General features: G+C 41.5%; 17 protein-coding genes, 1 long non-coding RNA gene, 1 other non-coding gene and 1 pseudogene across 34 annotated transcripts; 11 read left to right on the top strand and 9 right to left on the bottom strand.

Annotated features, from left to right (window-relative positions):
- The first annotated feature begins 10,374 nt into the window (after positions 1–10,374).
- LOC124852263 (G-protein coupled receptor family C group 6 member A-like) lies at positions 10,375–18,041 on the top strand. The gene is made up of 6 exons (XM_047340835.1): positions 10,375–10,643; positions 11,415–11,709; positions 12,273–13,076; positions 13,291–13,503; positions 13,731–13,854; positions 16,927–18,041. The coding sequence occupies exons 1-6, from the start codon at positions 10,441–10,443 to the stop codon at positions 18,039–18,041; spliced, it is 2,754 nt and encodes a 917-aa protein (XP_047196791.1). The 5' UTR covers positions 10,375–10,440.
- An 11,039-nt stretch (positions 18,042–29,080) lies between these two features.
- Positions 29,081–40,554, top strand: LOC124852262 (annotated as a pseudogene).
- A 3,850-nt stretch (positions 40,555–44,404) lies between these two features.
- On the top strand, positions 44,405–66,284 carry LOC124852291 (G-protein coupled receptor family C group 6 member A-like). The gene is made up of 6 exons (XM_047341038.1): positions 44,405–44,716; positions 45,498–45,792; positions 47,709–48,512; positions 48,744–48,956; positions 49,184–49,307; positions 64,733–66,284. The coding sequence occupies exons 1-6, from the start codon at positions 44,514–44,516 to the stop codon at positions 65,785–65,787; spliced, it is 2,694 nt and encodes an 897-aa protein (XP_047196994.1). The 5' UTR covers positions 44,405–44,513; the 3' UTR covers positions 65,788–66,284.
- A 3,565-nt stretch (positions 66,285–69,849) lies between these two features.
- LOC124852261 (G-protein coupled receptor family C group 6 member A-like) lies at positions 69,850–90,361 on the top strand. Its single transcript, XM_047340834.1, has 7 exons — positions 69,850–70,155; positions 72,421–72,430; positions 83,646–83,940; positions 84,494–84,616; positions 84,918–85,130; positions 85,356–85,479; positions 88,508–90,361. Exons 1-7 carry the CDS (start codon positions 69,963–69,965, stop codon positions 89,608–89,610), a joined length of 2,061 nt encoding a protein of 686 aa, XP_047196790.1. The 5' UTR covers positions 69,850–69,962; the 3' UTR covers positions 89,611–90,361.
- Positions 73,127–74,670, top strand: LOC124852241. The gene is made up of 3 exons (XR_007032862.1): positions 73,127–73,322; positions 73,451–74,251; positions 74,458–74,670. It is a non-coding gene; the product is annotated as an uncharacterized LOC124852241 (long non-coding RNA).
- A 5,436-nt stretch (positions 90,362–95,797) lies between the features above and the next one.
- Positions 95,798–105,837, top strand: LOC118113837 (G-protein coupled receptor family C group 6 member A). The gene is given in 21 exon segments (XM_047340833.1): positions 95,798–95,818; positions 98,215–98,278; positions 98,281–98,354; positions 98,357–98,393; positions 98,396–98,564; positions 98,566–98,620; positions 98,623–98,778; positions 98,780–98,894; positions 98,897–99,018; positions 99,753–99,788; positions 99,790–99,840; positions 104,968–105,031; positions 105,034–105,076; positions 105,078–105,153; positions 105,156–105,248; positions 105,250–105,281; positions 105,283–105,477; positions 105,479–105,538; positions 105,540–105,687; positions 105,689–105,736; positions 105,739–105,837. Coding segments are annotated over 21 exon segments (1,758 nt in total).
- A 7,420-nt stretch (positions 105,838–113,257) lies between these two features.
- kpna5 (karyopherin alpha 5 (importin alpha 6)) lies at positions 113,258–122,759 on the bottom strand. 4 transcript variants are annotated; one of them, XM_035163871.1, is made up of 14 exons: positions 122,629–122,759; positions 120,872–121,005; positions 119,907–120,008; positions 119,681–119,780; positions 119,132–119,259; positions 118,564–118,695; positions 118,369–118,457; positions 118,181–118,280; positions 117,888–118,051; positions 117,004–117,082; positions 116,740–116,865; positions 116,524–116,651; positions 116,111–116,289; positions 113,258–115,310 (listed from the first exon to the last, which is right to left on the bottom strand). In XM_035163871.1, the coding sequence occupies exons 2-14, from the start codon at positions 120,998–121,000 to the stop codon at positions 115,123–115,125; spliced, it is 1,644 nt and encodes a 547-aa protein (XP_035019762.1). In that variant the 5' UTR covers positions 121,001–121,005; positions 122,629–122,759; the 3' UTR covers positions 113,258–115,122. The 4 variants fall into 4 exon arrangements, with proteins under 4 accessions (XP_035019762.1, XP_035019764.1, XP_035019765.1 ...); XM_035163873.1 differs by having other exon boundaries at positions 119,132–119,256; XM_035163874.1 differs by having other exon boundaries at positions 119,132–119,226.
- Positions 122,760–123,205: 446 nt separating this feature from the next.
- Positions 123,206–138,265, top strand: LOC118113838 (zinc finger containing ubiquitin peptidase 1). 5 transcript variants are annotated; one of them, XM_035163864.1, is made up of 11 exons: positions 123,206–123,297; positions 124,835–125,390; positions 125,462–125,563; positions 127,276–127,386; positions 127,499–127,611; positions 129,382–129,550; positions 132,743–132,931; positions 134,178–134,343; positions 135,408–135,568; positions 137,560–137,780; positions 138,057–138,265. In XM_035163864.1, exons 2-11 carry the CDS (start codon positions 124,844–124,846, stop codon positions 138,102–138,104), a joined length of 1,827 nt encoding a protein of 608 aa, XP_035019755.1. In that variant the 5' UTR covers positions 123,206–123,297; positions 124,835–124,843; the 3' UTR covers positions 138,105–138,265. The 5 variants fall into 5 exon arrangements, with proteins under 5 accessions (XP_035019755.1, XP_035019758.1, XP_035019759.1 ...); XM_035163866.2 differs by having other exon boundaries at positions 123,221–123,301; XM_035163865.1 differs by having other exon boundaries at positions 123,243–123,337.
- Positions 138,266–140,384: 2,119 nt separating this feature from the next.
- Positions 140,385–145,284, top strand: LOC118114121 (amine sulfotransferase). Its single transcript, XM_035164368.2, has 7 exons — positions 140,385–140,655; positions 140,784–140,945; positions 141,369–141,583; positions 142,199–142,325; positions 142,412–142,506; positions 142,623–142,803; positions 143,757–145,284. The coding sequence occupies exons 2-7, from the start codon at positions 140,789–140,791 to the stop codon at positions 143,879–143,881; spliced, it is 900 nt and encodes a 299-aa protein (XP_035020259.1). The 5' UTR covers positions 140,385–140,655; positions 140,784–140,788; the 3' UTR covers positions 143,882–145,284.
- Positions 145,285–146,546: 1,262 nt separating this feature from the next.
- rwdd1 (RWD domain containing 1) lies at positions 146,547–151,703 on the bottom strand. The gene is made up of 7 exons (XM_035164489.2): positions 151,508–151,703; positions 150,581–150,646; positions 149,896–150,026; positions 148,364–148,507; positions 147,726–147,861; positions 147,513–147,575; positions 146,547–147,064 (listed from the first exon to the last, which is right to left on the bottom strand). The coding sequence occupies exons 1-7, from the start codon at positions 151,578–151,580 to the stop codon at positions 146,952–146,954; spliced, it is 726 nt and encodes a 241-aa protein (XP_035020380.1). The 5' UTR covers positions 151,581–151,703; the 3' UTR covers positions 146,547–146,951.
- A 1,843-nt stretch (positions 151,704–153,546) lies between these two features.
- LOC118114392 (calcium homeostasis modulator protein 5) lies at positions 153,547–156,929 on the bottom strand. The gene is made up of 2 exons (XM_035164849.1): positions 156,267–156,929; positions 153,547–155,057 (listed from the first exon to the last, which is right to left on the bottom strand). Exons 1-2 carry the CDS (start codon positions 156,807–156,809, stop codon positions 154,668–154,670), a joined length of 933 nt encoding a protein of 310 aa, XP_035020740.1. The 5' UTR covers positions 156,810–156,929; the 3' UTR covers positions 153,547–154,667.
- A 457-nt stretch (positions 156,930–157,386) lies between these two features.
- On the bottom strand, positions 157,387–162,260 carry LOC118114301 (calcium homeostasis modulator protein 6). The gene is made up of 2 exons (XM_035164675.2): positions 160,315–162,260; positions 157,387–159,289 (listed from the first exon to the last, which is right to left on the bottom strand). The coding sequence occupies exons 1-2, from the start codon at positions 160,849–160,851 to the stop codon at positions 158,855–158,857; spliced, it is 972 nt and encodes a 323-aa protein (XP_035020566.2). The 5' UTR covers positions 160,852–162,260; the 3' UTR covers positions 157,387–158,854.
- Positions 162,261–164,480: 2,220 nt separating this feature from the next.
- On the bottom strand, positions 164,481–169,404 carry LOC124852237 (calcium homeostasis modulator protein 6-like). Its single transcript, XM_047340712.1, has 3 exons — positions 167,526–169,404; positions 166,070–166,770; positions 164,481–165,036 (listed from the first exon to the last, which is right to left on the bottom strand). The coding sequence occupies exons 2-3, from the start codon at positions 166,604–166,606 to the stop codon at positions 164,623–164,625; spliced, it is 951 nt and encodes a 316-aa protein (XP_047196668.1). The 5' UTR covers positions 166,607–166,770; positions 167,526–169,404; the 3' UTR covers positions 164,481–164,622.
- Positions 169,405–170,308: 904 nt separating this feature from the next.
- LOC118114302 (calcium homeostasis modulator protein 6-like) lies at positions 170,309–172,446 on the bottom strand. The gene is made up of 2 exons (XM_035164676.2): positions 171,863–172,446; positions 170,309–170,829 (listed from the first exon to the last, which is right to left on the bottom strand). The coding sequence occupies exons 1-2, from the start codon at positions 172,397–172,399 to the stop codon at positions 170,416–170,418; spliced, it is 951 nt and encodes a 316-aa protein (XP_035020567.1). The 5' UTR covers positions 172,400–172,446; the 3' UTR covers positions 170,309–170,415.
- Positions 172,447–174,163: 1,717 nt separating this feature from the next.
- Positions 174,164–184,353, top strand: cnot10 (CCR4-NOT transcription complex, subunit 10). 6 transcript variants are annotated; one of them, XM_035163507.1, is made up of 19 exons: positions 174,164–174,387; positions 175,938–176,029; positions 176,526–176,687; positions 176,811–176,961; positions 177,469–177,641; positions 177,771–177,854; positions 177,933–178,016; positions 178,117–178,234; positions 178,371–178,520; positions 178,901–179,103; positions 179,457–179,578; positions 180,247–180,426; positions 180,798–180,878; positions 180,999–181,112; positions 181,294–181,424; positions 181,505–181,537; positions 181,785–181,909; positions 183,089–183,164; positions 183,976–184,353. In XM_035163507.1, exons 1-19 carry the CDS (start codon positions 174,372–174,374, stop codon positions 184,116–184,118), a joined length of 2,238 nt encoding a protein of 745 aa, XP_035019398.1. In that variant the 5' UTR covers positions 174,164–174,371; the 3' UTR covers positions 184,119–184,353. The 6 variants fall into 6 exon arrangements, with proteins under 6 accessions (XP_035019398.1, XP_035019402.1, XP_035019401.1 ...); XM_035163510.1 differs by having other exon boundaries at positions 174,165–174,387; positions 177,472–177,608; positions 181,782–181,909; XM_035163506.1 differs by having other exon boundaries at positions 174,165–174,387; positions 177,472–177,641; positions 181,782–181,909.
- Positions 184,317–192,934, bottom strand: tcaim (T cell activation inhibitor, mitochondrial). Of its 2 annotated transcripts, none has more exons than XM_035163513.2 (10): positions 192,297–192,934; positions 190,631–190,763; positions 189,744–189,894; positions 189,407–189,662; positions 189,045–189,167; positions 188,136–188,233; positions 187,071–187,162; positions 186,757–186,989; positions 186,541–186,672; positions 184,317–186,437 (listed from the first exon to the last, which is right to left on the bottom strand). In XM_035163513.2, exons 1-10 carry the CDS (start codon positions 192,329–192,331, stop codon positions 186,212–186,214), a joined length of 1,479 nt encoding a protein of 492 aa, XP_035019404.1. In that variant the 5' UTR covers positions 192,332–192,934; the 3' UTR covers positions 184,317–186,211. The 2 variants fall into 2 exon arrangements, with proteins under 2 accessions (XP_035019404.1, XP_035019403.1); XM_035163512.2 differs by lacking the exon at positions 192,297–192,934 and adding an exon at positions 192,132–192,290.
- Positions 192,935–194,042: 1,108 nt separating this feature from the next.
- Positions 194,043–205,207, bottom strand: gpd1l (glycerol-3-phosphate dehydrogenase 1 like). The gene is made up of 8 exons (XM_035164056.2): positions 205,071–205,207; positions 203,363–203,540; positions 202,810–202,950; positions 200,736–200,874; positions 200,068–200,180; positions 199,607–199,843; positions 199,310–199,416; positions 194,043–198,726 (listed from the first exon to the last, which is right to left on the bottom strand). Exons 1-8 carry the CDS (start codon positions 205,112–205,114, stop codon positions 198,630–198,632), a joined length of 1,056 nt encoding a protein of 351 aa, XP_035019947.1. The 5' UTR covers positions 205,115–205,207; the 3' UTR covers positions 194,043–198,629.
- A 1,356-nt stretch (positions 205,208–206,563) lies between these two features.
- Positions 206,564–238,479, top strand: LOC118113926 (oxysterol-binding protein-related protein 10-like). Of its 2 annotated transcripts, XM_035164055.2 has the most exons (12): positions 206,564–206,976; positions 211,834–212,012; positions 212,603–212,682; positions 214,854–214,946; positions 216,666–217,023; positions 218,431–218,552; positions 228,428–228,595; positions 229,202–229,715; positions 232,485–232,671; positions 234,469–234,651; positions 235,667–235,820; positions 236,717–238,479. In XM_035164055.2, the coding sequence occupies exons 1-12, from the start codon at positions 206,759–206,761 to the stop codon at positions 236,759–236,761; spliced, it is 2,301 nt and encodes a 766-aa protein (XP_035019946.2). In that variant the 5' UTR covers positions 206,564–206,758; the 3' UTR covers positions 236,762–238,479. The 2 variants fall into 2 exon arrangements, with proteins under 2 accessions (XP_035019946.2, XP_047196885.1); XM_047340929.1 differs by lacking the exon at positions 214,854–214,946.
- On the bottom strand, positions 215,556–215,627 carry trnad-guc. The gene has a single exon. It is a non-coding gene; the product is annotated as a tRNA-Asp (tRNA).
- A 410-nt stretch (positions 238,480–238,889) lies between the features above and the next one.
- On the top strand, positions 238,890–245,335 carry ggctb (gamma-glutamylcyclotransferase b). Of its 2 annotated transcripts, none has more exons than XM_035164040.2 (5): positions 238,890–239,019; positions 242,525–242,649; positions 242,726–242,871; positions 242,983–243,115; positions 245,036–245,335. In XM_035164040.2, the coding sequence occupies exons 2-5, from the start codon at positions 242,539–242,541 to the stop codon at positions 245,186–245,188; spliced, it is 543 nt and encodes a 180-aa protein (XP_035019931.1). In that variant the 5' UTR covers positions 238,890–239,019; positions 242,525–242,538; the 3' UTR covers positions 245,189–245,335. The 2 variants fall into 2 exon arrangements, with proteins under 2 accessions (XP_035019931.1, XP_035019932.1); XM_035164041.2 differs by having other exon boundaries at positions 244,906–245,167.
- The last annotated feature ends 1,387 nt before the right edge of the window (positions 245,336–246,722 follow it).

Here is a 246,722-nt window from a genome sequence, read left to right as displayed (position 1 = left end):
CAATGGGGTTGAGATCTGGTGACTGCGCTGGCCACTCCATTACAGACAGCATACCAGCTGCCTGCTTCTTCCCTAAATAGTTCTTGCATAATGTGGAGGTGTGCTTTGGGTCATTGTCCTGTTGTAGGAGGAAATTGGCTCCAATCAAGCGCTGTCCACAGGGTATGGCATGGCGTTGCAAAATGGAGTGATAGCCTTCCTTATTTAAAATCCCTTTTACCTTGTACAAATCTCCCACTTTACCAGCACCAAAGCAGCCCCAGACCATCACATTACCTCCACCATGCTTGACAGATGGCGTCAGGCACTCTTCCAGCATCTTTTCACCTGTTCTGCGTCTCACAAATGTTCTTCTGTGTGATCCAAACACCTCAAACTTTGATTCGTCTGTCCATAACACTTTTTCCAATCTTCCTCTGTCCAATGTCTGTGTTCTTTTGCCCATATCAATCTTTTCTTTTTGTGTGACTCAGATATGGCTTTTTCTTTGCCACTCTGCCTAGAAGGCCAGCATCCCGGAGTCGCCTCTTCACTGTAGACGTTGACACTGGCGTTTTGCGGGTACCATTTAAAGAAGCTGCCAGTTGAGGACCTGTGAGGCGTCTATTTCTCAAACTAGAGACTCTAATATACTTGTCTTCTTGCTGAGTTGTGCACCGGGGCCTCCCACTTCTCTTTCTACTCTGGTTAGAGCCCGTTTGTGCTGTTCTCTGAAGGGAGTAGTACACACCGTTGTAGGACATTTTCAGTTTCTTCGCAATTTCTCGCATGGAATAGCCTTCATTTCTAAGAACAAGAATAGACTGGCGAGTTTCACATGAAAGTTCTCTTTTTCTGGCCATTTTGAGAGTATAATCGAACCCACAAATGTGATGCTGCAGATACTCAACTAGCTCAAAGGAAGGCCAGTTTTATAGCTTCTCTCACCAGCAAAACAGTTTTCAGCTGGGTTTTCAAGGGTTTTCTAATCATCCATTAGTCTTCTAAGGCGATTAGCAAACACAATGTACCATTAGGACACTGGGGTGATAGTTGCTGGAAATGGGCCTCTATACACCTATGTAGATATTTCATTAAAAACCAGACGTTTCCACCTAGAATAGTCATTTACCACATTAACAATGTATAGAGTGTATTTCTGATTAATTTAATGTTATCTTCATTGAAAAAAACAGTGCTTTTCTTTGAAAAATAAGGAAATTTCTAAGTGACCCCAAACTTTTGAACGGTAGTGTATATTATTATAACATGTAAACATCATTTTCATAAAGAACCCTAGCCTAAATAAAGAAATTATAATATGTATTTAAATCATTCTATTAAAGGTGTATCACATTTTTATAAAATAAAATAAAATTCAATCAACAGCAAGTAACAATAACAGATTATTCTTCAGTAATTTGTCATTCCATTTGGGCGACTCAGGGAACAGACAGTCCTTGCAGGTGAGAGACTCATCATCATCGATCACCCCATTGTCTTCTTCACATGTTTGGTGAGACCAGTGGCTGCAAAACACAGGACAGACTCTTTTTGGATCATCTCTGTTTTAGAGAGCTGACTGATTATGTGCTAGTTTGCTAACCAGACAATCAGTTTAAACAGACAGGGACAAACTGTATTTACCATTAACTCCAGTCTGACAACTGCAGAAGTTACGTAGCGTAACTTCTGTAGTTTATCTTTTTTTTTACTCCAGGAAGACCCTAAATGCACATTACACCTTTTAAAAAATTAAGTGACTGTCCCAGATTACCCAAAGCATGCTGTCCCACATTATCAATCATGTTTGATAAAGTGGGACAACTATTAAATGTTTGAAAAAAACAATCACAAACAATATTTCATAACAATCAGGAACATTGTCTTATTTATGACTGATTTATATACTTAACATTAACCATGGTCTGAAGTTTTATTCAGTACGAATTAAGTAAATGAAGTAAATAAATAGAGTTCATACTTAATTCTTTAAGTGTCAATATTTTTTTCCAGTTGAAGGCTCATCATGTTAATTTGGGGCTCTAAACAGATCATTTGTAAATCACCATCTCTGTATCTAATTTATGACTGCTTCTGCTACAAGGTAATGCTAAACTGGTGACTTGGTCAATGCAGTGGTGGAATAAAATAGACTGTTTAACAACGAAGGACGGAGAATGTGAATAACAAATACCGGCACAGAGGATATAACTTGTTTTTCTGCTGTTGTCAGGGTTTTGTATTTGTCAATGTTTAGTTTCCACCGTTTCCAAAGTGTTTTCAGTTTATTAGTACCTCGTGTTTCATGTATATTCTTGTACTTATGTTTGTATGTGTTTCTGTGTCTCTGGTTTTCCCACTCCATGTTCTGTTTCCTGTTTTATTTTGTAGTCTCTGTTCATAGTGTGTTTTTTCTCTTCACTTCCTGTTTTATTTTGTTGTCTGGGTTCTTGTGTCTTGTGTCTAGATTTACTTCCTGTCTGTGATTGTCTGCACCAGTCCTCATGTGTTACACCTGTGCCCAATTGCCCCTGCCTTCCCTGTGTGTGTATTTAAGCCTCTGTGCTTCCCGTTGTCCTTGTCGGATCGTTGTCGTATGTCAGTTGTGTTCTCTGGTCTGTCGTCTGTTAGTTGTGATCTCCTGTCCTGGTATCCTGTCCTGATCTCCGGTGTTTTTCGTATCCTGTGTCTCCTGGGCCTCTGCACCTCTGCATCTCCTGTGTAAGCCTCCTGTGTGTTCTCACGTGTGCTTTTGTTGTTTTGTCTGTTAAAGACTCGTTTTTTTGCATTAAACTACACTTTTTGTTAATACTCTGCGTCTGGGTCCTACTGCCTCACACACCCTGACAGAACGATCCGACCAAAAAGGACCGGGAAGCAGCTAACCTTAGCATGGCGGCTAACGCTCCCAGCGCTACGTTTAACATCCAGCCGCCGGAGCCCTTTGACTTTTCCAAGCCGAACGACTGGACAAAATGGATTCGGAGATTTGAGAGATTCCGTCAGGCAAGCAACCGGTCTGCAAGCTCCGAAGACAACCAGGTTAACACCTTGATATACTGCATGGGAGACGAAGCAGATGACGTCTTGAGAGGCTTAAAACTAAGTGCTGCAGACCAGCATGAATACACAAATGTGAGAGACGGATTTGAGTCTTTCTTCATTGTTAGAAAGAACATTGTATATGAGCGCGCACGTTTTAACATGCGCAAACAGGAGGCAAATGAAACAGTTGACGTTTTTGTAACTGCCCTACATGCATTAGCAGAGCACTGCAACTATGGGACATTGCATGACGAGCTAATCAGAGATAGGATAGTAGTGGGACTGGCTGATGCAAGGCTCTCCAAACGCATGCAAATGGAGAAGGATTTAAACCTGGAAAAAGGAGATAAAAAAGCAACAGTACACACTGAGGAGTGATGCCAGTAGTGTAGTGCAGATGGATGCCGCAACTGTGGACAGAGTGTTTGAAGGCAGAAAGCAAAGAGAAAAGCCCAAGTTCAACAAATACAAAAGTGATGGAGCAAAGCCACACTTTTGTATTTGTTGAACTTGGGCCAAAGTAGAAATCCACATAGCTCCCAGTGCTAGAAATGTGGTGGCCCACCCCATCCTAGACATGAGTGCCCTGCCAACGATGCAAAGTGTCATTCATGTGGAAAAAAAGGTCACTTTCAGCGTGTCTGTCGTGCAAGCGAAAACGTGGACAGAATTGAGACGGAGGAGGAGGATGAAAGTTTCTTCCTGGGTTCTGTGACGGCCGACAAAGCTGCATGGACCGCTAACATAGGAATAATGAACACCACAATCAGGTTCAAACAGCATATTTTCCGGTGCACAGCAACCTGTTCTCCAGAAAGCAGAGAGACCCTTGCTGGGTCCGGGACGGATCCCGCTGGATGTGTCAGGGTTCGCCAGACTGCAGCTGAGGAGTGGAGTCAAGCAGACCATGCAGAAGGTTTATGTGGTCAAAAATCTGAGCACGCCCCTGCTTGGATTTCCAGCCATCACAGCCCTTGGCCTGCTCAAACGTGTTGACAGCATAGATTTGGACTCTCTCAAGTCGACTTACCCTAGACTGTGCAGCGGGTTAGGTGAGGTGAAACGGGCATATCACATAAAACTTAAACCAAACGCTGTGCCTTTCTCACTGAAAACCCCTAGGAGAATTCCCCTGCCGCTGGTGGGGAAAGTCAAGGAAGAGCTCCAGCGAATGGAAGAGCTGGGCGTCATCAGCCGTGTGGAGGAGCCAACAGACTGGTGTGCCGGTATGGTGGTCGTACCAAAGAAAAACAGTGCACGCCTGAGACTGTGTGTGGACTATACTGGCTTGAATGAGTATGTGCGCCGTGAAAAGTACATTCTGCCGTCTGTGGATCAGTCCCTCGGAATGCTTGCCGGAGCTAAAGTGTTCAGTAAATTGGATGCTAACATGGGGTTCTGGCAGATCCCCTTAGCCAAAGAGTCAGTCAAGTACACCACATTCATAACACCCTTCGGGAGGTTCCACTTTAACCGTCTTCCCTTCGGCATCAACTCAGCACCAGAACACTTTCAGTGCATGATGGCGGAAGTCATAGAGGGGTTGGAGGGTGTGGTCTGCCACATCGATGACTTACTAGTGTGGGGGCGGGACCAAGACGAGCATGACACTTAACTCCATGCGGTGCTGCAAAGAGTGGAGAAAGCAGGCATCACCCTGAATGTGGAAAAGTGTGAACTCTCCAAGAGCGAGATGGCCTTTTTGGGCCACATCATCACAGCCATGGGCATACGGCCCGATCCGAAGAAGACTGAGGCTGTCATGGAGATGAAGGAGCCCACAAATGTGAGTGAGATGAGGAGTTTTCTCGGCATGGTCAACCAGCTGGGAAAATTCATTCCTCAGCTGGCAAAAAAAGACAAAGCACTCCGTGATCTCCTCTCGAAAAATAACTGCTGGGTGTGGGACACGGACCAGGTAATGGCGTTTAAGGAGCTGAAGGAGGCACTTGCTTCTCCTCCAGTGCTGGCCATGTATGATCCAAACAGAGACACTAAAGTATCAGCCGATGCGTCATCATATGGCTTGGGAGGCGTTATTCTCCAGAAGGCGGACGGTGAATGGCGTCCTGTGGCTTATGCATCGCGGTCACTCTCTCCAACTGAACAACGCTATGCACAAGTTGAAAAGGAGGCTCTGGGCCTCACATGGGCCTGTGAATGGTTCCGGGATTTCCTCCTGGGAAAGCATTTCATCCTGGAGACCGACCATAAACCTCTTCTCAGCCTACTTGGAGCCCAGCACTCGATCTTCTGCCGCCAAGAATTCAGCGCTTCAGAATGAGGCTCATGCGCTACTCATACACAATTGTACATGTGCCAGGGAAGTCACTCTGGACAGCGGACACACTGTCACGCTCGCCTGTGAAAGTGAGCATGTCCCCAGATGAAAACGAACTGATGGAGAGCACGAACATATACGTGGACTGTATCATTGAAAATCTGCCTGCCAGTCCCTCATACATAGAAAATCTGAAAGAGCAGCTCAAAGCTGACAGTGTCTGCTCACGGGTCATGACGCTGTGCAGAGAAGGATGGCCAGCGCATGTAAAACAGGAATCAGTGCTGAAAAACTACTGGCTAGAGCGAGCCACACTCACAGTGGAAGACAGCTTGCTACTAAAAGACTCACGGCTGGTAATACCTGCAACACTGCGGAACGATGTGCTAGCCAAGCTTCATGAAGGACACCAAGGTGTCGTGAAATGTAAAGCACGCGCACTCCAGTCTGTATGGTGGCCGGGACTCGGTCAGCAGATAAACGACATGGTACTCAAATGCAGAACATGCATACAAGAGAGACACAATCGCAATGAGCCGCTCATGCCCTCAGAGCGCCCTGACCGACCATGGCAAAGGTTGGGGGCGCACCTCTTTGAACTGGGAGGTAAGACGTACTTACTTGTCGTCGACTACTTCTCGAGATATATTGAGATTGCACTCTTATCTCACACCAGGTCCACCGACATCATCACTCATCTAAAATCGATCTTCGCTCACCATGGCATCCCAGAGGTAATGATGTCAGATAACGGACCTCAGTTTTCTGGACAGGCCTTCGCCTTGTTTGCAGCTGCATACGGATTCAGACATGTCACCAGCAGCCCGAGGTTCCCACAAAGTAACGGTGAAGCAGAACGGGCGGTCCAGATGGTGAAAAATCTTCTTAAAAAAGCAAATGACCCCTACCTGGCTCTACTCGCTTATAGAGCCACTCCTCTTCAGAATGGATACGAATCTCTGTTCTCTGTTCCTGACTGGCCTCCGCGCTGCCCGCCTGAGACTCTGTACTCTGTCCCTGATCGGCCTCCGGGCCGTCCGCCCGAGTCCCCGTGCTTCGTCCCTGATCGGCCTCCGGGCCGTCCGCCTGAGTCCCAGTGCTTCGTCCCTTACCGGCCTCCAGGCCGTCCACCTGAGCCCTTGTACTCTGTCCCTGATCGGCCACCGCGCCGCCCGCCCGAGACTCTGTACTCTGTTACTGATCGGCCACGGTGCTGTCCTCCCGAGCCCCTGTACTCTGTCCCCGAGCGGCCACGGTGCCGTCTGCCCGAATCTTTGTACTCTGTCCCTGAGCGGCCACGGTGCCGCCCGCCCGAATCTCTGTTCTCTGTCCCTGACCGGCCTCCGCGCCGCCCGCCCGAGCCCCGGTGCTCTGTCCAGGATTCCCTCCTCCGGATCCCCCCTCCTCCTTCCCGTCTAAGTTCGCGTTTTGGGCCGTCTAGAATTCGGCCCTTGAGGGGGGGGTTCTGTCAGGGTTTTGTATTTGTCAATGTTTAGTTTCCACCGTTTCCAAAGAGTTTTCAGTTTATTAGTACCTCGTGTCTCATGTATATTCTTGTGCTTATGTTTGTATGTGTTTCTGTGTCTCTGGTTTTCCCACTCCATGTTCTGTTTCCTGTTTTATTTTGTAGTCTCTGTTCATAGTGTGTTTTTTCTCTTCACTTCCTGTTTTATTTTGTTGTCTGGGTTCTTGTGTCCCGTGTCTAGATTTACTTCCTGTCTATGATTGTCTGCACCAGTCCTCATGTGTTACACCTGTGCCCAATTGCCCCTGCCTTCCCTGTGTGTGTATTTAAGCCTCTGTGCTTCCCTTTGTCCTTGTCAGATCGTATGTCAGTTGTGTTCTCTGGTCTGTTAGTTGTGATCTCCTGTCCTGATCTCCTGTCCTGATCTCCTGTCCTGATCTCCGGTCCTTTTCGTATCCTGTGTCTCCTGGGCCTCTGCACCTCTGCATCTCCTGTGTAAGCCTCCTGTGTGTTCTCCCGTTTGCTTTTGTTGTTTTGTCTGTTAAAGACTCTTTTTTTTGCATTAAACTACACTTTTTGTTAATACGTCTGGGTCCTACTGCCTCACACACCCTGACAGCTGTTGAATTTTTGTGCTGCTTCTGGTCGGACTGGCCAAAGCTCAACAGTCCCCTTAAATTCAATTAGGCCGCACCAATTTGCAGATAGTCATAAGCTCCCATCAGACATGCACTAAACTACGGATATCTTCCGGACATTCTCTTGATGGGCTGTATGTGTGAACCACAAGTGAGTGGGGGTGTTGATGACATTTCCAACACACGACGCAAAAATTAAAACAAAGAGGAAAGACATATCTGTGGACAAAGTGAAAAAGTGGTGCCATGCACACAAGATGACAACAAAGTTGCCAAGTGAGTTTTTGGTGATTAGGGCCGACCCAGGTGTAAATGCTGTAAAGTTTACAGCATTTACACCTGGCATAGACTGTATATAAAAAGTAAAATAGAACCACACCTCAGAAGTGTCATTTGTTATAATCTTTACTAACATGACGGGTCAGGTGGGAGAGCAGTTGGGAATCAGTGAGCTGGCGCCAGGGGCAGGGGATAAATATGATGCACACCCACACTCAAGTGTGTGTTTTTAACCAGAGGAAATCTGAGATTGTTATTCATGCCTTCATTTCCTCTCGTTTGGATCAGTGCAACCTCTTCACCTGCCTGAGCCAACAGAGTCTACATAGATTACAGCTAATCCAAAACACAGCAGCCAGACTCCTCATCAAATCTGCTAGAAGGGAGCATGCTACTCTGTGTTTAGCTTCTCTTCATTGGCTTGCAATATTTTACAATTGAAGTGAAGATTTTATTGCTAACTTTTAAGGCCTGCTCTGGACTCGTACCTAACTACATTTTGGATCTTTTGACATCATACGTGCCCGGTCGTAACCTGAGGTCCTCAGTGAAGACCCTGCTCACATCCCATAGACCCTCTTCTGTCAGGGATCCCACTCTGTGGAACAATCTCCCTGAGAAGATGTGTCTGATAAACTCCTTATTCTCTTTTAAAGCTCTACTAAAGACAAAGACAAGACATTTACAAAACAGAACAGCTGGAATAAATGGAACAGTGAGAACAGGCCAGTAACAGAATGGAATGAGTGTGTATGTGTGTTTGTGCGCGCGTGTGTGTTTTATATAGAGTGAATTCTGGTAATCTGAGACATTGGGTAATGTGGGACAACTAAAGTATGTCTATTTCCTTTTCTAACGAAAGCTTGTCAACGGGACTTTTACGATAAGTTAGCATGGATATCATGCGACTGAAATCACATGACTTTATTGGTTGATGTCACAGAAAGGGGCGGGGCAAGTGTCAATCAGAAGCTCCCCCTTGGAATTGATTGACAACGTCAATGACTTAGGATTCAGAAAAGATTAATGTTAAGGATATAAATACGTCTTTAATTTGACAATGTTCCCAATTGTTATCAAATTTGTGATGTATTCAAGCAACAAAATATGCATGAGTCTTTTAAAATGTGTTTTAGTTATTTTTTTCCCCCAAACAATTGTAGTTGTCCCACTTTATCAAACATGATTGATAATGTGGGACAGCGTGCTTTGGGTAATCTGGGACAGTCACTTATTTTCTAAAAGGTGTAATGTGCATTTAGGGTCTTCCTGGAGTAAAAAAAAAGATAAACTACAGAGGTGTAGCGCAATGTCAGCAGTTGTCAGACAGGAGTTAATGGTAAATACAGTTTGTCCCTGTCTGTTTAAACTGATCGTCTGGTTAGCAAACTAGCACATAATCAGTCAGCTCTCTAAAACAGAGATGATCCAAAAAGAGTCTGTCCTGTGTTCTGCAGCCACTGGTTTCACCAAACATGTGGAGAAGACAATGGGGTGATCGATGATGATGAGTCTCTCACCTGCAAGGACTGTCTGTTCCCTGATTCGCCCAAATGGAATGACAAATTACTGAATGAATAATCTGTTATTACTTTTGCTTGCTGTTGATTGAATTTACTAGATTTAAAAAAAATGTGATACACCTTTTATAGAAAGGTTTAAATTAAAGTGACCTGTCCCAGATTCAGGGTGAATTTTCTTTTTTGGCATAAAGAACTGTTTTTCTGAGATAATTATCTCAGATAAGTTTTCATTTAACGAGATAAATAAAAATAAAACCCTGATAGAACATGTATTTTGTTTTATTCATTTTATTATTTTAATACTTTTATGAAGTACATTATCCCGGTGAAAAATAAACATCAAATGTGTTGTTTTTAAATTGTTTTGTTATAAAAAAATTGTGCAGCACACAAACATCATATAGCTTAGGGACTGAACAAAAAATATTTGTTTTGATTGACTTGATTTATTAGGCAAATTAAGATTGTTGAATATTTTTGGAACCGAATCTTAGTTTTATAAATTGTTAACAGATCAAATAGACAACTTCCACTTGCTGTGAAGGTGCAGCCGCATACAGAGGACACACATTGATAACCTTAGGGCAGGACTTTCTTTTACAGAGTAAAAAAAAAAAAAGCTCTGTTTTTCTGAGATAATTATCTCAGAAAACATTTATTTTTATTTGATCAACTTTTTACTATTTTCTAATTTTATAATTCTTCAACAGTCAGTGCTCTATTGTCGGTGATCTTCAAACTGCTTTTGCAATTGTTTTTATTGTTTACTTAAAATGTTTCATTGTTAACTTGTGAAGCACCTTATAACTGTGTTTTGAAAGGTGCTATATAAAATATAAATTCTTCCAAGTACTAATTTTAATGATGGATTCATTTGCCTAGTTGAAGCTCCTCTATCTCTGGGGTTTAATCTTTTTCTGTGGTATATGATCGTAAACTGATGCATTTCGTTTTTTACACAACACAACATTTGAAAATGTGCTGTGGAATGCGAAATTCGTAGGCACAACAGCAGATATGACAAAAACTGCAGAACAATGACCCCCTCACTGTCAGTCATGAAGTGGGCAGGGCTGCAGGGGAGAATGTGAGAAGAGAAACGTGTGAATGAGGAAGCAAGAGAGAGTTTTCTTTTAGCCTTGGGAAGATGCTTAAAAAGGAGAGTATCACTCTGCCAGAGGTGAAAAACCAGCGAGAGCTCAGACAGCAAACACAGAGGATAGTGATATGGCCTGGGTTGTTCTTGTAATCAACTTTCATATCACAGTTTTCCTTATTATTATGGATACAGGACATGCCACTGAAAATTATACCAGGAGGATGGAAGCTACAGCTGCAGGAGATATCATCATCGCAGGAATCTTTCCCATTCATGAGGATGTGTGCAAAAAAAACAACTCTTTCATACCACAACCACATCCATGTATCAGGTGAGATCATCCAGATTAATGAAATCAATTATCAAAACATTTGTTTCTCAAAAATGTTATGAGAGACTTGAAGTAGTAACAGCATATTTCAAAACGTGCCATAACAAATAAATGTAACAATCATGCACTCAAAGTGATACTCCAAATGTATTCAAAGTGTAAAAGTACTAAAGTTGTCAATGTGTATATTTAAATATTGATAATAATATTGATAGCAGTTAAATGTGAAGTATTATCAGAAACAGAAACACAGTTACAATATACTGTACCAAACTTTGGGGTTAGGGTTAAATTCATATTTTTGGTAATTAACAATTTGCATAGTACTTGCGAGCTGTTGCTCTCATATAAATGTGATGGAATAAAAAGTAATATTTCCCTCTAAAATGTCAAGAAAAAATAGAAAGACGAAAATGCATTATGAGATGGTAACACTCAACTGAAGTACGGCAACAAATACATATTAGGAAACGTACAAAGATTTTCTCACTGACACTTCAAGATGTGATTTTGTTCACAGAGACGAGTCAACCTTACCTCCTTATTGTGTGGGTTAGACTCATTTGATGAAGAACACACCCGCCAGAGACTGGGCGTTGGATAATTCAACCTTTGTCTCATATGTAGAGATTTTCAATTATTTTTAGTTTTAGAATTATTTTTATTTGTCACACAGTTATTTGTTCTCTGTCTTCTTGTCCATCACAGTCTCCATTCTATCACATACATCCTGTATTTATTATTGGAATAATAAATGTATTGTTCTCACAGGTTTGATGAAAGAAGCCTGATTTTGGCTCTGGCTATGATCAATGCTATCGAGGTCATGAATAAGTCCCCTCTGCTCAAGGCTGTGAACGTCACTCTGGGTTACCTAATCGTGGACTCTTGCAGTGATCCCAGCACAGCTCTGAGAGTCACAGGAGACTTCATGCAGCGGGACAACTGCTACACAGAGAGCAACACCTCTGCCTGTGGACAGCCAGTCATGGCTGTTATAGGTGCCTCTTACTCTGAAATATCCATTGCCATCGCCAGGCAACTGACACTCCACATGATTCCTCAAGTAAGCTGCTGACCCTCTGTGGCAACACTGACACACATATCGGTGACTGTTACAGAAAGCAGCAGAACAGGTTTGCAGTGGCAGCTGATAAACATCAGCAGCCGTACCTTTTATGATCAAAGTGAGGAGCCACAGATAAAGCTGCATCCTCTGTTGATGGAGATCTTGAAAATCCTCTGAAAACCAGAACATATAACTTCAGTTCGGCCTCCACAAAGACCTCCTCTTTCGTGGGCCCCTGTGTCCTCCGTAGGATGCAGCCCCTGAATTGAGACACATATGCATCTTAACCTTTTTGCTGTGAAAGTTAAAGGTGAAGCAGTTTTGTGCGTTACCAAACAAAACTATGACCAAACAAAAAAGTTTGAAACTTACACATACGAACAGTCGCAAAGAGTTTATTAGAGGTTGTAAGTTGCAACTCAAGATCTGAGTAGATACATATTAAATTACATTACAGATCATTTATCTGACACTTTTATCCAAAGTGACTTCCAATAAGTGCATTCATTCAACCATGAGGTCACATCTTTAAAAATGATATTATCTGTTTTTTTCTCCAGATCAGCTATTCATCAACTGCTGTCATTCTGAGTGATAAGAGCCGCTTCCCTTCGTTTTTGAGGACTGTTCCTAATGATAAACATCAGACAGCTGCCATGGTCAGTCTGCTCCACACCTACGGCTGGAACTGGGTGGGAATAGTTACCACAGATGGAGATTATGGCCGATCAGCTCTGGAACACTTTGTGTCCCAGGCCTCTGAAAAGGGGATCTGTGTGGCTTTCAAATCGATTCTACCTCAGTCTGTGACCAGTCATGATGTCTACTCTGATATCGGGGATGCTGCCACAACCATCCTCAACAATCCCAAGGTGCAGGTCATTGTATCATTTGCCAAGTCAACTCACATGAGGTATCTTTTCCAGGAGCTGAAGCATAAGACACTGAGAGCAGGACAGAACTTGGAGTCAATGAGAAGAGTTTGGGTGGCCAGTGACAGCTGGTCCTCTAGCAACTCTGTGAAAGTAAACGCGACTCTGAGGGACATAGGATACGTTGTGGGCTTCACCTTCAAGAGTGGAGACCCATCATCAATTGAGGACTACCTGAGCAGGCTGGAGGCAGCTGGACATGAATTTACAAGGAATAACCCCTTCATGAAGGAGTTCTATTGGCAGCTAAATGCCAGTAAAGGTTTTGAAGACACTAAGCTTATTTCAGAAGCTGTGAAAAATCTCAGGAAACACACTCATGCCTCCATTATCATTAGTGTTGAGATGGCTGTCAGCGCCATTACTCAGACTGTGGCTTCTGTCTGCAGGAGCAGAGACTGCAAAACACCAGGCACAATGCAACCCTGGGAGGTAATTACACACACGTGTGTGTGTGTGTGTGTGTGTGTGTGTGTGTGTGTGTGTGTGTGTGTGTGTGTGTGTGTGTGTGTGTGTGTGTGTGTGTGTGTGTGTGTGTGTGTGTGTGTGTGTGTGTGTGAGCTATTTATCATTGTCACATCAAGATAGTGAGGTTTAGACTTTTCCAAGGTAGTGGGCTGATAATGAAATGTCTTCTATCCTGCAGCTGCTGAAACCTCTGTTATTGCAAGAGTTTAAATTTAGAGGAAAAACCTATAAGTTTGACGGCAGCGGTGACATCAACCTGGGCTACGACCTGAAAATGTGGTGCTCAGATGGAGGAAATAATCATATCACTGAGGTTGTGGCTGAATACAACCTAAACACCAACAACTTCACTTACACCAATGTGAGCACCCAGCACCTCCAGGACCTGAAGGTAGGCCCTAATCCTGCTGCCCTTAGGAACGTGACACACATGCATTACTGCAAAATGTGTTAACTGAAAACATGCAGACCATTGAAGCTGAAAACACCATTTCAGTTTGTATCTCCAAAAAGTAGAATTCAGGAAAAATAAAATACATTTGATATGAGAAATATAATACAAAATAAGACAAGAATAATGAAATGAAGTGTTGAATGTAATCTCTCTGATTTCTGCAGGACATCATCTCCAAGTGCTCCAATAGCTGCGTCCCTGGAGAGTTCAAAAAAACCGCCAAAGGTCAACACACCTGTTGTTATGAGTGCATCAACTGTACTGCGAACTACTACTCGAATAAAACAGGTTCGTCACCCCTGCACACATCGGATTCACTGGACACATTTACTACATGTGCACAGTAAATAAAAGCTGTCATTAGGGGTGTGTGTGCTTACAAGTACAGAAACCCAGGTGTGATCACATCCAAGGAGCAAAGAGGGAGGATATTCATTAACTTTATTTATATATCACTTTTTAAAAGAAAGATTTTAAAAAGTGCTACAATAGCAAAGCAAGAAAAGTAAATGAAAACTTGAACACATAAAAGCAGTAATATGACAATAAAAATAAATGAACAAGTAAAATAAAAGGTGTAACGAAAACAATAAAAACACAGTAAAAACCCAGCATCACATGAAAGCAAGTATTAAAGTAAAGCAAGTCTATAAAAATGGGTTTTAAGATGTGTAGTTTATCAGTAATTTATCAGTTTATTAGTAATCTACTGTTCCCTTAGAATGTAACTGCATCTACCTTTTTCTGCCTTTGTCTTCAGAGTAAAAGCACATTCCCTGCTTAATTTACAACAGATTAATATCCTTTACATTAATCTTGTCAGAATCCGATGTCATTAAGCTTCTCATGCAATTCCAAGGGGGAGCCTCTGATTAAAACTGGCCCTGCCCCTTTCTGTGACCCCCCATCAAGTCATGTGATTTCAGTAACATGATGTCCATGGTAACCTATAGTAAAAGTCCTGTTGACTAGATTTGGTTAGAACAGGAAATGAACAGACTGAAGCTTAGGTGTCCCACATTACCCAATGTCCAAGATTACTTGAATTCACCCTATATGCAGACACACATTGCAGTATAAACAGAACACTAGTGTGTCCGGTTTCTGTATCCGTACTGGAGTGTATCCAGTAAGTCCCTGTGTAAATGAACTTGTGTCAGCATCATACTGCATGACAACAAACGATGGAACAAGATGTTAGGTTAGTCCCGTAGCCATTAGAGAGTGTGACCTGCAGAGCAGAGACTTTCAGGAATCAGGAACCATGATAGCTGAACTCAATTTAGACCCAGTTTCCTCTGGTTGCAAGGCAAGTAGAGCTCCTGAATAGACAAATCTCTCCACATAATCAGTTTTTCAATTATGTAACCACAATGGAAAGGTTCTGTTCTTTACTTATATAATGAACAGTGAAGGTTTTAAGTTCAAGCACTGGCTATCATAGAATATATTTAAGATAATAACATCAATGTTAATTAATGACTACTATCCTAACAAGAACCACTATATCAAAGATAAAACCACAAACACCTATCACGATTTATAACACACATGCAATACCTGTGTGTGTGTGTGTGTGTGTGTGTGTGTGTGTGTGTGTGTGTCTGTGTCTGTGTGTGTGTGTGTGTGTGTGTGTCTGTGTCTGTGTGTGAGAGAGAGGAGGGGGAGTCAAGATGGCGTACGAAGTCATGGGGGATGACGTCGTATTACTGAATTCAAGATGGCGGTCTAACCGCGTGGTGTCGTGTTACTGAATTCAAGATGGCGGTCTAACCACGTGATTTGACGTAGGATCGAATTCAAGATGGCGGTATAAACTCGTGGTTTGACCAACAGGAAATGGAGAACAAAGGGATGCTTTGGTCTATCTCGTGGTTCAAAGCGCCGAATGGTGTCGAGATGCAATCGCACTATCTAGGTCCCAGAATGTATATAACACGTGAATTGTGTGGATGCAGGTCGGAACGTGTGTGCAGGCGGGTTTAGGAGAAAAGAGAGAGAGAGAGAAAAGGAAACATGCAAAGAATGATCAGAGGAGATCTCAAACACCGCCAGAGACAACTTTGCGGGGACCTTACCACTCGGTACCCAAGCAGACGAACTAAGATCCGTCCAGCTGTGTACCGGTCTTTTAATGGGTTAAAATTGGTCTAACGTAAACAGTGCCGCGATGTGGCCGGAAACGCAGATTCGTCACGACACGCTGGCACAAAACAAATGCACTCGGCGGACTCACAAAAATAAAAGCGTAAACTTAAGTTAAAAATAAAAATACAAACGTTTGGATTGGTTGCTCCCTTTAAGTGTCTGGATCATCTGGAGGAACCGGGAGAGGTTCTGGTCCTATCTTCAGCGCACGGGGAAAAGCAATGAATTGAAGGGATTCTCTGTATTTATGACCTGAGAAGAGTCCGGCCTCCCTCCAGGGGGGGCCGTGGGGTCTGTTGGCTCTCAGCCAATGGAAGGCCCGAGAATGCTTCATGGGGGTCCCATGAAGCATTCTGGGTGTTTTGCCTCATGGCCGAGACAAAAACTCTAGGCAGGCTTCTCAAAGCCCAGGTAGGCCTCATCATCGGCCTTTGTCTGAGCTCGATCCCCAACAACACATTGCAGTATAAACAGAACACTAGTGTGTCCGGTTTCTGTATCCGTACTGGAGTGTATCCAGTACGTCCATGTGTAAATGATCTTGTGTCTGCATCATACTGCATGACAACAAACGATGGAACAAGATGTTAGGTTAGTCCCGTAGCCATTAGAGAGTGTGACCTGCAGAGCAGAGACTTTCAGGAAGCAGGAACCACGATAGCTGAACTCAATTTAGACCCAGTTTCCTCTGGTTGCAAGGCAAGTAGAGCTCCTGAATAGACAAATCTCTCCACATAATCAGTTTTTCAATTAAGTAACCACAATGGAAAGGTTCTGTTCTTTACTTTTCAACATGTATACTAGTTCACAATAATAGACTGAAAGAACAATACAAAATAAATTAAGTAAAATCTTGTCCCTTACAGAAATACTAAGAACCACAAAGTGTGAGCTGGTGTGACACTTGTTACTGTAGAAACTGATGTTCCTTCCAAGGCAGTCACACTTCATGTGACAACAATTAACTGCCAACAACTTGATAAAGATCTGAATGCCTGGAAACTCCCTGCTTGGCAGTAGAAGTGATGGAAACTGATAAACATCTTTTAAAATAAACTAAGCACTTCTCACTTACCTGGTTATGCTCATGCTTATGTTTACCCAGAGCCAAGTTAGCTTAATCACCAAGATGGGTGTGGGATTCTGTGGAGTCAGATAGGATCTTTTATTGTTTTAATCTGTACCTGTGCTTGTAATCCTCCATCCCTGCAGATATGGATCAGTGTCTGAGCTGTAACATAAGCAGAGAGTGGTCAGCAGAGGGCAGCTCCAGCTGCACCCCCAAAGTCGTGCTCTTCTTCTCCTGGCAGGACAGATTTGCTGTGGCGCTCCTGACCTTTTCTGCCCTGGGCATCCTCCTGGCTGTGATGGTGTCAGCTCTGTTTTTACATCAGCGCGACACTCCTGTAGTGAAGGCTGCCGGAGGGCCACTGAGCCAGGTCATCCTATTCTCTCTGGTCATCAGTTACATCAGCGCCGTGCTGTTTGTCGGTCGGCCCAACAGTTTCCAGTGTAAGGCTCGACAGGTGCTCTTCGGTATCAGCTTCACTCTGTGCGTCTCCTGCATCCTGGTCAAGACCCTGCAGATCCTGCTGGCCTTCCAGTTCAACCCTGCACTGCAGGAGGTTCTGCGGAGGCTCTTCAAGCCTTACATCATGGCCAGCCTCTGTGTGGCCTTGCAGGTGATTACTTGTATCTGCTGGCTAGTCCTCAAGAGCCCATTTCATCAAATCGTCATGCAACCAACCACTTTGCTGGAGCAATGTCACGAGGGCTCATATTTGGCCTTCGGGGTGATGTTGGGCTACATAGCTTTCCTAGCGTTTGTGTGTTTGATCTGTGCCTTCAAAGGCCGCAAACTTCCCCAGTTCTACAATGAGGCAAAGTTCATCACCTTCAGTATGCTGCTCTACCTTATCTCCTGGATGCTCTTTGTTCCTGTCTACGTTACCACCTCAGGAGTTTACCTTTCGGCTGTGGAGATGGTGGTCATTCTCATGTCCAACTATGGCATCCTCAGCTGCCATTTCTTACCAAAGTGCTACGTTATCATTTTCAGGAAGGAACAAAACACCACGAGTGCTTTCAGAAACAATGTGTATCAATATTCCAGCAAAACCTCTGAATCTATCTCCGTATCTGGGAGTTCAGTGTCAGAGAAACAGTCTATCGGTCGGGACTTCATCTGTGCTCTGCCACCCTCTCTACCTGCAGCTGGTTACCTCGAATATGGAGTCGTGACAAAGGGCAGGCTGCACAAGTTTACACAGAGGTCCAGCAACACAACACTTCCTCAGAAGAAGCAGCATATAACTGTCATTATTTAAAATGGGTTGTGAGGAGGGACGCAGCTATTTGACTTTTTAGTTGTAGTTGTCCCACTTTATCAAACATGATTGATAATGTGGGACAGCATGCTTTGGGTAATCTAGGACAGTCACTTAATTTTCTAGAAGGTGTAATGTGCATTTAGGGTCTTCCTGGAGTAAAAAAAAAGATACACTACAGAGGTGTAGTGTAATGTCAGCAGTTGTCAGACAGGAGTTAATGGTAAATACAGTTTCTCCCTGTCTGTTTAAACTGATCGTCTGGTTAGCAAACTAGCACATAATCAGTCAGCTCTCTAAAACAGAGATGATCCAAAAAGAGTCTGTCCTGTGTTCTGCAGCCACTGGTTTCACCAAACATGTGGAGAAGACAATGGGGTGATCGATGATGAGTCTTTTACCTGCAAGGACTGTCTGTTCCCTGAGTCGCCCAAATGGAATGACAAATTACTGAATGAATAATCTGTTATTGTTACTTTTGCTTGCTGTTGATTGAAGTCACTAGATTTTTAAAAAACCTTTTATAGAAAGGTTTAAATTAGAGTGACCTGTCCCAGATTCAGGGTGAATTTTCTTTTTTGGCATAAAGAACTGTTTTTCTGAGATAATTATCTCGGATATTCCGAGATAAGTTTTCATTTAACAAAATAAATAAAAATAAAAACCTGATAGAACATGTATTTTGTTTTATTCATTTTATTATTTTCAATTTTAATACTTTTATCAAGTACATTATCCCGGTGAAAAATAAACATCTGTAATGGCTGTTTTTTATTCTTGTGTAATGATTAATGGATGAAACAGACATGTATGTTGAAAGAGGAATGAACAGATGTGGTTCTCGTGGGTTTAACTAACTTTATGAGTGTTGTTTAAAGGTAGTAGATGTTTATGGCCTTCCTCCTTTTGTTTGACACTTGACAAATGATCACTGCAGGGGTCACTCAAAGGGGGTTTGATCAGAGGGGTGCAGGGATTCCTTACATGTATACAGGAAGGGGGTCTTTTGTGTTGTAAACGAAGATAAGGGACCTCTAAGACAGATGGTACATGAAAGGGGTCACTCCAGGGGGCTGAGACAGAGATGGAGACACGATGTCTATACACCTTGATCATAGATCAAAGAAGTTTATTGATAACCTTTTGCTTCTCTAGGGGAGGGGCTTGTAGTGTATAAAGATGTTCATTCTCCTCTAAGTCTTTGCTCATTGTATGATGTCCTTCCGGTGATTTGTACTCTGAGTCCACCTGCAGGTGTAAATTAAACTTACCAGAGAGACAACTGTATGATTTGTGCTTGACTTTACAGAAATTCCCATGACACATCAAAAGTGTTGTTTTTAAATTGTTTTTTTATAAAAAAATTGTGCAACACACAAACATCATATAGCTTAGGGACTGTACAAAAAATATTTGTTTTGATCGACTTGATTTATTTGGCAAATTAAGATTGTTGAATATTTTTGGAACCGAATCTTAGTTTTATAAATTGTTAACAGATCAAATAGACAACTTCCACTTGCTGTGAAGGTGCAGCCACATACAGAGGACACACATTGATAACCTTAGGGCAGGACTTTCTTTTACAAAGTAAAAAATAAATAAAAAGCTCTGTTTTTCTGAGATAATTATCTCAGAAAACATTTATTAGGGCCCGAGCACCTCACCGATCTTCACAAAAATCGTAGCCCAGGTCTATCATGACCAGACAAACAAAAAAGGTCAGTGGTGCAATTGGAAAAAAGCAACAGGAAGCCTGCCATTTTGACTTTAGTGGCCATATTGGCCATTTTCCACATTTTTACTTTGATGTACTTGTCCCAGGGCTTTCATCAGATCAACTTCATATGGAGATGCGTGTCATCACAGCAAGATGGAGATGAAAAATACCTCAAAGATCGATTTTTCATCACACGGTGTGACCGTGGCGTGGCGTCAAAGTTTGATTACACGCCATCAAAACTTGAGGTTCTGTATCTCGGACATATTTGGTCCAATCGAGTCCAAACTAGACATGTAAGACAAGAGTCCCGGCCTGATGACATCTACACAGAAATCATGACTTAAAATCACAGCGCCACCTGCTGGCTACAGGAAGTGACATGTTTTATACTTTGATGAACTGCTCTTGGCTGCTTTACAATATGCAGCTCAAATGAGCTGAGACAAGTCATAGGATCATGGTCAGAATTGTGACATTTCCTCAAACCGTGTAAACATTGAGGTGCGGCGAAGGATCATCCTTCGCCAAAGGAGACGATGTTGTCATAACTCCACTGTGCATTGTCAGGAACAGGAAATGTCTTGTTTTTTGCATGTCTTACACTTGGATGTATTCCTCCTCATCCACTGACCGCAACCATGTCAAACTGTATCAAACGGGTCTCAAGACATTGATAATGTAGGCATAAGATTACTGGGACTTTTCGTCAAACACCATATTAATGGTGTGGCGTTAAAGTTCATCAACTCACCGTGACACACGAAATTGCTGTAACTTCAGTGTTCATTGTTCTATCTCACTCAAACTACATTTGTGCAGCAACAGCACCCCCCTGCAGACATTTATATGGTTTTAAGGAATGGGCGTGTCAAAATAATTGACTAGCGCCCCCTAAAGGATAGCCCTGGCACTACGATTGGCCGACATCTACAAAAATCGATAGGGACATGTGTCTTTTCATGACAAACAAAAAAGTCTCTTGGATAAATATGCTAGACCAAACAGGAAGCCCGCCATTTTGGCTTTGGTGGCCATTGTGGCTTTGGTGGCCATTTTGGCCATTTTCTACAATTTTACTCTGATGAACTTGTCCTAGGGTTTTCATCAGATCAACTTCAACTTCTGGGAATGTCATCTCAACAAGATGGAGATATAATCTGCCTCGGTATATTCGATTTCATCACATGGTGTGACCGTGGCGTGGCATCAAAGTTTGATTACAAGTCATCAAAACATGAGGTTCTGTATCTCTGACATATTTGTCCCAATCAAGTTCCAAACTAGACATGTAAGACAAGAGTCCCGGCCTGGTGACATCTACACAGAAATCTTGACTTAAAATCACAGCGCCACCTGCTGGCTACAGGAAGTGACATGTTTTTACTTTGATGAACTGCTCCTGGCTGCTTTACAATATACAGCTCAAAAGAGCTCAGTCAAGTCATTGGATCATGGTCAGAATTGTGACATTTCCTCAAACCGTGTAAACATTGAGGTGCGGCGAAGGATCATCCTTCGCCAAAGGAGACGATGTTGTCATAAGTCCAGTGTGCATAATCCTATCACCGCCAAACTGATGTCTCATGATCAGAGACCAAGCCTGAACAGCTCTATGTGTCAATATTTCCTCAGTGTCATAGCGCCACCTACTGATTCGCCATGAAACAGGAAGTACTTTGTAAATCCACTCTGCATTATCCAACCGGCTCCGAACTACTGACCTATGATCACAATCCTGACCTGAACACATCCATATATTAATATTAGTTCAGGGTCATAGTGCCACCTACTGATCAGTGTGATAATTAAGTTGTTGTAACATTGTCCAATTGACACAAAATTGAAAAACGCTACATCAGAGCCCCTACTTGAACAGATCTATTAGTCTGTATGTAATAATAGTGCTGGCGCCACCTACTGGCAACAGGAAGTACGCTTTGTTTTACAACTATCATTCGATTTACATAAAATGTTCACAGTGTGATGTGCAAATGATAGCGTGGACCGTAATGAGCAATTAGCAGGCAAGGATCGACATCGCTCGACGGACGCAGGAAGTGAAGCATTTGTCCTTGCCGCAGTGCGCAAAACACATGCAACGCAGAGACGTGCGCTTGGTCATTGATCGCTGTAATGGCAGATTTTGCATTTGTGTAATGTTTAATAGAAGAACAGATATGTATTTAGAAGAAGTAGATAACAAATGTGTTTCTGTGACTTACAAAAGTTGCAGAGGGGACTATAAGTGTTTATGGCCCCCACATGTGTGTCTTAGCAAATGCTTCACTGCAGGGGGTTACTTAGTGTGTCTGATAGAGATGGGTGAGGGGAACTCTGCATTGTATACAGGACTGGGGTCTTTTGATGTTGTAAATCTAGATAGGGGATCTCGGAGACAGATTGTCTCACACCAGAAAGGCACACCAGGGGTCTGAGACGGAGATCTGAGACAGGAACTCTGCCCAACCTGGTCAGACATCAAGAGACTGAAGAATACCTTTTGGCTCCTCGCAGGGAGGGGCTTCTGATTGTATAAGTGAAGTGATTCTCCTGTGCTCTGTGCTCATTCTATACACGTCACACTAGGTGGCTGTGTGGGGTGAGCCCACCTGCAGGTGTTTTGGTTGAACTTTCCGAGAGACAATGTTATGTGTGTATTATTATACAATAGAGTATCATTATTAAACAGAAACTGCCACCACAATTTTGGCGTTGTTGGCAGGGTCACTCGTGTGAGCAGACACTCTGGATCTCAATGCTGAGGAAAGTCTGGGACTCATACCTCAACAAATGAGGGCCGAAAGCTTGAGAGCCAGGAGTGCACTCACTGAGGTGATCCAACGGACCTGGTTTGGCAAACAAGCATTGTCTCTCGGGTAAGTAAAATTAAAATGTTATGATCTTTAGGAAAAGGTCCAATGTTATGATCTATTAGGAAAAGATCCACAGATGTTATGACCTTTAGGAAAAGGTCCAATGTTATGATCTTTAGGAAAAGATCCAGGAAAAAGAGATTCACTCATTCATTGTATTGAGGGACAGACGTGTCTGCATGGCTAGGTTTTGGAAATCGGTGTAGGATCCATGAAGCTTCGTTTCGATCTTTAGGAAAAGGTCAAAAATATTATAAATAAGATTGGGCTCTGATGTCGGGCTCATGACTAGTAGTTATTATTAATATATAGTAATATTATTATTATTTTGCAATAGAGGTGTAGCTGGGACGGAAGGACCAAGGCCAGGTCCGGATCGTCTCAGTACAGCAATCTGTTGAAAATCTGATAATTCCAGTACATTTTATACCTGCATGCGAGGTGCTAAAGAGAAGTGTGAATATGAGATTTCTCTAAGGCATTATATCAGGCAGAGTATTTAAAATGTATTAAGGAATCAAAAACTTAGGAACAATAATTGAGAAATTTGCCAAGTGATCAGGAATTACAAGAGGTAATTACAATTGACAACATTATATTGGAGATGGTTTTATTGTTCCTTACAAAAGCATTTTTTGGAGGTTGGTTGAAGGTTAAAAGCATTTTGGTGTTGGTTGAAGGTTTAAGGTTACTAACACTAAAACACTAATAAACTAAAACTTAACAAATTTTGTTGATGGATATGTGTGACTGTGAAAGAAGAAACATGTAGAATTTGATGAAACTAAACTGAGTATTTAAGCTGAGGATTTCAGCTGAGAAAGCAGAGGAGAAAAGAAAAAGAGAGGAGTGTGAGCATCCTCGAACTGAAGAAAAAGGTGAGTATATGTTTAAATATATTTGGGGTATAATTGGGTTTTTAAAGGCTAATAGTAAAAGGAAAAAAATAAACAACCTCATAACAAATCTTAAAAATAATTTTTTTAAGATATAGAAACGATTTGGTTAAAAAATTTAATTAAGAGACTTTTAAGTTCTTTTCCCATATAAGCAGAAATAATACTACTGGAGGGGAAAAGACATTTAATACCAATAAAATATTTTAAAAGAGGGTTAAAGGTTAATCGCAAACGATTTTCCATAGTGATAAATGAAATTAGGAGTGTTGAATTCATTCCTGAATGTGGTAAATCTTTTGATAAAATGTATTACGATTTTTAGTTTTGGTGTAAACATTAATGATATTCCTGAGTTGAAACAGGTACCGTCATGTTTGTGGACCGGGCACAAATATGTTTTGGGTCTGATCAAGGGAGAAGACTCAAATAGAAAAGAATATCTGAATCCTCGTATGGAATATGTAAAGATTGTCTGTTAACACACTACTTTTTTTCCTGTAAGGAAAAACAAAGGAAGCAGAGCTTCAAACAATGTTTTAGAGTTTCGACATCTGTTGAGAGAGCTGTGATATTTGATGTGTGATATGTGACGCTGTGATATATGACTTTACTGGTGCCAATATGCTGATAGGATGATTTTGCTTGAGCAAAATACCTCCCACCTTTTAACAACCAGGTGGCTCAGATATGGGACAGTATTGCCTTAGATGATAGACATCACTATTTAGAGATGCAATGTTTTTAACTATGCGACTCTCTTCCCTACATCGGTAGGGATAGCCACATGATTGCGTAGCAGTTTTCTTAACTAAAGAGAAAAAAGTTTTTTTTTCTCCTAGTTTAGATTTAGATTTAAAAGATAAACAGCTAATTATGCAGAAGTGATAGTTGTTTGGTGATAAGTTCAGCATCAAAGGATGCAGCAACTGAGATAACCAAGTGGGTTTACGACTGTGTGATACAATAGAGGCTAAACCACTCCCATCACACTATTGTGCATTGACTGAAGAATGCAAATATGCTAGGGATAAGAGTGTCAAGATCAACACTAATAGCAGGTTTGCATGGGGGTGGCATGTGATTTTGGCCGAGTTGACTGAATAGGAGATTCATGAACCTATTTCACTTCACACTTTCATCTGTGTGCTGATAGATGCTGTGTTATTATGCAAACTGTATGCAGTCTGCAAATGAGGAGTGCGTATTAAAGATTTTTAAATAATAACACTTAATGTAGGTTATAGGAGCTATAAACAAGGGTCAATCGCAATTAAATAATTTTTTTAAGAATACAGATTTAATTTACTAAGTTTAAGAAGTAAACTGTTTGGTGGATAACAGTTTGTTTGGTGGCTGACAGACTTTTGATGTGGGTCACATGGATGATATTGTTTAACCTATGTATGTTTCTTCATTAGTTTGAATTGACACATGACTGTAGTCAGTGTGTCAAAAGGGAGGAATATAGATATAGATGTATTGGGTGTACAAAAACAACACTCTAAACAATACTCAATAAAACTTTTTTTATCTGAGTTGTAATTGAATTACAATTAAAATAGGTAAAGAAATCCAGATTCCACAAAGTGAACAATCCACCACCAAACAAACAGTTTGATCATTTATAGAGGAATTTGATAAAGATTAAAGTGAATTAAGTAAGTTAGGGAAATAAATAAATACTGTCTTGTTCTTGTTGACATGTATGCTATGCAAGTAGAAGCTTTCCCCACATCTAGACAGGATTCTTCAGCAGTGGCGCAGACACTGCTCGGAGAACTCATTCCACGTTGGGAAATTCCAAAAAAGATGTCCACTGATAATGGTACACCATTTGTAAGCACAGCTTTAAGGATGCTGGTGAGTATGGGTATCGAGACGAGGCAACATCGTGCCTATCATCCCGCCAGTGGCGGGGCAGTGGAAAGAAACAAACAGTGGAAGGAGACAACAACACATTGAAAAAACGAACTGGTAGATATTGTGTAAACCTGTCCCCTGTACTCTTTAAAATCCACAGGCAGGTGATGGACTCCTTACCGAAATCCATAGAAAGGGAAACTGCATGATCTGAGACCAGGAGACTGGATTGTGTTGAAGGACGTGAGAAGGAAACCAGGAGAGCACGTCGATGGAACGAGTGCAAACCAAGTGCCTCTCACCACACAGACGGAAGTGAAGGTCAACCTGGAGACATGCAAGCCATTGAAGGAGGATTTCCGGAGCCACGAGTGGATTCTACAGGACGGAGCGTGCGTTGTGTCAGTGTGCGAGCCTTCAATTGTTTCGTGTTTGCAAGCAAGGAGAGGTGTGGAAATGATTAGGGCCACACGTCTCTAATCTCAAGAAGAGGCAACACAAGAGGCAGAGGGGTTGGCGAGGGCACTGCTGATACAATAGCGCCAAAGGGGAAAACAACGACACCTGATGGGACGACTGGGATGCAGTTCGAGGGAAAAGATGGTTTCCCTGTTCATGAACACCGTCATCGTCGTCCTGCCACCAATAATATGCCATGTGAAACCTTGGCAGGAAGAAAAACACGAAATATAACCTGAGCATCAAAGTCAGGACAAAAGGAGAACTCATGTTCGACTTCCCTGATGAACTGGCAAAGCCTGGAGAATGCATGGTTTGAGACCATGAAGACACCAGAAGACCCAAGCTCATTTACAGATTCAACTCATTGTGTGTAATCAAGAGATGAGAGTTCCACAGTGTGAGTGTCTCCAGATGAAAGGTTTTGGAGGACTTGCCCCAGGGGGGAGCACTGTGAAGAACACACACAAACAGATGAGTTTGCTCTGGAGATGGAAGATTAACATCTTTAGAGGGGGGCTGGGTTTTAAACTCTTTCTCCCACTATCTAGAGTCAGGAATGACTCTGCATCACAGAAAGGCTTTGAGAAAAGATGCTAGCCAAGAAGGTGTTTGTCACATAATCAGGACGAATTGTGGCACATACACAGTGAACATTTTTGACAATATGATGCATATCGTTTCAAATTTGAAATGACCTATTGTCCAGAGAAAGAACAAGGACACTCAGATTCCTGAAGGGCGGAATTGATGGTCACGCCTACTTTTGAATGATTGCAAAATATGTTATTGAAGTTTGTTGAAACCTATTTGGATTTTCATGTGTGTACTAGTGTTGTTGAACTGTTGTATTGTCTTTTGAGTTTAAGACTATGGTTATTTCCTTAATCAAGTCTATGATTGGACGATATGTTCAACTTCCTGAAACTCATCTATCCTGGATGCTTCCCTTCCAGGATGATGAGATGGTATAAAGATGTATAAAGGATATTGAGCCTTTTAGGCTCAAAGGGGAAAGTAATATGAGATTTTGCATTTGTGTAATGTTTAATAGAAGAACAGATATGTATTTAGAAGAAGTAGATAACAAATGTGTTTCTGTGACTTACAAAAGTTGCAGAGGGGACTATAAGTGTTTATGGCCCCCACATGTGTGTCTTAGCAAATGCTTCACTGCAGGGGGTTACTTAGTGTGTCTGATAGAGATGGGTGAGGGGAACTCTGCATTGTATACAGGACTGGGGTCTTTTGATGTTGTAAATCTAGATAGGGGATCTCGAAGACAGATTGTCTCACACCAGAAAGGCACACCAGGGGTCTGAGACGGAGATCTGAGACAGGAACTCTGCCCAACCTGGTCAGACATCAAGAGACTGAAGAATACCTTTTGGCTCCTCGCAGGGAGGGGCTTCTGATTGTATAAGTGAAGTGATTCTCCTGTGCTCTGTGCTCATTCTATACACGTCACACTAGGTGGCTGTGTGGGGTGAGCCCACCTGCAGGTGTTTTGGTTGAACTTTCCGAGAGACAATGTTATGTGTGTATTATTATACAATAGAGTATCATTATTAAACAGAAACTGCCACCACATCGCTCTCTCCACTAACCGCAACAGGCTTCAAAATGCTTGTGCTCGGGCCCGTTAGTGCTACAACGTAGCCCTAGTTTTTATTTGATCTACTTTTTACTCTTTTTAATTCTTCAACAGTCAATTAACCCTATTGTCGGTGATCTTCAAACTGCTTTACAATTGTTTTTATTGTTTTGCCCAAAATGTTTCATTGTTAACTTGTGAAGCACCTTATAACTGTGTTTTGAAAGGTGCTATATGTCTCAAAAATTCTTCCAAGTACTAATTTTAATGATGGATTAATTTGTCTAGTTGAAGCTCCTCTAACGTGGGGGTTTAATCTTTTCCTATGGTATATGATTGCTGTAATGATGCATTTCGTTTTTACACAACACAACATTTGAAAATGTGCTGTGAGCTGCGAAATGCGTAGGCACAAGAGCAGATATGATGAAAGCTGCAGGGCAATGACTCCCCTCACTGTCAGTCATGAAGTGGGCAGGGCTGCAGGGGAGAATGTGAGAAGAAAAGTGTGAATGGGAAGCAAGAGAGTTTCTTTTAACCAGGAAGATGCCCCAAAAGGAGAGTATCATTCTGCCAGAGGTGAAAAACCAGCGAGCTCAGACCTTTAAACACAGAGGATAGTGATATGGCCTGGGTTGTTCTTGTAATCTACTTTCATATCACAGTTTTCCTTTTTATTATGGATACAGGACATGCCACTGAAAATTATACCAGGAGGATGGAAGCTACAGCTGCAGGAGATATTGTCATCGCAGGAATCTTTCCCATTCATGAGGATGTACACACAAAAAACAACTCTTTCAAACCACAACCACATCCATGTATCAGGTGAGATCATCCAGATTAATGAAATCAATTATCCAAACATTTGTTTCTCAAAAATGTTATGAGAGACTTGAAGTAGTAACAGCATATTCAAACGTGCCATAACAAATAAATGTAACAATCATGCACTCAAAGTGATACTCAAAATGTATTCAAAGTGTAAAGTACTAAAGTTGTCCAATGTGTATATTTAAATATTGATAATAATATTGATAGTAGTTAAATGTGAAGTATTATCAGAAACAGAAACACAGTTACAATATACTATACCAAACTTTGGAGTTAGGGTTAAATTAATATTTTTAGTAATTAACAATTTGCATAGTACTTGGGTTGTTGCTCTCTATAAATGTGATGGAATAAAAAGTAATATTTCCTCTAAAATGTCAAGAAAAAATGTCAAAGAAGAAAATGCATTATGAGATGGTAACCTCATGAAATTGACAACAAATACATATTAGGGAAGCGTGCAAAAGATTTTCTCATTGATACTTCAAGATGTGATTTTGTTCACAGAATGATCAACATACCTCCTTATTGTGTGGGTTAGAACTCTGTTTGATTAAGAACACACCCGCCAGAGACTGGGCGTTGGATAATTCAGCCTTTGTCTCATATGTAGAGATTTCAAGTAAAGCGAAATAGATTTTTAGTTTTAGAATTATTTTATTTGTCACACAGTTATTTGTTCTCTGTCTTCTTGTCCCTCACAATTCATTCTATCACATACATCCTGTATTTATTATTGGAATAATAAATGTATTGTTCTCACAGGTTTGATGAAGAAGCCTGATTTTGTTCTGGCTATGATCAATGCGATCGAGGTCATGAATAAGTCCCCTCTGCTCAAGGCTGTGACGTCACTCTGGGTTACCTAATCTCTCGTGGACTCTTGCGCTGATCCCAGCACAGCTCTGAGAGTCACAGGAGACTTCATGCAGCGGGACAACTGCTACACAGAGAGCAAAACTCTGCCTGTGGACAGCCAGTCATGGGCTGTTATAGGTGGCTCTAACTCTGAAATATCCATTACCATCGCCAGGCAACTGACCTCCCGATGATTCCTCCGTCAGCTGCTGAACCTCTGTAGCCTTTTTATTTACACACATAGCGTTGACTGTTATAGAAAGCAGCAGAACAGGTTTTGCAGTGGCAGCTGATAATCAGCAGCCGTACCTTTTATGATCATGAACATTTGCACAGTCCAGGACACTTATTCAAAGTGAGGATCCACAGATAAAGCTGCATCCTCTGTTGATGGGAACTTGAAAATCCTCTGTGACGAGCCATATAGCCAGTTACTGACCTCCACAAGAACCTCCTCTCTCGTGGGCCCCTGTGTCCTCCGTAGGATGCAGCCCCTGAATTGGAACACATATGCATCTTAACCTTTTTGCTGGGAAAGTTACAGGTGAAACAGTTTGCTGTGTATTACCGACAAAACTATGACAAAACCAAAAAAGTTGGGAAACTTACACATCGTCACCCTCTTTCAAAATAATGGCCCAAGTTATTTTTCCAGGTTTTTTCAGAAAACACAAAACGTTTACCAAATGTGAATATATGATATTTATGCTTCACTCAAAAGGTTATGACAATAGATGACTAATGACATGTAACAATGTCTGTCAATTATGTACAATAAGAGGAGAATAAATGACTTAGGAAAATTTTTTAACATGCCTTTGTGACTTAAGCAATTTTAAACCTTCAACTCTCTCAACAATAAAGCATAACTAACAAACTAACTAAACATAATGCTGAGGAGGCATGTGCATCTCTCCCTTCTCCCTCAATCTTGTACCATGGGTTTCTTGACTGATGCCTATTAATGTAGGCGGTGTCAAAGAAGTGATGACACTCAACGGGCATGGCGTGCTTCATTGACACAGGAGTCCTGGAACTTTCTCTGTCAGTTGGCAGAGCACATGAAGCCATTCTTATCCATGCTATCGCTCGACTGGCACCTGTACCCTCTGTGGCAGTGCTTCCCACGCAGAGTCCTCTAGAGAAGGACAGCTTGAAATGGATATTTCTTTCACTGCTAAACTGAAGAGCCCATAGGCGTGCAGTCGGATCTCCAGCTTTTTGCCTGGTCTGATGCTAATAGAAGTAAGATCCATTCATTTTCAGGAACTCATCATGCTTGAGCACCTTCACATGGCAAGGTGATGGCCAGTTCTGCAGTCTGAGTATGATGACATAGTCTCCAGGAGGTGAAGATATCAAGCAGCGCAGCCTGCGTTCAATAGTACTACATGCTATCATATTTGTGTGTGCCCTGCAACAGGTATTTCTGTGTTATTACTGCCATATTTCCTTGACTCAGAGATACGTGCGCCACACATGCATTGCGGTTCCTGATGCGCAACCGTCGCTCCACTATGATCTCCTTGAGTTCTGGATGGTCTTTGATCACACCTTCAAAATGGCGATATTGAAGGTGTGCAAATACCTCGGGTGCAACCTTACTGATATTCCCATGCTTGAATAAACATAAACATCACACTGATCTTTTGGAATGAATGGATACTTTTCCAGATGTAGTTGCAGAGATAGTTGTGCCTAGTTGAAGGAACTTCTTGTCTTTGTAAGGTCTCTGTGCTTCTGCAGTAGTGTGAATCAACAGTGGGCAGGTCCCTCAACGCCCAGTCCTTAAGGAAATCCTTGACATCAGTTTCAAGCTTTGCATGATTGCCACTCTTAGGTCAGATGTAGACGGCGGCGCTGCCGCATTCGTCATGGTCGATGGTAACTTTATTCCAGCCTGTGTGTAATGGTTCTTTCAGGAGACCAAGTGTAGAGGAAAAAAGTGCCTTGCACACTTTGAGACTTGTTCCATCTTGAGCTTCTGTTGGTAGGACAATGATGAATTGCATCAGGATCCTCAGCAGCTTTGTCTTTTGCTTTATTTTGGCTTTATTGGCCAAAGTGGTGACGTAACCGACGTTCTTCCCAGGTATTCATTGCCCAAATCTTCTGAAAGATCCAGTGCCGCTGCTCTTCTGTAATGACTTTCGCGGTCTCGAGTTGAGACTTCGCTGACATAACTCGAGTTGCAGGAGGACCCTACACTTATTTCTTGCCACCTTTGCTCTTATGTGAACCTTCTTCAGACAGTTCCTCCTTGGATTCATTTTGCTTCCATGTTCCCGGACTAAGGCGTTTATTTCTTTTCCTTTTGACCGTATTGTTTAAATCCCTCCTCCTCGTCCTCATCCTCATCCTGCTGTTCTGGAGTTATTTGCCACCATGGTTAGGCTGTCTACATTTTCAGGGGCAGAGGACTCATTTACAGAATGGGGCAAAGTCTGGATCACTTAGCAAATCATCATCATCAGATATGTCCTCTTCATGGTGTGGATGTGTCTGCTTGGCATCTTCAACTAAATCCACGGGAGTGTTTAGGTGTGTCTGCTCCATCTGAAACAAGTCTGGCCTGGTACATGCTGCTTCATCTTTCAACGACAGTCTCATTGTCATTTCAGTGGGTGAGGCCTGATCGGTGTCAGAATTGTCAAGTGCATCTCCTACCAAAAGAAAAACATTTCAGCCTTTGAGGTGTACAGTCACAAATGTGTGATCATTCTGAAAAACCTCCATTGCCTTGTGGTCAACACCCTTAAAGCTACATCAAGGGTCCCAAAGTGGTGTGCATGCACCCCTAGAGTGCACAAGCTGCCTCTAGACACTGCACAACGAATTACTATTATACCGGTCAAATGATGTTATGATTACTAATATTATATTCAAGTGAATTTTCATTAAATAAAAACACAAAAAGTAAAGAGGATCCTGAAAGCCTATCACTTATAACAACCACAGATTCTGGAGCCTTTCCACTCTTGCTAATAAATGCTAGCTTCATGGACACAAGCTATTTTGCTGACTAAAATGTCTGACTAAAAAGACTGATTAAAAGACTAAATAACTATGCAATATTTATAGCCTAGACTATATTATAGTAAACCTCATCACTTACCAATAGGGGACGAGCCCTGAATCATGGAAATAACTTCAGCGGCTAGGTAGATTTCATTCTTCTTGATGCAGCCGCCATCTTGAAAAGCTTATGCAAAAATTGCCTTAGTCATTGTCTTTAGTTGAACAAAATAAAAGCGGCCTAAGTCACACTCTTGACATAGGCCATTATACAACAGGGTAGGAGTGCATGATCTGTTCAACTGAGGATGTAGGCAATTTTACCAGAGGTGGCCAACATCATGAGGAGATGGTTAGGCATAAAAATCATTTTTGTCAAAAAAATGACAGGCCATATTTTTAGGAAGGTGACGACATACGAACAAGTGTTTATTAGAGGTTATGAGTTGCAACTCAAGATCTGAGTAGATACATATTAAATTACATTACAGATCATTTATCTGACACTTTTATCAAGTGACTTCCAATAGATGCATGCATTCAACCATGAGAGTCACATCTTTAAATGATATCATCTGTTTTTCTCCAGATCAGCTATTCATCAACTGCTGTCATTCTGAGTGATAAAACCGCTTCCTTCGTTTTTGAGGACTATTTCTAATGATAAACATCAGACAGCTGCCATGGTCAGTCTGCTCCCTCTGGCTGGAACTGGTGGAATAGTTACCACAGATGGAGATTATGGCCGATCAGCTCTGGAACTTTGTGTCCCAGGCCTCTGAAAAGAGGATCTGTGTGGCTTTCAAATCGATTCTACCTCAGTCTGTGACCAGTCATGATGTCGACTCTGATATCGGGGACGCTGCCACAACCATCTGCAAGCAATCCCAGGTGCAGATCATTTATCATTTGCCAGTCAGCTCGCAGAATTATCTTTTCCAGGAGCTGAAGCATAAGACACTGAGAGCAGGACAGAACTTGGAGTCAATGAGAAGAGTTTGGGTGGCCAGTGACAGCTGGTCCTCCAGAAGCTCTGTGAAAATGTAGCGACTCTAGGGGACATAAGGTCGTTAGCTGACTGCCTTCAAGTGGAAATCGTCATCAGTGGGGCTACCTGAGCAGGCTGGAGGCAGCTGGACATGAATTTACAAAAAAGGAATAACCCCTTCATGAAGGAGTTCTATTTGCAGCTAAATGCCAGTAAGGTTTTGAAGACACTAAACATTTTAATTTTGTGAAAAATCTCAAAAACACTCATATTATTCTGTAAGTGTTGAGATGGCTGTCAGCGCCATTACTCAGACCTGTGGCTTCTGTCTGCAGGAGCAGAGACTGCAAAACACCCAGAGCCTGGCTAGCCCTGGGAGGTAATTACGTGTGTGTGTGTGTGTGTGTGTGTGTGTGTGTGTGTGTGTGTGTGTGTGTGTGTGTGTGTGTGTGTGTGTGTGTGTGTGTGTGTGTGTGTGTGTGTGTGTTTGTGTGTGTGTGGAAAACAAGACTGTGGAGGTGCAGAGGTCTCTGGCTCAAGCTGCTCCTCAACAACTTGGCAAGAGGCCCATAGGTTGAGCTGAAGTGCAACAAGTGAGCAACCAGACCCCACAGCCAAAGGGATAGGAGATGGACTCTCTCTGCAGGGCTATTTATCATTGTCACATCAGATAGTGAGTTTAGACTTTTCAAAACCTTTGGGCTGATAATGAAATGTCTTCTATCCTGTAGCTGCTGAAACCTCTGTTATCGCAAGAGTTTAAACTTAGAGGAAAAACCTATAAGTTTGACGACAGCTGATGACATCAACCTGGGCTACGACCTAGAAAATGTAGTACTCAGATGGAGGAAATAATCATATCACTGAGGTTGTGGCTGAATACAACCTAAATACCAACAACTTCACTTACACCAATGTGAGCACCATCACTTCCAGGACCTGAAAGTGGGCCCTAATCCACCTGCCTTTAGGGACATTACACACTCACAGACACGCATGCAATACTTCAAAATGTGTTAACTGAAAACATGCAGATCATTGAAGCTGAAAACACCATTTCAGTTTGTATATACAAAAAGCAGAATTCAGGAAAAATCTAATACATTTGATATAAGAAATATAATACAAAAATAAGACAAGAATAATGAAATGAAGTGTTGAATGTAATCTCTCTGATTTCTGCAGGACATCATCTCCAAGTGCTCCAATAGCTGCGTCCCTGGAGTTCAAAAAAACAGCCGAAGGTCAACACACCTGTTGTTATGGTGCATCAGCATACTGCGAACTACTACTCGAATAAAACAGGTTCGTCACCCCTGCACACATCAGTTCACTGGACACATTTACTACGTGCACAGTAAATAAAAGCTGTCATTAAGTGTGTGTGCTTACAAGTACAGAAACCCAGGTGTTATCACATCCAAGGAGCAAAAGAGGAGGATATCAATAATAATAAACTTTATTTATATATCACTTTTTAAAGAAAGATTTTAAAAGTGCTTTAATAGCAAAGCAAAGAAAAGTAAATGAAAATTTGAACACATAAAGCAGTAATATGACAATAAAAATAAATGAACAAGTAAAATAAAAGGTGTAAGAAAATGATAAAACACAGTAAAAACCCAACATCACATGAAAGCAAGTCTATAAAATTAGGTTTTAAGATGTGTGTAGTTTATCAGTAATTCATCAGTTTATCAGTAATCTACTGTTGACTTAGAATGCCAACTGCATCTACCTTTTTCTGCCTTTGTCTTCAGAGTAAAAGCACAGATTTCGTTTTGTTGAAGCAATGCTTAATTACCAAGCTTTTATTTCGAATTGTTTAATTTACAACAAGATTTGTATCATAACATTAATGTTGTACAATAATCATTAAGCGATACCAAACTAAATGCTGTGCCTTTCGGCATTCAATAAATTTGGTTATCAAAATAAAATATTGAATATTAATATTAAAAATATTAATATTAAATAACTTGATTTGATTAAAGATTACCTGAGGCACCACCCTTCAAAGAGGAAGGGAAAGATAGTAATTTATTGATTAAGTCTCGCAAGTACTAACTACAAATTTGGAACTCTGATTAACAATTAAATTAATAACTATAACCAAAATTACCATATAGATAGTTAGCTAAGTTGGAAGGATATAGAGTTCTTGACAGTGTAGAGGTTGGCAAAATTCACTTATGCAACATTAATGAAAAACATTTGTGAAGAAAAACATTTATTATGAAGATAATAAAGTATAAAAACTTTCAAATTACTAACGGTGTACTTACTAAACAAGATGTGTATGTGGTATGCGTGTGTGTGTGTCTGTGTGAGTGAGCGTCATATTTGCTTCCAAAATGGTGGTTGGCCACTCCAAGAAGACGCCCCTCCTTTGGAATGTTTACACGACATGGCAGAGGTCAGAGAGATGGGTGCTGAGATATGCGTGTTTCTGTGTTGGTGCCAAATTAGAGGATTACTAGATGCATGCAAGGAAGAGACTGAAGAGCATAACTAACATCTTTTCAAATAACTTGTAACCAAAATATCACAGCAGCACAAATCAAACTTATAAACATCACAAGGAATCAAATAAACAGTCTTTGCTTAGCCTAGTATAATTATTAGGCCCAGTTGTGATACCCGTCCATGGAAAGGGAAAAAAGGTTGCTGTGCTGTTCGAAGTTCTGTGAGAAATCGTCTTGCTGGGTTGCGTCTCCTGTCTTTGTGGTTCTGCTGTGCGGTGCAAGCAGATTTTGCTGTTCGTTGTTTAGGCTGACCTCGTGTCGCTGCCTGTGAAGGTTGGTAGAGCTTGGATTAGGAGGAGGTTTCCTTGTTGAGGTGAGTGGAAAGCTGCACCTTGAGCTCCCTCTCGGAGAGAGGAATCGGAAAGAGGAATCGAGGAAGAGCGGTGTGCTCCTCTCGGAGGGTGCATGGAAGGAAGAAGGGGAGAACTGGCTATATTGGCTTGGTGACCTCATAGGGTCATATTAGAATGACCAATAGTAGTTGAAACTTGTACCCCGGTCGGTTTCACACCTCTGTGTGACGTTGAGACACCCTGGGAGACTGAGTTCTGGAGGTTTCTGGTTTTCTCAGAACAAAGGACACAGAACGACTTTGACTACATGTAGAGCCGAACTGTAGTTCACAAATACCAGGTTCTCAGAATAGCACCTGACGTGTGTTCCTGAGGGCGAACAGACATGTTTAGTCCAAAGCTGGAAAGATCAATTGTCAGTTTCATTTCGATGGTAACATCTGGGCATGTTTATACTATCTAGTTTGGCTAAGCAAGATTAAAATTAGACAAATAATTCAGATTACGTGACAGTACAATATGAATAACCTGTGCCTCTTCACTAGGTTAGGGAGAAAAAGGAAAAATTTGACAAATTGTCGCTAGGATGCAGAGAGAGTGGCACATACAATGATAAGGTCATATTTGGAATCTCAAGAGTTTGTGTTCACTCATTGGACTCTCTCAATGTAGTAATCAGTCTGATCTGTAGATTTAATAATTTTAACCTTCAGAGCAGGTTTTCTGCAGAAAGGGTGTCATAATTTTCAAAGTCTCAAAATCAAAATGACGGTATCATTGTTTCTGTAATAATATGCTAATGTCCTAACATGTGTATGGACTACATTATTATGGAATGGAAAGTAGTCGATCCAAACATATTTATGAGACTGGCAGTGAGTATATAAGTTGAATCAGAATTTAGGTTTGGAGTTGCTGCTGTTGCTAACAAAACAGTTTTTCCTATTAACTGCAAGAAACTTAATACCCACTGTCAGTACCCAGGGGTTAACGGTGTTAGTTATAGCCGTGAGGAAGCGAGCTCTGGATCGCCTGTCGTTGCTCAGAGCTGTAACGCTCTGGGAGCCAGAGTCCAAGAGGACTTCAGAGGCGCTGTCATATGTGCTTGGTCATAACCATGTTTGAACTGTACTCAGAGATGCTGTAGTATCTTCTGAGCAGTAGTAATTTGTCTGGGCCAGAATGTCAGAGTGTATTCCTGGCTTCTACTGTGGGATGCCTGTCTCTGAGAAGTTGGTGGACATCGTGGGTATGCTCTGTGTCCCTTTTTTGTACCTGTTGTCACACCCCCTTTGTTTTGTTGTGGATAATTTTGAGGCTGCGGATGAATTTGACACCCGTGCTGTTTGTTTGTGAGCTCAGTTGCACCTACTGTATAGAGTAACAATGATTTAAACCCGCCTGTGACATCTTCCTGATCTCTGCCACATTCAGGTTTCCTTGCTGTGTCATCAGTACAATATGTGTGCGTATACATGGATGTAGGTTACGTAAGAATAAGGACTTGAAGGTGGGATGTTCTTCTAGGCCTGGTCACGTTTCTTTTCCCTGAAAATAAACATGCATCAAGCCGTCTGAAATAATCCTGGGATTGCCGCGTGAATGTTTAATTTGGGATGCTGTAACAATGGATGTTATCTCGTCAGCAGTATAAGAGAATTCCTCGACTAGTGCTTGACGGAGCTCTGTGTAGTTACTTGTGACACTGGAAGAAGTGACTGGAATAAACTTGTGAATAGCTGTAGAGCTGGTTTTTAACCTGGATTTAACCTTCTCTTTCTGTTGCATTTGGCACTCACTTAGGCTGAGATCTAGTTCCCTAAAGTAATTATCAATATTATTATCACAGTTGTCTGGATCAAATTGTTCATTATCTTTAGCTAGAAATCAAGCAAATCAGAGGGACACTGTGAGGTCAGGCACGTGCATCACCTGCTACAGGTCTCTCTGGTTAGAAGTGCTAAAACATTCTTGAATGTTGAAGTCCCCCTTTGGAGAGTTGTGCATGGAAAAATGTGTCATGCATCAGTGGATCACGAAGTATATGAGGCACAATGTGTTCTGGAGGATAAACTACATGCGTCATCAATGTCAGTGTCAGAGTCAGAGAGATGGGAAGTTAGGGAAAGCTCACCTCTTGCCTCAGTGGAGGATCCAGGGTGACTTTGTTTCCCAAAGACTGGTCGGATGGGATTCTGTCCCATCTTGGAAGTGAGGAGTTAACCGTACACTATTGGAGAGTGTGAATCGAATAACCAGAGTCACATTGTGAAAAACTGATGTGAGGGCCGGGCCTTCTAATCTAAGTTTTAACAATTCCTCCTTGTGTGAATAGAGATCCTGACTCTGCTGAGTGCTGGTCTTCTAAATAGTGCAGGGCTTTCTTACTAGCAGTTTGAGACCTCCTGGAGGAGAAGAGCATTTTGCGCTCTCAGGGCATTTATCTCTTGTTCCCTGGCTGCTTTGCTCTGACAGGCGAGTTGGTTGCCTATGGAAATTTAGAATCATACATCTCAACAATGAACCCTTTGATGCTGTTTATTTATCATTTTGATAACCAAATTTATTGAATGCTGAAAGGCACACCATTTTAGGTATCACGTTTAGTGCATTGTGCTGTATTAATCTTGTCAGAATCCGTGTCATTAGGCTTGTCATGCAATTCCAAGAGACCTCTGATTAAACTGGTCTAACGCTTTCTGTGACCCCCATGAAGTCATGTGATTTCAGTAACATGATGTCCATGGTAACCAGTAAATGCAAAGTCCTGTTGACTAGATTTGGTTAGAACAGGAAATGAACAGACTTCAGAAGCTTAAGTCCCACATTGCAATGTCCAAGTCCACACAGAATTCACCCTATATGCAGATACACATTGCAGTATAAACAGAACACTAGTGTCCGGTTTCTGTGTCCATGTAAATGATCTTGTGTCTGCATCATACTGCATGACAACAACGATGGAACAAGATGTCAGGTTAAGTCCGTAGCCATTAGAGGGCTTCTTGACCTGCCCAGGCAGAGACTTTCAGGGAAGCAGGAACCATGATAGCTGAACTCAATTTAGACCCAGTTTCCTCTGGTTGCAAGGCAAGTAGAGCTCCTGAATAGACAAATCTCTCCACATAATCAGTTTTTCAATTAAGTAACCACAATGGAAAGGTTCTGTTTTTTACTTTTCAACATGTATACTAGTTACAATAATAATAGACTGAAAGAACAACACAAAATAAATTAAGTAAAATCTTGTCCCTTACAGAAATACTAAGAACCACAAGTGTGAGCTGGTGTGACACACTTGTTACTGTGAAACTGATGTTCCTTCCAAGGCAGTCACACTTCATGTTGATAACAACTTGATAAAGATCTAGATGCCTGGAAACTCCCTCTTAACATTAAGTGATGAAACTGATAAACATCTTTTAAAATAAACTGACACTTCTCACTTACCTGGTTATGCTCATGCTTATACTTTTAGAGCCAAGTTAGCTTAATCACCAAGATGGGTGTGGGATTCTGTGGAGTCAGATAGGATCTTTATTGTTTAATCAGTACCTGTGCTTGCAATCCTCCATCCCTGCAGACATGGATCAGTGTCTGAGCTATGTATAAGCAAGAGTGGTCAGCAGAGGGCAGCTCAGCTGCACCCCCAAGTCGTGCTCTTCTCCTGAGCAGTTGAATTTGCTGTAGTGCTCTGATCTTTTCTGCCCTGGGTATCATCCTGGCTGTGATGGTGTCAGCTCTGTTTTTACATCAGCGACACTCCTGTAAATGAAGGCTTTGCCGGAGGGCTTGCTAGGCCAGGTCATCCTATTCTCTCTATTCATCAGTTACATCAGCGCCGTGCTGTTTTGATCGGCCCAACAGTTTCCAGTGTAAGGACTGCGACAGGTGCTCTTGGTGTCAGCTTCACTCTGTGCGTCTCCTGCATCCTGATCAAGACCCTGCAGATCCTGCTACAGCCTTCAGTTCAACCCTGCACTGCAGGAGTTCTCTTGGAAGCTCTTCAAATATACGTCATGGCCAGCCTCTGTGTGGCCTTGCAGGTGATTATTTGTATCTGCTGGCTAGTCCTCAAGAGCCCATTTCATCAAATCGTCATGCAACCAACCACTTTGCTGGAGGAGTGTCGAGGGCTCATATTTAGCCTTGAATTGATATTAGACTCACATAACTTCCTAGCATTTGTGTGTTTCATCTGTGCCTTCAAAGGCAAACTTCCCCAGTTCTACAATGAGGCAAGTTCATCACCTTCAGTATGCTGCTCTACCTTATCTCCTGGATGCTCTTTGTTCCTGTCTCATTACCACCTCAGGAGGTTTACCTTTCGGCTGTGGAGATGGTGGTCATTCTCATGTCCAACTATGGCATCCTCAGCTGCCATTTCTTACCAAAGTGCTACGTTATCATTTTCAGGAAGGAACAAAAACACCACAGCAGTGCTTTCCAGAAACAATGTGTATCAATATTCCAGCAAAACCTCTGATTCTATCTCCGTATCTGGGAGTTCAGTGTCAGAGGAAACAGTCTATCGGTGGGACATCATCTGTGCTCTGCCACCCTCTCTGCTAAGCTGGTTACCTCGAATGTGAGTCGTGACAAAGGCAGGCTGCAAGTTTACACAGAGGTCAGCAACACAACACTTCCTCCAGAAGAAGCAGCATATAACTGTCATTATTTAAAATGGGTTGTGAGGAGGACGCAGCTATTTGACTTTTTGGTTAGTTGTCCCACTTTATCAAACATGATTGATAATGTGGGACAGCATACTTTAGGTAATCTAGGACAGTCACTTGGTACTAGAAGGTGTAATGTGTGTGCATTTGGGTCTTCCTGGAATAAAAAAAGATCAAACTACAGAGGTGTAGTGTAATGTCAGCAGTTGTCAGACAGAGTTAATGGTAATGCAGTTGTCCCTGTCTCGTTTGACACAGTTGTCTGGATTAGCAAACTGGCACATAATCAGTCAGCTCTCTAAACTGAGATGATCAAAAAGAGTTTGTCCTGTGTTCTGCAGCCGCTGGTTTCACCAAACATGTGGAGAAGACAATGGGGTGATCGATGATGAGTCTTTTACCTGCAAGGACTATCTGTTCCTGAGTCGCCCAAATGGAATGATGGAGATTACTGAATGAATAATCTGTTATTGTTACTTTTGCTTGCTGTTGATTGAAGTCACTAGATTTTAAAACCTTTATAGAAAGGTTTAAATTAAGTAAACCTGTCCCAGATTCAGGTGAATTTTTTTCTTTTGGCATAAGAACTGTTTTCTGAGATAATTATCTAGGATATTCGAGATAAGTTTTCATTTAACAAAATAAATAAAATAAAACCCTGATAGAACATGTATTTTTGTTTATTCATTTTATTATTTTCAATTTTAATAATTTTATCCAAGTACATTATCGGTGAAAAATAAACATCAAAAGTGTTGTTTTAAATTGTTTTTTTATAAAAATTGTGCAACACAAACATCCATAACAGGGACTGTACAAAAAATATTTGCTTTGATACGACTTGATTTATTTGGCAAATTAAGATTGTTGAATATTTTGGAACCCGAATCTTATTTTTATAAATTGTTAACAGATCAAATAGACAACTTCCACACTTGCTGTGAAGGTGCAGCCACATACAGAGGACACATTGATAACCTTAGGGCAGGACTTTCTTTTTAAAGTAAAAATAAATACAGCTCTGTTTTCTGAGATAATTACCCTAGAAAGCATTTATTTAGGCCCGAGCACCTCACCGATCTTCACAAAAATCGTAGCCCAGGTCTATCATGACCAGACAAACAAAAAAGTTCAGTGGTGCAATTGGAAAAAAGCAACAGGAAGCCCGCCATTTTGACTTTAGTGGCCATATTGGCCATTTTCCACATTTTTACTTTGATGTACTTGTCCCAGGGCTTTCATCAGATCAACTTCATATGGAGATGCGTGTCATCACAGCAAGATGGAGATGAAAACTACCTCAAAGATCGATTTTTATCACACGGTGTGACCGTGGCGTGGCGTCAAAGTTTGATTACACGCCATCAAAACTTGAGGTTCTGTATCTCGGACATATTTGGTCCAATCGAGTCCAAACTAGACATGTAAGACACGAGTCCCGGCCTGATGACATCTACACAGAAATCATGACTTAAAATCACAGCGCCACCTGCTGGCTACAGGAAGTGACATGTTTTATACTTTGATGAACTGCTCTTCGCTGCTTTACAATATGCAGCTCAAATGAGCTGAGACAAGTCATAGGATCATGGTCAGAATTGTGACATTTCCTCAAACCGTGTAAACATTGAGGTGCGGCGAAGGATCATCCTTCGCCAAAGGAGACGATGTTGTCATAACTCCACTGTGCATTGTCAGGAACAGGAAATGTCTTGTTTTTTGCATGTCTTACACTTGGATGTATTCCTCCTCATCCACTGACCGCAACCATGTCAAACTGTATCAAACGGGTCTCAAGACATTGATAATGTAGGCATAAGATTACTGGGACTTTTCGTCAAACACCATATTAATGGTGTGGCGTTAAAGTTCATCAACTCGCCGTGACACACGAAATTACTGTAACTTCAGTGTTCATTGTTCTATCTCACTCAAACTACATTTGTGCAGCAACAGCACATTTATATGGTTTTAAGGAATGGGCGTGTCAAAATAATTGACTAGCGCACCCTAAAGGATAGCCCTGGCACTACGATTGGCCGACATCTACAAAAATCGATAGGGACATGTGTCTTTTCATGACAAACAAAAAAGTCTCTTGGATAAATATGCTAGACCAAACAGGAAGCCCGCCATTTTGGCTTTGGTGGCCATTGTGGCTTTGGTGGCCATTTTGGCCATTTTCTACAATTTTACTCTGATGAACTTGTCCTAGGGCTTTCATCAGATCAACTTCAACTTCTGGGAATGTCATCTCAACAAGATGGAGATATAATCTGCCTCGGTATATTCGATTTCATCACATGGTGTGACCGTGGCGTGGCATCAAAGTTTGATTACACGCCATCAAAACATGAGGTTCTGTATCTCTGACATATTTGTCCCAATCAAGTTCCAAACTAGACATGTAAGACAAGAGTCCCGGCCTGGTGACATCTACACAGAAATCTTGACTTAAAATCACAGCGCCACCTGCTGGCTACAGGAAGTGACATGTTTTTACTTTGATGAACTGCTCCTGGCTGCTTTACAATATACAGCTCAAAAGAGCTCAGTCAAGTCATTGGATCATGGTCAGAATTGTGACATTTCCTCAAACCGTGTAAACATTGAGGTGCGGCGAAGGATCATCCTTCGCCAAAGGAGACGATGTTGTCATAACTCCAGTGTGCATAATCCTATCACCGCCAAACTGATGTCTCATGATCAGAGACCAAGCCTGAACAGCTCTATGTGTCAATATTTCCTCAGTGTCATAGCGCCACCTACTGATTCGCCATGAAACAGGAAGTACTTTGTAAATCCACTCTGCATTATCCAACCGGCTCCGAACTACTGACCTATGATCACAATCCTGACCTGAACACATCCATATATTAATATTAGTTCAGGGTCATAGTGCCACCTACTGATCAGTGTGATAATTAAGTTGTTGTAACATTGTCCAATTGACACAAAATTGAAAAACGCTACATCAGAGCCCCTACTTGAACAGATCTATTAGTCTGTATGTAATAATAGTGCTAGCGCCACCTACTGGCAACAGGAAGTACGCTTTGTTTTACAACTATCATTCGATTTACATAAAATGTTCACAGTGTGATGTGCAAATGATAGCGTGGACCGTAATGAGCAATTAGCAGGCAAGGATCGACATCGCTCGACGGACGCAGGAAGTGAAGCATTTGTCCTTGCCGCAGTGCGCAAAACACATGCAACGCAGAGATGTGCGCTTGGTCATTGATCGCTCTCTCCACTAACCGCAACAGGCTTCAAAATGCTTGTGCTCGGGCCCGTTAGTGCTACAACGTAGCCCTAGTTTTTATTTGATCTACTTTTTACTCTTTTTAATTCTTCAACAGTCAGTGCTCTATTGTCGGTGATCTTCAAACTGCTTTTGCAATTGTTTTTATTGTTTACTTAAAATGTTTCATTGTTAACTTGTGAAGCACCTTATAACTGTGTTTTGAAAGGTGCTATATACAATATAAATTCTTCCAAGTACTAATTTTAATGATGGATTAATTTGTCTAGTTGAAGCTCCTCTAACGTGGGGGTTTAATCTTTTTCTATGGTATATGATTGTAAACTGATGCATTTCGTTTTTTACACAACACAACATTTGAAAATGTGCTGTGAGCTGCGAAATGCGTAGGCACAAGAGCAGATATGATGAAAGCTGCAGAACAATGACTCCCTCACTGTCAGTCATGAAGTGGGCAGGGCTACAGGGGAGAATGTGAGAAGAGAAAAGTGTGAATGAGGAAGCAAGAGAGAGTTTTATTTTAGCCTTGGCAAGATGCTTAAAAAGGTATCACTCTGCCAGAGGTGAAAAACCAGCGAGAGCTCAGACAGCAAACACAGAGGATAGTGATATGGCCTGGGTTGTTCTTGTAATCAACTTTCATATCACAGTTTTCCTTTTTATTATGGATACAGGACATGCCACTGAAAATTATACCAGGAGGATGGAAGCTACAGCTGCAGGAGATATCATCATCGCAGGAATCTTTCCCATTCATGAGGATGTACATGACAAAAACTACTCTTTCATACCACAACCACAGCCATGTATCAGGTGAGATCATCCAGATTAATGAAATCAATTATCCAAACATTTGTTTCTCAAAAATGTTATGAGAGACTTGAAGTAGTAACAGCATATTTCAAAACGTGCCATAACAAATAAATGTAACAATCATGCACTCAAAGTGATACTCCAAATGTATTCAAAGTGTAAAAGTAATAAAGTTGTCAATGTGTATATTTAAATATTGATAATAATATTGATAGCAGTCAAATGTGAAGTATTATCAGAAACAGAAACACAGTTACAATATACTGTACCAAACTTTGGGGTTAGGGTTAAATTAATATTTTTGGTAATTAACAATTGGCATAGTACTTGCGAGCTGTTGCTCTCATATAAATGGTGTGGAATAAAAAGTAATATTTCCCTCTAAAATGTCAAGAAAAAATAGAAAGAAGAAAATGCATTATGAGATGGTAACACTCAACTGAAGTACGGCAACAAATACATATTAGGAAATGTACAAAGATTTTCTCACTGACACTTCAAGATGTAATTTTGTTCACTGAGACGAGTCAACCTTACCTCCTTATTGTGTGGGTTAGACTCATTTGATGAAGAACACACCCGCCAGAGACTGGGCGTTGGATAATTCAACCTTTGTCTCATATGTAGAGATTTCAAGTAAAAGAAATAGATTTTTAGTTTTAGAATTATTTTTATTTGTCACACAGTTATTTGTTCTCTGTCTTCTTGTCCCTCACAGTCTCCATTCTATCACATACATCCTGTATTTATTATTGGAATAATAAATGTATTGTTCTCACAGATTTGATGAAAGAAGCCTGATTTTTGCTCTGGCTATGATCAATGCGATTGAGGTCATGAATAAGTCCCCTCTGCTCAAGGCTGTGAACGTCACTCTGGGTTACCTAATCGTGGACTCTTGCGATGATCCCAGCACAGCTCTGAGAGTCACAGGAGACTTCATGCAGCGGGACAACTGCTACACAGAGAGCAACACCTCTGCCTGTGGACAGCCAGTCATGGCTGTTATAGGTGGCTCTTACTCTGAAGTATCCATTGCCATCGCCAGGCAACTGACACTCCAGATGATTCCTCAAGTAAGCTGCTGACCCTCTGTGGCAACACTGACACACATAGCGTTGACTGTTATAGAAAGCAGCAGAACAGGTTTGCAGTGGCAGCTGATAAACATCAGCAGCCGTACCTTTTATGATCATGAACATTTGCACAGTCCAGGACATATTCAAAGTGAGGATCCACAGATAAAGCTGCATCCTCTGTTGATGGAGAACTTGAAAATCCTCTGTAAACCAGACCATATAACTTCAGTTCGGCCTCTACAAAGACCTCCTCTTTCGTGGGCCCCTGTGTCCGCCATAGGATGCAGCCCCTGAATTGAGACACATATGCATCTTAACCTTTTTGCTGGGAAAGTTAAAGGTGAAGCAGTTTTGTGCGTTACCAAACAAAACTGTGGCACTGAAAGATCCACTGCCGCTGCTCTTCTGTAATGACTTTGCGGTCTCGAGTTGAGACTCGCTGACATAATTTCGAGTTGCAGGGAGGACCCACAGCCTTTACACTTATTTCTTTGCCACCTTTGCTCTTGTATGACATTCCTTATAGACGTTTCTCCTTCGATTCATTTTGCTTCCATGTTCCCGGACTAAGGCCTTTATTTCTTTTCCTTTTGACCGTATTGTTTAAATCCTCATCCTCATCCTCATCCTCATCCACATCCTCATCCTCATCCTCATCCTGCTGTTCTGGAGTTGTTGCTACCATGGTTAGGCTGTCTACATTTTCAGGGGCAGAGGACTCATTACAGAATGGGGTATAGTCTGGATCGCTTATGAAATCATCATCATCAGATATGTCCTCTTTATGGTGTGGATGTGTCTGCTTGGCATCTTGAACTAAATCCGCGGGAGTGTTTAAGGTATTGTCTGCTCCATCTGAAACAGAGTCTTGGCCTGGTACATGCTGCTTCATCTTTTCAACGACGGTCTCATTGTCATTTTCAGTGGATGAGGCCTGATCGGTGTCAGAATTGTCAAGTGCATCTCCTACAAAAAGGAAAACATTTCAACCCTTTGAGGTGTACAGTCACAAATGTGTGATCATTCTGAAAAACATCCATTGCCTTGTGGTCACTTGTATTAAGCTACATCAGGGATTCCCAAAGTGGAGTGCATGCACCCTAGGGTGCACAAGCTGCCTCTAGACACTGCACAACAGGCATACTATTATACCGGTCAAATGATGTTATGATTACTAATATTATGTTCAAGTGAGATTTTCATTAAATAAAAACACAAAAGTAAAGAGGATCCTGAAAGCCTATCACTTGTAACAGCCACAGATTCTGGAGCCTTTCCACTCTTGCTAGCTAAATGCTAGCTTCATGGACTTAGCTATTTTGCTGACTAAAATGCTGACTAAAAAGACTGATTAAAAGACTAAATAACTATGCAATATTTATAGCCTAGACTATATTATAGTAAACCTCATCACTTACCAATAGGGGACGAGCCCTGAATCATGGAAATAACTTCAGCGGCTAGGTAGATTTTCATTCTTCTTGATGCAGCCGCCATCTTGAAAAGCTTGTAAAATTGCCTTAGTCACATTGTCTTTGACTTAGACAAATAAAACGGCCTAAGTCACACTCTTGACATAGGCCATTATACAACAGGGTAGAATTGCATGATCTGTTCAACTGAGGATGTAGGCGATTTTACCAGAGGTGGCCAGCATCATGAGGAGATGATTTAGGCATAAAAATCATTTTTGTCAAAAAATGACTTAGGCCATTATTTTAGGAAGGTGACGACATACGAACAAGTGTTTATTAGAGGTCGTAAGTTGCAACTCAAGATCTGAGTAGATACATATTAAATTACATTACAGATCATTTATCTGACACTTTTATCCAAAGTGACTTCCAATTAGTGCATTCATTCAACCATGAGGTCACATCTTTAAAAATGATATCATCTGTTTTTTTCTCCAGATCAGCTATTCATCAACTGCTGTCATTCTGAGTGATAAGAGCCGCTTCCCTTCGTTTTTGAGGACTGTTCCTAATGATAAACATCAGACAGCTGCCATGGTCAGTCTGCTCCACACCTACGGTTGGAACTGGGTGGGAATAGTTACCACAGATGGAGATTATGGCCGATCAGCTCTGGAACACTTTGTGTCCCAGGCCTCTGAAAAGGGGATCTGTGTGGCTTTCATATCGATTCTACCTCAGGCTGTGACCAGTCATGATGTCGACTCTGATATCGGGGACGCTGCCACAACCATCCTCAACAATCCCAAGGTGCAGGTCATTGTATCATTTGCCAAGTCAACTCACATGAGGTATCTTTTCCAGGATCTGAAGCATAAGACACTGAGAGCAGGACAGAACATGGAGTCAATGAGAAGAGTTTGGGTGGCCAGTGACACCTGGTCCTCTAGCAACTCTGTGCAAGTAAACGCGACTCTGAGGGACATAGGATATGTTGTGGGCTTCACCTTCAAGAGTGGAGATACGTCATCAATTAAGGACTACCTGAGCAGGCTGGAGGCAGCTGGACATGCATTTACAAGGAATAACCCCTTCATGAAGGAGTTCTATTGGCAGCTAAATGCCAGTAAAGATTTTGAAGACACTAAGCTTATTTCAGAAGCTGTGAAAAATCTCAGGAAACACACTCATGCCCCCACTATCATTAGTGTTGAGATGGCTGTCAGCGCCATTACTCAGACTGTGGCTTCTGTCTGCAGGAGCAGAGACTGCAAAACACCAGGCACAATGCAACCCTGGGAGGTAATTACACGTGTGTGTGTGTGTGTGTGTGTAAAAACAAGGTTGTGGAGGTACCCAGAGGTCTCTGACACTGAGTTGAGCTGAAGTGCAACAAGTGAGCAGCAGACCCCACAGCCAAAGGGATAGGAGATGGACTCTGCACAGGGCTATTTATCATTGTCACATCAAGATAGTGCGGTTTAGACTTTTCCAAGGTACTGGGCTGATAATGAAATGTTTTCTATCCTGTAGCTGCTGAAACCTCTGTTTTCGCAAGAGTTTAAATTTCGAGGAAAAACCTATAAGTTTGACGGCAGCGGTGACATCAACCTGGGCTACGACCTGAAAATGTGGTGCTCAGATGGAGGAAATAATCATTTCACTGAGGTTGTGGCTGAATACAACCTAAACACCAACAACTTCACTTACACCAATGTGAGCACCCATCACCTCCAGGACCTGAAGGTAGGCCCTAATCCTGCTGCCCTTAGGAACGTGACACACATGCATTACTGCAAAATGTGTTAACTGAAACCATGCAGACCATTGAAGCTGAAAACACCATTTCAGTTTGTATATACAAAAAGCAGAATTCAGGAAAAATCTAATACATTTGATATAAGAAATATAATACAAAATAAGACAAGAATAATGAAATGAAGTGTTGAATGTAATCTCTCTGATTTCTGCAGGACATCATCTCCAAGTGCTCCAATAGCTGCGTCCCTGGAGAGTTCAAAAAAACAGCCGAAGGTCAACACACCTGTTGTTATGAGTGCATCAACTGTACTGCGAACTACTACTCGAATAAAACAGGTTCGTCACCCCTGCACACATCGGATTCACTGGACACATTTACTACACGTGCACAGTAAATAAAAGCTGTCATTAGGGGTGTGTGTGCTTACAAGTACAGAAACCCAGGTGTTATCACATCCAAGGAGCAAAGAGGGAGGATATCAATAATAATAAACTTTATTTATATATCACTTTTTAAAAGAAAGATTTTAAAAAGTGCTTTAATAGCAAAGCAAGAAAAGTAAATGAAAATTTGAACACATGAAAGCAGTAATATGACAATAAAAATAAATGAACAAGTAAAATAAAAGGTGTAAGAAAATGATAAAAACAGTAAAAACCCAACATCACATGAAAGCAAGTCTATAAAATTAGGTTTTAAGATGTGTAGTTTATCAGTAATTCATCAGGTTATCAGTAATCTACTGTTGACTTAGAATGTAACTGCATCTACCTTTTTCTGCCTTTGTCTTCAGAGTAAAAGCACAGATTTCGTTTTGTTGAAGCAATGCTTAATTACCAAGCTTTTATTTCGAATTGTTTAATTTACAACAGATTTGTATCCTTAACATTAATGTTGTGCAATAATGCATTAAACGTGATACCATTAAATGCTGTGCCTTTCGGCATTCAATAAATTTGGATATCAAAATAAAATATTGATTATTAAAAATATGAATATTAAATAACTTTAATTGATTAAAGTTACCTCGGGGCACCACCCTTCAAAGGAAGGGAAAAGATAGCCAATTTATTGTTTAAGTCTCATAAAAGTACTAACTACAAATTTGGAACTCTGATTAACAATTAAATTAATAACTATAACCAAAATTACCATATAGATAGTTAGCTAAGTTGAAGGATATAGAGTTCTTGACAGTGTAGAGGTTGGCAAAATTCAGTTATGCAACATTAATGAAAAAACATTTGTGAAAGAAAAACATTTATTATGAAGATAATAAAGTATAAAAACACAAATTACTAACAGTGTACTTACTAAACAAAGATGTGTATGTGAGTATGCGTAAAGGTTGCTGTGCTGTTCGAAGTTCTGTGAAGTCGTCTTGCTGGGTTGCGTCTCCTGTCTTTGTGGTTCTGCTGTGCGGTGCAACGGTTTTGCTGTTCGTTGTTTAGGCCGGACCTCGTGTCGCTGCCTGAAGGTTGGTAGAGCTTGGATTAGGAGGAGGTTTCCTTGTTGAGGTGAGTGGAAAGCTGCACCTTCGAGCTCCTCTCGGAGAGAGGAATCGGAGAGAGGAATCGAGGAAGAGCGGTGTGCTCCTCTCGGAGGGGTGCATGGAAAGAGGAAGAAGGGGGGAGAACTGGCCTTATATTGGCTTGGTGACCTCATGGGCCCAGAGTGACCAATAGTAGTTGAAACTTGTGCCCCCGGTCGGTTTTCACACCTCTGTGTGACGTTGAGGCACCCTGGGAGACTGAGTTCTGGAGGTTTCTGGTTTTCTCCAGAACAAAGGACATGCGGCCTTAGGCTTTTGACTACACATGTAGGCCGAACTGTAGTTCACAAATACCAGGTTCTCAGGATCGCACCTGACGTGTGTTCCTGATGGCGAACTTGAACATGTTTAGTCCAAAGCTGGAAAAGTCAATTGTCAGTTCATTTGGATGGTAACATCTTGGCATTGTTTATACTATCTAGTTTGGCTAAGCAAGATTAAAATTAGACAAATAATTCAGATTACAATGACAGTACAATATGAATAACCTGTGCTCTTCACTAGGTTAGGGAGAAAAAGGAAAAATTTGACAAATTGTACGCTAGGATGCAGAGAGAGTGGCACATACAATAAGGTCATATTTGGAATGTCCAAGAGTTTTTTGTTCACTCATTGGATCCTACTCAATGTAGTAATCAGTCTGATCTGGCAGATTTAACAATTTTAACCTTCAGGCAGGTTTTTCTGCGAAAGGGTGTCATAATTTTTCAAAGTCTCAAAATCAAAATGACGGTATCATTGTTTCTGTAATAATATGCTAATGTCCTAACATGTGTTGTATGAACTACATTATTATGGAATGGAAAGTAGTCGATCCAAACATATTTACAAAGTTGGCAGTGGTGTCATGGGAATTTCTGTAAAGTCAAGCACAAATCATACAGTTGTCTCTTTGGTAAGTTTAATTTACACCTGCAGGTGGACTCAGAGTACAAATCACCGGAAGGACATCATACAATGAGCAAAGACTTAGAGGAGAATGAACATCTTTATACACTACAAGCCCCTCCCCTCGAGAAGCAAAAGGTTATCAATAAACTTCTTTGATCTATGATCAAAGTGTATAGACATCGTGTCTCCATCTCTGTCTCAGCCCCCTGGAGTGACCTCTTTCATGTACCATCTGTCTCAGAGGTCCCTTATCTTTGTTTACAACACAAAAGACCCCCTTCCTGTATACACGTAAGGAATCCCTGCACCCCTCTGATCAAACCCCCTTGAGTGACCCCTGCAGTGATCATTTGCTAAGTGTCAAACAAAAGGAGGAAGGCCATAAACATCTACTACCTTTAAACAACACTCATAAAGTTAGTTAAACCCACGAGAATCACATCTGTTCATTCCTCTTTCAACATACATGTCTGTTTCATCCATTAATCATTACACAAGAATAAAAACAGCCATCACAATCCCCCCTTTGAGACTAAAAGGCTCAACAACCTCTAAACATCTTTATAACATGTCATCATCCTGGAAGGGAAGAGTCCAGGATGAATTAGATTCAGGAAGTTGAACATATTGTCCAATCATAGACTTGATTAAGGAAGTAACCATAGTCTTAACACAAGGGACAATAAAACAGGCCAACAACACTAATACACAAAATGAAATCAGAATAGGTGTCAAAAATTTCAACAACATATTTTCCCAACCCGTTAGAGTTACCCATGACCCCCAATTCCATCCTTCAGGAATTTGAGAGTCTTTGTTCTTCTCCTCGAACAATAGGTCATTTAGATGGGAAACTATATGCGTCATATTATCAAAAATATCTGGTATGTATGTGCAACAATCTGTTCCGATTATGTGGCAAACACCTCCTTGACTTGCGAGCAGCAAGTCTAAAGCCATCCTATTCTGCAGAGCCACATTTCTGAGGCCCTGAATACTGGGAGAAAGAGATAAAAAACCCTCACCCACTAAAGCTGTTAAATTTTCCAGTTCCAGAGCAATCTCATCTATCCTGTGTGCGTTGTTCACAGTTCCCCACCAGGGGAAGAGCCCTCCGAATCCTTTCTCCTCTGGAGACACTCTTACTGTGGAACGCTTATGTCTGGATGGCACATAATAGTGAGTATAATCTGTATGGAAGTGGGTGAGGTTAGGGAACAAGGTAACAGAGGGCACTAGTTTGGCAAAATAGCAAGTCCCACACCACCCCGGTCGGAGTGACTGGTAAACATATTTCCCACACACATACACATGTTCCCTTAAAGACCCATACCCATCACTAGAAGGCATTCTAACAACCGGGTTGTCATAACCTGGTCTATGTAAACTGATGGTATTAGTTAAATTTAACGGAGCAACATATGGCACATTATACCTGCATGTATCTGTTGCCCCTTGATCCCATATCATTCCACAGGTAGCTATAACTTTTTGCTTGCATGGTGAAGTTCCTAGATAGTGATCCTCAGCCATAACACATTGTCTAGAAAAACAAACAGTACCTAACTGTCCGGTGGGGTTTATCGTCATCACAGGTTGATGAATTTCCTGATCTGCCACCAAAGACATATTCCAGAACCGGACTGTGGAGCCCCCATAATTAACTACACTGATATTCAGTAGTTTAAGGTTATTACTCATGTCTCGCACATTCCTATTTTTTATTGAAACACCCTGAGTGAAAGCTATCATTACTCCTAATGTCTCTGAGGTGTTTAGTGGGATGGTCTTTAGTGGGAGAGTAGTACCCACACCATGAGGGGTTTGCACAGACATAACAGCTCTCATTTGTGATCTTCCTAGCAGTTACCTTCATGGCTGCATACCATGCATTATTTTCAGGCTTTAACTGTTCATCAGAGAGGTGAAACAAAAGTTCTCTTTTTGTTATTTCTGTTATACTTGAGTTGTTTTGGTCTTGTTTTTCCTGCCAAGGCTTCACTTGCCACAGCAGCAGTGGCAGGACGAAGATGACAGTCAGCAAGAACAGGGAGCACTTCCCTTTCTTCCAACCGCACACCAGCCGTCCCATCAGATGCCGCTGTTCGTCCGTCGGCGCCATTGAATATCAGCAGTGTCTTCCTTGCCAAACCCTTTATCAGTGTGTCGACTCTCTTTGAGTTTAGAGACGTGTGGCTTCAAAGGTTTCCACACCCCTGCTTACTTGCAGGCACGAAACAATCGAAGGCTGAAGGCACACCCGCTGACATCAACGCACGTTCTGTCCTGAAGAATCCACTCCTGGCTCGGGTATCCTCCTGCAATGGCTTGCATGTATACAGGTTGCCCTCTCTGCGACCTTCACTGCCGTCTGTGTGGTGAGAAGAACTTGATAGGGCCCGTTCCACCGACGTGCTCTCCAGTTTTTCCTCCTCAGGTCCTTCACCACAATCCAGTCTCCTGGTTTCAGATCATGCAGTTCCCCGTCTAAGGATTTTGGTAGGGCGTCTTTCACCTGTCTGTGGATTTCAAAGAGTACAGAGGACAGATTTATACAATATCTCAACATTTCATTTTCACATTGACCGGTCTGGGGATGCTGCCTCTTAACAGGACCAATTCCTGTCTCCATTGGCCGTGCAAAGAGAATCTCATAAGGGCTCAAACCATTCTTACTTCTTACCCTAGCCCTCATATACATCAAAACAATCGGCAAAGCTTTTGTCCAGGTCAGCCCTGTTTCCTCACAGCATTTTACCAGTTTGTTTTTAATGTACCATTTTCTCTTTCCACTGCCCCTCCACTAGCAGGATGGTAGGCACAATGTTGCCTCATGTCGATACCCAGATACTCACCAACACTCTTTTAAACAGCGCTTACAGCGGTGTACTACCGTTATCACTGGATATCTTTTGGAATTCCCCATCGCGGAATAAGTTCCCCAAGCAGTGCCTTTGCCACTGCTGAAGAGTCCTGTTTCGATGTGGGAAAGCTTCCACCCATTTGGAAAACATGTCAACAACAACAAGACAGTACTTCTTTCCCTCACTTTGTGTTAGCTCAATAAAATCCATCTGTAAATGATCAAATGGTTCGGTTGGTGCTGGATGTGCACTTTGTGTTATCTGGATACCTCTACCTATATTATTTGTAGCACAAATTACACATTTCTGACAGTATGTTTGCGAGTAGTTTGAGAATCCTTTTGTAAACCAATACCTCTGTATCTCTGCTTGCATACCCCCCTTTGATACATGGTCTTTACCGTGTATCAACTTAGCATAATAAGGAAACAGATATCTTGGTAAACAAGGTTTTCCATTTAGCCCACACCAAATTTTGTCAGAAACATAACAGCCTGCTTTCTTCCAATCAGATTTTTCCTCAGGTGTTGCCCTCGTCTGCAGCTCCTGTAAATCAGCAGTAGGTGTTATGGTCACATCCAAAACAAACGCATCATTGACAGGTAGACTACGTTTTGCTGCAGCCTTCGCAGCAGCATCTGCCCTTGCATTTCCCTTTGAAACTGAATCAAGTTCTTTAGTATGCGCTTCACATTTACAGATTGCAATCAGTCTGGGTAGCAACACAGCATCAAGAAGAGCAGCAACTAATGTATGATGTGTAATGGGTTTACCTGTAGAGGTTAAAAACTTCCTATTCGCCCAAAGTCTGCCAAAATCATGTGCCACCCCCCATGCGTATCTACTATCAGTGTAGATGGTTACACTCTTATCTCTAGCATATTTGCATGCTTCAGTTAACGCAACTAATTCTGCAGCCTGTGCAGAATACCGTGATGGGAGTGGTTCAGCCATAATTGTATCATACAAAGTTGTTACTGCAAAACCCACTTGGTTTCTACTAGTTGCTGGATCTCTTGATGCTGAGCCGTCAACAAACAGCTCCATTTCTGCATTTATTAGCGGTACATCCTGTAAATCTGGTCTGGGAGAACAAATTTCAGTTATTACTGCAACACAATCATGTGGCTCTCCATCACCTGGTGTAGGGAGGAGAGTAGCAGGGTTAAGAACAGTGCATCTCTTGACAGTGATGTTTGGCATGTCTAGTAACACTGTATTATATCTGAGCCACCTAGCTGCTGAAAGGTGGGAAGTCTTCTGTTCAAGCAAAATCATTGAAACAGCGTGTGGCACTAATAAAGTTAAATCAGCATAACCCACAACATCACGTGATGCCATCACCGCCTTCTCAGCTGCTGCCACAGCTCTGAGACAGGTTGGGAGTCCTGCTGCCACAGAGTCAAGTCGTGAGGAGAAATAGGCTACTGGTCTCAGTCGTCCCCCATGGTCCTGCATCAGCACAGATGTCATGTACCCACCTCTTTCATCCACAGTCTGTGTAAAGTGCCGGGTACAGTCTGGTAGGCCTAATGTCGGAGGAGATTGCATAGCCAATTTCAAATCAACAAACGCTTTCTCAGCTTCAGTTGTCCAATTGACTCTGTTATTTGCAGTGAGGCCTTTCCCATACACAATTGCTGCTAATGGTGCCTCTATTTCCGCATAATGTGGAATCCACTGCCGACAATATGAAGTCATCCCTAAAAAACTCATGACTTGTTTCTTTGTTTCTGGCTTTGGGATAGTTTGAATAGCTTCAATCCGTTTGGGTGAGAGGGTTTACCTTCTGAAGTGATTATATGGCCCAGAAGGTAACTTTTTCTAAAACAAACTGCATTTTAGACAAACTAACCTTATGACCATTTGCCGCTAGATGTTTAAGTAACGCCACTGTGTCCTGTACACATGTTTCCTTTGGGGAACAGATCATTAAATCATCCACATACTGTAAAAGGGCACTACCTCCTGGTAGTTCCAGTGATTCCAGATTATCCCTTAATGCTGCATTAAAAATTGTGGGTGACTCACAAAACCCCTGACAAAGGCGTGTAAATGTGTACATTTTTCCCTCAAAAGAGAATGCAAACCAGTACTGACTGTCGGGGTGAATGGGAATACTGAAAAATGCATTTGACAAATCTACCACAGAAAAACATTTACTCTCTGCCGGAACCTGTGAAAGAATAGTATGAGGGTTTGGAACATTTGGTGCACGAGCCTGGATTGCAGCATTCACTGCTTGCAAGTCCTGCACAAATCTCCATTGCTGTGGTTGTCCAGCTTCCTTCATTTTCTTTACAGGAAAAATAGGTGTACGAACAGGAGAGTTTTCACATGGAACTATCACTCCAGCCTTTAAAAGAGATTCAAAAACTGGTTTAATACCTTCCACTGCTTCCTTTTTCAATGGATATTGATTTTGACATGGTCTATATGATGATTTAGGTATTATTACTATTGGGTCTGCTCCTTTAATCAAACCCACATCATATTTGTGCTCAGCCCATACACATGACGGTACCTGTTTCAATTCAGGAATGTCATTTACATTTAGCACAAAACTAAATCCTTCATCAATCATATCAAGAGGTTCTCCTACTTGCGGTGTATGTTTAACCTTGACAAAATCTATATCAGGAATAAGTTCAACACTCCTGATTGCATTTATCACTGCAGGAAATCTCCTGCGATTTACCTCCAAACCTTTGTGAAAATCAATATTAGGATCAGATGTTTTCTCCCATCCTGTAGCCGCATTACACCTTTTAGTCCAAAGTTCCAAATCCTTCCACTCTTTTTGCCTGGGTTTTACTAGTGGAACATGGGGATCAGAATTTGACATTTTAAACAAATCTTGTGTGAGTGAGTCAGTCAGAGCTACTGATACAACACAGTGATTTTTGTTCCAGTATAGCCAATTCAACCTCAGTTTGTCTTTACCCTGGCCTTCTCTATACCAATCTTTCTCAAACAAATGATCTGCTCCAACAGAGATGTGTGCTGTACAATGTAAGCTTTGTGCTGTCATAACATCTGTAAATACATCTGTAGTAAGTGCCTCTGCCTCTTGCAGGAGGATGCTATTTACAGAAGTGAGAGCAGAGTCTGGAATCTTCCATTCATATACATATATCAAATCCTCTTTACCATACTTCACAAACGCTGATGTTTGTGGAACCCTAGTTACAACTATACCTTGTGATGTTGAGATTAACATAATGCCCAATGAACACATCAAATCTCTACCCATTAGATTTACCGGACACCGTGGTGACAACAAAAATGAATGCTTAAAATTCCCTTCAACCTCATCATGACAAGACAATGGTACAGTGTATCTCTCTGTCACTGTAGTACCTGTTGCACCAATCGTTCTGAGATATCTAGCACTCATTTTAGGAGTAATATCAAACTCTTCACATTTAATGACTGATTCTGTGGCCCCTGAATCTACCAAAAATGTGATGTCCTTACCACTCACTGTAATCGTATGTTCTGGCATTTGTTTGTATGCATCATGTGAATATTTAGCATAAAGCTCAATGAGCCTCCCTGTATCAATCTCCTGTTTAAACTCACCATGATTAATAGCCTTTCTAATCATCTGCTCTGTGTCCAACATTAATTTACATGGTGTGCGTGTGTCAGTGTTCTTACGATCATGATGTGAAAGTTGAAACTCTCCCTCCATCTCAGCGTCCGTACCAGATACATCCTTCACCGTTCCCAGCTCCACCGCTAGTCAATCGCACTGTGTGCGCTGATTCTCAGGGCACCTATTTGCCCAATGCCCCATTTTGCCACATATGAAACAAGCGTCATTTCTTCCCCGTCCTCTCCCCCTCCATCGACCTCTTCCGCGCCCGCGGGCTTGGGTTTGATACGCCGCCAGCTGTGCCATCTGCAGTTTCTCTGTAAACTCAGAACTTTTTTTCTTTTTCTTACTGTTAACGAGTTTTTCGGCATGGGTGGCATGTAACTCCACTGTCTCGAGATTCGCAGACTCCCATGCGATGCAGCTTGTCTGCACCATCTCACTAATCTCCGGTCTGATGCCATGGATGAAGCGATCCCTCAAGTGAGCTTCCCACGGAGTGATAGGATTCCGTCCCCCCACAGCATTAGGCCTTATGAGGCCACTGTTTGCAGTGTGAACCTCTGAGAGCCTGTGGAGATAGTTGGTTACAGTCTCATCTTCACCTTGTTTACATACCGAAATTTTACTCATGTCCATTCTTGCGGGAAAAGTGTTTCTTATTTCACAACAGGTCAATTATGAAATGTCTATAGTCATCGTTATCAGCATGGTTCCATTCTGAATTCACCAATCTCCGCTTCCGTATGGGAAAACTCGCCACTTTGGAATACTGAATCCCCATCTGAGTTATCAACAGTCTCTGAAGTTCAGTACTAGTTGGTTTAAACTGTTGACAAAAAGCTTCCAATTGCACTGCATACTGTGTTCCCCCACTTACCACTTGTGGGAGGAATGAAATGGTGGATTCTTTCATTTCGGTGAATGTCCATGGTCTGTAAATCAGCTGAGTGTTTCCATCTCCCGCGGCCACCTCCACCATCGGTGCTTGCATGGTTGTATTTAAACCGTAATCTGTACCTTTTCGGGTGCGCCGCGGAGTGTGTGCTGCTACATATGGAATGTTATACGCTGGAGGCTCATCGTTCCCCCCCGCTGCAACGAGGTCGAGGCCTGGATAGAGGTGAGGGACGGCTGGAACTGGCGCCTGCGCTGTGTGCAGCGGTTGTAACTGGTTGTTCGGCTGGTCATCATGCTGTACCGCTGCCGGCTGTGGTTTTCCTCTCGGCGGAGCTGAGTCCAGATCAGGATCTAGTCGGAGAAACTGAGACTTGGAGATAATATCAGTCCCTACCTTCTGTTTTCTGTCTCTGATATTTGCTTCCGTTACCCAACATTCATACGCTCCCCAATTTGGGACAAACACTCTTACCTTCTTGTTTCCTTTTTGCTTATCTTCTTTACTCCGTTCCTCTTTCACAAGCAGTTTAACTTTGAGTTGTTGCAACTGATTCAAACCTAAACTCCCTGTGCTTGGAAACCCACAATCTTCCACCCATACACTGAATTGCTCAATAGTACATTTGCCGTAATTCGTTACCATATACTGAACATTAGGAGAAGAAGGCTGAGGTGAATCTACCGAATCTTTCCTCCTCCCTTCTTTACTTAAGTTCAAACCCATTTTTATTCAATAGGTTATCTCAAACGGCTTGACTTTTTTTTTTTTTTTTTACTTTGCGGACCCAAGTCCTATTGATATGGGAGAAGAATTTATAATGTCGCTAAATCCTATTTAACTTAACTTTTATTTTATCTATTTATTATTATTATTATTTTTTTATTTGAGTTTTGTTTTAAGATTATTTTCTTTTATTATTAGCTTTAACAAACCCAATTCTATCTCTTACGTAGTTACTTTTTCCTAATAGGAGGTTTTTAGAAAACTCCTCTCTTTCGCCTCTTTTTTTTTATTTTTTATTTTTTTTTTAAAGTTGTTATTTCTCTTGCTTAATATATTTTTAAATACCCCGCCTGCATCATAATACTTTCAGAGAATTGTCATTCAAACCCTCTAGACACACTTCTCTTTAGTCCTACGCATGCAGGTCTTTAAATACTTGAAAATACCATTACCTATTATAACAGTTTATCATCATGAGCCCGACGTCTGAGCCCAATCTTAAAAGTGTGTTTAAATTAATAAACACTCCAATATTTATACTTATATATTTACAATGTATACTTTTTGACCTTTTCCTAAAGATCGAAACATGAAGCTTCCTTGATTCTACACCGATTTCCAAAACCTTGCCATGCAGACACGTCTGTCCCTCAATACAATGAATGAGTGAATCTTTTACCCTTGGACCTTTTCCTAAAGATCGAAACAAAATTTCGCTTACCAGAAAGACACTGCTGCTTGCCGTACTTGGTTCGCCAGATCACTTCAGTGAGAGTACTCCCGGTTCTCCAGCATCAAGCCCCCCACTTCTCCAAACTGTTTAGGGAGGTTGAGGTCAGAGTATTAGACTCTTTGAGCATTTGTCACCTTCAGCAATGAGATCCAGAGCGTCCTCTCACACGAGTGACCCTGCCGACAACGCCAAATTGTCATGGGAATTTCTGTAAAGTCAAGCACAAATCATACAGTTGTCTCTTTGGTAAGTTTAATTTACACCTGCAGGTGGACTCAGAGTACAAATCACCGGAAGGACATCATACAATGAGCAAAGACTTAGAGGAGAATGAACATCTTTATACACTACAAGCCCCTCCCCTCGAGAAGCAAAAGGTTATCAATAAACTTCTTTGATCTATGATCAAAGTGTATAGACATCGTGTCTCCATCTCTGTCTCAGCCCCCTGGAGTGACCTCTTTCATGTACCATCTGTCTCAGAGGTCCCTTATCTTTGTTTACAACACAAAAGACCCCCTTCCTGTATACACGTAAGGAATCCCTGCACCCCTCTGATCAAACCCCCTTGAGTGACCCCTGCAGTGATCATTTGCTAAGTGTCAAACAAAAGGAGGAAGGCCATAAACATCTACTACCTTTAAACAACACTCATAAAGTTAGTTAAACCCACGAGAATCACATCTGTTCATTCCTCTTTCAACATACATGTCTGTTTCATCCATTAATCATTACACAAGAATAAAAACAGCCATCACAGTGGTAAATAAGTTGAATCAGAATTTAGGTTTTGGAGTTTGCTGCTGTTGCTAACAAAACAGTTTTCCTATTAACTGTAAGAAACTTAATACCCACTGTCAGTACCGGGGTTAACGGTGTTGGTTATGGCCGTGAGGAGCGAGCTCTGGATCGCCTGTGTCGTTGCTCAGGGCTGTAACGCTCTGGGGAGCCAGAGTCCAAGAGGACTTCAGAGGCGCTGTCACTGTGTGCTTGGTCATAACCATGTTTTGAACTGTACTCAGAGATGCTGTCGTCATCTTCTGAGCAGTAGTAATTTGTCTGGGCCAGAATGTCAGAGTATGGCTTCCTACAGCTTCTACTGTGTGTAGCGAGGTGGGAAAGCGGGGATAGTGAGAGGTTGCCACAACGCCACCTGGGGAATTTCACCTCCAGGAAATAACTCAAGTATTGTAAGTGCAACAGCACAGGTTCGTTTAAATCATGGGGCAAGAGACGTGTTTAACTAATAAAAAAAAGAACTTTAATATAACTCAAATAAATGCATAAATCAACAAGCAAAATGAAAACAAACAGAACACCAATTAACATGCAATAAAACGCTTGACAGGAGCAACACAGGGACAGGGCTGGGACTTACCACGGCGACGACAACCAAAGAAAAAGGGGAAGGATTAATAAACTCGCCACCCGTGACACAGCAAACCAACAAAACGGGTTGTGAAGAAAACCCCGCCACCAGGAATTGGGTCGCCGCCACAGGCCCACAGCACCTGACCAACAATAAAAGAATTAAAACATGTCTGCATTGAAACAACAAAAACAAAACAGAACAACAAAACAACGAAATACCAACCAATATAAACGGGATTTAAAGGTTGCTAAAAAACTAGGCGTCCCTTTGTGGTGATCACTCCACGCGCCGTGAAGGTGTAGCGTGGAGAGCCACAGTGCACGAGACAATACTTTAAGAACCCACTTCCTTGGTCCTGAGCCCGGGCAGTCTTCAACTGTGGAGCCGTGCTCTTATTAGCTGCAACAGTTCATTAAAAGTGTGATTTGGGATAGTGCAATTTCCGGTAAAGCCAAAACAGCAGGTCCGTCTGAGACGTGGTGGCCAATGACGGCCGACGAAGGAGCAGGGCCTCTAGGAGGGCGAAATAAACAAATTTAATAATTAATATGACAACATAACTGAATTGGGTGAATAATGGGGCCATACGCACCACCCTGCAAGCCAAGGCACCGTCACAGAAAACCGGAGGGTGGGAGTCTCCCCCAGCCGTAGATGAGTCCAGCTGTTGCATGACATAAACAGTCAGCTTGGGTCAGAGAAGCAAGAGACGGCAGACAACGTTACTTACAAAGCAGACCCGCAACTGCACCCCGAAGGTCCCCCGGCGGAGCGATCCCACGCCAGCAGTCAGTCACGCTGCGTACGAGGGGGGAAAAATTAGGAGGCGCTGGCTGCTGCACAACCACGCCGCGGCTACAGAGGTAGCTCTTCCGCGCTATCCACGACCCACCGGAGAGGAGCGGAAACGGAAGGAGTGCGAGCCAAACACGGCCGCCTCCTTAAATACGGGACGCCTGACGTCGCCTAATGACTGGTGCGCCATTAGAACAGGTAGAGCGCCCCGCAGCGGCAGGGAGGGAGCGCGCATCTGGCTACATCTGGGAATGCCTATCTCTGAGAAGTTGGTGGACATGGCGGGTACGCTCTGTGTCCCTACGCTACCTGTTGTCACCCCCCCTTTGTTTTGTTGTGAGGATGAAGTTTTGAGGCTGCGGATGAATTTGACACCGTGCTGTTTGTTTTGACAGGCTCGGTTGCACCTACTGTAGCCTTGGAAGTGACAATAGTTTCCCAAGCCACCTGTGACATCTTCCTGATCTGCTGCATTGAAGGTTTTTCTTGCTGTGTCATCAGTACAACATGTGTGCGTATACATGGAAGTATACATAAAGTAATTATCAATATTGTTATCACAGTTGTCTGGATCAAATTGTTAATTATCTTTAGCTAGAAACTCAAGCAAATCAAAGCGAGGACACTGTGAGGTCCAGGCACGTGCATCACCTGCTACAGGTCTCTCTGGTTGAGGGGGAGGTGCTAAAACATTCTTGAATGTTGAAGTCCCCCCTTTGGAGAGTTGTGCATGGAAAAATGTGTCATGCATCAGTGGATGCGAAGTATATGAGGCACAATGTGTTCTGGAGGATAAACTACATGCGTCATCAATGTCAGTGTCAGAGTCAGAGAGATGGGAAGTTAGGAAGCTCTTACCTCTTCCTGTCAGTGGAGGATCAGGAGGTGACTTAATTCCCAAAGACTTCGGGTCGGATGGGATTCTGTCCCATCTTGGAAGTGAAGAGGGAGTTAACCGTACACTATTGGAGGAGTGTGAATCGGAATAACAAGAATCACATTGGCTGAAAAACTGATGTGAGGCCGGGCCTTCTAATCTAAGTTTTAACAATTCCTCCTTGTGTGAATAGAGATCTGACTCTGCTGAGTGCTGGTCTTCTAAATAGTGCAGGGCTTTCTTACTAGCAGTTTGAACCTCCTGGAGGAGAAGAGCATTTTGCGATCTCAGGGCATTTATCTCTTGTTCCACGGCTGCTTTGCTCTGACAGGCGAGGTTGATTTGCCTGTGGAAATTTAGAATCATACATCTCAACAATGAACCCTTTGATGCTGTTTGTTATCATTTTGATAACCAAATTTATTGAATGCCGAAAGGCACACCATTTTAGGTATCACGTTTAATGCATTATTGCACAACATTAATCTTGTCAGAATCCGATGTCATTGAGCTTGTCATGCAATTCCTAGGGGGAGCCTCTGATTAAAACTGGTCCTGCCCCTTTCTGTGACCCCCCATGAAGTCATGTGATTTCAGTAACATGATGTCCATGGTAACCTATAGTAAAAGTCCTGTTGACTAGATTTGGTTAGAACAGGAAATGAACAGACTGAAGCTTAGGTGTCCCACATTACCCAATGTCCAAGATTACCTGAATTCACCCTATATGCAGATACACATTGCAGTATAAACAGAACACTAGTGTGTCCGGTTTCTGTGTCCATGTGTAAATGATCTTGTGTCTGCATCATACTGCATGACAACAACGATGGAACAAGATGTCAAGTAAGTCCCGTAGCCATTAGAGAGTGTGACCTGCAGAGCAGAGACTTTCAGGAAGCAGGAACCATGATAGCTGAACTCAATTTAGACCCAGTTTCCTCTGGTTGCAAGGCAAGTAGAGCTCCTGAATAGACAAATCTCTCCACATAATCAGTTGTACAAACAAGTAACCACAATGGAAAGGTTCTGTTCTTTACTTTTCAACATGTATACTAGTTCACAATAATAGACTGAAAGAACAACACAAAATAAATTAAGTAAAATCTTGTCCCTTACAGAAATACTAAGAACCACAAAGTGTGAGCTGGTGTGACACTTGTTACTGTAGAAACTGATGTTCCTTCCAAGGCAGTCACACTTCATGTTGATAACAACTTGATAAAGATCTGAATGCCTGGAAACTCCCTGCTTGGCAGTAGAAGTGATGGAAACTGATAAACATCTTTTAAAATAAACTAAGCACTTCTCACTTACCTGGTTATGCTCATGCTTATGTTTACCCAGAGCCAAGTTAGCTTAATCACCAGGATGGGTGTGGGATTCTGTGGAGTCAGATAGGATCTTTTATTGTTTTAATCTGTACCTGTGCTTGTAATCCTCCATCCCTGCAGATATGGATCAGTGTCTGAGCTGTGACATAAGCAGAGAGTGGTCAGCAGAGGGCAGCTCCAGCTGCACCCCCAAAGTCGTGCTCTTCTTCTCCTGGCAGGACAGATTTGCTGTGGTGCTCCTGACCTTTTCTGCCCTGGGTATCATCCTGGCTGTGATGGTGTCAGCTCTGTTTTTACATCAGCGCGACACTCCTGTAGTGAAGGCTGCCGGAGGGCCACTGAGCCAGGTCATCCTATTCTCTCTGGTCATCGGTTACATCAGCGCCGTGCTGTTTGTCGGTCGGCCCAACAGTTTCCAGTGTAAGGCTCGACAGGTGCTCTTCGGTATCAGCTTCACTCTGTGCGTCTCCTGCATCCTGGTCAAGACCCTGCAGATCCTGCTGGCCTTCCAGTTCAACCCTGCACTGCAGGAGGTTCTGCGGAGGCTCTTCAAGCCTTACGTCATGGCCAGCCTCTGTGTGGCCTTGCAGGTGATTATTTGTATCTGCTGGCTAGTCCTCAAGAGCCCATTTCATCAAATCGTCATGCAACCAACCACTTTGCTGGAGGAGTGTCACGAGGGCTCATATTTGGCCTTCGGGGTGATGTTGGGCTACATAGCTTTCCTAGCGTTTGTGTGTTTGATCTGTGCCTTCAAAGGCCGCAAACTTCCACAGTTCTACAATGAGGCAAAGTTCATCACCTTCAGTATGCTGCTCTACCTTATCTCCTGGATGCTCTTTGTTCCTGTCTACGTTACCACCTCAGGAGTTTACCTTTCGGCTGTGGAGATGGTGGTCATTCTCATGTCCAACTACGGCATCCTCAGCTGCCATTTCTTACCAAAGTGCTACGTTATCATTTTCAAGAAGGAACAAAACACCACGAGTGCTTTCAGAAACAATGTGTATCAATATTCCAGCAAAACCTCTGAGTCTATCTCCGTATCTTGGAGTTCAGTGTCAGAGAAACAGTCTATCGGTCGGGACTTCATCTGTGCTCTGCCACCCTCTCTACCTGCAGCTGGTTACCTAGGTCCAGCAACACAACACTTCCTCAGAAGAAGCAGCATATAACTGTCATTATTTAAAATGGGTTGTGAGGACGGACGCAGCTATTTGACCTTTTATTTTTTCTGTTAATTAATCCCCTGTATACGTAGTTGTGTGAAAGACACTGGAGCATTCTTCATGTGTAATGCAACATCAGGCGTGGCTTGAACATTGCTTTCCTAACTTTGCAAAACAAAATGTAGGGTGAAATCGGGTAAATATTCCAATATCTGTTTTTCACAAATTATACCTTTCTGTAATGCTTAAGATGTTTTCTAACCACATCAGAAGAACGAATGGAGAGATCATACTCAAAAAAGAAAATTCTGCCGGAATTTGATCATCTGGGAGGGGTTTCTTTGTAATGGGACACTTGTAATAGGCTTTTATCACCTTGCTTTATGCTTGTCAAGCTCAATATTACCTATTTTTAAAAAGCATTATAAAAAAAAGGAAAATAAAATAAATAAGAAAATGTGTATTATTATAACATGTAAACATCATTTTCATAAAGAACCCTAGCCTAAATAAAGAAATTATAATATGTATTTAAAACATTCTATTAAAGGTGTATCACATTTTTATAAAATAAAATAAAATTCAATCAACAGCAAGTAACAATAACAGATTATTCTTCAGTAATTTGTCATTCCATTTGGGCGACTCAGGGAACAGACAGTCCTTGCAGGTGAGAGACTCATCATCATCGATCACCCCATTGTCTTCTTCACATGTTTGGTGAGACCAGTGGCTGCAGAACACAGGACAGACTCTTTTTGGATCATCTCTGTTTTAGAGAGTTGACTGATTATGTGCTAGTTTGCTAACCAGACAATCAGTTTAAACAGACAGGGACAAATTGTATTTACCATTAACTCCAGTCTGACAACTGCAGAAGTTATGTAGCGTAACTTTTTCCAGGAAGACCCTAAATGCACATTACACCTTTTAAATGGTCTGAAGTTTTATTCAGTACGAATTAAGTAAATTAAGTAAATAAATACAGTTCATACATAATTCTTTAAGTGTCAATATTTGTTTCCAGTTGAAGGCTCATCATGTTAATTTGGGGCTCTAAACAGATCATTTGTAAATCACCATCTCTGTATCTAATTTATGACTGCTTCTGCTACAAGGTAATGCTAAACTGGTGACTTGGTCAATGCAGTGGTGGAATAAAATAGACTGTGTTTAACAACGAAGGACGGAGAATGTGAATAACAAAGACCGGCACAGAGGATACAACTTGTTTTTCTGCTGTTGAATTTTTGTGCTGCTTCTGGTCGGACTGGCCAAAGCTCAACAGTCCCCTTAAATTCAATTAGGCCGCACCTATTTGCAGATAGTCATAAGCTCCCATCAGACATGCACTAAACTACGGAGATCTTCCGGACATTCTCTTGATGGGCTGTAATGTGTAAACCACAAGTGAGTGGGGGTGTTGATGACGTTTCCAACACACGACGCAAAAATTAAAACAACAAACAAAGAGAAAAGACATATCTGTGGACAAAGTGAAAAAGCGGTGCCATGCACACAAGATGACGACAAAGTTGCCAAGTGAGTTTTTGGTGATTAGGGCCGACCCAGGTGTAAATGCTGTAAAGTTTACAGCATTTACACCTGGCATAGACTGTATATAAAAAGTAAAATAGAACCACAACTCAGAAGTGTCATCTATTATAATCTTTACTAACATGACGGGTCAGGTGGGAGAGCAGTTGATGGGATGATTGGGAATCAGTGAGCTGGCGCCAGGGGCAGGGGATAAATATGATGCACACCCACACTCAAGTGTGTGTTTTTAACCAGAGGAAATCTGAGATTGTTATCCATGCCTTCATTTCCTCTCGTTTGGATCAGTGCAACCTCTTCACCTGCCTGAGTCAACAGAGTCTACATAGATTACAGCTAATCCAAAACACAGCAGCCAGACTCCTCATCAAATCTGCTAGAAGAGAGCATGCTACTCTGAGTTTAGCTTCTCTTCATTAGCTTGCAATATTTTACAATTGAAGTGAAGATTTTATTGCTAACTTTTAAAGCCCGCTCTGGACTCGTACCTAACTACATTTTGGATGTTTTGACATCATACGTGCCCGGTCGTAACCTGAGGTCCTCAGTGAAGACCCTGCTCACATCCCAAAGACCAGGCTGAGGACCAGAGGAGACCGGGCCTCTTCTGTCAGGGATCCCACTCTGTGGAACAATCTCCCTGAGAAGATGTGTCTGATAAACTCCTTATTCTCTTTTAAAGCTCTACTAAAGACAAAGACATTTGTAGTGGTCAAAAGTTTAGTGCGACAGTTGAATGCCAATCGGGTTCACCACATATATCCAGAATAAACGGGACGGGAGGCTGATGATTCCAGAAATAGACAATTTATTCAAGTTGGACAAAGGATTTAAAAAGACTGATCAAACAGCACAGGATCATGTGCAATGTAGGGAGTACTGGCCTATACTTGATATAAATAACAGATTAACAAGAGAGAAGTTAAAGGCTCCAGACCCAATTTAACAAAGCTAAAATATCATGCATAAAACAAACACAGCACACTTTAAGAATCCCAATACTGGTGTAATTGCACCAGTGGATTATCACTGCAAGCGATATTATACAATGAAATAACAGAAGAGGGCCTCTAGTTTACGGAGCCAATAACTCACCAATATTCAAGCCATTAAACCAGGATTGCACAGTACCCGTCAACCATATTGCACATTACCCATAGAACAAAGAACAAAATAAAATGAACAAAGAAACCAGAAATCAAACCAATTAATCAGAAAGAAACTAAATCTAAACAAGGCCAAATAATCTAAATGAAATCTAAATGTGGGAAAAAACAGTGACCGTAAATATTCTGCCTGAAGGCAGCCCTATGAAACAAACATGTCATATTAGGTCACACAATTATTAAACAAGTTTATCAAAATGTTTAAAAACATTTACAAATATAAAACACATCATTATGCCATACCTTCAATTCATTAAAATAAAGCAGAGACCCACGCCGAGAGAGAGAGAGAGAGAGAGAGAGAGAGAGAGAGAGAGAGAGCGACTACGGGGTCCCTAAATAAACTTCGCCAACTCCCCTCATCCTATAGGCATCGCCGTCCTGTCAGGTTAATTAGAGCTGTGATTTTATATCTACAATGACATGTAAGCATAACTGGTAAAGTAACACTGCTAAAACTATCCTGTTTTAGCTAAAGCTTTTTATTAAGGATTGACCCCATTACACATTTACAAAACAGAATAGCTGGAATAACTGGAACAGTGAGAACAGGCCAGTTAACAGAATGGAATGACAAAGAGAGAGTGTGTGTGTGTGTGTGTGTGTGTGTGTGTGTGTGTGTGTGTGTGTGTGTGTGTGTGTGTGTGTGTGTGTGTGTGCGTGTGTGTTTGCGCGTGTGTTTTATATAGAGAGTGAATTCTGGTAATCTGAGACATTGGGTAATGTGGGACAACTAAACTCCAGTATGTCTATTTCCTTTTCAAACGAAAGCTAGTCAACAGTACTTTTACGATAAGTTAGCATGGATATCATGCGACTGAAATCATATGACTTTATTGGTTGATGTCACAGAAAGGGCGGGGCAAGTGTCAATCAGAAGCTTCCCTGTCAGACAGGAGTTAATGGTAAATACAGTTGGTCTGAGATAATTATCTCAGAAAACATTTATTTTTATTTGATCTAGTTTTTATTCTTTTCTCATTTTTTTAAATTCTTCAACAGTCAGTGCTCTATTGTTGGTGATCTTCAAACTGCTTTTACAATTGTTTTTATTGTTTACTTAAAAATTGTCATTGTTAACTTGTGAAGCACCTTGTAACTGTGTTTTGAAAGGTGCTATATAAAATATAAATTCTTCCAAGTACTCATATTAACTCATATTAAGTATTAACTGTTCATCACCCTCAACAGTAATTTTAATGATGGATTAATTTGTGGGTGGCAAAATGCGGAGCCACAAGAGCAGATATGATGAAAGCTGCAGAACAATGACTCCCACACTGTCAGTCATGAAGTGGGCAGGGCTGCAGGGGAGAATGTGAGAAGAGAAACGTGTGAATGAGGAAGCAAGAGAGAGTTTTCTTTTAGCCTTGGGAAGATGCTTAAAAAGGAGAGTATCACTCTGCCAGAGGTGAAAAACCAGCGAGAGCTCAGACAGCAAACACAGAGGATAGTGATATGGCCTGGGTTGTTCTTGTAATCTACTTTCATATCACAGTTTTCCTTTTTATTATGGATACAGGACATGCCACTGAAAATTATACCAGGAGGATGGAAGCTACAGCTGCAGGAGATATCATCATCGCAGGAATCTTTCCCATTCATGAGGATGTACACAAAAAAAACAACTCTTTCATACCACAACAACCCAGTCTCATCAGAAAACGTACACCACCTACGTTGGTCCACTTGGAAAAACGTAGTATTCTCACAATTTGGCCTCTCAGATTGTGAGATACCTACGTTTTTGTCTGCCCATTGTTTTGCATCGGCCTGTGCCCACGTCACGTGACTTGTATTTTCAGTTAAAAATGTCATTTTATAATATAGTTTGGGCATTAAAATACATTCTGACACCATTTCTAGCGAGAAATATGCTCTTTGCTTCCACAATCTTCAGCCAGTTCATGCTTACGATCTATATTTTATTAGTTATCACGAATATTTTTCAGATCTCGCCAGAAAAATCGTAGTAATGTAACGTTTTTATCGTTGCTATGGTGGTTGCTGTGAACGCTGCCATGCCGTAAACCACGTCGTAGCGTGCTGTTTGAATCATTGTCCGTGCGTTGCGTCGTTCAGTGAGCGTGAACGTTATTCACGTTATTTGATATTAATATTTGATGATAGATTACACCTCTAATTCGAAGGATCCAAGAAGTCCCCGCAACTACATTCATACCGAGGCGGGCCCGAGTGCGCATGTGTGAGCGGACCTGTCGTGTGACTGTCGTAAATAAAGTTTTTTTTAACTTTCCGGTCCATTTAACACAAAGCTACGTCATAAACATGGAGCGCTTGGAAGACGACGATGTTATAATCCTTCTGTCAGGTAAGTAGTTTATTTTGTTTTGTTTTTAGATATTGTAACGATCTGGGTTTACAGTCCGAGTGCTGACACAGCGAATGTGGTGTCTGTCGATACAGAGAATGGATGCTATTCATTTGCTAATATTCTATTGTTTTGCCACAGGCTACGGCCCATTGTAGCCTATGTTACCTGGGATGTGAATACATGGTTGGTGAGACCAGTTCAAGACGCTTAGCTCATCATTGAGGGACGCTACAATATAAATATAAACATAAACAGATAATGTAATGGTATAAGGAAACTAACAGAAACCACGAATCAGCCCATAAAATAGTTCTACACGATACAGTGTAGGGTGCAGGGTGAAAGGCCCATTGTGGGGCCTTCACTATACATTCATTCTAAGTTTTGAGAGCTTCCCTATTTTTGGAGTGTGATAGTTTGATTTCGTCTTTCAAATTAAGGATGGTTTATGATTGAACTTTGATTTATGAATGCTTTAGATTAACAAGGGATGTATTTGTCTACCATTACTCCACAATATCAGATCAATTTGGTTTAATTTATAGTATGCAATATGACAATAATGTTTTCAAAACAAGATGTTCGGGCGTTGCGATACATTTTAAGTAACAATTGGTATGTTCTGTTTTTTAATCAAGGAGGGTCCAAGTGAAGCTACAGGAGTTTCAGCAACGTCAAAAACTGGGGCCGAACAGTTTGTTTTGCTTGATGAGGAACAGGAAGGGCAGCCTCTCCCAAAGAGAAGGAGACCTGGAGAGAAACAGAAGCCGGGTTTAAGCCACTGCCACCATCCACATACATCGAGGAAGATGAGGGAGAGAAATTCTCCTACCATTAAAGAGGTACTTTTAAGTTACATACCACAAACACCATTTTATATAATATACTAAATATAATTTTTGTATTAAATCCCCAAAGTACGCTGGGTGAAATATAAGTTAATATCACACTGAAAGAATACCTCCGCTGACTAACGTTGATGTTACTGGAATTTAGTACATCAAATTATTTTCCCTTGCTTCCTAGAATGGTTGATTTTTGACCAAGCATGCTTCCTGCTGTGATTGTTCAACTGGGAAAACAACTTTTTCCACAGGAAGGCAAGTAAATTTGATTGGAAGGAATCTAAATGTTTTTTGGGGAAAAAAATGTATGCAGTAATGTCATTTAAGATTGCTTGTGCATTGAAATAATTGCTTTTTGTCTTTGAATTTCAGGGCGATACACTCAAAGACTTTTTCAGTGGACATTGCTGATCTAGTTGAAAGTGGGTACTGGCCAGCAACAGTCAATTTTAAAACCTTGTATGCAGTGGATTGGTACACTAAATATGAGGATCTCAAGATTGCGGCTCTGGGAATGTCACGGCAAGCTTTTGTTAGCATGCCTGAACATCGCACAAAAGTCTTAGGTCGGTGAGTATAAAATGGAAGTAATTACCCACTGCTTGCAATATGTTTCCCATATATTTACTATAATATAGTGTTGGATTTTTGTCTTTTTCTAGCAGATTAAGATATGTGGGGATACCATGCAGAATGCATTACTGGAATAGACCTATGCCAAATTTGAAGTTGAGAGGCTGTCTCAGGTGCAGCATTCAGTGCCCTGCGTGCACACCCTCCATGTTGGCTTTTGCAGTGGATGGGATCCGTAAACTATACGGCTTTAAGAGCCAACCAGGGTAAAAAATTTAGAGTGCCATAAACAGTACATTTGTAAATATGTATATATTTGTATATGTTTGAGACTTGATTGATTTTTTGTTGTTCTGGCCAAGGATTCTGAGGTGTCTTCCTTGGTTGACTACATCCATGAGACGACAAAACACGTAAAGTTATATTACATTGTCCCTTATTTTCTGACGCATCGCGTTTTCTTGTACCCTACCAATTTTATTTATGAATAATGATGTTTGGAAAGTAGAAAACAAAACCCCACCACCTTCTGAATTTATCCTTCTCCTACGCACCTGTCGCCTGTCTCACGAAATAGATGTGCAAAGTTTTCCTCTGTTATGTATAATGATGACCCCGTCAAACATCATGTTAGCAATATTTACACCTTTTTAATTTATACTGTTTATTTCTGTCTACATGTGTGAATTTGCCTTCATTAGTTTTAGAAAAGAGCGATGTATCGGTCAGTGGGCGGCAGCACGAGACTCACTAGTCTGTAAGTAGACGAAGGCGTTGAGGTTGCTGTCGGCCATTGTTTTTGCTTAAGGGACTGAATATGTTCCGTGCAGAAATATTTGCACTTCCCTTATATCTACAAAACTGCTTGCTTCACAGACTGCAGTTTTGTTTTGCTCCGATGTGGTGTGCAAATACTAGCCGTATCTGCAAAGGGTTGTGCAGCATTAACATTTTGTAACTCTGATTTTGTTTTGACAGACTGTGCAAAGGACCTTGAGAACATCACCACTCTACAGGAAGACACAGTCCAGTAATGGGTGTCAGATGTTCAGCAGTGGACGACAGGTACTGTGGAAAAAATGTATGTCATTGTTGCACAATGTCCTTTGACTCTGTTTACACAAGGTCTACACAAAAAGGTTTGATTGTAAACTGATATTGGCACTAATTCATTTTATTCTCCTCTTCACAAGGACCAACCAATCAAAATGACTTGCAGAACGCCATTGAGGACTCTATTTGAGCATTAAGCAGCAAAGATTTAAGCTGTATCGTCAGGCTGGTGAGACAACAAGATGCCAACTTTAATGCCAATTTCTTTGTGTAACATACTGTGACAAAATGTATTGATTACTATTTGTAGATTGTAAAAATAGCTAACCCATTTATAAAAAAAACAAAACTAGAATTACCGCACTGCGGTTGTATGACTCCGCTAACCAGTGCAGTTTCTGTGTACATATCTCTACATACTTTTTCTCATATAAATGTCACTGTAACCTCGACAACTGAAACCGTAAGATGAGGTCATTGTGGCCTTGACCTTTTGACTTTAAGGCAAATAGTCAGATGGACAACCCGAAAACATACAGTTATGCCTCCGGCAACTGGCTATTGCAGAGGCATTAAAATGTTAGTGTTTGGTTTCACATTCTAGATGGCAATAAGTAGAGACATCAACTCAGGAAAAAGATTTCTGTAGAAAAGAAAGCCTTGTATGTGTGTGTATATATACATACACACAAACGCACTATTAAAACGTTTTGTTTTTTATCATATATTCTCAGGCAGTACTGAGGCATTTACGGAGACGGGACATGAGGGTCTACTCTGCGTGCTCAAGAGAAGATTGCACAAAGTTAAAGCTCAGCAGGCTGCAGTGGGTCCGACATATTCTGGAACGGCAACAATGTCTTTGGATGACTCCTCCTCGGAAGAGGAAAACATGGAGAGTTACTTCTTCGCTGCTCAAGAACTGCGAGTGCTGTGATTAGGTAAACGTGTGAATAACTCTGTTGCTGCACTGCTACTGTTGCTACTCCCTGGCAGCCTTAGGAAGGCCTTAGCTTTGTGTTGGGTAGCTGTTAGCTTTAGCATATTTAGTGTTTAGTGGCCTGTCTGACGTTTATCTTTAAAAAAAAAAACAATCAGAGGGAACCATCTTCAGAATTTAACACTATGGTTTGTTTGTGTCCTTCAGTTCTTCTCAAGTGAAGCTGTACCACTGTGCTCCAGCTCCACACTCCCTCCAGCAGCCTCCGCTCCTGATGCTAACCTCCTGTCTCCATCACACCAAGCAGCAAACCTGGAGTGACAGAACTTTCTCCATAGCTGCCCCCTCCCTCTGAAACCCCCTCTCCCAAACACTATTTTTGTATTTTTTTGCATGAGAATTGTTGATCATATAATTTCCAGCAACTGCCTTAATGTAATTTTTGTGCATAATAAATGACATTGATCATAACATATTGGGATTTCCTTGCACTTCTACACCATGTTATTGGCAGATAAGATGCTGATTGAGTTAAAGCAGTGAATGCTCTGCTTTAAGCAAAATAAACACAAAAGGATCAAATGGATTTGAAGTAGAATGGGCACATTACATTCTGTAGAGAGTACCTCAGCTACTGAGGTCAGAAAATTACTTTCTTTATCTGAGGTTTCAGTCATTTATAGTCACAGCAAAGCACACAGGTCTGGTTGTCTAAGTGGCGCCCATATCATATTGTTTAAGATGTGTAACATCAAGCTTGTGTATCAGTGCTAAATACATCCAGTCATAAGTCAGAGTCCACCCTCTTGTTTACACTAAAATTAGGTGACCCAGATGTTTCACAATGCAATCTGATAAGGTCATATGAGAAACATTCTTAACATCAAAGAAATGAACACAGCAGTACAGCAATAGATGTTTCACTTTAAATCAGTAGCTGGTAAGCGGTAATGAGGCAGGGGTTTCTATCAGAAATCATTTCTGGGACATTACTTTAAAAGATCTCCAGTATAAGCAAATATGTTCTAAAATTGGTTTACATCCAAGTGTGAGGCTGTCCCACCACTTGGAGTGAAGATATAGTCCAGGTATGAACAGTCAAAACCTCAAATCACACCCAGTACGGTATGGTTCAGGTGACAGTAGGTGGAAGTTGAAGGTCATTTCCATGAGCTCAAGAGAAACAATGTGACGTCTTAGTAGTTCATATTTGGGTCCTCTTAAAACATGCACCCACTAGGTACTCTATACTGTAATCCTAAAAACCAGGGACCATGCTACATTGGGGTCTAGGGGAAGGGAGTAGCAATGTTAAAAATCAAAGGGAAGACTGTGATATGAAAAGTGTTTCACAAGGAAAATTAGGTCTACACTTGCCCAAATTGAATGCAGATATATGTATCAAGTCAGATGGATACCATAGATTTATACAGAGTCAATGTCATTGGTAGTGAAAGTAGAAAATGAATACACTAAGATACATACAGTATGAACACATAAAAAATGTTCAGAAGTATTCAAAATATATCATGCAGAAGAGTACTGGTGTAAGTATATGGACATAATATATGGACACAAGTATAAATATTGTTGTGAGAGAATACATAAGTAGTCCAGAGAGCATGTACACAGTGTGTGTGGGGGAGGGGTGGCTGCAAGTTAGGGATGGTGGTGGTGGTGGGGGGGGCCTGTGGGATGACGAAGTCATCACCCGCCCTACTCTCCCTCTGATTGGCTAGTAATCCTGATTGGCGCCAGAGCTATGTATTGGTGTTTAGGAATGAGGACCGTCAGAGTTAGGGTCAGGGTAGCCAATCAGAACCAGAGTAGGGGCGGGCATTGTCATCATCGCGGGACCTGACACGCTCCACAACAGCTGATGCTCCTGGACAGGTATGGGACGAGCAATTATGAATTTTAATATTTCAGTATTGAAAAGTATTAGGTATTTGTTAATAATTACCATGGAGCAGAGTTTATATTGGTTCCTAACGTTTCAGTTTGGTGTGAAACGTTAGGAATGTATAGTATAGTGTAGTGTGTATGTGTATACTAACTTGAATGTGAAATCTCAACATATAGCTCAGTCTACTGCAAAAGTCATAAACACCACATTTAAAGCATAGATCAAATTAAGTTGTATGGATGTATTTTATTTATATGTATTGAAAATAATTAATATGCTAGTATGCACCACAAAACATTACTCTGATATTAATGTGTTTTTGTTCCATTGAGGTTGGAGTAACCAGCATCCCTCCACTCACCAACCCTCCATCATCCCTGCCAACCAGCCACCCATCAGCCAACTGGCCGCTTGTCCTCTCAACCAACCCTCCATCAGTCCTGGCATGCAGCCTCCCAGTGCCATGTTGAATCAGGGTATGTTGTGGTGACATTTTTAGAAAACGAACACAATAACGTTGTATTTTTACTAAGGTGTTACACAAGTAAATAATACATACATGTAGGTCAGAGTAACTAACCTTTGAAATCTTCCTAAAGATGACTGATGTTTGTGAACTTTGTTTCTACAATTGTCATGACACTACATCACATTATGTAAATGGGAATTTGTTTTGCTAGAGTTGTGATATTGTGGTAATAAATTGGAGTATTATATTCATATATATATATCTGAGTGTGTGAATGGATATGATCCCTAAAACTGAGCTCATCATTCATGTTTACTCTTTAGATTTTTTATCTTTTCACATATTTTTAGTGGATTTGGACTCACAAACATATGTCGTAGGGCGACTAAAGTGAGAAAAGTGAGCAGCGGAGTCTGTGTTTGTGCGCCGTTACCTTTCCCTCAGATTCTGGGACTATATTAAAGAAGCTGTGCAATTCTTTTATATAATCATCCATTTATAGACATCAATTTGGCCCGGGACAAGCGTGATTACTAACAATTTTTTAAGGAGGCAGTACGAAATTTGACAGAGCCGGCGCACAATGAACTGAATATCTTTAATTTATTATCTAGGGCAGCAGGGCTCCATCTAATTGGCCAAATATATTGACATGCAGAGCGTGAATACATGGCACATTGAACACCATTTATCGCAGTCCAAGCAGTCTTTTGTGATATGTACATCGCCCATGTTGATATTGCGATGACCGTAATTTTTAGATATCTTGTACAGCCCTAGTGTCTATGATTTAAAACCCATAAGCATGATCTGTTTTTTTCCCTGTTCTAAAGCCAAATAAGGTTTGCTGCCATCTAGTGGTTATTTCTTTCCAACCAGCTGAATAGTTAATGGGTTTGAAGTCATCAGCGGATAATGAGATGAAATGTTGCTGGTCATCAACGTAATCATGTTATTTTTGCTGATGATAAAGCCAAGGGGAATCATGTCAAGTTAAAAGTGCACAGGAAGGAACCCTGTGGAACCCCAAACACTATTGTTTTTTGTTGGAGTGGAAGTCGACTGTTAATCGATTAGTTGTTGCAGCCCTAGATTGACACACCCAGTTTTTTAGCATTTCCAGTAGGTTCCCATGATCTCCATGATGCATGTGCTAAATGCATAGCTCTGGTAGGAGTATTAGGATGTTCACTGACAATTGATTATCAAATTGTGCAACAATGCTAATATTAAAATATATGAGGTCAGATTGAAAGTAAGTGTACTCTTGTTTTGCTCTTTCAGAAGCAACCGTTCAATCACTGGAGGAGAGAAGTATTACCCGGTGAAGAAGGTACTGAAAACAAAAGGTTGAAGGTTTTATTTGTTGTAATTTGAGGTCAAAAATTTAGTTGTAATATACAAAAAATGTTGTACTACAGAGATACTAACTGGATTTACAATCACCACAACTTCAAACTGTAAAGTCATCTGACCATAGGTTTGCTTTTAATGGTAAACATGTTTTAATGTGTTTCAGGGGAACGTAATGGAACTGGTGGAGCGGGAGCCCTGTTCCATGTGGTATGTACAATGTCTCTTAATTGGATTTGATTGTCCCTAAAATTACTTAATGTTTACTGCAATATTACAATTAAGAAATTTGTATTATATATCGTTAGTTTTTCTTATATAACATTATGCATTTCTTTACTTTTATGTAAATTGTTGCTGCTAATGTGGTGCTATTTATTTATTTGAAAAATATTTTAAAAAAGACAAGTATAAACTATTGTCTTGACAATTGACTCTTACAATAATCAGGTCATTTACACTAATCAGCTTACTGTGTGCATGTTAAATGCATATGGCATTTATAGCTCGCTGTGTCTCGTTGCCCTTCTTCCTTGTCAAGTTTTGAATTCCATTCAATGCTAATGTAAAAAAAATTCTTGGTTAATTACAGTGGGAAGACGTGGCACTTGCAGTGTGTGCCAAAGGAGAACACCGGGAGTTGACATACATACACACAACATGAATATACACAAAACGCATACACACACACAAATGTGACATAAAAGGTTCAATGTTAAGTGTTTGTTTTTCAAGAAGTTTTTGTTAATATTTGTTAATATATATAAATATATACACATATATAGATAGATATATAGATGTATTACAACAGAGCATGTCAATATGTATACAGTATATATAATATATACTGTATATACAGTATATATTAATAATGTAATATTACTATTATTTGTATTTGTTTAATTGAAAAGACTATCTTGCTGTTTCTTTAGCTTACTGTTAATTTACATTTTAGGAATGTAGTCACATTTGTTTTGTATGTATGGTACCTACATTAATTAAAAACCCTTCAAACCCCAACGCCTTGTGTGAACTGCTGAAACCATTTGCTGCTGGAATTGTTTGCTGAATTTTATATATAAATTATATAATTGATTTAGCCCTTGCCTTATACAGTATGTCTATCATCTCTATACAGTAATACAAAATAAAAAAATTAAAATTCAAGTAGACAGCAGATTTGTTATTATTCATCGCTATTACAGAGCACATGAAGATTAACAGTATGTACAAACAACTCTTTACATAGCAGAAATACAAATACAAAGTTATAAGAAAAAAGTAAAGATAAAAAATGTATTAATGATATACGAAAAATAATCTTAATGTTCATCATCAGTCCATATCAAATTTATCAAATACACAATAGGCATATATACTGTAAAAATGTGCACTCGCTATACTAAGCCGTCCACGCATGCGCACTCGGGCCCGCCTCGGTATGAATGTAGTTGCGGGGACTTCTTAGATCCTTCGAATTAGAGGTGTAATCTATCATCAAATATTAATATCAAATAACGTGAATAACGTTCACGCTCACTGAACGACGCAACGCACGGACGATGATTCAAACAGCACGCTACGACGTGGTTTACGGCATGGCAGCGTTCACAGCAACCACCATAGCAACGATAAAAACGTTACATTACTACGATTTTTCTGGCGAGATCTGAAAAATATTCGTGATAACTAATAAAATATAGATCGTAAGCATGAACTGGCTGAAGATTGTGGAAGCAAAGAGCATATTTCTCGCTAGAAATGGTGTCAGAATGTATTTTAATGCCCAAACTATATTATAAAATGACATTTTTATCTGAAAATACAAGGAATGTCCGCCATGTTTTCGTTTTCGCAGACGGGAACTTGAGAGTCACGTGACGTGGGCACAGGCCAATGCAAAACAATGGGCAGACAAAAACGTAGGTATCTCACAATCTGAGAGGCCAAATTGTGAGAATACTACGTTTTTCCAAGTGGACCAACGTAGGTGGTGTACGTTTTCTGATGAGACTGGGTTGACCACAACCACAGCCATGTATCAGGTGAGATCATCCAGTATATTTAAATAGTGATAATAATATTGATAGCACTTAAATGTAAAGTATTATCAGAAACAGCAACACAGTTACAATATACTGTACCAAACTTTGGGGTTAGGGTTAAATCTATATTTTTGTTAATTAACAATTGGCATAGTACTTGCGAGCTGTTGCTCTCATATAAATGTGATGGAATAAAAAGTAATATTTCCCTCTAAAATGTCAAGAAAAAATAGAAAGAAGAAAATGCATTATGAGATGGTAACACTCAACTGAAGTACGGCAACAAATACATATTAGGAAACGTACAAAGATTTTCTCACTGACACTTCCAGATGTGATTTTGTTCACAGAGACGAGTCAACCTTACCTCCTTATTGTGTGGGTTAGACTCATTTGATGAAGAACACACCCGCCAGAGACTGGGCGTTGGATAATTCAAACTTTGTCTCATATGTAGTGTAGTGTCACGGGTTGTCCCTAGGGTGGGGCAGTGCAAAAGAGAGCGTAAAACAGGCACCATCAGACAGTATAAATGAAAAATAAAGGTTTATTGGTCCGTCCCACTGGCAGTTCCTTTAAAGGGGACATAGCATGCCCATTTTACCACAAGTTGATATGGTTCCTTGGGGTCTTAATGAAATGTCTGTAACATACTTTGGTCAAAATACCACAAGGATCATTTAAAACAGCACCCTTTTTACCCTGTCTAAAACAGCCCTCCACAGAGTGACCTGTTTTGAGTGCCTGTTCCTTTAAATGCTAATGAGCCAGCTCCCCCCTCCCCCCTCATGATTTTAAATGATATAAATTACATATTTTATATGATAAAAATGATCAAATATGCATCCCATACTTTGTATTCCCCTTCTGTTGTCCTGGAGTTTTAATTTTCCCAATCACATAATGAAATGTCCCCCTCTGCCCATCCACTACAAGCACACAAGCAGACAGACAGAGAGAGAAAGAGAGGGGTGGGGGGGCTATGAAGACCATAATTTACCCCCGAACCCCGACATTCAACGGGTACCACAACAAGCGGAGAAAGCAGATTCGCGGGCTGACCTTATATATAATAAGTCTATGGGGCTGACCAGTGCGGAGAAATGCTCGTCCCGTGTGAACAGCCAGGCGGCTGCGCGCTTGAGAACAGCGCTGCGCTGCCTCGCAGCGGCACTTCCGCGTCCGGTGTTAACCCGGCGTAACTACTGTAACCCGGCGTACAGTAGTGCTGAACACTGCGGAAGTGTTACAGTAGTGCGGAACACTGCGGAAGTCTTCCACACTGCTGGCTGTGTGGCGCTGACACAAATTCCAGCTCACACACGGGAGAGCGAGCGGTCGCGCCTGAGCAACTGCTGCAGCCTCCCAGTCCCAACGATCCAGACAAATGCCACATGTGAGTGAATCGCGGGCTGACCAGCGGAGAAATGCTCGTCCCGTGTGAACAGCCAGGCGGCTGCGTGCTTGGGAACGGCGCTGCGCTGCGCTGCCTCGCAGCCTCGCTGCCTCCGGTGTAAACCCGGCGTGACGGGGGGGGCAAGACCATGTAGGGAGACTTCCAGTACCTTGTTACGACACAAAGCCCAGGAAGCTCAATCGAGTCGCTCAAGCATGACGTTTCTGACTTAGAGGAACTATAACAAAACGCGCAAGTGTTTTTTTCCCAGAGTTTTTGGGTTGGTAGACATGCCAGATACCCACATTAACCTGTAGAAGCACTAACAAAGTGGAATTTGCATGCTATGTCCCCTTTAACTCAAAAATAAAAAATACAAAAAAGTCCATGAATAAACATAAAGCGTCCCGGAGGAGAAAGTGGTTTCTTCACCAAACAAAAGTAATCCAACCCTGTGTTGGGCCATGGTTCTTTGTGAAACCGCACTTCGGCCTACACGTTCAGTCAAAGCCTGAAGCCGCATGTTCCTCCAAGACTCAGTCTCCCAGGGGCCATCAAAAACCAGAGCAAGAAACTCAGTCTCCCAGGGAGCATCAGAGGTGTGAAAACCCCCCCAGGGACACAGGTTTCAACTCCCATTGCTCACTCTGGACCCCATGACCTGTGAGGTCACCGGGCCAATATAAAGCCAGGTTTATCCAATCCTTTTGCCCCTTTTTCGAAACTCCCTCAATGGAGAGAAGGCTGTCGAGCCTCGTCCTGCCTCTTCCTACAATCCTTCTACAGGAGGGAAGGCTGTGGAGCCTCTTCTCCAGCTCACATCTTCTCTTCCCATCCAACTCTTCGAGAGGAGCACAAAGGTGCAGCTTCCAGCTCATCTCACCAAGGAAACCTCCTTGCCCTCCAAGCTCTACCAACGTCCTAGCAGCGACTCGATGTCCTGCTTGCAAACTTCAGCCAGCAACTGAGCTACACAGCTCAACCGAAACCAGCAAGACGACACAAAACTGCGAACTGCACAGCAACTTCCTTTTTCCCCTTTCCACGGACTGGTAACACAACTGGGCTTAATAATTATACTAGGCTAAGCAAGACTGTTTATTCGATTCTGTGTGATGTGTATAAGTTTGATTTGTGGTGTTGTGATATTTTGGGTACAAGTTATTGAGAAAGTAATGTTAGTCTGTTATGCTCTTCACAGTCTTTTGTTGCATCCAATCTAGTAACTTCCTCTAATTTGGCACACACACAGACACACGCATAACTCTTCACCTCATTATCTCTACAGGTCGTAAACATTCCAATAGGTGGGGACGGGTGTTATCTCTTCTTTGGCCAAGCGACCATCTTGAGGCTTCGCAGCTCACAGACACTACACATGTATAATCACATACCTATCTTTGTTTAGCAATTAGACCGTTAGTAATTTGTGTTTTTATACTTTATTATATTCATAATAAATGTTTTTCTTTCACAAATGTTTTTTCATTAATGTTGCATAAGTGAATTTTGCCAACCTCTACACTGTCAAGAACTCCATATCCTTCAACTTAGCTAACTATCTATATGGTAATTTTGGTTATAGTTATTAATTTAATTGTTAATCAGAGTTTCAAATTTGTAGTTAGTACCTTTATGAGACTTTATTCAATAAATTGGCTATCTTTTCCCTTCCTTTGAAGGGTGGTGCCCCGAGGTAACTTTAATCAATTCAAGTTATTATTTAATATTAATAATAAAATATTAATATTTAGTATTTTATTTTGATAACCAAATTTATTGAATGCCGAAAGGAACACCATTTTATGGTATCACGTTTAATGCATTATGGCACAACACCTGCAAGGTCCTCGGTAGCTGTTCCTCCATGTAGGCGTCCTCTCTCCTACTCCGGGCCCAACTCTCCTCTTGTGGTGCTCTCCCCTCTGCCCTTTATTCAGTTTCCCAGCCCTGCCTCAATTAGGGGCCTTAAGCACCTGCAGCTGGGTGCACGATGAGGCAGTCTGGGAGCTGTAGTCTCTAGCCCGGCGGCCATTTTGGGTTGTGGGCACTGATCCTGGGTGAGGATGAAGCGCCCCTCCACGATTTTCAAGTATTTTTAGTTTTAGAATTATTTTTATTTGTCACACAGTTATTTGTTCTCTGTCTTCTTGTCCATCACAGTCTCCATTCTATCACATACATCCTGTATTTATTATTGGAATAATAAATGTATTGTTTTCACAGGTTTGACGAAAGACGCCTGATTTTGGCTCTGGCTATGATCAATGCTATCGAGGTCATGAATAAGTCCCCTCTGCTCAAGGTTGTGAACGTCACTCTGGGTTACCTAATCGTGGACTCTTGCAGTGATCCCAGCACAGCTCTGAGGCTCACAGGAGACTTCATGCAGCGGGACAACTGCTACACAGAGAGCAACACCTCTGCCTGTGGACAGCCAGTCATGGCTGTTATAGGTGCCTCTTACTCTGAAGTATCCATTGCCATCGCCAGGCAACTGACACTCCAGATGATTCCTCAAGTAAGCTGCTGACCCTCTGTGGCAACACTGACACACATAGCGGTAACTGTTATAGAAAGCAGCAGAACAGGTTTGCAGTGGCAGCTGATAAACATCAGCAGCCGTACCTTTTATGATCAAAGTGAGGAGCCACAGATAAAGCTGCATCCTCTGTTGATGGAGATCTTGAAAATCCTCTGTAAACCAGAACATATAACTTCAGTTCGGCCTCCACAAAGACCTCCTCTTTCGTGGGCCCCTGTGTCCACCGTAGGATGCAGCCCCTGTATTGAGACACATATGCATCTTTACCTTTTTGCTGGGAAAGTTAAAGGTGAAGCAGTTTTGTGCGTTACCAAACAAAACTATGACCAAGCTAAAAAGTTTGAAACTTACACATACGAACAGTCGCAAAGAGTTTATTAGAGGTTGTAAGTTGCAACTCAAGATCTGAGTAGATACATATTAAATTACATTACAGATCATTTATCTGACACTTTTACCAGTGCATCCCTACTCAGTGGGAGAAACCCCAGATTTCATGCACAAGGTTACATGCATTAGCAAATCTCAGGAACACACTCATGCCTCCACTATCCTTAGTGTTGAGATGGTTGTCAGCGCCATTACTCAGACTGTGGCTTCTGTCTGCAGGAGCAGAGACTGCAAAACACCAGGCACAATGCAACCCTGGGAGGTAATTACACACGTGTGTGTGTGTGTGTGTGTGTGTGTGTGTGTGTGTGTGTGTGTGTGTGTGTGTGTGTGGAAAAACAAGGCTGTGGAGGTACCCAGAGGTCTCTGGCTCCGCTGCTCTTCATCAACTTGGCAAGAGGCCTGAGTTGAGCTGAAGTGCAACAAGTGAGCAGCAGACCCCACAGTCAAAGGGATAGGAGATGGACTCTGCACAGGGCTATTTATCATTGTCACTTCAAGATAGTGAGGTTTAGACTTTTCCAAGGTACTGGGCTGATAATGAAATGTCTTCTATCCTGCAGCTGCTGAAACCTCTGTTATTGCAAGAGTTTAAATTTCGAGTAAAAACATATAAGTTTGACGGCAGCGGTGACATCAACCTGGGCTACGACCTGAAAATGTGGTGCTCAGATGGAGGAAATAATCATATCACTGAGGTTGTGGCTGAATACAACCTAAACACCAACAACTTCACTTACACCAATGTGAGCACCCAGCACCTCCAGGACCTGAAGGTAGGCCCAAATCCTGCTGCCCTTAGGAACGTTACACACATGCATTACTGCAAAATGTGTTAACTGAAAACATGCAGACCATTGAAGCTGAAAACACCATTTCAGTTTGTATCTCCAAAAAGTAGAATTCAGGAAATCAAATACATTTGATATGAGAAATATAATATAAAATAAGACAAGAATAATGAAATGAAGTGTTGAATGTAATCTCTCTGATTTCTGCAGGACATCATCTCCAAGTGCTCCAATAGCTGCGTCCCTGGAGAGTTCAAAAAAACCGCCAAAGGTCAACACACCTGTTGTTATGAGTGCATCAACTGTACTGCGAACTACTACTCGAATAAAACAGGTTTGTCACCCCTGCACACATTGGATTCACTGCACACATTTACTACATGTGCACAGTAAATAAAAGCTGTCATTAGGGGTGTGTGTGCTTACAAGTACAGAAACCCAGGTGTGATCACATCCAAGGAGCAAAGAGGGAGGATATTCATTAACTTATTTATATATCACTTTTTAAAAGAAAGATTTAAAAAAGTGCTACAATAGCAAAGCAAGAAAAGTAAATGAAAACTTGAACACATAAAAGCAGTAATATGACAATAAAAATAAATGAACAAGTAAAATAAAAGGTGTAACGAAAACAATAAAAACACAGTAAAAACCCAACATCACATGAAAGCAAGTCTATAAAAATGGGTTTTAAGATGTGTAGTTTATCAGTAATTTATCAGTTTATTAGTAATCTACTGTTCCCTTAGAATGTAACTGCATCTACCTTTTTCTGCCTTTGTCTTCAGAGTAAAAGCACATTCCCTGCTTAATTTACAACAGATTAATATCCTTTACATTAATCTTGTCAGAATCCGATGTCATTGAGCTTCTCATGCAATTCCAAGGGGGAGCCTCTGATTAAAACTGGTCCTGCCCCTTTCTGTGACCCCCCATCAAGTCATGTGATTTCAGTAACATGATGTCCATGGTAACCTATAGTAAAAGTCCTGTTGACTAGATTTGGTTAGAACAGGAAATGAACAGACTGAAGCTTAGGTGTCCCACATTACCCAATGTCCCAGATTACCGGAATTCACACTATATGCAGACACACTGTTGTGCAATAATAGGTAGACTTGATGTTGGCTAATTATTAATAATCATAAAATATGATTATTAAAATAATACAATTATTTATTAAAAATAATAAAATTATTAATTAAAAACGATAAAGTTATCAATTAAGAATAATGAAATTATTAATGAAAAACAATAAAATGATCAATTAAGAATAATAAAATCTGTAATTATAATTTACAAAAGACGGGGCACCACCCTGGTATCAGGGACCAACAATCAATCTTTAAAGATCAGTCTCATAATCTGAAAAAGTTCAATTAGAAATCTCAATATTCACTGTTGATGATTATATAATGAACAGTGAAGGTTTTAAGTTCAAGCACTGGCTATCATAGAATATATTTAAGATAATAACATCAATGTTAATTAATGACTACTATCCTAACAAGAACCACTATATCAAAGATAAAACCACAAACACCTATCACGATTTATAACACACATGCAATACCTGTGTGTGTGTGTGGTGTGTCTGTGTGTGTGTGTGTGTGTGTGTGTGTGTGTGTGTGTGTGTGTGTGTGTGTGTGTGTGTGTGTGTGTGTGTGTGTGTGTGTGTGTGTCTGTGTCTGTGTCTGTGTGTGAGAGAGAGGAGGGGGAGTCAAGATGGTGTACAAAGTCATGGGGGATGACATCGTATTACTGAATTCAAGATGGCGGTCTAACCGCGTGGTGTCGTGTTACTGAATTCAAGATGGCGGTCTAACCACGTGATTTGACGTAGGATCGAATTCAAGATGGCGGTATAAACTCGTGGTTTGACCAACAGGAAATGGAGAACAAAGGGATGCTTTGGTCTATCTCGTGGTTCAAAGCGCCGAATGGTGTCGAGATGCAATCGCACTATCCAAGTCCCAGAATGTATATAACACGTGAATTGTGTGGATGCAGGTCGGAACGTGTGTGCAGGCGGGTTTAGGAGAAAAGAGAGAGAGAGAGAAAAGGAAACATGCAAAGAATGATCAGAGGAGATCTCAAACACCGCCAGAGACAACTTCTGGGGACCCTACTGTACCTAAGCAGACAAACTAAGATCCGTCCAGCTGTGTACCGGCCTTTTAATGGGTTAAAATCTCCGCAAAATTGGTCTAACGTAAACAGTGCCGCGATGTGGCCGGAAACGCAGATTCGTCACGACACGCTGGCACAAAACAAATGCACTCGGCGGACTCACAAAAATAAAAGCGTAAACTTAAGTTAAAAATAAAAATACAAACGTTTGGATTGGTTGCTCCCTTTAAGTGTCTGGATCATCTGGAGGAACCGGGAGAGGTTCTGGTCCTATCTTCAGGGGGGGCCGTGGGGTCTGTTGGCTCTCAGCCAATGGAAGGCCCGAGTTTAACCTCGGGCGGCGGTTAAAAAACATGGGGGTCCCATGAAGCATTCTGGGTGTTTTGCCTCATGGCCGAGACAAAAACTATAGGCAGGCTTCTCAAAGCCCAGGTAGGCCTCATCATCGGCCTTTGTCTGAGCTCGATCCCCAACAACACATTGCAGTATAAACAGAACACTAGTGTGTCCGGTTTCTGTATCCGTACTGGAGTGTATCCAGTACGTCCATGTGTAAATGATCTTGTGTCTGCATCATACTGCATGACAACAAACGATGGAACAAGATGTTAGGTTAGTCCCGTAGCCATTAGAGAGTGTGACCTGCAGAGCAGAGACTTTCAGGAAGCAGGAACCATGATAGCTGAACTCAATTTAGACCCAGTTTCCTCTGGTTGCAAGGCAAGTAGAGCTCCTGAATAGACAAATCTCTCCACATAATCAGTTTTTCAATTAAGTAACCACAATGGAAAGGTTCTGTTCTTTACTTTTCAACATGTATACTAGTTCACAATAATAGACTGAAAGAACAACACAAAATAAATTAAGTAAAACCTTGTCCCTTACAGAAATACTAAGAACCACAAAGTGTGAGCTGGTGTGACACTTGTTACTGTAGAAACTGATGTTCCTTCCAAGGCAGTCACGCTTAATTGACGACAATTAACTGCCAACAACTTGATAAAGATCTGAATGCCTGGAAACTCCCTGCTTGGCAGTAGAAGTGATGGAAACTGATAAACATCTTTTAAAATAAACTAAGCACTTCTCACTTACCTGGTTATGCTCATGCTTATGTTTACCCAGAGCCAAGTTAGCTTAATCACCAAGATGGGTGTGGGATTCTGTGGAGTCAGATAGGATCTTTTATTGTTTTAATCCGTACCTGTGCTTGTAATCCTCCATCCCTGCAGATATGGATCAGTGTCTGAGCTGTAACATAAGCAGAGAGTGGTCAGCAGAGGGCAGCTCCAGCTGCACCCCCAAAGTCGTGCTCTTCTTCTCCTGGCAGGACAGATTTGCTGTGGTGCTCCTGATCTTTTCTGCCCTGGGTATCATCCTGGCTGTGATGGTGTCAGCTCTGTTTTTACATCAGCGCGACACTCCTGTAGTGAAGGCTGCCGGAGGGCCACTGAGCCAGGTCATCCTATTCTCTCTGGTCATCAGTTACATCAGCGCCGTGCTGTTTGTCGGTCGGCCCAACAGTTTCCAGTGTAAGGCTCGACAGGTGCTCTTCGGTATCAGCTTCACTCTGTGCGTCTCCTGCATCCTGATCAAGACCCTGCAGATCCTGCTGGCCTTCCAGTTCAACCCTGCACTGCAGGAGGTTCTGCGGAGGCTCTTCAAGCCTTACGTCATGGCCAGCCTCTGTGTGGCCTTGCAGGTGATTATTTGTATCTGCTGGCTAGTCCTCAAGAGCCCATTTCATCAAATCGTCATGCAACCAACCACTTTGCTGGAGGAGTGTCACGAGGGCTCATATTTGGCCTTCGGGGTGATGTTGGGCTACATAGCTTTCCTAGCATTTGTGTGTTTCATCTGTGCCTTCAAAGGCCGCAAACTTCCCCAGTTCTACAATGAGGCAAAGTTCATCACCTTCAGTATGCTGCTCTACCTTATCTCCTGGATGCTCTTTGTTCCTGTCTACGTTACCACCTCAGGAGTTTACCTTTCGGCTGTGGAGATGGTGGTCATTCTCATGTCCAACTATGGCATCCTCAGCTGCCATTTCTTACCAAAGTGCTACGTTATCATTTTCAGGAAGGAACAAAACACCACGAGTGCTTTCAGAAACAATGTGTATCAATATTCCAGCAAAACCTCTGATTCTATCTCCGTATCTGGGAGTTCAGTGTCAGAGAAACAGTCTATCGGTCGGGACTTCATCTGTGCTCTGCCACCCTCTCTACCTGCAGCTGGTTACCTCGAATATGGAGTCGTGACAAAGGGAACGAGCTGCACAAGTTTACACAGAGGTCCAGCAACACAACACTTCCTCAGAAGAAGCAGCATATAACTGTCATTATTTAAAATGGGTTGTGAGGAGGGACGCAGCTATTTGACTTTTTAGTTGTAGTTGTCCCACTTTATCAAACATGATTGATAATGTGGGACAGCATGCTTTGGGTAATCTAGGACAGTCACTTAATTTTCTAGAAGGTGTAATGTGCATTTAGGGTCTTCCTGGAATAAAAAAAAAGATAAACTACAGAGGTGTAGTGTAATGTCAGCAGTTGTCAGACAGGAGTTAATGGTAAATACAGTTTGTCCCTGTCTGTTTAAACTGATTGTCTGGTTAGCAAACTAGCACATAATCAGTCAGCTCTCTAAAACAGAGATGATCCAAAAAGAGTTTGTCCTGTGTTCTGCAGTCACTGGTTTCACCAAACATGTGGAGAAGACAATGGGGTGATCGATGATGAGTCTTTTACCTGCAAGGACTGTCTGTTCCCTGAGTCGCCCAAATGGAATGACAAATTACTGAATGAATAATCTGTTATTGTTACTTTTGCTTGCTGTTGATTGAAGTCACTAGATTTTTAAAAAACCTTTTATAGAAAGGTTTAAATTAGAGTGACCTGTCCCAGATTCAGGGTGAATTTTCTTTTTTGGCATAAAGAACTGTTTTTCTGAGATAATTATCTTGGATATTCCGAGATAAGTTTTCATTTAACAAAATAAATAAAAATAAAACCCTGATAGAACATGTATTTTGTTTTATTCATTTTATTATTTTCAATTTTAATACTTTTATCAAGTACATTATCCCGGTGAAAAATAAACATCAAAAGTGTTGTTTTTAAATTGTTTTTTTATAAAAAAATTGTGCAACACACAAACTTGATTTATTTGGCAAATTAAGATTGTTGAATATTTTTGGAACCGAATCTTAGTTTTATAAATTGTTAACAGATCAAATAGACCACTTCCACTTGCTGTGAAGGTGCAGCCACATACAGAGGACACACATTGATAACCTTAGGGCAGGACTTTCTTTTACAAAGTAAAAAATAAATAAAAAGCTCTGTTTTTCTGAGATAATTATCTCAGAAAACATTTATTAGGGCCCGAGCACCTCACCGATCTTCACAAAAATCGTAGCCCAGGTCTATCATGACCAGACAAACAAAAAAGTTCAGTGGTGCAATTGGAAAAAAGCAACAGGAAGCCCGCCATTTTGACTTTAGTGGCCATATTGGCCATTTTCCACATTTTTACTTTGATGTACTTGTCCCAGGGCTTTCATCAGATCAACTTCATATGGAGATGCGTGTCATCACAGCAAGATGGAGATGAAAACTACCTCAAAGATCGATTTTCATCACACGGTGTGACCGTGTATGGCGCCAAAGTTTGATTACACGCCATCAAAACTTGAGGTTCTGTATCTCGGACATATTTGGTCCAATCGAGTCCAAACTAGACATGTAAGACACGAGTCCCGGCCTGATGACATCTACACAGAAATCATGACTTAAAATCACAGCGCCACCTGCTGGCTACAGGAAGTGACATGTTTTATACTTTGATGAACTGCTCTTCGCTGCTTTACAATATGCAGCTCAAATGAGCTGAGACAAGTCATAGGATCATGGTCAGAATTGTGACATTTCCTCAAACCGTGTAAACATTGAGGTGCGGCGAAGGATCATCCTTCGCCAAAGGAGACGATGTTGTCATAACTCCACTGTGCATTGTCAGGAACAGGAAATGTCTTGTTTTTTGCATGTCTTACACTTGGATGTATTCCTCCTCATCCACTGACCGCAACCATGTCAAACTGTATCAAACGGGTCTCAAGACATTGATAATGTAGGCATAAGATTACTGGGACTTTTCGTCAAACACCATATTAATGGTGTGGCGTTAAAGTTCATCAACTCGCCGTGACACACGAAATTGCTGTAACTTCAGTGTTCATTGTTCTATCTCACTCAAACTACATTTGTGCAGCAACAGCACATTTATATGGTTTTAAGGAATGGGCGTGTCAAAATAATTGACTAGCGCACCCTAAAGGATAGCCCTGGCACTACGATTGGCCGACATCTACAAAAATCGATAGGGACATGTGTCTTTTCATGACAAACAAAAAAGTCTCTTGGATAAATATGCTAGACCAAACAGGAAGCCCGCCATTTTGGCTTTGGTGGCCATTGTGGCTTTGGTGGCCATTTTGGCCATTTTCTACAATTTTACTCTGATGAACTTGTCCTAGGGCTTTCATCAGATCAACTTCAACTTCTGGGAATGTCATCTCAACAAGATGGAGATATAATCTGCCTCGGTATATTCGATTTCATCACATGGTGTGACTGTGGCGTGGCATCAAAGTTTGATTACACGCCATCAAAACATGAGGTTCTGTATCTCTGACATATTTGTCCCAATCAAGTTCCAAACTAGACATGTAAGACAAGAGTCCCGGCCTGGTGACATCTACACAGAAATCTTGACTTAAAATCACAGCGCCACCTGCTGGCTACAGGAAGTGACATGTTTTTACTTTGATGAACTGCTCCTGGCTGCTTTACAATATACAGCTCAAAAGAGCTCAGTCAAGTCATTGGATCATGGTCAGAATTGTGACATTTCCTCAAACCGTGTAAACATTGAGGTGCGGCGAAGGATCATCCTTCGCCAAAGGAGACGATGTTGTCATAACTCCAGTGTGCATAATCCTATCACCGCCAAACTGATGTCTCATGATCAGAGACCAAGCCTGAACAGCTCTATGTGTCAATATTTCCTCAGTGTCATAGCGCCACCTACTGATTCGCCATGAAACAGGAAGTACTTTGTAAATCCACTCTGCATTATCCAACCGGCTCCGAACTACTGACCTATGATCACAATCCTGAACTGAACACATCCATATATTAATATTAGTTCAGGGTCATAGTGCCACCTACTGATCAGTGTGATAATTAAGTTGTTGTAACATTGTCCAATTGACACAAAATTGCTCACGCTACATCAGAGCCCCTACTTGAACAGATCTATTAGTCTGTATGTAATAATAGTGCTGGCGCCACCTACTGGCAACAGGAAGTACGCTTTGTTTTACAACTATCATTCGATTTACATAAAATGTTCACAGTGTGATGTGCAAATGATAGCGTGGACCGTAATGAGCAATTAGCAGGCAAGGATCGACATCGCTCGACGGACGCAGGAAGTGAAGCATTTGTCCTTGCCGCAGTGCGCAAAACACATGCAACGCAGAGACGTGCGCTTGGTCATTGATCGCTCTCTCCACTAACCGCAACAGGCTTCAAAATGCCTGTGCTCGGGCCCGTTAGTGCTACAACGTAGCCCTAGTTTTTATTTGATCTACTTTTTACTCTTTTTAATTCTTCAACAGTCAGTGCTCTATTGTCGGTGATCTTCAAACTGCTTTTGCAATTGTTTGTAACACCAAATGTTTCATTACTTGTGAAACACCTTATAACCAGTGTTTTGAAAGGTGCTATATACAATATAAATTCTTCCAAAGTACTAATTTTAATGATGGTTGTTTGTCTGATTAAGCTCCTCTAACGTGGGGGTTTAATCTTTTCTGTGGTATATGATACGTAAACTGATGCATTTCGTTTTTACACAACGCAACATTTGAAAATGTGCTGTAGGCTGCAAAATGCGTAGGCACAAGAGCAGATATGATGAAAGCTGCAGAACAATGACTCCCTCACCTCCAGTCATAAAGTGGGCAGGGAATACAGGGGAGAATGTGAGAAGAAAAGTGTAGACTGAGAAGCAAGAGAGAGTTTTCTTTAGCAGGAAGATGCTTAAAGGTATCCACTCTACCAGAGGTGAAAAAACCAGCGAGAGCTCAGACAGCAAACACAGAGGATAGTGATATGGCCTGGGTTGTTCTTGTAATCAACTTTCATATCACAGTTTTTCCTTTTATTATGGATACAGGACATGCCACTGAAAAATTATACCAGGAGGATGGAAGCTACAGCTGCAGGAGATATCTTCATCTTGGAATCTTTCCCATTCATGAGGATGCCTGCGACCAAAGACCACTCTTTCATACCACAACCACAGCCATGTATCAGGTGATATCATCCAGATTAATGAAATCAATTATCCAAACATTTGTTTCTCAAAAATGTTATCAGAGACTTGAAGTAGTAACAGCATATTTCAAAACGTGCCATAACAAATAAATGTAGCAATCATGCACTCAAAAGTGATACTCCAAATGTATTCAAAGTGTAAAGTACTAAAGTTATTAATGTGTATATTTAAATATTGATAATAATAATGATAGCAGTCAAAATGAAGTATTATCAGAAACAGAAACACAGTTACAATATACTGTACCAAACTTTGGGGTTAGGGTTAAATTAATATTTTTGGTAATTAACAATTAACATAGTACTTGCGAGCTGTTGCTCTCATATAAATGTGGTGGAATAAAAGTAATATTTCCCTCTAAAATGTCAAGAAAAAAATAGAAAGAAGAAAATGCATTATGAGATGGTAACACTCAACTGAAGTGCAGCAACAAACACATATTAGGAAACATACAAAGATTTTCTCACTGACACTTCAAGATGTAATTTTGTTCACAGAGACAGAGTCAACCTTACCTCCTTATTGTGTGGGTTAGACTCATTTGATGAAGAACACACCCGCCAGAACTGGGTGTTGGATAATTCAGCCTTTGTCTCATATGTAGAGATTTCAAGTAAAAATAGATTTTTAGTTTAAAATTATTTTTATTTGTCCACACAGTTATTTGTTCTCTGTCTTCTTGTCCCTCACAGTCTCCATTCTATCACATACATCCTGTATTTATTGTTGGAATAATAAATGTATTGTTCTCACAGGTTTGATGAAAGAAGCCTGATTTTGGCTCACCAGCTACTTGAGTCAATCACGGTCGGGTCATGAATAAGTCCCCCTCTGCTCAAGGCTGTGAACGTCCTCTGGGTTACCTAATGTGGACTCTTGCGGTAGTCCAGCACAGCTCTGAGAGCCATAGGAGACTTCATGCAGCGGGACAAGCTGCTACACAGAGAGCAACACCTCTCTGCCTGTGGACAGCCAGTCATGGCTGTTATAGGTCACCTGCCCACTCTAGTATCCATTGCCATCCTTGGGCAACTGGCCACTCAGATGATTCCTCAAATGGCTGCTGACCCTCTGTAGCAACACTGACACACATGGCGTTGACTGTTTATAGAAAGCAGCAGAACAGGTTTTGCAGTGGCAGCTGATAAACATCAGCAGCCGTACCTTTTATGATCATGAACATTTGCACAGTCAGGACATATTCAAAGTGAGGATCCACAGATAAAGCTGCATCCTCTGTTGATGGAGAACTTGAAAATCCTCTGTAAACCAGACCATATAACTTCAGTTCGCCTCTACAAAGACCTCCTCTCGTGGGCCCCTGTCCTCCGTAGGATGCAGCCCTGAATTGAACACATATGCATCTTAACCTTTTTTGCTGGGAAAGTTAAAGGTGAAGCAGTTTTGTGCGTTACCAAACAAAACTGTGACCAAACAAAAAAGTTGAAATTACACATCGTCACCCTCTTAAACTAACTGGCCCAAGTCATTTTCAGGTTTTTCAGAAAACACAAAAATGTTTACCAAATATTGAATATATGATATTTATTAATTTCTTAAAGGTTATGACAATAGATGACTATTGACATACTAATAACAATGTCTGTCAATTATGTACAATAAGAGGAATAAATGACTTAGGCAAATTTGAACATGCCTTTGTGACAGCAATTTTAAACCTTCACTCTGTCAACAATAAAGCATAACTAACAAACTAACTAAACATAATGCTGAGGAGGCATGTGCATCTCCTCACTTCTCCCTCCAGCTCTTCTTTGCTGGGTTCTTGACTGATGCCTATTGTGTGGTAGAATTGTCAAAGAAGTGATGACACTCAACGGGCATGACGTGCTTCATTGACTGAGAGGTCCTGGAACTTTCTCTCCTTGATTGGCAGAGCACATGGAAACATTCTTATCCATGCTATCGGCTCATTTGGCACCCCCTGTACCCTCTGTGGCAGTGCTTCCCGCAGAGTCCTCTGAGAAGGACAGCTTGAAATGGACCTTGCCTTCACTGCTAAACTGAAGAGCCACCAAGTGATGCACAGTGGATCTCAGCTTTTTGCCTGGTCTGATGCTAATGAAGTAAGATCCATTCATTTTCAGGAACTCATCATGCTTGAGCACCTTCACATGGTAAGGTGATGGCCTAATTCTTGCAGTCTGGAGTATGATGACATGGTCTTTGAGGTGAAGATATCCGTAACTATTTTGCATTCAATAATTATATTCATGCTGTCACACTCCATTTATTGTGTGCCCTGCAACAAGGTATTTCTGTGTGTACTGCCATATTTCCTTGCAAGCTCAGAGAATGCATTCGCCACACATGCACTGCGGTTCTGATAACCGCAACCGTCGCTCCACATTATGATCTGCTTGAGTTCTGGATGGTCTTTGATCACACCTTCAAAATGGCGATATTGAAGGTGTGCAAATACCTCGGGTGCAGTCTATTCCCATGCTTGAATGAAACATAAACATCACACTGATCTTTTCGCGGAATGAATACAGAATACTTCCGATGGACAGGAGATGGTTGTGCCTGGTTGAAGGAACTTCTTGTCTTTGTAGGTCTCTGTGCTTCTGCAGTAGTGTGAATCAACAGTGGGCAGGTCCCTCAAGCAGTCCTTAAGGAAATCCTTGACATCAGTTTCAAGCTTTGCATGATTGCACTCTTAGGTCCAGATGTGACGAGGCGGGCGCTGCCGCTTGTTCGATCATGGTCGATGGTGGCTTTGTTCAGCCAGTGTGTAATGGTTCTTTCCAGGGAGACCAAGTGTAGAGGAAAAAAGTGCCTTGCACACTTTGAGACTTGTTCCATCTTGAAGCTTCAGTTGGTAGGACAATGATGAATTGCATCGGGATCCCTCAGCAACTGTCTTTTCTTCTTTAACCTTTGTGGCCAAAGTGGTGACGTATAACCGGCGTTCTTCCCAGGTGTTCATTGCCCAAATCTTCTGAAAGATCCGCCGCTGCTCTTCTGTAATGACTTTGCGGTCTCTCAGTTGAACTTCGCTAACATATTCGAGTTGCAGGGAGGACCCACAGCCTTTACACTTATTTCTTTGCCACCTTTTGCTCTTGTATGACATTCCTTTGAGACGTTTCTCCTTCGATTCATTTTGCTTCCATGTTCCCGGACTAAGGCCTTTATTTCTTTTCCTTTTGACCGTATTGTTTAAATCCTCATCCTCATCCTCATCCTCATCCTCATCCTCATCCTCATCCTCATCCTCATCCTCATCCTCATCCTCATCCACATCCTCATCCTCATCCTCATCCTGCTGTTCTGGAGTTGTTGCTACCATGGTTAGGCTTTCTACATTTTCAGGGGCAGAGTACTCATTACAGAATGGGGTATAGTCTGGATCGCTTATGAAATCATCATCATCAGATATGTCCTCTTTATGGTGTGGATGTGTCTTAGCTAGCATCTTCAGCTTCGTACAGGGAGTGTTTAAGGTATTGCATCTGCTCCATCACAGAGCAGAGTCTTGGCCTGGTACATGCTGCTTCATCTTTTCAACGACGGTCTCATTGTCATTTTCAGTGGATGAGGCTGATCGGTGTCAGGGTATCAAGTCATCTCCTACCAAAAGGAAAAACATTTCCAGCCTTTGGGGTGTACAGTCACAAATGTGTGATCATTCTGAAAAACATCCATTGCCTTGTGGTCACTTGTATTAAGCTACATCAGGGATTCCCAAAGTGGTATGCATACACCCCTAGAGTGCACAAGCTGCCTCTAGACGCACTGCACAACAGGCATGCTATTATACCGGTCAAATGATGTTATGATTACGAATATTATGTTCAAGTGAGATTTTCATTAAATAAAAACTTTCACAAAAATAAAGAGGATCTGAAAGCCTATCTTGGCAACAGCCACAGATTCTGGAGCCTTTCCACTCTTGCTAGCAAATGCTAGCTTCATGGATTAGCTATTTTGCTGACTAAAATGCTGACTAAAAAGACTGATTAAAGACTAAATAACTATGCAATATTTATAGCTAGACTATATTATAGTAAACTCTTACCAATAGGGGACGAGCCCTGAATCATGGAAATAACTTCAGCGCTAGGTAGATTTTCTCATTCTTCTTGATGCAGCCATCTTGAAAAGCTTGTAAAATTGCCTTAGTCACATTGTCTTTTGACTTAGACAAAATAAAACGGCCTAAGTCACACTCTTGACTGTAGGCCATTATACATGGGGTAGAATTGCATGATCTGTTCAACTGAGGATGTAAACGATTTTACCAGAGGTGGCTAACATCATGAGGGAGATGATTTAGGCATAAAATCATTTTGTCAAAAAATGACTTAGGCCATTATTTTAGGAAGGTGACGACATACGAACAAGTGTTTATTAGAGGTTGTAAGTTGCAACTCAAGATCTGGTGGGCCCTGTTAAATTACATTACAGATCATTTATCTGACACTTTTTTATCCAAGTGACTTCAATAAGTGCATTCATTCAGCAAAGCGGGGTCACATCTTTAAAAATGATATCATCTGTTTTTCTCCAGATCAGCTATTCATCAACTGCTGTCATTATGAGTGATAAGAGCGCTTCCTTCGTTTTTGAGACTGTTCTAATGATAAACATCAGACAGCTGCCATGGTCAGTCTGCTCCACACCTACGGCTGGAACTGGGTGGGAATAGTTACACCACAGATGGAGATTATGGCCGATCAGCTCTGGAACATGTGTCTGAGCCTCTGAAAAGGGGATCTGTGTGGCTTTCCTTCGATTCTACCTCCAGGCTGTGACCAGTCATGATGTCTACTCTGATATCAGGGACACTGCCACAACCATTCTCAACAATCCCAAGGTGCAGGTCATTGTATCATTTGCCAAGTCAACTCACATGAGTATCTTTTCAGGAGCTGAAGCATAAGACACTGAGAGCAGGACAGAACATGGAGTCAATGGCAGAAGAGTTTGGGTGGCCAGTGACACCTGGTCCTCTAGCAACTCTGTGCAAGTAAACGCGACTCTGAGGGACATAGGATACGTTGTGGGCTTCACCTTCAGAGTGGGAGACCCCGTCATCAGTGAGACTACCTGAGCAGGCAGGCAGCTGGACGTAATTTACAAGGAATAACCCCTTCTTGAAGGGAGTTCTATTGGCAGCTAAATGCCAGTAAAGATTTTGAAGACATACTAAGCTTATTTCAGAAGCTGAAAAATCTCAGGAAACACACTGCATGCCCCCACTATCATTAGTGTTGAGATGGCTGTCAGCGCCATTACTCAGACTGTGGCTTTTGTGCTGCGGAGCAGAGACACAAGCACAGGCACAATGCAACCCCTGGGGTATTACACGTGTGTGTGTGTGTGTGTGTGTGTGTGTGTGTGTGTGTGTGTGTGTGTGTGTGTGTGTGTGTGTGTGTGTGTGTGTGTGTGTGTGTGTGTGTGTGTGTGTGTGTGTAAAAACAAGGCTGTGGAGGTACCCAGGGTCTCTGACACTGAGGTTGAGCTACAAGTGCAACAAGTGAGCAACAGACCCCACAGCCAAGACAGAATGGACTCTGCACAGGGCTATTTATCATTGTCACATCAAGATAGTGCAGTTTGAACTTTCAAGGTACTGGGCTGATAATGAAATATTTCTATCCTGTAGCTGCTGAAACCTCTGTTTCGCAAGAGTTTAAATTTCGAGGAAAAACCTATAAGTTTGGCAGCGGTGACATCAACTGGGCTACGACTGAAAATGTAGTGCTCAGATGGAGGAAATAATCATTTCACTGAGGTTGGCTGAATACAACCTAAACACCAACAACCACTTACACCAATGTGACACCCATCACCTCAGGACCTGAAGGTAGGCCCTAAATCCTGCCCTTAGGGCGTGACACACATACATTACTGCAAAGTATGTGTTGCTGAACCATGCAGACCATTGAAGCTAAACACCATTTCAGTTTGTATATACAAAGCAAATTCAGGAAAAATCTAATACATTTGATATAAGAAATATAATACAAAATAAGACAAGAATAATGAAATGATGTTGAATGTAATCTCCGATTTCTGCAGGACATCATCTCCAAGCTCCAATAGCTCAAACCTGGAGAGTTCAAAAAAACAGCCGAAGGTCCAACACACCTGTTGTTATGAGTGCATCAACTGTACTGCGAACTGCTATGAGGTCAAACAGGTTCGTCACCCTGCACATCGGATTCACTGGACACATTTACTACACGTGCACAGTAAATAAAAGCTGTCATTAGGGGTGTGTGCTTACAAGTACAGAAACCCAGGTGTTACTATCACATCCAAGGAGCAAGGGAGGATATCAATAATAAACTTTATTATATATCACTTTTTTAAAAGAAAGATTTTAAAGTGCTTTAATAACAACAAACAAAAATAAATGAAAATTTGAACACATAAAAGCAGTATGTGACAATAAAAGCAATGGTAAAATAAAAGGTGTAGAAAATGATAAAAACAGTAAAAACCCAACATCACATGGCTGAATCTATAAATTGGTTTTCAGATGTGTAGTTTATCAGTAATTCATCAGGTTATCAGTAATCACGGCTGACGAATGTAACTGCATCTACTTTTTCTGCCTTTGTCTTCAGGTAAGCACAGATTTCGTTTTGTTAGGCATTTGATGGCAATTGCCAAGCTTTTATTTCAAATTGTTTAATTTACAACAGATTTGTATCCTTAATATTAATGTTGTGCAATAATGCATTAAACGTGATACCATTAAATGCTGTGCCTTTCGGCATTCAATAGAATTGGATATCAAAATGGAAGCTTTGAATATTATTAAAAATATGAATATTAAATAATAACTTTAATTGATTAAAGTTACCTCGGGAGGCACCACCCTTCAAAAGGAAGGAAAGATAGCCAATTTATTGATTAAGTCTGTAAAAGTACACTAACTACAAATTTGGAACTCTGATTAACAAATTGATTAATAACTATAACCAAAATTACCATATAGATAGTTAGCTAAGTTGGATATAGAGTTCTTGACAATGATGCTCAGAGTTGCTTAAATTCACTTATGCAACATTAATGAAAAACATTTGTGAAAGAAAAACATTTATTATGAAGATAATAAAGTATAAAAGCAAATTACTAACAGTGTACTTACTAAACAAAGATGTGTATGTGGTATGCGTGTTTGTGTCTGTGTGAGTGAGCGTGCTTCCAAAATGGCGGTTGGCCACTCCAGAGATACGCCTCTTTGGAATGTTCTGAAAATGTTGTGAGGTCAGAGAGATGGGTGCTGAGATATCGTGTTTCTGTTGGTGCCAAATTGATTACTAGATGCATGCAGGAAAGACTGAAAGAAACCACCAACTAACATTAACTTTCCAAATAACTTGTAGCAAATATCACAGCAACACAAATCAAACTTATAAACATCACAGGGTCAAATAAACAGTCTTTGTAGCCTAAGTATAATTATTAGGCCCAGTTGTGTTACCGATCCATGGAAGGGAAAAAAGGTTGCTGTGCTGTTGAAGTTCTGTGAAGTCGTCTTGCTGGAGTTCCCAAGTCTCTGTCTTTGTGGTTCTGCTGTGCGGTGCAGCGGTTTTGCTGTTCGTTGTTTTAGGCCCAGTTCTCGTGTCGCTGCCTGAAGGGTTGGTAGAGCTTGGATTGGGGAGGAGGTTTCCTTGTTGAGGTGGAGTGGAAAGCTGCATCTTGAGCTCCTCTCCGGAGAGAGGAATCGGAAAAGAGGAATCGAGCGGTGTGCTCCTCTCGGAGGGGTGCATGGGGAAAGAGGAAGAAGGAGAACTGGCGCCTGTTGGCTTGGTGACCTCATGGAGTCATGGGCCAGAAGTGACCAGTAGTTGAAACTTGTGCCCCGGTCGGTTTCACACCTCTGTGTGTGACGTTGAGGCACCCTGGGAGACAGTTCTGGAGGTTTCTGGTTTTCTCCAGAACAAAGGACATCGACCTTAGGCTTTGACTCACATGTAGGCCGAACTGTAGTTCACAAATACCAGGTTCTCAGGATCGCACCTGGCGTGTGTTCCTGAGGCAGACAGACATGTTTGAGGTCCAAAGCTGGAAAAGTCAATTGTCGTTCATTTTGGTGGTATCTGGGCATTGTTTATGCTATCTGGTTGGCTAAGCAAGGTCAAAATTAGACAAATAAGTTGAATTACAATGACAGTACAATGAACCGCCTGTGCTCTTCACTAGGTTAGGGAGAAAAAGGAAAAATTTGACAAATTGTACGCTAGGATGCAGAAAGTGGCACATACAATGATAAGGTCATATTTGGAATGTCCAAAGAGTTTTTGTTCACTCATTGGATCTCTCAATGTAGTACTCAGTCTGATCTTGCAGATTTTAACAATTTTTAACCTTCAGGCAGGTTTTCTGCGAAAGGGTGTCATAATTTTTTTCAAAGTCTCAAAATCAAAATGGCAAATTATCATTGTTTCTGTCATAATATGTCTAACATGTGTTGTATGGACTACATTATTATGGAATGGAAAGTAGATCGATCCAAACATATTTACAAATTAGCAGTGGTATATAAGCTGAATCAGAATTTAGGTTTTGGAGTTGCCTGTTGCTAACAAAACAGTTTTCTATTAACTGTAAACTTAATACCCACTGTCCAGTACCGGAGGTTAACGGTGTTGGTTATGGCCGTGAGGAAATGAGCTCTAGATCATCGTGTGGTGCTCAGGGCTGTAGCAGCTCTGGGGAGCAGAGTCAGAGAGGGACTTCAGGCGCTGTCACTGTGTGCTTGGTCATAACCATGTTTTGAACTGTACTCCAGAGATGCTGTCGTCATCTTCTGAGCAGTAGTAATTTGTCTGGGCCAGAATGTCAGAGTATGGCTTCCTAGCTTCTACTGTGTGTAGCGAGGTGGGAAAGCGGGGATAGAGAGTGAGAGGTTGCCACAACGCCACCTGGGGGCTCACCTCCAGGAAATAACTCAGTATTGTAAGAGTGCAACAGCACAGTTCGTTTAAATCATGGGGCAAAGAGAGCGTGTTTAACTAATAAAAAAAAAAAGAACTTTAATATAACACGCTGTAAATGCGAGGGAAAAATTGGAGCGCTGGCTGCTGCACATTGCCCAGCGGCTACAGGTAACTCTTCGCGCTATGCGACCACCGGAGAGGAGCGGAAACGGAAGGAGTGCGAGCCAAACACGGCCGCCTCCTTAAATACGGGACGCCTGGCGTCGCCCTGGCCAGCTGGTGCGCCATTAGAACAGGTGGGCGCCCACATGGCGGCAGGAGGAGCGCGCATCTGCAACTACATCTGGGAATGCCTATCTCTGAAGTTGGTGGACATGGCCGGAGTCGCTCTGTGTCCTACGCTACCTGTTGTCACCCACTTTGTTTTGTTGTGAGGATGAAGTTTTGAGGCTGCGGATGAATTTGACACACCGTGCTGTTTGTTTGGCAGGGCTCGGTTGCACCTACTGTAGCCTTGGAAGTGACAATAGTTTCCCAAGCCACCTGTGACATCTTCACAGTCTGCTGCATTTGAAGTTTTCTTGCTGTCATCAGTACAACAGCGTATTGCGTATACATGAGTATATAAAGTAATTATCAATATTGTTATCACAGTTGTCTGGATCAAATTGTTCAATTATCTTTGGCTAGAAACTCAAGCAAATCAAGCGGACACTGTGAGGTCCAGGCACGTGCATCACCTGCTGGTCTCTCTAGTTGAGGAGGTGCTCGTATTCTTGAATGTTAAGTCCCCCTTTGAGAGTTATTGCATGGAAAAATGTGTCATACATCAGTGGATGCAAAGTATATGAGAACACAATGTGACAACGGATAAACTTCGCGTCATCAATGTCATCCAGAGTCAGAGAGATGGGAAGTTAGGAAGCTGTTACCTCTTCCTGTCAGTGGAGGATCAGGAGGTGACTTAATTCGGGCTTCGGGTCGGATGGGATTCTGTCCCATCTTGGTAGGAGTTAACCTGCAGCCACTATTGGAGGAGTGTGATGGAATAACAAGAATCACATTGGCTGGCTTGATGTGAGCCGGGCCTTCTAATCTAGGTTTTAACAATTCCTCCTTATTGTGAATAGAGATCTGACTCTGCTGAGTGCTGGTCTTCTAAATGGTGCAGGGCTTCTTACTGGCAGTTTGGAACCTCCTGGAGGAGAAAAGGGCATTTGCGATCTCAGGGCATTGCTCTCTTGTTCCACGGCTGCTTTGCTCTGACAGGCGAGTTGATTTGCCTGTGGAAATTTAGAATCATACATCTCAACAATGAACCCTTTGATGCTGTTTGTTATGTTTTGGTAACCAAATTTATTGAATGCCGAAAGGCACACCATTTCAGGTATCGTTTAATGCATTATTGCACAACATTAATCTTGTCAGAATCCGATGTCATTGAGCTTGTCATGCAATTCCAAGGGGAGCCTCTGATTAAAACTGGTCCTGCCCCTTTGCTGAAGACCCCCATGAAGTCATGTGATTTCAGTAACATGATGTCCATGGTAACCTACAGTAAAAGTCCTGTTATTAGATTTGGTTAGAACAGAAATGAACAGACTGAAGCTTAGGTGTCCCACATTACCCAATGTCCAAGATTACCTGAATTCACCTATATGCAGATACACATTTGCAGTATAAACAGAACACTAGTGTGTCAGTTTCTGTGTCCATGTGTAAATGATCTTATGTCAGCATCATACTGCATGACAACAACGATGGAACAAGATGTCAGAGTTAGTCGTAGCCATTAGAGTGTGACCTGCAGAGCAGAGACTTTCAGGAAGCAGGAACCATGATAGCTGAACTCGGAGTTTGAGCCCAGTTTCCTCTGGTTGCAAGGCAAGTAGAGCTCCTGAATAGACAAATCTCTCCACATAATCAGTTGCTTACCGACAAGTAACCACGTGGAAAGGTTCTGATTTCTTTACTTTTTCAACATATACTAGTTCACAATAATAGACTGAGAAAGAACAACACAAAATAAATTAAGTAAAAATCTTGTCCCTTACAGAAATACAAGAACCACAAAGTGTGAGCTGGTGTGACACTTGTTACTGTAGAAACTGATGTTCCTTCAGGCAGTCCTTCATGTTGATAACAACGATAAAGATCTGGATGCCAAAACTCCCTGCTTGGCAGTAGAAGTGATGGAAACTGATAAACATGCTGAAATAAACTAAGCACTTCTCACTTACCTGGTTATGCTCATGCTTATGTTTACCCAAATAAGTTAGCAATCACCAGGATGGGTGTGGGATTCTGTGAGGTCAAATCAGGATCTTTTATTGTTTTAATCTGTACCTGTGCTTGTAATCCTCCAGCCACTGCAGATGGATCAGTGTGGAAACTGTGACATAAGCAGAGAGTGGTCAGCAGAGAGCAGCTCAGCTGCACCCCCAAAGTCGTCCTCTTCTTCTCCTGGCAGGACAATTTGTGTGGTGCTCCTGACCTTTCTGCCTAGGCTATCATCCCTGGCTGTGATAGTGTCAGCTCTGTTTTTACATCAGCCGCGGACACTCCTGTAGTGAAAGGCTGCCGGAGGGCCACTGACCAGGTCATCCTATTCTCTCTGGTCATCGATTTTACATCAGCGCCATTAACATTTTGTCGGTCAGGCCAACAGTTTCCAGTGTGAAACAATAGGTGCTCTTCAGTATCAGCTTCACTCTGTGCATCTCCTGCATCCTGGTCAAGACCCTGCAGATCCCTGCTGGCCTTCAGTTCAACCTGCACTGCAGGAGGAGGTTTCTGCGGAGGCTCTTCAAGCCTTACGTCATGGCCAGCCTCTGTGTGTGCAGGTGATTATTTTGTATCTGCTGGCTGGTCTCAAGAGCCATTTCATCAAGTAGTCATGCAGCCAACCACTTTGCTGGAGGAGTGTCACGAGGGCTCATGTTGGCCTTGGTGATGTTGGCTACATAACTCCCTAAGCGTTTGTGTGTTTGATCTGTGCCTTCAAGGCGCAAACTTCACAGTTCTACAATGAGGCAAAGTTCATCACCTTCAGTAACCACCTTATCTCCTGGACCTCTTGTTTTCCTGCTCTGCGTTACCACCTCAGGAATTTACATTTCAGCTGTGGAGATAAATTAGTCATTCTCATGTCCAACTTCGGCATCCTCAGCTGCCATTTCTTACCAAAGTGCTACGTTATCATTTCAGAGGGCAAGGCACCTGAGTGCTTTCCCTGAGAAACAGTAATGTCAATGTTCAGCAAAACCTCTGAATCATCTCAGTATCTTGGGTTCAGTGTCAGAGAAACGATCCTCAGTGGGACTTCATCATGCTCTTGCCACGCCCCCTCTCTACCTGCTGGCTAGTTTTGGTCCAGCAACCATTACTTCCTCAGAAGAAACAGCATATAACTGTCATTATTTAAAATGGGTTGTGAGGAGGGACGCAGCTATTTGACCTTTTATTTTTTCTGTTAATTAATCCCTTTATACGTAGTTGTGTGAAAGACACTGGAGCATTCTTCATGTGTAATGCAACATCAGGCGTGGCTTGAACATTGCTTTCCTAACTTTGCAAAACAAAATGTAGGGTGAAATCGGGTAAATATTCCAATATCTGTTTTTCACAAATTATACCTTTCTGTAATGCTTAAGATGTTTTCTAACCACATCAGAAGAACGAATGGAGAGATCATACTCAAAAAAGAAAATTCTGCCAGAATTTGATCATCTGGGAGGGGTCTCTTTGTAATGGGACACTTGTAATAGGCTTTTATCACCTTGCTTTATGCTTGTCAAGCTCAATATTACCTATTTTTAAAAAGCATTATAAAAAAAAGGAAAATAAAATAAATAAGAAAATGTGTATTATTATAACATGTAAACATCATTTTCATAAAGAACCCTAGCCTAAATAAATAAATTATAATATGTATTTAAAACATTCTATTAAAGGTGTATCACATTTTTATAAAATCAATCAAAATTCAATCAACAGCAAGTAACAATAACAGATTATTCTTCAGTAATTTGTCATTCCATTTGGGCGACTCAGGGAACAGACAGTCCTTGCAGGTGAGAGACTCATCATCATCGATCACCCCATTGTCTTCTCCACATGTTTGGTGAGACCAGTGGCTGCAGAACACAGGACGGACTCTTTTTGGATCATCTCTGTTTTAGAGAGCTGACTGATTATGTGCTAGTTTGCTAACCAGACAATCAGTTTAAACAGACAGGGACAAACTGTATTTACCCTTAACTCCAGTCTGACAACTGCTGACATTATGCTACACCTCTGTAGTTTATCTTTTTTTTTACTCCAGGAAGACCCTAAATGTACATTACACCTTTTAGAAAATTAAGTGACTGTCCCAGATTACCCAAAGCATGCTGTCCCACATTATCAATCATGTTTGATAAAGTGGGACAACTACAATTGTTTGAAAAAAAATAAACTTAAAAAACATTTTCAACAATGTATATTTTGTTGCTTGAATGCATCACAATCATAATTTCATAACAATCAGGAACATTGTCTTATTTATGACTGATTTATATCCTTAACATTAACCATGGTTTGAAGTTTTATTCTGTACGAATTAAGTAAATTAAGTAAATAAATAGAGTTCATACATAATTCTTAAGTGTCAATATTTTTTGTGTCATGTTAATTTGGGGCTCTAAACAGATCATTTGTAACTCACCATCTCTGTATCTAATTTATGACTGCTTCTGCTACAAGGTAATGCTAAACTGGTGACTGTGTTTAACAACGAAGGACGGAGAATGTGAATAACAAAGACCGGCACAGTGGACATAACTTGTTTTTCTGCTTTTGAATTTTTGTGCTGCTTCAGGTCAGACTGGCCAAAGCTCAACAGTCCCCTTAAATTCAATTAGGTCGCACCTATTTGCAGATAGTCATAAGCTCCCATCAGATCTTCTCTGTCTTCTTCGTCCCCTAAATCTGGGTGTCTTTTTTGTTTTGTTAAATCAAGATCTATGCATTACTCCCTGGGAAATCAGCAAAAAAGCCAAACAATTTACGAATACAACACACTAAACAAAACATAAGACATAAATATAATATAGAATATATAGTAGAAGAGTGTGTGTGTGTGTGTGTGTATATATATACACATATATATCTTTTTCAATGTGATTTTCAATCAAATTTTTGAACCGTCAATAAGATAATAAGCTTTAAATGGCCACTGAAATGGACCTTCGCTGAAGTCCTGAGAGGATTTAACCACAATGACCAGCATTAACCGTGTCTGTGGGATGGGTGATAAACTCTCACTCAGGTGTTTTCTGTGATGAGCTTGTGAGGATTTTTCAGTAATGAGGAAGAACTAACAACTGTCTAGTCACATAGTCAAGACAAACACATCAATGTGTTCTTGGGCAAGATACTGAAAACAAATTTCCCCCGATGGCTGTGCTGTCAGTGAGTGAATGGATGATTGATAGAGAAGCGCTATTTATAGAAGCACCATCTGATTGTGTGTGTGATGGGTGTATGTGACTCATAGTGTGAAATGTTTTGAGTGGACACCAAGACTATAAAAGGACATTATAATGCAGCCATTAACATTGCATGAGTGCTTAACATTGTTGCATCACTTTTAAGGGTTGGCTCTGCCAAAAATATTTCAGATTTTTGGGATGTGATTTGTTAGATATGTGTGGAACGTTGGTGGGGCATTAACCTTTTGTAAAGAAAACAATGTAGTACTTATTTTATTTAGAACTCTTTACACTATTAAACACTCAAACAAGTATAAGCAATTTAAGATTAGCCAACCTGAAGGCAAGAACCCGTTATAGGTAGCCAGAGGTGAGGGTGAGAGCTGGGCAGGACTCTCTGCAGCCAAACAGGTTCCTCCACTTTGTGTGAATATGAGTAAGCTGCTTGACTGAGAATGGCTGAAAAGCTAAAGTTCTTAAGATAACACTTAAAAATGTCTCAGAAATCAAGTGGTAGGATGTCACACTAAGAACAGACTGCACAAGAAGCTGCTCAAAGTCTGCATTTGGACACATACACACTGTCTTGTTGTGTACTTCAGCATATAGTAAATGTGAGTTTGTTAGCAAAATGCTAAATCATGAGTTCATACAATTTAACTTGAAGAAAGTGAATCAACTACAACAAGAACAGCTGGAGGAAAAAAGGTGAGATTAAATACTTAAATTGTGCTGAAGGAAAAAATGAATTGAGTTTTGGATTCCATGTTGCAGGTTCCAAAAAAATGGATTTACTGAGCTCAGTAAAAACAGTTGGCACCTGCTGTGTGATCCAGTCATTTGAGCGTGTTTGATGGGAGCCCATATTAAAAGGGGTGGCTGTGGATGAGGGGTAGAACGGTCTTCCTTCAACCAGAAGGTCGTGGTTTGAATCCCACCCCATGCAAAGTGTCCTTGGGCAAGATGCTGAACCCTGAATGGCCCCTCATAGATGTTGAATACAATAATTGGACGTTGATTTGGATAAAAGCTAAATGACATGTTCCTCATGCCAGTTTATAGAGGCTGTGTATGGACAGGTGTTCTGGATGTATATAGTCCCCTAACAGAGGCAGAAAGCACAGCTCTGTTATTTACACAGACCAGGTTATTATCATGGCTGTGTCTGAGTTTTATGTCAAACTGCTGTCAAACCACAGAGCGACTTCTTCCTCTTATTATCTGTTTCATCTGTTTATATGTTTGTGAAGATTATTTAATCCGCCACCATAATTATGTGATGCTGGCAGAGACAAAACAAAGACACAATTTAATTAACTGCTGCAGAAAATCAAAAGGACATCGAAAGTATTGCACAAAATGACGTAATCAGTCCTGATGGGAAGGTGAAAGGCTTCAGGTGCTGCTCGTCATCAGGTTTCACAGTAAAAAAATCCCCTGCTCCGAACTCATCCCTCTGGTTGTGCAACATCAAATAAGACGATAAGAAAAAAAATAACAGGGGGAAAATGTGACAACTTAACATATCAGATTGCACAGCTAACTTCTTCTCAACATCCTTGTTCTTGAAGTGATGGTAAATGGCCTGTATTTAGATATTTTCTGGTTTTGATGACCACTCAGTTTTTGCCATTCTCACACACACACACACACACACAGAACAGTTTCTCTATAAGAAGGGGCAGTTTTGGGGCCCAACTGGTTATTGTGTAAGCTTAAATGAGAATGGTCCTTTGATATCCTGGAAAACCAAAAAGCCGCCAACTGTTGCCCTCTCAACTTGTGAGGCAGGATATATAGCTTTAGCTGCAACAGCACAAGAGTGTATGTACCTAGTACAACTGCTAGAAGTCATTGATGGATGTCAATACACACCACCTCAGGTTTACGAGGATAAATAGCACAATAGCATTGGCGAAAAATCCTGTAGGCAGACAGAGATGCAAGCATATTGACATAAAATATCATGTTGTAAGGTCAACTGTGAAGAATTTAAAGATAAACTTGGAATATTGTCCAACAGATCAGATGGTGGCAGACGTGATGACAAAACCTGCAACAAAGTTTAAGTTGTTAATGTTTGAAAACTTTGTTTGGAAGTTATGTAAAATATGCATGAGCCTAATGTTGTTGTTTTGTTTAGGAGAGAACAATGTGAGAGCAAGTGGGGGAGTTGACCTATGTATGTAAAATATGCTCTCAATTATAATAATAATTCTAATTGTAAATACTTAGCTTTAGTTTATGTGGAAGCAGGTGATGTGTGAGGACTAATGACAGCCAATAAGAGATGCTGTAAATGGCACGCGATCTGTGTGTGATGCAATCAATAAAGTTTCCTGGTCTAGCACTGGGTGTGCACGAAAAACACTGTCGCAAACTAACTCTGTTAACGAGTATCTTGCCCAAGGACATTTCAGCATGTGGAGTGGGGAAGACAGGGGTTGAACTGTTGGCCTTCTGCTCTACCCCTGTGTTTTTGAGAAACGGAAAGTAGGGTTGCGATAACTGTACAACTGAAAGACACAGGATCTCCTGGAAAGCATTGTTTAGTGACTGCAGGGAAAGTACAAGCCAAGCAGATCAACAGAAACTGGAAACTCTGGCGCAGCTGTGAGGAATGTAACCTGCTCTGAGGAAAAACCGCCACATTGTAATGGATACGTTTGAGCTGACATACCACAGTCTTGTCATCCATTCTATCCCACACTTAGGAATATAGTGACATTTAAGAATTAACATCCTGACGGGTATTTCATTGTTTCATTTGATACATGACGTGATAAGCTCAAACATCCTAAAATACTTTAAGAACTTCCGTGGTTAAAGGTTGAGTTATTAGCCGTTTGGACTATTTTATATACAGTGCATCCGGAAAGTATTCACAGCGCTTCACTTTTTCCACATTTTGTTATGTTACAGCCTTATTCAAAAATGGATTAAATTCATTTTTTCCCTCAAAATTCTACACACAATACCCCATAATGATAACTTGAAAAACTTTCTTTTGAAATTTTTGCAAATTTATTAAAAATTAAAAACGAAAAAAACACGTACATAAGTATTCACAGCCTTTGCCATGACACTCAAATGATCCACTGATCATCCTTGAGATGTTTCTACAACTTGATTGGAGTCCACCTGTGGTAAATTCAATTGATTGGACATGATCTGGAAAGGCACACACTGTCTCTATAAGGTCCCACAGTTGACAGTGCATGTCAGAGCACAAACCAAGACATGAAGTCCAAGGAATTGTCTGTAGACCTCCGAGACAGGATCGTATCGAGGCACAGATCTGGGGAAGGGTACAGAAAAATGTCTGCAGCATTGAAGGTCCCAATGAGCACAGTGGCCTCCATCATCCGTCAATGGAAGAAGTTTGGAACCACAGGACTCTTCCTAGAGCTGGCCGCCCGGCCAAACTGAGCGATCGGGGAGAAGGGCCTTAGTCAGGGAGGTGACCAAGAACCCGATCGTCACTCTGACAGAGCTCCAGCGTTGCACTGTGAAGAGAGGAGAACCTTCCAGAAGGACAACCATCTCTGCAGCACTCCACCAATTAGGCCTGAGTGGCCAGACGGAAGCCACTCCTCAGTAAAAGGCTCATGACAGCCCGCCTGGAGTTTGCCAAAAGGCACCTGAAGGACTCTCAGACCATGAGAAACAAAATTCTCTGGTCTGATTAAACAAAGATTGAACTCTTTGGCCTGAATGCCAAGCGTCATGTCTGGAGGAAACCAGGCACCGCTCATCACCTGGCCAATACCATCCCTACAGTGAAGCATGGTGGTGGCAGCATCATGCTGTGGGGATGTTTTTCAGCGGCAGGAACTGGGAGACTAGTCAGGATCGAGGGAAAGATGAATGCAGCAATGTACAGAGACATCCTTGATGAAAACCTGCTCCAGAGCGCTCTGGACCTCAGACTGGGGCGAAGGTTCATCTTCCAACAGGACAACGACCCTAAGCACACAGCCAAGATAACAAAGGAGTGGCTTCGGGACAACTCTGTGAATGTCCTTGAGTGGCCCAGCCAGAGCCCAGACTTGAACCCGATTGAACATCTCTGGAGAGATCTGAAAATGGCTGTGCACTGACGCTCCCCATCCAACCTGATGGAGCTTGAGAGGTCCTGCAAAGAAGAATGGGAGAAACTGCCCAAAAATAGGTGTGCCAAACTTGTAGCATCATACTCAAAAAGACTTGAGGCTGTAATTGCTGCCAAAGGTGCTTCAACAAAGTATTGAGCAAAGGCTGTGAATACTTATGTACATGTTATATTTTTGTTCTTTATTTTTAATAAATTTGCAAAACTTTTCAACAAACTTTTATCTCTTTGTCATTATGGGGCATTGTGTCAAATTTTGAGGAAAAAAATGAATTGAATCCATTTTGGAATAAGGCTGAAACATAAGAAAATGTGGAAAAAGTGGAGTGCTGCGAATACTTTCCGGATGCACTGTACGTCCTCAGGCTCATGATGATATTTAGACATTGAACATCCACTCTCCCATAAGTTTAGTTCAGGTGTGTTTAGTTTTCCTCTTAAAATCCTAAATCAAATGTATTTTAAATAACTTGGGCACTGACTGACCAGTATTGCTACTGTTTTCTCGCCTGGGGAAGACGAATGTGTTGTCGACGAGAGAAATAAGTGTTTTACTCACCATCAGGCCACTGATTTGTGTGAGTGTAGCTACGTTAGTGCTACACACTGCTGTGTGGTGGATTTGGGAGTGGACCGGTTGTAGAGTGTGACCAGCCTAAACGTTACAGGTGCTGGTGTCATTGGTTTTGTAGTCGAGTGTTTTTCGCCCATCTGCTACATTGCTACTCTTAAGGAGCTATACTGAGTCCCTTATGCTCTCCACTTGCAACCCTTGCTTGCTCCCCCTCTGCCCAGAGGGTGGTAATAACAGATGCCTATCAACAAGCACTGGCAGTTAATGCTTTATCTAAACTTTTGGGTTCTTAACAATGTATATTAACTATCCTACTCACTAGTAAGAAAAAGTAATCTGGAAAAAAAGCTATCTATAGCTGTCAAATAAATGTAGGAGTAAAAAATATGCCCCTCTGACTGGTGGGAGAGTAAACGTACTCAACAGCAGTCAGCTCAATTCACCAGTTAAAACAAGAGCATGAGAATTCAAATAAAAATAAAAACTTTGATGCCAGTGAGTAAGGTTTGCAGCCAACAGATCAGTTTATTAATTCTTGTTACACAATGTAAGCGTGCATCACCCCACAGGCATCACTAGAGACAGCCTGTACCAGGTTCACTGTCACACCTCCGTCATCCAGTCAGTGTTAGGAAGCACAGACTGTGGCTGCATACAGTAATTCACTCCTGGACACGAGCTGCTGGAGTTCTAACACATTTCTACTGAGAGCCACAACGACACAGCAAATTCAGGGGAAAACAAAGACACTACCAAAAACTAAAAAAAAAATTATACAATTATACAAACCAGAAATATTAGAAAACTATACACAATTCAATGTGCTTGATGTAATTTCTGCATTACAAACATTTTCCATTTCACATAAATATAGATTCATTTCATGTTTGGTTCTCCACCAATTAATGTTTTTGTACTTAAATGCGCATGATAAAAAAAAAAAACGGTCAAATCATAGTTCAGGGGTGGAGCCAAAGGTAGGAACAAAAACACTGCGCTTCCATCTTTAGACTAACCACGAAATGAGAACATGAAAAAATAAAGATGTAAGTATAACAGCTCAGAAGAAAAAAAACAACGACTCAAAACTAAAAAACTGTCCGGGGTATGGAAAAGGAAAAGTAGTGATTCAGGATGAGTGGTGTGTGAACACAGTGACTGAAAATACTAATAATGCATTACAAGACAGAAAACATAATCGCTCATCACACCTTCCTGTTGCCACTTAAATACTTTTACACTTTCTTACATGTATATATAATATACAAAACCTCCCAAATCATTTGACGAATCCCATCACAAGAAGGAAATGATTGCAGCCAGAAAAAAAAACAAGATAAACCATGGTGCTAGTTCAGAGAGACAAACAGAAAATAGATCTCATTTAACTCACAGGGTTGTTGCACAGACTGCATCGTGTAACTGACAGGACCCGGCCTGCTCTCATACTGCTTTCTGAAATAAAGACCACTCAAAAAAAGCAGCAAAAACAAAAGCAGTCGCAGCCGACACTGTCACAGTCTCACTCGGGCCAGTAGGGCGGTGACGTAATCCAGGAAGCCGTTGCCTTCAGAAGAGACTGAGGGGCTCCCTCACTGCTCTCAGAAGACAAATAAATAAAAAACCTCGAGTCTCCAGGTGTTTTCACGGGAGAGGACAAAGAATCCAGAGAGCACATGCAGCCGCTTCAGACTTACAGAAGTATGGAAAGACCAGGATGTACAGTAATACTGTATTTACGGCCAATGCCTGCCGAGAGGTCAGCTACTACACACTGAATCTTTCAAGATTGGATTTAAGCCATAATAAAAAATAAAAAAAATAAATCTGATGCGTTGTTTTTTTATCTGTTCATTTAGGGCTTTTCTTCCACTTCTTTCATTTTCTTTCTCTCTGAAGACTAAAGAGGTAGTTTCACATTCAAAAAGGGATATGGATGCTGATTTGGAGACAGTAGATTCTAATTGAAACATAAATATTAACTTCATTTAGAATGATAAAAAAAAATATCACAGGAAGTCAAAGGAATATCATATTGTAGCGCTAAAACAGAGAATTCTTCTTAAAGTGAATTGGCTTTCCATGGCATAGGCCTCTCATCAAGGGAATGCAAACCAGCAGAGCTGACCCTCCATTCAGGCTCCCACAGTTTCAAACGGTATCAAGGACCCAAATGAGCTGTCACTTTCCATCTCCTTATCCACAGATCTCTGCGTCTCTTCAGAGTATGCATTGTTGTGAAGCCATAGAAGTGGCCATGTGGGGAGGAGCTGGTGGAGCTGGCCCAGCAGAGATGAGATCCCAGGAGAGTCTGCAGGCCAGCAGGCCGAGGCTCAGAGACCAGGAAGAAGGAGGTGAGGTGGGGTTAAAGCTGGAAACCATCCATGGGCCCTTCCTGTGGCTGGAAGACAAACTGGCCTTGACTCTGGTCCACCTGTGGAGCCAGGCTGGCATCCTCCTCCTCCACGCCAAAGTAGTGCTCAATCAGGTCAAAGGCCTTCTGGTAGATCTCCTGATTCTCGTGGCTCTGCAGGAACTCGATCTTGTCTAGGCCTGCAGAGGTGCAGCAACACATACACAGATTAATTGTTTTCTACATTACAACACCAATGTAAAAAAACAATACTTCGAAAGTAAACTTCTAATGGTTATGAGAGGTGTGGATGTGAAGAGGATAGTTTGAATGACACAGTTGTCCGCAGAGTGTGAGAAGAATGTGGGTGGTGACAGAAGACACCATAGAGCTGTGTGTAGATTCCACAGCTGTTTGTCACACTTTAGAGGGCAATCTTCTAGCCAATTAAAGTAAGCTAACTTAAATACTATATCAGCTGCTGCCATCATGAAAGGTATGTGGTCAAGCTGATAAAAGCCTGATGAGACCTTGTCAAACAAAGAGACTTAAGCCTGTAGAGATGAGTGGAGTGTCGGAACCAGACGGGGACACTGAGAGGAGACTTGTGTTCCCAAACAAGGGGGCACCTCCGTTGTCTTGGTTTTAAAATATCTCACATGGAGCAAACTACAGTACTATGCAGCAAAGAGCGGGTCAGGCTGCATTTCTCTGTCTGAACCAATCCAATCCCGAGAGAAAACTAACCGAACCCAACGGTAGGTTTTTCACATTTTTCAGAACCCAACTCGAGGCTGATACAGTTGATATAAGCTGCACTAAGTTTGTGTTACCCTGTCTGTGACACGCATGGTTATTGCTTGTTTTTCCCTGATTGTGTGTGCAGTGTAAAAAAATAAAAAAATAAATCAAGTAGTGGTTAACTCAGTCAACGTGACAAAACCTGACCATTTTGTACATTTCTGGGATGTTACATGTGTGATGTGCTGGAGAGTTGTACCATAAGCCTCCTCAATGAGAGCACAATAAGGGTTGATGCCTGTTCCGTTCTGTTTGGCCTCCTGTTCTCCCAGTCTGAGGATGTTCTCAAGACCGTTGAGAGACACCTGCACGATCTTGGAATCCATCACAGTCAGCAGGTCACACATGGGTTTAATGGCATTCAGAGACACCAGATACCTGTTTACACAGGGACAAACGATATAAGTTTAAGTTCTCTTTTTCTGCTGAAATTATCCATATTATTTTATTATCATCTTTAAAAAACTTCCTAACTGTAAATATGTGTCTTTTTGATCTGAAATCATTACCAACAGACAGAAAAACTAAAGCAGACGATCAAATCTTGAATTGTCTGTGCACTGCTCTTGTTCAGAGTCATAGAGAAGCCGTGAATTAGTCCGGTAAACACACCGTATCTGTGCAGGAGTGCCCCCGGAGGTGGCATTAGTAATGGCCCACGCTGCCTCCTTCCTTGTGCGGAACTCAGCCTTCTGAAGGATTTCAATGAGTACTGGGAAGATGTTGGCATCGATCACATTCTACAAGGAAAAATTATATTGTAAGCTGCACTTAATGGTAACCTTTCTTCAGACATGAAACACTAAACCCAGGTAAGGCGGCCTTTACCTGAATCTGAGCCCTGTTTCCTGCTGTGATGTTAGACACAGTCCAGCACGCCTCCTTCTTGATGGACTCCTTGGGACTGCTGAGGAGGTGCAGTAAACACGGCAGTGCTGAACAGTTCAAGATTACCTGAGAAAACAAACATGGAAACAGACAGTAGATTGTAATTTTTCTATCATTAATATCTATATCATAATACAGTATTTGATCACTGGTAAACTAGCCATTAAAGAAATAAAGTGGGGGAATCAGGAGCTGAGCTTGTACCTGAGTCTGGATGTCATCTCCTGTTACAATGTTGCCCACCGCACGTAAAGCAGGAGAAACCACCTTATAGTCGCTGTGCCTATAAAACAGTGTTGAGATTGTGAATGACATATTAAAATGTGACATTATTTATGCTAAAACACGGAAAAACTGAGTATTCTTTTAAAGATGATCAGGTTACATCTGTGCTCTGCATCGATTTGCTCAGAAAAGTGCAGACATCAGTTCAGTTTATCAGGTTTTAAACAACAGTGGACATCACCGGACACCAAAAACTTCGACTCAAGACCATTTCACAGTGGTGGCTATTTCCCATGCATGTGGCCACTGTGGCTTTGTGGGTGGTGCTATTTTGTTCTCATCAGATTTGTTGTAGAGGTTCGGGGGAAAAAAATAAGTGTTGTAAAATTGGTGAATCAGGGCGAGCAGTGTGAGCCCCTGCCAGCTTTTACAAATACATTTGTGTCTTGAGCCTAAATCAAGGTGTAGAAAGAACGTTGAATTGTGAACAATATGCCTGACTGCACAAGGATCTACCCCCCCTAACCCTTATATAGCTTTTACGGCCCTGGTTTAGTGTCCCAGGAAACTCAGACCAATTGCATGCTTTGTAAATCATCTTGTGTGATGCTACTCAACTAATGAAATCTGTGAATTCCGGTGAGAATTCTAACAATGGGTGAGTGATATAGAGATGAGAGAGAAGAGACAGCGATAATTGAGACTGGACAGACTCTTGCATGTTCATTCTTCTGATTGGCAGTTCAAAAACACGTCTCATATGTTCCGAGACGACAACTGTTAAATGAAGCAATGTGAAGCAACAACAACATTCCAGCCCAAACATAAAATCGTGGCAGGATGTAAAACTGTAATTTTCTTACATGAGCAGCTCCACCAGTCTGCGGCACACCCCAGAGTCAATGACCGTCTGGATCTTCTCATTGGGGCCGTCAGAAAGGTAGGACAGAGCCCAGCAAGCATCAGCCAGCACATCTGGATCACTGCTGAACAGAAGCCTGGACAACACGCTGAGAGAAGGAGACACCTGACACACACAAGAGACAAGGACAACAAAGACATACGGACAGTTTACTACCACCGCTGGATGATCAAGAATTAATGCTGAAAGCAGAAATACTGAGGTACAGTATTTAGTCATGACAAGAGGACTCACCTTGGCAAAGTCCGGAGGAGGGTTCTTCCCCCGGCAAAGGTTGGATAGAGCCCACACTGCATTGCGGGTTGTTGTGAGACGGTTGGATTTGGCAAGAAGCCTGGACACAACAAAACAGGATCCAATTGTTATATAATGTTGAAATGTAATGATTGACACATTCAATGAGAGAGAGGAAGGACACTCACTGCTGCAGAGACGGCAGGATACCACAGTTCAGCACATAGTCTCTGCACTCAGCATTATCTCCGGCTATGTTCCCCAGTGCCCATACGGCCTGAAACAAAACACACAGTCAACATAGTCCAACAGACTCCTAATATTCACTTTTGAAACAATATTGTTCGATGTCTATAATAACACATTATCTTGGAGCCTCTCACCTGTTCCTGGACATCCTCATACTCAGAGTTGAGCAGCTCAATGAAAATAGGAACTGCTCCGGTTTCAATCACAACCTTGGTGTGAAGGAAGGTACCTGAGGCAATGTTGGTCAGTGCCCAGGCTGCCTCAAACTGTTAGAAACAAACAACACACACGGCACTTCAGTCAGCCAACAGTCTGAAATCAGCACACAGGCAATCATTTACATCACGATTAAATACAAAGGGCTCAAATTATAAAGAACATAATATTGCCTATTAAGTATTATTCTTTACACTGCTCAAGTATTATTTCAAAGAAATGAATAACAGAAAATTCAATTATATTTGTATGGCACCAAATCACATTACATATTACACATTCAAAGCACTTTATATAGTAACTTGTACCACTCAATATTTTCACTGGTATAAATTATCCAAATCTCAGAGAGCCAAAACTCTAATTCTGGACACTGTTCACATTGCACTGTGTTCGGAAATGCATCTATTCCAAAAGCATAGCTCTCATGTGTAACCTGAATGGTTTCAGCATCAGAGGCTGTGTGCAGCGCTGTGGAGCTCTCACCTGCAGCGTGCAGTTTTCACTCCTCTTCAGGAATTCCACAAAACGATTCACAACACCAGGAGTGGAAATGACCTCATCTATGGGTGGGTTAGGCTCTGTGCAGGAGAACAGATCAGAACTCATCCCTTCTTCAATGTGACCGATCAAAAGAATGAAAGTGGTTTAAATCAACACGTATGCATGAAGAGATTAGAAGCCAGTTCACATGCACTTCTGAATGCGTGTACATTCGAGTCGTAACATTACACCAACGTACATCAGCGCAGTTAAGTTCTTCCACTTGCTCACTTGTGACACAGTTGATCACCCAAACTATAACCCTTCAGCAAAAAATATCAAGATTTGAATTTGTATGTTTTTACTCAAATTGTAATACTTGTGTGTGTGTGTGTGTGTGTTTGTTCCTTACAGTTGATACTATTTTGTTTAATCTCTTTTGTTTTAAATCAGTGAAAGAGTGGAACAACAAGTAGACACTAATAACGCTGTGAGAGATTATGACTTAAACTACAGGTCAAATTATTTACTGTTTAGAAATACGGCACAAACCTTTTGAGAGTAATTTTCTGAATTTCTGAGTAGCAATGAGCTGCTGGTCTGGGTCTTCAGAAAAGATCATCTGAATCATGTCTGGAGTTATTATCCCATCCTGCAAAAAAGATACATATTCAAAATCATACTCCTGTTCAAATCATTGGTAGCCAAGCACCGTTATAGATACAAATGTAACCCAGACAAGTTGAAAGAAAGAACTCAGCAGCAAACTAACACTTACACCGGCAACAGGTACTGTGGAGCTGACGTCGGGATCCTGAATTGGACATTCCAGCATCGATTCTTCATTTGTAGGCACAGATACATTTCTCCTCTTGAACAGCTGAGGGAAGAGTCAAAGTCACATGATTAACTTGCTGGTAGGGGGATAGTAGCATAGTCAGAGATCCCAGTTATGAAACAAGGAGTGCAGGTGTTAGATTTAAGCCATTTTAGGGGACTCTATCAGAACAAACCGTTTGAATATGTCATTTTCAAGATCAAAGATTTTTAAACTGGTTGTATTAAGCTGGAGTGGGAATCAAAAACCCCCGCTCTTGATGTAAATATAAAGTGTTTAAACACGAAGGGCCCATTCTAGCATAAAGAAAACAATTCGTACAATTTAGAGGATTGCACACGAGTGAAAACATCACTAGGATTATTTTATATTCAATTTCTCCCAATAGATTTCTTTCACCAAAATCTTACACACTCAACCTTTAAAAGTAATTTATAACAGTTAATATGAAGAGAGAGAAACCGAACGACCGAAAGTATACAAGGATTTCTCCTCTTGCTGTGAACTCCTCCAGTTTTTAAGGCTGTACGTCAGTTGTCGTTTCAGTTAGGTGGCTCGCACACACAAACAAGGGCACCGCACACAAAAACTCACAACAGGAGATTTCACAGCACAGCGCATGCACAAATTACGTGACTCGCGTGAGGCAGGACACCGTCAGTAGATAATCGTAGTCTTTACAATTCTTATGGTTATGAAACCGCGGTTATGGTAAAATCGGTTAATCCCGACATCCCTATTTGACACTGCTGCATACACAAGATCCAAACGTGCACTTGTAGACGCCCACAGAGATGGTGCAGCCAGGACTATAACTTTGCATTTGTCATTGTGACTGTGCGGTTAAAAAAAGAAGCCTTAACCTAGAAAGGTTTTTAATGAAGTGCTTCAAGGTAAAAGTTTACCTGCTCCTCTCTTTTCTGCTTGCGCAGCTGGATACCTTCCTCCTCTCTTCTTCGACGCATCTCCTGAGGATTCAACGCTTTGTTCTTGTAGCTCTTCATCCTGAAGCCGTCTTTCCCTTCAGTCGCCATGGTGTCTGAGGAGTAAGGGTGGACAAGCAGTTAGCATTTAGCTGCATTCACTCTGGAAATAATGAGGATGTAAGACAATCAGACAGCATTTTGTTCTAAAGAGCAAAACTGTGACATCAATGGATTATAATTAATTTAACATGTATTAAGGTGTGGTTGGCTGAGTTGTGTATGTTTTATAACAGCAAGCTCTGTTTATGGCTACAACAAAAAATTTGAACAAACGACCAGAAATGAATACTGACTCTTTAACAGGGAGCTATGGGGGGTATTGAAAAAGATATTGTAGGTCAATGTGCAGATTTCTTGTGACTTAAGCATTGTCACATTTATTTGGTACAAATACAGGAAAACTTCCAGAGGCAGGTTGTTCCAGTTACTAGATACTTTCAGTCTGAAGTTTTTTGGGGGGGTGTCTGATGGCTGGGGCGTGTTGATGAGACTATGGCGAGCACTGGAGAAGAAAAACAATAAATGCACATCGCAAGGTGCAAGGTTTTTTGTTACAGTCGTCCAAACTGGACAATTGTTGTGCTTTTATGACAACTGAAGGCTACAACAGGTTCTCTTTCATGTTTGGAAGGGGAGGGTGAGGTGAGGGGCATTCAGCTGCAACATGTACACTGAACCTCACACATTGTGGGATGGTATACTGATAAAGATCAATACAAGAGCCATTTCTCTGTGACCTATGGTAAGGGACATAGGGCCAGTGAGATTTGGAAAAGTGCAAACCAATAGTGTGATGATTTGACCCAATGAGTCCCACAGAAACATTTCTATAATACACCGACCTCTATACAATTAAACGCAGTTTTTTTCCCCTCAAGGTCTGATACACGTTTGTGACGCATTTACCATAAAATGATAACACAACATACTGTCTACTATACAAACACATACCAGGTAAAGTCAAACTACGAGCTGAGATGGTCCAACCAGACTGAAGATGACCGATAACTGGAAATGATGGATCTGACTGGTGGCGCAGTTTGTCTATTAGACGATTCTTATCGATGGGGTTGTAATCGCCCTCATTATCCTGATCATGCTCAGGTACCACATGTCAGTTTCCACACAGTGATGACTTTAACATTCAGGGAAGATTCCCAGTCATCGCACATAGGCAACTGGACCTCAGCACTGTGTGGTTTAACACCATTAGCGGTGCAGGTGTTGTTCAATACATGTCCGCTCAGGTTCAAGTGTGTCTTCGTTCATCTTAGTGGCTGGAAGACAGATCAGGATCGAACACAGTGACGGACAGTGACATGTCAGGGGCTTCTCCGGTGTAGGCCGAGTGAAGCGGCGTTAACCAGCCCGGAGAAGGAGGTCATGTCCAGTACCCTCCAACAACCAGCTCACCGTACATGCTCACGATCGGTACTGACATGAGCTGTCCCCAGACCGGTGGTAGCACTTCACTATACTGACACCGCTGCAGGCAACGTCACTACATGTGTTTGGACTGTTCCTGGTCAGTTACTGAACTAGCTGCACGGCTAGCCCGTCAGCTGATGCCGCGTTTTATCCACATCTCGGCGGGGATTAGCTCCCCTGACAGCCACGTCAGCCTCCACAGCACAGCACCACAACACTGAGTCTTACCCACTGCAGATAGGATGTACCTGTGAACGCGTACAGCTGCTCGATCACTTCAACCTCCTCTGCTCTCCCTCCGCGTCCAGGAGCAAAATGGCGTCCCGCTAAAAACTCTCCCAGCAAACCCCTCGCGTCAACAACAGCCAACGTCACTTCCGCCAGCTGCGTGAGGTCAGCCTGGGTGACTTCGTGGATTTTAGCAAAGTGTTTCTCACACAAATGCCGTTTCCTAAAAACAACCCACCCTTTTCTGTATATTTAAACGACATGACTTTGATGACTTATTGATCTTTTCCCGAGTGTGTATGTACCTTAATTCCAGATTGAGAACTTGTGTGTTCTTTTTTGTTGTCTTTATTTTTCTTTCATGTGTGTTTTGTATCGTGTATTCTCTATTTTCCTGTTGTTGCCAACCGCTCAGTATTTTTGGGATACTGCGTTATATGTCATCATGGTTGTGATATGCCTTGTTTTCTGTAATATATTTGAATTTGGAAGCCACACCTACACGTATTTATTCTATTTGAAAAACGAAATGATCGGGGGGGACACAAAAAGACACTTGGTTATCTGTTTCTGTTGGCAGCATACAGTTTGAAAGTGAATTTATTTTGAAAGGTTTGGCCGGAAGTGTGACAGTGTTGTGGCGCCGGCTCATCGCGCAGGTTTCACTGCAGAACAGACAGAAACACACCGTGAGTACGTTTTCATCATGGTTAGACCGTTTAGACAGAGGTGAGAAATACACGTGCTCATTCCACAGCCCATCGCTGCTTGGTAACACTCACTGTCCACCTCACACGCCAAAGTCCAATCAAAAAGAGGCTAATTTACGGATAGCTTTGCGAAAGGCAATGTTGCACACCTTGTAACATTAGCAGACTTCGGGAATAAATAGTTGTCTTTATTTCGGCTTACTCACGGAGTAACGGGCAGCACTCCTCATCGACAAAAGTTAACTATTTAGAAACGTGCGATTCAAGCAAGAGACATTAAACCCACTTTACCCCTGTGCTACATTCATCAGTAAACAAGAGAAATGTGGCTCCTCCGCCAATATTATCGGTGTTCTAGTTTAACTCGCGACAAAGTTAACTGGTGTTATTCGTTTACATTTCGGTCTATTTGAACACATTCCAGAGTCGCAGATTCGTCATATCCTTTAAAACTAGTCAAAAATGTAAGAACCCTAAGAACACGCACGTTTAGTTCTTTGCGACATGCATATTCATTTTAGGCAATATGAATGAAAAAAGATTAAGCGATGACAAGAGAAACACAAAAAAACTGCCACCGCTGTTTGTGTCCTCTGTGACATGAAGGTGGTGTGAAGTACATCTAAGGTTTTCTTCGACAAGACCTTCAATATATACGTCAATGTATCACAGCTAAAATAATTAACTTGAACTCCGGCAACTACTGATTAAAGAGTCTAAAGTTGTCTTGGGCCAAACCACAATCCAGAGTTCCAGTGTCCAGTGCTAGTGGTCCATTACCTTCACCCTAGAAACACAGGGGCCGAGTCCCAGGGTGCTTGGAGAGGGGCCACAGTCTGCAGGCACACTGAGGAGTGGGTTACATTCATATTTAACTGCTGAATCGATGTAGATGTCTCTAAACAAGGTTGTTTCAGTGCCAGGCCTGTTTCCATTGAGCTGGAGAATGAGAGGTGATGACACACATTAATATTGATGACAGAAGAGTTGATGCCTGAAAAGTAATGTTTGCAAAGGACCACTCACATTAAAGACAGTTGAACAAGTTTGACGTGTAGTCTAGTATTAGTTATATTTTGTTTGAATTTATGGAGAGAGAGAGAGAGAGAGAGAGAGAGAGAGAGAGAGAGAGAGAGAGAGAGAGAGAGAGAGAGACCAAAATACACTTTATTTTTTCAAGTGGTCAGACATGACACTGCCATGGTGGCTTGAGCTTGTTCAGCATGTTCACTCCAGTTTCAACCACACTTTACACAAAACAGACAGTAGGAGTCACTCCTGACAAGGACAACTCACATCACCGGCTTCCTGTGTTTCTCTGTGGGACCAGAAAATGAGTTACTATTCCCCAAACTCAAATTCACCAGTGGTTTATGCTCTCTTAAATTATACTACAATGCAAACTACAATCCAAAGTCTTCTTAACAAAGTGCACCTTTATACATGCTTCTGTTTATACTGTGAGGTGTGACAATAAGCCATTTTGTGGGAAAGTGAAACTAGCTTCTGTCTGTAGGCTGCAGCCATGCTGACCTGTGACATCTGTGGTGAAGAGGTGTTGTTGGAAGAGGACATGAAGACTCACCTTCTTCTCAGCCATCTGGAAAATGAACTGCACTGCCCTCTCTGCTCCTTGTCTGGAGTGTCATATGAAGAACTCTGTTTCCATATCAGCAATGCACATCCAGAGAGGCAGCAAACAGCCCAGGGTGCGGCTCACCTCATATCCCCTTCAGGGTCTTCTACTGCAACAAACACTGGTGGAACTGAGAGAGAGAAGCCTCAGACCTCTCAGTCCTGCTTGGCCAGAGACAGCTGGGATGAAGTTGGAGACGTGTCACACACCGGTGCCACTGGTGTCACCACTGACTTGATACAACCTAAACAGAACAAGACACTTGAAAGTGGGGATTCGTCTTCTGGAAAAACTGCATCTACCAAATTGAGGTTGACAACTGGAAGCCCTGAAACCAGACAGGCGTCTGTCAGGCACTTTAATGAGGACAGTAATGGACCTAAATCACAACAGCACAACAAAGCCAAACAGAAGCGACTGTCTCTAACAAGAAGAGGTGATTAAAGTTTTTCAGACTTATTTGCAAAATAAAGTCAGCATTGACATGAATTGCCCTGTTTGTTACAGAGGAGCTGTTTACTTGCCCCATGTGTGAACTGGTCTGCAGTAGCTCTGTCATCCTGCACGAACATGTAGAGTTGCACCTGCAAGAACAGAGCTCAGCTGAAGGTAACTTTCTTCCTCTAAGATTAGCATCTCTGCGGTCCTGTACAGAATGTGCAGTTCTGTCCTTCTCACCGGTTGTAATCAGCACACAGCCAATCAGAAGGATCTCTTGAAAATTCTCAGGCAAAACAAACAAGTTCCACAAATACCAGCCCAGTTTGCTTAGTTAGATCAGACAGAAGAGTTCATTGTTTGTTAAAGCGCCTTAAGCCAGATATGTACATGGTGTATCTTTATTCTGGCTTCTGTTTGTTTAGGATCAGCACAATTGGCCTGTTCACCAGTCAGCAGTCTCTCTCAAGACTGTTTTTTGTAAGCTGAGATGGCATTGTTTGTTTTCGTTGCACTGGTTAGTATACAGCAACAAAATGATGTGTCATGCTCTGTCTGCAGAAGAAGACACAACATGATTCTGTAGGAGACTGTCATTGGTTCACTGGTTCTCTGTATGTGACACAGACTATAGTGGCAAGGTCTGTCTGTCTGTCTGTCCACCTCTTTGATCCGGTGTGAACTACCATTATTACTATTAGATACTATGCTTTCTTGCTTTGTATGGACCCCCATTGCGTTTACAACCTTTTCTGATCATCTGACTTTTCCTACTGTGCCATCATCAGGTCTAAATTTTAATGTTTCTAATTCCCCCGTTTATGATTAAATAGCCACAGAACTAATGACATTACCTTCACTCTCAGCTGTTGACTGTGTTTAGTGCTGATTAACAAACGTGAGCGTACAAGAATTCTAAATTAAGATGGTGACACATAGTGACACAAACAGCAGGGAGCATCTGATGGAATGATCTCCATGCTGACAGTGAGTTAGTGTGTAAAGGTAAGATAAGAAGTCCTTTATTAGTCACACAAAAAAATGTGCAGTGTTACAGCAGCAAGAGTCAGAAAGACATCAGCAAGTAATAAGTTACATGCAATACTTAAGTGTAAGGAGTGTAAATACAAAAAAAAGAAATATAGGAACATATGAATGCAATTAAACTAGTACAGTGTAAAGACAGGAAGAAATATATGCAGTTTGAGGATATTTACAGTTAATGAATTGCACATGAACGGATTACATGCACAGACAGATGAATATTGCACAGTTGAGACTTTAAAATGTTAAAGATACAGTCCAATGGTGGTGAATGTAGTTTTTACTGGGAGCGAGCTGGTTGTATAGTCTCACTGCTGCAGGAAGGAACAACCTGCGATACCTCTCCTTCAGACAGGTGCTGTATCAGTCTGTCGCTGAAGGAGCTGCCCAGTGCTGTGAGGTAGAGTCAGTTGACCTGTCTCTGCCATTATTACAGTCCCATTTTTCTGGTGGACTTTGCCTCTCAAATTGTCATACCCACTTTTTTCATGATTTGTATGCACCTCTGTCTGACCCAAAGTAGCGTGAATCGGATAGGTATAATAATCAAAGCGGAACTGATGCTAGAGTCAGTTCAGGTCTGAGTCAGATTAGAAAGAAGAAGAAGAAAGCACTTACTTCAGTATTAACTGTTGTAGGAACTATTTCATCCTGCATAGTACAATCACAGGAGCATGAATTGTAAATACTAGTCTGTCGGTTTAACAGGTTTTAACTGGACCATCAACAGGTGATATCAACTGGAGCAGAGAAAAGATCATTAGCCTCCGTCTAAGTGGTCAACCCTTACATAAAGTTTGTTTGTGGACTTACATGGAGTTTTGCAATCTGCTTTGTAGGGGAGGAGAGACTTGAGTGCCCCATGTGCTCTGTTGTGTGCCGTGACAGTGTCTCCCTGCAGGAACATGTGGAACTGCATTTAGACCACGGAGCAGCAGGGAACTGTGCAGGTGGACACACTGTGTATCCGTTTTCCCCAAATTTTCTACGAAGTCTAATGTGTTTGCCAGGAACAGTTCTATAACCACTGCCGTCCTAACTTTTGGCTGACCTGTGTTGCAGCAGGGAGTCCTGGCTCCGACCTGGCACTGGCCAGACAGCTGCAGCAGGAGGAGGAGGAGCAGAGGAGGAGGCAGGAGGAGGCCCAGGAGGAGAAGGAGTTCAAGAAGCTGCAGGTCTCGATTCTACACTGCAGAACACTGTGTCTATCTAAACTCCACTAAACTGCAGTTCCTTATTTTATTGTTCAACCAAGATGAATTCTTTTTTTTATTTCTTCAGAGTAAAGGGCCAAAAGTGTCATTGTTCAAATACTCCCACTACAGATCTCATCCATCCAACCCTGTAGGAGTAAAAAGTCTCTGGAGTAACTAAACTATTGAAAATATTCACAGTTTCCACACATCTCAGCTGTGTGCAGACTATAGCAAAGGAGTTTTCACTGTGGCAGTATCATTTCCTTTTCAGGAAATGTGCAATAATTAGGGGTTTCAATGTACTAAATTCATTTCAATTTTTGTTATTGATGATTAGTCAGCAAAATAACTAACACAGATTAATCTCACACTCTAATGAGCATATGGGATGATAGTTCTCTGCGGGATGTCATCAACCTTGGTCTGGTTTCAAACTTGTACAACCGCTGCGAGTACACACTTTCCACCTCTCATTACAAGTTCACTCAAAATGAATCCACACTCTGCCCTTACGTCTCATTCTGTAAACATCTCTCCGCTCTATACTCGGTGTTCACTGTTATGAGCAGACATGACAGACATCTGCACAAATATAAATTACTACAAGACACTGAAAGACATGAGCAGACTCTATGTATTAAGCACAATGAATAGAACAGAAGCATAGCAACCACAAGCTGGTAAGTTGGCACTTTGAATCCAACTTTGAAGATTGTGAAGTTAATGTCTAAAGAACACCTTGAGGGAATTTCTTCAAATTTGATACAAACATTCGCTTGGCCTGGAAAATGAACTGATTAGTTGTGGGTGGTCAAAGGCTAAAGGTCAAGGTCACAGTGGGCTCATAAAACCTGTTGCCTTCTTGCACATGATATCTCATGTCTGCCTTTGGGGAATTTCTTTAAAATTGGACCAGTTGTCACCCGGACTCCAAGATGAACTGATTAGATGTCAGTGGTCAAAGACAAAACGCCATGGTGACCTTATATGAGTCTTCAAAGAAAAAGAATGTAGACTGAAATTTCACTGGTATAATCACAGGTCGGTAAATTCTACTTTGCATTTGTACTGCCGCCCACTGGTTAATTTGAATTGAAACATTTGTGGTATGACTTTGGAACATTTTGAGAAGTTTTGTGATGACTGAGTCAACAGTTGTTGACAAGCTTTATACTAACCCATGGTTTTATGAGATTAAAAAAAAATTCCATCGAGCTAACCCACATCCAAGAGGCTTTTTGTAGAGCATCAAATTTCAAGTATATCAAACTTTTGGTGTGAAACATGGTGGGTTTTTCCAATTTGCATTTTTTGGACTGCACCACAATCTAGCCAACTGGTCTCATATTTATTTGGAAGCACATGCAAACAAGGTTATTGGGCCAAATTGCATGCTTGTAGCTCCTTCCAGCTCAGGGCAATTTGAGCTCAAGTGGCAGACAAAAATAATAGAGTTCTGTCAATCAGGGTATTGAACCCTATTTAACCCATATAAATCGCAGGATATGATATACTGGAGCTAAGGCATACAAACTTATCATTGGTTCCTGACCCAGTTTTGCAGTCTATACAGCCTCACAGTACGTCCTCTTGATTGCTCCACTGTCATGTTTACTGTCTGTAGCCTGTAGTTCCACTCTGTACATGTGATGCAGGAGCACAAGTTTGGGTATGTACAAACTTTCAGTCTTGTGCTTTCACAAGACTGCAGTGTATCAACCTAACCTGTGTGGTATGTTGACTGTGCAGAGGCAGTTTGGTCTGGACGGCAGAGGGGGCTACCGCAGACAGCTGGAGAGCACAATGGAGAGAGCTGTGGCCAAGGGCCTCATGGCCCCGTCGGAATTTCACTGTAAGAGGGCTGAGATGATGGAGTCTCTGGCCTCTGGGGTTGACGATGGCCGAACCAGAACTCAGGGTATGTTTCTGCATGTCCTGCAACTATAACTCTGCCAAATCAACACAGACAGAGTTATGTGAGCTTTACTCTTTACTCCTATGACATTTAATGCAAACACCTACACTGTAGTCAACATTGTATCCATAGCTTTACAATATATTGATAACACAGGCAATTTGATTACAAAGCCTATAAATTATAAAATCCTCTTTATTCTAGTATCTAGTAATAATGATAATATTAATTCTGATAATATATAATAAAAAACAAATACAATTTGAACTACCACCCCTACTGCTGCTGTACTACTACTACTAATAATAATAATAATGTATCAACACATGGCAGTGAGTATGTGATAGAATTCTCCTTAAATTAGTTTTTTCTCATTATTAGTCTATCAGAGAATAAAATGCAGCAGTAAGACTATTGCTGTCAACTTCTCCATGCCTGTCTGTGCTAAGCACTAACTCAGATGGCTGGTGGATGATATACAGTGACTAGTAGAACTGTTGTTTTCCATCTGGGGTCTGAGAGACTAAGAAGGTGGTTTTCAAATTAGTTGATAAATTCGTCAGAATGGAAAAATTGCTCCAACTCCATCTCAACCTGTGCTTCAAGGCATGTGAGAGTTGATATGAGTATGTTCATTTAAAATAACATATTCCTCTTGCTCCAACCAGGTTTGTTATATTGAATAAACCACATGATCAGATATCAGATCATTGACTAATATAGATAGATAGATCAAAGTGACCTAATATTTAATAGTCCGCATTTAATTGACCTATCTTTTGGTTATTGTTGTTATAATAGTCTTAATTTCTGTAGACCTTTTATGTATTACTCTTCCTCTGTTTACTTTTGATTAAATTAATTGAGGTGGTCAGGGGGCAGACACAGTTTTCGAGGGTTGCTGCTTTAATAGAGACGAAGAGAAGTGTATCTAACTCTTAGTAACTGTGTAAACGTTGCTTTTAAATCTGTTACTGTATTATTTTTTAATAATACCTTCCAGTCAATTGTGATGTCTCTCTTCATTTTTCAGTATCTGGTATATTCATACCCTGAAATACTTTCATGTGCAAAGGAAACAATTCATCAGGACTGTCGAGTTTATGTTCCTGCCCATCTGTCAGATTCCCAGAATTTGTCAACTCCCTGTTTTGGTCCACGTCTTTATCCTGAACCAGTTCTTCAGCATTCCCACACCTTTCACAAAATGTTCTTTTAGTTGATCTCTGCGTGTGTATTAATACACCTAATGCTTTATTCAGCTGCTTATATAAACTACTCTCTGTTCTGCTAATCAAACTATGTAACAAGTCAATGAATGACGCACACAGAGGGAGAAATGTACTGTTGCTGAATGTGGGCACAGTATTAATCAGTGTTGTGTTGTTATGGTAAGTCTATAAAGACTTGACCATATCTTTCATTCCCACGCTGTTCTTACTTTGTAACAAGGGAGCGGTGACAATCTTCTGTGAGAAGGGAATGATAAACTTCATAAGGAGCTTAAACTGCTGTAATCAGGTCCAGCAAGTTCAAAATCAATGCCAGCGTTCATCGTGGATATTAGGCCAGGAAACTTTCAAAATATCATGAATTCTAAACAGAGTTTGGTGTTTGTTACAACACTTCTGGTTCCTGAAGCCAGAGATCAAAAGGAAAACACACAGTTTGACTGTTTTCGTTCTTGTGAGTAGGATAATGCAGTCATAGCTCTGGTTGAACAAATTATAGGCCTTGTTTTCTGTAAATGAAAACCACTTAAGTGTTCACAGTGAGAGCCCAACGGAAGCAATTACCACTTGAGATCACACTGTTCCTCAGCAAAAGGTACAAGGTGTTGCCAGAATTTGTCACCAACTCACAGTTCTTTTTTAGATACATGCTCCAGCCGAAAGATGCAACAAAGCTCCTCATCTTGACTTAAATCACTGACTTTTTCATTCATGGTCAGTGATTTAACCCCTAAGCCATAAAAGCACATTCCCCCACTGTGGAAACATGTTATTGATGTTATCTTTGGCCTTGACTGATCAACAGGATATATCTTCAGAAGTATTTTTGTGACAGATGTCTTCTGTTGGCCTGCAGTGATCAAATTGTTAATCTCTGACAAAACCCAACATTTAAATCCAGCACTTCCTCAGTGTTGAGATTACAAGTAGGACGAGCTACATATCAGGCGGTTTGCATCTTGATGGAATCCGTCTAACGTTCATCTTCAGAATTCAATGGTCAAGTCAAGTTTCCCCTCTTTGGCTCTTTGGAATAAAAAAAGTTTTCAGACAGAATCTGCACTGTGTGAAAATAGCTGCCCCTTCTTTCATTTCAGTTAGACCGCTGTGTTGGCACAGTGGGTGTCCTGATGCTATGACAGGAGCAGGGCTGCTTGGCAAAGACGCCATTTGGCAACGCACAGTGTCGACCAATTATTAAGAGGAGCTGCGCATTCATGGACACCAGATTCAAAATATTAAGAGACATGATATGTTGTTCTGTGTTTCTGTGTCTGCTAAAGGTTTAAGAAAAAAATGATTGCCTTTTTTTCCCAATTGCTATACTGAAATGAAATAATCTCCACACACTCATAACTCTGATGCTGTCAATTTGATTTGAAGTTGTACAGGTTGAAATTTTCGCTCATTGGCAATTCTTGAGGATCATGGCCTCAAAATATAATCACAATTCCATCAGTCAACTCCTGGTTGTGGTAATTAAAGCTTTGAGGGGGGCCCAATCATGTGACATCTCATGGTTTAAATGCTCTATAGCCATCTTCATTCACTTCCACCCTCATGTCTGCCTTTACTCATCAAACAAACATAGATTATCTGACAGGCATCATTTGTAGCCTTACTTCTAGCTGACAACTAGTTGAAACAGGTTTTAAGTTGTCTTGGCTGCTTGTTCTACACTGAAGCACATTGCATTACCTGTTAATTATGACCTCTGTATCTTATAATTATGGCTCACAATGTCATTATTAAACGATCTGTGATGAAGATCTCAATCCAACGCAAAGAAGTGAATAAACTATTGTAAACACTGTGGTACAGGACAGTATAAACAGCAATTATAGCTGTGACTGTTATTTACACCAGAGTCTGATCTTGTGGTGACGGTAAAATTACTCAGTTGCTGCTGGAATGTACTTAGCTGAACCCGTTTAACATGGACTCCCTTCACCTCTGTGTCTAGGTGTGGTCAGAGCATTACACGAATACTACCAGACTGAAAGCAGAGACTGTGTTCATGTGTGGCTGAGCGCTGACACAGACCACTACTGCTCCTCGGCAGGGGACAAAGGCTGGGGATGTGGATACAGAAACTTCCAGATGCTCATCTCCTCTCTACAATGCATAGACGTCTATTCTTCCTTCCTACAAGGTGCACAACCACTCGACATAATCAGAACTTTTCTTCTCTTTCTTGAGTGATGTGTGTGTGTGTGTGTGTGTGTGTGTGTGTGTGTGTGTGTGTGTGTGTGTGTGTGTGTGTGTGTGTGTGTGTGTGTGTGTGTGTGTGTGTGTGTGTGTTTGTGCAATGTAAGCATGTTTCAAATAAATGCCCAGTTCTCTGGGCATTAGAGGATAATATCTTATTTATGAATGTTTGACTCTACAGTATTTCATTTAGTGTTGTAGATTATTGTGAAAGGGAGAAAGATTTTTTTTTCAATGTTTGTCAACATAATAGTACAGGAGTCTCCTTTAATTATAGGATTATGAGTTATTTGAGTTTTATTTCTTTAAGTTCATTTCTATTTATAAGTTTATTGGATGGCTCTTAATTGTACAGCGCCCATGATGAACCTTTTGTCTGTGTTGCTGTGGGGAAGAACGCAGTCAGAAGCAGGAATCAGATCTTTCAAAACCCTTCATTGTTACAGTTTAGGGACCTTTTTATGTCCAGAGTGTATCTGTGCCCTGTCGTAATGTAGGTGATTCACTGTTGAATGATGTTTAAACATTAAGTCTGTTTCTTTCATGATGATGCACACTGAGGTACCGTCATCTACTGTACTTACTAATTGATAGTGCTCCACTGTCCGTCATACCTTAAAGCTCAGTTAGAGCTGAGGTTTTTTGTGTATCAATGAATTCCCCTCAGCTTCCATTTACTTAAGTTTGTGAACTGTAGTTTTAGTTTTGTCTGTGACTTTATTTTTGGTGAAGCTATGAAGTATGAAGGTAGTTCGTTAGATAACTGTCTGGCTGTGATGCCAATCACACTCTTTGTTGTTGTAGAGATTCATATCTCTTCCTGGTCTTTAGTGGTTTAACAGTGGCTTTAAAAGGATGGCAGTTATTTTGATAATCAAACATTTTGTACTATCAAGCACCGCTGTGGTTGAACTGGAACAATGTGCTGTGGGACCCACACCACCCGCAGCTGCCAGTTACCCAATAGTAGTTATTCACCACCGCAAAAGCATGACACAGCAACATCCAAAATATCTCGCAATACTTTAGGGTAGAGATATTTCCTTAAAAAGTGAAGGATTTAAAGGATATACTGAGATGAATGAGTAAAACTATAAAAAACTCTCCTAATATTATGGTGCTTTGCTGCCTCTCCTCACCATACACATTTCCCTTCTTTCCATTTACTTGAGTGTCTCCTTGTCCTCCAGATAAGGATGTGCCTAGTATCCCGCGGGTGCAGAGTATGATCGAGGAGGCATGGAAAGAAGGCCTGGATCCACAAGGTGCATCCCACTTTAACCAGCGGCTGCAGGGAACACGAGCCTGGATTGGAGCCACAGAGATGTACTCCCTTCTCACCTCTCTGGGAATCAGGTGAGCAACACTAGGTTATGTGTGATTCATGTGCCAAAGTAAACTACCTCAACAGGAAGAGTTAGGCTTGAAGAATAACTGACACGAGTATCATAAGCTCAGACATGCACTGAACTCTGGAGAACCTCCGGACATTCTCCGGAGGGGCTGTATGTGTGAACGCAAATGTCTGAGTGAGAGCCTTTCTGCAGACCTTCTGCGGCAGTCCCCTGGTAAAAAGTCTGCAGAAAGTCCGGAGAAGCCGATGTGAGAACACCGAAGAACCTCTGCAGGATTCACGATGAGCGAGTGGGGGTCTTGATGAGATTTCTTTCACGAGACAGACATGCACATAGAAGACAGGACTGTTGAAGGTTGTAGAGTAAAAGAGAAGAGAGCTTTTGGTGATGAAATTTAGAGTTGCCAATGTCTCAGTTGATCCATTAGTCCAACCAAAGAACATTTATCTACAACTATTCTAATAATTTTAATATAATTGCAGTCGTTGTTTAAGCATGAATCTCAAATATTGGGTGGTTACATCTTCTTAAATGTGAGTACTGCATTGTACTGTTTCCTATCTTTGTAACGTTACGTGCTGAATTGAATCCAGATACTAATCATCTGAATCGCTGATGAACTTTGTGGTGGCTGGTGGCAACACATTACTGCCCCATCACTAAAAGAAGCATGGCCATAAAGGGACTCGCAGGATCTAATGCAAGACATTCACAAGGTTTAAACTAAATACAAAACATAATGAGCAGACACATTCTTTCTTAATATGATGACATCATAGTGAAATCAGAGGAATCACATTTTTGATGAGGGCAAAAAAGTTCTTTACATCGTTAAACAGACTGTCCCTGAACCTGATGATATAAAGGCTGAAACAATGATAAAAATATAAAGGAAATGGGTTTGGTTCGGTATCAGCCACAGAGAGTCTCAGCTGTCGTCAGGCATTCAGAGTGTCATCCAGGTCACATTTTATTTGTGACTTTAAATCTCTATGAAGCTGGAGGGGGTCATGTTTCAGTTGAATGTAATACTAAGTAAGGCCTGTACTCTATGTGTTTTTTTAGTGCCCGCATCATCGACTTTCATCAGCCAACGGGCCCAGGCAGCACCCACCCCCGGCTGTTTGAATGGGTGAAGCAGTACTACTGTCAGTCCAGCAAGAGCAGCAGACTGCCCCCCCGACTGATCCAGACCGCGCTGCCGCCCCTTTACCTGCAGCACCAAGGTGCACATCAACACCACCAACACACTCCTTTGTCACACACTGACTGACACACTTGAACAGATGTGGGGCTTGAGAAGACGGTTGTTTTACAATAGTAGACCTCTTGTTGTATCTTTGGCCAATACACCAGTGGCTTCAAACGGTCATTTTAGAGGCCTTGGAGCCAGCATAAACCTCAGATGGCTTTTAAACCGTCCAGTCTCATCATTACATTTACACTTTACATTCAAACTGAGGAGAATTTTAAAAGTTGTTACTCAGTCATCACTAAGATTATTTTATATTCCGTTTCTACTAATAGATCCCTTTCACCTAAATCTTACACACTGAACCTTTAACCTCTCTCCATGTTCCACCTTTGATGAGATTTGGGTTTGACTCTGGAGTTAAGGTCTGTTTTGGTTGCTTCGCCTTTTATCACATCACTCATTCTCCAGCACATGTAGCATGTCAAGTTCTCATGGAACAGTAAATGTTCCAACATTCAATGGTGTTGTGCATTTCTATGACAACGCTGACCTCGGAGACAGTAGCTGGGAAAATATTCTCTCTACTTACACAAGTGCTGCTGTGCCAAAATCTCCATAAGAACCAAGGAAGTGGAAGCTGAACTGAGCTGGTTTAATGAGTTGTGGAGTTTGAAAAAGGGGAGTGTTTACTATCTCTTGAGGGTCGAATGAAAAGATCCCTCTGAGATGCGATGCTGGAAATGTTGGATCCAGTGTTTTTGGGAGCAAAAGCTGTCGTGGCCTTGGCTGCTTCAGTTTTATCTTTTAAACTGTCTCTCATCAGTCCTCCAAATAAATTAACATCTTTTTTCCCCTCTAGCATATTTGTGGAAGGAAGAGCGAATAACTTTCCTTAAGCTAATGATCTTTTCCTGCTCTGCTGAAACAGTGATACTCTTTTACACTGGCGCTTTTCCAAATATGTGTAGATCCTTTAAAGTGGAGCCCTTTCATGGACAGGTAATCAGGTTTTTATGTTCTCAAATCTCTTCACTTGATAACAGAGTTCAGGTTTCCTGTTTACACTGCCGTGTCTGAAATCAAGTTTCTGCAAGATTCAGGTTACTCCAGTGCATGGAAACACACTAAGTTTGTACTGCAGAGGTTGTGCCCACATTAGTCACTCTCTCTTTGTTTGTGCTGATTCTAGTTGGATCATGATGGTTTTAACATTTAGATCTTAGTTTTATCTTGATTCTGAGATCATCAGGTTGATGATACCAACTGGGGTTAGGGGGGGTTACTAATTTAGGGCAACACAATGTGCTGTTTATAAAGCAACAACCCATTTACCAAAGATAAATCTGCAACAACACATATCACATGATATATGTTACAAGCCCCGTAAAGTAAGTGTGTGTGTGTGTGTGTGTGTGTGTGTGTGTGTGTGTGTGTGTGTGTGTGTGTGTGTGTGTGTGTGTGTGTGTGTGTTTCTGCTTGTCTTCTCTTGCCCCATTTCGCGCTTACTCTCCGATCAATGAACGCGAAAAGCCCCAAAAATATCTTTAGTTAATAAATAAAGTATTTAAAAGTGATGGTTTTAACCTGCAGGGCTGAAGTCACCTGTACTGCTGGTTGGTTAGTTGGTTCTCATTAGTTGAACAGTCTCAGGTATTACAACCTAATGAAGACATAGAAAATATAATCTAGAAAAAATGTTAGCTTTATAATTAATTTAGGCTAATAATGGGACCAGGCAGATTTAACTTTTTTCCCTGGAACGATTTCAGTCCACCAATCTTTTCTTTGTTTGATTTACAGCCCAACTTTGTTTCAACGTGTCTCAACTGATTACTCAAAAAGTGTGATTTTCCTCTATGACAGCCAGCCAGTCTTTCCCTCCACTGTCACCAATCCAAACAGCTTTAAACATTTCTTCTTTCCAAAATGGTTGGAAAACATATTGTCCAACCCAGTCCTGTTTGAGCACCGTTGTGCCCTTCTCTCTGGTCCTCATCTCCTCAACCTCTGCTTCCCCTACAGGTCATAGCCACTCCATAGTGGGTCTAGAGCAGAAGAAGAATGGGAGCCTTTGCCTCTTGGTTCTGGATCCTGGCTCCTCAGTATCAGACACCAGGAAGCTGCTGAGCAGGGACACCATCTCCACAGCTGTCCGCCACGTCAGGAAGTTCCCTGGCAGCCTCAAGCACAAACAGTACCAAGTGGTGGCAGCACATGGCATCTTATCTGCTGAAGAGAAACAGGTGAAGTGTGCGCATGTGTAGCAGGTTTTTTTTGACTGAACCAGATTAATCCTTCGCCTGTTTGGTACTTCAGGTTTAGTTACTTCATGTTCTTAGTTATGTTCTTGATCCCTGGCTGTGACATTGTCATGAGTCATTAACCATACAAAGACCTTGATTGAATTGTTGATTGATTGCCTTTTCAGTCCTTGAATTAGAAGTCTGCAGACTATGAATGAGTGCTGACTAAAATACTTTATCTGTGTATCAACACACTTTTGTTGTTTGCTTTTACAGATTAGCATCTTGAACTCTAGGACACTGTGTGCTGAAAGGATCCCATGAGCAGTGGCACATTTCTATATCTCTTCTGATGTCTCATCTGTTTGTTTTTACTGTGGACACATGGTGTTTATCACACCTGGAGCTGTTTAATGTAGTAGTTTGCTAATAAATTTTAGAATTTGTGTTTTTTTAAATGTTTTAAATAAACTATTTGCTCTGAATGCTGTCCAGTCACTTACTATTGTCAGCTCAAGTTAATGGAGCAGAACCACCCTGGCTGTCCTGAGAGAACCCTGTCCAACTAGAAACACACACACACACGTCACAATGTGTAACTGATGATACAACAGGGTGTCAACATCTACAGTGCAATCCAAATGGAATGATGAGATATTTTAAGAGAAAGCATTCAGCATTCAGAAGGTTCAACAGCTGCTCAGGTTTTCCTGTATTTTTTTTTTTAACGGATGAGGTCAAAGCCCTCCACTAACATCGTAAAGAATTATTACACTACAAGATAAAACATTAACCTTCAGGGGAAATGAGCAGAGCAAACTTTACATGTTCAAAGAGTGCGTCTGCCATCTGTTAACTGAGCCTGTGCTGCCCTCAAATAATGTATGAGCTGCGGTTAGGCACTATACAAATGGAATTAAACTGAATTCCATTGTGTTGAATGTGTCAGAAGCTAAGAGAATTAGTACCTTGGATATTCAATCTCTGGGAGACTGCTGGTTGGTCAATGCCCTGGGAAAAAGATATGTCATGAAGGAACCCACAACTACATTTCTTCAGTATTTATTAATCACATATTTACTAGGAATATATCGTCACCCTGGCTCATGAGATACAATTATCAATATGCTGCTGCCAATATTTTAGGTTCTTTTAGAAAGAAATTGGTTCAAATGTGTAATTTTGTCCAACCAACCAAAGCTCAGAATAATGTTTTTGCCAGAATAATGTATTTTTCTCTCGATTAACAAAGGACATATCGGATGAGGAAATCTACCAGTCAAGGGAGCTATATACGACAAGACAGGGAATATCCCCCCAGTGTAATGGCAGTCTTACAAATGGGTGAAAGAGCAACTGGTGTCCCTGTGAGCTCACAGCAGTGTGGGAGGTTTGTGGTCTGTCCAGTTGGACTCAGTTGCTCCCTCAAAGTCCCAGTACAGTCGAAGGGAGACTGAGCAGAGTTGTGAAGTAGAATGTGGAAAATGTCAGTGTCCAGATGTGCACAGCTGACACTGCTGCCAGATGAGCCTCTGCTGACCTACAGGAAGTGGATATTCACGTTTTGGTGGTTTTATTGCATTGAACTCAGTCCTGCCTCCAGTATTGCACTGGACCTCATTGAGGAAGCAGTCAGACGTAAAATAGTTAGCACACACATACAAAACTTTAACGATTGTTATGTGAGCACATTTCCATAAAAAATTACAATTAATCCACAGGGTCTTTAAATCCTCAGATGTAGGGAGAACATGGAGTTCTGTGTTGGCTCGTGCAGCCAACATCAGAGCAATGGGCATGCTGTCCTCACGCGTTCGACATCTAGGTTTTCCAGAGCCGGCGTTAGTGAGGATATGAAACAAAGCGACCCCCAAATACATATACCAGGATTCAGTGGGCAGAACAAACACCGAGCTCGGGGAGTGTCACTCAAACGGGAGCCCTGTAGGACATCACATGGGGCTCCACATCTGAATGGCTTGTTCGAGCACACATTTTGCCAAAGACACACTGGGGACACCTTAGAAAACCATTAAAATGTGCATTTTGCATTATATGGGACCTTGAAAAAAAAAGTGTCCCATTCCATAATTACATCTGCTGCATTTATAAGGACACTCCACCATGGTCAGTTTCATCAAGCAACTTTTTTACTACTAGTTTTCTACACGTCTCAAGCAAACCTCCCAGTGTTATTAACATCAAATCACTGGAGAGGACTCAGGAGCGAGTCTGAGTGGTGGCGGACCACTTGTCAGGAGAGAGTGAAGAAGGGGTTCATGTCAGGGGAACTGCAGTCAGGGGCTCAGCCTCTGCACTGGTGATCCAGAATGTGTGTATTATTTGGAAAACACTCTCAGTCTCACCTCCAGTACTAGAAGTGCAGCTTATGCAACACCACACACTTGTTTTGGTTTTGATGTTACATAAGCAGCATGGGGTTTGTTCTGTTTATCACCTGACCCACCGACAGAGGAGCCTCCTGGGAGTCCCTTTCTTCCTTCCTTCCTTCCTTCCTTCTCTCCTTCCTTCCTTCCTTCCTTCCCTCCTTCCCTCCTTCCCTACTTGCCTCCTTGCCTCCTTGCCTCCCTCCACTCCTCTGTCATCACTTTGTTTGCTGGGGTGAACTGGGGTGTGGTGACAACGAGCGGCTGTTTGTACTCTGTGGCTGCGCGTTTTCTCAATGCGTAAAAAGGCGTGCGCGTCGCGCATCTCCACTTTCCGGCGAGTGAGAAGAGGTGGGACCTCGGAAACGTATTTATAGCAGCAATTTGCGATCATAAAAAGGTGTTTCCTGTTGGAAGAAGTGAGGGGATCATATTAAACACTGTGTGGACGTCGTTTCTTCAGCGTCGGACAGAGGAGCGAACAGCAGGTATGCAACTTGTTGATAGAAGCGCACGGATAGATGATCGCATAACTTTGTGCTCTTATTAAATGGCTGTAAGGAGCCACAGAACATATGGAGGAAAACACATCTGTCCTTTTTTATTTTTTATTTAGTGATCATGGAATCTAATGATGTAAACGCACATGAACCTGAACTGGTGCCACACAAAGGCATCAAGCTGATCGAGGGGACGCATGATCCAGATGATGTGGACCAGATTTACAACCTGGAGATCAGGGACTCGGATGTTTTCGTCATCACATACCCAAAGTCAGGTGAGAGGAGAGTACACACACACACACACACACACACACACACACACACACACACACACACCACACACACACGCATGCACGCACCGCGTCCTGCGGTGTCCTGTGTCCTGCAGTGGGAGTGCACTCCAGGTCAGTGTGATTTCTGGAGCTCTCCGCGCGGAGGAAGGAGCGCAGGCTGATTAGTATGTGCAGCATTTCCAAAGAACGTCCCGCTCCTTTGTGAGCTGCAAATTGATTTCAGCAGAGAGCAGGGAATTAAACGATCAGCCGGACAAGTGTGTATTGTGTGAAAACACTCCAAAGAGGAATCGGGACAAAGATTCACGCAGAGGAGAGGAGAGGTGTACTCACACACATGCTTGACCTAATTGCTGCAATTGTACACGGTGTCTGGAAAACAAGGCCTGTCTGTCTCTGTGACAGGGACAATCTGGATGCAGCAGATTCTACTGCTGCTTGAGTCAAAGGGAGATGTGACCGCCGTCAGTAAACTCAGCAAATATTCCAATGCTGATCTCATCCCCTGGATTGAGCTGAAGGGCAACAGGCAGGCGTTCATCACGGCCCCATCACCCAGACTGAGGGTCACCCATCTGCAGCACCATGTCATGCCCTCTGCTCTGAGCCAGAGGGGCAAGGTCAGCGCTTACACCATTCACCTTCACTTTAATACTCAGTGCGGCTTCATTTATTACTCATATGCAGCAAATTTTTGAAGAACATTTTAAGTGTTAATCCATTACCAGGAATTCTACTTTCTCATATGTAGGTCTGTGTATACATATAGTTTTGGGATTGAAGCCGACATACAGAATGCTTATCATCAATTTCGGCGATAAACTACCTCATGCATAGGTGGACATTTTGTCACCAATGTTTTATATATATATATATATATATATATATATATATATATATATATATATATATATATAGACAACAGTGTTGGACTGTCACTGTCCTTCTTAGGCCTTGCTGCTACATAGACAACATAAACCCTTCATCCTGTGTTTCACTGTTTGTTGGAGTTGGTCTTGTGACTTCCTGCTCTGTAGCTGTAGGAAATGGTACACACCCAAATCTTCTCATTAACACTGAGAGGCCAATTTCAGGCCCAGTGCAGGATTAGCATCTGTAGTTTGTAATGCTCCTGTTACAGCTCAAAAATTCAACAAGGCAATTAAAAGTCAGTCAGTCACCAATACACAGGGAAACGTTATCTATTGTTGATTCCCACACTTTTCCTCCTTTAGGTGATCTACGTGGCAAGAAATCCCAAAGATGTCCTTGTGTCTTACTATCACTTCCATAAGGTTGCAAACATGTTGGAAACGCCGAGGGATTTCAGTGACTTCTTTGACAAATTTATGAGAGGAGACGGTAAAAGTAGTTTTCTTCATGTGTTTTCTCAGCGGTGCAGTGAACGTCTCAAATGTGATAGTGACATTGTGCGTTGTTCATTGCAGTGTTTGGGTGTAGCTGGTTCGATCATGTTAAGACTTGGCACTCACACAAGGAGGATATGAACATGCTGTTCATCACTTATGAAGAAATGATTCAAGTAGGAACTCAAATCATTTCAATCGTTGCCTGTCCACACATTGTCATATCAGTTGTTGTTATTTGAGTCGAAGTGGGTTTGAAAACAGATCTTTGTGCAACTGTGCTTTGGTTTAGGACCTGCAGTCTGCAGTGAGGAGGATCTCTTTGTTTCTGGGTAAAGAGATGACTGATGAGCAGCTGGCAAATGTGGTGAAACACAGCACCTTCAACATCATGAAGAAGATCCCTCATGCCAACTATGAACAGGTGCCAGGTGATCTACTCAACCACCACCAAGGAAGATTCATGAGGAAAGGTGAGAGTGTTTAGGGCTTCAGGTGCAGCCTGTAACTCAGCCTCTCCCTGAGAAGAATTAAACCCAAGAGCTGTTCAAATGTCAACCTGAGGAATTATAGAGGAATTCTGAACGAGTTAGGAAGGATGGATGGATGGATGGACGTGTGAGTGGATGGGTGGGTGGATGGATGGATGGATGGATGGATGGATGGATGGATGGATGGATGGATAGAGAGACAAATAGAGAGATGTGTGAGTGGGTAGATGTGTGGATGGATGGATGGATGTGCTTGTATAATAACTCTGTACTTCTATTAAATCCTAACACAGTAAAAACCATAGCCTAAAACAGTTTGGAAATAACAGACATCATCTTCCAAACGATGCACAGTGTAGCAATGAATGTAATTATGAATCCAGGGGTTTTACTCCATGAGGAGTCTCCAGAGTCTGAAATTTCCACAAAAAATTATTGGCCACTCGAGGGCAGTAAAAAGAAGCTGAAAACACAAAACTGAAATCACTTTCATCACAACTAAAGACAGAAAGCTGTGTTTGCTGGAACATATCAATGAGCTGGATGCACTGCTCCTCTGATGCGGAGCTTTCAACAATATTTCCGTTTGTGAGTGTTGATGTGTGAGGGGAGATATTGTCTTCCTGCATCAATGTGTTCTCCACACATTTTTAGGACAAAAAGATTACCTATTGTACTGCATTAGCTTACTGACAAAATAATTACACCGTGAATACAATTTAGTTTGCACGTAGACTGCGTGGATCTGTGTCGGATATATCTGCAACAGAGGGTACCACACAAAAATAAAGTAGTAAGCTGTTGGAATGTACATCCAGACTAAGGACACATGGCAGAGTGAGGATTAATCACCACAATCTTCTCCTTCTCCTTCTCCTTCTCCTTCTCCTTCTCCTTCTCCTTCTCCCTCTCCTTCCATGTACTGGCAACATCAGGCACCATCGGGGACTGGAAGAACCACTTCTCTGTGGCCCAGAATGAGAGGTTTGACGAGGCCTTCAACAAAGAGATGAAGGATGTTCCTCTGTCTTTTATCTGGGACATCATGGACATTGAGTGATCAGTTTGTTGCTCTCACGACAACAAAGTGAACAAAAAGAAGAAACAGTTGCAACTCCATGAACTCTGCTTTACAGAAACAGCGTCTGCTTCTCTTTCCCTGTGTATATTTTAGCATCTGAGGGTACATTTCAATTTATGGCAGTTCCCCCCCATTTTAGTTGAAAAACCTATGCAAATCTCTATTGGGGTATCTTATAATACCATTGTGATCATGGAATGGCTAGGTTGTGGTCTAACTATAGCAGCCTTGTTTTTTAATCATGTACATTACATTATTACTGCTTGCTGATACACTGAAATGTCTTGCATACCATTCTCATATATCTAATTTGTATTGAATGAGTTAAACCATTGGATGTTCTGTGGAATCACTAATATGGCTGCTAAATATATTGTATTAGTCTATATTTACTTTCACAAACATCAGAGTGTATGGATTAAAATCACAGTAAAACCATGTTGTCTCAGTCTGTACAAGAGACCACACTCACTGCTTGTGTTCAATTTCATAGAAATGGGACTTCAAGTGCAGGTGAGTAAAGAGTAAAGAGTAAAGATTGGTGTTGAAAGACTTCAACACCAATGACTCACCTCAACATCAACCTTTTGACTTAGAATGACACAACAAACCCTTGTAGCCCAAATAATCAAAATGATGTCGTAACACCTCTTTGTTTCCCTGAGAGCAGAGGCCTGTATGTCCAAGTTAAGTTCAATTTACCCAGATTACATTTTAGTTATCAGGCTTCTCTGAGCCTAACATCAGCCGCCCTGATAACATGTATATGATAGGGTAGTTAAAGGGATAGTTCACCCAAAAATGAATATTTTTATCTACTCACCACTATGCCGACGGTGAGGACGTCTGTCAGAATCAAATAATCTTTGTTGAATTAAAAATAAATAATATTTATATTTCCTTTGCTTGTTAGAATATCTGTTTTAAACCAGAGTGGACACAAATGATACTTCAGATTATCATATTCAGACTGAGTGACAAACTAAAACAGAACATGAAACATTAAAAACACTCACAAAAACACACATACAAACAAATAACTGGCTTTGGACTTGGCACATCTGCAACCTGACAAAGACATTGTCTCAGCTGCTTTTAACTTTGTAATTCCTCAGACACTTATTAACACTGTATATTTGTGTATATTGAACAAGTTCACCTGGGATGTGGTGGTGTAACAGCAATTATGAAACTGCTTACGCAACTGATTTTACAATGTGAAGTGCATGATGATGAAAGCTGGCTATGGAAGATCAATACTGTCGAGCACTGAAGCTATGTTCAATTATATTACCAGATGTAAATTATATATTTTAATAAAATGAGTCTTATTCAGTTGTTATATGACTGTTCGGAGACAATAAACACTGATGCACTGAGAAGCTTGTGTCTATTATCCCTGTTCTCATTATCGCTGCACATGTCTCACTGTTGGGAGCAGTAGCTAGAAATACCGCACTGCGGTTGTATGCCTCCGCCAACCAGGGCAGTTTCCAGCTACATCATTTTTTTCCCAGATTCATTTAAGGTCATAGTGACCTTTGACCACTGAAATCTAATCAGTTCTTTGAGTCCAAGTGACAACTGATCAAAAGTTGAAGGAATTCCCTAAATGTGGTCTTAAGATATTGCATTCAAGAGGCCAAAAACATGTTTTGAGACCTTCATGACCTTGACCTATGAACTAAAAATCTATTTAGTTCATATTTGCGTCAAAGGGAATATTTGTACCAAAGTTGAAGAACTTCCCTCAAGATGTTCCGACTATACCTTGAATAAAAGTTTAAACTAACAATTTAGTAGCACTTAAATGGCACTTAGTTATAGCACTTTGTAGTTTGGCTTTCTTGAAGAAATTGTACTTTCTTGATTCTTGTTGTTCTGGGTTTGTACCCTCATGGTTGAATGCACTTATTGTAAGTCGCTTTGGATAAAAGCGTCAGCTAAATGAAATGTAATGTAATGTGTTCTTGAGGTATCCCATTCCCGAAAAGGAGCAGACGGACAACCAGAAGAAATAATGCCTACGGCCACTGGCTATCACCGGCATGGAGGCATACAAAAAAAATCCTAATTTTGTTCTATGGTGTAGTGATGTACAACTACAGGTTTTACATTTGATTAACTTTGAAACACTGCATTGTGATATTCTTTTACAAAACAATAAGTTCCATCACTTCTGTCACTGGTGCAAATAAAGTTATCCGTGGGAGAGATGGGACACAGAGCCTGGGCTGGTTTACAACCTGCTGCTGTGGACCTGTTGACAGATTGAATGTTACATTGAATGGCTGTAGAAATTAATTGTTAAGGATTTAGAAATCAAATAAGAGTATTAACATGTGTAGCCACACAAGTACTTTTCAGGTTACTAAATGGGAATGCTTTTTGTATGTGCCCTGTACTTCCATGTTTCTGCTCCTCTACATTTAGATATCATTTTTGGCTAGTTTGCAGATGAAGATTGTTCATACAAACCAGATGATCAATGTGAAAAAACAGATGTGCATGGTTATAAAATAATAACTGATTCGTGTAGATGTACTTTAACAACCTAACATTATACAATCTGTTCAAACAAGCTCCTACTGAAGAAGCCTGTTTACATCAGTAATTACATTTCAATATAAAACTCAAAAAACAGTCAGGTTCCATAAGTAGTTTTAATCTTGAAAGTCAATCGTACATTTTGCCATCAATACTTCTTTACTTTAACCTAACTAACAGGTTGAGTGTCACCTTATTGTCACTTAGTATATGAATATGTTGGGGTGTTGAAACTTGCACACTTCATCCATTCCCTGGCTTTACTTGACATTGTACTGCCCTCTTCTGGCCAAAGTTGCATGTCACTGGGATGCCTTCCATTGTAAAGGCATAGAAATGGACACCCATAAGTGTATAGGTGTGTATGTTGTATTTACGAAGAGTTCCACAGCTGCCGTACAAGTCTTTGAAAAATAAACGCAGCCGTTGGATCCTCTGAGCAGATGATCGTGTTCCAGAGAAGAGTAGTGCAGTCCTGTCATTCCTTTGTTCTACTCCTGCATTAATCCTCGTCACTGCCCATCCCTAAAGGGTCAAAGTCAGGGTCGTCCTCATCCAAGTCCAAGTCCTCGATGTCCTGAAACAGTGACTCATCCACTTCAACGCTGTTTCCAGCTGCAAAGGAAGAAAACAGCTGTGATTGGAATGGGACGTAAAGCTAATCGCTCTCCAAAAGATCCTCTCCAAACTAAATATGTTACGTTTTCTGATCCTGGTTGATATTTTTACAATGTTCAATAGCTCCTAAAATCTCCCAGTTCCCTTCCACTTCAGTGCACTCTCATGCACGTTTGATGAAATTCTAAAAATTATTATTTGGACTTTTTCTTCTATTACACCACATATCATCTCACATGCTGAGTCTAACACTTTTTCATATTTGTGCTCACACCATCGTAGAGAAGTTTAGTTGTAATGAAATTTCTTCATATTTTTGTCCACTCAAGTTAAAAAGATTTTTTTTGTCCCAAATTAAATTACATTTTTTTTTTTTTTACTATTCTCACTGTGCCAAAGAGAAGCCTTAATAACAAGTTTCAAACAGTCACAGCCACTTATTTACCGTCTTCAAGGAACTGAATGTCGGATGTGTCCAAGTTGTGGTCTGTCTCAAACAGTTGTTTACCTAGTGAGGAAAACATGACATTATCACAAGTCCATACATTGTCAGGTCCATAAGTATTTGGACGGCTTAAACCCAAGTGCGTTTGTGTAATCAAGTCTTCAAGTTGTGAGCCCTGAGGGAAAAGTGTAAATGTGAGGACATCAGCGTTACCGGTGAGTTTGGTTTTCAACGCCTGCTCCTCCTCCTTCTGCTGCTTTTTATGCCTCAGCTCGGCCACCTCCAACTCAAAAGTGGTTTTCCATAACAAGAAGTTTTCAATGTTTACCACTGTGCCTTGGAACGTAATCTGTCAATCAATCAAACACACACACATCAATACAACTTCACACTGCACTGATGAGAGCTTTTACTGACCACATCCAATCCTTAACCCAACACTGAACACAATTTCTGTAGAGAGGGAGGAGGTTGTTCAGCCAAAATGTAATCTTTGTTGAGTAAATATCTGCCTCTATACCATGGCTAAGAAAAATCTGGATTCATTTTGTGACCCATTGTTTTTTTATATTCAACGAGGAACATGAAAAATTGGAAATTCCCAAAATGAAGTGATGGGGAAAAACACAGCTTCTGCTTAAAAAGCGATGATATCAGACAGAAACTTTCTGAAATTGAATTTGTTAATCACAAACTACACATGCAATAAACCTAGTTGCACAACATGGGAGAAATTAAAACGGGGTGGGGGTGGGGGGGTGGGGAGAGCAACAGCCTTTGTATACGTGTTTGCTGATTGTCATCATGTGGAGATGAGGAATATGTAAAATGCAGATTATTCATGTTCCTACCTTCTCTGCTTCCTCTGCTTCTCTCTCTTTCCGTTGCTTCTCCTCCTCTTGTCTATTTTTCATCAAATCCACAATTTCGTTGAGTTTCTCCTGAACAGCTGTCACCAGGGTGAAGATCATCACCATGCCCAGGTTTTCTTCTGCCTGCAGAGTGACCACATTTACACATCAGTGATTCTGATTACATTGGTGTATGGTCTCAGATCAGGAGATACCTGACGTCACTCACAGTTGGAACGTGGTCTGGATTCACACCCAGAAGCTGTCCTATCGGGACCTACATCTACAAATGATGAATTGGCAGAGCAATTATATCTCAACCAGGGCTGCCCAGGAAACTCACAGACCAATTGCATGGGTGGTAAATCCTCTCAAATGATCGTATTCAGCCAATCATTGTGAGTCGAGCCACTGAGTGAGATGCATGCACAAGGGCAGAGATGAGACAATCCAGTGCTGCAGGGATGAAGTACACATTCGCCTGGTTCCACTGACAAGGAATTATTAGGATTTTCAATTTTGGATTATTGCAGAAAAATAAGGCTATGTAATAAACATTATTCAGCAAGATAATCTTCTCAAATTAACACCACCCTTATGATGCTGAAACATAATTGTTAGAAGTAAAAAGCTGACGTGAGGCCACCTCACCACACTAACATGACTTCACCAACTTCCAGCTTGTAATTCGAGTCAGAGCCTACCTGTTGTACAAAAGCCTTTTCTCTTAGAAAGAAACCTGATAATGAGGAAGCGTGTGAGCATAAACACGACCAGGTTGTGAAAGCGTGAGTAGATTGGATTTCTTGCTCAACATATTATGTCCCCAACAGTATCATTTAGCCACTTTCTGGTAAACACCTTTTTTCTAAGACACATAAGATTAAAGAAACGTGAGTGGTGGATTTATTGATGAGTTTTGTGTCGTAGAAATGCACGAAACTGCATTTATATAGCTCTTTTCTAGTTATATTGACCACTGACTCAAAGCACTTTACAGTACATATGGCATTAACCCATTCACTCTTGACCTTTTTATGTTGTGATTTGGCTCTTAAAATTGAACTGAACTGAATACCTTTCATCATAATTCATTCCTCATTTTGCCATGGATTTTTTGTGTGAAGCACTTTGTAACCTTGTTTAGATAAGTGCTATACAAATAAAGTTATTATTATCTATCCATTATATCTATCTTAGATAATAAGCAGACTTTAGCAGGGACATTAATGTCTCTCTTGTGTAGCAGCTGGTTTCAGGCTCAGTGGGACACTCTACTCTGTAACAAAACAAGGTCCCCCTCTATGTTGACGGAGAGCCAATCAGCACATTTCAGTGGACAAGATAGGGGCGTCATCATGAAGCAAAAATACAAAATGTTGTGTAAATTCCCTCATTTTGGGTTGTGATTGTTTTCAAAAGAGAAAACAAGACACATGATTAACATGTGTCTTGTTTTCACACGAGCTTAACTCCGTGCTGTAGCAAAAAGGAAACAAGACATAAGTTTACATTTGTTTAGATGAACAGACCTGCTGCTGCAGTAGAGTGAGGATGTTCAACGCATCACCATCTTCCAAGTTGTCCTGGGAGTAGATCTCCCACAGCGGAGGCTCATCTGGGTATTTCTCCACATATGTGAACTTCAGTGTTGCTTCCGCAACTGCAACAGGAACAGACAGCTTGGTCTCTGCTATATTTCAAGTCACCAGCTTTCAAATCTTTTCATTCTTTATCGCCATGGGCATAATATTGCTGACCAATGTATTAAAATTATGAACAGTTTCATAAGACTGCTGTAACGTGAGGGTTCGATGTGGGGTAGTTTGGTCACTCAACAACAGGATGGAGACGGATCACTTTCTGAGCAGCACTTTACTGTTCTCCGCAGTGGTCATCTACATCTACAACACACACTTCCTGCTCTCATGTGACTGAACTAACCAATAAGAAGCCAGAAAGGCCTGAGAGGTAAATGTGAGAGAACTACAGAGGCAGATTCAACACATCCTGCTCTTATGATGCTAATGTAAAAAATGTGTAAATATGTTAATCACGCGTGTGCAAACAAATATGTAAATTACTTTTAGATTCAAATGTAGTAAATTAACATAAACACATGAATGAACTTGACTTTCAACCTTCCACTGCCATATGTGCACTGGAAGACATTTTGCAACCACACACACACACACACACACATATTAGTATACTCACTTTCACCCTGTTCCCCTGCATCTGATGCTACGGTGATGGTGAAGCTGGTGGGCTCATCTGTAAGCACTGCAAACACAAACACACCCAAACAGACATGTAGTCCATTATTTCCATAGTCCATAGAATCTGACAGTGTAGACTACAGCAAACTGCCCCAGCATGAATGTCCAGTAAATCCACTCACTGACCTGCACACTAATGATAGGAGTGGGACAAAATATCTATATGGCAATATATCGTCGCCCTGACTCATGATATACGATTATCGATTTGCTGATGCCAAATATAGACATTTACTTATTTAGTTTTATATGCATGTAGTTTGGACTTATGCCACCTTATGGTTATTTTACATTGGAATGATTGAAAGACACACTCAATTTAGTTGTTTAATCTCTGTCTGTGAAAGTGACACCAATTTTCAGTCACACAAATCCTGAACTTTACCTCTTGGGGGACATTTTGTATTTCTTCTTCAGTTAGATATATATCGTGATGGATAATTATATGATTGTCTTGCAATATATTGATGATCGCTGAGTCACAGAATCACGATATTGTCGTAATCACCAATAGTATAACGAAGTTTAGGGTTAAGGTTATTAGTGCAGAGCAGCACCACTACACGTAAACATGATGGATGTACGCTATAAGCGTGTCCATTTTGCAGGGTTGTCTTCGATCTGGAAAGAGTTAGGCCAAATCTGAATGAAGTTCGTCGTACTTCTTGTATTCCGTGCATGTCGGAGCCAGTGAAAGTCCCACAGCTCGACCACTGCCTGTCTGACTTTAATGTGATAATGTGAACCAGTGGGTGCTGGAGGAAAGACTCTATCCTTTACTCAGCAGTCAGCTAACAGGCGTCTGCTTGTTAGCCTGTGAGCTAGCTGACGTTGTCTTCCCTGTCAACACCGATGAAAGTCTGACCTGTGAACGAGTCTTCGTAGATGGACTCAATAGCTTCGAGTTCATTCCTCTGCTCTTCAGCGTAGTCTGTCATCGTGGTGGAGCTGTGGGTTATGTGGAAGTTAATAAACGCATCCCCGCTATGCTAATGCTAACAGACACACGCTGCGTGTCGCTCTGCTGATCGATGATATCGTGGTTCTGACAGTTTGGTCTGACTGTGGTTCTCTAAAGGACGGTCCTGTTTACGGTCACATTAAACATCCGTGTGTGTGTGTGTGTGTGTGTGTGTGTGTGTGTGTGTGTGTGTGTGTGTGTGTGCAGTTTGATTTTGTGATGAAGTGTAGAACTGCAGTTTGAACACACGGGCACCACCAGCACTTTGTTTCTCTACTTCATCCTTCTACAGCTACAGTTCGATCTGATCTGGCATCTATTGTTTGGGTCTGCAAGCGCAAAGGGAAACTTCTTTTTCAAACCAACTTTATTAAACCATTGAGGCTCATTTCACAAAACAGGCTACTGTTTACACAATGATACTAATGTTATGTTTTATACATTTGGGTTTTAAAGAAAAAAGGAAACATGAAGGATCCATATAAAGGTCACATTTATATCCTCTGTTAATATTCCAGTATGATGTTGAACAAGTGACATCTTCTTCTTTGGGTTAGCTGTTGTCTGTGGTGCTTGAGCTTGAGGTAAAAAATAGTATTTCCCATGGCTAACAAAAGTGGTTATGTGTACAAACGCTCGCGGCTTTGGACATTACCTGGGGCCATTTTTTGGCAGAGGGTGGATGACATTGGCTGTGTCTCAATTCAGGGGCTGCATCCTTCTTCGGCTGCATTCGTAGACAGATTGCGTCACTAGACTGTCCCAATTCGAATTGTCTCAGAATTTATTGTTTACATTAAGTTTTTTAGGGAATATAAACAGTGCATTCTAACTGATACACGCTGATCATGACTTAGAAAAGCCGGCCTGTAACTATTGAGTCTCCATTACATTGGCTATGGCTGTTGAAGTTGAGAGAGATTTCCAAGAGGACCCCAAGGTGTGTGAATTATTGGATATAGGGAACCAAGGGCATCACTTAGGCTAGAGGCAAAGGGAGGAGGGCCCAATAAAACCACTTCTGCTTTGTTTTCATTGAGTTAAAGGAAGTTCCTTGACTTCCAGCTTTCGATGTTATCTATAATCACTGAACCAATATGTTGCCCTGCAAAATAACATTTCAAATATCCAAGAAATAAAAAAATGTAAAAAATCATTAAAAGAGATAAAGGAAAAGAGAATCATTGACTGGAGTTTAAGGGCTGAACACAGGAGCGGAGACAGGACTGAGTTGGAAAGGTTTAACAAACAATGAGAGGACAGAATGAATGAGTCAGATACTGGGAGGGTCTCTGAATTCAGCAAGCATGGTGTTCCAACCAGGGTTTTTTGTAAATCTGAATCCAAAATGAATAAATGCAGACTGATGTCATGTTAATATTTGAGTCCATTTTGCTTTTGTCTAAAGCTGCAGTGTTGTCACATGACCACACTCTGTACATGACTTCCCACGTTGTAACCACAAGTACCATTTGAAGGCAGCATCATCATTTATCATCAGACGCCTGTTCTCGCAAAACATCAAACACCACACCCACAGGAGCACTTTGTGGTGCACTTCTGATTAGATTCGTCACTTAGTACTTCTCGGCAGCTGTGGCTAGGTAGAGCAGGTTTTCCACTAACCAGAGGGTTGGCAGTTCAATCCCCGTCTCCCCCTTTCTGAATGCTGAAGTGTCCTTGGGCAAGATATGGAACCGATATTTTTACCGCATATGCATGTTGTTTTCATATTTTTGGGAGGAATATTAGCTCAGTATAAGTACTACATGTTTATATTTAAGTACAATTCTTCTTCTGCTGATGAAAACGACACACTGTACATGTCTGTACTCACAAGTCTGGGCATCGTGTGCACATGTCTTTGTCTGTGGACTAGAAAGGGTGGAATGCTGAAAGACTGCTCATCCGTGCGGAGGGTAATTACATGCACATGGACGTCATAATGTCAACAGAGGGAGAAACACTGGCTTTAATGTCAAACAGGACAACTCTCCGCATGTCATATGCAGGCATGTTTACAGTAGTTGACTTTAACAAAGACCCAGCCTAAATTTCTTACATTTTACAAATAAAACACAGTGTTAGGTGTTAACATTTCAAACACTTTTCAGCTTTTTATATTAATTGTTCATTGAAAAAACAGCCAGGGATGTAGCCAGGATTTAAAAAGTACTAAGATCAAAACCACACAAAGTACCAAAGCAATTGAGATTTCACTTTTTATTCATTCATTTTATTCAGTTTGGAAAGCACAAACGTCTTTATGCTGCCGAGGAGGGGATACACAGAATATATAATTTAGTCCAATGTTTTGAGTTTTATAAATTGTAGAGTGGATGCTCCTAAATCTGAGGAACCCCTTTGAGACTCCTCCAGAAATACAGTGGTAAAGTACACAATTTAGTTGTCAAGGCCATTTTAATTGCTATTGTTAATTTGTCATGTTGTCCTGACTTGTCTGACTTGGCATCTGAACTGCAATATTGTTAAAAATCTGAATTTGTTTGAATTGATAAACTGGCCTCGCATAATACAACAGCTGACCCCATACTGGTCCCAGGGGCTTAAATGTGCTTTTGGCAAAAACAACACAGTCACAATGACAAAATCTACAGGCCCCTGGAGTTTAAAGGTTGTTATTAGCCCCCAATACTCAGAGATAATTACAATGATGAGACCTCAGTCTTCCAGGTCATAGCTCGACCTTGACTGTATCTTTATCTATGCGTTACTTTGCAAATCCAAAGTAAGACAAACTTTCAAGCACCACGTTAGTAAACGAAGACTGCAAATGCATACAAGATTACAGAGGTAGGGAGAATTAGTGTGTATAACGTAGTGGTTATGCACCAGTGCACCATTCAAGATTAACATACTGTAGACAGCTCCTCCTCAGTCAAACCACCAGGGTCCATTCTTACAGTGAAGTGAAACTAGTCTCACCACTGTTTGTCTGTTCCTTCAATTGTTGCCTTTTATGAAATGTTAAGCAGATCACATGATGTTCATAAATGTGGACCCAGGGCCAATGGAGAATCCAACATACAAACAACATCTTCCTTTAGCTCATCTCTATTCCGTGCTCAAAGTCTATGACAGGTCTCTTCTCTGGTGTGAAGTCCCTGTCTGCCCTCTCTACATACCGCTGCAGAGTGCTGTAATACTGCTCACTCCTGGAAAAATTATAATATGCAGAGACTTCCTCCCATGCCTTGTGGTTGGGGAAAGGAAATGGAACCGGGTTCTTGTTCTCAAAGAAGCTCTGCAGGTTTCTCTCGGCCAGCTTGGTGGCATAGTCCAAAGCGAAGGTGTCGAAGAGCGCCTTCTCTTTTTCTGAATAGCGTTTCCAGAATGTGAGCTGCAGGTAGCTGACTTTGGAGCGACAGTTTTTACAGCAGGTACCCAGGAGGCCCACGAAGACAGAGATAATGATGATACACCAGCCCAGGATCTGTGGACATACAAGAACGACATGATGATTTGACACTTGAGGACACACATATTATGTTTGAATAAATACAGATAATAGAGAATTCCACTTTTAATACCCTCCTCTACGCAAATAAAAACCAATGGTAATACTTACACACTCAAGCTGCCAACAAGAACCATTTTAGCAGGAAATAATAAAAAATATTGCTTTGCAAGTTTCTATGTATACAGCCTCTATCCTAATCAAATAGGTATAAAATGAAATGACATTAATTTTGGATATTACATTAAGTTATGACCACTTTAAATAGGAAATCCCAAAACCACTGACTTGTAAGATTGTTTGTCCTACATCTGTAAAAAATAATCCTGTGATGTCCTCAGGGTTATCTCAGCTACAAATTTATAAATGAAAGTCTGCAACATAAACTGGGGGTGTGGTATTGGTATCTGCTACAGTGTTTACAGATAAGAGGTTTCTAGATTCAAACCAGAAGGCCGTCTCAGGCCGTTCTGTAGCTTCTGCTTTTCCTCCTGTGATTTCTCTGGGTACACTGGTTCCCCCCACAGTTCAAAGACATGCAATTTAGGTTAATTGGAGACTTTAAATTGCCCGTAGGTGAGATTGTGAGTGTGAATGACTGTCAGCCTTCTGATACGCTGGCAACCTCTCCAGGGTGTAACCTGTCTAACACCCAATGTCATCTGGGATTGTTTCCAGCTGGATTTAGAATGGAAAATCACATTCACTGGGAATGTATCTGTTCACTCCTGTGACTCAAGGGCTTCTCTTACAATAACACTTCAATAATGTTTGTCAAAACGATGTATCAGAGGTTGATTTGTTCAGACTTTTAGTGCCAAACTCCAAAAACCCTGGATCCTATATTTCCTATAATGCATCCTTCATTAAATCTGCCCTGTAAACACCCTGATTGTTATTTTGAACTACGTTTTGTAGCACAAGCTTTGTTTTGTAAATTCTTGACAGAACCAAGATGACATCAATATGACATCGCCATAGTTATTTTCTCAGAGTCAAAAGTCTAAAAACAGAACTGTTTTCACAGCATCGGGTTGGACTCCATGAGTAGTCTAATCCTCAGCTTTGACTGAAGTTAGAAATTCATTGTCATGACATAAACCCCTTCAGATGCATCTTGTTTTTCGAGAGGGTCCCAAAGTGCAGTTCTCAGATTGCTCATACACCCTGATGTGTGTCTCTTACCTGTGACTGGGCCCTGAGCTTCAGCAGCACCTCCATGCGCTCATCACTGGACAGTTTGGAGCGGTCACAGGGCACTCGAGCCAGCTCCTCCCGACACGCCAAGGTCTTGTTTTTACAGAACACATCCACCACCAGGTTATCATCAAGACCACTGACAGCGCACTCAAAAAATGTTCCATTGAGCAGGGCCACAGAGAGCCACATTATAGGAGCCACACAAGCCCCAGTGAAGATGCTCACGAATGCCCTTAGGCAGCCGAAGCAGTTCCCACGGGGGCAAAGCTTCATGGGATTGAGGCAGCAGCCAGTGTAAACCCTCCACAACATGCTGCTGAAGAACAGACCAAAGACCAATAGCACGGCAGCAGGGCCCAGCAGGAAAATCAGCCCATATGCAAAGTTCTGGTCGTGGTTGCAAGGACACTGAAAGGCAACCATGGTGAAGAGTCGCTCCCCGCCCAAAGTCAGGAGAGCCATGAAACTATAGCCAATTGTGGCTTTCTGGTCCAAGAAAAACCGAAAGACAGCATTGAAGTTATCCATGTTGTCAGGGAGGACACACTACACACAATTACCCAAAGTGAACAACAACAATAATAACAGAAAACTGTCTGTGCAGCCTATAGTCATTCCCTGCCGTCTGTTGTCTCAGTTGAGGACAAAACACAATTGCCAAGCCTCTCTGCGCTCCTCCCATGCTGCCTCGCTTCTCCTCAGGCTCCTCCTTGGAGTCAGTGTGACACTCCCTCCCACCCACAACCATTAACTCTTTGATAGAGGAAAGTCCCTGCTGAGCAAAGGTAGAGTCCTTTTTCAGCTCACTGTTTGTTTGCATCCCTGCAGCTCTGACAGTGTTGAGGCATTCATTTGAAAAAATCCTGCTGGTCTGGTTCTTAAGATTAGCTGATTGTTTGTTGACAGTGTCAAAAACTAGAATGCTGCAAGAATCTACAACAGTCAGTCTGCTATTTGTATTCACTCTTAAGTCAAGCAGTCATTCATTTGCATGAAATGTTAAGCATGACAACTTAATTTGTTTCTCTTCAGGCAAGTCTTTATTGCGCATGTGAGTAAAACATATTCAGCAATGACGGGAGGAAAGAGGAAATATACAACCATGCAGAATGAGAGTATTTATTCATTTGTATTAGAATGTTTCCATAGAGAGCAGAGCAGTGTTACAGAGAAAGAGGGAAGCAATCCCAAGTATCAAGTGGGGAAGTGATCCCATCCTCTAAGTGGTTTCTTTCCCTCAAGAGTCACTCCTCAGACTAAAACACTCTTGAGTTCATTAAACTGAAACATCCTCTCCACACATGACACACATCATTTGTAGGTGAGAATGATCTCCTCCACCTCAATATCAGTAAAGCAGAGCAAATGGTTAGAGGCTGCGCATCACTGAACCCTCCAATGATTAATAATGACACAGTTGAAATGGCTGAAAGCTTCAAACACCTTGGATTCACACTAGACAAAAAACTCACCTTTGAACAGCACACAATGCTCACAGCTTGCTTTGCTGAATGTACAGTTTGTATAGGGTGCCATAGTTAAGAAAAAGAAATCACGGATGCACATAGGCTGAATGTTCACAGGCTACCAGCAGTGCACAGGAAGTGGTCAACTCTTAACCATTGTACGAAGGTGACACGTATCCTGTTAAAACCTCCACAAACACTGGGTGGACATGAAGCTCTTTACACATCATCACTGTTGCTGTTGTTCATGTTTAATTGATATCACTGATCTGTTTTTCTTCACACACAGTAACTATGTTTACAAGGACCGCAAGATTTTGACTACGAACATTATTCTGGAGATATTATCTTGAATATGACTTTTACATGAGTTGCTAATAGAATATTACATTCATAATCCTGATTATATGTTACAGAGACTAGTCTGACGTGACTCATGTCAACATTATGTCCTACTTCTTTACACCTGAACACAACAGCAAAAGGCTGTGAAAGCTCCAAAAGGACATTGGACACTGGGATTCGACACCTTTCTACTAATTCCAGAAATCTGTCTGTCTGTATGGCTGTTCTTCTTATCGGCCTCACACTTCGCATGTGCATTGTTAAAGGGATAGTTCACCCAAACATTTAAAATCCACTCATTATCTACTCACCACTATGGATTTCAGGGGTAATCAGCATTGTAGCAAAATCCAAAGCCAAATGTCTTTAAGGCCCGACATTGAAATTTGACTCGAAACGGCGTCCTTTACACCATATTGTTGTTGCTTTATTCTCCTCCAGAGTGGAACACAGCGGACATTTAGGCCATCACATAGTGGCCACTTTAACTTTACTACTTCTTCTGTCTGTATAAAGCGTCTGTGTGTGCAGTTGTTCTGGCAGTATACAGATCATCTCACATATTTCACCCATTAAAGTCCATATTCAATTGAACAGTTTTTTTTGTTTGCATTTCTGTGTCAAGGAGTAAGTGTCTGGATGCTAATAAAAAGCTAAGCTAATACATTCTCTCAGAGCAAATATGAGGTGACTCTTAAGAGCCACACCTGCACTGAGTGTAATTCAGTGATGATATCAGTGTAATCCATACATCAGCAGACCTCACACCGGAATCGTGCAGTCATCTACAAATTGAAGAACAGCAGGGTGGCCGTCAGCAGACCCGCTTGACGCAATGGAAGCCATCCTCATCATCCCGTCATCACTCTCCTGGCAGGTCTCCACATAGCGGTGCAAGGTGCTGTAGTACTGTCCTTTGGTGCTAAATTTGTAGAGGGAGGAGATCTTCTCCCATTCTTTGTTGGAAGGGGTGATGATGGGTTCAGCTGGTTTCTGGTTGAAGAAACTCTGAAGGTTCCTCTGAGCAAGTTCTTTGGCGTGTTTCGCGTTGTATGATTCAATAAGCTCGCCTTCCTCCTGAGCATACGCCCTCCAGAACTTGAGCTGCAGGTAGCTGATGGGGGAGCTGCACCGAGCCAGACAGGTCAGCAGCAGGTTGGACAACATGACAGAGGCGATGAGCAGCCAACCCAATATCTGTGGTGACCGTTAACACACAGTATGTAAAAGTGAATGACCCTCAACACTGAAACCGAACTCTCACATGTCTTATACAAGGTCTCAGTAGTTACATTCATGTATAAGTCCTCTCAAAATGTAACATCATTTACTTTTATCACAACACTGTATGACTTCAAATGTACTGTATGTTAAAAACCTGCACAATTTCATGGATGAGAGAGCACAAATGATGCTGTCCACTCATCACGCAGCTTTTTTTGTTTGATGCGTGTGCCATCATACTGTATCATTTTTAATGCATCAAGTTTTTTTACTTTGATCCAGCTTGGTAGCGTGGACATCAACCTAATGATGGCCTGTGGAGCCTCTTGATGCTTAAAATATAACAACAGTCTGAAAGATTGATCTGAGAGACATATCTGTTGACAAATGAAATCATAGCCACACTTAGACAAGCTGTGGCTAGTTAATGTGATAAAAGTTAGCTTTTTAATGACCCATATGAAGGCAGAACCCTGCTCTTGATCCACCAATGGAAAGGTGGAATTAATATTACATATTTTTGCCACTCGTTTTAAAGAAGATACATGTTTGCACTGATGACAGAACATCCTCATTAGCTGAGCTGTTATTGACACTCTCACTTCTTCTTTTTAACTGACCTGATGTTTTAATTCACTTTGGGAACCAATGAAAAAATAAATATACCGTAGTATCAATTGATGTTAATTTGATCATTTTCAATTCCGTGACATTTGGAACCTTTAAACTATAAATAGGTTACTTACAGGGCTGTTAATGGTCAACAATGCAAAATACAGTTTGAAGTTTAGGTTGCCAGATCACAGTCTTTCAGAGTATGTCATTATCTTATGTACCATACTAACTGACATTCTGTAGAAAACACACAGACCTGGCAACTAGCTGCTGCATGCTATTTAACACAGAGAATTGTTTTACACATGATGTCCCCCACTCTCCATTCCCTTAATTATTGCCACGCTAATTCAGACTTTGTTAATCGGCAGAGTGGCACTGACCTGAGACTGAGCTTTCAGGGCAAGCAGGACATCCTCTCTGTCAGCCTTCAGTACCCTGTCATCTCTACAGGGAAACCTGTGCAGGTTCTCACACGGGACCTTGGAGTTGCTTTTTCCACACAGATGTTGGACTGGACTAACCTTGGTCCCAGTCATCAAACACTCATAGTAGTTGCCGTTGAGCAGAGCCACAGCAATCCAGGTGAAAGGTGCCACCAGCGCTGTGGTGTTGATCTGGAAGAGGACTGTCACGGCAGCTCTCAGCCTTTTGCAGCTGCACAGCTTGGCCCTGCCGTGGCACAAACCTGTCAACAGCTTCCACGTCTTCTTATTCAGGATGTAACCCAGGAGCAGCAGAGCCAGACCGGGTACCAGCAGGAACACCAAACCGTATATGAAGTTCAACTCATTGCAGGGACAACTGAACACCACTGAGGAGAAAATCTGCTCCCCTCCTGCTGTCAACAGGGCCAACAGTCCAAAACCAAGGTTGGACTGTTTGTTGGCAATGTTCAGAACCACCCTAAACTTATCCATTTGTGACTGCTGCGGCAGAGTGACAGGTTACACTTTAACTGTAACACTTTCACTTCTACCCTTTTCCATCTGACTTTCGATAACACTCACATCCCCACCCCCTCTAAAAACCCAGAGATGTCAGTTCAGTTCTGCTAAATAACTGGAGGAAGCAACTGTAAGACATAAACATGAGAAAGATTTAATGATAAACATTTCCAAGGGAAATCACTGTCTGTGGGTGAACTGGGGCTGGATAAAGTTAAGTCACTAATGTCACCGGAATAACATTATTCATAGCAGAGTAAACATAGAATGAACAAAACAGGGTGATCAGACTAAAAAAGGGAAATTGTTCCTGACATGACACGAGAACAATTTTTTTTACAAATTAAATCCTGCACACATTTTAAAGTTATAAAGAATTTTCATCTAATTGTGAAACTCTTGAAATTCAAATTAAAACACGGACCACAGAAGTGATGTGAAAGATATTGGCCATCTTCCTGGTTTCTTCTATTTTTGTATATGTTAGATCATATGTATGTATAATGGCACACTTAAATATTTCATCATCAGACAAATTTTTATATAATGATGTAAATATAAAAGTTTTCCTTTTCTAATGATGATTTCATGTACTTAAGGGGAAAAAAGCTGTCTAGACCCAGATATGATTACTGCCAGATCTGTTCAAACCAAACTTTAGTGAGAACCTGTCTGATAATGTGAAGCAGGCCATTTCAAAAAGCAGCACATGATGCTGTGAACCACAGTTATTCAACAACAAATGTGAAACAAAGTCACTGCAATCTATCGATCTAGAAAGGGTCACAAAACCAATCACTGAACCCTCCAATGATTAATAATGACACAGTTGAAATGGCTGAAAGCCTCAAACACCTTGGATTCACACAAGACAAAAAACTCACCTTTGAACAGCACACAATGCTCACAGCTTGCTTTGCTGAATGTACAGTTTGTATAGGGTGCCATAGTTGAGAGAAAGAAATCACGGATGCACATAGGCTGAATGTTCACATGTTCACAGGCTACCAGCAGTGCACAGGAAGTGGTTAACTCTTAACCATTGTACGAAGGTGACACGTATCCTGTTAAAACCTCCACAAACACTGGGTGGACATGAAGCTCTTTACACATCATCACTGTTGCTGTTGTTCATGTTTAATTGATATCACTGATCTGTTTTTCTTCACACACAGTAACTATGTTTACAAGGACCGCAAGATTTTGACTACGAACATTATTCTGGAGAAATTATCTTGAATATGACTTTTACATGAGTTGCTAATAGAATATTCCATTCATAATCCTGATTATATGTTACAGAGACTAGTCTGACGTGACTCATGTCAACATTATGTCCTACTTCTTTACACCTGAACACAACAGCAAAAGGCTGTGAAAGCTCCAAAGGACATTGGACACTGGGATTCGACACCTTTCTACTAATTCCAGAAATCTGTCTGTCTGTATGGATGTTCTTCTTATCGGCCTCACATTTCGCATGTGCATTGTTAAAGGGATATTTCACCCAAAAATAAAAAATTCACTCATTATCTACTCACCACTATGGAGTTTCAGGGGTAATCAGCATTGTAGCCTCTGAAGTCCTCTTGGACTCTGGCTCCCCAGAGCGTTACAGCCCTGAGCCACGACACAGGCGATCCAGAGCTCGCTTCTCACGGCCATAACTAACACAGTTCACCCCTGTACTGACAGTCAGTATTAAGTTTCTTGCAGTTAATAGGAAAACTGTTTTGTTAGCAACAGCAGCAAACTCCAAAACCTAAATTCTGATTGAACTTATATACCACTGCCAACTCATGTCAATATGTTTGGATCGACTACTTTCCATTTCATAATAATGAAGTCCATACCACACATGTTAGGACATTAGCATATTATTACAGAAACAATGATACAGTCATTTGAATTTTGAGACTTTGAAAAATTATGACACCCTTGTGCAGAATTTTAAAATTGTTAAGTCTAACAGATCAGACTGAGTACTACATTGAGTAGGATCCAATGAGTGAACACAAAACTCTTGGACATTCCAAAAATGACCGTATCATTGTATGTGCCACTCTCTCTGCATCTTACCGTACAATTTACAATGTCTAATTTTACCGTTTTCTCCCTAACCTAGTGAAGAGCACAGGTTATTCATATTGTACTGTCATTGTGATCTGAATTATTTGTCTAATTTGAATCTTGCTTAGCCAAACTAGATAGTATACACAAATGCCCAGATGTTACCATCCAAATGAAATGAAAATTGACTTTTCCAGCTTTGGACTAAACATGTTCAAGTTCGCCCTCAGGGACCCACGTCAGGTGCGATCCTGAGAACGAAGGGGGGATGTTGGGACATGGTTTTTGTGAGACCAAAGTTCGGCCTATATGGTAGTCAAAAGCCTGAAGCCACATGTCCCTTTGTCTGGAGAAAACCAGAGCAAGGCCTCCCAGGGTGCGGCAACGTCACACAGAGGTGTGAAAACCCCCCCAGGGACACAGGTTTCAACTCCCATTGGTCACTCTGGACCCCATGACCTGTGAGGTCACCGGGCCAATATAAGGTCTGTCCCCACTTTCTTCTATCTCTTTCTACAATCCTTCCAAGGAGAGAAGGCTGTCCAGCTTCTTTCCCTGCATCGCCGAGGAAGAAGCCTGGCTTCTCAGCTCACATCTTCTCTTTCCATCCAACTCTTCGAGAGGAGCACAAAGGTGCAGCTTCCAGCTCATCTCACCAAGGAAACCTCCTCGCACTCCAAGCTCTACCAACCTCCTAGCAGCGACTCGATGTCCTGCAGGAAAACTTCAGCCAGCAACTGAGCTGCCCAGCTCAACAGAACCACAAAGGCAGGAGCCACAAACCAGCAAGACGACTTCACAAAACTGCGAACTGCACAGCAACTCTTTTTCCCCTTTCCACGGACGGGTAACACAACTGGGCTTAATAATTATACTAGGCTAAGCAAGACTGTTTATTCGATTCTGTGTGATGTTTATAAGTTTGATTTGTGTTGTGATATTTTGGTTATAAGTTATTCGAAAGTAAAGTTAATGTTTGTTATGCTCTTCACAGACTTTCTGTGCATTACACTCTTTCTCTAACTTGGCACAAACACACACACAGACACACGCATAAATCTTCACCTAATTATCTCTACATGTTGTAAACATTCCAATAGGGGGGGAAGGGTGTTATCTCTTTGGCCAGCCGCCATTTTGGAAGCACGCTGACTCACACAGACACACACACATGCATACTCACATACCTATCTTTGTTTAGTAAGTACACCGTTAGTAATTTGTGTTTTTATACTTTATTATATTCATAATAAATGTTTTCCTTTCACAAATGTTTGTTTCATTAATGTTGCATAAGTGAATTTTGCCAACCTCTACACTGTCAAGAACTCCATATCCTTCAACTTAGCTAACTATCTATATGGTAATTTTGGTTATAGTTATTAATTTAATTGTTAATCAGAGTTCCAAATTTGTAGTTAGTAGCTTTATGAGACTTAATCAATAAATTGGCTATATTTTCCCTTCCTTTGAAGGGTGGTGCCCCGAGGTAACTTTGATCAATTAAAGTTATTATTTAATATTAACATTAAATAACCAAATTTATTGAATGCCGAAAGGCACACCATTTTATGGTATCACGTTTAATGCATTATTGCACAACAACTGAGTGTAATTCAGTGATGATATCAGTGTAATCCATACATCAGCAGACCTCACACCGGAATCGTGCAATCAAACAAATTCTAGAACAGCAGGGTGGCCGTCAGCAGACCCGCTTGACGCAATGGAAGCCATCCTCATCATCCCGTCGTCACTCTCCTGGCAGGTCTCCACATAGCGGTGCAAGGTGCTGTAGTACTGTCCTTTGGTGCTAAATTTGTAGAGGGAGGAGATCTTCTCCCAGTCTTTGTTGGAAGGGGTGATGATGGGTTCAGCTTGTTTCTGGTTGAAGAAACTCTGAAGGTTCCTCTGGGCAAGTTCTTTGGCGTGTTTCGCATTGTATGATTCAATAAGCTCGCCCTCCTCCTGAGCATATGCCCTCCAGAACTTGAGCTGCAGGTAGCTGATGGGGGAGCTGCACCGAGCCAGACAGGTCAGCAGCAGGTTGGACAACATGACAGAGGCGATGAGCAGCCAACCCAATATCTGTGGTGACCGTTAACACACAGTATGTAAAAGTGAATGACCCTCAACACTGAAACCGAACTCTCACATGTCTTATACAAGGTCTCAGTAGTTACATTCATGTATAAGTCCTCTCAAAATGTAACATCATTTACTTTTATCACAACACTGTATGACTTCAAATGTACTGTATGTTAAAACCTGCACAATTTCATGGACGAGAGAGCACAAATGATGCTGTCCACTCATCACGCAGCTTTTTTTTGTTTGATGCGTGTGCCATCATACTGTATCATTTTTAATGCTTCAAGTTTTTTTACTTTGATCCAGCTTGGTAGCGTGGACATCAACCTAATGATGGCCTGTGGAGCCTCTTGATGCTTAAAATATAACAACAGTCTGAAAGATTGATCTGAGAGACATATCTGTTGACAAATGAAATCATAGCCACACTTAGACAAGCTGTGGCTAGTTAATGTGATAAAAGTTAGCTTTTTAATGACCCATATGAAGGCAGAACCCTGCTCTTGATCCACAAATGGAAAGGTGGAATTAATATTACATATTTTTGCCACTCGTTTTAAAGAAGATACATGTTTGCACTGATGACAGAACATCCTCATTAGCTGAGCTGTTATTGACACTCTCACTTCTTCTTTTTAACTGACCTGATGTTTTAATTCACTTTGGGAACCAATGAAAAAATAAATATACCGTAGTATCAATTGATGTAAATTTTATCATTTTCAATTCCGTGACATTTGGAACCTTTAAACTATAAATAGGTTACTTACAGGTCTGTTAATGGTCAACAATGCAAAATACAGTTTGAAGTTTAGGTTGCCAGATCACAGTCTTTCAGAGTATGTAATTATCTTATGTACCATACCAACTGACAGTTTGTAGAAAACACACAGACCTGGCAACTCATCGGCTAGCTGCTGCATGCTATTTAACACAGAGAATTGTTTTACACATGATGTCCCCCACTGTCCATTCCCCTAATTATTCCCACGTTAATTCAGACTTTGTTAATCGGCAGAGTGGCACTGACCTGAGACTGAGCTTTCAGGGCAAGCAGGACATCCTCTCTGTCAGCCTTCAGTACCCTGTCATCTCTACAGGGAAACCTGTGCAGGTTCTCACACAGGACCTTGGAGTTGCTTTTTCCACACAGATGTTGGACTGGACTAACCTTGGTCCCAGTCATCAAACACTCATAGTAGTTGCCGTTGAGCAGAGCCACAGCAATCCAGGTGAAAGGTGCCACCAGCGCTGTGGTGTTGATCTGGAAGAGGACTGTCACGGCAGCTCTCAGCCTTTTGCAGCTGCACAGCTTGGCCCTGCCGTGGCACAAACCTGTCAACAGCTTCCACGTCTTCTTATTCAGGATGTAACCCAGGAGCAGCAGAGCCAGACCGGGTACCAGCAGGAACACCAAACCGTATATGAAGTTCCACTCATTGCAGGGACAACTGAACACCACTGAGGAGAAAATCTGCTCCCCTCCTGCTGTCAACAGGGCCAACAGTCCAAAACCAAGGTTGGACTGTTTGTTGGCAATGTTCAGAACCACCCTAAACTTATCCATTTGTGACTGCTGCGGCAGAGTGACAGGTTACACTTTAACTGTAACACTTTCACTTCCACCTTTTTCCATCTGATTTTCGATAACACTAACATCCCCACCCCCTCTAAAAACCACTACCACCCAGAGATGTCAGTTCAGTTCTGCTAAATAACTGGAGGAAGCAACTGTAAGACATAAACATGAGAAAGATTTAATGATAAACATTTCCAAGGGAAATCACTGTCTGTGGGTGAACTGGGGCTGGATAAAGTTAAGTCACTAATGTCACCGGAATAACATTATTCATAGCAGAGTAAACATAGAATGAACAAAACAGGGTGATCAGACTAAAAAAGGGAAATTGTTCCTGACATGACACGAGAACAATTTTTTTTACAAATTAAATCCTGCACACATTTTAAAGTTATAAAGAATTTTCATCTAATTGTGAAACTCTTGAAATTCAAATTAAAACACGGACCACAGAAGTGATGTGAAAGATATTGGCCATCTTCCTGGTTTCTTCTATTTTTGTATATGTTAGATCATATGTATGTATAATGGCACACTTAAATATTTCATCATCAGACAAATTTTTATATAATGATGTAAATATAAAGTTTTCCTTTTCTAATGATGATTTCATGTACTTAAGGGGAAAAAAGCTGTCTAGACCCAGATATGATTACTGCCAGATCTGTTCAAACCAAACTTTAGTGAGAACCTGTCTGATAATGTGAAGCAGGCCATTTCAAAAAGCAGCACATGATGCTGTGAACCACAGTTATTCAACAACAAATGTGAAACAAAGTCACTGCAATCTATCGATCTAGAAAGGGTCACAAAACCAATCACTGAACCCTCCAATGATTAATAATGACACAGTTGAAATGGCTGAAAGCCTCAAACACCTTGGATTCACACAAGACAAAAAACTCACCTTTGAACAGCACACAATGCTCACAGCTTGCTTTGCTGAATGTACAGTTTGTATAGGGTGCCATAGTTGAGAGAAAGAAATCACGGATGCACATAGGCTGAATGTTCACATGTTCACAGGCTACCAGCAGTGCACAGGAAGTGGTTAACTCTTAACCATTGTACGAAGGTGACACGTATCCTGTTAAAACCTCCACAAACACTGGGTGGACATGAAGCTCTTTACACATCATCACTGTTGCTGTTGTTCATGTTTAATTGATATCACTGATCTGTTTTTCTTCACACACAGTAACTATGTTTACAAGGACCGCAAGATTTTGACTACGAACATTATTCTGGAGAAATTATCTTGAATATGACTTTTACATGAGTTGCTAATAGAATATTCCATTCATAATCCTGATTATATGTTACAGAGACTAGTCTGACGTGACTCATGTCAACATTATGTCCTACTTCTTTACACCTGAACACAACAGCAAAAGGCTGTGAAAGCTCCAAAAGGACATTGGACACTGGGATTCGACACCTTTCTACTAATTCCAGAAATCTGTCTGTCTGTATGGATGTTCTTCTTATCGGCCTCACATTTCGCATGTGCATTGTTAAAGGGATATTTCACCCAAAAATAAAAAATTCACTCATTATCTACTCACCACTATGGAGTTTCAGGGGTAATCAGCATTGTAGCCTCTGAAGTCCTCTTGGACTCTGGCTCCCCAGAGCGTTACAGCCCTGAGCCACGACACAGGCGATCCAGAGCTCGCTTCTCACGGCCATAACTAACACAGTTCACCCCTGTACTGACAGTCAGTATTAAGTTTCTTGCAGTTAATAGGAAAACTGTTTTGTTAGCAACAGCAGCAAACTCCAAAACCTAAATTCTGATTGAACTTATATACCACTGCCAACTCATGTCAATATGTTTGGATCGACTACTTTCCATTTCATAATAATGAAGTCCATACCACACATGTTAGGACATTAGCATATTATTACAGAAACAATGATACAGTCATTTGAATTTTGAGACTTTGAAAAATTATGACACCCTTGTGCAGAATTTTAAAATTGTTAAGTCTAACAGATCAGACTGAGTACTACATTGAGTAGGATCCAATGAGTGAACACAAAACTCTTGGACATTCCAAAAATGACCGTATCATTGTATGTGCCACTCTCTCTGCATCTTACCGTACAATTTACAATGTCTAATTTTACCGTTTTCTCCCTAACCTAGTGAAGAGCACAGGTTATTCATATTGTACTGTCATTGTGATCTGAATTATTTGTCTAATTTGAATCTTGCTTAGCCAAACTAGATAGTATACACAAATGCCCAGATGTTACCATCCAAATGAAATGAAAATTGACTTTTCCAGCTTTGGACTAAACATGTTCAAGTTCGCCCTCAGGGACCCACGTCAGGTGCGATCCTGAGAACGAAGGGGGGATGTTGGGACATGGTTTTTGTGAGACCAAAGTTCGGCCTATATGGTAGTCAAAAGCCTGAAGCCACATGTCCCTTTGTCTGGAGAAAACCAGAGCAAGGCCTCCCAGGGTGCGGCAACGTCACACAGAGGTGTGAAAACCCCCCCAGGGACACAGGTTTCAACTCCCATTGGTCACTCTGGACCCCATGACCTGTGAGGTCACCGGGCCAATATAAGGTCTGTCCCCACTTTCTTCTATCTCTTTCTACAATCCTTCCAAGGAGAGAAGGCTGTCCAGCTTCTTTCCCTGCATCGCCGAGGGAAGAAGCCTGGCTTCTCCAGCTCACATCTTCTCTTTCCATCCAACTCTTCGAGAGGAGCACAAAGGTGCAGCTTCCAGCTCATCTCACCAAGGAAACCTCCTCGCACTCCAAGCTCTACCAACCTCCTAGCAGCGACTCGATGTCCTGCAGGAAAACTTCAGCCAGCAACTGAGCTGCCCAGCTCAACAGAACCACAAAGGCAGGAGCCACAAACCAGCAAGACGACTTCACAAAACTGCGAACTGCACAGCAACTCTTTTTCCCCTTTCCACGGACGGGTAACACAACTGGGCTTAATAATTATACTAGGCTAAGCAAGACTGTTTATTCGATTCTGTGTGATGTTTATAAGTTTGATTTGTGTTGTGATATTTTGGTTATAAGTTATTCGAAAGTAAAGTTAATGTTTGTTATGCTCTTCACAGACTTTCTGTGCATTACACTCTTTCTCTAACTTGGCACAAACACACACACAGACACACGCATAAATCTTCACCTAATTATCTCTACATGTTGTAAACATTCCAATAGGGGGGGAAGGGTGTTATCTCTTTGGCCAGCCGCCATTTTGGAAGCACGCTGACTCACACAGACACACACACATGCATACTCACATACCTATCTTTGTTTAGTAAGTACACCGTTAGTAATTTGTGTTTTTATACTTTATTATATTCATAATAAATGTTTTCCTTTCACAAATGTTTGTTTCATTAATGTTGCATAAGTGAATTTTGCCAACCTCTACACTGTCAAGAACTCCATATCCTTCAACTTAGCTAACTATCTATATGGTAATTTTGGTTATAGTTATTAATTTAATTGTTAATCAGAGTTCCAAATTTGTAGTTAGTAGCTTTATGAGACTTAATCAATAAATTGGCTATATTTTCCCTTCCTTTGAAGGGTGGTGCCCCGAGGTAACTTTAATCAATTAAAGTTATTATTTAATATTAACAATAAAATATTAATATTTAATATTTTATTTTGATAACCAAATTTATTGAATGCCGAAAGGCACACCATTTTATGGTATCACGTTTAATGCATTATTGCACAACAACTGAGTGTAATTCAGTGATGATATCAGTGTAATCCATACATCAGCAGACCTCACACCGGAATCGTGCAATCAAACAAATTGAAGAACAGCAGGGTGGCCGTCAGCAGACCCGCTTGACGCAATGGAAGCCATCCTCATCATCCCGTCGTCACTCTCCTGGCAGGTCTCCACATAGCGGTGCAAGGTGCTGTAGTACTGTCCTTTGGTGCTAAATTTGTAGAGGGAGGAGATCTTCTCCCAGTCTTTGTTGGAAGGGGTGATGATGGGTTCAGCTTGTTTCTGGTTGAAGAAACTCTGAAGGTTCCTCTGGGCAAGTTCTTTGGCGTGTTTCGCGTTGTATGATTCAATAAGCTCGCCCTCCTCCTGAGCATACGCCCTCCAGAACTTGAGCTGCAGGTAGCTGATGGGGGAGCTGCACCGAGCCAGACAGGTCAGCAGCAGGTTGGACAACATGACAGAGGCGATGAGCAGCCAACCCAATATCTGTGGTGACCGTTAACACACAGTATGTAAAAGTGAATGACCCTCAACACTGAAATCGAACTCTCACATGTCTTATACAAGGTCTCAGTAGTTACATTCATGTATAAGTCCTCTCAAAATGTAACATCATTTACTTTTATCACAACACTGTATGACTTCAAATGTACTGTATGTTAAAACCTGCACAATTTCATGGACGAGAGAGCACAAATGATGCTGTCCACTCATCACGCAGCTTTTTTTTGTTTGATGCGTGTGCCATCATACTGTATCATTTTTAATGCTTCAAGTTTTTTTACTTTGATCCAGCTTGGTAGCATGGACATCAACCTAATGATGGCCTGTGGAGCCTCTTGATGCTTAAAATATAACAACAGTCTGAAAGATTGATCTGAGAGACATATCTGTTGACAAATGAAATCATAGCCACACTTAGACAAGCTGTGGCTAGTTAATGTGATAAAAGTTAGCTTTTTAATGACCCATATGAAGGCAGAACCCTGCTCTTGATCCACAAATGGAAAGGTGGAATTAATATTACATATTTTTGCCACTCGTTTTAAAGAAGATACATGTTTGCACTGATGACAGAACATCCTCATTAGCTGAGCTGTTATTGACACTCTCACTTCTTCTTTTTAACTGACCTGATGTTTTAATTCACTTTGGGAACCAATGAAAAAATAAATATACCGTAGTATCAATTGATGTAAATTTTATCATTTTCAATTCCGTGACATTTGGAACCTTTAAACTATAAATAGGTTACTTACAGGTCTGTTAATGGTCAACAATGCAAAATACAGTTTGAAGTTTAGGTTGCCAGATCACAGTCTTTCAGAGTATGTAATTATCTTATGTACCATACCAACTGACAGTTTGTAGAAAACACACAGACCTGGCAACTCATCGGCTAGCTGCTGCATGCTATTTAACACAGAGAATTGTTTTACACATGATGTCCCCCACTGTCCATTCCCCTAATTATTCCCACGTTAATTCAGACTTTGTTAATCGGCAGAGTGGCACTGACCTGAGACTGAGCTTTCAGGGCAAGCAGGACATCCTCTCTGTCAGCCTTCAGTACCCTGTCATCTCTACAGGGAAACCTGTGCAGGTTCTCACACGGGACCTTGGAGTTGCTTTTTCCACACAGATGTTGGACTGGACTAACCTTGGTCCCAGTCATCAAACACTCATAGTAGTTGCCGTTGAGCAGAGCCACAGCAATCCAGGTGAAAGGTGCCACCAGCGCTGTGGTGTTGATCTGGAAGAGGACTGTCACGGCAGCTCTCAGCCTTTTGCAGCTGCACAGCTTGGCCCTGCCGTGGCACAAACCTGTCAACAGCTTCCACGTCTTCTTATTCAGGATGTAACCCAGGAGCAGCAGAGCCAGACCAGGTACCAGCAGGAACACCAAACCGTATATGAAGTTCAACTCATTGCAGGGACAACTGAACACCACTGAGGAGAAAATCTGCTCCCCTGCTGCTGTCAACAGGGCCAACAGTCCAAAACCAAGGTTGGACTGTTTGTTGGCAATGTTCAGAACCACCCTAAACTTATCCATTTGTGACTGCTGCGGCAGAGTGACAGGTTACACTTTCACTTCCACCTTTTTCCATCTGACTTTCGATAACACTAACATCCCCACCCCCTCTAAAAACCACTACCACCCAGAGATGTCAGTTCAGTTCTGCTAAATAACTGGAGGAAGCAACTGTAAGTTTCAATAGATAAACATGACAAAGATTTAACGATAAATATTTCCAAGGGAAATCACTATCTGTGGGTGAACTGGGGCTGGATAAAGTTAAGTCACTAATGTTAGCGAAATAACAGTATTCATAGCAGAGTAAACATAGAAAGAAAAAAGCAGGGTGATCATATAATAGACTAAAAAAGGGAAATTGTTCCTGACATGACATGAGAATGATTTTTTTTACAAATTACATCCTGCACACATTTTAAAGTTATAAAGAATTTTCATCTAATTGTGAAACTCTTGAAATTAAAATTAAAGCACGGACCACAGAAGTGATGTGAAAGATATTGGCCATCTTCCTGGTTTCTTCTATTTTTGTATATGTTAGATTGTATATATGTATAATGTCACACTTAAATATTTCATCATCAGACAAATTTTAATATAATAATTTAAACATAAAAGTTTTCGGAAACCAAACTTTACTTAGAACCTGTCTGATAATGTGAAGCAGGCCATTTCAAAAAGCAGCACATGATGCTGTGAACCACAGTTATTCAACAACAAATGTGAAACAAAGTCACTGCAATCTATCGATCTGGAAAGGGTCACAAAACCAATGCAATGACTTTGAGACTTAATGTTACCTCCATATGGAGAAAGTCTATAACAGTGGGGTACATTCCAAGGATCCACCAAAAATTCTCCTAGACCGCTCCAACAACTCATCCAGGAGGTCACAAGAGAATACAGATAAACATCTGTTGTTTACTGGTGTTGTCTGGTGTTTTCTGTGTTGTCTCTGTTGTCTGGTGTTGTCTGGTGCTTTATGGTGTTATTTGTGTTGTCTGGTGTTCTGTAGTGTTATTTGGTGTTGTCTGTTGTTTTCTGGTGATATCTGGTGTTGTCTGGTGTTGTTTGGGGTTTTCTGTGTTGTCTCTGTTGTCTGGTGTTGCCTGGTGTTGCCTGGTGTTGTCTGTCGTTTTCTGTGTTGTGTGTTGTTGTCTGGTGCTTTATGGTGTTATTTGTGTTGTCTGGTGTTCTGTAGTGTTATCTGGTGTTGTCTGTTGTTTTCTGGTGATATCTGGTGTTGTCTGTTGTTTTCTGGTGTTGTCTGGTGTTGTCTGTTGTTTTCTGGTGATATCTGTTGTTTTCTGGTGTTGTCTGGTGTTGTTTGGAGTTTTCTGTGTTGTCTCTGTTGTCTGGTGTTGCCTGGTGTTGCCTGGTGTTGCCTGGTGTTGTCTGTCGTTTTCTCTGTTGTGTGTTGTTGTCTGGTGTATTATGGTGTTATTTGTGTTGTCTGGTGTTCTGTAGTGTTATCTGGTGTTGTCTGTTGTTTTCTGGTGATATATGGTGTTGCCTGGTGTTTTCTGTGTTGTCTGTTGTTTTCTGTTGTTTTCTGGTGTTTTCTCTGTTGATTGTTGTTTTCTGGTGTTGTCTGGTGTTGTTTGGGGTTTTCTGTGTTGTCTGTTGTTGTAATCTGGTGTTGTCTGGGGTTGTCTTGGGTTTTCTGTGTTGTCTGGGGTTTTTTATGTTGTCTGGTGTTGCAGGGACATATACAGGTATATTGTCCAGAGGCTCTGATCATGGCAGCGGACGGCCGATAGGGGGCGGTGTTTGCGTATAGCGCGTCGGTTGAATCTGTCACCAACCAGCGAAGAAGAATCTGTTTAGAGCGGACAAGACGGATTTCGGCCAGAATATATGCCTGAAACACTGGGAATTAAGTATTCATCTGCCATTTAAACGTCCCCGTCACCGGCCAGCGGGCATTTAATATAATACTACCCTAACCGCGGAAAAACATTTCCGAACCGTCCTCGAAAACGACCCCAAAATGGCAGAAAATTCAGGTAAGTGTCAGTTAACGCTAGCTGGGTAGCTTGGGAGTTAGCTTGATCTCCGTGAACAGATTCGCTGTTGTTCGTGTAGTTTGTCCGATGGATAAGCGACAAAGTACATTGAGTAGAATCGGCCATGAAGTTCCCAATGGGTCACAAGGTGATGTTGTGCTCTGTAGTATCTGCGACCTTCGCTTCTCACACACACACACACACACACACACACAACGCCTTTCTCACTTAGCGTTAGCTTAGCCGAGATGCATGTTGCACGAAGACTCGTTTAGGCAAAACTTCATCCACAAACGTCACTTTAAGGTGTCCTGCGTATCACCCGTATATAAACAACACAAATAGCCCGAGCCTCAGCATCACCAGCAGTAAGATGGTGTTATCCCACAGGCGCCCAATAACAGTGGGTAACGAACAGTCAGTGTTACTGAACCTGTTCCCCGCCTCACATGTTTGCGATAATCAATAAAGCTGCCGTAAGTTGATCAAATGCAACAGACGCTGAATTGGACTATTATAGATTTTGTAAAGTTCATGTGTTATCTAACTGACCGTATTTTGTCCGAGGTAATAACATGTGGCTCACAGATTGTAAACCAACTGTCACGTCACGGACGTCTAGTGGTCACTTTAACGTGGGTCTCAGCCGATCATCAAAACTTTATAGTCTGCAGTCATGGTAAACAGGTTCACATGGGGAAGAGATGTGAGGACCATTGTTGATGTATTTCACAAACTGTGTTTACCAGTTTTTAAACAGTTTCTCAGTTTAAAAACAAAGTTTCGTAAAAAATGAAAATCATCTTATGAGCGACAAGAACACTTTGATGGTGAAAGAGGTAGAAGGAGAATAATCAGACTGGTTCAAGCTGACACGAAGAAGACAGTAATTCAACACAACCATGTGACATCTGTGGTGAGCAGAAAGGCACATCTGGAAGCACAGCCTGTGAAACCTTGAGGAGACTATGTTGGGTTCAACTCATGTCAGCCAAGAACAGAGAGCTGAGGCAGCAGTCGATGCAGGCTCATCAACACTGGACAATTGAAGGCTGGATAATCTTATCTGATTATTTGTTCTTGCACACAGGCGACTTGATAAATACCACCTGATTTTACTGCATTGTCCTAATACACTCCGAGACATTGAAGCTTCCACAAAATAGCTTCTGTGACGGAGGGGAGATGACGTCTCAGTATAGATCTAGTAATTCACATGTTTCTATCGATGGACGATTGCAGAGTTTTAATGTCACAGTCTATCCGAGTGTCGTTGGTGACCATGTTCACCCCTTAATGCCAATTTGCCATTTTCTACAGGCTACTTCCAGCATGACAAGGCTCCTTGTCCCATAGCAAAAGTCATCTCAAACTGGTTTCAGAGCAAATGGGGGAACGACCCACTATTAGTATGATGTTCCTAATTAAGTGGCCACTGAGTGTTGCTGAGTCACCACAGTCTGTTAACGCCTCTCGCCCCATTTACACCTTTAACCCAATCGAATTTTATGTAAAGTTGATGTTTTTTCCCTCCTTTTCATTTTGATCAGAACAAAACGAGGCAAAACATGACAACTCATCATCCCCTGGAATGACTGACCATGAGAAAGAAATGGCAGCCAGCGCATATGAGGCATTTTCGGTAAATCATCTCCTTTCTTTACTATCATACTCTGCACAAAAGCATTTGTGTTCTTTGCAGTAACACCTTGACATCCATCAAAACTGCTTGGGCCAGTGTGTAAGCTTAAAGGGATAGTTCACAGAAAAATGTAAATTCACTCACTATACTAAGCTGCTGGAGATGCAAAATTTAGAGATAGACAGCCAAGCAATAAAAGTAGATCAAGCTTTATGGAGAGATCTTCACTCAGTTCACTTGTGGTTGTACAGTGTTGTTACAGAGGGGCGGTTCTTCTCTCACAAGTGATCACCAATGGTCTCAGTGTTGTGTTCTAATAATGTTTTTGTGAAACAAATCCAAGTACCACAAGGGTATTGCATGCCCATGCATGTGACTGAAGTATGGAGACTGTTTGATTTATGAGCCATTTCAACATTGGTGAGAAATTCTCCTGTTGCAAATCACACATCACAAGTTACACATTTGGTGAAACAGACTTCTGTGTTCCTCACAGGCAGGGAAGTATGACGACTCTCTCAAACACCTCGATGCCCTGCAGGAGCTCAACAAAGAGGACTACAAGATCGCCCTGAATAAAGCTGTTGTAGAATTTTATAAAAGTGGTCAGTCGACCACAGGGAATCTGAAGCAGACCCTAGTCACAATGAAGAACCAGGTAACTGCGGAAATGTTGGTCATGTTTTTCTAATGCCTAGAGTTCAGATTCAAGCTCTAGACAAACACAAGAGTCCTTCATGATGTCTTGCATGTCTTCAATCATCCTGTCTTTATCTTTTAGGTTCACACGTCAGCAGAAGATGTCGATGGGTTGGACGATGTTGAAAACAGTTTGCTGTACTATAATCAAGCCATCATCCACTACCATATGCGACAGTACTCTGAAGCCATCTTAATAGGAGAGAGGTTGTACCAGTTTCTGGAACCATTTGGTACGTTGTTGTACTTAACATGACTTTACTTAAGTTTACTCCTTCAGTTATGCTATGGGTTAGTAGGTAGAGCTGATCATCCACTAACCAGAATACCGGCGGTTCGATCCCAGTCTCCACCATTCCGTGTGCTGAATTGTCTGAGACAAGATACTGAACATCAAATTATACATCAAGTGATTGATGTATAATATAGAAAGATAGTTTTTGTTATTTAAACATGTTTGATATAAATGGTAAATATCAAACATGTAAGCTATTTATTATTAAGTGTGTGGTCTTACGTTCTGGCCAAATCAGCTAGTGTTTGAAGATTATAAGATTACAAATCGGTTAAATGTGTCATGTCTGTGGGCTCTCATGTTTTTAAAATCAGTCAAGAGTTGACAATCCTCTAGTGTGCAGCAGTCTAAATTCTGTTCTGTGGTACAGTTAGTCTTGGTGTCTGATAAGGGTCCATGTGTAAGACGTGAGTTTGGCATGCAGTCATTGTGTTATTTGTCCTAGAAGAGAAGTTTGCTCAGGCTGTGTGCTTCCTGCTGGTGGATCTGTACCTGCTCACCTTCCAGCCAGAGAAGGCCCTCCACCTTTTGGCTGTGCTGGATAAACTCTCTGTGCAAGGCAGCAACAAGAACGGCAAAGGAGAGGTACTCCAATGCACTACTGCATCATTAAAAAAAGTAAACTACAGTCCTACACAATCTGATTATATTTGAACATGTTATGTTTTAAAAGCTGTTTCCTTTTAAGAATGAAGTTGAATCAAGCACATTTATAAGCTGTTGAGTTAGTACTGTGCTTGATTACAGAACAACAGTTCAAACAAAGAAGGAGCCAACCAGAAAGCAGAGTTTGCAGCCATGATTGAGGCGGCCAAATCAAAGATGCACCAGGTAAGAGCTGTTAATATCCACTGTCTCTCTGTTTGCCTCCTGTGTGTTGACTGTGGCTGATGATTATTTCTTTTGTAGTACAAAGTGAGAGCCTACATTCAGATGAAATCTTCCAAGGCCTGTAAAAGGGAGATCAAATCCGTGATGAACACAGCAGGGAATGTGAGTCATCACGTTGTTCACACAATCGTTTGGTAATAATGAAAAAGGTGCCCACCCTCTCCTGGTTCTGTCTGACCACTGTTTCCTTCCCTTTCCCCAGTCTTCACCCTCTCTCTTCCTCAAGAGTAATTTTGAGTACCTCAGAGGAAACTACCGGAAAGCAGTGAAGCTATTGAACAGCTCCAACATTGCAGAGCATCCTGGTCCCATTAAGACAGGTGACGACCTCTGTACCTCTCAGGATTGATGGTTTCTTTTTATATGTGTGCTCTCATAATGCTTTACAGTCAATTTTTGGTTTTCACTGGAGATGTAACTAACTATTGTGCATGTGTCCTGATTTATCTCATTCAGGTGAATGTGTTCGATGTATGTTCTGGAACAATCTGGGCTGCATTCACTTTGCCATGGGGAAACATAACCTCGGCATTTTCTACTTCAAGAAGGCGCTGCAAGAGAACGACCACACCTGTGCACAGCTGGGAGACGGCAACAACGGCCAATGTAAGCAGCTATATTCATGTGGGATTAACAGTGGTTACAACGGATTCACATCAAAGAATCCAAAGAAACATCTTGAAGCACCATTGCAACCTAGTTTTCATAATTTCTACTATCCTGCAAACAGTCATTGTTTAAATAATGATCAGAACAAAGAAATAGTCCCCATGAAGGCAGACAGAGGTCTGTGGTTTGTCCAGAGTAACAGGGACATTGATTTTCCTAAAACCTGTTGTTGAATTTGCTTTGATCACTGTAATGTTATCATCATTATTATAATGTAAAGTGTACACCTCTTTTGAACCATGCCAAGTGATAATGTATTAACACGTGGTACTCAATAGTAACATGTCCCTTTTTTATATGTCACTTTTATTCTCCAGCTAAGAAGTTCACAGGCATCCCCATGTGTGCTCTACTAGCCAACAAGCGCTATGAGCTGCTCTATAACTGTGGTATTCAGCTGCTGCACATCGGCAGGCCTCTGGCAGCATTTGAGTGTCTGATGGAGGCGGTGCAGGTTTACCACTCCAACCCTCGGTTGTGGTTACGGCTCGCAGAGTGCTGCATCGCTGCCAACAAAGGGGTAAGACTGAACTGATGTTGATCCTGCAGTTTAGCTTAGTTGCTTTTCTTTAATCTTATTTTAAATCTTATTTTATTTATTTTCCATATTTGTTAAATATTAAATTTTATGTTAGTATCTGATATAGGAAGACAAACTTACACTCTAAGGTTTAAAAAAATAAAAAATTGTTATGTTCTGGGTCCGTGTAATATTTTCTAATAATGATTTACTTTAGACAATTTACTTAAGTAATTATTCATATAACACCATGTGCCACCTAGTTTTCTTTACAGATTTTAGTTTAGAGTTGTACGTGGTTTAAAGGTGAACAGAAAATCACACAAAGTTGTTTCATGTCTTTGTGTTTTCAGGGCTCGGAGCAGGAGAACAAAGGTTTACCTTGTAAAAAGGGTATAGTTCAGTCTATTGTTGGACAGGGCTACCATCGCAAGATTGTGCTGGCATCCCAGTCTACCCAAAATACCATCTACAGGTCAGTGTCAACTCTGACAAGTCCACATTCCAGCCCTGACGCCCACAAATCAAATGACACTGAAGTGCATATCAGTTTACTGAATGCAGTAGCCTGATGTACCCTTTACTTGAGTTCATGTTATTTCTGTGACAGTTAATATTTTCATCACTTTTTGGAGTCAATATTCCTGGACAGAGGTCTGCACTCTAATGAGCATGTTTTCTAGTTATTGTTATGCCAGGATTACTACCATTAACAGAACTGATTGATATGGTCCGATCAGCACATGGAATGTATCGTGTCATCATATGTATCATGATATGATAACAGGCGATGCTTACTTGTTACCTTGATGTTATTTGTCCACATCAGACGAAACGCAATTTTCAGGTTAAGTTTGGTCCCCAGCACCAGTAGTTAGGCAGCTAAAATAGTGAAAAACACTACCATGATCCTAACAGTTTCTATAAAATTAGAAAACAATTTTCCATATTGTATGACAAGATCCCCGATACAAAATGTTTAGAGTTAGCATATCATCAAGTCTATATTGAAGATGCATCATGTTATCACACAATATTCAAACCACAATATGTTTAACCAACGCCTGCAACATTTAATTGTGCAAACGTGTTATATCTTGTACATATCTCCTACTCTGTGTGTGTTTGTGTGTGTTTGTACAGTGAGGGCCAGTCAGCAGCGATACCAGTTGCCAGTATGGAGTTTGCAGCCATCTGCTTGAGGAACGCTCTGCTGCTGCTGCCTGAACATCAACAGCAGGACACCAAGACAGAGAACGGCTCCAAGAGCTTCAGTCAGTCAGGAAGCACAGAGAGCGGCAGCGAGAACAGTGATGCCTGCAGGTCAGACCCACATGAATATTTAACTTAAACACAACTAGTAGCAATGAGAGTCTCAGATCACACAAACTTAGAGAACAATGAGCGCAAAACATTCGAAAATAGTAGAAAATCTGCAAACCTACAATCCTCTGTTAAAGTCTCCTCCTCAGTCTTGTGCTTGAAATTTCACTATTTTAAAAAGATCCTTTAACAGAGGATTCTAGATTTGCAGGTTTCGTTCCTTGTTCACACCTTCATTTTGAACAAGATCAGCTCCATGTTGACTGTCTCATTCACAGATACTGGGAAGTATCTTATACAGTTTGTGACCGTACTGTAGCCCAGTTGAGTTGGACATGTGTTCTGATGAATGCTGTTGTTATGTTTTGTAGTGGGAAAGGTCAGGATGCTGATAAGTTCCTATCTGCAGCTCCATCATCTCCTCTCAGAAAACAGGAAGTTGAAAATCTCAGGTAATGAGGCTTATTTCCAGGCATTTTTGTCTTTTCACCACAGCTCAGCTAACACGATTCCCTATCCAGTAACACTAAATAACCTGTAGGGGAAACTAATGTCAACTGTTCAATATGCAGGTGCTCCATCCTGGCATGCAGTGCGTATGTGGCATTGGCACTGGGAGACAATCTGATGGCTCTAAATCATGCTGAGAAACTGCTGCATCAAACCAAGGTGTCTGGATCGCTCAAGTAAGTCCTAGCCCTGTTTCTCAAATCCAGCTGTTTGTTCACCTGCTGTCTCTCTCAGGCCGCCACTAATGACCACGCTGATGCTTTAAGATTTTGTCCAGAATCATTTAAAGGGCTGATCAGCAGTGTCTTCCTCTACTCTGAACACCAACATGTTCTGGTTGTTCTTATGTGCGTCCAGGTTCCTGGGTCACCTCTACGCTGCTGAAGCCCTCATCTCATTGGACAGGATCTCTGACGCCATTGCTCATCTCAACCCAGAGAATGTCAGTGACGTGTCAATGGGAGTGCTGAGCAGTGAACAAGACCAAGGTCTGAGGCTTTTACTCACTACCCCAAAAAAGATAACATGTAGACTTGTTTATTAACGTGTGGTTTGTTTTTGTCAACAGGGTCTGAGAAAGGAGATGAGCCTGTCGAGTCCTGTGAGTCTGCTTTGTTTAATCCATTAATGTATGTTTCATACTTGAAACAAACAAAAAATCTCACCTATAGTAGGTTTAAATAGGAATAATAGACGTTAAAAGTACATAAGACAAACAGGATTAACTCTAATGTACACTTGCTTTCTAAATGATATCAGAGCAGCAAACCAAGACTAAAGAATACGCAGAAATATCACAGATATAACTAAAAATATCCCTTCATATGTTTCATGTGTGTGTACAGCAGGGAAGCAGACACCACTGTGTTACCCAAGCAGTGTGACATCAGCTCGGGCCATGATGCTCTTCAACCTGGGCAGCGCCTACTGCTTGAGGAGCGAGTATGACAAGGCCCGCAAGTGCCTGCATCAGGTAACCAAGGCAACAGCGACATAACTTATGCAGGTTCTGGAAATATGACAATTAATTACATTTTCCACAGCACCTTCTAACTACCTCTGTGTATGAAATGTGCTTTTTAAATAAACTGAAGGTGCTTTATACATACAATTGCTTTGCCTTGCCTCAGATTCAGTATTATGAGGTGTTTAGATCAATGAGAAGTCAAAAACTGGCTCAACTTTTGACCCCACAACAGTACAGCAGCACCTCGTCATGTACATTACCTTATAGTAACCGTGGGTAAGTTGAAGAGGATGTAGGGTGACAGACATAAGACAAAGTTATTGATGGAAATTAATTGTGAGAGTTAATTATTGCTCTTTGGCTGAGTCATCAACACAGTCAGTAGCAGTGTCTGCAACAAACCGCTCATGATCGTAGTTGAGCTACTTAAGCTCTTCTTTCTTGGAGTCACATCCCAGTCAAATCTTAACATAACAACATACACACATTTCAGTGTAATCTACACTTACTGAGGAGATTGTTAACCCTAATGTTTGTTTCAAACAAGCATCCTTACGTATGCCAAGAAATCATGGAGCAGCTAGAACTGGACTAATGTGTTCTCTCCTCTTGGTTCTGGTTAACAGCTAAGCAGCCGAGTTCTTAAGGAGCTGGAGTCTATTGTTTTCTTTGGGAGGCCTGTAAAAAGTGCAATACAGTAATTCAGTCAGATTACTCTGAAACTCTGATCTGAGTCTAAGATAACACAGAGACTTGTCACTTCTGATTTAATCCAAGGAGTTGGCTGACCCAGATTATTTTCCAGCCTTTCTCTTTTTGATTTTGGGCCAACTAAAAGGATTTCAGTTTTGTCCTCATTAAGCTTTGGGAAATTATTGCACATCCATGTAGTTGAAAGACCATTGAGTGATAGAGTGCAGAGCGTTATCATCATTTGGCTCAGCAGCAATGTACAGTTGTGTATCATCTGCGTAACAATGAAAACAAACATCGTGCGCTCTGATGTCACCGAGTGGCAGCTTTACAAGCTTTAAAGCCGACAATTCGTTTAAAACTTTCTGCCAGTGTGTGCAGATGCAAAGTTTTGCTTTGAGCTTGGAAAACGTATCTTTCTCGTTCAAATCATTTTACAGTGAAGTATTATTGTTGAGCTCATCCAGGTGTGATTTGTGTTGTCGTCATTAGGCAGCATCTATGGTGAACACCAAGGAGATTCCACCGGAAGCGATCCTGCTGGGAGTCTACTTAGAGCTACAGAACGGTGAGAACTCCATGTCCAGCCCCTCTGACTACTTGTGGTTTGTCACACTTTGATATTTCAGATCATCAAACTGATTCTAATATTTAACAGAGATAACCCAATGCTAACACACAATGCCATTAACGAAACAATTTACCAACCAAATTGCTGCTTGAATTGCCATCATTGATGGAACAATGAATTCTGCCCTCTTCCTGAAAAACAATATGGAGAACATCTGCTCATCAATTCATGACCTAAATCTTTCCAGGCAGTTGGGTTATTTAGCAGGAGAATGATCCACCAGGACAACAATCCCAAGCGCATGAGCAAGTGACACCTCTGAGCGACAAGACCTTTAATGGGCAGTTCATGCTCGAAAAACAAGAGTTATAAAGGACTTGTCACAAGTTATTTCTTTTTATTTGATGAACTGAGAGTGCATATTCCTCCATGTTAAAGAAAAAGAATCCTGGAGCTGTTGCTTAATCAAATCCATTCCTAAAGTATATTGCCTGGTGGCCCTTACCCACCCTTTCACCAATTTTCTACATAGGTGTTGAGTGTTAGTACACGAGTCGGAATCTATCATCAGCTTTTAAGTTTCACCTACCTAACACTGAAGAGGGTTGTAGTATTAAATCTACATTTTGGTCATTCAGTAAGTACAGATTGGGACAGAGCTTTCAGCTATTACTGGCTTATTGGCTCTCCAAAGAGGTGATTTAGCCTCTGAGTGTGACGTGCTGCTTTTAACTTTTCCCTTCAGTATGCGAGTGATGGGGTTAGTATCAGGAGATTATACCCTGCTCTGTCTGTGTTGCCTCCTCAGGAAACACCCAGCTGGCTCTGCAGATCATCAAACGGAACCAGCTGCTGCCCACAGCAGTCCAGAGGGTCTCGCCAGACTCCCGCAAGAAACAGGTCCAGCCCTTCCAACTGCCCTCATCCTTTACACAAGTGCAGCGCAAATGAGCCTCCTCCGCTTCCTCTGACCCCCGAACTGCATACACACACTAACACATCACACAACCCTATTTATGAAGCTGCTTCCCCTCAGCATCAGGAGCCGAATGAAATGGAGACTTGGCTCTGGCTGATGAGTGAAGAGTTCTGCTCCATGAACTGAGACCAGCTCACATTTTATTTCCATTTGACTAAGGAACCAGTGTGTTGTCTGAGCAATTAAAATAAATTTTATTTACTGTTAGTCGTGTGACTCTTGAATACCTCTAGTTTTGCTTGGTGAGCAGTGGAAGCCACAGTGGTCACCCACTGACAGTGATCACCCCCTGAATGCTGGATTGACCCTCTCTCTATAAATCCATAGGCCAACTAGGTTTGAAAATATATTTGGTTTTTGGCTTTGTTTTTTTTCTGAGGTGGATTATGACATTTCTCTGATCTCAGTATACAAAAAACTGGTTTACATGGCAACTCTATACATTACTCGACAAATACAGGTGGCATAGTTGGACTGTGTGAATCATGCAAACAATGATCCCAGCATTAGGCTGTGCAAAATACAGCCTGGCCCCTAAAGCATTACATTTGAATGTATAACAATATACTGTGTGACATGTTTTTGCATAAAAAAGGTTGCACTGAAGTCATAATGTAACATTTTGCATTAGATGTAACAACTTATTACATTAAATCAAATTTTAGACATCCTACACAGAGAGGGAGCGAATGTGATTAATGATCAAATCCCAGTCCAGTGTCCTCTCCCATTAATGGGAGTCAAAATTAACAGTTTCATTTTATTAGGGCCACATTTTATAGGTGTGAGAATTATAACCACAGCAGTAGTGTGCTTTAAGATGAAGAAGGTAAAAGGTTTAAAGTCTCACGTTACTGCTCACTACCTAGTGTCAGTAGAGGCAGCAGTGAATGAGTGGTGAAAGATGGAGAGATTTTAGACACAGCCAGGGATCAGATCTCTCCACCTCCCTGTGTGTTTCACTGTATTGTTTAAACACACCCTGCACACAAAATAAGCATGGATCCATAACCGAAGGACTCAGACTCTACTGCAGCATCTGAAATGTCTCATGTCCACAAAAGCTCCGTTCAGTGAAGCAATCCCTTGTCATACGTCTCAGTCCTGGTTAGTCCTTTCTTTACACATGACATACAGGTGACACTACATGCTTCATAAGGTTACATGACACAGGAGAGAGTGTTTGTTAATGCCCGGTGAAATGTCTTCCCACAGTATCGTAAATAAGTTACTGTTCTGATCTCTAGATAAACCGTAAAGCTATGGTTTGAAACTCCCGACTTCTCATCTATTATCTTCCACATTCTGTCACTTTTTCTGTGAACAAGCACAGAGGCCTTTAGATGAAGTCAGACTCCAGTTTTATTTAAAGCAAACTATACTCATGTCAGTCGATTAGAGTAGTAACAGGTGGCTATTGAATTTAATGGTGTAGTAACAACTTCTGTTTACATTTAGCTCACTGGTAGTGTGTGTAACAGAACCATTATTTAATTCCATCCCAGTGCAATTCACACAGCAACGATAAATACTGACTTTCTCAAACCAAGCCTATGACAAAGTTTTAACCCTGGAAACCTCAATCCTATTGCACTTCTAATATGGTTCCCAACCGTTTGGCTTCTGGTCATTACAAGTCAAACATGGCTTATACAGATTGTCTAGTTAGTAAATATGCAAACAGTGGAGAAAAGTACAAAAAAACAAGTATATGCATTAGTATTGTTAATGGTTTCCCTTTCATGTAAATACTAATTTTGCAACACCTAGGGGAGTCCTAACCCCAGGTTGGGAAGCTTTCACCTCATTCGATTCTCCTGTTGGGCTTTTCCAGCAGGAGGATAAAGTGCTTTTTATTGGACAAGCCCACAGTGGCCAGCTTGAATGAAACACTTGAGTTTTCCCTTGAGAACCATCAGATATGACATCTGTTGTGACCTGACATCTAACAAACAGTCCTGTTACAGATGTGTATTTGTTGCCTAAACAACACCAAACTGCTAAAACATTTCTTTCCAACTCTGGACTGAGTGAAATCCTGCAGCTGGGACTGTGTCTCTCTAGCTCAGCTCTTCCAGTCCCAGGGAAGACACAGGTCCCCGTCCTGCATGACCGAGTAGAAGTGAGAGACACAGATGTGTAGGCCCTGCATGAGGGGGGAGCGCTGCTCCAGCAGCCTTTTACAGCACAGGATCATTTGACTGGAACTGACACTGGGCTCCTTGGACAGACTCCTCAGAGAAAGACTCTGGAGACACTGCTTCACCACAGCATCCTCCTCTGCCTGCAGCCTGGACAAACACGACAGCAGGGTTTAGGGTGCAGGTTCCCATGATCTGGGTCAGGACCTCTCACATTGTCACCTCCTGATCAGATGATGTACAGTTGACTCACTGTTTTTTGCGATTGGTGCGCTGTCTGGCCTCGGGGGCGTGGCTTTGGAGGAAGACCTGCAGCTGGGGAGGGTCACAGTTGGTTGGGATGATGAAGTGCCCCATCTCATGAAGACTAAGGTTAGAACGGTCACTGTAATTGACACAAACAACAAGTTATGTAGAACGTAGACAGCAGTGACTCATGTGTTTGAGGCATGTTAATGTGACTTCTGACTTTGCCAATAACATGGTAAGCCCCTGCAGACTTCTGGGGTGCAGGCGAAGGTGTCCAGACATCAGGCTCTTATGGAAGGTGCTGAGGGTGCTGTAATGCTCAGAGATAGGCTGAACTGGTCCCAGTCTCTCCACGTGGACCACCTGAGCACCACCCAGCAGGAGGCTGATCCTCTCCTTCAGCCAGTCTGTCTGCTGCTGCAGGCTACGATAGCTGGGCAGCTGCTGAAACATCTGGAGATACAAGCAGGGGTCAGAAGACAGAGAGGAACACACAGGTAACACGTGACAGCAGAAGCTCTGTAGCTGCATTACTTTCGTCCACTGATGATGAACATCTATGGTTCCCAGCATAACGTGTCCAGAGGCGTTCATCCCCGACTGGTCAGCAAACATAACAGTGTGTCCTGGAGAGAAAGTGGAGGAGCAGATTAAAGAGGAAGCACGCCAGAATCAGAATGAAACAGTGACTGAATAGAGATGTGATGTCACACATAATAAACTAATAAACACTAATAAATGAAAACTGTTTCTTTGTTTTTTTAAAAGGTAAAAAAATAATAACATTCGTCGAAAGAAAAGAAAATGATGTCCGCAACAAAAACAAAAATATTTAATAACAAATCATCAAATCAAACAAAAATTGGAAATATAACTCCATTCTCCCCCTAGTGTCTGTGTCCTTCCATTACAACACTATTTTCAAACCATAAATCTTCCATAAATTTATTGGAAGTCACCAAGTCAGCAGATTTCTGTTTTGTCAGAACTGGAAACATTCTTCCTGACTAATATTGAACTGTTGCAAGATACAGTATGTTATTATAAATATGTCCATGTTTTACAGTAACATGTGACCCCTGAAGAAATGAGGTGCACACTGTGGCTGAGAGATTCCCATGTTACTTTTTCTCTGTGTTATGTATATTTGGAAGTTGCCATGGTAACTCACATCCCATGGCTATATTTCAAGGAGCCTATAATCTCTTTGTATGTCATTTCAACAGCCACACCACACAAGTGGGTTGTCTGGCCATATGTGCCTGACGAGAGGGCCCTTTACACTGATGAGTGGATCAGGTAAATATTGTACAACTTATCTGCATGTGAGCTCCAAAATACATGATAAAGTTTACACACATCCATTTTAAATGAATGGAAGTACAACACTTGAAGACACAGGGAAAGGGTGGAAATGAAGAACATAAGGAGACAATTAATACAAATAAGAAGCCTCCCAGAGGATCACACTGACTTAAGAAATGCATGCTTGAATGTGTCAGCTGTTTGGCCTTCAAATAAAGTGAAATCACAAGCTATGGTTGGACAGACAGACGGGTATAGAGACGTGGTTTACTGTCCTCGACTGTGACACTGTACCTTGCAGGTGGATCAGGGCCTCTGGGCTCTGCTGTGACAGACGGCTCAGACTCTGAAGCTGACAGCACTTGTGGGCCACTCCCCAGCTGCGCTGCCACCTGTACCAAACATCATTACAGCAACATACTGAATGTCATCTTCTTCATGATAATGTAAACAGCTTCTAACTAGTCCATGCACAGCCTTGAATTTAAGCTCAACAGTTCCAGTCATGATAAGTGTACTATTGCCACAACTTTCACTATTCTGTCATGTAAATTAACCCTTAGGTGAAACCAACACAATTAGATTTTCTCTCTATTGAAAACTAAAGGGCCAGGATACTGGACCTTGTAAGCTGCTGATTATTATGAACATATGGCTTATATGGCTTATCAGATTGATGAGACAGGTGAGTACACACATTCAGCTGGAAGACACTGTTTGTTAGAAGCTCCCACAGCCCTGACTCAAACCATTTTCCATATGTCAGGAGAATTGAGTCCCGACTTTCTCCGGAGCTTGCCTTTCACACATTAACATCACAGCAGAAGACTCTCTGCTCAGATGTGTTCACAACAACACGGACATCTCCAGAGTTGTCAGGTGAGAGGTGGTGCAGCAGTTGTCTTTTTTTTCTTAATCTAATTTTTATTATTTTCATTTTGGTGCGTGTTAGAAACGTCATTAAAACGCACTCGCTCACAGTGAATCCTGCGGAGGATCTCCTGCTGTGTTCTCACATTGGCTCCTCTGAACTTGCTACAGACTTTTTACTAGAGGGCTGGACTGAGAAACTCTGCAGAAAGTCTAGAGGCTTTCACTTGGACATTTCCATTCAGCAATACAGTCCTTCTGGGGAAAGTCCAGATGATCTCTGGAGTTCAGTGGATGTCTGAAAGCAGCTTTAGTGTTGAAACAGTGCAGTACCTGATATCAGCCAGATCAAATTTGTGACACAGCTCCCTCTTCAGTCTGTTCAGCTCCTCTCTCCGAGGAAGACTAGCACTGTGCTTCTTTGTTGCTTCAGGTTCATTGTTTCTCAGCCACAAGCTGAAAAAGAAAAGGAAACATGAGGCTTCTCCTACATGACGGGCATTAACATGTGAATCACACAAAAATGTAGTTTTCATTTCATGACTTAAGTAGAATTAACCCTGCAGGTTGGATGCCTCTACTAACCAGTCAAGTTTACAGTCTACCTCCATGTCCATACAAACAGACATATTATATATGCATACGTACATGTATTATATCTATGAAGAAGTTCAGTGAAGTTCAGTCTTGCTCACCTGAGTGAAGGCTCAATTTTCCTGGCCTGCTGCAGCTCCTGCTCAGGGTCCCTGAAACCAGTGAAGATGTAGTAGCTCTTATCCCATTTGATGGGTCTATAGAAAGGCACACCTGCCTCACGTGGATTTTTAGACGTCTCTGCACTTGCTCTCAGTCCTTTCATGTGCTCCACAGACAGGCTGCAGGACTTTAACACATTGATCACCGTGCTCAAGACATCGTGTGTGTGAAGGGTGAAACTCACTGACCGGAACCCTGAAAACCAGGAGGGAGATTTTTTATTTCTAAATACAGAACTTAAAAATACATAATGAGCAATATTGATGGAAATGTTACCTGGGACGAGGAGGTCTGGCTGCATATCACTGTTGTCTTTCGTGTCCCTGACATAAAAGGTGAGCTTCATTGGCTGAAGTGAGCGTGAGCCATGCTTCTGCAGGTTTTCCAAATAGCCATTAAGTCTCTTTAATGAGTTCTCATTCACTTCCTATAACACAAAACATTAAATGTTACACAGGGGTGAAGCTGCCTATTCTACAAGCTCATGATCAGAATTAGCTCCGCCAAGGAGGTTACGTTTTTGCACCAGTTCGCTTGTCAGCAGGTTTGCCTTAAAACTGCTGAATGAATTTCCACACAATTTGGTAAAAGAGACATGAGCAGAACGTGCATGAACACACACACACACACACACACACACACACACACACACACACACACACACACACACACACACACACACACACACACACACACACACACACACACACACACACACACACACACACACACACACACACACACACTTTACTTCATCTTAGTAAGGACACTCATTGGCATTCTGCACTCCCTTAGGCCCTTAATCTTAACCATCACAACTAAATACCTCACCCAACCAATCACCCACACCTTATTCTAACCCCAAAACAAGTCTGGGGTTAGACTGCTCTAACCCCAACTGCTCATTGGAAGAGGGTCAGAAAGTGAGGACCAGCCAAAATGTCCTCACTTTACCAAAATATTTGTAGTAGTTATAATAATATAAACAATAATAAAAAGTCCTCAAAAAGATATCTGTGCAAGTACACTCATACATAAAACCTTAGATTTCTTCATGTCCATCTACCGATAGATTAACAGTAAAAGCGGAATCACTTCTGATTGGTTTGCTTTACAACATCATATTTATTTTGCAGTTATGACTTGTTAAACAACCAACATACCCGTTCTCTGGGATGTTGACCAAAGAAGTCTGGATGGACAGCAAAGTAAAAAGGTCTGAGTGCGTTGACAGTATCCGCCCCTGACAGAGCTCTCTGCTGGACTAAACGAGTGGCCACATGTTTCCTCTCCAGCCTGCAGGGGAAACAAATTGGTGGTTAACCAATGTTATACTTCCATACCATCTTCTGCCTGGTTCCTCTGTGGGTAAATATTGGCTGTGGAAACCAGATCTATTTCTCTCTGTCACATCTGCTTTCTCATGCCGCCAAATCTCACCGTCACCATATTTGACAATGATCGTCCTGCCCACATTTCTCTATTCAGTTAATCCCATTGTGGTATTGTGGATTCACTAAGTCACAGGAGCTGCTGGTTGATTTCCTTGTGACAAAAAATTCATTTTTTCAATTTCAATTTTGGTTCCACTTGATTGAATATAAGGGGACTGTTGGGCCTTGGCAGAGATATGCGCTGTAATGAATGCCATCTTAGTTTGGTTATGTCCCACACACCGTGCCACAGGTTTGATTGCCATGACCCGATCAGAGTCACACACCTCATCTGCTCCTCTACTTCAGAAGTGACAGATACTTCATATTTTAATAGTTTTCCAAAATGTGTTTTTATTTTTAAGATGCAAGTAACTGAAAATTCCCAGGTAGACTTTTATTTAATTGGTCAATCTTCAGATCGTCATCCTCCTCAGTGGCAGAGGTACATTTTCGGGGGAGCTAAATTATGGGGTGGCTTTTGACAATTGGCAAAATATTAAAACGTTACAAAAGATGCTTTAAAGACCATTTAACTCCATAACTGTTCTTCATTATGTATCGTTGTCATTGTCAAGGATTTGTTTTTAACTGTTGATTACTATTGCTCAGGAGTCAATGCATGTGTATAAAATACACACATTCACACACTCTCATTCAGGTGACCCTTTAAATGCGTCTGAAAACTTAATATACACACATGTTTTACTTTAGTATTGATGATAGTGTCGTGTTTTGTAGGCTAGACATGTTAATTCGTTGACTCTCGTGGGTAGACATTCTATATTATTATTTTCTGCATGATAACTTTGTATTGTCAAATTTGGTTAAACTTTAACAATATTTAGGTAGAGGATTCGAAATAAGCCCACTGGGTTTTTTGCCTCCCCCTGCACAGAATAATATTACTTGACATTTTATCTGTAGTGTTTAATCTGTACTCAATATATCTAATCTAATTTCGTACAGACACTGAAAGAAATTCCAATGACTTGACTTTTGATCCCCACATGGCAAAATTGTTTTGGCCCAGATTAGGCCAAAGCTGCCACCGCAGTGATTTGACCAACAAGGCACAAGTAAGCCATAGTAATACCGCATGTCAACCAAAGGTGCCTAAAGACTTAGTTTTGTGCCATTTGGGCCATATTCACCATTTACCACATGGGCCACTTTAAGATCATTGTTTTGGGATATTTGCTACTTTACAAGTGGGCAGATTTAGGCTCACATCCATTCGGTCCGGGCCACAGGTGCCACCTCATTGCCTGAAGTGGCCCACCTCGCTATCCGGGTCACAGACACTGGTCTTCGGTGTGGAGCTGGAGCTGACACAGCTGCAGATGTAACAAGGCACGTTGTTCTATCATCACACAACATCTCAGAGCAGTGTTACCTGAGGCTGCACCGCAGGAGCGAGCTCACAGACATCGCTGGCGCTGCTTGTCAACAGACGAGTGTGAAACCATTGAGCTGGTCCAGTCCATGAGCAGAGCTGCTGTCAGAGGAAGATCCATCAGTCACCCAGCGTCTGTGTCACTCATTCAAGTCAGGCAGGCAGGAGGACACGACTGACTCTGCACCCATGGTTCTAAAGTCACCACTACATCGTTTTAATGTCGCCACACTGTGTTAGCTAGCCCGTTAGCTGGCTAAACAGTGCTGGGTGTCACTGTCACTGTTCAGACAGTTTGACAGACTCACCACAGCAGGTTTACTGAGCTCACACAGACAACAACAAGCAGCTCGGGGGGGTGTCTGTGCTGTCAGGTTCAGTTCAGTTCAGTGCTTCAGCCTCGTTTGACTTCTACTCAATGACAACAGACCATGGCTCCAGTTAGCTTTTCAGCTAGCCTCAACTCAGCTATCTGCTCTGTCTACAGCTGATCACAACACAGCTTATTGTCCACACCATCCACTTATTATCAAGGCGAGTTGTTAAGTTGGAGAAGTCACTGTGCTCTCACGATGGATCCTTACTAATGATGACCTTACTTCTTCTTCTTCTTCTTTTTCAGTTGCTTCTTCCGACGAGCCAGCCCATTTCCTTTATTTATATTTACCGCCCCCTGCTGGACTGGAGTGAGAAAGTGCAGATCTAAATAAAAATCCGGATCTAGAGATTTTTTTTATGTGGTTTCGTAAGGGGACTTGTCGTCCGTCCGTCCGTCCATCTATTTATCTGTCTATCTATCTATCTATCTATCCATCCATCTATCTATCTATCTATCTATCTATCTATCTATCTATCTATCTATCTATCTATCTATCCATCTATCTATCTATCTGTCATCCATCCTCTGCCCTCAGCAGGAGTCGCAAAAAAAAAGAAAAACCTTAAAAGGGGAAAAACACCCTCCACAGAGCCATTCTAGTTGGATCAGGAAATTAAACGGTTGGTAGTTCGATCCCCAAAGACACGAGCCCCAAATATCCCCTGATGGCTGGGCTGTAAGTGATGGGTGATAGGGAAGGTGCTGCACACTGTACACTGTAGGAATGTGTGTGTCAGAATGGGTGAAGGTTACAACTTTACAGTGAAGTGCTTTGATTGGTCATTAAATTAGAGAAGTGCTCATAAATACAGAACATTTACGACATACCCACACTCCACCTTCTGGTTAGTCAGAAAAATAAAACTATGACAAAATAATACTAGCATGATTGCTTTTACTGAGAGGGTGAACTCCTGGATATGTTGTATTTATCGAGCTTCACTGAACTATAATTGGCTGTCCTGAAAAACAATACTACAGAGGCTTATCAATTGTCTCAGTTAACTGGTTCATAAGGGAGAGGTAGAGTCTTACAATCAACATTGTCAGAACCATGAATATATTATTATATGAGCATGATTGAAGTAAAATTTACTATGGGGCATCTATTTGCCATTTCAGGCTGCACCCACAAAGATCTGAGTGAAACAAAGGTGAGATTTAAGCTTCGATGGAAATGTCCTCAAACTGGTACTGGACAAAAAGCTACAAGGATGAGAAGTAAGATGGACTTCAGACCAAAACCAGGCCTGCATGGAAACAGTGCAGAGGGCTTTGTTGAACGGGCGTATTGTAAATGTTCTGTTGAGACACTAAATATGTTTCAGGAAGTCCAGTCTGCAAAATAAATGAAGAGGTTTAAAGGCTTCTCAGTCAACAACAGTTTTTAATACACACGGACAGGATTTCACAACTTTGCAGAGTTCACAGTGGCAACTATTTTACACTTTGCCACAACAGTTCAAAGGTCAACAATAGAAATACTAAGTAATTTATTCAATTAGCTAAGGCAGCACATTGCCAGCTGATGTGTTGTATTGAAACAAAAACTCTGGTTTGAGAGGTATATGATGGGTTAACTGCCTCAACTTTATAATACAGAGCAGCACACAAGCACTTCAATAAACCTTTCAATGGCAAGAATCCGGGACTCTCTACCACAGTGGATCTGTGAGGAAACATAAAAACAACTGCGCTCTAACAGAATGACACTGCTCTACTTGGCAACAGATAAAGAAAACAGCTCCAAGAAATGTACCCAACACATTTTACATAGAGCTAATGATGATCTTCCCAAAGGCATTATTAACATACTGTAGGTTTGTTAAGTCATATCTTCACTAAAATTAAAAAATTTGATGTCTCAAGTAGAATATTGTGAGAGTATTTTTTATGTGCAGTTATTATACAATATTAAGGATTCAGTTTGATATTTTGAGCAATACTGTGCGTTTACCTGAGTGGCAGTGAGAACTAGAAATACAGTACTACGGTTGTATACCTCCGCCAACCAGTGCAAATTTCGTCTACATATGTTTTTTTTCCAGATTCATATAAGATCACTGTGTCTTTTGACAACCAAATTCTAATCAGTTCATCTGTGAGTCCAAGTGAACATGTGTGCCAAATTTGAAAGAATTCCCTTGAGGTTTTCCTAAGATATTACATTCAAAAGGCAAAACATGTGTTTTGAAAAGGTCACAGTGACCTTGACCTTTGACCACCAAATTCTAATCAGGTCATCCATGAGTACAAGTGAATCTTTGTACCAAATTTGAAGAATTGTTCATAAAGGTGTTCTTGAGATATCGCGTTCACAAGAATGGGAAGGATGGACAGACAACCAGAAAACAAAATGCCTCCGAGCCGGTGACAGCCAGGGGCCGGAGGCAAATTAACACAAATACCAAAGTTGTACAAATATTGAAAACACAGTGACCATCCTTATCTCCTCCTAAGTCACAATGAATTGTCTATTGCTGTTGTTCTGGAGCAGACCATGACTTAAGTGCCTTACTACGGCACAGAGGCAGTATCATGCTGGAGTCCACAGACAGGCACGTCATAGCTGGTATTTTTTAGTCATCTCAAGTAAACAACAACAGCTTTCCATTGATATGTGTGAAACTCTGAAAAACCAACAACAGTAAAAACACACAGGTTCCATTTCAAACATTTGGTCACAAACATGGAAATATATCTTAGCAGAGGTTAAGGGTGCTATATTATAAAAATAAGCACACATAAACAAACATATGGTTATAGAGTGCAGCAGCAAAAACAACCACAATGTGAATTTGAATAGAGGAATCTCTTGCTGTCTGTCCTCTGGTTTTTGACAAGTGTACATCCAATCAAATCCAGAGACAATGGAGTACTTCTGAAGAGGTGCAGTGTTTGGATGTGTGGTTCAAGAAAACAGTGATTCCTCCATTCATGTTAAACTGTAAACTGCGCTTGCTGTTGGCCACACTATCTAACAGTAGAGGATCTTCCCAAAACATCACATCATGATCTTTTTTAACACACAAAAGGTCTGAACTGAATCTTTCTTTCCATTTTTGAAATGTACTGCACCAAAACATGTGGTCCCCTCAATTAGCTATACTTTAATACACCAAAAAATGTCCTAAAATGTATGGATCTCTGCAATTGGGTAGAAAAGGAGATCATGGACCTGCTAAAGATTAATCGTGATATAAATTTGTTAGATCGCCCACAAAATCTATAAAACCAGAATAGTGCATTTTAGGACATCAATTATATATTTCCCCTCGAAAGAGAGAAGAGAAGAAATGTCATCAATATCATCAGATAAGCTGCTTTCAGAACTAACACGCGACAGATGAAAAACATCTCAGGATGAAAAGTGGTGCCGATGAATACGTCAAGAGAGCTTTTGGTGATCAGAGCTGACTCCGGTGTCGATGTGATGTGATCTCCGCAGCAGAATTTAGACGTTACACCCTGCCTGCTGCAACACCCCTCACCCGAGCACTCTGGAGATTTCTGTGTTGTTGTGAACACGTCTGAGCTGAGAATCTCCTGCTTTGTTGTTCATGTGTGACAGGTAGACTCAGGATCCAATTCTGCCGACATCCTCCAGAGGTCATGTCTGAAAACGGCTACACTGACCAGTTCATGTGACATTTGAAGGATTGTGTACTGTTTATTAATGTATTGGACTAAATCACTTGTGATAATAATGGTCTCACCATGTTAATAGCTGGAACATCAATAGAATGAAGCACGACCCGTCAAGAAACACGAGCAGACAATCAGTCTAGCTGAAGACAAACCAGAACACACAGAAAGTGAGTTTATACAAATGTTGCTCACCATTCCTTGCTGCTGAAGAGAACTGGTTTATTAGAGTAACTTGATTCATATCCAGACTATCTGACTACAGACTGTGAGATCATCGGATGTTCATGTTTCTTGGCATGGTTGACCTCTTTTCAGTGACCTAGCTGCAGTCACTCATCCGCAAAGGCAAAAACTATGGATCTACTAACTCGGATCTGAAACAGACCTGAGGAAAACTACAGAAACCTAATGTGGTATGTTATTAATTACCTCAGCCACCGTTGCCCTTTGCCTGTTTGACTTCAGGCTTACAAAAAAACTACAAAACCAATTTCATTGAAACTTGGTGGAAGGTTGGGGGATGTGCCAAGGAAGAAAACATTACTTTTCCAATAATACCTGGATCTTGATAAGTAAAATCAGGCACATTGAGAGGACTGATATCTTTGAGCGTTTTCAAATTGGCGTGGCATTCTAGTTGCATCCGTGTTGCTTTGACATGACTGCAGTGTAAAGGTCTGTAAGTAGCAGCCATGGTCGAAAAGAGCAGCAAGTCATATGTAAAAGTGCTTGTTGTTACTGTAGCTGATCCCTAAGCACTGAGTGACAATATCTTATCCCGGTGTGTCCGGATATCTGTGTTTGCTCTGGGTCTGGCTCACAAACAGCTGCTGTGGCACAGGAGTCAACCTGCTCATCCATCAACTAGAGGGTTGGTAGTTTGATTCCTGGCTCCTTCACCTGAATGCCGAATTGTCCTTGGATAAGACACCGACGTCTGAACTGGCCCTTGTTGTATAAATGGGTTTGTAAATGGGTGAATATGACCTGTTGTGTAAAGTGTTTTGGGAGGTCGTTAAGACTAGAAAAACTCTTTATAAAAGGTAGTCCATTTACAAACATCTTTTAAAACAATTTAGGTAGTATTTGTTCTCTTCAGGAAACTATGATATGGTCACAATTATAATATATATATATACCAAGGCTAACTGCTAATCTCAGCCTGTGAGAAAGTCTTCTTAGTTTGATGGCTTCTTTCTTTGGTCATGCCCCACTCCTCCACTAAATTTAATGGAAATCAGTTTCGTACTTTTAAAATAATCCGGCAAAAGAACAGACGGACCAACAAATAGACGGCAATTTAAATCACAAGAAGGACATTCAGAGATCGCAAGCTTCCGCCGAGGCTAACATCCTTTCTCACAATGTTAAAGGTCAAAAATGGCCTCTGCCAAAAGTTAATGTGTTCTTCCTTGGACCATACCCCAACCTTCCATCAAGTTTCAATAAAATCAGTCCAGTATTTTCTGCCAAAAGAAACTAAGACAAACAGCAATGAACATAATGTCCTTGGTAGAGGTAATGAGTCCTGAATCAAAACACCAGAATCTTCCTTTAACATGGCGAGTACTCTACTTTCATATTACTAATCTCGAGACGAGGAAAGTGTTGTAATAAACCTTTAAATGGATTTGTCAATGGCTTAATGATTTGTGCTATTTCACTACAAAATGCTGCTGGTTGGTTCAAATGTGTAAGAGGACGGTCAAAACATCTTGTGTGATATGAATGATATGTAATGTAATGAATGTAACATTGTGTGTTTAGTGTCTAAGGAGCACCGTGCCAGGACTATGGTGGCTATGTGATAACACCAGCCAGAAAAAGGCAGAGGCAGGTGTATAGTGATTCTACAGCACATCAGATAACACAGAACAATACACAGCTGATCCCAGGAATGTTTTTAAAAAAAGCCCTGTTCAAAACTCTAATTGATATAGACACTTCATCAGTTTAACTGGCTTGAGTGCTAATGGGAATCAGTTGTAAATCATTGTAACTATCTGTTTGCGTTGTTTGTGTAAGGAGTATGCTTTGCTTTTTAATTTGTCCTCATTTCTGTGTAAACTAGGAGGAGGTCGTGTCTAGCAGACCTGTTTCCCTGCATTTTGAGACTGAGTTAAAATACTGTTGGGAATCTGGCAACTCTGTTTTTTGGTTTCCTTTGGTCTATATTAGTTTTACTTAAATTGATGATGGACTTTATCTTTCACATGCTGAGACACTGTGAGACATGCTGAACTGATCTCGGTGCAAACACGTTGAATGGATCTGTTCGACAGCCCCTTGTGAAACCCACCCGGTGGTCACATGTGCTCTGGGTGGCTCTGCAGGCAGGAGATCATCTCTAGGACCGGCCTCCCCTCAAAACAGATCTGATAGACTGCTGTGAAGAGAGGGAACCTGCAGAGAGAGGATGGAGGGAGTCAGACGAGACACAGAAGAGAACAAGAGGAAGCGTGGCAGTCCACAGATGGTTCAAATCTGCAGTGTCAACACCTCAGCTACTTTCAAGGCCCAGTTTTTATGCATCAAAGCATCATTATCAACTAGTTATATTACAATCAAACCCCAACAGAACTGCAACTATAGAGTATTACCAGAAGCGACAGTGGTGTGTGAGTGTCATCAGGTCAATATATACTACTGGGTCAAAACTGTGCAAGAACATTATGTGTTGGAACCAACGTTGACAGCCAGACAACTCTGTCCTTTCCCATGTCTGCGATAAACACTGTCACTGATGCGGACGCATCCAAGCGGAGAATCTCCTGGTGCATTGTTCATGTGTGAAAAGCAACATTCGGAGAAAGTCCGTTCCCAATTCTGCAGACATCCACCGGAGGTCTGAAAATGGCTTGTGTGTATTTTCATCTCTTAGGGCCGATATCAATCTGTCAAACTCCTTCTCCTTCCACAAACCAACAGAGGATACACACAACACCTTTCATTACTAAAAAGAAGACAGAGACTGGTGTTTACATACTTGTCGACCAGGTTCTTCTGTTTGAGGATGTGATAAACCTCAGCTGAGGTGGCAGGACCCTGGAGCTTCTGACCATTCAACATCTCCTGCTCCAGCTCCTCAATGCTCTGACAGCAGGTGAGACAAGAAGATACAAATTCATCAAAATGGAAGCAGCTTTACAATATAAATGTGTTAATATCATTTAAAATTTACAGAATTACACTTTTAACAGTGTCTTTGTCTTTGCCAGAGAGCGTAGAAGTCCATAACATCCACTGGTTTGTGTTACACAGTCCCTGTTGACGATGCACCTACCTTTCCTGTTTTAGCAAAGGCCTCTGCCACTCGCCGGTTGCGGCCGCCATAGCACGTAGTGATGAGGTCGGCCACGCCGCAGCTCTCTAGGAAAGTTGCCGTAGAAACGGAGCCGTTCTTGGAGAAGAGTTTAGCGAAGGCGATCATCTCCATCAGCCCCAGACGAATCACAGCGGCCTTGGTGTTGTCACCGCACCGCAACCCATCGCAGAAGCCTGCACCCACTGCGACGATGTTCTGTTCCCAACATTAAGACAAAGAACACATATATTCACGTTCACTACATCACAACAGTACCTTAACAATGACTTACCATGGTAACAAGGCTTCAGGCCAGCACTCATGAGTTCCATGTTTGATACTGAACTGAAATGTATTAGTAGTTTTTTAGTTTGGTCCAGGTCCTATATCAGCTGACATGGAGGAGGTATAGAGTCTATGGGTACACAGAGTGTGCGTACCTTCAGTGCTCCACACAGCTCCACTGTATCAGCATCATCCACCACCGTGATCCTGAAGTTTGGAGTCTGCAGCAACTCTTTGAACAGCAGGCCGTTCTCCAGGATCTTACTGCCTGCACGCATACACACACACGCACACACACACACAACGGAACATTAAATGAGACCAACATTTTCACCTATATGTGCAGTGCTCTTTGATTAGCTCATCCTGATTCAGTACATCTCACCGTCCTCTTTTCCAGAGTCTTAACATGTAACTATACCGACAAAGCAATAGTTGAAAACTTTGCTTCAGAAAAATGAGACTGCTTCTTTAAAAATAGACAACAAAGACAAAAGATTACACAACCTACTTTTTATTTTTAATCCCTCCTCCTCAAATAGAAACTCCTTCAATTGAAGCTATTTGCAGCCCACATCGAAAACCTTGAAAACTAAAATGCAGGCACACAGTCAACTTCAATAGATAGTGAAATATTTACTTGCAAAGAAACTACCAACTAAAAAATCAATGTAGTGTTGTACAAAAACACAAAGTAGTCTACAACGCAATAAAAAGTCATGAATCTATTTAGGATCAAACTTACATTATAGGCTATTTCATCATTCAAACACATGATTCTGTCATTTCCTTTTAACTGGAGACACACATGTGTTCTTCTTACCGATTGTGGTTTCACAGAATTTCTCAGCTGCTACTTCGTTGGCGATGTTTGCTCCCATGAGGACACTGACATCAATCTCCATCTTCTCTCGAATGATGTCGGAGATCAGCTTCAGACCCTCAGGGCCTTCATCTATGCCCTGACAGACAGACAGACAGACAGAGAGGGATGTGAGGAACGTGTGACAGCAGGAAGCAGGTGAGAGACGTGGAGGGAAACAGCAGATTAGTGACAAACTGATTCAGCATGCAGACGTTTAGTTTATACTTGAATTCTGTGATCATGTCATGCAGATGCTAGAAAACACAATGACAAAGAAAACAGAAAAGAAAATGTCTCATTTTCCACATTTCCATTGGCCCCCTCCTCTGTGACACACACACACACACACACACACACACACACACACACACACACACACACACACACACACACACACACACACACACACACACACACACACACACACACACACACACACACACACACACACACACACTATAAGACCTCTTTGAAGGAGTGAAAGGCCCTTGTACCTCGTCGGGGAGCAGTGCAGATGATCAGAACCTTGAACCATTAAAATTCAGAACCTTTATGATCTTTGGATTCTGTACAAAGGATTAGACTGTTGTGAATTGATTGTTCAAATGAAGGTTCTGGATATGGAGAGCAAGATGTAGCGTAACATTTTAACCAGTGACCACTGAAAGGGCAGAAAGATATAAAGATACTCTGAGCAACAGTCAAGTAACAATATATTAAATCACAAGTCACTTTAAGTGCTGACTGATAAATTGTCTTTAAATGGTAAATGGTCGGTACCTATATAGCACACTTCTAGTCTTGATGACCACTCAAAGTGTTTCAAAGTAAAGTTTTGCCATTCACACTGCTTGTACAGCTGTCAGAGGGAATTTGGTGTTCAGAATCTTGCCTAAAGACACTTTGGCACATAGAATTATTCTAAAGGATTCGTTTCTTTCAACAAGATGAACTTTGCAACAGCTGGGGCATAGTTAGCTGCTCACTTTCTATTCTGAGGGAAAGTGAGTGTAAGTGCAGCTTTGGTCTATTTCAATCCCAGGCCTAACAGCACCCAAAGCCCCCTCTCTCCCTAATGTCCCCTTCCACAGTTTTTAATCTGCTTTTTTACCTGGATAGAAATGAGGATTTATTTTCTACAACATGTGCACGCAGGCACGCACGCGCACACATACACACACACACAGTGTGTTGTCAAGGCTTTCATGGTGGAAATGTAGATCCAAACAAGTCCCAAAGTAAAGAAGACTCCGACTGGTCCATTACAGAGTAAATGTTCTGTCAAAGGCAAAGGCCAAGATTTACAGCAACTTTAGCTCCTGACTCATCAAGAAGACTCAATCTGATGAAAACCTGTGTTAAACAGACATTATAAGACAATGTCAAGTCTGCAGAGTTAATACCTCCACCAATGAGGTTATATTTTCATCAGCGTTTGTTTTTCTGTTTGTCTGTTAGCAGCATTACACAAAAAACACTGGACAGGTTACCAAGAAACTTGGTGGAAGTATTAAGTATAGGTTAAAGAAGAGCGCATTCAATTTTGTTATGGAGGGGGCAGATCCAGAAATGTTCTCTTTCTGTAACATTTCGAGATGGGGTGTTTTTCAACCTTTTTTCTGTTTAGGGAACTGATATTTATGAGTAACACTGAAAATTAAAAAACTTTCTAACAGCTCAGGTTCACGAGATGATTTAAAAGCCCACTTTAGCAGTGAATGTGACTTTGAGATGCATGCACATAAATTCAAGGCCATCGATAAAAGATAAAAGCTGCTGGGGCCAGCTCCAGATGATGAGCCAAGACTCATGAGAAGTTTTAATTAACTCATTCTACCACACAGGGACTCACACTGAGCTGGAATCTGTCTTCAAAGAACAGCACAGGCTGCACGACTAAAGTGACCTGTCACACACACATTCAGAAACTGTGAGGCAGTGTGGCGCTGTTGGTGATCAATGCAGAATAATATGTCATCTATCAATGCAAGATAATATGCTCACACACTTCAGTTCACTTAAGTGTTATTACCTTGATGAGTGTGATTCCTCGAGCTCTGGTGGAGACGCAGCCAACCATCTCGTCACAGAGCTTCCTGATGAACTGGTGAGGGACCACAAACACCAGCAGGTCAGCTCCCTCCGCAGCATCACAGAGCTTCGGGACGGCCACCTGTGGAGAAAACAAAACGTTACATCAAATTCTATACTATGCACAACGTGGGCTTGGAAAAGTCTTGTGAGGTCTCACTAAGCTCTGATTAAGTGATTTGGAAGTTAAAGTTCTAAACATCAAGGTTAAAAGTATACGTCTGAAATACTGTGTGATGGAAATTTGACCTGGTGAGACTTCTGAAATAAAGAGATTTGAGAATAATAGTCTTTTAAGTTTAACTATGTGTGGGTCTGTTACAGCAACATTTCATTGACCACATCTCAGTTACTACTGTATGTTAACTGCAGTTACGACCCCCAACATATAACATACAATGTTAGCTTGCACAGCATCAAAGCGCCGCAGATTCCAGCGGACTGGAGGTTCATAAACGCTGAAAGAGGAGGTCTGTAATCCTGCGGTCTCTTACCACATTCTCTGGCAGTTTATATCCAGGAAGGTACTTGGTGTTTTCATGCTCCGTGTTGATGATGTCAGTGAGCTTCCTGCCATCAATGTTTTCTTCAAACACCCACATCTTCACTGTGGTGGCAAAACGCTGCAGTGACTTGGCATTATCTCCAATGATCCTGGCGATGGCAGAGCCCCTGCAATCAGAGCACAGGCCAAGAGGTCAGTTTACCTTCAACAGACACATATGTAAACAACCACCTTCACTGTTTGCTCAGTGTGAACCAATGTGACTCGGAATAGTTTTGTCTGTTATTGTTTGTCTGTGGCTCAGGAGGTCACCACTCCATCGTCTATGCGGGAGACACTAACCCCTAACTTTCCCCGACGACTGTTCTGTCAGCGTGTGAATGGTGAGAAAAGTGCAGCATATAAAAGCACTAAATGAATGTGTGTGTGAATGTTACTTGTTGCGTAAAGCACTTCTTGTAAAGCTGTACATCTACCACGTTACCCAAGATTCAGTGCATGTTGTGGATTTACTTGAAGAAAAAAAAAATCATGTGAAAACTTATAAAAGTAATTTTATCGTCTTAACACTTGGTATGAGTACTGTGATTATGACACGTGATACGCTCAATATAAATAGATATACATTCAATCATTACCTACCATCACTGTCGGTCAGGAAGAATGAATGGTGTTCAATAAAGCCATTAAAAAGATAAATACTTGTGTTTGTCATTGCATGACTTAGATGGAGATGATGATATTTTATGACCAAGTGGTTCACACACTTTTTTACAAAGTTATACGCCATAAAACTTTTGAACTGTTTACAGTTTGTTTTAGTATCGAGAGAGAGACAATATGAACTGAGGGGAACAGGCAAGTTCAATAAAATAAGAGCAAGGACAAACATAAAGAAGAGATGCTTTTCTGTAAAAAGGGTAAATATATAGAACAATTGATTAAGTAAAAATGTGTTTCTCACTTTCCAAGTTTAAATTTTTTTTGAAAACAAGATGTTTAACAATTAAACAACAGAGATCTAATCATATTTATGTTTAAATAAATGGAAATGTCTGTTTGATGGACTTCATTTCAGAACATAATAGGGTTGCCAGTTGAATTCTTCTAAGTATGAAGTGTAAGCGTAATGAGCTTCAGCCGACACCTTTCTAGATTTTTGTTTTTCAGATCATTGTTGTTTTTGTAACAAATCCTTTGTGAAAAATGTTTTGTGGATCGACTAAAGTGAACTGAAGCAGGATTTACTGCAGAGCTGTCGGAGCAGACTTGTTTTTACTCACTGGAACAAATGACATGACAACTGAGGGAGTCTTAAAAATGCTGAACTGTTATTTTTCAATAGGTGCTGCAATGCATGCTCCACCTTTTGTCTAGAGGTAATGTTAAGAGGGTGAGGTGAAGCTCCTGAAGTTCAATCCAGGACCACTGTTCAATGGAGTGCCACTGAGCAAGGCACTAGATGAAGTGACCTCCATCTCCTGCAGCAGAACCTCTCACCTCCACCCAGATCCTCACCACCACACCAGCCCTGCTCACACACATGCACTACACCAGGCCGAGTGGAGGAGATGCAGCATCCCAACAGGTTGAAGCAGCGGATCATGTCCTGTACCATCATCCTCCTCATCCTCATCCTCCTCCTCATCCTCATCATCCTCCTCCTCCCCTTCCTCACCCAGCCTGTGGCAGCTTACCAGTTTCCGGAGCCGACTATACACACTTTGAGCGGAGACGCCATGGATGATGATCAGCTGTCCTCTCCGGCTCTTCTCCTCACAAACACAGCCGCCGAGTCCGCGTCTGCTGCTGATGACGTCACATAACTCGTCGCACACTAGCCTGTCGGGAGTTGTAGTTTATTTTCATTCGTCCTCGTTGACGTAGTCCTGGAGATTACATAACAAGATGACTATAGAATGACTGCCTTGTACTAGACACCTGTAATAATATATAATGCTGGCATTAAAGTCTTAAAATAAACTGGTATTATTGTTTTACTATTGAATATTATATGACAATTATAGTACATAATATAAAATAACAATATATATAATATGTTATATAATATACAGTAAAATAATAAATAAGTTATATTGGATAATAGAGAGTATATATCATTTATAATGATGAATATTCCAATGAGTTAGGATGAGAGCATGATGTGTGTGCAGACACCACACAGGACCATGTCTCTGTGGAGGACAGTTATCTGTCCAGGTTCTGCTGTTCAAGTCATTATCCACAGTGCATAAACGCTACACATGTTGATATGAGCATTATCCATCACTGCTGCATACATGGACTATACAGGTTTATCATAAGCCTATAGCCGAATGAAAGAAAAAAATATCACTGCAACGCTGCACTTGTTAGATTCCCAGCTGTTCACTGGTAAAATGATACAAAAAAATATACTTTAGTTGCGTATTCCTACTGAAATGAAACTGAATTATTACATTCAAAACTGTGTTTAAGAAAGAAAAAAAAAACTGAATAGATACTTCAGTCAACTTGATTGATCAACTACATCCAGGGGTTAGGGTTAGGCCCAAATAGCACAAAACTAATTTAGGCCACCTTTGGCTCCTTTACACATGCAGTATTGCCATGGCTTCCTTGTGACCCAGATATGGCCAACAGGAGCAGCCCCGTATGTGGGCCGGATGACAGTGAGGCACCGAGACAGTGTGGCCCAAATCTTGACCAAAACAATTTTGCTATGTGGGGACGTCATTTAGTCAATCCCTCCTACTTCCTGTGAAGGCTTCGTTATGCAACTCTTCCCATCCAAAAGGTGCCCAAGGAAACATGTCTTTCACCTGCTGATAATATCAACTGTAAGTCACAGTTCTATCCTCCAAACCTGTGTGTTTAAGAATTGAGAGAAAGTAGTCCAAATAGGTCAGGCCATGAATAACTGTGACGTTTCTATAATAATTGTGTCTGTAGCATCACTGAGGGGCAACCATGCTGCCAGCCTGTGATGTTGTGTGAGCTTTTACTGCATTATTGATTCCCAGTGGCTGGAAGAAGGGGGAGTATCCCCTGCTGGGGGAGTGACCAACCCGGGATTTCCAAAATAAATACGCAATAACGTCAGAGAGAGAGAGAGAGAGAGAGAGAGAGAGAGAGAGAGAGAGAGAGAGAGAGAGAGAGAGAGAGAGAGAGAGAGAGAGAGAGAGAGAGAGAGCGCACCGCAGTAAATTGGTCGGAATATCCCTCCGTGTAAACAGTGGGATGGAGTAAAGCACCACCCACTCTATCACTGCTGCATCACTTTGTCCAAACCCGCGATATCAACCTTCACACCCCGCTCCTCTGGCTCCGCTTTGCCTCCGGTTCATCGCACTTCTCAGACTGGCGACGAGTCCCGAGCAGCAGCATGAACCGCTCGGCGCGTCACGACAGCCCCGCTCGCAGCCCCTGCAGGAGGCAGGAGCAGCCGCACAGCCCGGACGCCGCTCCGCTCCGAGCGGGCTCCAGGACCGGGGACAGCGGCGCAGGGTCGGGCCCCTCGCACCACAGGACAACCCGCAGCAAGCGGCACCTGGAGGGCGTCCTGAGGAAGTACACCAACCTGCTCCACGGCTGGCAGAGCAGGTAAGTGTGTGACATAGTTTTTTGATGATGTTCTCATCCTGTTTGTATGATGTTCCCGTTGGGTCTGGGTGCATGGCATCCTCTTCTATCTAGTTTATAACCATGGCACTACAAGTATCTGGAGTCAAACCTGACTTGATTATGTCTTTCTGGTTACTATCGACTGCTTTAAGGACCCCTTTCAGGATTATGTGTCCATTCCCCTTAAAAGTCTGTAGGGGATAGGAAATCTATATTTATATATATGTCTAACCCTGATCGTCCAGCTATAGCTCTGTAAACATGTTACTGAGAGAGTGGAGCAGTCTAAGACTAAACCTTTTTTTTTTTACTTAAAGGTTGAGAGTTACCCCCAGAACTTTATCAGTTTATTTGGTGTCCATCATTTGACTTAGGGTCGCATCACAACCATCTCGGGCCATTGGGTCTATTAAATCTGTGGAGCGGGTCCACAACATCTGCACTCATTTATCTGTATGTGCACCTTTCCATTCATTCAGCTTCAATCTGTGGTGATGTCACAGTGAGAGGAGATGTGGGGGTGGAAGTCCCAGAAATGCTGTATGAGTCATCCAGGCTCAGGAAAGCCCTGCGCCCCTCTCCTGCATCCCAACACTCTCTCCTCCTCCTCCCTCTTTAACCGCTGACCCTCTTACTCTCCGTCCCAGTGCGTTGACAGGAAGAGCATCTCATCGTGTAATGAGCTCCATGATCAGTGTGTGTGGTGTGTTAACCTTTGCACACCCTGTCTTTTACACACACGTATACACACACACTTGACTAATTTTATTCAGAAACAACAAAAATAATGTATTGTGTGTATGTGTGTGTGTGTGTGTGTGTGTGTGTGTGTGTGTGTGTGTGTGTGTGTGTGTGTGCGTGCATGTGTGCACATGTCTATCTATAGTTATGAGGGACAATTTTGGCTGGTTCTCACAAATTCAATGGGCTGTTTGAGGGTTAAGACTTGGTTTTAGGGTTAGGGTTAGAATAAGGGTTAGGGTTAGGGTTAGGGCTAGGCATTTAGTTGTGATGGTTAAGGTTAGGATAAGGGGCTAGGGAATGCATTATGTCAATGAGTGTCCTCACAACTATAGAGAGACGTGCATGCGTGTGTGTGTGTGTGTGTGTGTGTGTGTGTGTGTGTGTGTGTGTGTGTGTCAGCAAGTTGTGCTTTGTGTTTTAATATGGTATGAAATGCTTCATTCTTCACAAAGTCCTGATGTGAGCTTTCATCTTGCATTCTGACTGAGATGATCCAGGAGACAGACGACGCACTGAAGCAACCGTATCATGTTTGTATCATCACACTGATTTTTACTTTATTGTTATTCTCAGACTGTCAGAGGGATTTAGTTGTTGTTGTCTGATCTGACAAGAATATACACCAGAGATTTATAGCGGCATTCAGTCCGGCTGCCAAAGACACCTTCTTGATTAATATTATAGCCTATTATTATATATTTGATAGTTTTTTTTATATACATAAATAAACATGATCTCTGTGAGGACATTTAATAACATATACATACATGACAACATAATCAGAAAAGTATCACACACACTATTATAAACATATTAGCCTATATCTGCAGATTGAAATGTGTGCCTCCAGCATTTCACTTCCTGTCCTACTGTCTCACAGGGTGAAATGGATGTGGAGTGAAGCCTGTGTTCTCTCTGTCCTGTCCCTCCATGTTCTTCTCCTCCATGTTCTTCTCCTCCATGTTCTTCTCCTCTCCTCTTTGTCTTCCAACTCTGTCAATCTCTGCTCTCTTTCCTCCTCTGTTCTTTCCTACTTGTTCTCTTTCTCTTTATCCAACTCTTTCCTACTGCAATGGTGTAAAAATGGCTTCTAATCAAGTCACAATGACAGTGGCCGAGAGAACTCAACGCACTGCAAATAGAAAGAAAACACAAAGCATAGAACTACAGCCAGCTTCATCACTTTTTTTAACCCATTTCCGTTTTTCCCAATTTGCGGCAGGTTTATTTATTAACTGGGATGATGAGAACTGCTATGGAAGAAATAGAAAAATGATGTCGTCCTGTTGGCTAGGATAAGTCACATCTTATTTTTCTGCCATGTTCCCTGCTGCATGTAGCAATAAGAAAGGAGGTGTGAGTTGGACTTGATGTTCCACTGCAAACTACACAGCCACATGACACATGACAGCAGCGGAGGGGAAGAAACAGATTGCAGTGTGAAAACAGGCTTAAATTATTCATAGTGATCTCTTTCTTCTTATTGCTGGATTTCCTTGTCTTCCATTAACACTTGGTGGTTTTTTCCCTCTATCCTCGCAGCACCCTCTCCTTCCTCTCTCTCTCTCTCTCTCTCCCTGATCCCCGCTTCTGTCCCTCCCTCCATCAGTGGTTCTCATCTGTGCTTAGAGATACCGCTCCCATACTAAAGACTCCAGGGTAAAATCATTCAAGCCTCAGTAGCTTGCATATGAGCTCCAGTGTGACACGGAGTAACATTTGTGCTTTTTTCTAATCACGAGTGAAGAATGCTGACTTGTTTTGAGACCCCCATTGCACAGGATGTTACAATAATGAGCTTTAATGTCCCACTCCTTCATGGTGCTTCTGAAGTTAAAGATAAATATGAATAACTGATTGTTAAGTTTTGTTCAATGTGCTTTGCCTCATCATGGAAAAAGTAATCAAACAACTGAACAGGTAACAATGCAAACACAAATCCAGCTTCAGCACAAAAACACACAGTCATTTCAAAATGTCCGTGAGCCAGTTGTCTGAGAACTGTTGGGTTTCTCTATGATACTGTAAGGTCTCCACCGTACTATGTGCCTTGAGATAATGTATGAATGTTTGCAAATAGAATTGAATTGAACTTGCCTTCACCCTGCTATTAATCTGTCTGTCAAACTTTTTTTAATTATTTATTGATTAATTATTAGATGTCTTCTTATTTTCCTTTTCCCAAGAGCATTTCTTAAGCTTATTGATGTAAAAATGCAGGCTACAGTTTGTATATAATATTCTGTGGGTAATACTAATATGAATAACGAGAAATAGTGATGTTTTCCATTTCATTCCAACCAGAGTTGAGAAGTAAATGACAAATTTGCAACTACAGTAAATGATTTTGGGTCGAGATGATTACGTTGTCATTTTGTTTCCTAGTTTTGGGATCTCATTAAAATCCCACTGCTAAACTCTGAGGTCTCTTTTAACATCGTCTCCCGGGGAGTTTTAAGTGCGGTTCAGATGCATAATGAGTCTCTGTCGTAGTAAAGCAGGAACTGCACAAGCAAACTCAATGAAAGTCTTTTTAATGTTCTTAGTAAATCCGGCCCCTAGAGTCTCCAGCCATGTTAGCCCTTCTGTGCAACTGTGTGGAGGCACAGCTGTGCTTCATGCTAAACGCTAACATCAGCATTCTAACATGCTCATGGTGACAATGTTAATGTGCAGATGTTAACCACTATGTTAGTACACTAACATATGCTATTTAGAGCCATCAGGAATGTCATTAACTTTGCAGTTGTTTGGTCACAAAACAAGGTGAATTTTCTCACTTGATGAAATAACCAATGTTATTAAAAATCCTTCTGTGAAGAACATAAATGTCTGAACTAAATGTCATTCAATTCTATTAGTGTCATTTGGCTCATGGTACCACTAGTGTAAAGTAAGTGAGGACTCTGATGCAGAGAATACACAGAAAAGGTGTAACTACACAAGGATCCCACAGGGAAAAATTGTATTGGGCCAGATTTGGCCCACACACTGCTGTCACCTGGCCCAGGTAGGGCATGGAATGAGGGAGCTTGGGAAGTCCGCTCCTGTTTGCTATCTGGGCCACAAATAATACCTCATGCCAACTGAAGATGCCAAAGGTGCCACATGGGCCACTTTATGCTCACATCCAGATCACACCTTGCCTATGAGCACTGCATGTTTGCTAAAAAAAAGGCCCACATTTGTTTTCAGATATTTAGGCCACATTTGCCATTTTACAAGTGGGCAACTTTCGGCTCACATCCATTTTGTCCTGGCCACAAGAAGACCAGAAGTGTTGCATCAGTGCCTGAAGACGCCCACATCCATATGCTATCCGGGAAGCATCTTTACTGGAGAACTAATAATTCATGCTGCAGGTGATTAGTCTGATGCAGCCAAAAAAAAACTGTATGACTATCAGGCAACAGTCCAGCCACAACATAGCAACGCTAGGAAACACCATAGACTGTATATAAAGAGTGAAAAACACATGAAATTATGTGACCATCTGGCAAAAAACACAGGAACTATATATGGCATCCTCTTGCAGGATCAAGGACAGGAAGTGGGCGAAAGGGAATTTCTCCATTTCTCCATTTCTCCTCTCGAAACAATATTTTGTTACATAAAAATTAAAAACAGTATCAAATTCTGTTCTGGATATATTATTTTCCAAATTATATAATCAGTATACATCAATGTTATTTTAACTTTTTTATCAACTGTTTAAAAAGTCTATTAATAGAAGTCAAGTTACATTTGAATGCTTTCCCATCTCTTGTTAATCTGTTAAATGTGTCTTTTATTGTCACTTTCTCCTGAAATGCTCATTTATGATTGAAGATAATTTAGTAATTCTATCAGCACCTGTATCTGGATAAAAAATCTTAATCCAGTGTATTTGTTTCAGTCCTAATTCAAAACCTTCAAGCTGAATGTGTTTTTGGCATCAAGCGGAGTGTCTACCTCCAAATTGTCAAATACATTAAGGGATTTTTACCTTGTTACGGTAACATCTTAATCTGTTCTGCCCCTCCCCATCCCATGTTCCTTTACTCAGTTGTTCTCCTCATCTCTCTCTCTCTCTCTCACTTGTCTCTCCTGCAGATATTTTGTACTGGACCCAGATGTTGGTCAGCTCCAATATTATTTAAATGAACTTAGTAAGAGCCAGCGGCCTCCCCGTGGTTGTCTGCCTCTCCTCGGGGCAATGGTGGTCTCTAGCAACGAGTTTCCCTACATGTTTACTATTCAGGCCACTACTGGGGATTTCTACAAACTCAGAGGTGAGAGACTTTATGTCTTGTGCAATAGGAAACATAGTGAATACGTTTTGTCAAAGTAATTTCATTGTCAAAAGGGCCTTTTTCTGTTTTGAAGAGTTTTAAATAAGCTGGGAGTTCTTGATCATTTTTCATTGTGTAACCAGTATCTGAAGCACCACTGTTTTAATGCAGATTTATTTTCAGTCTGAAAAGCTGCTAATTCTCACAAGATCACGATCACACCTTCAGCTTCACCCTTGCAATTCTCTGAACAGTTAACACTGCGGATTAACACTTTGCAAAAGGAAGTACTGAAATATAAAACTCACACACCCACACGACAAGTAAAAGAGATATTTACGGAGCTCCATATGTCAGGCTTTAGAAACACTCTACCAGTATGATCAATTAATTGCTGGGTATTTTCATGAAATTAGTTATTAGACAATGACAGAAGAATTAAAGAATTCTCCTTCAACCGGCATGAGCAGCTGTCAATGCAGTAACTGACACAACCTTTGATGTGTAGGTTGTTTTCTCACTCAAGTACAGACTGTTTTCTCATTACTGCAGGAAAAACTCCCATTGACTCTTTGTTCTGTAATTGATAGCACCGGACGCCAAGCAACAAGAGTTATGGATGACTCAGCTACAGTTGTGTTCCAGACGGCACTCTGACAGCAGCGCCAAGGTACACACTCACAAACACACACACACTCACACACGCACACACTGTAACAAGGCCCACATAGAGAGACTCACAATGATGTAATCACCTTATGACTCTTGATGACATTGATCTTGAGACTTGAGACATCTATATCACTCTTCTTCTCTGCCTCCTAATTGGATTACAACCATTTCAAATGTACAGATAAGTGCTTGGCCAGACAGCCAGGTTTGGTTACTGCATATAATGGAGCCAGAATGTTTTTCCATCCACTCAGCGGCTTTACTCTTCTGGACTAAAACAGCTGGACCAGCAGCTGGCGATATTACTCGTGGTTTGTGTTCCGCATTTTGCATAGCGATGTACATTAAAGGTAAAGCTGGCCGTGAGGAATGACTGGACTAATCACAGTTTCCTGTCTTTAACATCCTGTGTGATGTCATCAATCAGTAGGTGTCAGGAACTGACTTCAGGAAACAACAGTACAATGGCGTCGAAAGTGGTGTGATACTGTCTTTGGTAAAGCCTCGAAACAAAAAACACTTTTAATACTGCAGTATCTCTTTAATAAGGAGTTATGAAACAATGCATCTAATCTTTCCTGAACCAGATTTTTACTTTATGCTGAATGCAAGAATCCATTCTTGTAGCCTTTTGGTAGCCTCCTCCAAACCATTTAAAACCACTCAATTTAAACAATAAAAACAAAAACTTGGTTGGCACCAGAAAGAAGATTGTTATAACTGTAGACCCTTGAGAAAACACTTTTGAGTGCACACATTTGAGTGCATGAAAAAACATAATGAGAATTGCAAAAATGTTCATAGTAGTTGAAAAAATGAAGATGGCCCCCAAATTAAGAAGATCAACCTTCAACGGAACATTAATTTGCAACTTAATTCATTTTAAGTTTGCATTACCTGCTTACACCAGAACAAGTCATTTGAGTGGGATAGGGTATAGCTTGGTTATGAAATCTACAATGGATGTGTTTGTACAGTTATTACATTTATTTACAGTACTTTGTAGAATTTGTCTGACTGGGGATCAGAGGTGTTGGTGTGTACAGTTTAAAGTTAGTGGGAGCAGTTGTGTAGTCACAGTTACAACTTCATCACAGCTCACCACACACACACACACACACACACACACACACACACACACACACACACACACACACACACACACACACACACACACACACACACACACACACACACACACACACACACACACACACACAAGCTGAGATGTCCCATGAGTCTGCTCTGCAGTAGCAGTGTCAGTAGTAATTACCTCCTGCGGTCAGAGAAAAATACCCTCATCATCTTTCTTTCACAGACTCGTCTCTTTCTGTCTCTTTTCCCTTGTTCCCCCTTTCTTCACCGTTCAGGAGAAGGCAAACATTATCTTTCCTGCTTGTTGGTGACAAAATGTGTCCTAGCTGGTAGTCGACCTACACGTGTCCAACCTACGTAGTTTTCCAATAATCCACTCGACATCAGTTGCAAACTTGAAATTACTCAAAAAAACGTCTATTTACAAGTATTAATCCACTGAATCATCTTTGCTGTATAAAACAGAATAACAATGAGAGGACACAGTATGAAAACCATGTGATACCACAGCCAGTCTAGTTTCTACTGATTCCCCGGCTCAGCCCAACATGCAGCTGGCTTTGCTCCATTAAAGCAACACTCAAGGACAATTTCAAGGACTTAATCTCCTGAGAATAATATAAGAACAGATGAGAAAATATAACACGTTTATTCTTGCCTCACACACTCCTTTTCACAACCTCTCTCTCACATTCCTCTTTTCACACTCACATCACCCTTCAGCTTCCTTTTCACTCCTTTTCAAATTCCAGCTCCCACTGCTAATCATCTCTGTCTCTCAAGTGAAAAGCAACAGCTACAGAGGGTGTCGCTGATTCTGCATGCTAGAGGTCTCACCAGCATCAAGCCGTGTCAATCATAGCATCCAGTCTGCGTCTTGTGCCGAGTCAAACTTCAGCAGGAGAGAAAATGAGAAAATCGGCGTTTGTTCTAAGTGCATCCTCCTGTCAGTCACTGGCAGTGGAGGTGACTTCACTGTCATAAACCTCACGGTCTCAAATGTTCTCAAAGATTAGACAGCTGTGGTTTGGTCATTGTGATGATGTGGTACAGTTTACTACTGTCTGTGTGAAGGTGATGAGCCAGACTGAAGGACAGCAGAAGAACCTGGTCACCTCTATTGAGTCCCTACCCCCCCGAGGTGGACCCCTCTCTTCTCTGGATGAGGTACCACACCATGAATTGTCTTTACAGGATAGAGATTAGGTGTCATTTTGTTCAACACAATTTGTCCTCTCATGTCTGCTCTTACCAAATACATCTCACCTGTTCGCATCATGGAATCATCACGTCACACATTGATTTTTGCTCATTTTGTCAATGACTGCTTTGACAAACATTGCCACATTATAATGTTTTTATTTGAATATTCACAACATCGCACACAACATTGAACAGCAGCATTTGTGCAACGACAGGACAGTCAGTAGTCAGAGAGGTTGGAAAAAGCTCACACAAACTGGCACCTTTTAGTAAAACCCAAACGGAACACACCATTAAGATTCCTTTATTGTCCCGCCATCATGCACACACAAGCACTACATGCAAATGGTGATATTGACCCTCTGCTTTTATCCCATCCATGTGAACACAGCACACACAGTGACGACATGGAGCAGTGGTTAGGGGAGTAAGGTGCCTTGCTCAGGGGCACTTATACAGTGAAATAGTCCTCTTGGACTCGAACAGAAACAGGTCTGGTCCAGTCCGTGGCCTCGAACCAGCAACCTTCCAGTCCCTTTTTCGAACCACAAGTCCACCCCCCGCTCCAAAACACTCCCCGTCGGGGAATCGAACCCCGGTCTTCCGCGTGACAGGCGGAGATACTGTCCACTATACTAACGAGGATGTGTTACATTGTGCTGCAAATCTCTTCAAACGATCTATTAACTCATTTACTACTTTTATTAAAGTTGCGGTTGAAGATTATTCCAATTTACTCCCACATGTTTGAACATTTATCATGAATGCGGCCATTGTGGCTGATTGGATCTTACTAACTCCACTCCCATTGTGGAGATGTGAGGAAATGACCTGCAGGACGACTTGACAGTTTGTTTACATGTGTGACGCTGTATATCCTTGTCCATTTGGTTGAGTCTGTACGTTTCTTATTTCACAAATAAGATGACAAGGTACACAGTTTGCAGTTTTCATTGAATTCTGCACTACATAAACACGGATACTGCAAACACTAGTTTTAAGGCTTCCAACCGGCAGATTATCCTGTGAATATTTCGAAGGTGTTAACTAAAAATTCCTTTTCCACAGGTGAGGCTTTGTATCTTGTCTACACATCAGCTACTGTATATATTATCATTCACATTTTCTACACGGTGGTTCTTAGCTTTGTGTGGTAGTTTGGTTTGTCTTATCTTGGGAACATATCCACTTTATTTGACTTTATTTGTAGCATTGTTTGGTCATTTCTTCTCATGATCCAGGCTTTACTCCTCAGGTTACCTTGATTCATCACCTATTTGCTTTTTATGAGAATCCACATCACTATTTCCCCCATTGCATCTCCCAAAGTGTGTGGTTTACTTTGAAGAAAAAGGGAGTTTACCAATAAAACAGCAGCTGATGCAATGACAGATTGCTTGGGTGAATAAAATAAGCCGCACTACAGAAATCCAGTAGTTGGCATGTCTATGACTTACTTAACAATTTATCAATACACCTAGAGGAAAGCAATGTATTGATAATCAGATGTTACCATAGATTACATAATGCTGAAGTTAGGCATTTATAAGCACAATTTATAATCATTCTCTTACCAATACATTTAGCACTTAATATTCCTGTTTTTCCCCTCGCAATTTAGGTTGCGCCTCCTCATCTTTCTCACGTCATACTTTTCTTCCTTTCCTTTTCCCATTGGTGAAGGATCTCCTCCTTTTAAAGGCCACCTCTGCAGCCACGTTGAGCTGCCTGGGGGAGTGCCTCAGTATGCTGCAGCACAATGTTGTCCAGGCCCTCAACCAGAACCAAAACCAGAACCAGAACCACGTCCCTTGTCTGAGCCTCAACCACAGCTCAAGTGGTTTGAATCAGGCAGTTCCAACAGAAAGAGTTAAGCCGTGGAGTCAGCGCTGCAGCTCCGGTGTGAACCAGCTGGAGCCTGGTGGCCTTGGCTTCAGAAGCCAAAGCCCAACCCACAGCTTGAGTGAAAACCGGAGTCCTACTCACAGCAGCTACAGTGGAGGATCAGGAAGTGGCCTCAACCACATCCAGAGTCATGCAGGTGAGTTGAGTGGATGAAAGGATACATCAAAGCAAACAAATGGTCCAGATCACCTCTGGATGAAGTCTGGCTCCGAATGTGTTTAGATCTTGGCTTGGCATCAATGGCATCTGCAGAGTGTGACAACATGAAGCAGAAATAAATTAAAACTCCAAACTGACTCTAGCTGCTTTGGTGCCAATCAAAAAGCCACAGATGAGACGTTCCTCTACAAACAAAATATAAGTTGAAGCCATAAAGCAACATCACTTAAACAGACTCCTGTCATCCCTCATAGTGATCCCTCACTATGATCAAATGTAAGTGACCTTCAAGAATCCTGTGCCATCAGGAGAAGTCCTAACATAGACATCAGATAGAACAATCTTGAAGTGGAAGCAATATTCCATAAAAATGTTTTGTCTACATTGTGTTACAAAAGTCTTTTTGCTTTGGAAGGTTCCAGAGTGAAATGAGTGAAAGGGCCTAAAGTATTTCTTTCTTTCTACTTTCTAACTTTTATTCTTCACCCTTTGTTTTGCTCGTCACTCTGGCTTTGTGTTGATGGAACTGCACATTGCACATTGGTCAGTGTGTTCACAATGAATGATACTGATAATATGTTTTGGGTCAGTGGGCTAAAGGCAAGATAGATAAGACAGCCGACTGATTCTTAATCATAAGTAGCTAATATATATTATAATATCATAATCTGCTAATCTGAATTTATTATTTTAGCCTCACTGATTTTTGCTTTACTGGTAAATCCAGCCATGTGTCCTGATGATGGAAGCAATAACCAGGGCTATTGTTCCAAAACAAGAAGGGATTTGCTGATCATGATCCTCAGAGGATGATCCCTAATGGTTTGTGTGATCCTTATCTTTCTTGTAGAACCTCCACCAACTTCAAATGTCTTCTTGTATAATCCATCGGTTCATGAGAAAATATTTCTAAAAGTAAAGTCATTTCATCAAATTTGCCACTGTTCTTTATTGATATGCCCTCTCACTCAAGTACGAGAAACAAACTACCATGCACATTAATATCTAAATGCAATCAGACATAGCAAGCTGTGAAATTGACTGTAGGTACTGTTACTCTCCAGAAGATAAATCTATCCACACCTTGGGACAAAATGTCATATTTGCACATTCAATCCACCTGAGGTAATGAAGCCTGTGGCCTTTCCACTAAATTCAAGTTCACATTTACGCACTAATTTGAATGCTCCAAAAATAGCATCATCCCCAACGGGTATGACAACAGTTGTGTGAGTGGTGAAGTTTCAAGCGTAATACCTTCTAATGCAGGAATCAAAAAAGTCTTCGCTTTGCTAATTTGCTACTGCTATGTTGCCAGGAGGAGTTGTTTGGAAAAGAGAGACTTTGGGTTGATTGTCGTCCTTCTTATGTTCCCGTCCATCAGACAGTTCCACTGGATGGTCCAGAACGTCTTCTGAGAAGCAGGTGAAAAATGGCCTTCAGACACCTCCCTCCTCCTTCTGGCCTTCGACCCAATCCCACACAAAGCCGGTCCTCACTTCAGAGGTAATACAAACCACATTACTGTAGTATACGATGCCTTGTTCACTATACAAATTTTACATCACATAATGGCAACTTATGGATCAATGATGCACTGACTTTGCCACACTGACCTTTGGATGGTGTGTATCAACCTGCTCATAGTTTAAAGGGGACATAGCATGCAAATTCCACTTTGTTAGTGCTTCTACAGGTTAATGTGGGTATCTGGCATGTCTACCAACCCAAAAACTCTGGGGAAAAAACACTCGCGCGTTTTGTTATAGTTCCTCTAAGTCAGAAACGTCATGCTTGAGCGACTCGATTGCGCTTCCTGGGTTTTGTGTCGTAACAAGGAACTGGAAGTCTCCCTACATGGTCTTGGGTTAGGGTTAGGGGGTTAGGGTTATTTGTGTCAGCGCCACACAGCGCACAGCAGTGTGGAAGACTTCCGCAGTGTTCAGCGCTACTGTAACCCCCGAAACCCCGACATTCAACGGGTACAACAACAAGCGGAGAAAGCAGAATCGCCGGCTGACCTTATATATACAGTCTATGGGGCTGACCAGCGTGGAGAAATGCTCGTCCCGTGTGAACAGCCAGGCAGCTGCGCGCTTGAGAACGGCGCTGCGCTGCCTCGCAGCGGTCTTCCACACTGCCAGGTGTGGAAGCAGCGCCGCTCTCCAGCACGCAGCCGCCTGGCTGTTCACACGGGCGAGCATTTCTCCGCTGGTCAGCCCCATAGACTGTATATATAAGGTCAGCCCGCGATTCTGCTTTCTCCGCTTGTTGTTGTACCCGTTGAATGTCGGGGTTCGGGGGTAAATGATGGTCTTCATAGCCCCCCACATTTCATTAAGACCCCAAGGAACCATATCAACTTGTGGTAAAATGGGCATGCTATGTCCCCTTTAAAGTCTCATTTATTGCACTCAATAACCAGAACCTCTCAAACAGCACAAATATGTTTGGGTCAGAATTTCAACTCTGAGAACAGATACATTTTTGTGATGTTCTTTCTTTAGGTGATGTTTGATGATTTTGAATCCTTTTACACCGTTCAAGTGTTGGATTGCGTATATTTCAAATATTCAGTCCAATCTCATTACATGATATTAAATTATATCACTAATGTGATCTCTAAGCTTTCATTAATGTCTTACTACTTCTTTATACGGTATCAAACAGGTGAATTAGGGAGAATTATTCTCATTGACTGCACCTTCACCACTTCCCTGTAAAAAAGCTGCTTATAAAATTAAATAGTTATGCTCGATGGATTTAGCATTTTTCTTCTTTGTTTAAACCTTTAAATCAGAGCCAGCTTCTTGTTAGCAATACTTTCAATTACAGTTTCTTTCTTTGATTCTGTGTTCCATGAGGACTATACTGTCAAGCACATTTTCTGTGTTCAAATGTACTTTTGCATGGCTCAAAGGGGTTGCACTTAGCAGCTTGATCAATCATTGGTCTGTCTTGGGTGCAACATCATCAGAAATCCCATTCCACGGCATTAATATAGCAATGTAGCATCAGTGCTGACCACACCTCAGTTTAACTGTCTCAGTCTGAAACTAGCAAAGACTTGTGTCATGCTTGGTTCTTGGAGTGTAGGATATGATCTGAATACTCAATTATAAAAAACAAATTGTATTTTTTCCCTTAAATTTTTTGAAGTGTGAATTTTTGTGCTTGTGCTTAAAAATATATTTAGATATTCAGATATCAGATATCAATACAATTATAGTAAATGCGGCCCCTATAGTGGTTTTGTAATTTGCACATATAATTTTCATTATTATGATTATTATGATTATTATGATTATTATGATTATTATTATTTGTAGTTGTGTTTGTTGTTGTAGTAGTACTACTAGTACATATTCTTCATTATGCTCTAAACTTCTTTTTTTCTAAATCTCTGTTCTAGATTACAGTTGATTATATCCGCACACGTCTTGTGTGTGTGTGCAAATCTTGGCCCATTTTTACTCCGTGATATGTAATGTATTGTGTAGGCTGTGTTGGCAGGGGGTTGTATTATTTTTAGACCTGTGCTTGATGTCCTGGCTGCTTTTAAGTGACATCTTTATTTTTTTTAATTTTTCTTAGCCAATTAATGTTGGCTTTGTCAGTAAAGCAGAAAATAAATACCACTTCACCTTAAAGCTTTTTGAAAATGACATGGAGTTTTAAAAAGAGCATTTGATCATTTTACTAACAGCAGGGCAGCTCATTGGTGGGATTGTTATGCAAGCAATCAGCAATCAGCCCAAAAATGTTTGTTATCACTTTTTGGCACATAACAAGTCCTGCACCATGTGTGGTGCAAAATCTATTCAAACGTCAAACTGTGCAGGTTGATTGAGAGATGACTGGATGTTGTGAAATACAAAATCTTTTTTCATCTTTTGTTTCACATACTGAGTTGGAGAGGATGTTGAAATGTTCTGACTATGGGCTCAAACTTTAATCTGCTCACACCCTCCATTGCCAGGACTGAGACAAATTTGGTCTCTTTCAGAGAATGTGACTAACTTGAAAACAGACTCACACATTCTGCTCCATGAGCCACCGACTCTCTACAACACCATTCAACTGCTCCACAGGCAGCAACACAAATTAAGAAGCAGATTTAAGAGAAAAACTAAGTGACGCAGTTATTTTTTACTTACTCTATTTTACACATTTTTGTCACCAGGAACACAAAATTGTTCATATGTGTGCAAATGTAGTAGCACACGGGTAAATCGTTTTTTGACTGAAGAGCAGAAGTTAGAGATTGTGCTGAGCCAAATCGCACTAAAGTCTGAGTTTCATCCCATTTCAACCATCATCTAACGACCTTTTGCTGCTACTACTACCTCCTAGCTATTCTGGTAGAGAGTCACCAGCATTGCCTAGCGAGTACAACGTTGGTCTTATTCTCAACAAGCACATTTCTCTATATCTCATTAATTGACTGCAGTAGCTTATGGGAACTTCTCCACGCACAGTTTTCTTTAACTTGAGAGAGTGTGTGTGTGTGTGTGTGTGTGTGTGTGTGTGTGTGTGTGTGTGTGTGCGTGTGCGCGTGCGTGCGTGCGTGCGTGTGTGTGTCCAGGCTAAAGGCTGGGTGTACCACAATCCGTTACATGTGTTTGTAAACCATCATTGCAGTAGCTCGTAATGTCTTTTTTCTCCTGTCTTACCTTTCTTTTACGTTAATTTATTCTCTTTGTAGTATTTGTGATCCAGCAGTAGGGGGTGCCACACAACCAGCCACCACACACATCCGTTAGTTGCTCTTTTATAATATCCCTGGAAAGATTAAAATATCCTGATATATAATATAACAATAACAATATAACAGGTATCAAATTAAGGACAGGATATACACAAAATGTTCAGGCACAGGTAATATAAAATAGCATTATTTTTGAATGCGACTCAAACTTCACTCATTTCAGAAGGGAATGTTGTGCATTTGTGTCAACTTCATTTACTGTATTTATTTAAGCCGGGTCATAATCATTTGACTGCCACAATCACTAGAATCAGGTCATTAAAAAGATTAATTCAAAAGATTAGTTCACTGAATCGTTAAGTTCTTGACCGGAGCTCCTGTGCAGTCCCACTCATTCACTCAAACCCCAGACAAATGATGTTCTTATGATCCCCAGCCAAAGTGTTTATAGGCAAGTGCAGCCATCTTGGCAACCCCCTCGGCCAAATATTGCAGACTAACACGACCAGGATCCTACTTAAATAAATGGGGAGAGAGCAGCAGCAAATGTTTAGAATCAACACTTAAATTTAATAGAGAACACTCTGGTGGCAAATAAGGGTTTAAAACCTTTTTCCCCATGGGTTATACCAATGCTTATTCCAAATCTGTCTTTACCTGCTGCCACCATCAATTGGAAGAATACTGAACCTCAACTCTGAGCTCGGATTTGTTCAACAACTGCCATATCTCCAAGTTTGGCATTGGCTGTTTAGGTGGAGGTGCAGGACATGTATTATTACCACCACCTTCAGGATTCTTTAAGGGGTTGGTCTCCTCCCCTTTTTAGGATTTTTTTTTAGAGAAAGCTGGACTCAATGTGAAGAAACCTGATCCTTCATTCATTTTTTACAGTTCACTACCTTTATTGCCAGACTACCAACCATAACACGGACATGCATTCACATCTCAGCCATTTATCAGTATAGTGAATCCAGTCCAGCTGAAATGAGCACTTTTTAATCAAGTCAAATCACCTGTATAACGCTGATGTGTGTTCAGAAATCACAATTGTATGTTTGGGAGCCTTGGGACTGTGATGCACAATGCAGATTCAGTCTCACTGTGTTGGGCCGGAGAGGCACTTCCTGCACAGCCGACTGCAAAAAGAATAATGTCAGAGGAAATGAGAAGATGAGGCTGATACTGTGGATCTCTCATTGGGGAAATCAAAGCTGACAAAACGGATCATTGTAATGACACTGGCTCTGGTGCAGCAGCTGTGTGTTTCAGAAGGCAGTGGACTGTGACAGTTATGGGGCTCGTTCTCTAGCATTCTGTGAAAACACATCTTCATAGAAGCTTTTGTTTATGGTGTAAACACATCTGGGGCTTGGAGGAGTGACAGCGAGCTGCCACACAGAACCCACCATTGCTGTTTGCTCTATAGGCAAGAACACCAAAACCGTTCTAATCGACATCACACTTGGCATGTGTTTTCATGACGAGTGCAGTGCCGAGTTTGGTGCGTTTTGGAATGGCAATATTTTCATTATTAATAAGCATTCAAGCGACCAGCACTCTGTAACGGTCAGTGTGTGTGTGTGGGTTTGGAGGGGGCGCAGTGTACCTTGACGTTCAGTCTACAGATCCAGTTGAATCTTCTTCTATGTCCTCGGATACACTACAGCAGTGGCCGGTCACTGGGTTAAACCCATAGGGTCAAACCGCGGGTCAGAATCAACACCAGATCATTTTAATAGTATAATTATTTTTGTTTCACAATATCGCACTGACACAGATCGTACACAGCACAGGTACTAATCTCTACCATGGCAACAACATTCACAGCATCACTTCCTGTTCGGCAATCTGTCTTCACAGTCAAATCACAATGTTTGTTTTGTTTTGAATTACAGAGCTTTTAATTTGAAACTTTGTGAACTTGGGTCTGATGATTGGGTCAGACCTCTGAAATAGCCGCTACGCAATGTATACAAAAAAATAACATCAGTTACTAATAATAATAGAGTAATAGTAATAAAGCAAATTCAGTTTCATTTCATGAAAAACATTGATTATAAAATCTTCATTGCAGATAAACCAGGTAGGATGAACACAAAGTTTCTACCTTTACTCTGCATCATTGACTGTTTATACAAAGGTCGGCACACAATGTCCAGCACACGAAAACAATAAGAAATTGACAGTATAATGTAGAACTGTAGGAATAATTCTGAAGTAGTTCCAGAGGATTACCACAGGCCAAGCAAACAGGCAAGTTCAGAACAGGCTTCGCACTAGAATTATAAAAAACACCAAAATCCAGATTTGTCCATCAGGTGGTGATCCGTGGAAGAATTCAGTTTATCTTATAAGCTGCCGGTTGCCATGACAGTAAACAGGGAATTAATACTTCAACCTGAATCCATCTGATGGGAGGGAAGGATTATCAACAGATTAGAATAGAGCTGACTGAAGTCTCATCTTTCTTCTGATTCCTCCATCAACCCACTCACCTAACTCTACATTGAGCAGAAAAGTGAAATCATTTTTTATCGTTTATGATCTGTGTTCGAATACTCTGTGACATCGTCCATCTAACTTTAAATGTCTTGAAAATCTCATCTCCCCACTGTGCCATAAAAGTTAAAGCAGAGCTTGGAAATAGTCATGTGTTTGGTTTGCAGACAAGCCTTCTCTGGAACGAAGACCAGTCATGGGATATGAGTAGGATTAGGAGGAGGGGTGTTCACATGTACCCACAAGCACTCAAACTCTGTGACCTGCTTCTGCTTTAATATGCTCAGCCCTCAGCAATGCCTTGTATACGAACTGCAAACATCAAATCAGTTCATTCATGTTATCCAATAGCATGTCTCCAATTTTATGTGCTTTACACAACATTCCTGAATACAATCACAGCAGATCAGAGAAAGGGGGGGATTGTTTACTGAATTAACATTTTTATTTTGAGATAAATTATACAAATATAATTTTACTTGACAGTTAAATGTTACCCAACAGGATAAACATGACACTAACACTAATTTCACTCTCTCACAGTCAGGGAATTGTTCTGGCCAGTGGCGTGTTCCATCCTACACAGTATCTTCATCTAAGTGCGAATCGCTATTAAGCACCATCACAGAACAGCAAGAAAGTTGTACAGTGAAAGAAAAAAAAGAAAAGAAATATACCTGCATCAGTGTTAAATAATAAATCTGTGAAAATGTTTGGTTCATTATGAAACTGTAGCAGGTCGGAGGACGTCAGCTGAGTCGTGGTCTCGGACACATTTGGGTTCACACTGTTAATAGAATGTGGCCCAGATCAGCTCAGGATGTGCTCTGAGTGATCGAATCTCAAATATGCCCTCAGAGCATCATGGGTGCGTTTACACCTGTACATAGAGCTGGATCAGTGCCCTGTTCCTGGTGTATTCAATAATATTGGTGCCATGTGTATTTAGGACTCTTTTGATCTGAAGAGTACATATGAATATTTGTGCCTTTGAGTGTTTTAGTGTTCCGAGGAATAAATGAATTAACAGGGAAGCAGCACTGATATGTCTCATTTGTAAATGAAATACCGAACTCTAATTAAAAGTAATGTGTCTGAACTGTAACCATCCCTCTGTGTAGAATTTAAAGGCAAAGGAAGAATGAATGTGACTCTGGGTACAACACACTCCATTCACACTTCAGAGCAGGCTTCTTTTAAATAAATGATAAAAAAAACCTCTTTGTTTTTAAAAAGAGAGAATTTTACTGTGTGATGAAGTAAACCAAAACCATCCCATAAGGTTTGTTTGTTGGTTTCTTAAATTACACAACTGTATGTCTTAGCTGGCATTGAAAAGTGATTTTGTGTTGTGTAGCGTTACAGAATTGGCAATAAGGAGACAGGAGGCAGCAGCTGCACTCGGCCCTCAGCGCAGACAGGCCTACATAGTGGTGAACACAGTCTGTTCCATGGTTGCATGTATGGTGGATGGAGGTATGGAAAGAGGAGGGGGATGGGACAACAGAGAGCGAATGCGTGAAACCAGGAATAGAGGAAAGTACCAAGGAGGGAACAGACTGTGGGAGATAGAGTGAAAGAGTGAGAGAAAGCGGGAGGGGGGGCATTAGAGTAGGACGGGTTATGATGTAGTGTGTATGTGCAGGGGGCAGGGCTTATGTACAGAGGGAGGCTGGCTGCTGGATAGAGAGGATTGTCAGCATCACTCTTAATCTGCCTATCCAAAGTACCACAGGCTGGGCTCTCCTTTCCTGCCCTGTCCATCTCCCCCTTCCTGTCTCCACGTCTTCTCACCTCACTTTCTCCTCCTCATCGGCACTCGGCCACCCCTCACTCTGGCTCTGCACTGTTACTGTGCTCATATTTGTGCTGGGACATCAGCCGGGGTCTGCCCCCTTGTCTATCTGTCTGTCTCTCTGCATGGTGGACATGAAATCCAGCAGGACTTCCTCCAAGTCAGCGGTGGTGCAATGCCAGCCAAATAACGTGAGTGTGAGATCACTGCTGTGTGTGTGTGTGTGTGTGTGTGTGTGTGTGTGTGTGTGTGTGTGTGTGTGTGTGTGTGTGTGTGTGTGTGTGTGTGTGTGTGTGTGTGTGTTTGTGTGTCTGTGTGTTTATTGTTATTATGTTCTATTACCATGATGCTGCACTGGATGCTGAAGCAATAACAGCTGGTTTTACATTAATAGAGCTATATTGTGTGTTTCTGCATCTGAAGCATTAAGGGCAGAGCGTGTGAGACTGTGGAAGTGAAGTGTGATTGTGGCTGGGTGGGCAGACAGTGGAAAAAGATGTTAACAACTTTTTCAAAAACTTATTGAGAGGAACTGGGCACACACACACACACACACACACACACACACACACACACACACACACACACACACACACACACACACACTCATTTTAGACTATCAGGCTCAAAGGAACAGACCGACAGTTTGGAAATTTCACTTCATTGTTTTAACCAAAATCAGATGAAAGCAGCGTAGTTTCTTCTCTGTGAGTCCAGGATGTGTTGAGCCCAGCTCAGCACAGACACTGGAGATGTTCCTTATGACAGTATCAGTTGTTTCAGTGAATGCACCAAACAACATCTGTTTATGCTCAAGGGACAAAGACCTCGAGCAGCTTCTGTTAGCAAATGTGAGAGATACCCCTGCCAGAATACCACAATTCTGATGTCCTATGATGATGGTGATTTGCAGTATTTGGGCTGAAGTACTTTATCCAATTTAAGAGTTACACAAGAATAAGGGTCAACCAAAAGTTACATTACAAACACCGGTGCCACTTTTTAGTGTCACCTCACCACCAGTGCAGACAGTAACCCAAAGGTTTTGGAAAACCAAAACAACTGACCGCCGTATGTGGGCACCTCAACATAGAACACAGCCATTAATATAACTATAAGAATTATAGGCATCCTCCATGCCGGTCATGAAATTTGCTTGAGTCCGTGTTTATGTATGCAGAGAGGAAGGTGCACATTCTGTGAATTATTAAAGAACTTAAATACTTAATACTTAAATACTTGCTCACTGTATAGATTTTCTCGTAGGTTTTCTATAGGAGGTCTTTATTCACCAACCTACTGACTTACTTAACCCTTAAAGAAGTTTCTCTTTCATCTAATGTGGGTAATGTTTTGCTATAATGTCGTTAAAATGTCGTTTCCAGAGAAGGGATTGTGTATTTGTTTAAAATGAATTATTCTGACTAACATTATATGCCTGTTTTGATTATGCCCTTTTGAGAGGTCGTGCATTCTGAACTAAAATGGGGGAAAAGCCTCATGACGAGGAAAGCACGGTGTCACCTGGTTCAAAGTGGCTCTGATTCTCTAGCTCTTCCCTGATTGGTTACAGAGAGCAGGTGACATGGATATAAAATGGGTTGGAGGACTGCAAACTGGTTGATCTGTTAGCAAGGGGGGGGAGCAGGGTATTGCATATTGTACGTTTTTCCCACTTATTTCCAGCTCAACCCTGTTCAACTTAATGAGATTGTTTTTTTGGACACAATACATTTTTTTTGTTGTTTTTTTTTTTAAATCAACAACTGCATGACGGTCCATCCTTCCAACTCACATTACCAACCATCATCGAGTGCAACACCATTTCAGAATCATGTGTGTTAAAGGGGATACAGAAGGGGTGTCCACATACCTTTGAGTGCAGATGTGTTCAGAAGTCATCTGATATGTGCATTATTTCTGCCATCATGTATGTTCCTGTATTACAGTAGATCTGTGATACTATGTTCTCTATAGAGCTCTGTTTCTAATAGTATGTAACAAAACAAAGAGTCAATCAAGAAATGCTTCTTGTGCATCTGTCCAGTATGATGTGTTGTCCAATATATTATACTTAACTTGAATTGCACTCAGTAAATATCATACCTCTGCCAAGGCCCAACAGTCCCATTACATTAAAACAAGCCTTATTGCTAAGGCCACTTTTCTCAGTTACACATTTTCTAGGTGATGGTAGGTTTCTAGCCCCATTTGTTACCATACAGCAGCTGAAAGCTGGATCCAAAAGAGTAACAAGCACATCCTATTGCTCAACCAATAATAGAGATATTCTCTCTTATGTAAACGGATTAGTGACAGAATTTAGAGAATATTTTCTTCTTTAGCTCCACCAATAGATGTTTCCTTCTCCACCAGCAGGGACAGCAGCAGGGCCAGACCAGCAGTCCAGACACCATACATCCTGATGACGAGACCACAGACACAGAGGACAATGATGAGGAAGACCTGGGAGTTCTGGACGACCAGCGAAGCATCATCATTCACCTTCTCTCCCAGCTCAAACTTGGCATGGACCTGACACGAGTAAGAGGCTGGTTTTGCCTTCATCATTTAGGTTTGAAGTCGTGAGTGAAAAGGCCTTTTTTGACCTGACTCATGAAATCTTACTTTTATTATGACAAAACATACTTATGTCATATATCATTATATACATAGGCCTGCATATTGACATATACTGTATCATATGAGTCACGTCACCTCTCCCCTCTGTGCTGTGTACTTGAAGTCAGCACTCAGATGTCTTCTGTTCATGTGATTGTGGGGACTCTTTCAGACCAGCGAGCTCAGGCTGATTACTGATGGGCCGTTGCTTCAGATCACAGAGATAATGTGCTGATAAACAGCATCAAAAGGGGCTGCTGAATACCTGAGACCCTGTGATTTCACTGCAGCCTCATGTGAGGGGTTGTATGCAAATTATGAAAGGGCTGGGGGCATCCGTGTGATCATTTAGACATACCTCAGATACTCTATCCATCCATCCATCCATCCATCCATTCATCCATCCATCTATCTAATAGAGATTCCTCCTTCTCTATTTTCAGATTTTCTTTTTTCTAAGCTTCTGTTTGTATCTCTATGTTCTGCAGGCGTATCTTGTTTGTAACTTCTTCTCCGTCTGTCTCCCAGGTGGTGCTCCCTACCTTCATCCTGGAGAAGCGCTCCCTGCTAGAGATGTACGCCAACTTCATGGCTCACCCTGACATGTTCCTCTCCATCACCTCCGGCTGCACACCAGAGGAGCGGATCATTCGCTTTGTCGAGTACTACCTGACTGCCTTTCATGAGGGTCGGAAGGGTGCTGTGGCCAAGAAGCCATATAACCCCATCCTGGGTGAGAACTTCCACTGTTCTTGGTATGTGCCCCGGGACCGTGTTCGACCTCTCAAGACCACTGTTCCCAGTTCAGCACCCATAGCCCCCTCTAACATTCCCAGGTCCTCACAAAGGGGGACAGATGGCAGCAGCAGAACAACGTCCGACTGCTATTGTGTTCGCTTTGTGGCTGAGCAAGTGTCCCACCACCCACCTGTATCAGGCTTCTACTGCGAGTGCAAGGAGAGGAGAATGTGTGTCAACACTCATGTCTGGACCAAGAGCAAGTTCATGGGCATGTCTGTAGGAGTCTCCATGGTTGGGGAAGGTAAGAGAACATGCAGCCTGTTTTAAAGATGACTGATATTGAAAAGATGTTTTTCCATTTTTTTCATATTAAACAAATATGTTTACAATGCTAGCTAAAGCAGTTTATATTAACGTACCAAATCTCACTATTTCCTGTCCTTGAGGTGTAACTGCACCATCAGTGGGCAGGGCCAAGACCAAGACTACGAGTGAGGCACACGGCCTCTGGGAGCAGGGCTTGATGATGCTGTAACAGGAGTCAGGGCCTGAAGCTGACAGCAGCAGGGCTTGATGTTACCTCATGGGCGGGCCAAGACTATAGCAGAGGACATGCTGTGATGTTACTGCAGGGCGAGGCCAAACCTACTGAGGAAGGGAGCTGTCAGCATGTCCAGCAGTCAATGACCCTCTGTTGGGGAAAAAATAGCACCTTTGAAATTGTGTAAATTCTCTCAGGTTGTCTGCAGTGACATTTCCTAAAGTAAATAATAAATGGACCGTATTTATATAGCATTTTTGTAGTCTTATCAACCACTCAAAGAACTTTACAGTAGAACTTACATTCAACCATTGACTTAAACATTCATGAAGTACATTCTACATTGTCAAGACTGAGCTGATTCAAATGACGAGTAAATCCTTAAGAGGTCACCCAGGAACATTACAGATTAACCTTACATTGCATAATCATTTGACATGTGACAAAGACACAAAGGACTCAACGTAATTCATCTGATTTTCACTTTCAGCCATACTTCAAAAATTAGAACACATTTAAGGTTTAGGATAGCGAACAAGATTTTCTTCTTTGTGTAAGAGTCCATACAATGATCAGGTATTGTCTAAAGCCATCTAAGATTAATTATTTTAATATTCCCTACAATAATACAATATGATTCAGATTATAATAGAGTATTTGGACTAATATAAAAATTACTGGAACATGTTGCTTTGGTATGTAGACTCCTCTCTACTAATTCCAGAAATCTCTGTCTGTCTGTATGTGTAACACAGATCTCGAGAACTATTCACCTTCTCAACTTCACCCTTTGCATGTGTGTTGTTAATAGCCCAACACAGTGCAGTGCAGAATTTTGACACGTGATACGTTCAGTGATTCAATAATTAATAATAAACAGGTGACCAGAGCAAGCGGTTATCAGTGGAAGTGACGTTGTCCATCACAACAACAGTGCGTTCGCAACAATGCCAATAACTGATCCTTCAGTTGGGAGCACTGTATAATTTAAAAATGGGAAATCTGATTGGCTTAAGTATAAAAATATATTTTTGAAATTGTTGTGTCAAAATAAATGCTGCTTCCCTCTGGGCCCTGCTGCTCTACTTCGTTGATTTCAGACACTTGATGTTTTGTATCTAGTAATAAATCAGGAGAAGATCTAATGAGGAGGTGTTTCTGCATCACCAGACATCTCAGCTTCTTTACAGTAGCTACATATTACAGGAGAGAAGTGAAAGTGGAATTAGTATGGAACAGCACAGAAACAGGTTATTCCGCAAGATAAACAAAATTTCAAAGGCTCTTTTTACAGAAAACAATTCAATCTATCATTATGATCATTTTATTAGTAGTGAGCTTTTAAGTTTGCTTTTTGTTAAATAAGATTTTAATCTATTTCTTCTTTTTCCAAATTGACATAGTGTTCTTGCTCATGGCAGTATGTCCATGTGTTCAGTTAACTGCTGCAATACCACATGTCTCTACCTCAGGGACCCAATGCTAACTGGTGCGAATATCATTGTTTGACAGTGTGCAGCTGTTCACTACCTTAACACGCGTGTGTGTGTGTGTGTGTGTGTGTGTGTGTGTGTGTGTGTGTGTGTGTGTGTGTGTGTGTGTGTGTGTGTGTGTGTGTGGCTGTAATTAGGCCAGCATTAAAGCATTAAGCATTTGTTAGCCTCCTGAGTTCTTCTCACCAATAGTGGTGCAGGAGATATAAACACTGCGTGTATGTACTTTTTTTTGTTCCTCATGGTTGATGGACAAACCATTCAACCATTAACCGACAAGATTAAAATGTACTATTTCGAATAGACATAATGTGACATATAATAAACATTCAATTTCACATGGTTCAACATGAAGATGAGGGGGGGTTTCTCTGAATATTTCCATTTATTTTCACACATGCAATATACTATAGTTCTGAATTTACTCCACATGCATTACAATCAGAAACAAAAACAACAAATATTTTCACTCTATTCAATAATTGGCTCATATATTATCAGCATTATGGCCCTTCAAGCATTTGGCCGATCACATATATCAGACTGATTGTTATCTCCTGACATATATCAGAGAGAGAGAGAAGAGAGAGAGAGAGAGAGAGAGAGAGAGAGAGAGAGAGAGAGAGAGAGTGACTGTTCGTGCGCTTCAGCAGAGGAGACAGCTGTTAGTTACATAAGCGAAGGGGGGGGGCAGAGCTGGATGGGAGCTCAGGAAGAACAGACAAAATCCAAGCCAAATCAAATGCTAAATCACAATGTAACTACAGATTTGTAGCTACACTGATGCAAGTTGGAAACTGGAGACGGACCGAGTGAGTTCAACAATTAGGTTCATCTTCAGAATTCAGGAATGTCTGTGGCAATTTTCATGGCAGCTCATCCACTACCATAGAGGATGGACTTTTTTCTAAGTGGTGTGTCTTCATCATTGTCTGTTCAGCTTTTCACTTTACTCTACTTTTCCAAATAATGTCTTCATTCTACATTTAATACCCAGTGTTGATACACCTTGTCGTCTCTGTCCTGCTTCTCCCAGGGGTGCTGTATTTGTTGGAGCATGATGAGGAGTACGTGTTCACGCTGCCATGTGCTTACGCCCGCTCAATCCTGACTGTGCCATGGGTGGAACTCGGTGGAAAGGTCACTATCAACTGTGCCAAGAGTGGGTACTCTGCCACTGTCACGTTCCACACCAAACCCTTCTATGGAGGAAAAGTACACAGGTAGGCAGAGTGTCTGCTGGCTCTGTGATCCTAAATAACATGGTTGTCCAGTTATATGCCAAAATGAACTCTAGCTCTTTCACTGAGCCACATCAGCCTACACACCCCAGCTGCACCTCTTCTGCCATCTCAAAACATGTAGCCTGGAGTGAGGAAACTATGGATGCACACACAAAATAAACAGACTAGCACCCAAGGGAAATTGTTTAAACCTGTTTACCTGTTGACTTGTTTCAGCAGGAAAAAGGAGCCCTGGGTGTCAATACAAATACTAGTGGTGGATACTGTAGCAAGTCACACATGAACAACGCCTGAGAACACTTAATTGATGGACTTGATGGAAAACTACATTAACAGGAGAGAATGAGCAGGATCCACTTGGACCAATGGGAACACCACTTGGCAACAGATCTGAAGAACTAGATGATGCTAGTACATTTAGATCAGCGGTTCTCAGATGGTGGGTCGCGACCCAAACGTTTCAGTTGTGTTGAATCTGTAGCTCGACAGATGTTCCATCAGAAGAATAGATAAAAGCACCTCCAGTCTTTTCTTTCACACTTTTATGAACACTGAATACTAATTGTATCTAACATCTAGAACAGTCATTCCCAAAGTGTGGGCCGCGGCCCCCTGGTGGGCCGTGAAGCCACTGCAGGTGGGCCGTGAGAGGTCATCAGAAAATAGATAATAGATAAAAAAGTTTCAGATTTGTAAGTAAGCGTTGATTACCACCAAACATTTATGATTGATTTTTAAAAAAGTAATCATCACAGGTAATGAAACAAAGACAAGAGATTTAAATTCCACGTTGTTCTTATTTTATCTGACCTATATAGCAGGTGTCATTGTTTTTGCTGACCGTCACATTAACACTTGAACGCATCATTAGCGGGTGAATCACAGGTGAGGGAGAACTTTGTTGTGAGCTGGGTCGAGCAAGATGGAGCAGAGGAAAGCTGCTGATGACGAAGGGGAATCAGGAAGTCCAACTGAACCATTCAAAACTAAAAAGAGGACTCAAGTGAGGACCTGTCGCTGGCCCAGAGGACAACCCCCAAGCCTGTGTGTGTGCTGTGTACTCAGATGTGAGCTAACAAGACCCTGGGACCATGTAAAGTGCGCCGCCGCCGTTTAGAAACTAAACATGGACAATATTTATCCAAGCCTCGAGCATCTTTTAAAAATACGTTGAGAGAGCCTTAAGTATATTTGGTTGCGCCTCAAATGTGTTTATCTTCTCCCGGATATCCTTGTTGTGCTCTGTTATACAAACAGTAAGAATATATTTTTAACAATACACTATTTGCACTTCATGTTTTTTTACATTGGTTGCTTTGCAAATTGTTACGCTTAAATGTGGATGTTATTGGATTTGCACTGCATATGCCTGCGTTCATATACAATTATTTTTGCTATCAAATTAATAATATGTATGATTCTAGTCCTGTGTGTGGATCATATAGTTGTGATTAAAGGTGTGGGTGGGCCGCACACATTTTTCAGTTTTCAAATTGGGCCGCGGCATTCTTAAGTTTGGGAATGGCTGATCTAGAATATCACATATCCGACCGTTAGAGAATCACTTTCTACTCCGCAAGGCATCGCTCATACTCCAGAAAACAAAATTTGTTCCATGATGCAAAATGGATGTTATGATAACTTAAATAATAATTGAAACTAATGCAATGTGATTTCAGATCACAGTCCTCTCATTTGCACTCATTATCATTGGATTGTGCACATCCCAGGATGGTGATATGTCATTCCTGAATGTTAAATGTTGATTTCTCTCAGAGTAACAGCAGAGGTGAAGAACAACCACACAGGAAACATAGTGTGTAAGGCCCAGGGAGAGTGGAATGGGATTCTGGAGTTCACCTACAACAACGGGGAAAACAAGGTGATCGATACCTCCAAACTGCCAGTCATCAAGAAGAAGATCCAGCCTCTGGAGAAGCAGGGCCAGTATGAGTCACGGTGGGTGCACTTAAGTCAGTCACGCACATTTTCAAATGTCTACTAGGTAGAGAAGCTCACATGAATTCAAAAATGATGCTACAAAGTAATTAAAGGTTCAGTGTGTAGCATTAAGGGACAGTGGTAAATTGTGGTAAATTAGTGGTAAATTAGAATATTACAAAAAAGCCTGCCATTCAAGGATTTAGGAGAAACTACGGTGGCCTGCGGGTAAGTGCAAAAAGCCGTCTTCGGAGTCAGTGTTTGGTTTGTCTGTTCTGGGCTTCAGCAGAAATATGTAAAGGAGTCATTCTTTGGTAACTAAAACACAAAGATTCTTAGTTTCAGGTGATTCAATAATTATGAATATAATATTTAATTTCTGCTGAGATCTAGATCCTACACACTGGAACTGAAACTCATTTCAGCTCTTCCACTTTCAGTGCTTGAAGTTTTTCAACTGACTTTAATTTGACGATTTCTGGATGTGTGCTTTGGTGTCAAAACTGTGACATGATCTTTGATGATTTTGTGATGTCAGAGATTTTGATGACAAAGAATGTTGCTTTGTGAGATTGTAAATAGAACCCATTACTCCCATCAGGCTAGTTTTTGTAACAATGTCAACAGGCCCATTTTGAATGGACAAACACATAGTTGTTAACCCTTCTAATAGATTGAGGAATCTCCATCTTTCTGTCTCTCTCTTTCCATCTGCCCGACTGTCTGTCTGTCTGTCTGCCAACTCTGAGATCATAACAATGATGACCTCATAGTGTTGTCACACAAAGCACAGCGTCTGTGTTGATCTGGGTTTGGCAGGATTTCATACAACAGTAATGCGATTGTAAATCTTTGGACGCCTGTTCCAAATACATGATCCTGAGCACATGTAGCCTCATATGGGAAGTGTATCTGTTCACAAGTCAAACAGTTGTACACATCAATGAATGATTGTGCCGTGAGCTGTATTTTTATTTCCCAGACAAGTCAATGTCAATGACAGCTGTTCTGGTTCTGTGTTTCCTGTGTGTAGGTGTCTTTGGCAGCATGTGACAGCATCGCTAGAGGCAGGAAATATGGACACAGCCACAGAACACAAACACTGGCTGGAGGAGAGGCAGCGCAGTGAGGGCAAACAGAGAGCGACCACCAAAACTCCCTGGAAACCCAAGTATTTTATCAAAGAGGTGAGGAGCAGCACACTTCAGTAACACCTGCTGCCTTTGTGACCACTAACAGGTTCATAGGTTGGTGGGCTTTTATCATATTTTGTCTTTTTAGGGACTTTGCCAACTCAGTATTTAAAACCTCATGTTATCTCACAACATCTTAGTAGTTTTTTTTCTAACCCTGGAAATAATGAACTTCACTACAACACGTGACACGCTGCCAACAATAATGTTTATGGGTGTATTTTGATAAATACAATCCCTTGTTGCTCACCTCAAACACACAACTCGCTGCGTCTGTCTCTGTCGTCTCTGTCGTCTCTTTTGACTGAAAGGTATGAACACACATTCACAGATTTTTCTTTTCTTTCTTTTATGCCAGCAAACAAATAAAACAATAAATGTTGCATCCACCTAACTGATTGAACAGAAAAGTAAAAGCTTGAACCTGTGCAGGTATATAGTGACATCATTCTGACAGGTCAAGAAACAGGTTGTGAGCAGGTCCAAGATGAAACCGGAAATGTATTTTAAAACTGTGGCTGACACCTACAATTCAATCTTATTGCTTGCTCTTGCGAAAGTTAATCAAATAAGTTTGACTGCTTTTGTTTCTTTACCTGTCTCACTTCATGTGATGTGATAGTGATTCAACCATGTTCTCACATTTGAGCTGTTAACTCAATGAATACAATGGAACAATTTCCAATGACATCCCTAAAGCTGCCAATATGATTCTTCAAAGCAATTGTTCGAGCTGAAATTACCAGTGTGATCATCGTAACTTTGAGGACTGCATGTCTCTTTTGTAGTTTCATATATTGTTTGTTATTGGCTTCTTCTTTATGATCAAATCATTTCTACTTGAAAACTATTATGTAATATTATATTTATTTGTGTGCGCGTGTGTGTAGGGTGAAGGCTGGGTGTACCACAATCCTCTTTGGAAAGCTCACTGACCTTGGAGGCAGTTGGCGGCCAGTGCAGCGATCAGGGTCGGGGGATTGGCCGTCAAGGACACGAGGAGGGAGAGAAAGACAGATACGGACAGAGAGAGAGACGGATGAGACTCTCTGTGTGCCAGAACAAGAGGTGCCAAAGACTTCCAGTGGAAAATGGACAAACTCATAGTCATAGTGAGTTGAGACTGATCTTACACGGGTATGTTTTATATTACTGGATTCAGACACATACCTGGATTTGATGACAGAATGGGACTTTTTTTTCTTATAATAAATCCAAACAACAGCTACTGCCATTCTAACTAATTACTTGTTTGCACAATGTACTCAGCAACTTTTGGTCACAACTGTTTTGCACAACTAACTGTAAAATATATATATATATATATATATATATACATATACTGTATATCAATCAGCCAGAACATTATGACCACACAATGACGAGGTGATCATCACAAGAGAATGTCACATGTCAAGCTCTGGGAAATGCAGAATTCATCGGTGAGGAACAGTTGATAGTCGTATAGTCAATATTGCAGATGTGGGAGACATTTGCAGTTGTAAAGACCTGAGGCAGACAACTGGGCCGGAGTATATTTGAAAGGACCAGGGCTCATGGGGTGCTGCTGGTCAGCAGTGGTGAGCACCTACTGACACCGATGTGCAGGAACCCTGGAGGATGTGCAGGAACGAGTCTGATCCGCTGTGTCCATCTCACAACTTACAGGACTTAAAGGATCTGTATCGCTGCCAGACACCACAAGGACCTCCAGAGGCCTTGTAGACAACAGGCCTCAGTGGACCAACGATGTGGAAGACACGAGTGGTCATAATGTTTTGGCTCCTCAGTATAGTATAAGCAGCACTGCACATGTGTGAGCGTGTTATGTTTGGGTGTATGTCTGTGAGAACGGATGAACCATATAGCCAGTTTGAAAAACAAGCCTGAAAGCACATTTCATAGAACCCAGCGGGAGAATGTAGTTACGTAGACTGGTTACATTTGGAGCTGAAGCTGTAGCCCACTGATCTTCTACCTGAAGCAACTCAATTTTATAGATTTTTTTAGGAGGGAAACAATGTCACATCTAGACTCATTCTTCACATTCACCTGGGGAATGCTACACACTTAAGAGTACATACATTTATCACGATAAGGCTCTGTGTTATTCAACCTCAACATCGAATGAAACCCTCCAGTCACTCATGACTTTACATACAACGACCCCCAAACCATTTACTATGCTGCAGTTTTATCAGAGAGTCGGAAAAATGTTTTAGCCTCAAACATCAATTCACTCAACATCAAAAATACTCTCTAACTTCCCAACGCATACGGTTTGGTTTTCATCTGTCTCGGTCCTCTGATATGTGCCTCTGAAATATCTGCATCTACCCATATTTAACAATTTTTACAAAAGCAAAATTTAATAATCGATCCAAAAAAGAAAATCCATCAATCAAGGTAACACTTAAGCCAGTCTTTCATTTATTTTAGTTTGTATTCCCTGGGAGATGTTCCTAGTGGGAAGTAGTGCAGTGTCATCATGTAGATTTGATCAGACAAATAAACAACCAAACACATTGTCCTCCATTTGACTAAATAGTCAACAAACCTATGCAACACTTACTGTAGATGGCGGTTCTCGGGGGGGCTGGGCTTGTGAAATAACAATCTCTGTATTTGTTTAAAATAAATATCTCTTGTCAAACCTGCTGTCTCCTGAATTGTTCTATGCTCCTTTGTTGTTTTGGTGCTCAAGAGAGGGGGAAGAGCGGTTTTTAGACATGACCTCCAGAGGATGTCCGAAGAAATGGTTCTTAACTTTCTGCAGACTTTGCCTTTTATACATGCACAACGCAGATCACATGTTTTTGTTTACAGCACGAGATGCCAGCTTCAGCACTTGTCACCTAAAACTCTCTTGACATCTTCGTCTGTGTCTTCTACGTGAATGCCACCACGCTTTCGGATCCGGAGATATATTTTTTTGCCTTTTTGATTTTTGCATCTGTCACATTTTAGAATAGTCCTCAACTATTGGCTCCCGTTGAATCCTGTTTTCACATTGGCTCCAGTTTTAACCAAGGGGCTGGCCAGACAAAACCCTGCCCCAGGAAGTCCGGAGGCTCTCACTCTGACATTTCACACATACAACCCCTCCGGAGAAAGTCAGAAGGATCTTCAGAGTTTAGTGCTTGTCTGAAAGCTGCTATAGAGGCGGATAAAAAAGGATATTCAATCCTTTAAAGTAAGTGAATCTTGTAATATCATAATGGAAACTATGCACAGAGTACTGTAGGACAAATAAAAGTTCTGCTTTCAAACATTTGTTTGTTTGAGTATAAGTATTATCAGCAAAACTAACTTAAAGTCAAATATACAGTGCCCAATCCATAGTGTTAGCTTATATTACCATCCAATATATGCATTGTATAACTGTATTTTTGGCCGTTGCCAAGCTGGTTGAATGAAACTATGGTAATGTTAGCGTCTTTATGCTGCACTCTGTTTGAGCTTTAATCCGTGACAACACATTATGTTTTGTAATTTAGCTTCAAAGTAAATCATGCCATTTAAATCATAATCCGTGGAAACACACAAAGACATAACTGCCTGTAAATTACTGCCTGTGTGTGGAAACTGACCCACAGTGCATCAGTGTGTACTTGCTGCCATCTGGTGAACAAAATAAATAGTACAAGTAGCAAGTGAGGATGAGAATCTGAGACGAAACAGTCACGTCAGGCCTTTGTATATTGGACAGCAGCTTCCTCAATGATGAGTGCAACTCAGATGCTTTATAAATAACTGTGATTACATTACATGTCGTTTAGCTGATGTTTTTATCCAAAGCGCATTCAACATCTATGAGGGGGCATTTCGGGGGGTTCAGCATCTTGCCCAAGGACACTTCGGTATGCACTGAGGAAAATGTTTTGGGCCCTGTAATGTTTACGTGACTTTTTTGTTTAAATTCTACAATAAAATATTATTTAAGTGCTTTTACTTCAAAGTGCTGTGTGTTATTTAATCTGCTACTTGAAGTTTGTTAGTAAATATGAATCATCATTTTGATAAGTATTTTTTATCATTCACGCCAAGTAATATTAACAAGCCTTCTGTATTAACTGCACGCCCTTGACACACTGAAGTAAAGTTTAAGTTTACTCTTCAGTTGCAGCAAGGAAGCCAAAAAGGACTTCTCTCATCATGACTTTAAGATCTGAAGGAAATGCAGCACAAGGGAAAACAGGTTCTTCATGACTGTTGCAAATGTTTACCTTTTACCTAAGGTCTAAGAACAGAATTAGTTAGGAATTAACTTACTGCATTTCTATTCTGTATTTCTTACAGAGCTATTGCACTTTACAGTGATACTTCAGTGAAAATGTAATCTCTGTAGATGTACACGTTTGTCTGTTTATTCAGACTGCCTCAGTGATTTTCTGAAAGCTCTTGAAATTGTAAAAAAGTTTTGGCCACACTGTTGAGCATGAGGCCACTTTATATGGCTAAAAGATTGTATGTTCTGTTATGGCAGTGGTTACAAAATATGCAAGCATTGCAGGCTAGCTGAAATATACATACTTAAAGGCCTTAAAGGGTTAGTTTGGATTATTTTATGTGTGATTGTATGATATCAATAGTCAGTGTATTCGCTACATTGAGAAACAGCATGGAAGCTGTGAAGGACAGAAAGGTCACATGTCCTATTTGAAAATGTTTTAGTCTGACTAAGTGTTTCAAATGAAAGTCTGCGGTAATGCTGCTAGCACTGATTTAGATATGTTTTAATGCCCACCAGATTGTATGTGTAAAAAGCAACCTCTTACATCAGTGTTGAAGGGGGAATAAAAGGTGCTGTTTCTGTAAAAACATGTTATTTCATGTTTTATAGAAGTCTTACGCTGAAACAATCATATTGACAAATTGCCAGTAAAATCTACTTAAGTATTCTTTATCTACCAAGTCTTACTAGTAGGTAAACTTTACTTGAGGATTTCCCAAGTAAAAATTACAAAGAATTTCTGCGTGGAAATTGTTACCGAGCTTTTTTTAAGTAGATGTCACTCCAAATTTCTTTCAGTGTGGGCTGAGATTGGAGCTGCTGACCTTTTGGGTGGAGGGCAACTGCTCTACCCCCTCAGCCACAGCCACCCCATGAAATAAATAATATAATCTTTAATATTTTTAATTATATTAAATATTGTAATATGTTTATCCTTGTTTTAATGGGCTAGTTGATGGCAAATGGAATGTATTTATATAGCACTTTTCTTCTCATCGACCACTCAAAGCGCTGAGTAACATTGACCCATTCACACGCACACATACACTCCACTTTCACACACTGCTTGATCCAAGATGATTTCGCACTGCTGCCATCTAATGTGCAGACGTAACAAGCAGAGAGAAGATCACCATGAGACTTCCACCATCACAGGTCCTGATAAAAAGTGGATGCAGAGTCATTGGATGTGATGATGGCTCAGCCAGACAAAGGAGCAGAGTGGTTTCTCTCCAGGTTTCCTCAGTGCACTGACCCTCAGGTGCAAAACACAATAACATTTCAGAAAATGTACAGGAAAAAAGCCACATTAAACAGCTAAAGTTAATAAAACAATATCAAGGTTTCCACCTGAGTAGTAGAAGTTGGAAGAGAGGGGATCTGATTAGCTATTGTGTCATAATTACTTTTATATTAACTGTTGTCATATGTGATTGGTCAACTGACTTAAATTTAACAAAGTCCTGCAATCATTTTTGAAGGTTAAAATTTTAATATATTAAAATATATATAATTTATTGTATTGCTTTATATAAGCCCTTGTGATAGACTGGCACATGTCCAGGGTGATATTGACTGTATTTGTTGGTGCATAAAATGATGTGTAATTATTATGTCAGATCCCTTTAGAGTGTTAATGTTTGATTGTGGTATCAGCAGTTGGGCGTCAGTATTGTTGTTATTAATCTCATGTGACCCTGTACAGGACCAGTTTATTATTAATCTATTATATGAGAAGACTTTGTCACTGGATGGGAAAAACAACAAGACTTGAAACAACAATCAAACATTAACAGACAATAAATCACTACATTAGATACGATGACAGTATGTAGTAGTGGGCAGACGTCCCAGTTTTGGTTGACCCAAGGCTTGAAGCCTGCACTATGAAGCAGTTAGTAAGATAACTCCTGCAGGGTTACAAAGGTGGTTCACATCTTTTATTTCATTGTTGAAAAGATATTACAAACACGGTTTTGACATAAAATATACATCAATAGATAGTACAAAGGAATTACCTACACTAGTAAAGCAGTAATAATAATAACAGTTACAAACGTGATGTTATGATAAGAAACGAAGGATAAGAATAAGTGTGTATATGAAAAATAGAAGTAAAGTGTTTTTACTATATACGTGTACGTGTGTGTGCGCGTGTGTGTATGCGCGTGTGTGTGTGTGTGTGTGTGTGTGTGTGTGTAGCTTAGTGCTGTTGGCTCAACACATGAGGCAAACTATGTATTGTGAGTGTGAATAGGGCTGTGTGGCAGTACAGGGGATTAGCATGAGAATGGTGTGTGAGTGCTGGAAGGCCAGTACTTCATTTCTGTCACTCTGCAGCTCCAGCTCTCTCCCCTCAGCCTTTTGCTTCTCCACACAATCAGCTGTGTCTAAACCCTGCTCTCCACCTTCACTCTGCTCCGTTCATTGTCAACCCTCCTTGTTCTCGTCTTCCTCCTCTCAGAAACTGGCGCCAACATGGAGAATAACTGCACCTTCCTATACTTTGCATATGGTAGCAACCTGCTGAAGGAGCGGCTGCAGCTCAGGAACCCCTCTGCAATGGTAAACTGTGTGGCCATGCTCAAGGTACAGTCTTATATCAAAGATATTAGGGTTCCATTCAGAAATGTGAACACTTACTATTTCTATCTCTCTGTTTCAGGACTATAAATTAGTGTTTGGGAACTATAAAGGCCTTGCCAATGACCGGTGGCATGGAGGTGTGGCCACCATAGAGCACAGCCCAGGGGACGAGATGTGGGGTGTGGTGTGGAGGATGAACATGTCCGATCTGGAGTCTCTAGACAGGTGGTTTTCATTTATCTTTTTCTTTAATGCCCAGAATTCTTTGAATGTTTTCCTGTAAAACTGATGTCTGCCAAATGTGATTTTTTTGTGTACGTGTGTGCGCACACTCAGTCAAGAAAATGTGACATTAGGTGCGTACAACCCTGTGGATGTATCAGTGAACACAAAAGGCCAGGAGCTCAACTGTCGTACCTACATAATGTACAGCTGCGTGTACGCCCCACCATCACCACATTACCTACAGGTAAGAGACCTTTCACTGCATCAATGCTTGTGGCTCAGAGCACTTACTGTTGGAGGAGAGATTCCTTCCAGGCTGATGTGGATGTATCAAATTCTTCAGTCATTCAACTTCAAAGGATAAGGTCGATAACATTCTCACTCAACAATTCCCATAACAACACCGAAACCATCAACTTGTAATGTGTCTCCCAGTACTTTCTGACTTTGCTTCCTACTGATGTACATGTTTAAAAATACAATTTTGTGGAGTGGAGCTGCAGTATCAAGTTTATGCCAACACACTTAAGCAAGTGTGTTGGCATAAACTTGATACTTGACCGATCAGTCTCAGCTGTCAATCATTAAGGTTTCATCCTTTTTTTTTACTTAAAAAAAAAAAAGAAGCCAAACCAAATGTACAGGAAAAAGAGCAGTTGAACATACATCAGTGTGATAACAACCACTAAAAATGACAGACACAATTTTTAGGAACGATATATTTATCGTGTGCTGTGATTTTCGTTAGTTTGCCCAATGTCCTGTCTCTTATCATGGAGCAGGCAGGGTGACCTATATGGCCTATACTACATTCAGCCACCAGGGGGCAATCAAAATGATTTGGATTCACTTTGTCATGTAGTCCATCTGTATATGCAGTACAGTTATGGAGCATACAACAATGGAGGTCTATGGCTCAGACGTAAGATGTATAAGGCTTTAAACACATATTATTAGTATGGTTCTTTTCATGGTCCACATAAACCAATGTGGTTTAACAGTTCTCAGTAAATCCTAAATCAGGAAGCTGATGTTCAGTTTTTGTCTGAAGTGTTAAAAAGGTGGATTTCCAATCATATGACCACAAGAGACCAATAAGATTACTGTACCTATCTCAAGCAAGTTAGTTACACTGGTCTATAACTTAAGACATTATACACTAACCTATACACACTACTTTCTGCTATGATAAAGAACAGCTCATATGGGTTAAAGAATAGGACAAGGTAGCTCTGAAAAACTGAGACATTGTCATTGAAACAACTTGTTGCAAAACTTTGCAATGGTACAATCCTCACAAGTTATCCATGCATGCAATTGTAAATGAATGTAGTGATGTCGGACATGTTGTTGTGAGTTAGTAGGAAAAACAAATACGATCATGAAACCGGTCGGGAGCATCAACTCTTCCCTCCTTCTGTCTGTGAAGCATCTGGAATAGGGATCAGTCTGCTCACGACCCTGATCACCTGTTGTGTGATCAAAAGGTCAGAAGAGTCGGGGCACACCCCCACTACCGTGCAACGATTTACAGATCTGACAGCTTGTGAGTTAGAATGCCAGATTGTTCATGTGTGAGCTCCAAACATGCCTGAGAGAAAAACAGCATGCTGTGAGGGACGCCGTGGCTTTGTCCACTAAAGTGTAAATGCAAGAGACCACTGCATTGTCCCCTGTGTTATACTGGACATTGTTACTGTAAAAGCTGATAGGTGTTCTCAGATGTATTGTGATCTGTGGATCCTGACACACTGTAGCTTACATGGTTGTAACACGCAGAATGATTCCATGCAGCACAGAGCAGAGGTGAACAGACTACTGTACATTTACAGTCTGAGTCAGCTACAGGGAATGGGGGATGTGACACAGACAGAGCCTTAGACAGATGTCTGCTTCTTAAAGATGTATGTATTAGCAAAGAAAAATCATTCTAACATGAAACATTTGAAGACCTGAACTACTGAGCAAAGAGAGGGGGCAGGGCTGTTGCCATGGATGACATTGTTTCATAAATATGTCTACATTGGCTGACAGGTGATGACGGACGGACGGATGGACGGATGGACGGATGGACGGATGGACGGATGGACGGATGGATGGATGGATGGATGGATGGATGGGATTTAGCTGACCACAACATATTGAACTTCATCAACCGCTGCAGGTGATAGTGATGGGAGCAGAGCAGAACGGCCTGCCAAGGGACTACCAGGAGAAGCTGAGAGCAATCAAGACCAACATGTATGAGGGTCCTCTGCCCATGATGGCTGAACTAGAGAGAGCAAAGGAGAAGGCCAACCACCGCTCTGACGCTTGAAGATTCAGCCTGCGTCAGGTCCAGTTTTTATCATAGGAAAGAACCTGTAACACTGTTTACTTCATGCTTAACTTAATCCCACCTGCCAGGACTGTGACAGAGACCACTGTCAACGAAAGATTTAATAAAGAATTCATGGGTTCAGCATGGTCATGTCTGTCCTTTTATTGGCCCTTTGAATAATTCCACCACTCAGTTCTTCAAACAAAATATGATCCCAAATTAACCAATGAAGTTTGGCTTATTGTTTTCATTGTCTTTCTCAAAATGGCATAGATGGCATCAAAATACTCTTGTCAAAAATATGACAACCCCAGAGGCTACGAGACAAAAGCCAAAGATCCAGAAATCCCTCTTTCAGATGTGTGTTAAAACGTTCCTTTAAAATGTTGGTTTTCTCTATAATACTGTAAGGTCATTTCGCGAAAGATGTGTAGACTTTCTGCTGTCCTGATGTCATTGGGGAGCTCGTTCCACCATTTAGGAGCCAGGACAGCAAACAGTCGTGACTTTGTTGAGTGTTTACCTCGCAGTGAGGGAGCAAGCTGATTGGCAGATGCAGAGCAGAGTGGACGGGCTGGGGTGAAAGGTTTGACCATGTCCTGGATGTAGACTGGACCCGATCCGTTCGCAGCAAGGTACGCAAGTACTAATGTTTTGAAACGGATGCGGGCAGCCACTGGTAACCAGTGAAGGGAGCGGAGGAGCGGAGTAGTGTGAGTGAACTTAAGTTGGTTAAAGACCAGTCGAGCTGCTGCATTCTGGATGAGCTGCAGAGGTCGGATGGCACTAGCAGGTAGACCAGCCAGGAGGGAGTTGCAGTAGTCTAGGCGTGAGATGACCAGGGCCTGGACCAGAACCTGCACCACCTTCTGAGTGAGAAGGGGACGTATTCTCCTGATGTTGTGCAGCATGTATCTACAGGAACGTGTTGTTGCAGTAATGTTGGCAGTGAGGGAGAGTTGACTGTCGAGTGTCACACCCAGGTTCCTAGCAGTCTGATTGGGGGCTAACACCGAGTTGTCAAAAGTAATAGTCAGGTCGTGGGTGGGAGAGCCTTTCCCTTGAAGGAAAAGTAGTTCAGTTTTACCAAGGTTCATTTTTAGTTGGTGTGCGGACATCCACTGAGAGATGTCAGTCAGACAGTCAGAGATCCGTGCTGCTACCTGTTTTTCAGATTGGGGAAAAGAGAGGATTAGTTGGGTGTCATCAGTTTAGCTATGGTAGGAAAAGCCATGTGAGTGAATGACAGAGCCGAGAGAGTTGGTGTACAGAGAGAAGAGGAGGGGACCCAGGACGGAACCTTGAGGGACCCCAGTAGTGAGAGGAAAAGGTTCAGACACAGATCCTCTCCAAGTTACCCGGTAAGTGCGGTCGTTGAGGTAGGATGAGAGCCGGGAGAGAGCAGAGCCTGAGACACCCAGGTCCTGAAGGGAGGAAATAAGAATCTGTTGGTTCACTGTGTCAAATGTACACAGTGCCTTCAGTTTCTGCTTCACCTGTTTAATGGACAGATTTCCAGATTCTTAGTGGT

The sequence above is a fragment of the Hippoglossus stenolepis genome, chromosome 8, assembly GCF_022539355.2.
Source record: "Hippoglossus stenolepis isolate QCI-W04-F060 chromosome 8, HSTE1.2, whole genome shotgun sequence".
NCBI lineage: Eukaryota > Metazoa > Chordata > Actinopteri > Pleuronectiformes > Pleuronectidae > Hippoglossus > Hippoglossus stenolepis.
This window is presented reverse-complemented; position numbering and strand designations above follow the sequence as displayed.

Bases quoted from the DNA above. Each gene is read 5' to 3' on its own strand.
- LOC124852263 (XM_047340835.1), top strand. From the start codon at position 10,441: ATGGCCTGGGTTGTTCTTGTAATCAACTTTCATATCACAGTTTTCCTT. The intron at 10,644-11,414 runs GTGAGATCATCC...TTGTTCTCACAG, and splicing joins CAACCACATCCATGTATCAG to GTTTGATGAAAGAAGCCTGA. The intron at 13,855-16,926 runs GTTCGTCACCCC...CCATCCCTGCAG, and splicing joins CTACTACTCGAATAAAACAG to ATATGGATCAGTGTCTGAGC.
- LOC124852291 (XM_047341038.1), top strand. From the start codon at position 44,514: ATGGCCTGGGTTGTTCTTGTAATCAACTTTCATATCACAGTTTTCCTT. The intron at 44,717-45,497 runs GTGAGATCATCC...TTGTTCTCACAG, and splicing joins CAACCACAGCCATGTATCAG to ATTTGATGAAAGAAGCCTGA. The intron at 48,957-49,183 runs GTAGGCCCTAAT...TGATTTCTGCAG, and splicing joins ATCACCTCCAGGACCTGAAG to GACATCATCTCCAAGTGCTC.
- LOC124852261 (XM_047340834.1), top strand. From the start codon at position 69,963: ATGGCCTGGGTTGTTCTTGTAATCTACTTTCATATCACAGTTTTCCTT. The intron at 84,617-84,917 runs GTAATTACACAC...TCTATCCTGCAG, and splicing joins GCACAATGCAACCCTGGGAG to CTGCTGAAACCTCTGTTATT. The intron at 85,131-85,355 runs GTAGGCCCAAAT...TGATTTCTGCAG, and splicing joins AGCACCTCCAGGACCTGAAG to GACATCATCTCCAAGTGCTC.
- kpna5 (XM_035163871.1), bottom strand. From the start codon at position 121,000: ATGGCGACTGAAGGGAAAGACGGCTTCAGGATGAAGAGCTACAAGAAC. The intron at 118,052-118,180 runs GTGAGTCCTCTT...TGTGTGTGTCAG, and splicing joins CTCCTCCGGACTTTGCCAAG to GTGTCTCCTTCTCTCAGCGT. The intron at 116,290-116,523 runs GTGTGTTTACCG...CTGTGTAAACAG, and splicing joins GGCACTCCTGCACAGATACG to GTATCTGGTGTCTCTGAATG.
- LOC118113838 (XM_035163864.1), top strand. From the start codon at position 124,844: ATGCTGACCTGTGACATCTGTGGTGAAGAGGTGTTGTTGGAAGAGGAC. The intron at 129,551-132,742 runs GTATGTTTCTGC...CTCTGTGTCTAG, and splicing joins TGGCCGAACCAGAACTCAGG to GTGTGGTCAGAGCATTACAC. The intron at 134,344-135,407 runs GTGAGCAACACT...GTGTTTTTTTAG, and splicing joins CTCACCTCTCTGGGAATCAG to TGCCCGCATCATCGACTTTC.
- LOC118114121 (XM_035164368.2), top strand. From the start codon at position 140,789: ATGGAATCTAATGATGTAAACGCACATGAACCTGAACTGGTGCCACAC. The intron at 140,946-141,368 runs GTGAGAGGAGAG...TCTCTGTGACAG, and splicing joins CATCACATACCCAAAGTCAG to GGACAATCTGGATGCAGCAG. The intron at 142,507-142,622 runs GTAGGAACTCAA...GCTTTGGTTTAG, and splicing joins CTTATGAAGAAATGATTCAA to GACCTGCAGTCTGCAGTGAG.
- rwdd1 (XM_035164489.2), bottom strand. From the start codon at position 151,580: ATGACAGACTACGCTGAAGAGCAGAGGAATGAACTCGAAGCTATTGAG. The intron at 148,508-149,895 runs GTCTGTTCATCT...GTCACTCTGCAG, and splicing joins TCACTCTACTGCAGCAGCAG to GCAGAAGAAAACCTGGGCAT. The intron at 147,065-147,512 runs GTAAATAAGTGG...CTTCCTTTGCAG, and splicing joins CATTCAGTTCCTTGAAGACG to CTGGAAACAGCGTTGAAGTG.
- LOC118114392 (XM_035164849.1), bottom strand. From the start codon at position 156,809: ATGGATAACTTCAATGCTGTCTTTCGGTTTTTCTTGGACCAGAAAGCC. The intron at 155,058-156,266 runs GTAAGAGACACA...GTATGTCCACAG, and splicing joins AGCTCAGGGCCCAGTCACAG to ATCCTGGGCTGGTGTATCAT.
- LOC118114301 (XM_035164675.2), bottom strand. From the start codon at position 160,851: ATGGATAAGTTTAGGGTGGTTCTGAACATTGCCAACAAACAGTCCAAC. The intron at 159,290-160,314 runs GTCAGTGCCACT...CGGTCACCACAG, and splicing joins CCCTGAAAGCTCAGTCTCAG to ATATTGGGTTGGCTGCTCAT.
- LOC124852237 (XM_047340712.1), bottom strand. From the start codon at position 166,606: ATGGATAAGTTTAGGGTGGTTCTGAACATTGCCAACAAACAGTCCAAC. The intron at 165,037-166,069 runs GTCAGTGCCACT...CGGTCACCACAG, and splicing joins CCCTGAAAGCTCAGTCTCAG to ATATTGGGTTGGCTGCTCAT.
- LOC118114302 (XM_035164676.2), bottom strand. From the start codon at position 172,399: ATGGATAAGTTTAGGGTGGTTCTGAACATTGCCAACAAACAGTCCAAC. The intron at 170,830-171,862 runs GTCAGTGCCACT...CGGTCACCACAG, and splicing joins CCCTGAAAGCTCAGTCTCAG to ATATTGGGTTGGCTGCTCAT.
- cnot10 (XM_035163505.1), top strand. The intron at 178,235-178,370 runs GTGACGACCTCT...TATCTCATTCAG, and splicing joins TCCTGGTCCCATTAAGACAG to GTGAATGTGTTCGATGTATG. The intron at 181,538-181,781 runs GTGAGTCTGCTT...GTGTGTGTACAG, and splicing joins AGATGAGCCTGTCGAGTCCT to CAGGGAAGCAGACACCACTG.
- tcaim (XM_035163512.2), bottom strand. From the start codon at position 192,280: ATGTTGTGTGATGATAGAACAACGTGCCTTGTTACATCTGCAGCTGTG. The intron at 188,234-189,044 runs GTACTGCACTGT...TGTTTGGTACAG, and splicing joins TTTGATCTGGCTGATATCAG to GTGGCAGCGCAGCTGGGGAG. The intron at 186,990-187,070 runs GTAATGCAGCTA...TTGTATCTCCAG, and splicing joins TTCATCATCAGTGGACGAAA to ATGTTTCAGCAGCTGCCCAG.
- gpd1l (XM_035164056.2), bottom strand. From the start codon at position 205,114: ATGGCGTCTCCGCTCAAAGTGTGTATAGTCGGCTCCGGAAACTG. The intron at 202,951-203,362 runs GTAAGAGACCGC...TTTTCTCCACAG, and splicing joins ATAAACTGCCAGAGAATGTG to GTGGCCGTCCCGAAGCTCTG. The intron at 199,417-199,606 runs GTAGGTGCATCG...ACCTGCTGTCAG, and splicing joins CCTTTGCTAAAACAGGAAAG to AGCATTGAGGAGCTGGAGCA.
- LOC118113926 (XM_035164055.2), top strand. From the start codon at position 206,759: ATGAACCGCTCGGCGCGTCACGACAGCCCCGCTCGCAGCCCCTGCAGG. The intron at 217,024-218,430 runs GTGAGTTGAGTG...CCCGTCCATCAG, and splicing joins CCACATCCAGAGTCATGCAG to ACAGTTCCACTGGATGGTCC. The intron at 234,652-235,666 runs GTGGGTGCACTT...TCCTGTGTGTAG, and splicing joins CAGGGCCAGTATGAGTCACG to GTGTCTTTGGCAGCATGTGA.
- ggctb (XM_035164040.2), top strand. From the start codon at position 242,539: ATGGAGAATAACTGCACCTTCCTATACTTTGCATATGGTAGCAACCTG. The intron at 242,872-242,982 runs GTGGTTTTCATT...GCGCACACTCAG, and splicing joins GATCTGGAGTCTCTAGACAG to TCAAGAAAATGTGACATTAG. The intron at 243,116-245,035 runs GTAAGAGACCTT...CAACCGCTGCAG, and splicing joins CATCACCACATTACCTACAG to GTGATAGTGATGGGAGCAGA.